Source organism: Corvus hawaiiensis, chromosome 5 (assembly GCF_020740725.1).
Source record: "Corvus hawaiiensis isolate bCorHaw1 chromosome 5, bCorHaw1.pri.cur, whole genome shotgun sequence".
In the NCBI taxonomy this organism is placed as follows: Eukaryota; Metazoa; Chordata; class Aves; order Passeriformes; family Corvidae; genus Corvus; species Corvus hawaiiensis.
In genome coordinates, this window is record NC_063217.1 from 6,562,179 (window position 1) to 6,850,536 (window position 288,358).

General features: G+C 44.1%; 1 protein-coding gene and 1 long non-coding RNA gene across 5 annotated transcripts; both read left to right on the top strand.

Annotated features, from left to right (window-relative positions):
* The first annotated feature begins 42,030 nt into the window (after positions 1–42,030).
* On the top strand, positions 42,031–207,279 carry FGFRL1 (fibroblast growth factor receptor like 1). Of its 4 annotated transcripts, none has more exons than XM_048304256.1 (7): positions 42,031–42,052; positions 44,890–44,999; positions 124,448–124,720; positions 195,315–195,395; positions 200,164–200,448; positions 203,516–203,869; positions 206,701–207,279. In XM_048304256.1, the coding sequence occupies exons 2-7, from the start codon at positions 44,939–44,941 to the stop codon at positions 207,108–207,110; spliced, it is 1,464 nt and encodes a 487-aa protein (XP_048160213.1). In that variant the 5' UTR covers positions 42,031–42,052; positions 44,890–44,938; the 3' UTR covers positions 207,111–207,279. The 4 variants fall into 4 exon arrangements, with proteins under 4 accessions (XP_048160213.1, XP_048160211.1, XP_048160212.1 ...); XM_048304254.1 differs by lacking the exon at positions 42,031–42,052 and adding an exon at positions 43,313–43,812; XM_048304255.1 differs by lacking the exon at positions 42,031–42,052 and adding an exon at positions 44,411–44,511.
* Positions 207,280–270,637: 63,358 nt separating this feature from the next.
* Positions 270,638–283,404, top strand: LOC125326540. The gene is made up of 4 exons (XR_007203882.1): positions 270,638–270,703; positions 275,956–276,108; positions 278,600–278,730; positions 283,293–283,404. It is a non-coding gene; the product is annotated as an uncharacterized LOC125326540 (long non-coding RNA).
* Positions 283,405–288,358: the final 4,954 nt, after the last annotated feature.

Here is a 288,358-nt window from a genome sequence, read left to right on the forward strand (position 1 = left end):
GGGATGTGGTACACCCACTCTATGCCATGTTCTCTAGCCCAGGTGTTTATAAGGCTGTTCTTGAAATGAGTCCCATTGTCAGACTCGATTCTCTCAGGGGTGCCATGCCTCCAAAGGACTTGCTTTTCCAGGCCCAGGATGGTGTTCCGGGCAGTAGCATGAGGCACAGGGTAGGTCTCCAGCCACCCAGTGGTGGCTTCTACCATTGTGAGCACATAGCGCTTGCCTTGGCAGGTTTGAGGCAGTGTGATGTAATCAATCTGCCAGGCCTCCCCATACTTGTATTTGGACCATCGCCCGCCATACCACAGAGGCTTCACCCGCTTGGCCTGCTTGATCGCAGCGCATGTCTCACAGTCATGGATAACCTGGGAGATACTGTCCATGGTTAGATCCACCCCTCGGTCTCGTGCCCACTTATAGGTGGCATCTCTGCCCTGATGACCTGAGGCATCATGGGCCCATCGAGCTAGGAACAGTTCTCCTTTATGTTGCCAATCCAAGTCTATCTGGGACACCTCTATTTTCGCAGCCTGATCTACCTGTTTGTTGTTACGATGTTCTTCATTAGCCCGGCTTTTGGGAATGTGAGCATCTACATGACGGACCTTCACGGATAGCTTCTCTACCCGAGTGGCAATGTCTTTCCACTCTTCAGCAGCCCAGATTGGTTTTCCTCTGCGCTGCCAGTTTGCCGCCTTCCACCTTTCCAGCCAACCCCACAGAGCATTGGCTACCATCCATGAATCGGTGTAGAGGTAGAGCTTTGGCCACTTCTCTCTTTCAGCTATGTCCAGAGCTAATTGGACAGCTTTGAGCTCAGCAAATTGGCTCGATCCACCTTCTCCTTCAGTGGCCTGTGCAACTTGTCGTGTGGGGCTCCATACAGCGGCTTTCCATTTCCGGCTAGCGCCTACAATTCGGCAGGAACCATCAGTGAAGAGGGCGTATTGTCTTTCACTCTCTGGTAGCTCGTTATATGGTGGGGCTTCTTCGGCACGTGTCACCTGCTCCTCTTCTTCTTCAGAAGATAACCCAAAAGTCTCACCTTCTGGCCAGTTTGTAATTATTTCCAAGATCCCAGGGCGACTTGGGTTTCCAATTCGGGCGCGCTGCGTGATGAGGGCAATCCATTTGCTCCAAGTAGCGTCGGTGGCGTGATGCGTGGAGGGAACCTTTCCTTTGAACATCCACCCCAGCACCGGTAGTCGGGGTGCCAGGAGGAGTTGTGCCTCAGTGCCGATTACTTCTGAGGCAGCCTGGACTCCTTCATAAGCTGCCAGGATTTCCTTCTCGGTGGGAGTGTAGTTGGCTTCAGACCCTCTGTAGCTTCGGCTCCAGAATCCCAGTGGTCGGCCCCGAGTCTCACCAGGCACCTTCTGCCAGAGGCTCCAGGACAGACCATTGTTCCCGGCTGCAGAGTAGAGCACGTTCTTCACCTCTGGTCCTGTCCTGACTGGGCCAAGGGCTACGGCGTGAGCAATTTCCTGTTTGATCTGGGCGAAGGCTTGCTGCTGTTCAGGGCCCCAGTGGAAATCATTCTTCTTGCGGGTAACCAGGTAGAGAGGACTCACGATCTGGCTGTACTCGGGAATGTGCATCCTCCAGAAACCTATAGCACCTAGGAAAGCTTGTGTTTCCTTCTTGTTGGTCGGCGGAGACATTGCTGTGATCTTATTGATGACCTCAGTGGGAATCTGACGTCGTCCATCTTGCCACTTTACTCCCAGGAACTGGATCTCTCGGGCAGGTCCCTTGACCTTGCTCTTCTTGATGGCAAAACCAGCTTGCAGGAGAATTTGAATTATTCTCTCTCCTTTCTCAAACACTTCGGTTGCAGTGTTCCCCCACACAATGATGTCATCAATGTACTGCAGATGTTCTGGAGCCTCACTCTTTTCTAGTGCAGTCTGGATCAGTCCATGACAGATGGTGGGACTGTGCTTCCACCCCTGGGGCAGTCGGTTCCAGGTGTACTGCACGCCCCTCCAGGTGAAGGCAAACTGAGGCCTGCACTCTGCTGCCAGAGGAATGGAGAAGAATGCATTGGCAATGTCAATAGTGGCGTACCACTTTGCTGCTTTGGACTCCAGCTCGTACTGGAGCTCCAACATGTCTGGCACGGCAGCGCTCAGCGGTGGAGTCACTTCATTCAGGGCACGATAGTCCACAGTCAATCTCCATTCCCCGTCAGACTTGCGCACAGGCCAGATGGGGCTGTTGAAGGGTGAGTGGGTCTTGCTGACCACCCCTTGACTCTCCAGCTCGCGGATCATCTTGTGGATGGGGATCACAGCATCTCGATTTGTCCGATACTGCCGGCGGTGCACTGTCGAGGTGGCAATTGGCACTCGTTGCTCTTCCACTTTCAGGAGCCCAACTGCAGAAGGATTCTCTGATAGTCCAGGCAGGGTGTTCAGTTGCCTAATGCCCTCTGCCTCCACAGCAGCAATCCCAAATGCCCACCTGAGTCCTTTTGGGTCTTTGTAGTAGCCATTCCGGAGGAAGTCTATGCCCAGAATACACGGGGCCTCTGGGCCGGTCACAATCGGATGCTTTTGCCACTCCTTCCCAGTCAGGCTCACCTCAGCTTCCAAAAGGGTCAACTGCTGTGATCCCCCGGTCACCCCAGCAATGGATACAGGTTCTGCCCCCACATGTCCCGATGGCATTAAAGTACACTGTGCCCCAGTATCAACCAATGCATCATATTTTTGTGGCTCTGATGTGCCAGGCCATCGGATCCACACCGTCCAGAAAACTCGGTTCTCCCGTGCCTCTTCCTGGCTAGAGGCAGGGCCCCTCTAGCCCTGGTTATCATTCTTTCCCTGGGCGTACATGCTCGAGGTACCTTCAAGGGGATCCGACATATCATCCTCCCTTCTGTAATGCCTGGCAGCTCGGTCACGGGAGGCTGAGGCTACCTTCACCTTAGCGGAACCCCCTCGGTTAGTGCCTCCCTCCTTGAGTTCACGCACCCGCGCTGCCAGGGCAGAGGTGGGTTTCCCATCCCACCTTCTCATGTCTTCCCCATGCTCACACAGGAAAAACCACAGCTCAGCTCGTGGGGTGTACCCTCTCTCTCTAGCAGGGGGACGACGGGCTCTGACTTGGGGGCCTGTGACTCGCACTGGTGCCACACTGACCCTCCTCATCTCCTCCCTCATCTCCTCCATCTTCTCCTTCATCTCCTCTTTGAGGTCCTGGACCACAGCAGAGACATGAGCTTTCAGCGGGCCATTGATCATGCTGTCATAATGCCTGAGCCTGTTGGCAACAGAGCCCACTGTTTCTCGGGTATTGTCAGCATCAATCGTTGCAATGAAGGTGGTGTATTGCGATGGCCCTAGCCTTGCCAGGTTCCACATCATCTGTCCTGTGCACCTGACCTTATCGGGGTCATTATCATGCTGTCCATCCTTCCCAAAGAGTACCTCTAATATTGCCACCTCTCTTAGCTGTTGGATCCCTTGCTCGAGTGTCTTCCACTGCATTCTATGATGATACTCCTGCATTCTTTCTTTGTGAATGAACCTTTCTCTCACACTCATTAAGAGCCGCTCCCAGAGAGAGAGAGGCCCTGGCTCCCTCACAAATATCTGGTCCACACCTGGGTCCTGGGTCAACGATCCCAGATACCTTGCCTCACCACTATCGAGTTGCACACTTGTGCCCATAAGGTCCCAAACCCGAAGCAGCCAGGTGGTATAAGGCTCACGCCCCCTTCGCACAATGTCGTTTCGCATAGCACGGAGACTGTCGTGCGACAGGGACTCAGTAATGATTTCTGGCTCTGGCTCTCCTGCTGGTTGTGAGGGCCCTGGTTGCCCATCATCATTAACTGGTCGTACTGATTTGGTCTTATACTTCCTCCTTTGCACAGGGGCGACTGCTGCTGGCTGTGGTTGTCCTTGTGGTTCAGCTGAAGCCTGGACGGTTGTAACATCCGTGGGTTCCACTGCTGCACCATCGGACTCACCCTCTTTGGGGCAGGGAGAGGGTTTTTCACTAGCTGAGGAGGTGTATTCCCTTAGCAATTGGCATATCTCCTGGCGCACCTGGCCCATCTCCTGGCACATCTCCTTGCGCACCTGGCCCATCTCCTGGCATATCTCCTGGCGCACCTGACCCATCTCCTGGCATATCCCCTGGCGCACCTGACCCATCTCTTGGCACATCTCCTGCATCCCTTTTGCCAGTACCCCCACCCAGTTTGGGTAGTCCATTTCTGAGGTGGACTGTTGGGCAGTATCAGTCTGTGGGGCGGGATCTCTAGTGTCTGGGGCTGTGGCAGGCTCTGGCTCTGGGGTAGGATCTCTAGTGTCTGGGGCCGTGTCAGGTTCTGGGGTAGGATCTCTAGTGTCTGGGGCCGTGTCAGGCTCTGGAGCAGGATCAGGCTCTGGGGTAGGAACTCTACTCTCTGGGGCCATGTCAGGTTCTGGGGCAGGATCTCTAGTCTCTGGGGCTGGTGTCCGGGTAGATATCCAAGCTAATCTCAACTTATCCTTGAATGCTAAATAGAGTAGGCCTATCAGCAGCAGGTGGTTAGTATTCAGAGGGAATTTAAACCCTTCGAAAATTGATGGGGTGGGCCCAAAGAACTGGTTGAGGGGTTGGGAGAAAACTTCCCCTGGTGTCATTTCCTCACAGAAGGTACCATTGTTAACATAACCCCAAAAACATGTGCTCAGTGTGTGATAGCTGTTTATCCATGTGCCCACATTCCGGAGGAAGTTAAAAACCCATGAATTCCTCACCTTCTCGACCCATAACGCAAGCTGGATAACAGCAATGGTAGCCTTAGTCAGAGGACCCATATTCAAGTAAGGAGCTGCAAAGGGGAAGAATATAGCCACGGCTACATGCCACCCAAACCAGGGTAAACTAGACCACATAGTGCTGCCTAACAAGGTTCCAATATCCAGCACACAAAATAAAGTTATCGAGGAACTGTTATTCCTTTTTCACCTCTATCTCTTAATGCCCTCAGGCCCCACGTTGGGCGCCAAGATCTGTCTCGGTTTTGAAAGACAGGTGTCTGCTAAGGAAGGCAGAGGCCCCCCTTGAAGTGGCAGATATAACCCCTTTTCCCTCCAAGTTATTATATTTTGAAATCAAGAGCCTTTAGGCGAAGATGTGGGAAATAGGAATAACAGTTCTTTACTATATATATATATGTATATAACCAGTCAAACAAAACAACAACAACTATGGCAGTAACAGCAATCACAAACCCAGTCCCAGCCTTCTCGGCTGTCAGGCTATTTCCCCTCGGGTGCAGTTCCGCTCGCAGCCGGCAGGGGCGCTGGCGGCTCCCGGTGAGCAGGGCAGGTGCGATGGTTCCCCCGCGGCTGCAGGGGGCGCTCCGGAGCGAGCTCGGGAAACCCGCGGCTCTGGTGCCCTGGGATCCCGGGAAGGATGGAACAAAGGCTTCACAAACCGCTGGGCAGCCGATCCCGGGCTCTCAGGAACAGCAGGCTGAAACGGCAGGCTGAAACGGCAGGGACGGACGCAAATCCCGGGTGGCAGACGAGATGTATCCAGATGGGAAAAAAACCACGGAGGCCCAGGCAGGCAGGGCGAGCAGGGCTACAGCGTAGCGAAAGCTCGAAGCAGCAGCGGAGCAGGACAGCCACAGCTCGGTCTCCAGCAGGGCAGGGAAAAGCGGCTTTTGGGGTCCCGGCGTTGCTTCCAGCAGGAAGAAAGAACGGCCAAAAAGAAAGCAGCAGCAGCTCCTTTCTCTGCAGCTTCTCTCTCCGGACGCTCAGAGCGAACTGTCCCCACACCCAGGTGTAGACAAAAGAGTAGCCAGGCCCGTCCCACTCCCCTTTTTGTCTTTCTTAAGTACAGCTATTTGTCCCCTAGCAACATGCATATGGGAGAAAATTCCTTTAACAGGAAAACCTAAGACTAAACTAAAACCCCAACACCCCCAGATATGGCAGGTGATCTATGTCATCCCTTTTATTCTTTTTTTTTTTTTTCTTCCCACTTACTTTCTTAAAAATTGAAAAGAGAGCTGGTATTTCTTCAGGGCAATTGCACAACAAAGGAAGGCATTACCAGCATCACATTTGGCTTGCAGTGCCCAGAACATTGTGCAAAGCCCCAGTGGACTCTGAGAAATGCACATCTTTAACATCTAATTACTGGGGTTTGGTAACAAATGCACCCACATATCCCTATTGAACAGCACATAAATTAGTGCCACTGATACTCTCTTAATAAATACTTTTGTTTAAAGCCTTTTCCTACCTGTTGGTGAAATGGAGTCTGGTGTTTTAGGGAAGAAATTCTTCACAGTGAGAGTGGTGAGGCCTTGGCACAGGTTGCCCAGAGAAGTTGTTGATGCCCCATCCTTGACAGTGTCCAAGGCCAGGATGGATGGAGCTTGGAGCAACCTGGTCTACTGGAAGGCGTCCCTGCCCATGGTGGGAGGTTTGGAATTAAGTTGGTCCTTTCCAAACCAAGCCATTTGTGGTTCCATGATTCCAGCCTGCTCTGAAGAAACTGTATGGGAATCATTTTTACCTGGTTTAACTGGGCAAATGCAATCACTGCTGCATCACTGCCAGTACTTTGAAATAGAGCTCGTTTGCAGCCATGCTGGCCTTGAACTGGTGCTGCATGGAAAGGGTGAAGGGATAAAGGGGGTGTGGGCAGGAAAGTTTCACGAACATCTCCAGTGCTTGGCAGACTCATGGGCATGTCAAGCCAGCACAGGGGTGGTAACTGCACAGAAGTAATGAGGTTACCCTGAAATAAATAGCCTACAGCAAATATAGGCACTAGGAGGAAGATTCTGCAAATGCTCCTAAGCTCTGTAATTCCTTATAATTTTTAGGAACTGCTTATCCTCTGTTTGCAAACAGCCTGCAGGACTTGCCACTTCTTTCACTGGAGAACAGTAAGCATTTGGTATAGTAATAACTTATTTTAAATGGAGAGAGGAGGCCCACCATGTGTCTTTTGACAGTGTGGCCAGACTCCACTTTCAGAAGTTGCTTGTCCACCCCTCAAAAATCATGAGCTTGTTTTTCGGTTTTTGGGATCTTTTCACAGATCTCATATTTAAGCCAAATAAGTCAAAAGTTTGAACTTTACAGATTGTGTCCCTCAATCTGAATGTTTCTATCAGTATGAGAGTTATCAATCAACCAGCTCTATAATCTGTACGTACTGTGCATGTGTATATAGAATCAGAAAATCATTAAGGTTGGAAAAGACCTTTAAGATCATTGAGTCCAATTACTCAATTAACCTAATACTGCAAGGTCCACCATGAAACCATGTCTCTACTTAACACATCTGCATGTTTTTTGAACAGTTTCAGGGGCTGTGATCTCACCACTTCCCTGGGTATACTGTCCATCAAGACAACTTCCTGTAGCTAGATGCTTCAAAGCTTGTTTTATTCCATCAGTGAGTTTGTAGTGAAAGTATCAGGCTGCTGGAGTCCTAGGGAGAGCACCAAGTTTAATCTTCGAATGCAGCCTGTGCCTTCATGATGCAGAGACCTCTTACCATTCTGCAATGCTACAGCCTCCTATTCTGTAGCAGACATCACCTTCTGTCCCTCAGCCTTTCTGGCAGCTGCACAACTTAGCTGTAATTGTTGCTTTTCCCATATTTTTTTCTTTCTTTGCTGCCCGTCTCCCTTGCAGGCTCCTGCCTCCTCTCCTGTGGTGGGGCATTCAACCCAACAGTGAGGGTGCTACCAAGGATTGTGTGTTGGTGATCTTGTTTTGTTTGGGTGCCCTTTGGGGGTCTAAGGTCTGTCTCTCATGCAGTGGGGAATATGACATTTCCCTAGTGTGGAGGGTGTCAGGAAAAACTAGTTCTTTATGGGCTGTGAGCTAACAGACTCTGCAGCAAATTTGGGGCAGTAGGAGCTTTTCCTCAGTGTCACAAACTCTCTGATCAGCTCTTTCCCCTTGAGAAATGCTTCATGGTTCACAGAGTGCTTCCTAGAAAGTGGCTTAGAAAATCAGTTGTGCAGTTTTGAAAACTGAGTGCTTTTGTGTGAGGCTTTCCGTGCCTCATTTTGGGGGATTGATATCTTTCTCACATCTAAGGAAAGCTGTACAAAATTACTGCTTCAACCCACACAAACAAAATGTTTTTGGCTTGAAGGCCAAACTGATGGATTAATGATTCTCAGTCCTACTTGTGCACTGAAAAGAGATTTACTTTTTCCCCTGTAAGATAAACCCTGTAACTGAGAGATGTGTGTGTTTTTCAAGAGTCAAACTGACTGATTGCTCATACTCTACTTGTGAGTTGCGGTCACTTGGATGAGACCTGTGGTTTTTCTCATGGTCACAGCTGATATCTGTTCTTGCATGTAGCAGTTTCAAAATTGGGTTCCTACAGAAACTTGTGCAACACACTCAGTGCATTACACAGAGCCAGTTTGCAATAATAATAATAATTAAAAAAAAATAGGGGAGTTAAGTGTCATATGCAGATTGCTCACCAGAGGTGACTAAGTGGCCTGATGATCCCTCTCCTTTTGGTCAGAAACTCAGATCTCTGGATTGAGTCATTGCAGGAATAAGCAACACCTGGAGAGGAGGAGGGTACTGGTGGTAGAGTGTGATTCAAATTATAAAAATCTTATTTGTAATGGATAAGCTGAACTGTTTGAAGTTCAACAGAGGCAAATGGAGGGTCCTGCACCTGGGGAAGAATAACCCCAGCCCAGTACAGGCTAGGGACTGACCTGCTGGAAATCAGCTGTGCAGAGAAGGACCTAAGGGTACTGGTGGACAACATGAGCCATAAGTGCCCTCAGGGGCAAGAAGGCCAATGGTGCATGAGGGGTGCATTAGGAAGAGCATTGCCAGCATGTCAAGAGAGGTGCTGCTACAGGCAGTTGTAGAGACAGGATCAGCAGGTCCAAGGAGGAGCTGAACAAATTCATTGACAGTAGAAGGTTTCAATGCTCACTGATGTGGCAAGCACTGGCTAGAAACATGGAATATATGTCCTCTATTTATACAGCTAAAGATTGAATGTTAGTGGAGCAGGAATCTGAAATGACAGCAAGATTGCCCAAGCTGAATTAATTCACAGAATCCAAGGAAAATGTGTATGGAAAACATGTTGGAGCTGACCCCACCTCAGCCTCCACTCCAAAATGGGATCTTCATTCTGCCTGCAGCCTGCTGTGCTGTGGCTAAATCTGTTGGGACTTGGCTGCACTGGAGGCAGCCTATGAGCTTGCTGGAGAATTGTGGGTGCTGGGGTCTTGCCTGGCTTCTGTCCTTGCTTGGTGTGGAAAAGATGTCTGTGTGGTGTGGGGAAGAGTTATAAAGTGCCTGGCTGCTGCTTGGGGGCTTGTTCGTGCTCCTGCTATGCTGTGCTGTGGGGTACACACTGTGGAAAACTGTCAAACCCAACACCAGCACCAGGGGAGAAACAACAGCGCCTATTTTTCATCTGGCTGAGGTTATTTTGGTGTGTCCAGCTCTCTGTTGTGCTCCTCTGAGTGCTGCCTAGGCATGTGCAAGCTATGGGGTGAAACTGGGGTGAATAGACCTGGGTCTGTTCTTGAATAGCTGCAGAAAATTCCTTTGGAGGTGTTATGTGTACACAGAGGCTGTTGCAGGCTTCCTGATGGCTGCTACACCTTCCCTCCTTGATGAATCCATGGGGTTTCGCGCACTGGATTATTACAGGGTGCCCTTTTAGCCCCTTCTAACACGACACCATTTGCATTTGTTCTCCCTCTGGAGAACAGGAGGGAAAGAACAGTGAGATATTCAGGGACTTAAAACCCCTGCACTTAACAAAAATGAAACGGGATCTCATGCCAACTGTGTGATTCGCACTTTCCTTGCTTTGTGTGCAGCGTTGGGGCTCTCCCCCCATTCTCTTTTAGGTGATTAATTCCACCTCCTGCTAAATAAATTTACAATTAAAATGGCTTATTTGTAACTGCCACTGAATTTCCACTCTCTCTCTCTTTTTTTTTTTTAATATATAATTGAAAACACACCCAAACTCTAGTCGCCTGTAAGTATTAATTTTCATTTCCACAGAATGCTCTGTCTCCGGGGCAAGGAAGGAAATTCCAGAGAGTTAGCTAAGACAATCAGGGTTAATGTGCTCTTTGAAAAGTGTGGTGCAAGCAGGACCCTCACTTTCTCATCCAAAGGTCAGGCCTTTGTCCCAGGCTGCTGGGACAGTGGTCTGGGTATCGGATGGAGAGGGCGTGGGTCTGGCCCAATGTGCGTTTTGCCCGGGATACAGTTTGGGAGACCATGTGCAGCAACATGGGAATGGTGATAAGAATTTTCAGCAAGGCTGTTGCTTGCTCAGGGGGAACATGTGCTCCTTCACAGAGGAACAAAGGCCGTTTTCAGTTGTGTGGGGGATGCCTGACTTCACAGCACGAGGGGTGTTGTACATCCAAAAGCGTAGGAAGCCCTTATGGGGCTGGTGCTTTTTGGCTGTGCCCTCTTGACAACCAGAAGAATAAGTGTAGGCTGTGGCCTTACCACCTTGCTAGTCTGAGTGATATGGATCACTCCATGAACACTCATTTACAGAATCACAGGATAAGCCAATTTGAAAGGGACTCAAAAGGATCATCAAATCCAATTCCTGGCACTGCACAGCACCATCCCTGAGAATCACACCATGTGCCTGCAAGCACTGTACAAACACTCCTTGAGCTCTGTCAGCTTTGGTGCTGTGACCACTGCACTTGGGAGCCTGTTCCAGTGCCCAGCCACCCTCTGGGGGAAGAACCTTTTTCTAATATCCAACCTAAACCTCTCCTGACAACTTCAGGCCATTCCCTCGGGTCCTGTCACTGTCACCACAGAGCAGAGATCAGTGTCTGCCCCTCCTCTTCCCCTTGGTGATTGCCCAGCCCTCTCATTTGTGGTCTCTCTGCAGAATCTCCCTGCCTTCGAGGGAGTCAACAGCTCCTCCCAGTTCTGTATCATCTGTGAACTTGCTCAGTGTCCCTTCCAGTCCTCATCCAAGAGCTGACCAAGGGCATCTCAGTGCTCTGGATACAAGCAGGGCTGACTTTATGGCTCTTCACTCTGTGATGCACCTGGGTTCATCTTGCTTTGGCGCTATGGTGTCCAAAAAAGTCATCCATGTGCATTAGAGACCCTTTCCCCTGCAAACGTGTTCTTTCAGTGTTCTATGAACATTCAGTGCCTTCTGTTCCTCCATCCCCATCATGCCAGTAAGATGTGATTTCCTCTCCACCTGGAGACTACACTGTCAGAGTTGTGTTTTGGAGACCACTAGGGTTTCTTTAAAATAAAGCTTCAATAAATATTTTTAATGAAAAGAGCCCCCTCTTCCTTCCCCCAACTACTTTAGGCCTGGAAACCTAAGTACAAATGTGTTTTTGTGCATTGACATAAAACCCTCAAAGTGAGACTAACTTGGTGTTTTTCCTTCTCTTCAGTTAATCAAATTTGGTTTGTGTGTTTTTTAGGTCTCGCTCTGTTTCCTGGCTGGCTCCCCTCTCCCCCTTTGGAAATGGGTAGGAACACCAAGTTCTGATTGTGCGATAAGTCTCATGGTCGTTCACCCACATTCCTTTTCTTCTCCTGGTCCCAGTAGCCAAATTGCAGAGCAGTGCCAGGGCTTGTAAGGACATTTTCAGCTTTCCTGCAAGTATCCATGTCAGCAGCATAAGGGCTGTAATAGAGTAATGAGGGTCCTTGTTTCCTCCCTGCCCGTTACCTCCTGTTGGCAATGGGTTAAGAAGTGGTTTTGATCAATTACTAGATATTTTTCCCTGATGAAAAGCTGCAGTAATACTTGGGTTGAGATTAAAATCCAATATTTCACGTACCCCATATCCCTCTGTGGTATGGGGTAGCAACACTTTGGAAATACCCTGCCTTAACAACAACACAAAGCATTTTTGGGGAGTTTTGTAACAGTTTGGGGAAGATGGTCAGCAGTGCTGATGCCTGCCTGAGTGTCCTCCACTGTTCCCACATCCTGTGCACAAAGAGTGGCTTTAGTGAATGGGAACCTTTTCAGAGACATACTGCTGTGAAAGCCTTCCAAAATAGTTTTTTCTCATTCCAATTTTTCTTTTGGACAGGCCCACAGGCCCAAGGCTTAGATAAGCTGTTGCTCATGGGGGCTCTGCTGCTCCCTTGATCTTAAATGCCATCTTCATAGAATCACAAAATGGCTTGACTGTGTAACGGGGATAACACATATGAGGATGAGCAGAAATGAAAGGAACAGCTTTTGTTTGAAAAGAGGAGTTGAATAGGTGAGGAAAAACAGTTGACTGTTGCTGTTCAGCAGGGTCATGTGCAAAATCTGCTTTCCTGGACTCTTCCTGGAAGTGACACTGCTATGGATACAACTGGTAAAGCTGGTTTTATGCAGTTGCTGTGAGGCTGGTCCGGTGGCTTGATAATTAATAATCTAATTTAGAAAGAGTTTATCTATTGGAGAGATAGGAAAGAATGGAGCAGCATGGCAAATCACTTCATTTATTGTCACGGTCTTCAAAAAAAAGAAATTCATAATAGATCTAGACATTGATCTCCTGACCCCAAATATTTTTTACATACAAATTAGACTTTATCTCTCTATGAAAATGCAAATGGAAGCCTTCACTAATCTCTGGAAAAAATCTTGTTTCTCAGTGCTTGCTTTTCCTTGAAATGCTTCAGGCTGTTTGCATTGATAGCATGTTGTCTGCATGAGATCTTAAAACTATGTACACCTTTGACCAAAAAATAGTGTATAAATCAAGAGTCTGTGCAATTATGACAATGAGTAGTTTTATTTCTTTTAATATGCAAAAACATGTAAACAGTAGTATGAAAGGGGGTTTGTTTTTTTCCCTGAGTCCAACGATCCCTTCTAGGCAGATTTTTTATTTGTAAGTGAAAGGCTGAAGTCCTACTGGTGGCAAAAGAAAGAACAGACACGCACACAACCTTTGAGAAACAACGGCTGGGAGAGGGGATCTCTGGAGAGAGAATGATAAAATGGTTTGGGTTGGAAGGGACCTTAAAGGTCATCTAGTTCCAGTCCCCCAACTAAATCATCTAGTCAAACCTCCTGCCCAGAGCTCGAAGCATCAGCCTTGAATTTGTCATGATAGAACTGACTGCATCAACAGGTCTGTTACTTGTCACAGCAAGTACAAACCAGATGAAGAGTAACACTGATTTTTCCCCAAATTCAGTGGCCTGAACATGAGATGATTTAAATTTGCTGTGAGGACCATTGGTGTCTATGTGGCTGCATTTTGGGCAGTTTGTGGTTCTCCAATTCAGCATTCTTGCACCTCTAGCCTGTGTACATTGAGACAGTTGTGCTCTTTCTCTAGCAACATTGCGATCTAACCCCCTGTAACCTGAGCAGCTTGTGATGCCCCTTGGGAGAAAATGCTGTGCCATCGAGAAAGCGACTGTGAATTAGGGAAAAATGTATCTCACAGCATAGAAAACTTCAGTTTTGTGATGTCAGAGCAGTGGTTCTAGGCAGGGTAATTATAGCAGGGTGATTTTTTTTCCTACCTTTGCAGCAGCAGATTTGATGAGGAGTCTGGGGTATTGCTTTGATAATAGTGAATAGGAGAACCTTTTTCCTTTTAGGTATTTACACAGAGCCAATCAATCAATCAATCAAAGAAAATGCATGTTTAGATAGCATACCAAAAAGTGATTATATCTAATACTGAACTTTTTGTATCAAAAAAAAAAAAAAATTCCTCATTAGAAAAAGAGCAGTTCAATTTTATAAAGTTGTCATTTATACCAAGCCAGCCTGGGAAACTATGCTATGGGTAGGGTCAAGTTAAACTGGACAAAAAATAAAGGAGAAATGCAATTAGTGCCCTTGTTCTGGTCCCCTTTGTACTGGGGAGTCCAACCCAGTTTAAGGATGAGTCTTCTTTTAAAGCCTTTGTCCTCATGACTGCAGCCAGGTCTTTTTGGACCAGCATTTACAAATCTGACACAGATCTTTTAAAAAGCTCATTTGTGTTTGGTCAGTCTGTAGTTTTATTCCATTCAGATTCCAACTGTGCAAATCTCGCCATGGAAAAAGCCCTTCCTGTGAGAAGTGACATTCACCACCGTGAGAGTCCTCCTGTTACGAAATCCCCTTCAGCTGACTGGCAGAAACGACCCCCTTTCCTCCAGAACACAGAAAACTGAGGCAGATAGCCCAAACCCTTCCTCTCAGGCAGGACTGTAAGCCTTACAGTGGAGATTTAACAAACTGCTCTAAGAACTTCATGACAGCTGAATTATGCTAAAGCTATCATTCCTGTTCACATGCTGCGGGTATAAATCAAGAGCAGCTTGTGCTGGAACCATCTCACAGACCTGGTGTGCTGGCCAAGGAGAAATATATTTATGTGAAATATTTAAAATTAAAAAAATACTTTGGAAATGCTGTGTATTTCTCCCATCACCTTGTGGCTTTGCTAGCTGAAAGCTGTGAAACAGGCAAAGTTTTCAAGGAGTGGCTGCATCTCTTTTTCTCTAAACTGATGTGGTTAAGGCAAGAAAAAAAAAGAGAATTCTCAAATTGTCCTGAAAAGCTTATAAGGACTGGGGTTTGAGGAGAGCTGGTCCCAGAGTCAGATCCAGCAAGCCTTGACAGGGGTGTGTGGCGATCGGAAGGGACAGCTGTGTGTCTCCATGCTCTGCTGTCCCCCACAGCTGCAGCTGTTGGAGGAGGAAATGATCCGGGGGTCGGCAGAGTGGGATAGATTAAATAAACCCCCTTTGCCAGTGTAGGGGCTCGGAGGCTCCTACCCCTGCTTCTGCTTGCTTGGTAAAAAATAGTTGTGGCCATTTGTTATCCCCCTGTTGTGTGCTTCCCCATCGGTTGTTGAAATATGGCCCAGAAAGGCAAATGCACCCTGGGCTGCATCAAAAGGAGTGCAACCAGAAGGTTGGGGGAGGTGATTCTCCCCATCTTTTCCTTGTGAGGCCCCACCTGGACTATAGGGGCCCCCAAAATAAGAACGATGTGGACCTGTTGGAGGAAGTCCAGAGGAGGCCATGAAGATGCGGAGAGGGCTGGAGCACCTCCCCTACGGAGACAGGCTGAGAGAGCTGGGGGTGTTCAGCCTGGAGAAGAGAAGGCTCAAGGAGACCTCATTGAGACCTTTCAGTACTTAAAGGGGGCTCATAAAAAAGAAGGAGAATGACATTTTTACATGGGCAGATAGTAAAAGACAAGGGGCAATGGTATTAAACAGAAAGAGGAGAGATCTAGATTAGATGTTGGGAACGAATTTTTCACTGTGAGGGTGGTGAGGCACTGGAACAGGTTGCTCAGAGATATTGGAGATGCCCTAGCCTTGGAAGTTTTCATAAACAGATTAGATGGGGCTTGGAGCAACCTGGTCCAGTAGAAGGTGTCCCTGTCCATGGCAAGGGGTTGGAGCTGATGATCTTTAAAGTCCCTTCCAACCCAAACTATTCTGTGATTCCATGATAGTTGGGGCTGTCTATGGTCGTTCCAGCTCCTTTCACAAAAGGCATTGCTTGATTACATGTGTGATCCAACTGATGGTGACAGTATGGCCAGGATCTGTCCATCCACATGGGAATGGGAACGTTTTGTCTATTTAACCTCTTTGCACCACCTCTCCAGTTCTCTGGAAGATCTTGGCATTTGCAGACTCAGAAATGTTCAGCATAGTTTCAAAAGCCTCCTGTACCTAGGGAGTATTTTGCTGGAGTAATCACTAGGCTTCTGTTACGATTTTAAAACTGGTGTGAATGAAATGCCTGGGAAAGATGAAAGAGCAGTCACTCTAAAAGGGGTAAGGGAGACCTTTCACCAGCAGCTTTCCCATCCTTCCCTACACTGACTGCAGAGAAATGCAAAGTTGTGAACTGGACTAAAATTAAACCACGTTGGTCTGTTCACTCCTTGTTAACAATGCTGATGCTAATAATTAGAAAATTTTTCGGAGCTATTTTTTTAGCAAGGGAAAATGGGGCCTTGACTAAAAGTAAATGTTCAGTTGAAGGCACAATTACTTCTACCTTTCTCAAAAATACCAAATCGCTGGAAAGAAACTATATGGACTTTGAGGCTTGGTGACTTAATGGAGCAAGGCTCCTTTTCAATTGACAGATTTGATAAAACTCATTTTGTGGTTCTGATGATGAGTCTTCCAGCTGCTGGACTGAAGCTGTCATGCTCTGTTCTTCAAACCCAAATCACAGGCTAGACCTTCACATTCCTGGGGTCTGGTGTCTCCCTGAGTCTAGGTCAAGATAGCAAAAACCTCGTCTCTCCCTTAACAACCCTTCAGCTTTCCTTCAGGAGAACGTTCTTCAGGGAGAACCTCTGGTGGATTCTTTTTTCCTTTTCCTGTCCATTCTGCTGATTCTTCTCTCTGCGTGGGCACGATGCAGCCCATGGTCAGATGGATCTTCCCTACTCTTGTTAGAATGTTCCCCTCGCTGCTGAGCCAAACCATCCTCTCTGCCACTGGAGTTGGTGGGTTTGGTGTGGGTTGCATTGAGAGCATGACCTGGACTCGGGCCATGGCCTTCCCCTTCTCCACCATGGGCTGAGACCTCCTCAGTGACCTGATATGGTACCTCATCATGCCACCTTTGCAATTTCATCTGGATCCTGCTTATGCTCCAGACAGTGAGGTACATGTTGGCATAACTCTCTTCTCAGAGAGGATTGTTGTCATCATCCTGCTAAAATCCTGGTTGGACTGGCAAGGGATGGAGTATAGTGCGTGTGTCAGAATTGTGTTTTTGTAAAAACCAGGCTGTGGAAATTGGCTCAGAAATTGTCTTTTCCAGATCGTCACTGGTCCTGTCTTCCATCTCAGTGAAGCCTTCCTTCATTTTTTGCATCATCCTCTCACTTTGCCCTTCTTCTTGCTTCAGATGTTGTTTGTGTGCAGATGAAGGGACCACCTTTAGCTTTGCAGGTCTGAAGCCAGGGAGAGCAATGCTGATCAGCTGGAAATCACTCTGGTGTAGCCAAGTCCAGGATTTGGCCATGTGACATTTATATTGATTTGGCTTCGTTCACCTCTTGGCCACTTTCTGAGCACCTTTGTCACAGTGGATGTTAGATATAATTCCCCCTAAAATGTCACTAGTGCAGGACCCTGTAAAACTGATGTCATGATCACATTGCTTTTATGTTCCTTCAATGTAACCTGTAACCTCTGTTGTTTCTCCCTGTGATGTTACAGTAATATTGGATTTGGTCTCTGCTACAGCACAGGACTAGCAGACTTTCTGTGGGATCCAAACCTACACATGGTCTTCACCTTGTTTGCTGCTGGCAGCTCCTCTGAAGATTTGACTGGCTTCAAGCAGTTTGCTGATGGTTTCCTGTAGGAGAAGAATGTGAGGATTTAGCAAATTAATTCCAAGGCCATGAATACATAGGAACCCAGAGTCAGACACAGACTTTCTTTTTGAGGTCTGTAGAAAATAGAAATATGCTTTTTTCCCAACTCTTAGCATGCTTCTGGGTTCTCAGGGTGTCAATGTGCCAGCATCACCCCAAGGAAAAGGTGTGCAATTTTGAAATCAATAGACAAGCAGCCTTGGGAAGAGGATGAATTGCTGGGTTAAAGCTTTATGAGTCTCAAAACTTTTCAGGATTTCTTATCCCATTTCTGGGGCATTTTCATGGCAAACCTACAGTTTTAATCACATCATCAGGTTCTTACTGGAATACAGCTGTTTTCCAGTTTATGTTCAGCAGATAAATCCCCTCCAGTAAGGAAAACCCAGAGGTCTGACCAACAATGAGATTTCATCTGAACCACTCCCCAAGCTATAGGTGACTTTTCTGATAGGCATAGTTCCTTTTCACGATGTAATCAAGCAGCCATAGGTTACAAAAATCACATCAAAATCTCCTTTCTCTCTGTAAAAAAAGGTCAGATGATTGCATGGGCTCTATCAGATCTCCAGATCAACAACTAGTGCTTTCTTTTTCTCCTCCTTTCCTGTTGTACTTGCTCAGCCCTTCAGGTCAGCAGGTGAGTGGATGGTTCCCAGGACTCGGGCTCCTCCAGGAGGCTTCATTAGAGCCTTCTTGGCTTCAGGCTTGTCTGAAAGGTGAGCACATCCATGTCCCTGAGTACACAGACCTGTGTGCCTACAGTTTGGGATGGGTTTGGTTTGGTTTTCTTCCTTTATTCAGCCCCTGGTAAAGAGTTCAGTGTTTGGCTGTGGCCGACAAATGGATTGCTGGTATGGAAGAGAGCAATTCCAACTGAGCTAATAAAATATACCTGTTACCTGTTATTTGTGAGGAAATATCCCAGGGAAAGATATTGACTTCCAAATATTTATGCCATGTTTTAAATGGATTCTCAGGGTAAAATCAAGAAATGAGAGGGGCATTAAATTAACAGCTGCAGCGTATTTTCCTCTAAAGTGTCATGTGAAACGCATGAAGGGCCCTGGACATGGAGTGAGCAAGAAAGATTTCTCCTCCTCCTCGTGGCTGTGGTTGCTCCATGGCTCTCCTTCTTGTTCTTTGTGCCCGCATAGAGATATGGATTGAAGTCGGGGAGGTGAAATGCAGAGGTTGTTGCACTGTTTTTCCCCATCCTGATGTGGGAACTGAACCCAAAATCTTGCACTGCAAAAGCAAACACTCCAGCTGCAGGACCCTTGCTCTAGTGGTGGGTGTCTTCTCTCAACATTTCTTCCTTGGAAGGAGACCTGAGACTCTCATCTTGGGAAGAAACATCTACAGAGATAATTTAGCACCTAAACTGGAGAAAGGACTGGGACTGCAGCCTGGTGTTACCCTGAGCCCAGAACCAGCAAATTCCTACTAGCACCAAATGGTTTGTTTTTCTCCTCTGAATTCAGGGAGGACACCTCACTTCCAGCCTCTGAGTGAGCTGGTTGAGGCAAGTGCTTATGTTATAACTGGAATGTCTAAAGGTTTGAATTTCACCTGATGTCCATCCAAAGTGAAATGTCAATCGCATCATTTTCCAGACCACTGAAATCAAATCTCCACAGGTTTCTGCCCAGAAGTTCCTCAGCCTGGAAATGCCTTCGCTGGGAGGAGTGAGAGGTGGGACCGGGTCTGTGTAAAACATGCTACGTACAGTGGGGTGAACCCCAGCTCATTTCAATGCTTGGAGCCTGAACTTGGAGCTTAGCAGAGGCTGTAATTCTGAAACTGCTGCTCCACAAGCACAATCCTTACCAGTCTGGGCTTGTGGCCCAAGAATCAGTGACGTTGATTCCTTTAGCAGAGGGCAGTGAGGGAAGGGCATGCAGGTACACGTATCTGCACACATGCATGCATTCACACTCGTGTTCTTTAAAGCCTGAAAATGAATGAAAGGCAAATGCCATCCCACCTGAAGGGATTGCTGCCAGCACACTCCGTGCTCTGCAAGTCCCGCTGTAGCACTGCTGGTGACAGCCAACACATTAAAGCAATTGTAGTGCTTCTAAAACCTGCTCTGCATTGCTCTGCTTCCCTTGCTCCGTGCTCCAAGACACTCACGGCTGGCTCGGCATCAGGACGGCTGAAGGATGGCAGAAGAGGTGAAGGTCAGCAGCCCAGAGGAGTAAAACAGGAGGCTGGGGCGGGGTGGGGGAGGGAGTAAACTTCTAAATTAAGTGACATTTGGAAACAATTTCCTTAGCACTTTGCAATGTGGCAGATGGGAGGGGGTTCCCTGTCTCTGTACTTCCCCCACCAAACACCTGCTGAGCTCTTCAGAGGTCCCGAGGACTGGAACTCACTTTATCGCAGAGTCAGACTGAAGGAGCTGCTGGGCTTGGGCAGCTTACAATGAAGGTAGTGTCACCAATGCCAGTAAACTTGCCAGATTCAGCAGAAAAGCTTCCTAGAGCCTTTTCTTAAACAAAGCTGCAGTTTAGTGATCTGAAATCATTAATCAAGCTAATTGCAGCTCATATTTATTGGCCTGTAGCTGCTGTGTAGCCACGAACAGCTGAACACACTGAACTTATCAGCTAAGTAATTGTCTCTGATAAATGAATTGCCTTCAAAAGAAAACAAGTGATGCCAGCAATCCATCATCAAAATGTCTGCAGGAAACCACTGGATGTGTTGGTTTCATACAGGCACAATCCTACTTGGTGTTAAATAAGAGCAAGGGCACATTCCTACAAGGCCCTAAATCTTGCACTTACACCCTGAGGTCATGGGGCATTTGGTGCTTATGATGGATTCCTTCACAGAAAGAGCAAATATATATATGTATTTGTATATCTGTGTGTATCTGACAGTGCTCTTGCCATCTGCTTTCTTTCTTTAATGCTTTTCTCACCACATCTTCAATCCCATAGACCCAAGGAACTGTAAGTTTCTTGAGTGATAAACCACGGTACTGCAGGCAAACGTTAGGGAAAGATAGAAATGGGACATGGAGAAATGGAAGAAAAAAGTGATGCTGTTGCCTCCTAAACCAGGGGAGTCCAAACCTAAGCAAACCTCCATCCCTGTCCCATAAAACTGCAGCAGGGCCTGTAGCAACACTGTTAGTAGGAAAGAGTGCGGGGGCTGGGTGTTTTTTCTTCTCAAATGGCCCCATGAATCACGTGTGTGAGAAAAGAAATAACTGGAAAAAGAAGGCACACATACCTGCTTGCAAAGAAAAGCCTGTTTGTGCTGTGAGCACACTGGAGGAAATTGTTGAAGAACAGTTCATCCATGTAAAAATACGACCGGTACGAGGCTGCCAAGGGTAGTTAGAGCTGAGCGGATTGGTCGTCTAAATGCAGGTCAGACAAATTATTGGTGTCTAGGGGCAGCTTTCAGTTACACACAGCATTTTTTCTCCCATAATTTATAAAACTTATGGACAGCAGGATACAGGCAAATGGCTCATTGGAGTCCCAGTTACTCCTTCCTCTTTCAAATTCTTTGGCCTCCTTGTGGAAATGCCCTTGTTATCGCTGTGTTTATCTTTAGACTTGGAGCAGTTCCGCTGACTGGGCTGGGCTGGAGGAAGAGGAGTCCTTTATTGCAAGAGAATTCACCTTTATGTTCCCTTCTTTGCCTATTAGTAATAGGGAGAACAAACAGTAACTTGTTCTGGTGGATTTTATGCCTTTAGTAAGCAGGAATATGTCATAAATTTGTCAGACTGTTTTGAAGTGATGTTTCAGTGACCTGCTCTCACTTCCCAGAAAACCCCAGCACTCATTTCTGCAACAAGGCCATAACTCCTGCTATCACAATAGCTTCTTCAAATATGACCATGATATGAGAACTTCAAAAGGCAGCAAGTGCCCCAAAATGTCCACACAATCCATTTCAAACAAATGTTCCAAGTTTCAAGATTAAGAATCCGTATTTTTATTGCTGTCTTAATTGTAAGGCAGCTTGAATAAAAGGAAAAGCTGTGCTGCCACCCTTCTGCTTGCCTAATTTCTGTTTTATAGAGAAAAATGGTTTACAGCCATGGGTTAAGAGTCAGGACTCCTGGGTTTTTTTCCCAACTTAGCTACTGACTCATATTACGTTTGGCAAGTCATTTAACATCTTTGCTTGGCTTTCTCCTCCATAAGAGAGATGTAATAATACTTCAGTGGCTTAATTAGCTAAACCTTGTAAAGCACTTTGAGATCTTTGGATGCAATTGTTCTAAATGGTGTTAGAATATTGAAATGGTAGAAACAACAAGATAGCAAAGCACAGAATTTACCAGCTGGTGTGGCAAGAGAGTCTGGTGAAGGTATTGAGGATGCTTGGGAAGAAGGAGCCTGAAAAGTTGCCCTGTGCTGCCAAGCAATTCTTGCCTTGGTGGGTAGTGAATTTTGTGTTTTTAGAGGTGGGGAGAAGATGTTTTTTGAATAGAGGGCTGATTAGTAGGGCTGAACCTCAAGCCCTTCAATTCAGGTTCAAAGCAAGAAGAATTAGTTTGGTAGTGCAAGAGTAGGGCAAATCTGTGTGCCTTGGTTGCTCATTTTCCAAAAAAACCTTTTAAAAAGTTGCTGTCCTTTTCCATTTCTGCAACTCACTGAAGTGGATGGAGCAGTTTATGCATTACTCCCTGTTCCCACACGGAGTCCAAAAGGTTCCACTGCATCCTCCAAAGGTGCTGGATGCAACAAGGGTGCTGGAGCTCCTGTGCCATTCAGTGCCAGCCCATAAACCCTTCCCACGGTGTTTTGTTAGTCAGAGGACAGCAAAGTCAAAAAATGGGCTGTATAGCCTCAGCTCCTCGGCCAGGTCTGTGGGTGATGGATTGCAGATGTAGGAGCTCTTCCCAAGACACACCCTGTGTGTGCCATGAGGCACTCCAAAGTTAACACCATTTCAAAGAAGTGTCCCATGCTGTGCTGCTCCCCAGTATCCATGTTGCCTTGGGCTTTAAAGAAAAGAAGAGGCCATCGGGTCTTTTAGCAGTGATTACGTGCTGATGAGAGGTCCCACCATCCCCAGGCAGGACCAGGACCAGACTCTACCAGGTGGGCATATGGGAAAGCCAAGTGCGTGCCTCCTATGCTTTAAGTTTTAATTTTGACAAGGAATCTGGCTTGCAGCAAGGAGGGAATGAAGCAGCCAGGAGGGAATAGCAGGGAGAGGGTAGGAACTGTGAGGCATGTGGTTTCACAGGCTTGCTGGGTGCACAGCCATGGGGTGTTGAAATGTTTAAAGGGATTCAAGATAAATAAATCTCGCTCAGCCCCCGTCTCAGCAATGCCTGTTAGCGTAACTCAGTGTTGGAGCAGAAAGTAACCCGCTCTTCGTAAAGAGTGTGACTCAAAACGGGTTAATCCATCACTCACTCTCCCCCCCTGCCCTCACCCTGCTCCGTCTGGGATAACTTCTAATCAGTGCCTGGGCCCAGACATCGTCTCAGCAGCTGGCCATGACGCCACGGCGCAGCCACCCCTCCAGCCCCTGCCAAAAGCAAACTCCATCCATGCTTTAGTGACTCCAGGAGCCAGCCCCAGCCTCTGCACCCCAGCCCTGCGCCCAGACTGGGCTGTGCTTGGCTGCTGGTCAGCCCTGGAACCTGCCCCTCTAGATTTTCCTGATGCCCACCAGCAATGAGAGAGCTGCAGCCTGACCCAATATTCCATAGCTGGTGGGGTCTCTCCAGTGTAGCAGTTGGACACACTTGGTGCTGGCAGCAAGCCGAGGGGTGGGGGGTGGTTTATTTTCCCACTCCAATCTCTTTTGGCAGTGTCAGGTGTCCCATAAACACAGCCATGTATTCTGTTAGTTTCAAGGCAAAACTGCCTCTTTGGGAATGATTTCTCTAGAACTTGCCCATTTTTCTGTAAAATTGACGTGGCCCTTCCTGGCCCCCAAGGTGTCATTGCCTCCTGTGGGATGCCCAGCCTGGGTTGGAGGAGGATGGTATAAAGCAAAGAGGGACTTTAGTGGACAAAGACATGCAAGAAAGCAGAGGGATGGGGATGTAACAAGGAGCCACTGGTTTTATAACACGTTTTATAAGAGTTTTCCATATTCCCTTGCTTGACTCTCTCCTTTGAACAGTGGATATGAAAGAAGTAACCAATTTTTTTACATGTGATTTCTAAAAGCAGCAAGAAATGCAAAAGATTGGTCACTTGGGCTCTGTAAATGGGGGGGTGGGGGGTGGGTAGTGTTATGGGTAAAGTAATGGATGTAAAGCAAATGTTTCTGGAAGCAAAGGGGATGTATTCCCCCCCTGTGCAGCCTGCTTTCAAGGGCTTATTGAGTGCATCTCCCAGAAATATCATTGGAGCACATCTGGTTCTCTCCAACACAGATATTGCATGGGTCACAGTGGAGCCAACATGACGTGGGTCTATGACTTTTCCACCTCTGACTGAGGAAAGCCCATCTTGGCCCATTTCTTGACTGGTCCCACTGAGGCTTTCCTGTAATTTAGGAATACATTCAGCTGAAATTTCCAGTTCCCACTGCAGGTTGCCATCATTGTATTTTCCAATGATCTGGTTCAGCCTTGAAGCATCCATACCCTCTGGATATCCTGGTTCATGGTGGATCAGATGTGTATCACTTGCCTCTTCGCGGCAATGCTGTCTCTGCCTTTGGAAAAGGATGCATTTTTCCACCACCCACTGCTCTGCTCTACCACCCAGATGTGCTGCAAGGCATTTTCCTGCATTGTGTGTTGGACTGACCTGTCCTCCCATGGAATTCAACCTCTGTGCTTTTGAATCATTTGTCACCTCTGGATCCTTCCCTACCCTCATTCTGAATGCTACCACATGAGTCATTCCTCAGTTTTCTAGGCAGACAGACCCCTGAGGAGCAACAATTCAGTCCACATTACTGCCAAGTGTGTTGTGTGATTGAAACTGTGCTGAGAGATTCTCTGCCAGGCAAAAAAGGACAAACAGTCTTTCCCAGAGGATGCTCTGCTTCATTTGTGCCCTCCCTTCATGGACGGTTTGATTGTGAAACTGGACTTCTTCCAGCGCGCATACAAGTTGGACATAGGCTTTAGTGGGCCCTCAAGTCCCATTTCACCTCTGGGAAAACAGCGTCCCAGAAGAAGATCTTCTCTCTCTGCAAAATACTTGGCAAAGCAACAGAATTTTCTTGGTCTGAGCTCATTGATGTACTCGGCTCCTGTGGGATTGCACTGGACTCTCATTCCATTGGGCACATCCAAAGCCCTTTGTTTATCATATGGAGGTGTCAGTTTGTCAACTGGTAGTGCCACATGGATAATAATATTTTCGTGACATGGCATCTTTAACTTCCTTTTTTTCCCTTTTTCCTGACAGGTTATGTTAACTAAAAGAGAAAGATGTAGCCTGTACACACACTGATGTACAAAGACCTAAATGTGTGTGGGTGCCCCCTTACATTTATATTTTGTGCATAAGGGAAAGAAATCTGCACAACAGGCAAGAGAAGCAGATCTTAAATGACAATTGCTAACAAGGCAGGAGACAGGAAGAGATGTCCCAGCCCAGCGCTGATCCATGTGCTGTAGGTGGGGAGAGGGGTTGGGGCAGACATGTTTGTGTCTGATGCTGGAGGGATTTGCACTGTGCAGGGAATACAAATCCCTCTGGTTGACATCCATGATGTTGGAGCAGGGGAGTAAGGAGGAATGATTTCAAGGCTTGGTGTGGGACATCTTCCCTGCCAGTAAGGTCACTCAGTGACCTTACTGAGCCTAAACTGTTGTTTTCTGTGTTATGCCTCTTTAGACCACCTGAGGGCTTCACTTGGTGTCCAAGAGGGATTTATAATCATTCACAAAGAATATACTCAAGAGTTATGTTTTAAAATTTTAATTCAACTCAAGAAGTTTTTCACAGGGCCATGGCTTGTAATGAAGCCCCTTAACCAGTGCCACATACTGGGAGTCATCCTTCTTGCCTCAGTGGAGTTGGTGAATTCAGTCCAGTATGCAGATTTTAACCAAAGGCCTCTACCCTTACATGCTGGAAGGAGTCCTGTTGTTTTTAAAGGGAAGTTCACAGACAATGAGAGCCACTTGGTGTTTGATGTCCAGCCGAGGTATCTCCCAACAGGATTGTTGCCTATGTTTGCAAATTAAACGTGCAAGAAGTAGAAGGCTGAGGGGCTCTGCTCTCCATCTGACCTCTCATGGGCATCGTGTCAGTGCTAATTGCAAATAACTTTTGTTCTGTGAGCAGAGTTTACATTTTGTTGGGTCCTACAGTAATATTATTTTAAGAAATATCTCAGCTTTCTTGCACTTTCTCTTGTTCACACAGATCAGATCCAGGTTGGCTTTAGGAAGCTGAATTTTTTTTAAGATAAGGAGGTTGATTTTGGCTTATTCTCTGTCCCTACTTATCACTTGGTCTGAGTGCAGAGTGTTGTTTCTGAAATGAGACGAACTTTTCAGGAACGACATGACCATTGTGTCTTCAGTCACCTTGTCTTTTCACACTTGGGTGTTTTTGTTTCTCCACCAAGGCAAAGTAACCACTTCTCATATAAATGAATAGACGTAATGCACCCAGGGGAGCTAAAAAATGCCAGGGCTGTGTCCTCTAGCCCTGGATCAGCCAAAATTCTCTCTGGTGCCAGTGGGAATTGGACAACATGAAAGGATCACACATCTAGTGAGAAAAAAATTGCCAGAAAAAATTAAGTCAGTGAACCTCCAGGTCAAAGATGTCTGAAGACTGGCAGCAAACAAACATGGCACCTGCCTTTAAGAAGACCATGAAACCAGGTCTTGGCATCTTCTGTGTAATGAGCTTGTTTGTTTTGGGGAAGTGTCCAGACTCCACAGTCTGTTGAAGGAGTTTGTGCAACAAGGGGCAGGAACTTATCCAATGGCCAGCAGACAACGCGGGCACTTTAAAACCAAATCATGCCAAAAATAATGTACAATTGGCTTCCTGATTTGGTAGAGGCAGTGAATCTTGTGCACCCATGATGTATTTGGGATTCGTCAGGCTATTTGATATTGCACTGTGCTAGAAGCTGGGTTAAAGTACCCTTGCTCAGACTATGTATTTTCCAGAGCAGAGAGCTGTTGCTGTTGGTGAACTCCCCTGGGAACAGCAGGGTGCCAAGGAGGTCAGTAGTAGAGTTATTTCAGGTCTTCAAGACCAGGCCAGTGCCTGGTCATCTGGGGACTTGCTCCTTCTCTTGGTCCCAGAGAGTTTTGGGGAGATCCATGGGCTGTGGGCACCATCTGCAATGCTTGGGACCAGAGAATGGGGACTCACCAGGGATGTCAGATGACTGGTGGCATGAACTCCGCCATGGTGGAATGCTGGAATGCTGCAGGTGATGAGCAGCAAAAGGGCAAAGAGAGGGATGGGTCAAAAACTCCAGCTGTAATCAGAGCAACGAATGGAGATGAAATGGGATAGTCCTTTAGGAAGGGGGAGTGAGGCCATGGGACCCTGTAAAGTGCACAGTGCTGAGGACCTGGGAGAAAACCTTAATGGTCAGCTTGTAATGCCAAAAGTGTAGGAGGACAGAGCCAAACTGGAGTGGAGAGGAGGAAAACTGTTGCAGTAATGAAAGAACAGAAACACGTAAGTAGATTCAGTGGAAAAAAAAACAGTTCAAAGAAAGTTTGAAAGTTGCAGTAAAAAACAAAATAATTACATGGTTAGATTGCTGATTTCAGAAGTCCACAGCCTTAAAAGATTCTATACAGAATATTTGAGGCAGTCTTAGCCTATAGAATTAAAGAAATGTAGGCATAGAAATGATCAAAAGAAAAATGCCGTAAGGTTTGAAAGCTGATGCATAAGGAGGACTGATATTTGGTACACTTGCAGGAAGAAAAAGCACTTCATATTTTACTACCAATGTGTTCAAGCAATGATGCAATGATAGGGAGGGACTTACTCATTCTTGGGAGGTGGCTGGATAACAGCAGTGGTCAGATACTAGCAAAGCTCATGCCTTGTTGGGAGATGGTTATGTGCTTAATTTCTCATTTCTACCCACCAGGCATCCAACTTCGGACCCCAAATCCTTCTTCTGCTGCAGGTGATCTGGATGTAAGTGTGAGCCCAGCCTCAGAAAGCATTTTCCTGCTCCCCGTGCAATGCACAGAGACCTCACGCACGGCTGGGCTGCAGCGCAGTGCAATCCAAGCTCCCCATTGCTCATGTGCCAAATCACTGAGGGCACAGGCCAACCAAATTACTTCAAAATCTGGACAAGTTCCCATATCTCCTCCTGATGACAGACTTGTGCAAGGAGATACTCAGCATGTTAGGAAGTGTAGGCAGATTATAAGTGGGCAGACCAGTCTGAAGTCATGTAAATCTTGTAAAAATCTGTCTGCTCCTCCTGCTTCAGTTAAGCTGAGAGCAAAACAGTACCTTGACACTGGCTGATATCTGTGTGTAACATCATCAGACTGTTTTCATAATGATCCTGATTTATTTCAAATTTCAGAACACTATAAAAAGACATTTTGAGACTAAACACATTTGCAGAGCTCATTACAGCCAAATAATTAAATATTACTAGGATGGCAAATGCTTGCAACCACAGGTCTGTCAGGACCCATACTCTGCAGTGTCTGAAATGTAGTGGCTATTTCCCTTTCTTGGAACAGGAGGCGATTTCATCCTTTCATACTGTTTCCTGTAGCAACATCATTATGTGCCAGCTTTTTGGTGGGTACTGCTGTGCACCTAATTCATCCAGCTCACAGTAGTACTGCTGATGACAATCCCTAGCATGGATCTTCCCTGAAGCTGTGTTTGCTTAACCAGTATTTGGTGAAGTCTTTGTTTCTAATTTGTCTGTCTACTATGTGCCTAATTAGCTCCTTTTGAACTCATCATCCTGCACACCTACTTCTGCAAAATGATCCTGGTAGGTGGAGAAATGCTGCTGTTGAAATCGAGTGAGCTGTGTTGGTGCAAGTGAGGTCAGAGTTGGGTGTGATGTGGCAGTGCTGGAAATTACTCCTCTTTCAGGAGCCACGTTTTAAAACTTACATTATAAATTGTGCTGCTGAAAAAACAAGAGGATTTGTCAGTTTAATCTTTTGCATCAACTCTAGGCTTGCACATTCAGACCAGTTATTTCTCCACGAAGAGCTCTCTTTCCAAGATCATATATCCCTCTGCAGTTCTGTATCTCCATTTTTTCTGCAGCAAAGGGTGGGTTGGGAACATCCAGTTCCCTATATTCATGATCCACATGAGTAATTGGCAGCAGCTCTGAACATGTGTCCTCATGCATTTATGGATATTTATGATCTTCCTTACTAGAGAGACGAACATGTTTTGTCTCTGAGGACCCTGCTGACTCTACTTTCTTTTTCACTCTCCTGTGGGTTTGCTCATCACTGGCAGGTGGTTCATAAGTGCACAGCCAGCCAAATGGGTATAAGGGTATCTCAATGTCTCACTGAAAAGATATGCTCAAATGTTATTTCTCCTGGAGGCAAGAACATCAGGCTTGGCAGACCACAACTGTGTTTGGCAGCTCCCACGTCCCTGTGATCCTCACAAACTGCCTTGGGCTTGTGGCTCCTTTCTGCAGGTGATGCTGTTACACCACAGCAGCCAAGTTGCCCCGACATTTCCAGATCTCACTTCTTGAAGGCATAAGAAAAATCTTTCCTTGTGTGCTGGAGGGAAGCAGGACTCCTGGAGAGGGAGTCCTCAGCCTTTAACCAGAAGATGGCACAATGTAACTGCTGTATGAACCTGGACCATCAGCAAGCTCTCCCTAAGTAAGAGCAGAGAGTTGCTAAGAGGAGAGCTAAATGGCCAGACATTTTCCAAAGGGTGTATGGTTGCTCTCAGGTGATGGCTTCTCTGTTGCTGGTCACTCATCTCTCTTCCTGGGGTCTTCTTGTCCTTCTGCAAATGCATCCAAGCCAGTGCTACACTCACCTCTTCCCTCTCCCCATGTGTTCGTGTGCATGCACGGGTGAGGATATTGCACATTCATCCACATGCCTGCATGAGTTCCATGGGGTTACACCCCTCCAGCTAGCCTGAGTCTGGACAGCCAGCAGCCCACCTGCCTAATGGTCCCCACAGCACATCTCAAACCCTCCAGCAGATGCATGTGAGACCCTAAGAGCTGATGTATTGGGGACCCCGGGCTGTCAGCGCCGGCTCATGGCCCATGGTTCCCCTGCTGGTGTGGTGCACACCTGGCCTTGCTGGCAGCGTGGGGTCCCAGGTGCTCTGGGGCCACATTCCTCTCCTCTCCTTCCTCTGAGCGTCGGGGACTTTCTGCCTGTGGTTGCATGACTCCTGTGGACTCCTGGCCTAGCTGTGGCCTCTATGCCTTGGAATAAAGCTGTTTGCCTTAGTTTTGTACCGAAAGGGCTGGCAATGAGCTCCAGGAGCCAGGGAGTGGCGTGGGAAGGGCAACCTTGCTGAAAGGTGGTGAAGGAGACCCAGGCAATTCCACAGTCGTAGATAACTCCCTTGCTCTTGAGTGGTCCTATGGCTGTGCCAGACTGCCCTTGGAAAGGCTGAAAGACTGAAGTTCCTTTTACAATTGGAAAACTGAGGCTCATAACAAAACATGGGGCTGGGCACGCAGAAAAGGGATGCAGCCAGGAGCTGGAGTTGTCCCTCTGTTCCTCGAGCAGCCTCGGCTGTGACCAAAGGCAAACATGTAACCGCGTTGTGGCAAACACAAACACACAAACCCTCTTGTGCCTCTGACCAAATTCTTGGGCACATTGTATTGCTTGAGCAGTCGGGACATGTAAAGCCCTCTGAGAGTCTTGAATGAACAGGCCCGTAGGAGTGCGAAGTGTTGTGGTACTGAGGATGGATTATTTTAAAGGCAGGGCCCAATTAGTGTAGTTGATGATGATGGTCTGACAGGCAGTAGCTTAACGACAGATCCTAGAGACAGCTACACCAAGGTGAATGAGTAAGCAAAGGCTAGATATGCCCATAACTTTCTTTAGCTCCTTTTCTTTTTGCTCAGGACTGACACCAAGGTTGCACCGCGGTATCACCATAAGAGACGTGCACCAGAGGTTTTGTGTCTGTCTTCAAGGACAGAACTGATTCCCAAGTTTTCTGATTGCCAGTGATACTTTTAATTTCACTTTTGCACCATACTCAAACACAAACCCTTTGCCTATCTAGTGAGATTCAACTCCAAGAAAACTGCAGTGGCAAGAAAAGCTTAAAAAAAAAATTAAAAATTACTTGCTTGCATTTTTTCTTGTGTCGGTGAAATTTGTGCTTTGGTGTGCTTGATAATATTTGCATTAAATTATCCTCCTCTGAACAGAAATTGTTGGGACTAATTTAGATTTCAGGGCATAAATCCAAACTTAGAAGACTATAATAACGTGGCAGCTCTTTGCCATTGAATTACATGTTAAGTATCTTACAGTGGAACTGTAATTACATGCTCACTCCAAGCATTGACAAGTAAACAGGATTATAACAGTCTCTGGAACCAATGTTTGCATGAATACTTCAAGAGAAAAGAGATACTTGAGGACACATATGGGGTTTATTTTCTGGCTGAAAGCATATCATTGTTATTTATTATTCACACACTACTTCTGTACATGGCAGGACAGAGGCTGTGCAGCACTTACTAGCTAAGAGGGAGAGATGGATAAAAAAAAGAATAAACAAAAGCAAATCTTGGCATTTTCAATGTTTCCTTTAGCTATGAAGGGAAGGGAGGGATAATCAGACATTGACAGGAATTGACGTGGCTCTGGAATGCACTGGAAGCATGATGGAGACGTGCCTGCACAGAGTCTGCACTGAGCCATTCCAGCCTCCCAGTGATCATCAATACCCATCTTAGCAGGCCTTCTTACCTGTTTTTCCTTTTGCTCCCTAGCACTTCTGGGTCTCAGAGGACTTATTCCCATGTGGGATCTTGCCAATAACCTTTGATGTGGCCGTGGAAATCACGTAACTCAGTTCCCATGGGATCAGATGTGAGGAGCAAAGCAGTGGCATACTGCCTCTGATGGAGCTCAGATGGATGTCCCTGCACCACATGGAGGGTTCAGCAGCAGAGGAACAAACCACCCCTCTGTTGCTCACCCATAACTGAGACTTGGAGGCATTTATTTCTCCCTTTCTCTTTCGTCCTAATGCCACGGTGAGGAAGGGGAATGTTGAGCCAAAGGTAGTTCCTTATGACCTTGAATAACACATAATTTCCTAGGCCGCCTTCAGGACAAACTGGGATGAGGAAATAAATTCCTGGCAAAAGCTGAGAAATGTTTGCAAAGCTTCTCTAAACATGATACAAACTGAAGTGAGTTGATGAGGACATGTCAGGACAATGGTAGGGGAAGAGGAAGATGCTGGGAGTGCCCTGTGCTCATGTAGGTATTTGGATCAGGCACTAGAAACCAAAGCGTCCCCGCAGTGTCTCTGTGAGACTGTCTGTCTCCAACAGGCTGAATGACAGCTCCAGGCCCAAATGCTCCTGAGCTTTGGAAAAGATTTAGACCCAGAGATGAATTCTGTGGCTGCAGCTCGCCTCTGACCAACAGTTTGTCAGTCTCAGCCCATGTGCTCAGTTTGCTCTTTGTGCAAACTGTGCTTGTTAGGGGACGATGGTGTCAGCCGCTTGCCCTACACCTACACCTTTCACACCATGTGTCCTGCACTCTGTGGTGGCATTCGGGGCTTCACACAGGCATTCTCACTTCCAGCTCACAAGAATGATGGCATGAATTGCTATAAATCAGGAGCCTGCATGTGATTGACATCTGAAGTGGCAGTGAGAGGAAAAGGGCTTATCCATGCTCTGTGTGCAGCTTGGGTATATCCAGGGCAGCAAACCCTCCTCCAGTGAAAACCTGTGTTGTCCAACTTACCCAAGTACATGGCTCACTGTCCTGGTGCATAGGACTCAATTACTAAATGGCAAAAGAATGAAATACACATTTCTGGGCCTGTGGAGAACCACTCTACCAAAGTTACTTAATATAATTAACTGCAACTCTGCCTTCAAAGGGACTGGTCAGAAAAGACTCAAAGTCTAATACTTTGAGTTTTGTGTCGCTTCTGAGTGGCCCACAAGGCTTTATTCAGACCTAATAAACATGTTTTAGCTATTAAGTCCCAGCACACATCTGAGAGCTGAGCAAAAAGTAGCTACTAATAGTGAAGATATTCTTGCACATGCTGTACTAAACTTAAACTTCTTGGGTTGTCTCTTTGGAAGAGAATGGACTTCTGTTTAAGAAAAGCAATTCTACAAGGATACAAGTGCTAGCAATAATGTTTCTCTACTCAAATAGCAGGGTTTTCTTATTTTCTTCTTACAGATACCATCCCAAATGCTCTCCTGTCCCACATTCTCTTGACAAGCCATTTTTCACAGACAAAGATTTTTGTTTGTGCTGAAGGATGCTGCTCTTTTCTGCACTCCTGAGTTTCAAGCCATGCAGCCCTACTTCCTGCACCCAAATTTCCTCCAGCCCATCTTGAAGCCCCTGCTGTGTGCGCTTCTCGTGAGGCACAGGCTGTGTGTTGCTTGGAGATGGTGTCAACATGAGTGTGCCCTGCAACTTCACTGGGAAAACACACTTTGGGAGTAAATCTTGGCCAGGTGAAAGCAAAGAGTCACTCTAGGACTGGTTGTAAGGAACTTTTAGGTGGTGAAAGCAGAAGCTCTGGTGGGCCACTCCTTGCACTAATGGCCATCTGCCCTGTGCACAGGGGTTCACAGAGCTGAGTGTCCTCCTGCCAGAGCACACCACTGTCATGGCTCTTCCCACCAGGAGTCATGGTCAGTGATTTGCTGACCTGCAGTTTTAATTACCTCTTTGCTTTTGAATCTTTTCTGAAGTGGTGCCCTGAGGACCCTTTCATGCAGATGACTTTGGTGTTCATAACACAAGTCGCTCACCTTGGTTCTCAATCACACAACAGAGTCACACTTACTCCACTTCTTTGGAAAATATGGCTGAGTTTAGGCACCTTGGATTATTCAGATTGATCATCCTGGTGATTCTGCCTGGCCTTGAAATGTATTCACTTTTTCCCTAATGCCTGGCCTGGATTTTCTTGTCTAAGGCTCAGGATGTCATATTCCTTGAAGAATTCTTTTGCACTGTATAACTTTACAATATGTGGAATTCCTTCTCTCCATTTATTCACTTTAAGTGCTATGCTCAAGTAGGGGTGGTTGTGTCTGTAATCTGGGTATCTCAATTTATGGCCGCATCAGGACTCCGAAATGTTCAAACGTTCTTACCCTTTTCATAATAGCAAATGATTTATGAAGAAGACATTTAGGGTCTGGTTAGAAAAATGCCTGCATAAAATGGTATATTTTTAGTCTTCCTGCACTTGTATGTCTTTCAGCTGAAATGATGATCCCTATTCCCTTGTTAGCAGGGGAGAGGCAATGCATCCATAAAGCTGAGCCAACATATAACAGTGTTGTATACTGTCAAAACTCTCCATTAAAGCTCTGTCACTAAAGTCACTGTAGAAATGAGGAAGAGAACTTCACTTTTGGCTCCCAGATTCACTGTCCCATTTTCCCGTGGGAAGGACCCTCACACCTTTAAAGTGCTGAGAATTTCCTCTGCAGCTGATGGGAAACAAATTTCCCCGAGTCATGCACAACGTGTTTTTTCTGATGCCACTGCATGAAAATGTGGATGTCAGCTCTGAAATGCGGCTCCACATATGCTTTACCCCACTTGGATATTTAATGCTCATATGAGCAAGTATGAGAGTTGATTTTGAGATATTTTCCCCTGCTCTCTGCAGGCCAGCCCAGGGCTGGAGACAGACCAGGATCCACCATGGATTCTACAGGAGTGAAGACAGCCAGAATCAGCCACTGGCTTGCAAAAAAAAGTTTTTTCTTATTTTGGTCCTGGAGATGTGAGTGCCCTGTTTCTCTTGCAGTGCTCCTGGAGTACAAATTCCTGGTGACTGAGGGGGAATGCAGTGAGCTTTGTATCAGCAGCTTCTCAACTTTTTGCTGGAGGTAAAACTGCCTGTGGAGGAAGACAAATCAATTGACTTTACAACTGAGCTGATTGATGATGCCAGCTCACCCTTCCCAAAGTTGGAATCTTCATGCTCAGGCTGCCCTCTCTTCTGCCTTAGGACATTGTGCTGCTGGCTTGGACAGAAGCTGCTGGCTGCTCTTGTAGGATTCCCTGTGCTAGGAAAATCCCCTTACTGCCTTCAAACATCAAACATGCTTCTGGCTTTACTTGAGAAGCGTGAAAGAAAAAGGGGAGGTGAAGTTGAGAACTCAACCTGCCACTCCAGGTTGAGCTGCAGGGCTGGCAGTGAGGAAAAAAAAAATAGTATTTCTGTTGCTATACAAATTTGATCTAGAATCAGTGAGAAACTACCTGGAGCTAACCTGGTTTTCTATACACTCATCTTGGAAACTTGTACAGATCATTCAGAAACTGGGTTTCTTCCCCAGCACAAGCTTGACTGCTACAGGGAGCTTTCCTCTTTTTGTTTTTTTTTTTTTCTTTCAGACTTCCTTGGTTTGGGTACTGTTTCTAGTGTGGATTTGTGGATACCCCTAGAGCACCCTAGAGCATCCTCTGCTCCCCTCTGGGTTTTGTTGGCTCTCTTTCTTGCAGGGACAAACACCCGTGAGCAGATTTTAGTAAGGGCATTATTTTCTCTTTGATTTAGCATGACCAGGAGTTATTCCATTATACCCATACTTGTCTATTTACTCTTTAGAGCATGTTCCTTTTATTTACTCCTCCAGAGCTGCCAGTTTAATCCAATCTCTTTTCCACTGAATTACACTAGCACAATAACACAGGCCAAACAGGTTCAGCCTGGGTCATGGGTGGCAGAGGAAGGGGCTATATTCTTGCCAGATAATAACTCTAGTATTAAAAGAAAATTAGTATTTCCTGGGACTGGTGAGATTTATAGATAAAAAGGGAGTTTCTATTGCCAGTAGTTGTAATGGTTTTGCAGCACCTATCCCTGTGAAAACTAAGCAAATAACCTGAAAAAGAGAGTGGAGGCTGGCTTGTTTTTGCAAGAAGCCTGAGATTTGACAAAAACTCTGGCAAATGGGTAATGCCTGGTCAGTCAGATGTAGGACCTCATGGAGGAGGAAGGCCCCAAAGCCCCACCAAAGCTCCACACCCGAACCCTGGGATGACATTAATCTGTTTGAACTAACAGTTGTGTAGGACATGGATAAAAGCACCCCAATGAGCAGACCTTGGAGTTCAGAGCCAGCACTGTAGTGGGTGCTGTGCCTTGTGTCCCGACATCCCTCTTCCCTCTGGCCTTGGGTACCAAACCGTGTGACAGCTGAGCACACCCTTTAATGTATTTATGTCACCTTTTGCTCTCTCACTATTGCATTACATCTGCCCTGCCATGCAAGATTTTTATGTTCTTCATTATTCTTTTTGAGTAGCAGATTTTTTTGTTCTCCATTATTAACACTATATCTTAATAGCTCTCTTAAGTAAACAGACACCTGCACTTTACAGAAACATGAGAAGATAAGTCCACTGGCCCATGGAGGTTAAGTTCTTATTTATTTCTATCATATGTGATTTACTATCCAGCCATTTTTCTCATGAGATATGTTGTCACCTTCTCCCTGCCCTGTGTATATCTGCTGCTCACCAGGACACCAGCCAGCCCTACTCTGCTCCTGTTATTTTGGAAAGCCAGAGCTGTGAGTTTCATAAAGGCTGGGTTAAGTAAGCAACAGATTTATCTTTGTCAAAAGATAAAAGTGTTTGGCAGTGAATGTTGCCAGCTCCTTACATATTTCCAAGGCTCCTTAGCTCTCTGTTCTTCCCTTCGCTGAGGATGGCTCAGGGGGCTGCTGCCCAGACCAAGGGGCAGCCTTGCATCATCCAGGCCTGAGCAGACTTGGTGTGGTTAATATTTAATCTTCCCAGTGCCTGGGGAAGGTGGGCCAGATGCTCCCCATGTAGTGTCGGGTGCATCATGCCATGGTGGATTTCGTATCCGTCCTCTTTGGGCTATGGGCAAGAGGGCAGCGCTCCTCAGGTCCATCAAGGTTTGTCCTCCTCATGCGAGAGTGCCCCCCCAGCCTTGCCCTGCACACCCAGCCACCCCAGCGGTGCTGTTGGATGAAGCCGTGGGCACAACAGCAGGACAAGGAGAGTCTGGTGAACGTTTGAGCAGCTGAAGGGCCAAGAAGAGCCCACTGAGTTCAGAGATTCCCTCATGGGAAACTCATCTCCCATCAGGAGTAAAGCCATGGCTGTGCTGTTGGGGTGGTATGGCTGCATGGGCTGAGGGCCATCCACAAGATTCAGAAAAATTGCATCTCCAGGAGAGACTGAAAAGCACTGAAGTGATGGATGTATCTTCCCTGCAAACTCTGTGCTGTGCCAGAGCAGCCCTGGCTGGATCTCTATTCGGGGGAATCAAGGAGAGTTTCTCAGGCAAACCCTGGGCAAAACAAAGGTCCTGCCAGTCCAGGCAGGCTGGAACAAGATGCTCACTGGGGAGAAGGCAGCACAGCTCTCTCACCCCATTTCTCAGGAAGGATCCCATTCCAGTCTCCTATTGTTTCTATTTGCATAGATAGAAATTTCCTACGAGGATCATTTCCGTATGGTTTTTACACATGAGAATAAACAAGACATAGCTGTCGACTGTATAGTTAACATATTTTTGGTGGTGTTCCCATCCAGAAAATGCAGCTGCGTTATATTCCTGATAGAGTGGAACTAAAGTTCGGCTTCAGCAAGAATGTTAATAAATGAAAGACATTTCAAACAACACTGATTGAGGCGAAGTGTCAGTCCCTCTTCCCCCCACCTACCCCCCTACAAGGCTTTATTTTTTTGCAGAGTTGCAAAAACTCTGATGTCTGACCTGGAAATCAGCAAATTTCTGCTCCTGGTTACACTTGTATGAATCTGAAATGGCTTTATTGGTTTCAGGGGGTTTGTCTGGGCCAGCACCACGGTCACTGAGAGCAGGGACTGTGCTGCTGCTTTACTGCAGGTTTGTCCTTCAGATAATTTGGTTTCTCTTTGTTATCAAGACCCAGCCAAAAAGGGGGGAGGCTGTGCTCGTACCACCTAAACTTAGTCAGTGCCCCTGACATGATGCATGTGGCTCTTGCCTAATCTCCCATTGCTGACAATTAAAACACAAACATATAGTCATATTTTTGGATGAAACTGTACAAACATTTCAAAACAGTTTATGCATGCAGATTTGTATGTTATCAGAGAGCACCACACATGCACATGGAATTTATGGAAAATGCTGAGAGATTTGAAAGGAAATAGTTTGGGAAGTTGTCTTATTTTTTTGAACATAAATCCCCAAACAGTTTCCCTTAACATTCCTCACGCCTGTTCAGCAATTAATACTTGGCATTTCTGTTTTCATTCTGTCTGTCGATATTGGCCTTTTTTGTTTTGTTATTTTTCACAACTCTTCTTTCATGTTTGCTACATTCGTTTGCTAAACCCAATGCTAATCAATGTGTACAAATCTCCTTCTACAGGAGGATGATGTGAGGGAGCAGTTAGAGGAGATTTAGGCCTTCAAAACTGTGGTCTTCCCCCAGGATGAGATATTTAGATTGAAAGGTGCATATTCAGAGTCTTCAGCTCAGCCTACCTGGACTGAATAGTGGCTGCTCATATGAGTCTGTTCGTTTGATCAGGTTTTTTTCTCACTTAGAATGATTCCAATGGCTCCAGTGGGATTATTCTTGTTCTAGCCAGATGTAGAAGGAAAGCAAAATCAAATCCTTCATACATCAATGTCAGACTGACTCCAAGAAACCAGTGTTGAGTGATATAAAGGATACAGGGCCTGAGGAAGGATGTGTTTATGGAGAACATTTGGAAACTTTAACTACTTCTAGTTTGAACAACCGCAGAGTTAGGGAACTGCCTGTGAATATTTAAGAGTGGAAAGAAGTACAGAGTGATGCAAAGGGATATGAAAAAGAGGAATGAGATATAATTAACAAAAGGAGGAGTATAATGCTTTAGAAAAAATGGCAACCTTGTCTGCCATAAGCTTTTTGTACCATATTCTTCATCTGAATAGGTGAGCACCTTCCAGGCGTGTGGAAAGGGTGCTCAGATGTGGTTTATTCCTATGATCATGGTGTAGTTGTTGGACAGAAGGGGAGCAGATTTTGTTGGAGATGTAGTATGTTTTCTTAGATCTACTGAGAGAAGTCAGACAAAAAAGCAAACGAGGTGTGGGCCCTGTGTGTCTAAACCTTCTGTGTGTACTTCCATCTAGATTGCTTGATCTAAACCCCTTCCTTGTTCTTACCTTTCCCACGAGGAAAGAGGATTTTGCATGAATTGTAGTGTTCTGTTATACTAGGACCTTCTTATACACGCTTTTGGAGTAGAGAAGGCTGCTTGAGGCTGTCACCCGGGGAATATTGGTCTGTACTTCACGGTGCTGCTTTGGGATGCTGTTTCTCCTGCACAAGTGAGCTTTGCCTTTGGGAGGAAAGTTCAGCTTATCCTGGAGAGAGGAGTTTTCTTCTGCTGTCACCCATCTTGGAGACATGAGCTAAGCAGCTGAGTAGTGTGTCCTAGACACTGAGACCTTGAAATTCATTTGGCAGCCGCTGGGAAGGCAGCGTGAGGGCCTCACACTGCCAACGAGATGCATCCTTCTGGCCTGGGCTGGGCTGGCATTCCCCGAGCACCTCTTGGACTCTGCTCAGGGCTGTCACGTTTCCCTGGTGCCAGGGAGTGCTGACACAGCGTGCCTAACCTGGCCAAGAGAGATAGGGCCTCTGGGCCAACTTGGAATTGTGGAAATGATTTCCTGCAGATGCCATCATGTGCAAATTTAGCACCAATGAGAAATCCAAGCACATTCGTCAGGCACAGTGAGGCTGGGCAGTGTGTGAGACCAGTCCTTGGTGAAAGGGCTGGGAACTCTCTGCTGGTGGTGCTTCAGACCAACACAAAGACCACAAGGTAGCAGAGGGATCATTTGTGCCTGTGAAAAGCCATGAAAGCCCTGGTACAGTGGCCGTGGGGAAATGTGACTCCCCAGCATCCTGAACAAGACCCAAGGCTTGCATGATAGGACATCCAACCCTGTAACTATCCTTTCTTCTCTGTCAGACATTGGAATTCATGCTTCATGTATAAAAGTGAACCGTATACATATGATGAACCATTTGTTTCTTTGCAACACCACTTAGAGCAAAGCTAATCTAAGGGAGTAAATGTATATTTACATGAGAGAATGTATATTACTAAGGGAGTAAATGGATATTTTCCATGAGAGAAGATGTGACATCTTTTATTAAGAGAAAAATATAGATTTCAGTACTGTATCACCCTGTTTGATCTTTCCATCTGCCCATTCATCCCCTCTGAATATTACCTAGGTCATAGCTAGGTCTCAGTTACCACATATAGGGAAGATAGTGATTCTGCTCTCATAAAACACTGCTTTCTCTGAAAGACACCATTTCAGCCTTAACTATGGACACAAACAGAGCAGTGCAGTGACTCTGGTGTTGCACAAATGGAAAAGTGCATTTTGGGCTCCTTGTCTTCCCAGCTGTGACATCTTCTGTGCCGCCCTGTCACACACCAAATGCTTTATCAGAACCCATCCACCCAGGGAAATCCGCCCTCTGCCCCATCAACCACATTACTTACCTTTCCCTGCATCCAGAGCAACCCCCTTTTCCAGGCATCCGGGAGGGATGCTCAGGTTGACCCCACGTGGCGGCTGCCGCTGGAGTAACCAGAGGAGGGCTGCATGGACGGGGTGGCAGGTGGAGGGAATGTGCTAATCCTGGTCATGCCCTTCCATCACCTTCACGTGCTCCGTCAGCTGCGCGGAGCCGCCCCGCACACCCTCCGCCCCGGTGGCATGTCGCCGTGGACCCGTGCCACGGGGCCTCGTGCTCCTCGGGCAAGGCACTGCTGCCAGCCCGAGTCGCTTGGATAACCGCAGCCCCATGGAGCGTCACAGGGAATCCGACAGTGTGGCTGCCACCTGCAGTTGGAAAAAAAAAAAAAAAAAAAAAAAAAAATCACGGGAACAGGTCGGGAATTACAGTCCGGAGGTGCTGTGTCTCCCAGGTCATCCGCAAGGGAAAAGAAAAGGCAAAGCAATCAAGATTGGAGGGAAGAAATGGGGGGTTTAAAGGGAGTTCTGTGATAGTGGAGGTGAGCAGCTCCTGTGAGAAAAGAGGTAAAAAAGCTGGAAAAAGTCCAGTTTGTGGTTTTGGAGACATAAGGAAAGTCGTCCTGGGGATGGATGTTCACTAGACCATCACAGCTATGCAAAATTTGAAAAGCCACGGTCCGGAAACAGGGCTTTGGGGACAACTGGGATACAAACGGACTGTTAGGCTCCTTCTCAGGCCATGTGGAGACATGAATTTTGTTGCTTAGCATTCGTTTTTGTTTGTCCGCTCCAGAAAGCTGTTTTCCCACAGCCTTGTCTCAGGACCATGGGGTGCAGGAGCAAACTGAGGCTGTTGACTTTCAGACTACTCAATCATCCTGCAAATTACAGCCAGCCCAGAAAAAAAAACCACAGCTCTGCATGTTTCCTTTTTTAGGTAGAAGCGTTGGGAAAACAACATGAGATTTTGTTTCTGATAAACTAGGAGCTGTTTCAGGAATATTAATTATTTTTCTTGTATCAATATTTTACATTTATTCCTTTATTATGGTATTGGGATTGAGATGGATGAAGTCTACAGCATGGTTTCAGACTTTCTTTCAGGCATTCACAAGCCCCTGAAAAAAAAAAAAATAGTGCTGACATTTTGAAGTCAGAAAGGTTTATTTTCTGGTTACTTTCGCCTGGGGTATGGAAGCTGTGGGCTCCATTCCCTGCCCCACGTAATCCCTTTGCAACATCACTTGGAATCAGATTCTTAAAAATCTTTCTGGATGCCTAAGGAAGGGGCTTAAAGGGCATCTGAAGGTGTTGAGGCACCTGAATAATTTTTAACTTCTTGTAATCCTCCATCTCCTAGAACTTCACACTGGTGAAAGGCTGCAGGAGAGATTTTGCTGCTTTGTAGTTGTACTGGGAGCAGAAACGCTCAGTCTGAAAGATGTTGGAGCCTCCAAAGGCACATGTGATTTTCAATAAGGAAGTGAGGATGGAAGGAGTGGATCCATCATGGGATTTTCGTCCTCTGTGTCCAGCCTGAGCTGGGTGCTTGGTGCTGGGCTTGGGCACAGCCTGAGTTGGAAGAATGTCTTTTCTTTCAGAGCTGATTGAGGCCCAGAGAGAGCTCACCCAAGTCTAGACAGTCTGAGACAAGATAGTCGTGGTGTATCTGGGATTTAAACCTCAATCTCAGTGCATGACTCAGAAAACAAGACGAGGAGTAGGAGCTCAGTCAGGTCCCCCTAACCTGGTAGGAAACCTGACTGTGAACCAATGTCCCACATCTGCACCAGAACTGGGGCTGCTTTGGACTTCAGTCTGCATGCAAACAGAGGTTGCGTAGATAGTTTCAGGGCTGGATCACCTTTGGGACGATGTCCTTGGGACAAAGACCTTGACTCCATTGGGGTGAAATGACTGGAAAATATTACAAAGAGGTGTTTTACACATCATCCCGAGATGCAGCATGAAGTTGTGTTCTTATTCCGGTGCAAGTTAGAGTGATTTCATCAGAAGGCATGGCATGAACATGGCCATGTAGGGTAAGTCCTGAAGGTTTCCCTCAGTCAACACTGTCTTTGAAATCAATGAGGCTGAAGTTATTGCCTGATAGGAGGAGGAGTCCATCTGGAATTTCTCAGCTGAATTAACTTTAATAATAAAAATGATTATATAAATATGTAAGATATAAAAACAATATTGTCAGCTGCTTTGTTTGTTTCTGGCTCAAGGGGTTTATATGTTTAGTCTTGGATGTTTTTCACATTGATTTTGTGTATCAAGATTTAATGTTGTCAGGAATCACTGAGTAAAAATATTTAGTAATAACAATAATAATAGAGGGTGTGATTTCATAATCCTAACAAAATAGATAAGATGGATGTTCACATTACTTCTTGGCTTGGGTTTAGGAGTTCTCCTGGTGCCTATCACATTGAACTAGTATTGAGACAACTTTGTTTTCAAGGAGGTCTTCATGCTGGAGCATATCAAGCAAGAGATCTAAGAAACTATAACATCAACAGCAATGATGTTTCTTTTGAGATACAAAAAGTTTAGCTATTGAGGCAGTATTTTTTCTTGTCGTTTGTTTAGTCTATTTGGTGAATTCTGCCAGGTTGGTTTTGATCCTGAGTAAAGAGTGATTTGCTGTAAGAGAGAATGCATCAGCCAAGTCATGTTTGAAAGTAAATAATAAATAATTGTAACAGTTAATATAAGGAACTGACATCTCCACAGTTTATTTTCCACTTGGTTTAGTTTAGTTCAGGCCAGCTTCTTTCTGGCATCATTTGCATCCAAGCCGACAGATCAAAACGGGGCAGCCGCCCCCCATCTCTGCCCCGCTGCCTGCGCGGTGGGTTCCCACGGCCGGGGCTCTCTCCTGGCGTGGGGAGAGCGGTGCTTTGGCCGGGACGGGTTGTGGGGTGCGGGGGGGCTGCGAGGTCGGAGGTCTCCAGCGCCGCTGGGCTTACGGGGGTGCGGGGAGGAGAACGCTCTCGGGCACGGCGAGGTCGGCAGCGCGGCGCCGGCGGTGCCGGGCTCGGGAGCGGCGGCTGCAGCGGGGCCGGAGCGCGGCGGGAGCTGCGGGACGCGCTCCCGGAGCACCGAGCGCTCCGCGGCCGCCGCTGCGCCCGCAAAGGGTTAAGGGGAGCGGGGCCGGCGGAGGGCGGGGGCTGCCGGGGGCTCCCGGGGATTGGTGCGAAGTTTGGAGCGGGGCGGCCCCGCGCCGCCCTTCGCGGCGGCTCGGCCCCCACCGCCACAAAGCCCTGCAGGGAAAGTTGCTTTATCGCTGGTTTCTCTCTCCTCGGCTCTCCCCCACCTCCCCTCCCCTTCCCCAGCCCCTTTCCCCTCCTCCCCTCGCTCCTTAAACGGGATTCCGGCTGGGCGAGCCGCCGGACGGCATCACCGGGCATCCCGCGGCGCGGAGCCCCGGAGGCTCTGGCAGGTCCCCGCTGTCCCTCCCCGCACACACACGCTCAGCCCGGCCCGGAAAGCAGGAAAAAAATAATTTACAAGGTTTCCCCCTTTCCCTGACCTCCTCGCCCGTGACTCTCGAGTGGAAAAAAATCTCCCGCGGGAGCGAAGAGGGGGGATTGTTAAAAAGCCGGTGAAGGGGCAGAGCCGCTCCGTGGGGAGGGCACCCCCGGGCAGCCCCCGCCACCCCGGGGAGGGGGGGGGGGGGATGAGGTAGAGGCCGGCGGCGGAGCGCCCGCCGGGCGCCGTGGCCGCGGAGGGCATGAGGCGGCGAGCGGCGGGGATGGGCTCCAGCGCGCGGTGTTAGAGCCCGGCAGCAGCCAAGGTAAGTGTCCCCCGCGGCGTCACCCCGGGCCGGGACACCCCGCCGGGGCCGGGGAGCGCACAGCTGGGAGCCGCCAGCGCAGCCCCGAGGCGCGGGGCAGCACCAGGTGGCATCGCGCCGGGTGTCCCTCCCTTCCGCGACCCCGATTCCCGGCGGCGAATATCCCGTTACCGCCGAGCCGCGCCGCGCCCCGGGGGAGCCCCGCCGCCCCCCGCTCCCGCTGCCCGCCGCGAACGGCGGAGCGAACGGCGGAGCGGCCGTGTTTGCTCTGCTGGATGCTGTGCGCGGGTTGTTGTGTGTCCTGGGGGCACGGGGTGTTTAAACCGGGGAGTTTACAAGGGTGAGGAATCCAGACAGTGTTTAGAGAGTGAGAGTTTTAGGAGGAGAACAGGGTGTAATTAATGTAAACCTGATCTTCCCCGGGTGTGCGTATCACAGCGAAGGCATCTTCAAGAATCTGGGTAATTAAGTGCGGTTGTGCTTTGGGACGCACCTCTGAAGCCCACGGAAACAAGTGAGGCTGTTGGTGGGGGGAGCGTGGCGGGGGGGGGGGGGGGGGGGTGGTGGAAGAAGAGGAAAGGAGGAATCAGCGCTGTGCAGAGAAGTCTCGGAGTGGAGGAAGGCGCGTACCCAGAACGGAGCTTGGCTGAGGGGCACTGGAGCAGCAACACAAAGTTTTCTGGGCTGCTGATGGGAGAGGTAACATTCCTCCTCCCCCTTCCACCAAGTTTCTCCGCAAATTGTTAACCTGAAATCTTGTTTTATGGCCACTTGCTAGCGTTTTGTTTGCCTTCCAGACTGATTCTGTACAGGATACCAAAGAATTATGCATTAACTGTAAACTTAGAGGAGCTTACTGGCCTCAGTGGGTTCTTGATTTATATCAGGCTAAAGCAGAGAGGAGGGCAAAGTTTTACTCACTGAGCACCAAGGAATGAATTACAAGTACGTTGCTCTTTCATTTGCTGTTTCTTCTTGTCAGTCTTTGCAATAGGATTTAAGACTCTGCAAAGTTGAGGGTTGTTCAGGGTTTTTTCACCCCAGTAACTATTTTGCTCTCCTTTTTCCTGCCTCCAGGTCTGAGAGGACAGTAGCCTGTGCTGTACAGTGGGATCTGGTTTTCAAAATGGAATTGCAGCTGGCGCTCCTTTTTGCAGGGATAATTGCATTTTCGGACTCGGCGAGAGGTAAGGGGAGCGTGCTTGGTGCGAACACTCTGTGACTCTCACCCTTCCCTCTGCTCCGTGGGCTCGTGCTCCGCAAACACCCGCGGTGCCCCTGGAGGGACCCCCCCCCCCACAGGAGTTGCTGTTGGCAGGGACTCGTCCCCTGCATGTTTTTTACCTGCACAGAGATGCAGGCTCGTGCCCATGTGTGGTGCCTCCTTACCTGCACAGTTCGGGGCCATCATTTGGGATGGAGCGCGGTCACTCCAGCTTTGCTGAGGTCTGTTAGGCACAGGTGAACTTCCAGGGGCTTTTCTTGTGCCTGTGTGAAAATACACAGACAATTTTAAAGAAAAGCAACTGCATTCCTCTGTGGATCAGAAATACCTCTCCCCTCCTGTAATCCCTCCAGTCTCTGCCCCGTGTATTCCCACTTACAAACTAAACAAACACATCCATTAACTTCCCCGGTGACAGACAAATGACAGTTCCCAACAGCGAGAGCGTATTTTAGCACTGAGGCTCTGGTAGTTGATCAGATTTCAATAAACAGGTTACCCTTCCAGAGGCAAATTGAAATACATTGACCTGGGAATGATGGGGGTAGGAAAAAAGAAGTTTCTTTATGGGAAGATGCAAAGCTCTGGGATCAGAGCGCAAAGAGCGGTGGCTCTTCCTGCACTTTTGCCTGATGTTGTACCTTGGTGGGTGCTGTCCTTGGAAAGCCTGAATGGGAATCCAGGCTTTCAGCTCCTCTTCCTCTGGTCACAACGTAGGGGCTGCATTGTTCCAGGAGAATGGGGGTATGACTTTAGGATGCTGGTTGCTCCAGCTGCATTTCCCAACAGTCTCAGAGTTTCATGAATTGTTGTAAGACCTTTAAATCATCCAGCGTGATGGATGTGCGAATTAAAAGGTTTAAGCTTGCCCTTCACTTGGGCTGTAACTTGCCAAAAATAAATCTTGGGGGGGGCGAGAGTGGGAAAGGAGAGGGGGAGCACTACTCTGAAAACCCAAGTTTGGGTTAGCGCACTGCTTTTTTTTCTTCTTGGCATTGGCTCTCAAGAAAATATTTTATGGAGGCAAAAGCACTATAAAATGATTTGGCTGGAAGCTGAATGAAAAAGAAAACAGTATATAGGCTGTAATTCCTGCAAGTCTGAATTCCAGGCGAGGCTTACAATGGAGACTCAGTTTAAGTTGTGGGCGATGGGCAGCAGTGTATGAATTAAGATGACTTCATGGATGTATATTATTGCAATGGACCTGAGAAGTTGGTGGAGTTCCGGAAAAGATCTGAAGTGGGCAGGAGAAGACAAAAAGATTCTTGTCTCTGATGTGAGCTGAATATCGGCTGCTTTACTGGCTGACCCTGTTTAAATTTGGTTTGCGATTGTCTTGCTTGTACACTTATTCCCCCTGGAAAGTGAAGTGCTGTTGGCTGTTGTTGTGTGAAGAAGTGACAGAAAATTAACAGTGGTAATTTCAGGACATCATTATTTTTCCTATGGAAAGGTCTTCCTAATATAACTTTATAGGATCATATTGGCAATTGGGTTATTTGAACACTTTTTAGAGCTGGATGGAAAAACCCATCCTGTAAGCGTGTGGAGAGAGGATTCTGGTTATTTAAAATTATCTAGAAAGAGAGGTTAAAAGCCAGGGCCAAACCCATAAAAAATGTCATTCGTTCATGTGCTGATTTAAAAGAGGGAAAGTGAAGAAGAAAAAGGAGTCATTGCTGTGAAAACATAGACAAAATTCTGACATGTAAATCCTGCTTTAGACCTCCTTAAGGTTGAGAGCGTTTTCGATAGTGAAGGAGATAGATGGAGGGTCAAACTTGTGAGCAGAGATGAGACACTCTCCAGAACTTTGAAAATTTATTTTGTGCTGACAAATATCTCCAATTGTTAAGTGTTTACATTGGGATAATTTCAGAATCTTGGAAAAATGTGCCGGGCCTTTAATGTGCCTGCAGAGTTTTTCTGAACGCCTCATATAAGGGCTTTGGCTGCTGGAGATGTGTAAACGTTACCTGTTACAGTTGCTCAGGTTTTATAGGCAGTCCTTCAGCCAAATCTCAGCCTGAGGTCATGAGGCTCTTCTCTGGAGGAAGAAGGGCTCTTTGTTTTGGTCAAACAGCATTTAATATCTGTATCCTGATTGCAGATTAGATGTGTGTGGCCCAAAGTGTGCCAGCACCTCCTGATTGGAGGCATCAGAAGTTAAATAGGTGCTTGCTGGCTGGCAGTCAAGTGAGGAAGGTGTCTGAGGAGGCTCTCTGGGAAAGTGATGGTCCTTTTCTACTCATTTTAGGCAGAACTAGGTTATGCTGGAGTTAGGATGTTAATTTGGAGCTGACTGATGCTGTGCCCGTGCTTGGGGAAGGGCTGTGCCATGGTGCATCTGCACAAGGGGGCAGAGTTAAGTTGCCCACGCGCTCGAGCTTTGATATTTCCTGACAGTTGAATGCTCAGCTGCAATCTTGCATTAAATGTTACGTTGTATTATTTTTACATCTTTATTTAGGTGATACCTTTTAAGGCAAAGGGCCCTGCAGGAGTGACTGATTGGGTTTATGTGGCAGGTTTTTTTTTCCCACCTCCCAGCAAAAAGGGGCGTTTTTCCGGGGTCAGATCTGTGCCTGCTGGCTCTGTCCCACCAATGTATCTCATCACTGAAGTAGAGGACACTGTAAAAAAGGGAATATCTTAGCAAACCAAGATAAACTTTTAAGGAAGAGGCAATACCGTTGAAATATCCAGGCAAAGCAGAGAGCAGGTCTGGTTCTAGAGGTCCGGGTGGTAGAACTGTCTGTGTTTGAAGGGATGAGGGGTGAGATAACTCTGGTTGTGTTTGAACCAATGCTTTTGGGGCTGAAACTGAAAGACTTTGACAAAGGGCTTGCCTACACCTGCAAGTGCACTGGAATAACCCTTCCAAAAAATTTAGTCTGGAATAAATCTCTCAGTGGCCAATCTTATTCCAGGCTAAGGATCTCCTGGAGGGAGCCTGTACCAAAAAAGTCTTCCTCAGGAGCTATTTTGGTAGATATCCAAGCCCCTTCTTTCCCTTGCGGCTGAAGACTAGAACGCCTGTGTGCTCAAAATGCACTCTTGGATAACAAAACCTGTGTGCTGTGGTTTTCTAAGAGGGACTGTGCCTTCCAGCTGACAGCCAAGGCGTGAGGCGGCCGCTTCAGCCCGGTTCCCAGCCGCGACGGATAATGTCTGCTCTGAGCCTGGCGTAACAGCGCAGGTCCAGCAGCTCATCTCTTACGTTATTCCATTCCTGTTCTCTCCAAGCAGCCCCATACTGGGCATAAAAGTTCTCAGTGTCCTGCCCTGGCCCTCCTCTGCGGGGATTAATGCCATCTTGGGTCACTAACCCTTAGTGACTATGTCCTGCAGCAATGTAGCTCCTGCCACGCCACACCTCCGGTTGGACACAGGTAATACAATCTGATATTTTCCTGCCTATGTCATCTCAGTGACAGACAATGAAATATTTGTTTCAAATCTGTCAAGTTGCCATCATATTCGCGTTGGTGACCGTATATGGTAACATTGGGATGTGCCTGGCTTGGCCCTGTGGCTTAAGCAAGATTTTGTATGGTACGTTTAGAAGTTTTTGGTAAGAGCAGTAGCCACCCTCCTGTTAGCAAGTAAACTGATATTCTGCTGGAAACTAATTAGTTTGGATGTTGATTTCATTTTCGGTGCATTGCGTAGGGAGGGGAAGAACGGGACCTTAATTGCTTTCTGTTCTGACACTTCTCTGTGCGACCTTGGCTTGCAAACCTGCTTAGTGTCTGCTTTACATGGAATTTGCTGATTGGGCTGCCTCAAAATTCAATGTTTTTGTGCAGAAATAATGTTATGTGCCATTTTGTTTTCTCTTAATATTGAAGAAAAGGGAATAAGATGCTAGAGGTGTTTTTTATTTCTTGGAAGTTGAGTTCTTCATTCTGTTGAACAGAATTCCCATTCTGTAACTTTGGAGTTTATAAGAGTGAACTTTGGGGTTTATAAGAGTGCTTCAGTAAGGACAGCAAAGATAAATAATGGTAATGTGAGAGAGATGGTTGTTGGCTTCTGTTTTATGCCTTTATTTTTGTTGAGTGGTTGTTAGCAGATATAATGATTAGGTGATTTCTTGCTTGTGAAAGAGAAGCATGTTCAGATCTAACAGCCCGATTCAGGTTTTACGGAACTCACAGCTCATCTTCTGGTAAAGTTTGGGGCATTTTTTGGATCGTGCTCTTGGGGAACTTGCTGATGAATAATCTGTCAGCATGACTTGTACCTAGAGTCAACATGACGATCTAAGAAAATCCTGGTTATTTTTTTAAACGCCGGTTCCTCCCTTCTTCTGAGGCTGTCGGCCGCTCTAAATTGTGGCTGAGTTTAAACATAAAATTCAGTGTGCGTCATACTGGAAAATTAGGGTTGATTTTATTTGTTTTTAATTAGGAATATTACAAAACTCAGCAAATAGCTCAAATACATCTAGATTTTCCTTTAAGTTTTTATAACTCTGTTTTCCAAGTCCATATATTTCTTTGACATTCTTTAAAAGACGCAAGCAGCAAATCAAAATACGTCTTTTCTGGGATGAAATTGCACACAGCAAAGGCTGGACTCCAAAGCCTGAGTCTTAGCCACAGAAGATACTTCCATATGCCATGAGGTGGTGCTTGAGATATTAAAGGAAAGTGGTATTTTTCAGGAAAAGAATATCATTCAAAATTGAAAAAGAAGCAATGCTTGCTAGCAAGTAGGAACCCTCTTTTCAAGATTTGGGACCACTGGTGCTAATTTATCAACTAAAGCTGAAGTTTGTCATTTGACATGAATTGGCTGATAGAGCTGACCTTTTCCAATATCCCCTCTGATAATTCCTTTTTGAGTGTCTGTCTCACCATGAGCATTGCTGATACAGCGTTGGGTGCAGAACACTTGTCATGAAATAGTGTGAGTGCAGTAGAGCCTGGATATGCATTTTTGGATTAATTACTTGAAGAGAGAAAAATTTCTACTGAAATAGGAAAATAATAATGCAGAGGTCTTCTTTTGCCTATGTTGAATTAAAAAAAACCCCAACAACCTTTAGTCATAGCTTTATTTATTCAGTGAGATTAGAATAGGTGCAGCTGATTTTCCTAAGACGTGAAGCTCCTACTTGCGTCTGCAGTGACTTGTAAAACCATGCTGCCTAAAGGATCTGTGCAAATGTATTCCAGCATTACAGGAGTCGGTGGAAATGCTCTTTTCCCACTTTCCTTTCATTAACCTGCTCATTTTGTCTTGTTTCAAGTAATTTGTCTTTCATCTGACCTCTTCCTGTGTTTTCTGGTGGGCTGCTCAAGCTAAAATGCATTTGATCTTGTTTGGAAAACTTAATTTGGATTTCTGTTTCTTATCTTGTTCTCTAATAATAATGCCTCCATACTTATTTAGCTGTGTTCACCTGTTCTAGTCCTTTGCAACAAGGGGAAACATTTTTCATCATATAAGGGACTTCTTGAGAGTGGAGCTGGTGTGAATATAGAAGTTGCAAAGACCTCTGTCTGATGCAAGTCTGTTCAGTCTGCTGCTCTTTCATAGCAACTGTGGTACTATGGTAAAAGACAAATATTTCCAAAAGCAAGCTTGATTAATCTGATCGTGCTGTCCTGATGTCGTATGAGATAGGCAGATGCAGCCCATGCCAGTTGTAACAGGTTAGGACCTGATTCAGAGCCTGTGAGTGTTGGTGCTGTGACTCCTACTCACTCCCATAGGCTTTGGATCCATCCCTGAGGGATGACTTACCCCGATTATCTGTGATATCCACCTCATGTGTGAGAGCAGAGGAGATGTGGGCTAGGTGTGACACTCGCCTGCATGACTGGACAGCTTGGACGCACTTTTTTTATTACAGAAAAGCACATTTTGCTGCTACTGACTGCCAGCTCTGGCTGGGGGGTGGAGCGTGCGCTGCCAGGGGTGAAAACAATTTGGAAATTCATTGCTTAAACTTTGGGTTGCCACAGAGAGGTTTGTCCCCAAAGACAGAGAACCGTTCTGCAGGTAGTGTTCTGGGTTTGGAGGGGCCGAAGACTGGCCTGAATGTTATTTAATAAGTTAATGTATGCTGTTTGTTGCCAAATCCATTCCCATATCCGATTTTTATTTTTTTCCCTTCCCCTTCCCAGTCAAATAAACCTGGGCTGTGTGGAGTTTGGTTGGTTGCTCTTGATTTCTCAGTGTCCCTTTTGTATCACAGCAGAAACATAGCATCCTGCAGTGCTGTGAGGAACCTGACGTTGTTATTTCATCCCAACCACTCCAATTTTCATGAAGAAGTTTAGCCAATAACTCCAGGCTACTTCTTCCATTAAGTGTTCAAACTTAACTTTGAGCTTCACTAAGAAGAAAAATGTAAATTGGGAACAGAGGCTCCTTGGAGCAGGTTAATGTTTCTCAGGATGGCTGCATCTCTATGCTCAGCTTTTCTACAAGTGGTTTCCAGCTTGATGGGACACAAAAGAATTTCTCCTCATATGTGGTAAATTTATTTCATGAGAGATTCACACAATCTTAGGTATCCTGTAAAGTGAGTAATGCAAGAGGTGTCATACCCTAGGTGCCACTTTGGTGGGTATTTTAAGAGCCATCAGTATTTGTGCTTCTCAGATAAAAACACAGGAACAGTAGACAAATAGGGAAATGTGGACTTACTTTGTGCAGTAGGCATTTTTTAAAATTCATATTCTCCTTGCTGGGGTTGCTCCACACACCCTCTGAACTGATGACCTTAAGAGTTAGGTACTAGTGTGCAGTGGCACAACAGCTCTGTGGTAACTTTGGGCTTATCGGTTCTACCCAGGATACTTGGAGAGGGAAAAAGCTGGAGGGGAATGTGGAGGGAAATGCGTTAGCAATCCTTCAAGAGAAAATTCAGTCCAGATTAGTTAGTGTACCCCTGCTCTTGAGGCTTGCCTAGTGCCTGGGAGAGGATCTCCAGCAGGCAGTGTGTGACTCTGAAGAGGATGTTGGGATGCAGTTTTTCCAAGCCCGTGCTGTAGTTCTCACTTCTCCCATGTCCTCCCAGGTGCCCCCATGTACAGGTGTGAGACTTGATTGGCTTATGTGACTCTGAGTAAAAGCCTTGTAATGTAAAAAGGGTGCTTTCATTGTGCTAGCTACTATTTAACTATTGCTTTGTATTTTAATTTGTAATTTAAAGGATTTTAATCTCCTTTTTTTTAGACAGAAGTGAATGGGGCAAGGCCAAATCAACCACAAAGGAGGGAAAAGGGAAAGCTGTTCAGACTCACCAGCCTCTCGAAGCTGCACAAGCCAAAGTACTGGAGTTAGGCTGCTGCAGATGCTGGAGCACTGTGAACAGGTTTCTTTCCCTCCTCCTTCCTCTCTAATAGGTTTGTATGATCTGGAGTAACAGAGGAAGTTATTTTCTCAGTGGTTGTTCTCAGATCTGTTAACACAGATCTGTAACTTCTGGTTAAGCAATGGCAAGTGCCAGATGAGCTACAGGTGTATGAACTATGTGTCAAGGATGGAAGGGTTAATGAGTAACAGGATGAACCTCTGAACACTGTGGAATATCTCCCCAGGGATACTCCAGACTCTGTGGAAGGAAGGATGCTTGTTTGTCATTGACCAAGTCAGTGTTAAACTGGTGGCTGTAACTCCTGCAGGGTGTGGATACTCTTCGGAGGGAGGGTGCTGTGAGCCACCTTGCTCACCTTCTGGGTGAATCTAAATCTTCCCTGTTCTTCTGCAAACTAACACAACACTTTGGTGGCAATAACAGTGTCTCTTTATCCAGATGAGTAATACTGGGAAGCGTTTAATGCATTTTTGGGCAGTTTGAAATGGAAAAACTGGGGAGGAGTTGACAGCTCCTCCAGCATATGGAGATCAGGCTCCATGCTCTGAGAAGTCATTTCATATTTTGATGTTCAGGGTTGGATTACAAAAGTGTTAGTCCCTTTAGGTTCAGTGAGTTGTGGCTGAGTAGGTGTGAATAGGATTTAAATATATAATCTTACCAGAGAGCAGAAACTGGAGCCTCGTAAGACCAGGCTGAGTTTCAGTTCTGTGCAGGGTGGCACCACGCCATGGGAGGGTTCATCATGATCTGCAATAGTTAATATAAAACTAGAATAACAGATCAGAGCTGATGAGTATCTTTCCTCCTCCTGTTATTCCCAACCAATCAGAAATGCAGTGTTGCCGGGGTTAATTTCATTAAGGGCTATTGAGAGTGAAACTTTCAACCTAATCATGGCCAGGACGGTAAACGGGTGTTTACTTTGCCTTGTTTGATTGACAAGGAATCATAAACCTGTTAGGGAGATATTTGCATATGCAGGGAACTGGCTTTGGACAGTTGATTGCTAATTGCTGGATTTGTGTTCTGAAGGTGTTTGCCACTGCTCTGAGCACACAGCTGTTGTTTCTGGGATGCAAAGAGGTACAAAGTAGTAGAGGCTGGTGAGAGTATTTTGCTCAGGAGCTCCAGAAGCCATAAGGTAGGGATGGGTCAGTATTTTGTCTAGACCAGAGCAAAGTCCTGCTTGTATTCCTGAGGCAGAATGCTTTTCCTGATTTCCTGCTTGCTCAAACGGGAGTAGACCAGAGGATTCCTGTTGGGAGGAGGATTGTAGATTCACAGGGTTGGGAATCTGTCCCTTGCTTTACCATCAATACCAAAGAAGAAAGGTACTGCGAGGTGCTGCTTGAAAGTAATCATAGCAATAGACCTGCATATTAGTAATAATTATGACTATTTATTGAGAGTTTCCTGTGCATTAAAAAGAATAAATATAAAAAAGTGCTGCTCAGTGTAGGCAGTGTTCCTCTTCTAGATACTGTCAGGAGAAAAAGCTTGTCTTTCTGAAGGCCACAGACTAAGTGGAGTTCCAGGCTTATTTTTCTTTTATCCTAGAAAATCCAATAAATCCAGTAAATTCTTTCAGTGTGGTCTTCCAAGAGTTTTTCAACTTGGTCTGACTCGCAGATTATTTGAGTGCCATTATAGACTAGGGGTCAAGCAAGTTAATTCCCAGAACAGTATGCTGCCCTGTTTTCAAACTGTGCTAATCAGGGTTTTGAGTCAAAGCATGGCAGTTTGCTTAGTGAAATTATTTTCCTGTTAGAAAATTACGCATAGGCTCTGACTATTCGTGTTGGCTTTGGTCACCGGAGCACTCACATCACGTGCAGTGCAAAGCCCCCAGGGATGCAGTTGCTGTGGATCAGGGCACTGGTGGGAGCTCATTTCCCATTTCACAAGATTGAACTCGTAAAACGGGCTGAAACCTTATGAAAGCAAAGAAAGAAATTGTTGCTGTTCCATTTCCACCTCCAGCAGGACAGAGGGAGGGCTGTGTGGAGCCCATCTGAGCTGTAACATGAATGTCCTTCCCCAGAGGAGACATTTGATGGAGTTACTTGGTTACCTCTCCCCCTCACCTTTTTGTAATGGACTCCTGTTTACTTTTTCCTCCTCCTTTCCCAAAGCTTATTAGCACTGTTTAGGCAGAGGAAATGAATTAACATAATTTTCTGTTGTTTAGAACGAGACACATTCCCTGCATGTGTGTGTACACACGCTGGCATTCGCCCTCCCAGCACTGTGCAGAGGAGCGTGTTTACAGAGTCTGGCTCCATTTAGGGAGAACAATACCCTGATTACAGAGGGCAGCCTTTTCTTTCCACAAACCAGAAGGAACCCTTCGCTTCAAGCAGCTACTGCCCCTTGAAGGTGTGGGCATTGTGAGCCCCTGGAAAGGGGGGAATAAATCTGTTGTGGACACAAACCAGCAGCATTGTTCTCCGCGGAAGTTGGTTTAGGGGTGGGGGTGAGGAATGGTGTTGGGATAAACCAAATGCCAAGTGTAAGATCTACCAGCGTGCAGGGAGGTGTCGTGAGTTCCAATTTAATTTCCAAATAACAGCTGTGAGACTTCACGGGGAATTGTTTGGTGCTGCTCGAGCTGGCAAGGGAGCTGGAGAGGCTGGGTGGGAAGAAAATGGTAACTGAGTCTCAGAGAGGTTTTGGATGGGCTGAGTTGGGTTGAAAGGTGCTGTTATGTGTGAAATGCTGGTCATTTCTAATTGCAGTCATGCACCTGTGCCTGGTAGATAATGCTGGAGCCATGTCATATGGAGCATTTGCTTCACGTGATGCTGAGAAAGGTCAAGCACTTGGTTTCTTTCCTGCTAAGTTGGGTCATTAGATGCACAAATAGGACCCCTCCTTCCTTTGCCTGACTGCAGCCACTCAGCTCCTGGCAGTAAATCCTTCTCAGGTGTGATTTCATGGCAGCTGAAGATAACTGAACTTGACCCCATCACTGGCCTTTGCTCCCAGCTTGGTAACTCCCTTGTGCCAGGGGGAAAGCTCTTCTGACCTTGCTGGGGGTGTTTTGGGGAGGAAACTTGGGCAGGAAGCCAACCTGGAAAAAAATGTAATGGTTTAAATTCTTAGAGGAGCATGGGCTGAGCTTGTGGAATATTGCAGTGTCTCCACAGGCAGCAAGCCCTTTCTTCCATTCCCACTTATGGCAGGAAGGCTCAGTACTTTGAAGGACTAGATATTTATGGGAACATTTATAAAATGACTCTTGAGGAATCTGAAATGCATCAAGGTCCACAGGGCAAAATGTAACATAGCCTGGGGGCAGCGAATGTGAAGACTGAAAAAAATCATATTTGGCTCTTGGTTCAGCTCAATTAGGGGTAGTGCATGTCTGACCCTTTTGCACTGGGAGATTGCATCTTTCACACCCTGCATCACAACAATTTTCTGTTTGTCTCAATGATCCCTTGAAATCTGGAGTACTTTATAGGGAAATGGGTGACGTCTTCCTTCCTCTATCTCTGCCTTTGGCTTCTGAGGGAGAAGGATCATTTTGGGGAGATGGAATATGGCAAGTTAATTCTGTCAGCGTTTGCTGGCCCTCCTATGGCATTGCTTGTTGCAAGGAAGGAGCTGCTCCATGAGAAGCACAGCTGGCAGCAAAGGTGGCTGCAACCAGTGCTACTGGTGACCAGGTGTTCCCTCTGGTCCAGGCACAGTGTGTATCCACCCTGGAGCCAAGGTGAATGTGGTATGTCACCCAGAAGTTTCTCTTCAAGCTTGCCTTTGTCTCTACAGAACTTCTGACCACTGACACCACTTCAGCAGGTTGCAAAAATAAGGCAGAGGAAACAACTCGGGCAAAATACTCCTGTGGGTGAAAATATTTTTCCAGGGAGAGTAAGAGCCAGCAGGCTAAACAGGTAACTCTGTAGGGCTGCATCAACAGCGCTTTTAGGGGTTTTTTGGAAGGGGCTGTTTATGTTGGCCCGTGAGATGTGGTGCAGGAGTTCTGTCCAGGGATGATTGACGCATGTCTAACCTTTTGAAACGTGACCCAGCACCCTGGAAACTGTGGCTTTTGCTTCTTGAGCCAGTTTTTTGTAAAGAGGGGAAGATTCTGGTACATGTACCAGTATCCATATGAAGGCTGCTGGGGTTGCTCTGCCTTGGAACACTAAACTCCAGTACAGGTGTGAAAATCAGAACCTGGTACTCAGTAACTATACTTACTGAAAGAAAAAAATTTTTTTTTTCTTAAATATGCTTTAAAATCTGCCAAACCTTCTCATACCTGGGCAGTGCAAGGGGGCCAAGCACAGGTTCCCCTGCTGGCTCATGGACTGCAAGAAAGACAACAGGAACAGGGCAGTAAGAACCACTCCAGGGTCCGTCCCTGCATCTGTGATGGCTTTAAGCTGAGAGTGTGAGGGTGTGTGGTGATCTGGGGGAAATGTGAATCTTGGCAACAGTCCCTGATTGAAAGTATCTGGGAAACACTGAGCCGGGAGGTTGAAAATACATCTCTGGGGTTTCTTTCTCCAGAAGGAAAAACAGCATCAAACTTTCACTGAGACAAATGTTTAAAAGAATAAAAGGGAACAGCTTAGTTATCAGATACTAACTGAAATAACAGCAGCGAGGAATAACCCTGAATGAATTTTAATAACATTTTGATTTGGGTCTTTTTGTTTGTGTACTTACAGGCACTTTCCCTTTTACCTCTTCAAGGGCAAGGCAGATACTATAAAGTGCAAAATAACCCCAAACTGCAAACCCAGTAACTCTTGTCTGAGTGAGATGAAAAATGCTTCAAAGTAATTCAACAGGTTTTCTGCTGTAATAAGCCCAGTGTTAAAACTGAGTCAGGGCCTTCTGTCTGTGGCATGTGTTGGAGGGTATTTACAAGATAGATATTAAGGCAGAGCTTGGGGAGGGCTGCACATCTGAAATACTTAATATTACTCTTGGAGAGCAGGTCAGCGAATGAGCAGCGGTTTTGGTTGGTATGATGAACACAGCATAAGGCAAAGTTGTTATTATAGCTGGTGTGATTTTATTTATTTATTTGTTTATTTTTTAGATTGGGGTTAGTGCCCGGAAGTCCTCATTGTACCAAAGCCCTGTCGTTGTGGCAAGGGCTGTCAAACCCAGAATGAGCAACAGACAGCTACAGTGTTAAATGCAAGTTACGAACAGCTCTTTGCATAGAGACTTTGTTTTACTCTGACAAAGGGCCAGACAAAACCAGACCAATTGGTCAGCTGAGTTTTATTTACTGTGTACCCCTCAGAAAGGTGAGATCCCATATTTGCTGGCTCCACCCTGTACAAAGCAGATGTTGCCCTGGTAAGGATTTCTTCCTGCTGCTACAGTACAGACCCACCAGGGCAGTAGTTCTGTGCCCAAGCCTTGTGTCAGTGCCCAGGGTGAAACAGATGCAAACATTTGTTCATGCACAGGCTGGAACCTTGCACTGAACACTCACCGTGGTTCATGTGCATGAATTGCAAGTCCAGTTGTCCCCTATATGCTGGGTACAAGGCATCATTGACTTCAGGGAGAGGTAGGCATTACACCATGCTTTTTTTAATGGAAAAAACCATCAAAAGTCCTGGAATGAAAGGAAAAAATTACACAGGTTATTCAAGCGTTATTACTATTATTATCATCCTCGTCATCATCCAAGTGTCTTCATGTATGCTACCAACAAGGCCTGACTGCTCCCAAGTGTTGCTCTACATCCTGCTGGACCCCACCATGAGTTTCCTCCTTCTAGAGAGGTGGAAAGAACGACAAGCCTAAAATCTGGGAGAAGGAAAGCGAGTTGAGAGAGGCAGATTTTCACACAGTCACAGAAAAAGAGATCTTCCAAAAGATTCCATTTTCCTTGCAAAGGCTTGTGGTGGTTGTTGAAAGGGCACTTCAATGGAAAAGGGCCAAGCAGCCCTAGGCAGAACCAACACCCTCAATTGAGAAAGATTTTTCAAACAGCAGTACTGTTAAGAAGTAATTAAAGTCAAATAAAACACGAAAAATAGTGTATGACACATCTATTTGAATTCATCCCAGTTTGGATCCACTGAAACCCATGTAGCACAACACTGGAGGCACACAAGGGGAGGTCCAAAACCAAGGATTTCAATGCACTTTTGCAGCTACGGAAGTCTCTGTTCTCAGACACCATTTTTCCAAGTGTTTAGGTGCATACTTACTTCAAGCACCTGGAGATTGCGAGTATTCAAAGAAATACATGCTGAGGACCTTCCACACTTGCAGTTTCCTTTGCTTTGTTGCTCTGCCTTCCCTGCAGTGTTACCTTGGGCAAAACTTGAAAACAAAATAAAGAAAAAGGGTCATTTTGGGGGCCCAGCTGTGTCACTTCAGGTTTTGCTAGCTGTTGAGGAAGATTTGTGAGGACTCTCTGGGGGAGAAAGGGTCAGGTCAGAGGTAGAAAGCCACTCACCCTCTATCAGAGGGGCTTATAATGCCTGGGCAGCTCCCCAGGGAATGTCTGTCTGTCTGCCCTTCCCGCTGGGGTTGACAAGAGGCTGATGGCCTTCCTGCAGCTGTTCCCTCTGTCACATTACAAATGAGACTCTGAAAAGCAGCCCTTGGCCTTGAAACAGCTCTTCTCTTGCTAACTTGTTCTACCCATCAATTAATGCCAAGCAAAGGTGTTTTATAACTATTTTATAACTTTTTCAAGAGCAGGACCTTCACGCCTTTGCAAAGGGAAAGTCCAACTCCTGTGTGAGGTGGCTGCCAAAATGCACAGTGAGGTACGTGTGAGAGCAAACAGAACTTTTGCTTTTCGTGAAAGAGGCACTCCTTAACATCCAAATTCTTCCATGGAGACTTCATCCAAAAAGAGTGTCTTTGTTATAAGTGAAGATGGGGACAGAACATCTTTATCCTTCCCCATCAGGACAGTGGCACTTAAGACCAGCATCAGTCACGATCAGAAGATCTTTGTCCATTTCTGATGAGCTTGAAAACTTGGTACTAAGAGCTGGTGTCTTTGCCTGGATTCTATCCTAATTCCATTCTATTCTCATTCCTAATGTGAGCAAGCAGCATTTCAAGCCATTGTTCACCCCTGTAGCTCTTGGCCTGTGCAGTGGGTGTGAAATGTGCGGAGTGAATTATGAACAAATAATTAAAAGTCTCACATGGCAGCGTGTTTCCTGAGAGGGAACAGCAAGACGACAGTGGGGCTTTCAGGCCGTCTCTTACCCACTCACCCTCTCCTCTTGTACCAACTTCCAGCAATTCGGCTGTGTGTTTTTTTAGGAACTAACTTCCACCCAAAGACTACTGAATTTTTTCTTAAATGCCAGGTTCTGTCAGGGCTGATAAGGCAGCAGCCAGCCTGCAAAGATAACACAAGGTATCAAGGCTTCTTGGGTTTGTCTTTATTTGGACTTTTTAGCAAGCATTTGACAGACGCTGAGAGCTGTCTGGAGACTTTGGGTTTAGTGGATCCCCCCTGCTTTTCTCTTCATCTTTGGTACCAAAATGCTTTTAGGTTGATTTGGAAGGAAAAAAAAAAAACAAAACAAAACCAAAAAGGTCTGATGGAGCTGGGGAATTATTGGTGTTTACTGAAGGGAGTGGGAAAGGTGGTCAAAGGGAGCTGGATACCGAGGGTGGCTCTGGAATCTGTTGTTTTGATGTTTCCACTTGGAAAATATTCCCCCCAAACAGGGTTTAGAGGGGCTGAGGAGCAATACAGAGTCACTCTAAATGCCTGATCACTGGCAGGAATGTGTTGAGGTGTATGAAAACCTGTGATTAATTGTCTTTTCAACTTCCCCCTGACTCCCACTCCCCTTTTCTTGCAGAGTTGTCCCTGTTTGGGCTGCTGGCTTTTGTTAACCTCTGAGGGAGTGTTTATGCTTGGCTTATGTTAACCAGAAGGGAAAATTTTCCAGTCAGAAATTGATCTATCTGCTGATGCTAATTACTTTGTAATAGGGAGTTTCGTAAGCAAAGCAGATGTGGATAGGAAGCATAGCCCGTGCCCTTACACAGAGATGTCTTCTGTCACCCTTAGAGTCAGAGATTAAGGTCCATTTTTAGGCCAGGTGAGCCCTTAGTGAAGTAAGGTGTTCCCCCCGTGCTCATCTCTTTGTAATGACCCTGTGTGTCCCCAGTTGTGTAGAATTTTAGAATCCTAGACTGGTTTGGGTGGGAAGACTCATTAAAAATCATCTTGTTCAAACCCCGTGCTATGGGCAGGGACACCTTCCACTAGGTTGCCTCCTCAACTTGGCCTTGAACACTTTCAGAGATGGGGCAACGTGTTCCAGTGCTTTACTTCCCTCACAGGAAAGAATTTCTTCCTAATACCTTGCCCTCTGTGTGATGCAACTCTGTGGATGGTTGTACCATGGGCCAGATTAGATAGATCTGACTGGAAATCCTATTAAAAAAAAAAAAAGGAAAGACTAAAAGTCGTGGCATAGCCCTATAGCACTGGATTTGACATATCTGGCTGTTGCTTGTGGCACCCCTCAGGTGGTTTGTACCAAGCAGGCTGTTAATTACTGATATTTAATATTCATTGTTTTGTCAGTGGTGTTTCACCATGGCTGGAATTACAACGCCAAACTAAGTCCCCTTTTCAAATTTCAGTGCAATTTGTGGGCTTCACAGCATAATTAAGCTTCACAGCACTGCTTGGAGGAACATATTGTATGCCTACAGTATTGTACAGGCAACCTCACAGAGAGGGTCAGGAGCAGTATGGGAACACTGTTATTGTTTCACGCTTCTGCCCAGCAAATCTTGCTTGCTCTTTAATGTAACCTGTCGCATATGAAATTAATTTCCAACATGCATTTGCTTACAAAATAGTGTTCTTCACACCAGAAATCTATAGCAGTAGAAGAAACCACTGCCAGATGTCTATATTTATAGAAAACTGGTATGTTCTGACTGGCGATGACAGAATATTTCAGTGTATTTATGAAGTGCTCGTGTTTTTAGAAATATTGAAATCCAGTCAATATCAGTAGAATCTTGCTTTTCTTATTTCAACCAGCTGAACATGTTTCTTTAGTAGACACAGTACTAAAAAACTAGGAAAAAAGCTTTCCCTACCCCTCTGTCGTCACTGGTTGGTTTGTTTGGTTTGGTTTTGCTTTGTTTTTTTTCCCAGCTTCACAGACCTCATTTTAAAGGGACATCCCTGGCTTTAAACAAACATTACTGGAATCTCATGCAACTTTGACTATATACTTCTACATCAGGCATTTTTACTTGGGAGATAACTGCTCATGAACCTGAAAGAACAATTTTTACTCTAACAGTAGGTTGTGCAACATTTTTCAGTTTTCAGAGCAAGGTGTCTCTTTTTGCTTAGATGGCCCTCTTTTGGGTTGTTAGCGTGCAAAGGGTCTCACATTTGAATTGCAACCCTTTGAATGTTAAATTTGGATCAAGCCAGAGGTGTTGGAGGGTGCAGAAACCCTGGCATGGCTGGTGGCTAGAGTGAAGCCCATCAGAAACAGTGTCCTCCAGACAGTTCAGTTGTTTTCCAGACCATCTGTAAACAGCTCAGTTGAGCCACTCAGTGCCTCAGGGTCAAGGGTTTTGCTTATATTCCTGACATGGGCACTGGAGAGTTTTCAGAACTAAAATTTGCGGAGATCTCCACAGATTGGAAGGTGCTGTTGGAAGCCAGGGCTGCCTACCTGGCAGTAAATAAATGGAAGGGATTTAGATAGGTGCCTTTACATATTAGGGTAACAAATGAGGAGCTGTACAGAAATGTAAGCAAGAAGGGCTCCTTGTGGGATTTACCACTGGAACACAATTGCTAATCTGTGCAATCTACAAATCAAATTAATTGGGTTTGCTCAGGCTGTTGCTCACACGATTGCTGAGCACAGTAGCTTGAAGGCAACGAGGGTTTGGCCTCCCAATCTCTGCTGCGTATTTGTTTTTTTTGCAGCAAATGCCTTTGATATATGTAAGTTATATTTCCGTACATTACAAATGATAGATTCCTCCCCCATATCCTGTGACAGCCTTCCCTGGAGACAGACAGTCTGTGTTGTTTTAGCGAGATGGAGAAAGATTAACGGGAAAGGTTTTGCTAGTGTTTGCAAAGACTTTCAGCGAAAGGGAAAGGTTTGGATAGAGGATTTAGGGAGAATGAAGAAGCGTTTCTGAAAATTCCTGCCTGCCCGTGGGGCTCCCCTCGCTGCCTCCCCTCTCATGCTGCCTTCTGCCTGTAAGGAGCATTGGGACAGTCCAGAGGAACCCAGGGGCTTGTCTCCCTCCCTGTGTTCCTGCTCAGGTAGAGCTAATCCCGTTGCATCTGCAGGTCTGTAGAATATTTTCCGATCCAGCTGTGCTGGTGCATTGAGTCTGTGGGTGTGCAGGGAGCCTCCGCACCACTGGGGGGTGTGAGAAGGTGGGTACAAGTGGAGAAGGTGCTCCGGGGGACCCCTTGGTCGTCTCCATGGGGCTCACCCCACCAGACATGGGAGTGCTGTCCTGCAGCCTGAAGCCAAGGGAGAAGTGTTCAGCTCGGATGAAATCATTTATGCATGAGTGTCTGAGCTGCCCTCAAAGCTGATGGGGGTGTTGGTAAGTGGGGCATTGAGCTAGTATTGACCATCTCTCTGCAGACTGTAATGAGATTTCAGCACCTCAATTTAGATGAGCCTGAGAGCTGAGTCCTGGCCATATTTCAGTTCCTGGGATAGCTAGTGGTGATGCTGCCATAGTCACTGCTCATAGGTATCTGCATGCAGTGCTAGCATTTAAAGCCCACAGGTAAAACACAGGCAAGTCCCCACTGAGCTTTTTTCCCCCCACTGAGTTTTTAGAGCTGGACAGGCTCTGTTTCACTCCACAGCTACTTAACATCCTCAGCCACTCTTACCCGGAGTCCCCACTCCTCCCTGGCAGGTGTGCCTGAGGACACATCGCAGTTAAACATCCAAGGACGTTCCTATGATATGTTTTGGTCACTGTCAGCAAAGTAGCTGAGTCGGGAAGCTTCACACACAAGCTCCTTGCTCCTATGTGTATAATATTAGATGCATTTAAGGGAAGAGGTGGTTTTTCTTCCTCCTGGTGATCAATTTATACCTCAGAGTGGGAAGGATTAATAGCCCTCAGGGCTTTCTCGTCACCATGCAGGAATTAGCATCTCAGGCAGGAGGGGCTCAGAGGTCTGACCTGCAACCTTGTGTGGTGTTTTCATTGTGAAGCACAGACAGGATGTACAGTAAATTAGGTTCAGGCAGTTCTGCTTGCTGAAAACAACATCATTTCACAGTGACCCTGAAAACAACTTTTTTTTTTTAGAGTCCTAGCAGAGGGATTGTAGCTGGATCCAGGAGGAGGAGGAGTTGTGGGTGGTGATCAGGAGCTGGAAGCAAAACTTTCCTCTCCGAGTTTGTGCTCAAATCCTGCCCTTGCTGACAAGGCTGGTGACGCACACGGAGGACTTGGTGGCCTTCACCATGGCCTGATACAGGGCTGATAGAGCAGCTCCTGCTTCATGTGAACTGGAAAAGATGGACACGATTGCCTGGAGTCCCACTGTCACAAAAGAGAGCATCCAATCTTGGCAGCAGTTGGAAAAAGCCACCAACAAAACATGCTCCGTGGAGAGTCCCAATGGTCCCTTTGACAGTGGGAGGGAGAGAAGCTCGTCCAGCCCCTGCTATGCTGCAGAGCAGGATTTATTTATCCCACTCTTTACCTGTGTGGGATTGAGATGCATCATGCCCTAGAAGCACCTTTTTCTTCTGTAAAGAGAGATGAGGGACCCCTCAGGTGTCTCTGCTCTGTGTGTCTGAAGTTAGAGGTGAAGGAGGCCTTATGGGATCTGGTTTTGAGCACGTTCTGGTGTAAATCAGGAATGGCTTCTTCGAAGTGGAAAAGGAAAGGCTAATTTAAAGCCAATATATGTGAATTTACCCTCAGGCTTCAGTGAGAGTTAGAAGGATTACTATGTGAGCCAGCCCATTTCCGTACAGAGGCAAAACTTTTCCTTATGGCATGAAATTCAGCTCATTGCAGAAGGCCCAGGTACCACCAAAGCCTTCTCTGAAGGGCTTGAAAGGGAGGCATAATATCTGTAGACATTGTGTTGCCTGTCTGTCTGCACAGGGAGAAGTGTCATGGTAAATGAATCCATTACCCAGGATTGTTGATACAACACCTTTCTTCTACCTCTGAAAGAAGCTTCCTTTTAGGTCTTTTAAATCTGTGTTATCTTCACCTCCCTCGGTGTAATTGGGGGATTTGGGGATTAGAGGATGGAGCCAACGTCACTGCTGCTTTTCTGCATTTTTGGAATGTGAGGGAAGAGGCTGGGGGTGGAATGGTTCTCGAATGTGCAGTTTATTGGTGTGTCTTTGTTAGAGTTTTATGGCTTTGTTAAAAGACGTTGAGCTATATGATTTATTAGCACTGCCAGAGAGTGCATTAATGATTATTTCACATTCCGTGAGATCCTAGTGGGTCCTGCCCATGGGAAGGTCAGAACGAAGGGGCATTTGACATAGCACTGCTTTACTTACAATAACAACTGATAACGAGCCTAGAAAATAAGTAAGTTCCTTTGACTTCAGGGTGCGTTATCTTGCAGCAGATATCAACACAGCCTTCCAGAGAGAACTGTTGACCCTTTGCTGCGTGTTGTCAGATCCTTAAGAAGTGCCATGACAAAACCTGCATGCACATAATGCACTTGGAAGTGCTTTCACTTGCTTAGGAACAGGCACTCCAGCATTAGCAATTACTCCTGGCAGATGCAGTACTCTCTGCTAACCATGCAGGATCGTGGGGTTTGGTTGGGAATGAGCAGACCCAGCTGGCATGAAAAAGGGCTTGTTAACATTTGCATTTGTTTTTCAGGGGTATTCTCTAGTAAAAGGTCAACCTGGCCTATTTGGTGCCTTCCAGAGCTAAAGGGCCAGTCCTCAATCTGGATCTGGTTAAATTCATACCTGATCCATTGACTATTTCTGGTGCATGTTCAGAGTTCTCTGAAAAACACGGGTGTTTTTTGGCTGCAACTTCTGCATTGCACAGCAGCTGAAGCTTTAAGAAAATCAGTGATTATTACAACTCTGTTAGTTAAAAAAAAAAAAAATTGGTTAGCAGAGAGCTCCATTTTGGGTGATGGCCATCCAGCATTGTAGACCAGTTCTGTTGTGGATTTGGTAAGGCTGTCTCAGAGCGACAGCTGTCTGTTGGTCAGCCTTGCCCTTCCAGCATCTGTACTGGTGGAGATAAGACAGCAGTCACCCCCTCTGCTCTCCCTGCTTCCAAAGCCGATTTTACAATGTTTTTTTAATTTTTCACAGGCTACTGCTGGCCAGGCGGAGACATTCCTTGTCTGTTATTCATGGGCAGAAATGCTTGATTAGGGCTCCTCTTCCTGGAAACATCAGTGAAGTTGATGCCCTGGATCCTCTTCCACAGATAAGATTAAGAGCATGGAAATCGGCACGCTCCTGGCAGTGGTTTTTACTGGCTCAGAGTGGTAATTGTAGAGGGGGTATTCTGGACAATGAGAAATTTTTCAAAAGTTTCCCTGTATCATTTGTCAAGCACTGTTCGCTGGTGGGTTCTGGGGGCAGAGAAGTCACCTAACTGACATGGATTTTTCTTTTTTCCACGTTGTTTCTTTGGCTGGCAGTGGCTCTCAGGGTTGCTGTTGCAAAGGGAATGAGTCACTCGTTTGTTTGAAGCAGTGAAGAAAGGTTCTGCGTGTTCCCATTGATACTAAACACGAAGCTGTGATGTCGGTGGTTTCCTTTTCTCTTGCTTTCAGTGTATTTGGTTTTCATATCAGGGGGTCAGGAATTCTTGTTTGCTGCCTCTGAGGAGGGAGGTTTCGGGTAGTGTTCAGCCCTTTCTGGCTGCCCATCCCAAGCTGCTGTCATCGAAGCACAGTGGAGCCTGTCAGCTGGGGATATTTTCAGTTGCTGTGTTTGTGGGGAACCTGCCTGAGCTTTCAGCCTCATGGATCTATTTTACTTCACTTGTTTTTATTAAAGTCAGTGACCAGTGCAACCCTGGAAGGCAGCCAGGCTTTATTTCATGGCATTACAATTTGAAGGATGCGAGGATCAGTGTGTCCCATTAGAATAGCTGGTCTGTCTTGCCTGGCACAGAGCTGGGAGCTTCATCTGCTGGGTCTCTTATGGGGGCACAAACCTGTGTTTGATTAAATCCCTTCTAGCATCTCTCTCTATGATTATTTCCCTGCAGGCAAGTGAAGGGTAGAGGTGACACTCATATCTGGTAGTCTTCTCTCAATAAGCAGGAAACCTAAATTCTCAATTTTTTTTTGTAACAAATCCCCACTGACTTTACCCCAGTGAGTTTTTCCTCTTTAGGGTGCCTTGCTCAGCAAAACGCTGAAGTGATTCCCCTGGTGTAGGAGGAGTGGTCCATGTGTAAGCTGCTTTTCCTGCCCCATGGTGATGTAACAGACTGCATCCTCCTCTCACTCCCCACAGGTAAATTTTCTTCAGAGTAGTCACCTAGGGACACGTGTGCATATTTAAAATAAGATACAAACCCCAGCCAGTGTCTTGTAAGTGCTTCTGTTGGCTGCTGGTTCTGCTAAAAGCTGGAACAGCAGATTTCACTCTCCAAGTAGAATCGGTTCCCGGAGGGGCACAGCTCCACCTGACATCAGCAGCACCCCATGGTTCCCCCATTGTTTTTACTTTTGCTGTGTCTGTAATTAAAAAAGCAAAACCATCCCATCCTCATCCCCACAGAGACCATATGTGGAAGTGACTCTCTGTGCTTGATGCAAATGCAGAAAATGCGTCTGAAAATAGATTGCAAGTGATGTAAAAGTTGTGCTCGTCAAAGGAGAACGCCAACCCAGTTTGCCCTCATGGTTCTGGAAGGGATTTTGTCTTGTGCAGAATGTGTTTCCCCCTCATGCCCCTCCTCTCCCCTGGAGCTGTAAGTCCCCTTTTGTTAGGCCACTGTCGTGGAGCTAAATCCTGGAAACGTAATTTATTCAAAGTGTTCCGCACACATGTAAATGGGCAAAACTTATTGACAGCTGAGTTAAAGTATCTCTTTCTTCTGCGTAACAAGGCACTTTTGCTGGATCTTTCAGCCGCTGGCTTTGTTCCTCAGGCGGGTGAAAAGAGCTTGCAGGGGGGGAGAAACAGGCACACGGGGAGAATGCCTCGGGTGTGTGTTGTGTGTCTGCACAGTCACAGATTTGTGTGGGGGCAGCGTGGCAGCACCTCTCCCCATGGAAGGTGCAGGGTGGCACACAAAACTTGGCATATTCTTGATATAAGAAGACACTGTCTGTGTCCCTGGTCCTTTGAAAGGCTCCAAGTGGCCGTATGTCCACCTTTAACTGTGGTAAATGACAGTCCCTAAAAGGATCTTGGTATTTGTCTATTAAATTCCAAGCACACAGCAAATTCAGCTGAACTTTCTGCTGCTTAAGCACTACTCTTTCCTCCTCCATACAAGGCCTTGAATTAGCTAATTAAAATCTAGGGGAGAGAGGGAACAGCCTGCAATGGAGTGAACTCACAAGATTTCTGAGGTAATTGCTGGTACAGAGTTCCCTCACTCTGTCCCATGAAAAGATTTTTAAGTATTCATTGGAAATCTCCCATGGATTTAACTTCTTCCTTTGTTTTCCTTTGCAGTAAAAGCTTGATTGAAAGTGGCTGTGGCAGCAGTAATGCCTGGCTGAGTTTGGAGAAAACAAGCTCTAGGCCCATTTAGACATTTCATTTGAAAACAGCTTCCATTATCTCCTGTTAGGGGCTGTGGTTAGTAAGGAGCAGGGTGAATGCATATGTGTGTTCATCCATTATGACTTCTTTATCAATTTTTTTTTTAATCACTGTTTTTTAGGAAGAGATGAGATTTTTTTTTTTAATATAGGTAATTAATGTCTGATAAACCTGAATCCAGTGTTCTTGGGATAAATTTGGATGGAGGATCCTAACACTATTAAGCGAGTCGACCCTAGAGTTAAAATACAATTTATTCTATTCTATCAGTTCATCTTTTAGAGTGTCATCAGTATCCCATGAAAGAAAACTGAAGAAAACTTGGGGATTCCCCCCGCTCCACCCCCCCCCCCCCCCCCCCCGCCTTAAGTTTTTTTTTTGGGGAGGCACAGTTTTTAAAACTAGAATTACATGCTGGAATTTAAGGTGTCAGTTAGTGTGGCCTTACCAATACTACATCTTTTTTTATCAAATGTCTTGTTTTCTGAGCCTCAGTTAACACAGGTGAGGCTTTGAGGAGAGGAGTGATTCTGCCCGAGTCCCACCAGTGCAGCCCCTCTCACTTCAGTGGGACTGGAGGAAGGTTTTGAGTTTGTCTTAGCAGAAGTGGAGTAGATCAATGCATGACATGGAGAACTTGCTTATGTAAGGACAGGTCTGGAAATGTTTTGTCTTAACCCCAGAGCAGGTAGGGCACATGGAGAGGCAGTACTGGCTTCTGCAACATATCTTGAGCAGGGAATTGCATGGGGGAAATTCTGTCTTAGCAACTTGTACCTGAAGCATGCTCTCTGTACTGAGACAAAGAACTATTTGTCAGCAGAGGCTGTTTCATATAAAAATGGTATTTTCTGTTGAGTTTCATTTTGGAGGCCCTTCTCTCCCCGCATCCTTTCCTGCTGCTGGCTGTCTGCTGCCATCTCTCTCTTCTCTGCCTGCACTGGGCCAATCAGACTCATTGCACTACGGAAAAGTAAGGCAACAAAACATTTTCTGGTGGTTTGATGACCTGAATCTTCCTTCTCACCACATCGGAGTGACCACACAATGAGGAGAGGAAGGAATCAGTTTGATTTTTGCTTTAATGTTGCTTTGGACTTGGATCTCTCCAAGTTCACGGGGCATCCAAATGCTTTTGTGGTGCTGTTGGGGGTTTCTTGGTTTCATCTTTTCAACATGAGCCTGAGTGTGGACGAGCCCAGGCGTTTGAGTTCTTCATGGAAGTGAGAGGTCTGACACTGTGGTGCCTTGTGCTTTCTATTTTTGTTGGTCTAATGATATGGAAATGCTACTTGCTCTTCAGACTGATAGGAGGAAACAGCTCCTAAAAATACCCTTTTTATGAGGGTTTTCCCTGTCAGCTGGAGAGATGCTGGGAAGGCTCTCTGCTGGAACAAAATCTGTGCTAGAAGTGAACTGAAGTGTGTGGAGAAATGCAGTCAGTCTGCACTCCCAGGGTCTGTCCAGGGCACTGGAAGGAGTAGGATGAAACCCTTGGCAATTCCAGGCCACCATTGTAGGTTCTCCTCTTGGGTCATCCTTGTTTTGACCAGATATGGCGGAGCTGGGACTGTGTTAGGCCTTGTTCACGAGCCACACAAAGTCACCTTGAGCTGGAGGTTCCATTTGGATTGTGTAAGGGTTTCAGTGTGCCAGGCAAAGCAGAGACCATTAAGAAGGGACAGCAGGCAGGAAGGACCTCCAAACAGTCTGGGATAGATTTTAGTCCTACCCCATGATGTGCAAGAAGATGGCTGACTATTGTCTTATGAGTCTATCTTTTGGACTCTTTCAAGAGTGAGACTCCTGGGCTGACCAAGCAACATGCTCTGAGGATTGATTTTAAATTAGCCCAAACCAAATTACTTAGTGAAGGCTCATTCTTGAGAGGGTGTTGATGCTGTCAAGCTTGGACAGGGCCTCCCTGTGGCTGCTCTGGCTTCTGTCAGCTTTATGACTGTAGCCATGAAATTAACCATTTAACCATGTAATGACTTTTTATTTCATTTAATCTTCCAACGAACGCTCTTTGTGCAAAAGCACTAAGATTGCTGTAGTTTCTCATGTAGCCTTTCTCTGGCTCGTTTCCTGCCCAGCTGTTGTCCTCTCCAGCCCCTGTCTCCTAGCTGTGGAGGTTACACCTGCACATCTGCAGTGACCACTCAGCCTGCTCTGCTCCTCGGGGAGCTGGGGCCAGCCATGGCTGTGACCGTCCTGCTTCTGGCTTCCTTCAGCCGTCATTCCCAGCGCCACTATCGCAGCCATCAAAGCTTTATCTCTGGACCTGGTGTCTGATGAGGCCGTCATGGGGCAGGAGCACTTACTGGAAAATGATTTATACTAATTAGGCAGCCTGAAGGTTTCTTGTGGAACCGTAGGAGGGAAGACACAGAGGTCAGTTGTCTTTATTCTCCAAAAAGCCATCATCACCTGATAAAGATTCAACTGCCTTAGGTTTTGAAGAGGATGTTTCATGCTGCTTCAGCCAAAGCAGGGAGTGAAGACTTCAATCTAGTGACCTTTGTTCTCTAAAAGAGCGTGTCAAGTTTTGGCTGTGCTGCTGGCCTTGACTTTTAATTGTTGGAGAGGATGTGAGGTCAGCCCCAAGCCTTTGTGCTGCAGCTTGCCCGGTGAGAGAGGGGAAGTGCCGTGCTTCTCTGCGCACCGCTGCCACAATTTAATGTGAAAAAAACATAAGCAGCCTCCCCTTCCCCCCAAATAATGAGCTACCTCTTATCAGCAAAAATTAAAGCAAGAGAAGAACAAGATGAATGTTAGGGATGGGAAACCTGATAATATCAATAGCTGTGTTTTCATGCAGATTGTTACACCGTGATGCATGAGAGGGGTTTGCCCTGACTTTACCTTGTCTTCAGCAGAAATTTCATCCCCATCTGAAGGGCCAAATCCGTGTTCCCTTCCCCAGTGATGGCATGTGCTTGTGGGGTATCTGAATTTGGCCTGACAAGGTGACCTAATTCCCCCTCATGTTTCAGAACCACTTCTCACCCCATTGTGATCTAGCTGAACGGGATGGACCAGGTGATGGAAAGGGGGGACACAGTGGGAAGAGTTTTTGAAGGGCCAGCACGATTTGGGGAAAAGGACCTTGTATCAATATTGAGCTCTGAGACTCATTTTTCTGCCTTGCTTGTCTGTCCATTGTGTGTTACTCTGCTGGAGGAAAGATGCCTGTGGTGGCTTGCAGTCACCTTTAGAAGCATGTCTGTAAATGAGGTGCCCTGTGGACCACGTAGGGACACCCACTGTTGTTCCATGCCTCATCAGCATGCCATCCCTTGGTTGCCTGGCATGCTCGCCTTGTTCTTTGGGCTGGTGTTTGCAAGGAGGTCCTTGAAAGGTGCCCTGTGCTCTGATGTCTTCTCTAGACAGCTTGAATGATTTATATCCCTTTTATGCCTCTTTGGCTCTTTTCCTTGACAGAAAAGCACTGGAACATCACTAAAAATTTCTGTGTTTCTCTGCAAAAAAGAGCCAGGCCTAGGAGGTGCTTTCTCCTTTATCCCCAGCATGGCAGCCCTCTCACTCGTGATGGTGGGCAGTCATTTCTGGCTGACCTCACCAAGGATAGTCCCCAAAGTGTTGACTAGTTACTATCTTGGTTTCAGGGTTGCTGAAATGTGTCCTGCAGGGAACAGCGCTCAGGAACTATTTTTTTCTGGACAAACATCTCCTTACGACCTTGCTGCTCGTGTGGGTTATATGATTTCCAAGCTGGCCGGGAGCCTGGAAGTGAACTCATAGGCCTCAAGGAGCAATAAGTGCTGTGGTGTTTTAACTAGCCCAGCCAAACTCAGTGTGCACGTGTATGTGTGTGTGTTTATATGCATGTGTGACAGCATTTTCCAGCAGACCATCTATCTGTAATGATAACCTAGCTCCACCCAGTTGTGGTATCAGCTGCAATTCTATGGTCCCATCAAAAAACCCAAGCCAAACAAGGAATACCCTCCTGAAAACAGCCTGTTTTAAACTGCACATGCCACCTGTGGGTCTGTGTGAGTAGAACAAGTCTCTCTCAAACATAGCTTCTTATGGCAAACAAAGGGTCTGCTGGGAAATCTGAGGTTCAAGCTGGTACCTCTGCATCAGTGAGGTGTGTCCAGGTAATCAATCCACCTCTGAAATCAGCTCTCATTCCTCTTCCTGGCACTGCCCTCTTTGCAAGGGTTGTGGCAAGGGGATTTGAAGTCAGCTAGTAAGGCTGTGATGGATTTGGAGGTTCTCTAAGCAAAGCCTCTGATGCGTGGGTTTGAAACAGAGTCTGTTCTTTTATATTTGCGTTGTGCTCTCCTATAATTGGCTCTGCAGAGGCTGGACTGGCTCCTTTGAGAAACCAAGGATCTTGCAAAGGTGTTGAATGGTTCTAGTAGGAGCTGAAAGGAGCTGTGAGTGCTTCATAAGCCCTTGAGGAGGGAAAAGTCTGTCTTTAGGTACCAAAGCAGTTTTGTAGTTGGCTTGAGCCCAAGAACAAGACAGGAGAGAAAAGCAAAGTAATGCCTTTTCCAAAGGTCTCATAGAGCTTCAAATCCTAGGATTGATGAAGTCTTTGATTTGAGACCAAATTATTTGACAGTGTGTGCACTTGTTGCTCTCTTGCTGCCTGAAGAGCCTGTCAAACTGAGTATTTGATGAGAATGTGCTGGGCTGTGGGCTGAGACCTGGTGTGGGAATCATCTGACCTGTCCTCAGTGCCTGCATTATGATGAGATGAGCAGAGTCTCTCTGTACGTGTGGTACAGGGAGTTGAAGGGAACTGGCTTGAATATGGACAGCTGCATTGGGGAAATCTGGGCTTTTCCAGCCTGCTTTTCCAAACACAGGTAACTGGTTCATGGGGACTTTTACCCAAGGCTCTTTTACCTCACAGGAATATAGGCATTCCGTGGGTTCAAGGTCCTATGTGCCAGCTCCATATGGATGACCTGGTGTGTCTTGTGCTGCTCTGGATGTCTTATGTTTGGAGTGACTTAAGGCCCTAAAGCCAGGAGAGCTGTTCTCCATTCCTGCCTCTAAGCAGTGCCTCTGCCACTCATTTATCCTGGTATGGTGGCAATTCCCCCTGGAATTATTGTGGGCTTTGGAATATTCCCTTCTTTTATGACCTTGTGAAAAATAAAAGGAGTGGGAGTAGATTGAAATCCTCCATTTTATATTTTTTAAGTATTTTTTTTAGTTCTGAAGCAAGACATTTCTCCAGAAAAGTTTTGTAAGCTTACTAGGTTGCATTCAACCACACCAAAGCCTGGAAGACGAGACAGTATTGGGAAAAATAATTTGGTTAAAACTTAACTGATGAATTTTGGACTGATGGAAAGTGACAGCACTTCAACTGGGGCTTCAGTGCTCTGCAGCCATAGCCATGACCCTGGTTGCCATAGGCATGCGCTGTGGTAAGGCAGGACACTGTCCACTCCTGGGCTCTTGCAGAGCTCCCAGAAGCAGACGCCACTTCTGAAACACCACCTCTCCGAGCCTCTGATCTCTACCCACCTCCTCAATCTGATACAGTTGAAAAATACAGTGAAAAGGCTGGAAAATGTTGTTAAAGAGACCTCCAGAATTTCCCATTTACCAGGACTGGCCTGCTCTGACAAGCCCTTGAGCTGTCGTAGCTTTTCTCTCTCAGCTTCCTGACAGAGGGTGCGCAGCGTTTCCCAAAGAGACTTCTGCCAGGGCCAGGAAAGGAGACAGTGTTGCTTTGCTCAGAGTTGTCCTTGTGCTTTTTCCTCTCTCTTGTTACTGAGATAAGGAGTCCGTGAAAGACTGTGCAAAGCACCATGTCGGTTTAATCAGTGTACGAGGGAGAAACTCGATATGCCCTGTTAGCGTAGTCACAGCCCAAGCATGAAATTAAGTGGAGGTGGGGGTGGATTCGATGGAGAGAAATGCTGTCCATCTCCCAGGCATGAAGCTGAGAGTCCACAGGAAGGGGGGATTGAGGGAATGCCCTTGCAGAAAGCCTCTTGGAGCCTGGCAGACCGGGACTGTGGTGTCTTATAATTATTGCACATAATAACCCAAAGTGGGTCATGCAGCAGTTTTGTGTGACGGTATTAAATGGCACTTTGGGAGAGTGTGTGTGCTGATTACAGCTGCTGAGGAATGCCATCGCTTTAAGAGGGGTGAAAAAGAAGTGAGAACGAAAAGATTTTCTTTGTGCCTTGAGGGATGTGAGGATAGTGTTTTCCCCATCACCCCAGGGATCAGTGGAGAGTTACACTCACTCAACCCAGACATCAGAGCCTGAGGCTGCATGTTGACATGGGATTTAATGCAACCTGTCTGCTTAAACTCTGCTTGGCTGTGTCCTGGTGGGTGCTTCCGAGCCTGAATTACTCTGGAGCAGTGCTGTGCACTACCAAATGTTATCTGTCCTTTGGCCTGGAGCTGGCAGTGTGTAAAACGGGTACGTTCAGCCTCCACAAGCTGGTACTGCTACTGAGAGAAGTGGTCCCACCTGCTTGCTGCCCTGCCCTGCCCTGCCCTGCTCTACCCCTCCCTTGGAGAATGTGATTCAGGACCTCCGTTGCAATCAGAAAAGGCTTTCTTGGGACACTAATTTTGCCATCCAATCTGACCTTTTGCATTTTCTGCGTGGATTTCAATGTGATCTTTAAGCTTAAAAATTGCAAATATTTTAAATTTAATTTCTCCTGACAATACACAACTGTTGCTAGATGTTATAGATATGCCAGTTGTTTCTGACATTATATTTATATGGGGAACCTGCAGACAAGACTGTTGAGATAGCAGTCCATGCTGCCCCGATCTATGCTGTTGAATTATCCTTCCTGTGTTTGCATACTGAAGAAAGCACTTTCCACCTGGTTCAGAATGAACAAATTAAGGAGCATACTTTCATTTGCATCTAATTTTTTTCTGAAAACAAAGGATGATTTTAATATCCTCAGCCTACCCTCTGAGCTCTGAGTGCTGCCTTATTCAGGCAACAGTCCTGCTGAAATTAGTGGGTGTTGCACCTTGTAGTGGAGGAGTCTTAAAGTACCTTTACAGAGGTAGTTGGCACCCTTGTTCCTGCTTTACAAATCCAAGGCACAGAGGGAAGAGCTTCCACTAAACCAAGCAGCAAGGGAAAGAGAATATGACCTACCTGATAGTGACAGCATTGTAGGTCAGTATTAGATTACCCCAGCTGTGTTAATTACCCCAGCTGTGTATATTTGCAGATATGGAGCCAATTCTCCAAAACAGGGCCATTGCCAGGTAAAATTTCAGAGATGAGTGAAGACAGGGATGCTGTGGTGAAAGAGACTTCTCCTGAGTGCTAGAGAACTTGTCATTCTCACTGCTGCTGCTCACTTGACATTCTCACTGCCGTTTCAACAGGGAAATCATGCCATGTCTCTTTTGTTTCTAATTCTTAGTTATTCTTGTTATTTCTCTGAGTGCTTCAGTCCAGCCCTGGCTGGACAGTTTAGTCCTGCTGTGGGAAGGAGCTTTCTGTAAGCTGTATGAAACCATGGGGCAACTGTGCTTGTTCTGATCACCCTCACTGGTGATCCCTGCCATTTTCCAGCCTGGTATCCCGAATTCCCCGCGTCGTCCCCTGCCCAGGCCCTTTGCATGCAGTGCAGGGGTGAGCTCCAGGGCTATGCAGAGTGGTCTCCCTGCCAGGCTCTCGGGAGTCCTGCCAGCTGCCCTGCTCCCTCGGGCTGACAAAGGCTGGGGCTGCTGTGGGAGGAAGCATGTGCAGATCCCAAGGGGAAAAGGAGAGCAAGCACTTTGTATCACTTGACAGGAAGGCCTCTGCTTGACAAAAGAGCACTGCTGACAGGCTCCAAAAAGCAGCCCGGGGCTTATATTTCCTGAGCCAGCGAGACATCCCCAGCCTTAGTGCAGAGGGGTTAAATAGATGGGAGTGAGAGCGGGGTCTGTGGGTGTTTGCAGACCATGGCAGGTGTGTTACTGACCTGTGCATGGCTCTTGCTTCCCAAAAGGTGAACTTGCCACCCATCTGTTCCAGCCTCCGGTTTCTGTGCAGCCGCTGGGGCATCAGGGATGCCGGCAGTTTGGGAAGCGCCTGCCAGATTTTTCACTTCCCCCTCTGCTCCCCCCACTCCCAGGCTCGCACAGCAGTGAAGTAATCTGTGACATTCAGACAGCGGGAAGGGGAAGCTGCTGCAAAATAAAATAACAGCATCAGGAAGCAGCACCGTGCTCTTTCCCACTCCCAGCTGGGAAATGACAACACTTCATTCAGCTGCTCAAAGCCCGGCGCCAGTGCAGCCCTTGCCGAGCAGGGCTGGCTAATAACTTCCTGGCTGCCCAGCTCAGCACTGCCTGCCCAGTGGGCTCAGGGGCACTGGGAAGATGAGAAGGTGAGGTGCCAGCAAAGAGTCTCTTTAACAGCAGGTGCTGCACAGTAACACCTGCCAGAACAGTTGCTTGGGTTTATAGCTTCTGTGAAGCCCCCGGAGGGTGTTTCTTTTACATTTCAATTCCTGCTAGTTACATTCTGCAGGATGCCCGGATCTTCCCCCCTTCCTTTTCTGGTGGCTGTTACTTTTACAGATGTATTTCAACCCAAAGTTTCACAGCCCAAATCCAGTGAGGAGTGTGCCAAAGCGAGACTGCCGCAGGCAAGCTGACCATTTGGACAGGTGGCGTGTGTGAGTTCGGAGAGAAGTTTCTCTCTCTTCTTCCGCTTCTTGTTACAAACCAACCCCTGGGTGCAAGGCACTGCCTCTATACACAGGTGTCTGAGTGCAGGAGGTTGTTCCCTGTGCTCCCTCCCTTTCTAAAACATTTAAAACATTTAAGTGGGGGGGGAAAAAAATCAACCTGGCACATCAGGTCCGGTGATGGCACCAGCCAAGTACCTTAACGTGGACAGTGAGATCCACAGACTTTAAATCCTCAAAAGCAGATTATATTCTTTGTTTATGTACGACTGGAATGTAAAAATAAGTAAGGCAAAGCCTCCCTTTTAGGGCTGGAGTTCTAAACCACAGATCTGCTGTGGATTTAATGCCTGTTTTCCTCATCTGAATCTGAAGGGACAGAAAAGAGCCAGCACCTGGTGATGGGCTTGAGGGTCACGGTGATTTTCTGGCCACAGTTTCAGCTCTGCTGGGCCTGACAGTGGCTTTTTAGCCTAGGATGTGACTTGTTTTGATTATAGACCAGATTTTTCACTGAGTTCAGCCATGCAGCTCCTAGGGTTAGAATAAAAATCCTGTTCTTTTTCATTCAGGTATCTTCCACAGCAGCCGCTTTTTTCTGGTATGCACCGACAACTTCAGGAGGGAACAAAGTTGGTGCAGCCCTGCAAGTTGTTCCTCCAGCTTCCAGCCCCTCTCTTTGGGTGCTGTGACTTGATGGCATTACCTGAGTCCCGATGTCATCTCATTGCTGTGCTGGCATCACTGGGCATGTGGAAAGGAGCACACATTCCATGGTGGAGAGTACAGCATGGCTGTGTGAAATACCAAGCTGGGCCTACAAATTGCTGTGAGGCTGCTCCCGCTGTAGTTGTCTCTTCCCATCCAGCAGCTTTGGGGCTGTCACTTCAGCCTTTCAGATGGTTACAGCCTGAGCTGTTCACCATCTGCATGTTGCTGCCTTCTGCTCACACAAGGATGACATAAATGTCTGTCCACGTTCTTGGGGGTTTTTTGAGCTGCTTCTGAGTGTTAAAGTAATTTTGTGGTTTGTTCCTGGTTTTTATCACCCAGGGTCCTGGGTGATTGACCCACTGTCAATCCTCTTGCAATTGTTTAGGTTAATCCTCTCACTGACTATTTCTTCTCCTCTACCCAGCACTGGTCTCCCCAGGCTTCTCATCCTGCAGTACAGCTAAATCCTGAGAGCATTGGACTCTTCACCTGCATCCCAAATCAGCATAAAATGCCTGCTATTCTTCTTGGCCAGGTGCACTAAGAATGAAAAGGTATTAAATGATGTCACCATTTACTGACAATGCTCTTTTGGTCCTGGTTTGCCATGGAAAGCAGGAGTTCAGCTGTGAGCTGTGATGAGGAGGCTCCTGGCACATCTGTCTGGACTCTTTGTGCCCCAAACCCATGTTTCCTCATGCAGTGAGTCCGATTTTAAAGTGTTTGCTCGCTTACAGTTGTGCAAACCTGTACAAAGCTTGGGGTGACCTGCCCTTGGGGTGATTCCTGGCCCTAGAATCTAACTCCTGTGGAACCGTGGCCAATTAATTTCGTAGTTCTGTTCATCCTCCTGTTTTGTTTCTGGTCTGTCCATTTGGACATGCCCTCTTGTTGTGTGTTTGCACTGTACCTCATTCAATCTGGGGCTCTGTTCCTGTTGGGGAGCTTGGGGGAACTGCACAGCAGTCATGTAAAACTTTACTCTGTTCATGTGACAGGGCTTTAACCTGTTTTATGTCACTGCAAATGACTGCCCTGGCCATCAAAGAATAACAAATATACACTCTTCTATTTTCTGTGTATGTAATTACATTACCTCTGATTGATAGAGTAAAATAAATATAAAGAAATATAACTATTTTCCTTCAGAAATCACAGTCGTGTCCCATTGATATTAAAGTACCTCCCAGAGTTTTGTGGGCTTTGCTGAAGCTGAGATGTAGACAATCCTCTTGAAAATCACCACAGAATCATAGAATGCTTTGGATTGGCAGGGATCATAGAGATCCTTTCATTCCGTTCAGCCATGGGCAAGGCTGCCACCCACGAGACGAGGCTGCTCAAAGCCCTGTCCAACCTGGTCTTGAATACTTCCAGGGATGGAGCATCCACAGCTTCCCTGGGCAGCCTGTTCCAGTCCTTCACCACCTTCACAGTAAAGAATTTCTTCCTAACATTTAATCTAAGTCTCTCCTTTTTTTTTTTAGTTTAAAGCCATTCCCCCTTGTTCTATCTGCCTGTGCAAGATGCTTTTTTATAAGTGTTTTTTACAAATCCCCTTTAGTTCCTGGAAGACTTCTAGAAGGTCTCCATGGAACCTTCTCTTTTCCAGGCTGAACATCCCCAGCTCTCTCAGCCTGTCTCCATAGCAGAGGTGCTCCAGCCCTTTTATCACCTTTGTGGCCTCCTCTGGATTCGCTCCAACAGGTCCATTTGTTTTCTAAAGGAAAATAAGATTTTCATTGTAAGACAGTTTCCGCACTTCAGGTGTTGCTGCTGCTCCATTTCAGTCTGGATTTCAAAATCTCTGAAATCGTACATGAAACAAAACACCCACCTTGTGCCAAACTCTGGATGGAGGAGGCTTTCAGTGCCCTGTGCTGTGGGCTGGGTGGCTGTGGGCTCTTGAGGGAGCAGGCTGGGAGGAGGGACACAACTCAGGGAGCCAAGTGGTTTCAGTTCTGCTGTTCACCTCGGTACAGGCTCCACGTTTAGCCCGGGTCAATGAGCCATGTCTGCAGATAAAGAGCTATTCTGGTAAAGTGTGCTGAGAGGGGATGTGTAAATGCAATAAACGCTTAAATTTATGCAGTATATCCGACTGAGCCTCCACTCCCCTGCAGCTGGAGCTTCTGATGTGTTTTAGGGAATGATCCTGCTTAAATTAAACAGTAAGACAGAGCTGCCAGTAAATAAATGGGCTGGTCTGACACAGAGGAGGCAGGAGCTAGTGTGGGGGCACCTGGCACTGCGCAGGGGACAGGGATGCTGCCTGCCCACCAATGGCTCCAGCTCGTTAATCTGAAACCACCATATGCCAATCTTGGGACGGGTTTTAAATAGCAAGTCAAGAGGGAAGCCACGTTTGTCTGGGGCTGAGGAGGGAGCCAAACTGAGATAGTGCTGCTTGCCGGAGTGTTTGGACAGCATGGACAGAAAAGGCCCCCTCTTCCCAGCATCCAGCCCCCAAATGGGTTTTGGCTTCAAAGGTGACTTTTTTTCAGATGAGTGTCTACTGGTGTGGAGGTTGGGGGAGGAGAAACTGGATGCTGAGGCAGAGAAGGGCCTGTCCTTTGTTCTATCTGCTGAGTGAGTGGTCTGGACTTGCCGCCGTGGGTCCATGAGGGGCTGGGTTGGGTGGTGAGGCAGGCAGGGTGTGACATGGCAGATGGAACCCACAAAGTGGGAGGGCTCATGTGCCCTGTGTGTGTGGGGAGAGCCAGTGCTGGTGGGCGAGGGTGGGGGTCTGTGGCAGGGCATGACAGAAGGGAGAGAGGGGAAGGTCCTGGTGACTGGGAGCCAGCTCTGGAGCTGTGAGCAATGAGGTCACCGAGGGTTTCAAGGGCAAAAAGGGATGAAAGTGTGGTCAAATAGAAGAAAGATTTCTGAACCACTGCAGTTAGAGCCTTTCTTTGTGGTGTTTCTGTCCAGAGTCAGCTCTTGTCCCATCATGTGTCCTACACTTTCATTTAAAGGGTGTTTATGGGATTTGTGCCAGCATAAGTTGCGCTAGTGAATTAGGCCTCAGAGGCAAAGCAGCTCCAAGGCGACCAAAAGAGTGGGATCAGTTCCTGCTCCTGAAAAAAAATGTGGAGTGACTCTCTAACGTGGTCTCTTTGCAAAGTGAGAGGAGACTGTGGTAAACCCAGCATCCCAGCCTCCTGCAGGCCTCAAAATTGCTTTTACTTAACCTACTTAGTGGCCATTTTCACCATGTGAATATTCTCTTCCTTCTTCCAGGGATTAACTGGGACATGCAAGCAAGGCTAAGGCGGGAGCTGGAGCCTGATGTCTGTCTCAGTCTGAAGGGGTGCAGTGGTGGAGTCCCCATCCCTGGAGATGTTTGGAAAGACTGGATGTGGCACTCAGGGCCGTGGTGGTTTTGGGTCTCGGTTTGGACTGGATGATCTCAGAGGTCTTTTCCAGCCCCAATGATTTTGTGGCTCTGTGGTGGGTGTGCTGTGTGGCTGGGGTGCCTGCATGCCCTGCTGCTGGCTGCATCCTCCCAGGTGTGAGCTGTGTCATTTGGAGTTTAGATCCACTTCCCTGGGCCTGTTGGGACCAAGCAGATCAGAGGAACACCTTCAGCCAAGAGTGCTCTCCTCATCTATTAGAGCCTTGACAAGTTAAATAGAGGTAGAGATTAAATATGAATGGGACTTATGTTGGAAAGCTCAGCCTTAGAGACATTAAAGAAAAGGAAGTTGAGTCAACAGGAAAGTCACCTGACTAATAGAAGGAAAATATAAGTATGAGGGGGGTGCTGTTGGTGTCCCACTTCCCTTGTGGAACAGAGGAGCTGGGGTAGGACACCTGAAAGGTGCCTGGCAGATGTGGCATCATCCTGTTCAGGGGGGAGCTGCAGCCACAGATAAGCATCATAATTTTAAACTCTCTTACAAGCTTGTCTTCCTGAAAAACAAAACAGTAAAAGCTGTCTACTTTTGCAACTCATATGCAATGCAGTTAGTGGGTCCTTTCCATGTGCTGACAGATTTCATCTGCCTGTGTCTGTCTTTAGTTATTAATTGCTTAGGATGGAAACACAAGTTTCTCATTCTTTGTCTTTATTTATCATCAATACTTGTCTGATGGTATGAATAGCTGTCAAATTAAGCTAAGTATTACCAAATCATGGCAGATTTGTATATTATTTGCATGAGAACAGCTTTCTGCTGCCTGTTTAAATTAGAGTGGCTGAGCAGTCGTTTTAAGGACAAGATCAGGATGAGTCCAACTTTGTGTCAGCATAACAGCAAAATTTGGATTACAGGCTATTTTTTGCCATTGCATAGGAAGGTGTTGGTTTTTTTTTCTGGTAATTGATGGTCTTTTCTGTTTCTTTTTCTAAAGCATTTACTGAAAATGTGAATGCCATTTTAAGGGTGTTTCTTTAGCAAGGAAGTGTGTGATAAATAGAAGGCAAAGTTCTTCATTCCAAGAAAGCACTGCAAACCCACACCACATCTGCTGACTTCAGCAGAGTCTCACCAGGTTTACACAACTCACACATTGCAGCTGGGCTCACATTGTGCATACTTAGAGAACGCTGAGTTACCACTAGAGGTGATGGAAATATTTTTAGGGAAATGAAGCTTTCCTGAAATTGTTTTGGTACTTTTATTGAGATAACATACTTGTATTAGAAGAAAATGTAAATAGGAATATTTCCAAAAAGACCAAGACACAGGAAGAGCAGGACAGCGAGGTACTCCTCATCTTGAGTCCAGATTGCTGGCTCAGGATACAGATCTCCATGATCGAATCTCTGATCTGGAATGAAATGTATTTTCCCTTTTAAAAGAGGGAGCATGAGAGACACTTGACCCTGCATCTTGGACAGGTGGTAGACTGTAACCTCTTTCCTGAGAAAAAGCGGAAATAAGAGTAAAATGAGAAAAGCAAGAGACAAAGGGGGCTACGTATTTGTCCTTAGCTGATGCAGTGTGTGTTTGTGCATTGCTTGTGGTGCTTGTGGAGACACACAGCCTTTCCTCTGGTATCCCTTACCAAATATTTTTCTCTCTCCAGCATGGAAAACATGAAGTTCCCAAATATGACACCTTTCTGTTTGCAACGAACACTTAGTGTCATGTTTATGGGGGACTCAGTCCTGCATTCAGGGGCAAGGATGGCTTGTCAGTCCCAGGGCCCACAGGGCTTGGTATGTTGCTCTTCCGCTGTGCTGATCAGGTTGTTCATATGTTTGCTTGGCAAATAGGATCATTGAAATGAAATTTTTTTTATTTTTTAAAAAAAACAGTTCAAAAAAAGATGGCAAGAGAGTGATAATTCTTCCTCACCCCTGTTGTTTTTTCTGTGGAGATTTTTCACTTGGCGAGGCAGGGGCTGTCTCTGGGGCACAGAGAGCCGCTGATTCTGCTGACATCCTTGAGAAGATGTGTTTAAACAGGAAGGAAAGAGGGAAGAGCTCAGGTCTTGTTGACAGGGAGCATGTGGCTATTTTTGTGGGTGGGAAACCTTACCAGACCCAAGTTTGGAATCCGGGTGTGCTTCTGAGAGGTAGCCAGCCTTTCCAGCACTGTTGGCTGTTGAAATCCCCATTCTGACATCCTCACCCTGCTGGAGTGCAACCTTTTCATTTCTTGGATGTGCCAGCAAGCCTTATTTTCCCTTCTTTTTTTTAACTCTCCCAGTCAGTCCATTCAGTCCCTCCTGGGACAGGCTGTCCTGCTGGGGTGTTGCAGTGCAATTGTATGTTAGGTGTCAGGAGCAGATAATGGGCAAACACATATCAGAGAGGATGGCACTCAGCTAATCACTGGCTTCTTTATCTTACAGGCTATTTTAGGGAAAAACAACAACAATGTAAAAAAGCTGCTACTGTAGTGTCTGTGGTTGAGGTCGGCTGCTATTGCTTTGGGGTTGTGTTGGCATTTCCCCTCTGGCTTCACGTGGTGCTTTCCCAATGGCCTTGTTTTCACAGCTGCCCCATGACCGGGCAGGAGCCCAGTGGCAAATGAATTCAGCCACAACTCTGGCCAGACCTCATTGTCAGCACTTCTGTCTTCTGCTGGATCACTCCTGTGTTGCCTTGTTTGTTTCCCCTGGAAAAGCAAGAGCTTAGGTGTGGGAAAGAGAGATGAGCTTTTGGGATAATTAGCATCATCCATGAAACTTCCACATTTTATATGCCTGTTACATCAGAAGCCTTCAGGGTTGAAGTTGCATCTTTAGGCATTTTAGTATGTTTAACACTTGATTCTCTGAATCTCCAGCATCTTCCTGGTTTAGGTGTCTTACATCATTTTTCTGGGATATCTTTCAGCAGCAGAGCAAAAAGTATGTTGAACAAAACGTAGGATGGCTGACCTTATATACACAGATTATTTTTCAAACATTCTTTGCCTGAAACTAATTAGCTCATACTAATTAGCCCTTTCTAAGTGGTGAATTGCTGGGCAGGCAGCTGTGGATGTTGTCAGTCAGGCTCCAAAGTCTAGCTCCTGGTGAAATGAGAGCCTAGTTGAGACTCTTCAGTGTACATGAGGATTGTTACTCCAACGAGTTGCCCTGGGTACCCCGTCTGGTCGAAACAGTGCAGAAAAACCAGGGGAAGCTGTATATGTGTGACAGTTTTGGGAAAACAGCTTTAAAGAGAAATGGAAACTCCGTCTTCCTGCTTGCTGCTGTCCTGTGCAAAAAAGAAATCTTGCCATGTAACCCCTGAATTGCAGGAATTCCTGGAGTCCCAGCAAACCCTGTCTAATCTCTCCCAGTCCCTCACGTATCGCCTCTGAATGTTTTCAGTGAGTTCCCAGACCTCGTGCTTTCTTGCTCCTGATAACCAGCCATTGTTGGGATGCCAGAACCACTGCACTGCATAGTTCAGCTATCAACAAAAATATAGTGAGATAAAGGGGATGGTTAATACCAGAGTGTCTGTGGTAGTGCAGATGTCAGAGATACTCAACTGGCTTTCCTGGAGAAGTTCTTTAAATGGGTCAAGTTACTTTGGGAAAATAGTATCTAGCCCTTTTGACAGTGTGAACATCCGTAAGAGCATCATGCAAACATTTCTTCCCGTTGAAGAGTCAGGCAGCCATCAAATAGGCACTTAGTGCTTCAGAGTCTTGGCAAGGTAATGCCACCTCCCCTGGGACTTCCCAAAGATGGCTCTTGGGTGCTGAGCACACTTGGGAAGATCACAGTTGCAGCTGAAGATGAAAAGCTGGCCTGAATGATGGGCAGTGAGTTCTTTTGAGAATTAAGCCCATTAAAAAAAATGAAACCAGATAGAGGAGCTGAAGGATTTATTGAAATGACTGAGCAATTGTAGGACCACAGATGCCAAAGAGGAAGAATAGGGCTATTGGGTTTTCCTGCCAGGTCAGGATTGCTGCCTGTAGTGTCTAGTCTAGCAGCCTGTTCAGTTGTTTCGGGTGATCATTTCCATTGCTTCCCTTCTGAGACCCTTGTATTTCCTGATAGGAAAACTTAGTAACAATGAGACCTAACGGCCAGGCTAAATTTTTCTTCCGTCTGATTGCTGGCTAATATTCTTACCCATTTAATGGGAAATACACACTCAAAACAGAGAGAAGAGATCCCGTGGGGTCCCTTAGAAGACGTGCCATTGTCCACGGTGTTTTCGCCAGTGCGTCACTGCAGAGTCCCCCTTGGCATTTCTGTGTTTGTGTCTGTCTGTGTGACAATTTGGTGGCTGAGACAATTTATACAGCTTGGTGTGAAGAATGATGTTTTGGGTTGAGGTTTGTGGTCTGTGAGGTTAAATAATGCAGGAGTGGTGGTCTTGCTGTCGAAACCGATTTCTCGGAACCAGTCTGTTGATGACCTTGCTACTAACTTGGGCAAGTATCCTTAAGCTATGGTGAACTCATGAGTAAAATAAGGTTTTGTTCCTCCTGATGCTCATCAGAGGGACACTCGGTGTAACAGCGTGTAAGGCACAACTGCATGTGTCTGGGCTTTTGGCATGTGGAAGTGCAGGGCAGTGTGTCCACTTAGTTTCTAGTAAAAGGCATTTGAGCTGAGACATCTGCGTGTGAGATGTTTGCAGAGCAGTGTTCACCACTGAGCGGTGGTGGCTTATCATAGCTGGGAGTTACAGCTGCTCTGGGCAAGGCCCAGGGAATGACTGGAGCATCTTGTGCTGAGGAAGTTCTGTGGAAGTGCAAAAGACAATGATTACACTACTGCAGGGTTTTATCCATGGGTCTCTGGATCATTGTGGGTCTCGTATGCCTTTGTGCTGAGTAGGGGAGGAAGAAGCAGGAAAGACAAGACTGCAGCCACCTCCTGCATTTGTGGGGATGCTGTGCTTCACCATTTATGGAGGGGGATTGGGCTCAGCTGTGAGGGCAGCTGCCAGTCTGCCCCTCCTGACCGATACTTAATGCTTGTTAAATGAACACAACCTTTAGTTTAGGTTCAGCATTTCACTTGATAGCTCTCTGTGCAGCCACCGGGGCTGGGAAAAGGGAGGGGAGAGGAATCCCAAGCGCAGAAGCAAGACAGAGGAGAATAGTAAGGGGAAGGGAAAAAATATAAGGACATTGTTTCTAACAGCACTTAGTGGCCTAGATTTTCCTTTCACAGCTATTTCAAAAGTGTGCCCTATTGCAGATCCATTGAGCTTTTATTGGTATATAGTACACTGTGTAGCAGCAGCCACTGTTGTCTGCTCAGCTCCTAACATGATACTCTGCCAGATGGCAAGGAAATAAACCTGCGTTTGTGCTCTGGGATTGATCAAAGTTTTTTTGCTGTTGTCATCCCTGTAACATTGACACAGATGTAAGGCCACTACACCGTGGCTCTCATCCCTGCAACCTTCCTGTGTATAAATTCAGCACAGTGCCCTTTTTCATAGCAATATAATGCCCACATTCCTTAAATCCCAAGAATAGCCCCATGCAGGGGAGGATGCACAGCAAGGTTTCGCCAGGAGTTTTTTGGACGAGGTTTGTGCAGGGGTGAGCTGAGGGAGTGGAGTTGGCTGGGAGGAGGGTGGATCTCTAGGAGATGTAAATCAGCAGCCCAGTTACAGTAGCTGGGCTGATTTACTCCGGTGGAGATCCCAGCTTGGGATCTCAGCAGGAATCCTCCAAAGGAAAGACATTTGGGAATGATTAAAATAATACTCAAGGCAACGATTGTTCAGTGGTTTTGGATGAACAAAACCTTGCAGAGGAGAAAAGCTGTTGTGAAAGGGGATGTGGAGATGCAGGGAGATGACACAGGGGTCCTGCTCTGTGCAGACTGTTTGCTCAGGGCAATTTAATTAATCTTTAATACATCTTTACCTTCCCATCTGCTTATTCCCATTCTTCCATGGCTTTCACTCCCTATTCTGACACCCTTTTTCGTACTGGAGGCTTGTGTGTGCCAACAAGCTTGTGCAAAGAGCCCTGGTAGTTTTGAGTGGCTGTACCATGGGCTGGACTCAGCTCCTTCCCTTAAGGCAGGAGAGGCTTGGTGTCCTGATTCACCTCCCTGCTTGCTGGAGGGATACCACTTACATTACAGCATAAAAATCCAGGGGTATGGTCTGTGCTCAGAGGGAAGATGGTCTTTGCTCCAAGAGAAGGAGGGTGTCCTGTGGCCAGGGGTTGCGTGCCCACACTGGACAGAGGGAAGCAGATAAGAAGGGAGAGCATCATGAGTAGTTTTCCTCCCCCTGCCCTCTAAGGAGACTTGAAATTGTGAATAGCAGGGAGAGGGAAAAACATGTCCAGAGGTCTGGAGGGCTGCAGAGAGAGCAGCAGGCACTAGGTTGAAAATTAAAGGGGTCTGGAGAATTTAATCAGATGCCAGTACCCAGTTTGTGCTGGAAGAGGTTCTGGGAACTGTGCTCCAGCCTGTTACTTTAGACGGTTTTTACAAGACTACGCTGTTTTAATCCCGCCTCATGCTGCTGGACCAGAGCCTTGTTTTATGGCAAGGGGTGATGAGCCCCTTCAACGTGTTGCTGTTTATGAATTGCCTCTGGGAAGCTTGTGCTGATGCATGTTTAAAAAAGGCAAAAGCTGCCAGTTTTGTCCTTTTGACATTGACAAAACTGGCAACTTTCTATTTTTTTTTTTTTTTTTTTTAAGTTTGGGTTTTTCTCACTTTGGTGGGGATGAGGGCAGAATAAGCCCAGTTTGGGATGATTTATGGCGCCAGGAGTAGCTAATTTTTTGGCAAACTTTGCAGGAAGAGCCCCCTAAACGTGCCAGCTGTAATCGGCCGAGCTTTCGAGAGACACACGGAGAGAGATAATGTGTTATTTATCCTCACACAAACAGGCTGATGGAAAACGTGCCTGTCCCAGACAAGGCAATTCTCCCTCCTCCCTCTGCCCCCTCGCCCCAGTTCAGGCTCCCCGGGAGCAGCTGGGCTCTCTTACTCCTGCAGTCCCCAACAGCTTCAAATTCACTTCCCTCAGCGCCTTCAAAGGAGGTTTTGATAAATGCATTGCACTTTGTAGCCAGCCAGGCTCTAATTGCCAGGAGGATTACGATAAGCTTTTTTCTTGTTGTTTCAAAACAATCTGGAGGACAGCGTGCCCTCCCAGTGCAGACACCCCCCAGCCCTGCTGCAGCCAGGCAGAGAGGAGGCAGCAGGGTGCCAAATTCACCCTGATTATTGCATTTAAACTAGGGTTTTTTGGTCACAGTTCAGCCCAGGTGTTGTGGGCTGACACTTGCTGCAGACCTGTGGGTGACCTGTGCTCGAGGGGAGGCTTGTGCCAAGGCAGCTCCTCCGTCGGTTGCCAAACGTCCTGGCACCTCTGGGGCCTCGGGAGTCCCAGCACCAGCCCTGCCTCGTGGGCCACTGAAGTGGAAACTCAAGAGGTCTGTCAGCCCCTGGGAGTGATTTTCTTTCTCCAGCCGTGTGGTTATGCTGCTTGTGCAGTGGTTTGGGTTTTTTTTTTTTTTTTTTTTTTTTTTTTTTTTTTTTTTTTTTTTATTTAAAGGGCGCTCTTGCTTCTTTGCTGCTAAGTTTAATAGCCATGGTCTGGTTAGAAAATAATGCAGGGGAAAAAGCAGAGCTGCCTTAATTTGTGACCTAAAAATAGGGAAACCTACACCATTAAATTGAGAGGATTTAGAAGCATAACCATAAAGCCAGGAAGAGTTTGCCAGGAGCTATCGAGTGACACAGATTTCAGCTCCCTCCTTCTTCCATTTTTCTTCTTTTAAAGGTGAACTGAGCAGGCTTAGATTACTCTTTTGCTGCTTTTGACTACAAATGTAGTTCAGGGAGTTCTCACTGTGACAGTTATCAGTAGAGCTTCCTTTGCCATTTTTATTGATTTTATTTGTAATAGATTTTGAATGCTTTGTCATTGGCAGGGAAAATGCTTTGTAATCCCTATTTAACCCTTAAATATCCCAGTGTAGGATTGATGTACCTGAGATCTGTTCCAGTAGAGGAGTTCAAGGATGTAACAACCATGGGGAGAGAAAGACTGATGGTTACTGTTCTCATCTGACACTTAACAAACCATCATTTAAATCTTTGTGAATCAGTCACCTTTTTGACTGCTCTGAGAGAAATCCCTTCTGTCTTTGCCATCACCAGTATGTGGAGAAGTTTCCCAGGTGTGAAACAAGGATAATGATGCTTCATAGAAATACTTCAGTGGAAAAGGGCAGGCTGCCTGTAATCAGCTTCCTCTGGAGAGATGCAGCATGCAGCTCTGCTCGTGGAGTGGTGAATGGGTTGGAGACCCTGAGACAGAATCTTCCAGCCTCTAAACACTGCATTATGCCCTGCCAAAACCACTAGTGATTCCCTTTAGCAAGATTTACCCTGTGGATCCTTTTGGAAGAACTCTGCTGGGGGGGGTCCTAGAGGTTGACCTTTTTTCCCTGATGCTGGGTTGTTTCTTGCCCAGGGACTGACCAGCTCACCTTACTGGTCTCCATCTCTTCATGCTCACTGATAATTTCCAGCATGGCTCAGTGAGGTGCTTTCAGACAAGATGAGTTCCACCCAATTTCTTTGTGTGGTTGGCCTGAGCCCATGATGCATTATTCAAACTCAGCACCACCTTCTCATACCTAGAAAATCAGTTTTCTTATCAAAAGCAGATTCATGGCTAGCTGGCATCTTTCATTAAAAAAATGTTGCATTTTACCCAATTTTCTTGGCTACTTAGCCATCTTGGATTGCTCAGGGCTTCAAGATCTGCCATAAAGCCCTGTATAGTACTGAGGTTGTTTTCTTGGGCTTGTACTCACCTCAGATGACACCCTGCTGGTTTCACTAGTGCTGTGTATCAGATACTTTGCTGTCCAGGAGAGCCTCATTTGCCTTCTTTTTCTTTTCAGTGTCTTAGAGTCAGCTGGAATCTGTTTCTCAGATGTTTTGAGTATGATCAGAGCTGTCCAGAAAGCCAAAGGCAGCCTGACAGACGAACACGGAAATATTCAGGGAACTTCGAAGGTGATGAAAAGCAAAGTTATTCCAGATACGCTCTGGAACATACTTCCATGAGATAATACCAGGACCACATGCTGGTTGGGATTAAAAAATATGTAGATATGTTGATAATGGGAATATCTACTCTCATAGTACCCAGTTTTTCTTTTTTAAGGGACGTTAATCCTGATGCTTTAAAGGCATATGTTGAATACTGAGGATACGGTTATTTTAGGAGCACTTTGCTGGTAAATAAGGGTACATGCCATGCAGTCAGTGTGAATATACCTGCCACAGCAAAGCCATGCTCTGGCCCACACAGAGGATCAGTGCCTGGATGACGGCCTAGCTGGAGACTCCTTCAGATTGGGAAGGCTGTAGATGTGAGACAATACCTACACATCTGATCCGTGCTGAGCTTCTTCAGCAAAGTGCTGAGCATCCTCACACTTGCCAGGAGTGATGAGCATTGTTTGGTGTGCCCTTGCCAAAAACCTAAGGAAGCACAACCACAGGACAGAACCATAGAATTGTTATGGTTGTAAAAGACCTCCAGGATCACTGAGTCCAGCTGTAACCCAGCACTGCTGGGTTTACCACGAAACCATGTCTCCACATCCACACGCCTTTTGGACACCTCCATGGATGGTGATTCCAGCACTTCCCTGGGCAGCTTGTTCCAATGGTGTTGTGCAGGCCACTGCACAGACCTAAAGTCCTAAGAGTGATGTAGTCAAACACTTCTTGTATCAGGGAGGAACTGTGATGACTTGTGAAATGCCATGATTGGTGGTAGTGAGGGTCTAAACCATGATGTGTTGGAATGAACACATCGTCAGCTTTGAAAACACCTTTCTATCCCCCCTGCTTGCCAGCTGGGTGCTGTTGGGATGATTGAGTTTTGGTGGAAGAGAAAAGAGAGTCTGCTGTCTGAAATAAAAGCCCTTCTTCCCTTACTGTAATGGGTGAAACCACTACTGCCTGCATGGCTGAAGTACATGGGTATTTCCAGTGTGCTGGAAATGGTGATGAAACAGAAGAAAAAGCAGTGTGGCTTGTCTGGGTATTTAGGAGAGTGCTTCAATCTGAACTGGAAACATGAACTTTGGATAGCTTTGTTCTGCATGCTTGAAAACTGGGTCAGAGATGTCAGAAGAAGGTTTTCTATGGATTCAAAGGGATTTGCCTCTGTGTGCTGACCCACAACAATCTCTCTCAAGCTCCTCTCACTACTCTCATTTCAGCACAATCCCATTTGTTTTTAACTCCCCCTCCCTGTCCCCATCGCCCCAGCACTCAGCAGTTTATTTAGCAGATGTTGGCCCCAACTTTCGAAGCAAGGGTAAACAGAGCTAAGGTCAATCTGAGAAACACAGCACCCCAGGAGAGCTGCTCCTTCTCACTGCTGCTGGCGAGCCTATATCCAACTGGAACTGGAGGGAATCTGAAAAGATGTGGATAGGATTTGTCCCTGCAAGGATAGCAGAGTTTATGTATTTAAAAAAAAAATCACACAGAACAAAAGTGTGGAACCCTAACATGAACTGGATGAAACTATATCCTTCTTGTGTTTCCTCTCTTTGAAGACCTTGCATTGTGTATTCCCAGCCATTACCATATGAATCAATGATTAAAAAAACCCAAACCCAGCATCTTGATAAGAATCCAACTTTGCTTTACCAGTCCATCCTGAGGTAACCAGAGCGAGCTCCTTTCACTCCAGCCATTGTTGGCAACACAGATTATATTCTTCAAGGACTGTCTGTCTCGTTCAAACACAAGGTCCATATCTTGACTGAACATTAACGTCACCTGATAGGCCCCATGTCCAGCTCCACCTTGCCCTTCCCAGCGAACCAGGCTTTATAGCAGAGTCACAATATGAGCAGAGAGAATAAAGAGCCTTTGTGCTCCTCCTGGGTCCATCCCCTGGAGCTGATCAGGCACCAGGATTGATTACCAGGCAGGTAAAGACCTGATAACCTTCCAAACCTGTATGAAGACCCCTTTCTGACGACTTCTTCCCCTGATTTGCATTTCAGGCCTCCATCTCATTTTAGAAATGATTTTATCTGGCTTTCACTATAGTCCAGACTGCAGGAAGTTCACATGAGAAGAGGCAGCAGGGAAGCTTGAAGACTACTCCTCTACTACCACACAAATAGAAATGAAGGCCATAATGTTACTTAATGTGCAGCAGTGATTGATTCAACTCCTCTGCTCCCCAAGTACTAGGAATTAGCATTCACTTACCATCACATTACCAAATTAAATAAATTTACAAATACATAAAATTAAATTGAACAATTTACTAAGGTTGCAAAACAGACAATTGGAGATGTCCTTTTCCGCCTTAATTCAGCTCATGTGAGAATATGCCAAATCATAGAATTTTTAATTAGATGTTCTCCTACTATTTTTGTCTCATAAGAATGGAGTTATATGTCCCAGGCATTGGAAAGTCTTAGCCCAAATGGTTCTGTGTAGCAAAATTATGAGCAATTAAACTTTTGTCTTCATCAGTTTAGGCAATCTGTTGATTCTCGCCACGACCACAGGGATTTGTGGTAGCCATTATGTGTGGAAGTGCCATATGTAACTCCTCAGTTTCTTTTGTTTGGGATAGCAATAGCCCTTGAAGAAATTTTGTATAGAAAGGGTGGATTTTTTAAAAAACACCATTTCCTTCTAAAAATGCCGCTTCAGTTTTAAAATGTTGGTTCTTTTTTATGGATTTATGGCAATCCTGGCAAATAGCAATGAATTTTGTTCAGTGCCTCTTGTCCCTCTGCAAAGTTGGTGCATGGTGGCTCCTAGAAATTGGAGTATGGTTTGTGCAAAGGGCTGTGAAAGTGGGACTGTCCTCTGTGCTGTTTGTGTCCGTGTCCGCTGCAGGATCCCTGCCAAAACACGTGAAAGAACTCTAGGAAATTTTCTCCTATCTTCTCTCTTTGGGAAGTGACCCAGCAGGCCCCAAAGCTGCATTACAGGAACTGTAAGGAGAGGTGAAGCCTTTCTCCCCTAAATCCAGCAATTATAAACAAGCCACTTAGCCAAAACATGAAAGATGGTGTAAATGGAAGTTATGCCTTCCCTTAGGGTTTTCCATCAGAGAGTCTGTTTCCCTGACATCCAGCCCTGGGATGGGTGGATGACATCCAGCCTGCTCTTTTGTGAGCAATTCCTACGGGAGGTCTGAGGAATTTTGAAGCTGTCAGGCTGTAATACCCTGGGTTTAGCTTTTTTGAGAAAGCACACTGTTTTCCAGAGAGCGAAGCCAGATTGCTGGTTTAAAGCTGCTACATTTCACCAAAAGAATGCTGATTATTTCACAGTCATGCGAGCGCCTGACCGGTAAAACGTGTGGGCAGTCTGTCCACTTTTTTTTTTTTTTTTCCTGTTTTCTCACCGATTTGGCTTTTTAATACAATGCCTGAAGATCTTTTGAGAGGGCCAGAAAAATCTGCTGACGGCTCACGCAGCTGATTTGACCCAGAGCGCCTGCTTGGCTGAGCAGAAAGATGACACTGCAGCAAAAATGTTACTTTAAGGGAAAAGAAAACAGGCACAATGCTCCTGCCATTGTTCCCAGGCTCTGTTCTGGTGCCAAGCTCTGCACTTAGGAAAACACAGAGGTACCAGGTTTTAACCTTTCGCCTGCTTCCCGCAGGTGTTATCTTTAGCTCTGAATAGGCAGGATGAGGTCCACAAATCACATTCAAGCCTCTAGCAGCCCCGCTGGCTATGAAAAGACAACTTTTAGTAGGTTTTGTATGGAGGAGCTTAGCAAGATTTTCAGCAAAAAGAGTCTTTTGCTCAATTTTATTCTTTCTAGGTTTCAGTGTAATATCGGGTGATACTACTGGAGTCTTCTCCCCCAGCACGGGAAGTTAATGGAAGTAGTTCAGTGCTGGGATATCCAGCCTATGATGAATAGCAGGCAGGTATCTCTCTTCCTGTGATTTGACTATATTTTACCATTGACAAAGAAGTTTAAAAAAAAAAATCTGAAATGGCTTTGGTGAGGCTCCCGTTTAAATAGTTATTGTTTTGAGTGAAAATGGTTTGTGGAAGGAGAGCAAAGTGCTCTGACTTCAAAGCTTGTCATTGTAAAGAAATCTGATGGTGAGTGGTCACGCATACCTGAACGTCACTCCTACTGCAGCAAAGCCAGAAGTGCTGGCAAGGAGCCTGCTCATGTTCCCATTGCAGACAGGGTGAGAGATCCTCAGCTGGTGTAAATCACAATAGCTGGATTTGAGTTGGAGATTTCTTTTTCAAAAACTTCTTGACTGCACTGGGAGCTGCATCAAGCCCCTTACAAGTCCATGGGAGCTTCTTAAAACCTTCTGATCCTATTATTTGTTCAAATCCTAGAGAAACCCTTTGAGCCCAAGAAAATTTGGTACAAGTAGGAGTAGGACTTGTGTTTTTATTAGATTTCCAGGCTGCCTTGCCATCCTGTTGCTCTTAACAGGACATTGATAACTGCCCAGGTGGTGTTTGTGCCCCTCATATCTGTTTCAAGAAACTGAAACTGCTCCTTCAGCCCTGCTGAATAGTCATTTTTTGGATCTACCATCCACATTTCTGAAACTCAGCTTGTGCCATCCTGGGCCGTTGGGACAGAGTGATCAGAGTTCAGCAATGTGTTTCCCTGCAATATCTGAGCAGCCCTGGTGTTCAGCTTGATATGTGCAGACCACAAACTGTTTTTTCCTCCCTGGTGAGATACACATGCTATGTAAGAGGCATGCACACTCCCACCCTGCAGGTCAGGTAGCTCCATCTTGCAAGGATGATGCATTTTGTGGGGATAATGCAGCAGTGATGACAAATGGGTGCCTTTAAATATTTAGAGAGTGCCTGGAAGGCAGATGGATTATCTCAGAAGTACCTCAAGCTAATTCTGTTCAAGAAAACCAGTTTTTCTTAGCCTCTAATCTACCTGCTGAAACTAGGGTGGATTTGATGTGCCTTGTTTTGGAAAAAGTGGGAAGTAAGATGACATGCAAACTGTCAGTTCAAGTCTGGAGACTGGATTTCTGGGTGTGGAAAATTTGGAAGACATTCAACATTCATTGACCAGCACTCATTTTAGTGTGAGTATCCTCCTGTGCACTTGGAAGAGATAGGTATTGATGAAAATCCACTGCCACAAAGCAGTGCTCAGTGCTTTTGTCAGTGAGGGCACTGTGTATTATTCTGCACTGGTCATGCTTTATGAGAGGTTTGAAATGATTCAGATTTTGCTTCTTGGCCTCTGTTTTGAGCATGGTGCCAACAAAAGTGTCAGAGGTGATGTGCACCCAGCTGGGAAGATGCTACAGAAGGAGCTGTTATTACGACTGCCCGAAGGAAGGCAGATATATCTTCCATTGCTTTTCTGAGACCAAAAAACCCCTACTGTTCTGCACTGGAACAAACCCAGAATGTTTCACTTTATTTTCCCCTGCAAGATGGAATGTCAACAAAATGTCCCTCTTGGACTGAAAATCTTGACCTTTTCTGTTCCTCTTGACCACTGCACGAATTCACTGAAGCACACAGTTACTTATCCCTACTTCTTCAGGAACAACTACCCGAGGCCATCCTGGCAGTAGGAAGTTCAGCTGTGCCTGTTCAGCGTGTCCTGGATTCCAGTGACCTCTCCTCTGGTAAAGTGATGCCTTCCCATGTGAAGCTGTAGCTCAGTTTTTTGCCAGGATCCTCCTTTTTTGTAGATGAACCCATTAACTGTCACTTAAACACCCCCCTGGCCCCCATCTGCAAATCATAGTTTAAATAAACATCAAGCTATTTCCCATCCACTAAAATAAATCTTCTAGGCACTCTAGCTGGCGCATTCAGGGTTGTGTTTGTCCTTGCTGATTTTGTTGTCAGGTCATGCTAACCTGACCATAAATGTATATTTTAGCGGAAGGAAACATGGGGCTGATTCTTCAGCTGACGTTCAAGGCTGAGTTACAATTGATTAGCTGCACGAATTTACTGTAACAAGCATCTGTGACCTTTTAAAGTGACCCAGTACCTACAGAAACAGTTTCAAGAAACAAGACAGGGTCACACCAACCTGTTGGAGGGGGGAAGTGGAAAAGAGGAGAGAAAAAAGGCATAACCTGTGCTGTTACAGGGCTCTTTGGTAATGATGTTGCCCAGGACTGTTCTGGTGCTTTCCCTTTGTGAAAATCTAGCCACTTCATTTAAAAAAAAAAAAAAAAAAAAGAAAAAGATAAATGCCACCATCTCCATTATATATATGGGGAAATGAGGCAGAGAAAGATGAAAGGACTTTGGCCTGTTCATCCCACCAGGAAAACAACAATATCCAGGTCAGCCAAGTCCCTGTCTTTACACTTTGGTCCTTAAGCCATGGCTTTGTAACTACCTTGCACCTGTGTAAATAGGGAGGCAGGTGCAAAGTCCCTGTGCTGTGGTAGCCCTGCCCTGGGAGGGCAGGAACGTGAAGAGAGGTCCTTAGAGCGTGGCTGAACAATGTCATTGTCCTCCCTTACCTCTGCTGCCTGCCCTAGACAGCATGGCTTGTGTCCTGCCTGGGCAGGAGGCATTGCTCTGGCAGTGTGAAAGCATGTAGTCAGCTCCAGAGATTTCATGCTCTGTCTCTTGAAATCCAATATGAAGCAGTTGCCTTCTCTCCATCCCACAGGCTCATTACACAGCTCCGTGTGTGGCCTCTCCCCATAATTAACCTGAGGGGGTTACTTTCCTTTTCTAATTTGTAGGAAGTGGCTCATGACATCTGTTGCAGCCCCGAGGCTCCTTCCTGCAAACCTTTAGCTGGTTCTCATTGAAAGAAAAGCCAACACAAAGAAGTGTAACAATTAACTGAGTTGAGTCCTGGCTTTGAAAATAGCATATTTCAATTGCTCAATAGAAATCTACTGAGAGCAGAGGACAGTGAATATTTATTTTTAAAGGGAACCATGGGCTTTAACCTCATGACTAAGTATCTTCATTTCTCTTCTTGTTAACACTTCAGGGAAAAACTAACGAACAACAAACCGACCAACCTCAGAAGAGTTTTGACGTGTTTTGCTTTTTTATTCTGTTTGTCTCATGGTACAAAGTTATAGTATCTCTCTTCCTCACAGTCACCCTCTCTCCTTTGCAGATCTGAAGTTACCTGTTGCATCTTACCTATACTGGGGCTTGATGTTGCAGGGAGCTCCCCTATAAAAGCCACTGTAGAGTTTGATCCTAAAACTTAAGCCTTTTGGAAGTGAGAAACATCTTTCCTAGACTCTAAAGGAAAAAGGAGTAATTTGGATTCTTGTCTCACAAGAAAGCTTTCCATTTTTTCCATTATGTTTTGGAGTTAGGTGATGTTTTTGGCATGGAAAAAAACTAAAAGAGGCAGAAGGGTGTGCCAGCCTATTCTGTGGGAGGGAAATCACTGGGGTGGCTGGGAAGCTGGTTCTCGCCAGCCAAGCTAGTTTGGGGTGATGCTCTCCCAGTCTCACTTCTTGTAGCTCTTTATTATTCTTACAAAGTCAGTATTCCTCAGGGCATGAAGATAGGAAAGCTGTAGAGGTGCATGTGTGTGTATTAGAGCTGTGAGAAAATACATAAGTCTTATTCTCACTGATTTATTACAGGGCTTGAAATGAGATTTTTCTGATCTAGGCTGTGGCTGTTCTAAGAAATACAAATTTCCATTCTAGACCTAAACCATTTTTTTACAGTAGACCAATTTTGATGTACTTTCATCCCAAATTTGTACTTCCCTTCAAATTGGCATCTTCTGACTGAATGCAGGCAGCTGGAAAATGGTTGCACTGTAATCTCACCCGACCTCTTGCGTAATGTGCTGCACAAAATCTCTCATGGTCCTTTCTGCAGCGTTTCTGTTGGGCACAGAGCATTAGTTGTGTGTAGATAAAAACCCTTTTAGAAAGCTGTCTACCCCATGTTTGCAGCAGGCAGTTGTAGCGTGAGTCAGGCAGCTCTGACCTCCGCCAAGGCTGGTGATACCTTAACAGCAGTTGTGTGTGTGTGTGCTGCCGTAACAGCAACTGAATGAAAAAGGCTTTGAAGTTGCTGGCTGGCTGGGGAGCAAAAGTCCCTTCATCTTTCAGCACCAGTTGTGCTTGCCAGGCCATCCAGCACTACTGAAAACCCCCTCCCTGCTCCTGATTGTGAACGTAATGAAGATGACTGATAATCAAAGTGCCGCTTGCCTCCTGCTCTCCATACACAATGGAAGCAGCCTGGTGGGTCCTGCTGAGGTTCCTACCTGTGGCTTTTTAGGTTGGTGATTCTTACTGGAGAGTTTTACAGGAAAGGAGTCCCTTTCTGCATGGGCTGAGCTGTGTTGTGTGAGGGCTTGCAGATGAGTGGTGCCTGAAGTTTTGAGTTTTGTGGAGCACTTCATACCAGCTTGGTCAGATTGTGGCCCTTCCTCTGGAGCAGTTTCAGATCCAAGAGCAGGGACTCTGCAGAGCTGAGTGCAATGTCTCCTGCAAAGTCAAGAATCATCCAGTGTGATGAACCCAGGTCTAAATCCCTGTTGTCTCCTGACTGTTGGCTCATAAGGGTGGATTGTGCCCTGCCACATCCAGGTCATCAAGTTGTCCTCTTGGGAATGGACCTGAGCCTCCACCCTGCTCTCTGTGCCCTGGGATAATAGCAGCAATATCCCTGTGTAGCCCTTGGCTCCCCATGAGTACAGCTGGAGCTGTACCTGGGGTACAACATGTGTCAGGAAAGAAACATTTCTCCTCACAACACTGCACAACTACAAGGGCCCTTTTAGTTTTAACACTGTATTTGAAAAGTCTGCTTGGCAAAGAGCTGAATGGCCCCATGAGCTGTGTGAAGGGGAAACATATTTGGCAGGAAATACATGGCTCTGTTAATGAATAACAAGGATTATGTGAGTGCTGTGTAGGGGGCTACAGCAGGACCGGGGTGTGTGGATGCAGAATTAAGGGTTCTGTTCCAAGAGAAGGGGGGCTTTTGTGTGGGATGGTGATATGGGGTTGTGTCCAAATGTGTAAGGTCCTGGTTAAAAGCTGATGGGCATGAGGGTTGCTGAGCTGACTCTTACAGAGAACAATAGCACAGAGAACACATCACTTGGGGCCACGGGAGCCTGGGCTCTGCATATCTGTGGGTGAAAGGGCTCAGGGAGGAAGGGGAATCCCTGCCATATCCCTCAGCATGTCATACTTTGCTTTGTGAACATCATAAAATTATTTTGTGAGTTCCTCCAGAAGTGCTGCTTACTTATGTTTTGGCAGGAGAGGAGAGGATGGAGGGTCAGGGGACACTAAAAAGTACAGTTAGCATGTTATCTTCAAGTGATCTGTGACAGCTTTGGCCGCTAAAGCCCTGACCTGCCCAAGTGCTGATTTGTTGATCTCAGATTCACGCTGCAGTGGCCGTGTCAGTATAGTTGGACTCTTGCTAGAGAGGCTCTATTTGGGATTGCCTAAGAATTGCTCAGAATTGCTCTTCTGATATTCCCTTGTTATGTCCCTGGTACAAAACACTTCTTCCATTGCTCATCTCATTCAATCTCAGGTTACTTTACAGGGCCTAGAATAACTTCATGATGCTGTGGTTGAGATAGAGATTTAGATTTAGACCTAACTCATATGGAAGAAGTAACACTAAGAAGTTGGGGTCCAAGCCTTCACACTCAAATGTTTAATAATAGATGCCTAAATCTGCACAAGCATTAAATGTCTTGCCTTGTCCTGATCTGTGAAGACTGTTAAGTGGTTAATTCTATTAATTTAATGTGAATTTAATAGGCAGGCATCCTCTGCTACTTGCTGAGGACCATCCCCTCCACAGAGGGAACAGAGGCTCCAAATTATGCCAGAAAACCTCTGATTTCATCCTAGCCAAGTCTTGCAGCAGACCATAAAGCTGTAATGTTACTCTTCCCAGAACCATGACTCAGTCTCCAATACTCAAGAGGATATTAAGGTATTTAAAAATTCGCATTTAGGCACTGGTTACTTGTTTTTTGGCTAAGCGTTCAGATTCTCAAGCTTTCCACAAGCTTGTCACCACAACAGCTAAAAAATTCCTTAAGGTTCATCCTTTTGTGTTATCCCATGACTCCAGAAACTGGGACTACATGAAAACACTGAATATCATTAACTCAGGGTGAAAAGAGCACAGTTGGCATCTTGGAAGGTTTTACATAAGTCCTAATGTTACAAGCCTGGCTCTGCTCTTGTAAACTAAGGGCTACAAGTGGCACCTTCTTGTTCAGTTGACTTTTTTCAGGAATTTTTTTAAGTCAGCAGAGCTGAGGGAGGGTGAGGTCACTTCTCCTCCGCCTTGTGCCCCCATCAACAATAAAAGCATGTAAGAATTGATTGCAGATTCTTCTTTAATTGGGTGAGGTGATTTGGAGGGAACCAGCTGTTGTTCCTCCTCCCCAGAGAAGGTTTTGGGCTGACATAACCCAGAAGTAGGGAAGGTGGACAGACGTGGGAGGGAGGTGGGAAGGGAGAGCAGGCATTGGGCTCACACCTCCCCCAAACTGAATTACACGTCTGTCAGTGCCAGGTCTCGAAGCAGACGGCTCAGGCAGCGGTTGACATGGGTTAAGCACTCCAAGAGCAGGACAAGTGCTGTGGCACTGTATGTCACAGATGTTTGCATGAGTCCAGTCCAGTGTCACCGTGGAAGCACCCACATCACACCCCTCAAGGCTCCCCAGTGGTAGTGAATGGACCTTTATCACCCCGAATCAAAGCGTGGCTGTGCAGGAACCACAGAGCTTGGCCCTGGCTAAGCCCTTGGTGGTTGGTAATGAAATGCAGGGAATTCCAGGCACAAATGCTTCTTCATCTCCCTCTGCTTTTATCTGGATGATGGAAGCAATCTGTGCAGAGGAATGGAAGATCTTGGAGGCTGTGCGGGGCAGCCTCCCAGGTGCCTGCAGAAGAGAGATCACTTTGCAGTGGTTTCACTTTCCCTGGAAGGGAATTGAGGGATAGGGACTTACCAGAGGGAAGGGGTGCATTGCTGATGTGTTCATCCATCACTGCATGCCATTGAAATGGTAAGGTGCTTCTGGCACGAGGTCTCAGTGCATTTCTTCCTCACTGGCTGACGTGGGGAGCTGGTGTGCTGCCCTGTGTTACAGCTCATTGGCTCCAAGTGTGAAACAAGTCAATTAATTTCATTTCTCATTGACATTGCCACGTAGGGGAAGGGGTTACTTTAGCTTTTTAAAGTCTGACATGCATGAAGTCTTCCATATTCTGTGTTTAAGAAGAGTAGCTAGTGGCTGTTCCAGTGCACAGCTGCAGAAGCACTGTGGAATGACATAACACCCATGAACTGCTGTGAGACATGGAAGTTCAGGATGCTCCTTTATCACCCTTGGGTCTAGCTGAGAATTTTTGGAGGTAACACTTCCAGGGTGCAAGATGCCAGCTCATCATAGCTGAAATTTTGAGGGAATGATTAATTTTGGTCATTCATCAGGTTCATTTAAAAAAAACCAGCACTCTGCTATTATCATATTTCACAACTGTGCCTGGGGGACTTTATCTTGGATCAGAAAAAGGCTAATTGTTGTACAAATAAAGAATGGTAGGAATAAAATTGTCTCCCGGGGAGGTTGTGATTGCCATTTACTTTCTTCAAATGAAAAGTAAGATTGTCTGATCTGGCATAGTTTGGGTTTGATCTAAAATCTAGGTTACTTTTTACCAAAAAGCTTGAAGAGATTAAAAATGAATAGCAGCTGCCAGGATTGAAATGAAACACTCCCAAACTGCTGGTAGAACATCTGACCAGAAAGAAAAATGTTCACAGATTAACGTTTTGAGAAAATGCTGAGGTTCTTACTTTTCATTATTTTTTGTTGCCCCTCTTTGGAATAGAATTTTTCTTTTGAAATTTCAGAAAAATATCTGGGGACTGTAAAACTGTTTGTCGCTCACTTTCCTCATGGCTGCTGCAGTTAAACTATGGCAAGGGGCTTTTGGGGTGTGGGAGTTTTTCCCCATGTTTTTTCTTACCCCACTCTGAGCAGAATTAGATGATCCAACACTAAAAACAGCTGAGTCCAGTGTTGCATTAGAGCACTGTTCTTGCTGCTTCTGGCTGAACTGCACTTTTTTTTTTAATTATGGGGCCAGTTTTTGCAGTGCAGACAAGGCCATGATTATTCTCTGAACGTGGGGTTGGTGATGTCATGCTGTTGCAGAAGGTAGGCTCTGCACATGCTAAAATAGCCATGTATTTCAGGATACAGAGAGAGAGCTCTCGTGGCTGTGGAGTAACATCACACATTTCACTAATACAGTGCTATCCCAATTCTACATTCGTGAATTATGTGGCAATACAGGCACATGGATTTTTTGTGTGGGGGGTGATGTCATGTCCTGATCTGCAAAGAGATGTGATAAAATGCAGCATTTTTACAGGTAGGCCATGCATGCTGTTCGTGTGTGCATGCAGATAGATATGCAGAGGAACCAAGTGTAAGCTGCTAAGCTTTGCAATGATCTTTTTTTTATTTATAAAAATAGATTTAAAATAATTTTTAGTACCTTCAGTCACTTGTTGCATTGTTTAAACATCACCTTTTGCCTCTGCCATTTCCACTTTGCCTTCATTTCCAGCAACCGTCACCATATTTTAGCACAGCCTGAATGGCTTGTTGGGCATTTCCAGGTTCAGAGAAGTTTAGTGGGGAGGTTATCAGGAGAACTCAGGCTGTGCAGGCAGCAGCAGTGCTGTTGCTGCATGTGTGTATCAGCAAAGATGCATCAGCACCAGCACCAGCCAGAGCACAGTGTACCTTCCTAAAGGCACTGGGAGGGTGGGAGAGAGAATGTACGCTCTCTGCCTGGCTTGGTTTTGTACCTTGAACACCAGCCAGAGGTTCTCCAAGGCACACATTTTGGCTGCTCATCTGTGCACAAGCCCTTACCACCACCTCTCCACGGGCACTGTGTCTTGCAGGCGCGTGGCTTTGTGCACAGCCCTGCACTGCAGTTCAAAGAGTGTCATTGCAAATGTTCACCATCCACCAGGTTTTGGAGCTGGGTGTGTTCCTAACATCCCAGGCTTGCAGGATGACACAGGCTTACTCACCACAAATGGCATGTTCACACAGGAACAGAGGGACGGAGTCACTTCTGTATGAAATCCTAAATCCTGTGGGTTGTGTGGGCTGCTTTGCCTTAAGGCTGCTGCACAGGTTCTTCCAGGTCAGACTGCTGCCCTTTAGTCCAACCTGGCTCTTGCTCAAGGGTGAAAATAGAGGGTTTCTTGTTCCAAAACAGCAGCAGAGCTGGTGGCCTCAGTCCAATGCACCTCCCAAACCAGAGCTGGCACCTATTTTCCGTACCTGTTTAGCCATGATTTATCCCACAGCCTTCTTCTGCACTGCTGTGTGGGTCTGGAGTTCTGCTGTCATGTGTGTCATGGGACCCTGAGCCAGACAGAGCTGACCTCTCTGTATCCTTCTGTGTCGTACCTGAGGACAGGTTTTCTGTCATGGCAGGGAAATGCACAATCGCTGTATAAATGTACTTTTCTCTCTGCTGTCAGTGATGTGAGTTCTGTGAGTACTGAAAGCACCATGAAATACATATAAATAAGAGAATTGACTTAGCTCTTGGCAGTTTGTAGAGCTGCTGGAAATCTCCTTTACACAGCATGCCACATCTTCCTTCTTTGCTCATCTCTTAAGTCAGAGTATTTTCCTTTTGCTCTTTCCCCTTCCCTCCAGGAAAAAATAGTGCTTGGAGGTTGTACAGCCATGGAGTCATCCCCTTCCTCCTCATAGTACATGATTATCTGCCTTACTTATTTCATTGAAACCACAGAAGATTAGGTTTGTGAACAACTGCTGGCTAGAAAAAGAAAGGTTTGTAGTCCAGTCAAAAAGGAAAAAAGAAAGAAGAGAAAAGAAAAGAAAAGAAAAGAAAAGAAAAGAGAAAAGAAAAGGAAAAAAGAAAAGAAAGAAAAGAGAAAAAAGAGAACAGAAAAAAAAAAAGAGAGCAGCTTCACATTATTTTAAAAGTCACTCCAAAGAAATCCCTTTCACTTGTACAATGATATCTTCTCCTGGGACATCTCTCTGCAATAGCTGTCCTCTTCCTTTAAGTGGTTACATATTGAGAATGTGATATCCTGCCAGAAGAGTCTTGATTGCTCTACTTCAGGCTAAATGAACTGGAGCAAAGAAAGAAGCTTTTTGAGATTGGTACTTTCTGCTAATTGTTCTGCAGAGAGGCTCATGCTGGTGCTAGTCTGTGTGCCAGGTACAAAACTCTTATGGCACAGTTGTATTTCTTTCACACTTTTGTACTGGGGGGATGCTGGCAGAAATATTGTCAGGGTTGCTTCTCTTTACCATACCTGAGTGGACTTAAAAGGATGTGCAGATGTGGCATGTAGGGACATGGTTTTAATGGTGGACTTGACAGTGCTGGTTTAATGGTTGAACTTGATCTTAAAGGTCTTTTCCAACTAAGTGGTTCTGTGACTCTGTGATTCTTTGCAGATGTGTCATTATAAACACATCCACAGGCTGAATTCCTCACGCTGAGCTGGTTCCAGTCCTTGCTGTAACCCTTAGAGTTGCAGCTGACATTTGGTGTGTGCCCACACGACTTCATGTCATGTCACTGTGTCCCTAACTTCTTAAAGTGGTGGATTTTCCCTGTTTTACCATGACCTGCCATGCTGCTGCTCCATAAATCAGTGGTTTGCTTTTCCGTCTTTCACAAAAGAAAATTTTACTGGGAAAATTTTGGCCACCCATTGACATAGTACACTGAGGCCTGCTGAGCATCTCGTGCAAGACTTTGGTTTCACAGGAGGGAACTTGTCCTGGAGTGGGGAGGCATCACCTGATTGTCACAGTAGAGCACTCAGAGTCAAAACTGGATTCCTGATGCTGCTGCCACAGATTCATAGGGCAGCCTTGGGCAAGTCTCTCTTTCTCTCTCTCTCTCTCTCTCTCTTTCTCTCCATGGGCTGCATTACATGTGCAGTGTAGCTAATGTAAAATGGGGCAGAGATGCCAGCAGGGATCCTGGCAGCAGTCAATGTGTGATGTAGATGGACCTGGTATTTTCCTGTCTCTGACGTGTGTGAGACTACCAGACAAAGCTTTTTGAAGCCTTTAATTCATAACGTATCCTGTGTCATCCTTATGTGGACAGGCAGCTATGCAAAGTATTGTTAATCCTGGTTCTTGTAATCATGAAGGGAATAGTGAGCAAGAGCACCTTTTAGAGAATTTCCCATGCACAGCTGAAGTGGAAGGAATTCAATTGTTCACCTTCAAGATGGTGTTTCCCCTTCTTCCCTAAAATCTGTTTTTTGGATAGTTTAAACCATAACTTTTCTGTTGTTTTGCTTTAACTTCTGTATTTGAAACACCAGATCACCATACCTCCTCTGTGCTGGATGTGCTCCAGTCTAAACAATCTCCATTCTGCTTGCTTAAATTCCTTTCTATAGTTCTAGCTGAATGTGGAATTCTTTTCTGCTCCTCTGTCTAAATTGCCATGTGCCATTCCTCAAGGCTGTGGGACAGCTCGTGTGTTCCTCCCTGGAAGTGGCAGCATCTTGGTAGTGTGTGAAGCAGGATCTGCATAATCCTTTGTGATCTTTCAGGATAAAAAGCTGCTCTATAAATACTATATCATTTTCATTGTCAGTCTGGATTCAGGAGCGAAATGATCCCACTTAGTTAAAGCAGGATGAAGTGTCTATTTTCATATTTGTTTAATTGAACCACTCAGCATGTCTGATAGTAATGGCTTTATTTGAAGCATGTGGTTCTTATGAGCTGTTAAGATACCAATAGCATTTGGATTAGTCTTTTTGCCAAGGAAGCCAGGTCAATTTTTCAGGAGAATTAAAAAAAACCCCAAACCCTAAAGGAAACTTTATTTTAACAGTGTCTTGAATTTCACTTTAGGTTCCATAAATATTTGTCAGTGTTCCTTTTGTAATACCCATGAGAGCCCTTGGCAAGACATGGGGTCTATCTCCAGAACACGGAATATAAATAAATTCCCCAAACCATGCTGGAGAAGTGGAGGTAACTTTAGCCCATGCAAGAGACCTGAAGCCAAGCAAAGGGTTGATCATGGTTCTTGAATTACTGTTTGTAGAGAGGAGAGGGAATGGGAGGAAAAAGGGAGAAGCACAGAGGAAAACCTAAACATCAGTAGTAGGTATGTGGGAGCCCACACCATCCTGTGCAGGAAGGTGGAGGTCATTTACCAAGGCAATGACAGAAATGTGACTCTGCTTGGATTGCAGCTGCTGTCTGCTCCTAATGCATCCAGAAAAGTTAGCAATATTTTGTCATGCCCTAAAGGATGAGGGAGGAAATTTTACATTTTTGATGAGGACTGGTAATGCCATCTATTTCAGAAGATCAGGCCAAGAAAACACTGGGGAGCCACCCTATGAGCCTCCTTCCCCCAGTCTTCTCTGAGTACCTTTGATATTCCCAAGAACTTGGCTCACTTCTGGGGTTTTCAGCACTATATCTAAGAAAAAGAAAAAAGAAGCCTGTGATGATTTCAAAGGCTTGCCCATAGTTAAGTACTTAACCAGAGGTTTAGGGTGCAAGGCTTTTGATTTAAGAGCAAGACCTGTTCCGTGCAGCTGAGGGGGGAAATAGCTGAAATTTTATCGTATCCCTGACCACAGATTGAGATTACCAAAGCTGTACAAAAGCAGGGAGTCAGAATGAAGGAGGTGTATTGAAGGAAGCGGGACCTTGGCTTCTAGCAGTGTGCTCTGGTTGCTGGATCAACTCCAATAAAAATTTAAATTCAGACAAGCTGAATGCCTTATTTGTCTGGTTAAGGGGGAAGAAGGTGGGGATGGGTGAAGTTTTTCCTTTACCTCTGAACATTAAAATAATGGTAGTAGGATGTGAAAAGTATATATTCCTTAAGAATCAACTATTGTAATATCAGATAGTTGACAACTGGATTTTTTTCTTCTTTATGTGCTTTAGATGGAAAATAGCAAAGCATGGATAAATAGAGGTGTGAGAGGGGTTTTCTGGAGGAGAACCTATTTTATAGTGAGATGGGACCCTATCTGTCCACAGATTTAGAAAACTCTACAAAATGCTGGACAGCTTTGATCTCCCTTAAAATTAATGGGAATTGAGTGTTGCTCACACTTCACAAGATCAGTGTCTCCTTGCTTGGAGACTTTCCAGCAATGATCCGTCCTCAGTTGTCTGCAAGTACTAAGAGAAAAGTGTAAAAGAACCATTAACCCTATGTTTTCTGCTTTCACAGACAGCTGTCTGGGGCCATGTAGAAGTTGATATTCTATAGCTTTCTATTCCTGCCACACTTTTCCTACGTATGGTTTTGGAAATGTGTCTGAGGTTTGCCAGCAGTTCCTTAATCTGGTTACTATGGAAGTTAGGAAAAAAATCAGGTAACAACCTCCATCTGCAAAACTACTTCTGGTTTTGTGACTGGGATTCATACACAGTCAGCATAGTCAGATCATTTTTTACTTAAAAATACCCTCTCTCCCTCACCAAAACAGGAAGCATCTTTCCAGGAATGCTTGGGAAAGTGTTTGACTTTTATGTGACTGAGATAACTGGAAAAAGTATTAAAGCTAGAAAAGGTTTAGCCAGACAGAAATACTCATCATACTCGATAAATGTACTACCTGTGCTTAATCTGTCATATTCCTAAGTTACTCACATTTTTCTTCCCAGGCTAGTTATTAAAAAAAAAATATACAGAGTTCAGTTATCCTTTGGAGCTTCATAAAACTTTCTTAAAAAAGCTTTGCAGCCCATTTCTTAATCCTATTCCATCATACAGCTCATGCCAACAGTATGGCTTGGCAAAGGGCTGTTTACCTTTCTGCACCATGTCCAAAAAAAGTACAGGAAGGGCAGAGCCACAGCCAGTGTGTATGCTGGCAGGGTGCACACAGGCATTTCTCTGCATGCTGCAAGAGCTGCATTACTGAGGGAACTGTGCAGCATTTACAGGAGCTGAGCACCAGCTCCTGGCTAACGAAGAAGGAGGGGAGGGATGCTCTCTTTGTTCCTGTACCCAGGGCTTTGGTTTACACAGCTTCATTGTATTGCACAGGGCCTTCCTGCCCTGCAGCTTGACTTGCTCTGTGACAAATTATTCCTTAATTGCTGGATGGCAGAAGAAAAGCTTTACAGCCCTGAGGTTATTCCTAACAAATCAGGTTACAGAAGCCTTGAAAATTATATTGAGCAGAAAAGCACCATGAGGTTTCCTTGGGTGCCTGGGCTGTGTTAAGCTTTACTAAGGCAATGTGCTAATGAAGCTTGTTAAAATGCAATTATACGTTAATGCTGTGGATGCAGAAATGAGGATAATCAGCAGAGAGGTGCTAGTGAAGCTGTTGTGATTAGCATGATTTGTGTGTGCCGCTGCTGTGCTCAGGGCCTTCACCCCACTGTGCAAGGTGTTGTGTGAGCACACTAAGGCTGTGCCTGAAGAGCTGCCTGGGGGTATGAGGTGAAGGATGATGGCAGGAAGATGGGTGGAGCAAAGAAGCAGTGAGATTGTAAAATCTTAAAATCACAGAATGATTTGGGTTAGAAGGAACCTCACAGAACATTTAGTTCCAACCTCCCTTCCATGGGCAGGGACACCTTCCACTAGACCAGGTTGCTCCAAGCTCCATCCAGCCTGGCCTTGAACTTCCAGGGATGCAACTGCCCCAGCTTTACTGGGCAACCTGTTCCAGTGTATTCTGAGTAAAGAATTTCTTCCTCTCATCTGATCTAAATCTCTCCTTCTTTCTGATCTAAATCTCTCCTCCTTTTAGTTTTAAACATGGTGTTGGCCATGATGACCAGCAGGATGCCAGTGATGGTGGGTACCTGGTGCAGGAAAGCTTTAGGGGGCATGTGTAGGGAGAGAGCCAATGCCTCAGCCAATGCCAGTGGGGAGCTGCTCCCACACGAGGCAGGAAAACACCTATGATTTTCTTTGAAAAATGTAAAAAGGCAGGAGAGAGCCTGGACTTTTGGCACAGCTGGAAGAGGGTGGACCTCTGGTAAGGAAGAGGTGATGGACCAGTGATTGGGAAGAGGCCAGGCGGAGTCTTGACAAGTGAAGAAAAGTAGTAGCTGTTTGATGTGGCAGGGAAAGGGAGAGGTAGATGTGAGGAGAAGTAGAAGTGGCCAGACCAGTGCCTAGAAAAAAATTAATATGGATGAGGCAAGAGTGTGCTTTGCCAAGCCTGGAGCAGAGGATGAAATATCATGGGAGTCTGGATGCAAACTACAAGTGAGTGGATGGGCAGCCAGGGCTGGGCTTATCAAGGAGCTGCAGAAAGACTTCAGCTCAGGGTCTGAGCCAGGATGGGGGGAGAGCTAGAGGGAGAGCAGAGTAAAAAATAACACCAGGGCTGTGGGCCTGAGCGACAGGCGGGACAGTAGCAGTGTCCACAGCAATTAAGGAAGGAGGTGGGAAGGGGGAGGAAGATTAAGAGCTCTGAGCTTGAGCTGACAGCTCGACATCCAGGAGATGTCAGGGAGACAGGCAAGGTTTTCGTCCGGACAGAGAGAGACAGGCCCGGATGATCGGATCAGACAACTGGGGGGACTGATTTATGTGAGAAGATTAAAAGAGCTGCTTGTAAATATATGTATAGCTTGGCTAAGTGACACCTGAGGGGACAATAACTGTCTGCAAGTGTATGAAGGGATTGGATACTGGAGCCAGGAGGAGGGGGAGGGAACAGTTTAGAAGTGTAGATGAGGATTTTGACTAGAGGCAGTGGAATAGGGTGGAGCAAAGCTGGCTGTATTGCCTCGTTAGGGAAAACCTCTCCCCTGGAAAACTGCAAAGATTCTTTTGGGAGTCTTAAGACCTGCATATCCATCTAGGTTCCCATCTGCCTGTGATCAGGGTGCCTGGCAATCTAATGTGTGTCCTCACAGCACCCCAAGAGAGGAGCTGTGCAATTATGGCACTTTGGTACCTTGTGTGACCCTTGCTCTGTGACTATCAAGGACCTAAGAAAGCACCTTATCAATTAGGCTCTCTTTCCTTTTATTTGTCTCTGTTTTAAAGGGTCATTCCTGCAGATAGTACAGAGGGATGGATGGGAATGAGACCTGATGGGGCCCCTCCAGCCCACAGTTGGTGAGGTTTTCTCCACATGTTCCTTACAACTTTTTAAGTTTTACTCCTCTGCGAAGCCAAGGGAAGAAGCAGCAGGTATTAATTTGTTTCTACTGGTCTCACCTATGAGCTGTGCATTCCAGTGCCTTGTCTCTGCCCTTTTGGGTATTTCAGAGGGAGATGCTGGGAATCTGCAGGAGGCAGCTCCAGAGCGAGCGGTCTATTGCGAGACTTGGATTCCTAACACTAGTTACAGACTTTTTCAGGTCCCAAGTTTCTATTTGTTTTGAGCAACATTGCTCAGAACATGAGGGGGTTTTCCTAGGAAAATTGAACAGAGCACCAAGAAAAGTAAAAGAAATGAGCACAAAGTGGATCCACCCCAAAGTTTGCAATTTGATTTTCTGGTAAAGGTTCTGCTGTGGTACCAGATGGGGGTTATATCCTCAGATAAATCTTCCAGAGAAAGAGCTCTACTTCCAAAGTTAAATACTAGCTGTCTCCTGTGTGAGCACCCTTGCCATACCTATGCATGTCTGGCTGGTCTTTACATTGGTGTCCTAAGGAGATGAGATTCATGTGGTGACACATTTGAGGGTCAATCCGTCTCCATCCCTTCCAGTAGCTTTTAAGCCTATAAGCCAATTTTGCACACATTGTTTGAGAAGGAGTGATGTGAGAGATACTAAGTTAAACTTTGTGAAAATGGGAAGTCATGTAGAAGGGATTGTAATAGTGCTGCATCCCACTGCCACCACGCTTGGGGCAAAGGCTGTTGCAAGTCTTCAGCCTTTTATAAATATATGGATGAATTTTCTAAATAGAGAGATGTTAATGCAGCAGTGAAAAACAAGCAGATAAATAAATGGAGATGTCATCAGAGTCTTGCCCCCTAATAGACCTGGGAAATAGCTCCACAGAATGTAGGGTCATTGCAAACTGCCCCATCCCCAGTGTAGGGTTGTACAGGTATCAGTGGGAGATGTGAATTGCTGGTGGCTGTTGCATCTCTTTCTGTGCATGAGGGGCTCAGGGTGTCATCCCTTACCAGTGCCGAACCAAGTCTCGTTGTGCAATGGCAATAAAAAATAATATAGAACCAAATTATACAGAACCAAAATTCTTTTCCAGCTCTTCATGCAGACTTTAGCTGCATTTTTATGGTGTAGCACTTCAGTAGACACCAGAGGTCTCTGACCTGTGCAGGTTTCCTTTTTCCCTGCAAGGAGTTTGTGTTTGACCTTGGCAGTCACAGTTGCAAGCAGATCTCCCTGCTCTTTCACTTCTGTTTCAGCAGGACCAAAATCTGTGGGGTCTTTCTGAATATTTCCCTCCTCACCCAATATTGCTGAAAATGAGCCTGAAGTGTTGACAGACAGCAGCACTCTCAGTGTGTAGGAATCCAACATAAACAGACTTGCTGGTTGTGTACTTGGACATGTTAAACGAGGTCCCTGCTTTGATCTTCCTTGCACTATCCTAAAGCCCTGCAAGCAAAGGCTAAGTAAACAGACCTTTGATTTCAGGACTGTTTGGAGCAGAGGTCTTGTAAAACTTTTATCAATGGCAGAGCTGAGCTACTGAAGTCCCTTTTGGACTGTAGGTGCTGCAAGAGTAGAAGTGTGGTTTTATTGACCCTAACATCTCCCTGCTTCCCATAATGACAAACATCTGGGAGTATGAGCCAGCTTCCTGTTGATTGTAATGTACCAGTTTCTCTAGGAGACACACCTGCTTATAATCTCCTGTATGGTGAATGGAGCATAAGCAATTTCAGATCCTACAGCTATTGGATCCCACAGCCAGTGCAGCCTTTTTTTAATGCATGTCATAAAGATGCTTAAATAAATCACATGGGATTCATCTGTGGGAAGCACTCACGTTACTAATCCTGCATGTTCAACACTCCTGGGTCAAACCCCACAAAAACCATCACTCTGGCTGAAACAGCTTGAATGTTACAACAAATTGGATTTTATTTATTTGCTTCCTATTTTCAGAGCATTTAGTGGTTCCCTACAATCACAAAAGTCACAAATTTCCTTTCATGTTTAAATAAACAGGAGATTCTCCTTCAGAATTATGCCCTCAGAAAAGAGACAGTAAGAAACAAGCACCTAATATTATGCAATTTACAAAATAAAATTGTGAATTCTGGCAAACTCCCCTCGATGGACGAAACACAGGAGTTGGATTGGCCTCTGCTTTCTTCTAATTCAGTATTTTTCTCTGTCTTCTGGCGAATTATATGAAGGAGGCTTTGTTTCCCTTATACTCACCATAGGAAAGTGACATAGGAGAGTGACATCCTGCCAAGGTATTTAATTTTTTAGAAGCATTATCGAATTTACATTGTTTTCAACACTAAAACCCACTGTACTTACAATAATGGAGTCCAGACTGTTCCCAGCGGGCCAAAGCTCTGGACCCTACTGGTGGAGCCATTTCAAGCAAAGCTTGACTGAGCTCAGGACCAAAAGTTGAAGCATTTTTCTCAGCCCTACCAGTGTTAATTGCTTCATATCAAGATAAATGCTAAATGACAAATTCACTGACCAGCTGTTCCATGCCAACAGTGCTCCTGCTGTACCTTCTGGAAGTAAAGCTGAGATTGTTGGCTGAGTAAATTGTGAGTCAGAGTGCATCTAGTCCCTCTTGTCTTCTGCCCTCACACTTTTACAGCTTGGCCTTAAATGACGACCTTTCTTACATTGCCTGTTCTGTCTTGGTCACGAACTGATCCTTTACTGTCTGTAAAACAATGCAGCACTGTTCTCCCTTCGGAAGTGAATTTTGTCTTTTGTCAAATAGTCACATCCACTATTAGATAAGAAGTGTTTTTAACAGCCCTCTATTTGTTGCTATTTGATGGCGGTTCTTTGATCCCTGGAGGGGTTTGCGGCGCTGTTTGTGATATACTGAAAATCGATTTTACACATTTCCACATTTTATCAATGAGTCTTCCAATGGGGTTTCACCCTAATCAGATTGGAGAATACCATGGCACAGACATTGGGAAGGGGTTGGAATTTACATGCAATAAAGATTAGGGGATTAACGACTGATTAGGAATGTGCTGATTTCTCCAGCATCAGGTACAGCAAGAGATCGTGTCTGCTGTTCTCTGACCTTGGGTTTTGACCTCTTGACTCCTTGCTCAGAAATGCCAGTGAGCAGCATGGAGTGATTCCTGACGTGGCTTTCCCCAAGAACAAGTTCAAGTCACTTCAACAGTAAAACCTATTTCCATGAACCGGGAAGTTCAGAAATGTTTATGCGAGTGGACAAGCTGCTCAGATGTGCATTGGCTGGGGCAGGCTGGGCAGACAGGCTGTGGCAGCATTTCAGTGTGCAGCCAGGAATTCCTGCTGACAGCTGATGCGCTGTGCGTGTGCCGGTACCCGCACGTGCGCGATGGGATGTGGGGCAGCGCCGCAGTCACGCGATGAGACAATATTTCTCCGTGCACAGCTTTTCCTAGATAGCTGCTGTGCTCTCCAGGTTTCTCCCCCTTCCACTTGCAGGAGGGTAGCTGGGACTGCACATTACCAGACACTGAGGTAATAGGATTGCACGTTAATTGATATTCCAGTGGCTCATCTACCTGCTGGATATGATGTTGCATTCCAGTGTGCAGCCCGCCAGCAGAATGGAGTCACTTGAAATCACGAAGCAATTGATGTCAGCAAAACTCCCGTGTGTCCCTGTAGCTGCTGAAGTTTTGGCAGCTCAAATAAAGCAACAGGCTGTGCTAAGAACAGGGGGTTGGTAGTTTGCTTGTGTATCAAATAATAATTAGCACCATCTTGCTGTTGTTGCAGATGTACAGGCATAAAAGGCAGGCAGTGTGGGATCTTCAGCAAAGGAGAAGTATTTCCAAATCCTTTGGATAGTTTGAGGAATCTAAATGGATTTGTATTTTAAATATTTGGTTTCAGTTGTTCAATATTGGCAGAATATACCCACTGCTGAGTGCTGGTGTGCTAATACCATTCATCCTGACACACGCCACACTGGTGTGCAATAGAGGTATAAGAGGAATACCTTCCTCCAGGTGATGTGAAGCAGCTTTTGAACAGCAAGGGGTGCAGCAAACCTTTGGACATACCAGATTAAATGCAAACCTGATTTCATCTGATATTAGAGCTGAACAGTCCCAGGACATTACAGCACAGCCTCTAGCAATCCTAGGTGGTGCAGTTGGACATAGTAAGTCGGATAGAACAGCAAGTCTTCACTTTCTCCTAATGGAAAAACTAATTAAGCCAGGTAAGAGTGCACTAACCTTGTTGTTGTGAGCAAACCAGAGGAGGAGCAGAAGAAGTGGGTCTGTTTGAAGCTCTCCCAGGTGCAGGCAGGCTGCAGAAAGCTGCACTTGCCTCTGTCCAGGCGAGTGTATCATGTGTTTTTACATCAGGTAGTGTGTGCTTCAGTGTCTGAAGGGCAGGAACCAGATGGGAATGCTGTAAGAATTCAGTGATAGTTTCCCTGTGCAGGAGACTTGGTTTCTCTTGAGTGATTGGCCAAAATTATTACATAAAATATTTCTTAAGCTGAAAAGGGGAGAAAACCAGGCAAAACTCTTTGAAAGAGAAAACTGGGTAAAGTCTTAGTTCTTGACAAAAAATGTGATTTTCTTACAGAAAAACAGTTCTTCCAAAGGCTCCATATCAAGCTTGCTATGCAGCCATTCAGCTGGAAATGCTTTCTGTTCTAGAGAAGCCTCTGAAAATATCTCCAGTTCTTAAATACCACAATGTTTATCTCTTTGTGGTCACCATCAAACAGTTGTTACCACGCTTTTGTGGTGACCAAACATAGAAGCCCCCAGAGACGAGGGCAGAGGAAAGGGAGGGCTGAGAGCAGCCTCGCCATGCAGGGCACTGCCACTGATTGCCCAACAGCAGAAGGCTTAGGGATATTTTGGCAGTGTCTCATGACTGAGAGTGAGTGGTCAAGATGGTTTTTTTCTGAGTCCTTAGTGCACTAATCTCACTTTTTCCATCCTGGGTATTGGGAAAGGCCAGTAGGAACCAGCGTAGGATGGAAGAGTTTAAAGTCTTCTCCACTTTCGTCTCTTAGAGCAAATTCTGGTAAAAAAGATTTTTAAGAATATTTTGAGGAAGCCCAAATCCTTGAATACAAATTAAAAGGTTCCTGTGTCAGTCTATGGCTGAAAACTTGCTGCTATGGGCTAGCAGGAAGGCAAACCAGCTATTTAAAGGTTTGTGTTCCCATCGTTCCCGTGTACAGCACGGAGTCAACCATCGTGGTTTCTGTTTTCCTGCAGACATAAACAATGACACTTACAATTTCCTGCTTGCAGAGTGCTCACACAAGAGCCTGTCTATAAGGGAAACGTCTCATTACTTATTAAACCCTTCACAGTGCTCAGACTGGGTTAAATATTGACTACCAAAGTTCAAGGGGAACCTGTGTCTCCAAACGTGAACTTGGGCATCCTATTCTCTAGGAGCTGTTCAGATAAAATGGATAGGTGACAAAATGCTGCATGCAGGGAGGAGGGACAAAGAAGGGGACAAAATTCAGAGCAGGTTGGCTCAGAAGTAAACACCTATTTTTGGAACCTTGGGATTTGGAATGTGATTGCTATTGGTGGCTTGAAGGGGAGTTTTCACGAAAAAAGGGGAGAAGTCACAAAAAAAGTGAATTAAACTGAGGCTTGCAGAGTGTTTGGTTTGTTTTACTGAAAGTCTTGGAGATGTGGGCGATTTGGCTGGAAAATCCACTGGGCTTGTGAAGCAGTATTTTCATGGTTAGGAAACAGCTGGAAGGGCATAGTACAATGATATTTATGTTAAAATTTGGGTAGACCCACCCCAGAAGGCAATTTAGGGCTGCCTGACTGCACTGTTTTCCAGACATTATGGGAAGCAAACAAATGTCTCGCGTTGGCAAGAATGGTGCCTCTGTAACCTGTGGAGGAGATGGTAGAGGTTTGGGTTAGGTTTGGAGAGAGCCAGGTCAGGGCTATGGAATTTCGGTTGGGTTCTGGATCCTCCCTCAAGCCAGAGGATTTCTAGCTTTCTTCCAGAATTAGTCAGTTTGTCCTTCCTGGAAACAGAAGACTAAAATTAAAAAAATTTAAAAAAACAAGCAAAAAACCAACCAAACAAAAAGTCTTCTAATTTTAGAACCTTGAAATAATGCTTTAAGGGCATTTCTTTTGAAAAAGTGCCCAACAAATTATGTATGCCATTATTTAGATGGGCTTGCCTTCTTGAATGGGAATGAAAGAGGTAGATTGTGTGGGTGTGTATGCCAACACACCTTTGTTGTACTTATCTCTTCTCTAAAAAAGGTTTTGTGGTTATCCATTGAGCTGCATACCTGAACTGAGCTGTCAGTATAATTTTAGCATTTGAGTAGAAATATTAGTCCTCTCCTTTGGCCCACACTAAGGCCACTGGCAGCACTTGAGAAACAATAAATCATATATTTTCTTCCACACTAGAAACTTTCCAGCATATGAAGTCTGTTTCTTCAAAAGTAATTTGAAGTAATCCTAACTCTCCTTTGCGTTTGCTACCTCGAAACCTAAGGGATAAAGTTACTATTTTTTGCTGCTGAAAAAATGTTCAGCAACAATTGAAATTGAATGTCACCCATACACATTTAATTTAATAAGATGGTAATTTCATGTTAAATAAATACCAACTGATTATTGAAAACATATGCTCAAAGGATTTAGAAACCACGTAAGAGATACGTATCTCATCTACTGTTGTTTAACTGCAATAAATCTAAGCAATAATCAAGTGCCAATTGTTTAACATACAATAACTATTTTATTAAATGTTGGTGAAATGTGTATGCAGGACACTTAATTAAATGGAACATGTTCCCAAATATTGTATTTTTCTTAGGTTTGGAACATCTAGAGTAGGGAATTTACTGGCAGCCTTCACCCAAGGGACTAGTTATTACTCATGTAAAAATATGGCAGGCACTTCTTGTGCTATCAATAAGTATCCATTTCATCAGGAAAACAACTCCTACCACAGAGGTAAGGAAGAAAGAGATAATATGTCACTTCACTTGCTGTAAAATGGATCTGTGAAGCTGTTTTCTCCATCAGGTTGTTGGGCTGAGCCATGCAGCCCAAGCCTGGAGCTTGCTCCTGCAAACAGTTCACGATTTCCAAATCTAAGCCTGAGCAGCCATCGGGGCTGGTCAGCAAATACTTGTGGTGTTTTTGTGTTCCTCGCTCAGAGTCTTTGTTCTACAGAGATGCTGTTGGTTTTTTCTTTAATCTTTTGATTGTTTTTGATAAGCATTGTTTTTGTCTGTGGGCGCCTATGTTTTCAAGCCAAGAAGGACCCATTAGCTCATCTAATCTGATCTTCTCATGTCACATACCAAAGCATTTGGACCAGTTACCCCCACGCTGACCCCTACTTTACTTGGCTAGCACATACCTTTTGGAAGTGCAGACTGTTTTGTTTTGAAAATATGAAAAGATGTTGGATTCACCAGTCCTTTGAACTACTTATTCCATTAGTTAATGGGATACATGGGCAACACATTCATCCTTTTATCTCTCTCAAAAAGCATTTTTATCAGTTCTGCTCTCCACGTAATGGCTTCCAACTGTGCAGAGAGCCAAGAGTTCCTCTCTTTCAGGAGCACCTACACGTGTTGATTGAAACTCTTCCCATCATTGCTTTGTAAAGCCTTCCATGTGGGATTTGCTCCTTGGTAGAGTTTGTCGTAGCAGAGCAAGGTCTCTGTCTATTGATCCATCATTACAGCCTGAATGCCGATACAAATAATGGTAATAATGATATGCAGAGAGTGTGAGGGCATAATCCTCATGTTGGTCTTGCAGAGATTGTTAAACTATTGTAGAAAAGGTTAAACTCCTACTGTAAGCAGGAGTTGTCCAGCCCAGCTTTGTAGCAGCAGATACCCCAAGTTAGACAACTCCAGATGCATGTTTCAAACGTGGCTTTTAGGTGATCCTTTCCAGCTGCGTATGTACATTTTGAAGCATGGGAAAGGTAAAGGAAATCCACTTTGCTGTGAACCACCCTGGCAGTAAAGTCTTTGGAAGCTCAGGTTTTACAGTGATGAGTATGGTGAAGGCCAAGTGTTGCCTCAAGTTTTGCTGTAAGAGATTGTGTTCACACCAAATGAGCAGTTTGGTTGGTGACCTTTGTCCAATTCCCTCATCTCACTGTTGTAATGAAAGATTTCTGTGCTTAGCTGTGTTCCCCTCACAGGACATGCACTATCTGTGGTACTCCAGCCCCTCATGCTAATTCCATGTGTTGATGGGTTGTTTGGGTGCTTCATCATAAATGACTTTGCTAATTTGTTAACACAGCACTTCAAAAGAAATCTTATCTACATGGAAAGTGAATGTGTTTGGTATTAAATAATAAAATATACATAACCCATGGGGCTCTTAAAACTTATTTAACTTCTTTATAAACTTTACAATACAGTATGTGGATATTATAAATTACTTTCCATTCCAAGAAGCTGTCCGGGCTTGTTGACCTTCCTTGGAATTTCCTCTTTGTAATTATGTTTAATGTGTTAATAAAGTTCACTTTGAACTGTATGATGGCAAATGGTCTCATAGGACGTGGGTCAGTGCTGGTGCGTTCACCATATGTGAAGCTTGATGTTAGTGTGCAGTTTAGTTGAAGGAATAGCAAGGATAAGTCCAAACAGTTGTAGAAGCAGTATCTCCTCCCCATGTTAGCCGTAAAAAGGGGTTCATGGAAAGTTAGGAATGTGGAGTGGGAAATGATTTAGCTTTCACTGCTAGGTGTTACTAAATTAAAGTGCTAGGTTTGAATCACTATCAAAACACCATATATCTAGAGGGTTTTCACACGGAGCTGTAAATCATGTTTACTACATGTATGAGTTGAACAAGTGCATGAACTTTGCAATGCGGCGCAGGAAAATATAATTACATGTGTGTGTGTTTTTGACTGTGAGAAATATGGACAGGAAGCTCCAGGCTATCCCACTGTTGTGTCTTAAATACACTTCTAGAAATTGTTTTTTCTTCTTCCCGGAAATAGCTATTTGCTAAAGCAAAGAGGCTTTCTTGGGTTTTACATAACTCCTTTTGCCAAGAAATGGCAACCACTATCCCTTCCCGAGGCACTGGGGAGGAGAACAGGAATGCTAGTAAAGCAGTGTCAGCAGCAGAGCAGCAAGTGGGGCTTTTCTGTGGTGTAGGATAGTGGATATAAATTGAAAATTGCCCAGCTGTTCAGTAAGACAGGTGTAGAGTCTGTCTTTTATACAATGGAACAGAATGGAGATTCCAGTTGCTTGTATTCGTAAATGAGGCAAATAAATCTGCACACTTGTCTGCATTTATATGAGCAGAAATATTTAAAACAAATGAGGTGATCATGGCATTTCCTTGTTAATGTTCAACTGGGTTTATATGATCTTGAACAGAAAACCTGGTATCTGGCTGAGCTTGTTGGTTTCTTTCTGGGTGTGTTTAAATGTGTTTGCAAATGGGGAAACTACAAGCAAGAAAATAACTTGGTGGAAAATGTAGGTTCTGGATTGTTTAAATTATATTTTAAGCCTGATTGCACCCTGGCCCTTGGAACTCCAGGCATGATCCCTGCTAGTAACTAAAATGATTTGAATGTTATGGAGCAAAGTTATATTTAGTTTGTATTTGGAGAAAGAATAACAACGAAGCACGGGGGGAGGCAGCTGCATTCTCATCACTTCTTCCCGAGTCACATCCGTGGATGTCGAATCCCACCCTTCTCTCTCAGCCACAGTATTAAGAAATGATTCTCTCATGTTACTGGGTTGAGGACAAGGGGGCCTGAAGAAAACCTGCCCCCACTAGGCTTGTGTCAAGGTGGGGCTTAACTTCCTGAGAGAGCTCCTCTGTTCAGGCTGTGGAACCAGCTGTGCCCTCTCCACCATGATGGGGCTTAAAAGCAGTGCCCTGTGGCCATAGAGAGCTGTCCTTGCCTCGTGGAAAAATGCAAGAGTTCTCCCTCCCTTCCTGACTACAAAAATGCATAAAAATCTGTGTCAGTAATTTGGATGGAATATCTACCTGGGGCCTTGTTTTCGTCCCTTTCTCCTATATTTGATGAAAAAATGCTGCGGGAAGTAATTGCTGTGTCCAGGAGCATCACAGATTGGAGATTCTCAGCACTTGAAAAAGGCTGATGTTTCCAAGAATCGCTGCCTAATGGCTAAGGAATCAGGGGGAGTGCTCACAGGGTTTACACTCAGGACCAGAGGGCACTTGCTCTCTGCTACTCTGCCTTGAGAGAATCCAGTCTGGAGCTTTGGCCCATGACTGCAGGCACATGGCAGTTCACAGGATTCCCCCCTAGCCAGAGAGATGGTATATATTGGCATTAATTTAGCTTTGGTGAATATATGAAGTCTCTATTTTAACAGTCTGGTTTCACAAAATGTTCTCAGGTTTCAGAACAATTGCTTATGGTGTTGCTCTCCAGTTCTTGGGGTGTTGCCCTCCCCACAAACAAGGCAAGAGCAGCGCTATAGCGAGCAGCTGTAGGGCATTGCACTCAATTAGATCATTCCTCCTCACACACAACTCAAAGCTGGAGTCCAGGATGGCAGAGATCTTGACACTGGCTCCTGGAGGAGTAATTTCATCTGCCTTTTAATGCTGCATTAGAGCACGGGACGGACGCCGGCAGCAGCAAGGGATGGGAAGTCAGTGACTACAGCCAGGGTTCAGCCTGTTTTTACCTCTCTGGCAGCTGTAGGTGAAGCAGCAGGTGCTTTCCTGGGATTTTGCCTCGCTAAGCAGCTGTAGAAATGTATCCAGCCTGCGGGGCCTGTGTCCGGGGCTCTGCTCCCACACTGCTGCACTCAGCTGTGAGCACACACGTGCCCCAGCCCTGCAGAGTCAGACACCAGGGACACTCCCAAATCAGCGCCTTGGGAGGGCTAACTGGGCACTCTGCTCTCCTGGCCACCCTGTGGCATATTATGGGCCATTTCTGGAAGGTGGGGAGCTCCCATCAGTGCTGCGCATGGGAAGTTGGCAGACTCAGCATGCTTTTACTACATCTTTTTGCTCTGTTCATGTAGCAGGAGATGGAATTGCTGTAGAGAAACCCTGGACATTAATCTCCAGCAGAACCTGAGCAGTGCTGAGCAGCTTAATATCTGGATTCAGAGGGGGAAGACACTTTTGCCTGGATAGTTTTTGAGGCTGCTCTGTGTCAGTAGCACCCACTGCCCAGGGGATATTGGAGAAAGGCCTTTTTGCAAAACATACTTACCCCTCTCTGCTGCCTCCCCTGATGCCTCTGATGGTGCAGAGTGGCAAGATGTGCCAAAGTGTGTCTTGACTGGAAAAGCATTCATCCATCAAGCTTGCAGTCCCAAGGCAGGGCTCTACAGATATGTAGTGAAATAAGACCCAGTGAATGCCTGTACATGAGAAAGAGAGACAGACATCCATGATGATACCAACATTTTATTCTTGCTGTAGCCCAGCTTCAGGAGGTCCAGCTACCAATGGCTTGCCAGGGCTTCTGAAGCCTCTGATATATATGAAGGTGCTGAATTGTATTGTGGTTATTTGTAAACACAGTAGTAAGTTACAATATTGTAATAATTATCATGGTGCTTGATATTTACATCAAAACACTGATTCCAGAGAGTACGGCTTGAGCAGAAAGTAATTACTGCAAAGATGATAGGTAATAAAATGGGAATATTTACAGAACTAAATGAACAGAAACAAGGCCTCATCATCTTTGTCCTAGGGCTGTACACTACTGAGAAGTGCATGCTGTATCTGGCAAAATTCACAGCAGGAAAAAAGAGTGAGGGGAGACTTTTATTCCTGTTCCTGAGAAAGCTGCTGGAGGAGCTAATGAAGAGCTGCACTAATGTTTTTAGGCAGAATGGCTCTAAGAAATGCACCCTTTTCTAAATGTCATAAAGGTCTGCGGATAGATCCTGTGACAGGGACTGATCCAACAATTCCTCAGAACGAAAGGTCAGTCAAAGGAAAATGGCATTTAGGAGGACCAAGCTTACCACTGACCCACACATGTGACAGATCCAGCGGCAACTCTGGTGCCATCAGGAGCACCGCTTGTGCAGCCTGCCCCAGAGAAGCACATGACGTGACTGGGAAACTATCTGATTCCTCCAGGTCTCAAAATTCATCAGGAGTCAACATGAATGTCGGAAGGAAAGGGATTTTGAAGGAGCCTACAGCAGGCTTCCAAGTTGGGAGGAGGGTGCTCTCTCTCCACTGTCCCTGCTTGCCCTGCACCAAACATTTTTTCCCCAGCACTAATTATAGATCTGTTTTTGTCATTTGAATATGCATGAAGTAGTATCCTGGCTCACAAGCAGGTTGCAGTGAAGCTACTCTTGAAGTTTGACTTGGTTTGATAGGGCTCTGGGTCAGAAAGGACCTCTCCAAGGGCCAACCCAGAATTTCAACAAGTCTATGGACTTGTCTGGGCATTTCAGCTCCTTTGCACTGAGTGAGGGCACCATATAGGGAAATGTAGCAGAATTTGGGGCTGGATTCCCACCCAGTGTTTGTGAATTCTGCCTTATCAAAGTCAACACACAGAGCCCCTCTTCATGGGTGGATTTTCACTTTAAAAGATTCAGCAATGCAATTTGTGTAAGACCAGCATTCAAAAGGTTTTGGGGTTATCTCTCCATCCACTGAGGTAGTTGGAAATCTCACAAGGTGAAGAACTAAGGGTGGTTTGGAATTTTTAGAAACACCTGGACAGGCAGGATTTCTCATGGTATTTTGCCAGTTCCCTTGGAGTATGGGAGGATACCATCACCTCTGAGGTGCTGTCCCACAGGTGACTGCAAAAGATGTGAAGGGGTGGGTGTTGTGTTTGCCTCCTTTGTTATCTCTGTTATCTTTGTTATCTCTGATTTTTTCAGAATAAGTGCTCTCAAGGTCCCCACTTTGGGTCATCAGAAGTTCATCAGAATCTGAGTGTTTCTAAGACCCATTGATTTAACCAGGCTCTTATTTAAACTCTTCAATAAGTTTCAGGCTAGTTCACCACTCTGTTCTCAGCTTGAGCAGCATTTCTGCTCATCAGCAATGCTGCAAAATTCATGGGTGTGATTCAACGTGAGTAACTGCAGCAGCAGCTCTGGAGTCATTCATGAGTTGGACTGTATGTACTGCCTCAGTCATGCTGGGGAAAAATCAGGCAGACTTTGAAATAATAGGAATTAGTCATGAGGAAGTGCAAATATAAGCTCTGTAGTTTATCCCCTGTGGGTCCAATCCTGTAAAACACTAGGAACAGGAGTAAAATATGAGGGAACAGTTCCAAATCCCACAAACATCTTGCGGGTTTTGGGTGCAACTCAGCATCAGCAATTCTTAGCAAAACATTTTGTCCTTATGCAAGAACAGGGCACTTATTATCACACCCATTAATAGACTATTCTGGGAAGAGCACTGCTATTGCAATCTGTGTGGAGAACTTGTGCAATTAATGAAAAGGCAGAAAAGGCAGATGCAGGAAAAAGACTCTATTCAATTTTTCAGAGCCTTGGGAAGGAATTCTGGTTGGAATTCAGCTATAGGACCATTCCCACTGTTGGAATCTTTATCACTTCTTTTCTTCAGATAGTTGACCTGTCCAAGTGCATCCTGTTATCATGTGGCAAACAGTGTGTTCACTCTGGCATTCCAGGGACACTCTGTTTTGTATGAAATTATCACCTTTTACAAAGAGCAAATATTTGTCAGATGGGTCAAACCAGTGGGGTTGCTAAGGAAACTTATAAAAACATTCTCTTTTGGACTACAGACAATGTTAACATGTCAGGCTAAGCTGTATCTTTTATTGAAGCACTACCCAATGAATGTTCTGTGTTCAACAACTGCAGGCTTATGTGTCTCAGATAAAGCCCATCTGGTGACTATTAAAGGGAATTACTGTACATATAACATGAAAGGATTAAAACATGTTGGGGGAGGGGCAGTGTTTTGTTGTAAGTGCCACTCCTGTTACTAATTTTGCCTTCAGAATAGGTGTTAAGTTTAAAACAACTACAGTTTCTTTACCAAATACAGCAGAACAGTTTGTGTATTGGGCTCCTTCTTGTGACAGGAAAATGCTGGAAATTTTGGAAAAGCAATAGACCCTCAGAACCAGGCTTCCCTGGTGGGTTAGCTTGAGCTGCTGCTGATGGCAAGGCTATAGCTTCAGGTCTTGCACAAAGAAAGATCTCATTTGCTGTATCCCTCTGTATCCCGCTGTAATTGCCTACATTTTCATCCTTGATTGTAACTGATTTTTGGTAAGCACCTTTTATTCTGTATAGCAGTCAGTGTAATGTCCAGATTGATGACTCGGCTTTGAGTCAGTGCTGTGTCACTGGCAAAAGCCATAACAGCTGTTCCTCTCTCTGCTCTTTCCTAGGCCCCCCAAGGATCGCTGATAAAGTGATTCACCGCCAGTCTGTGAGGCTGGGCAGGACCATCAAGCTCCTGTGCCCGGTGGAAGGTGACCCCCCGCCCCTCACCATGTGGATGAAGGATGGACGGACAATCCACAGCGGCTGGACGAGGTTCCGAATCCTCCAGCAAGGGCTGAAAATCAAGGAGGTGGAGAGCGAAGACGCGGGGACCTACATCTGCAAGGCCACCAACGGCTTCGGCAGCACCAACGTGAACTACACCCTCATCGTCATTGGTGAGTAGAGCTGGAGGAGAGCCAGGCCTCACCTGCTCTGGGGCGACAGAGGGAGCTGATCTCCATGTAGCTGTCAGAGATTGCAGATTTGCTTTGCTAATCATTCACTGACCTCCACTCTTAGCTGGCCCCTTCCAGTGTTTGAGGATTGCCAGAGCTGGCTGTGCTGCTGCACATCTTCTGCTGCAGCCGGCTGCAGGCAGATAAGATTGCGGAGTGCCAAAGGTTACACATAAACAGAAATGATGCAATAGCCACTGGGGTCCAGATCACAATGAATTCCACACAGGAAAGGCTGTGCGATAAGGAGAGGTCACACTGATCTTTATGTTTGCTGTTGGAACAGGATAGCTCTCAAAACAAATGTTGAAGCACCCATATGAAAACGCACAGCGGGGAGATCCGTGTGCTGAGCTGTTGCAAGGCATGGTGTCTTCGGGAACAATAATATTTGGGTTGAAACAAAGCTCCGAGCTGGCACGTAACCCAGGGATGCTCAGCTCCTGAGAAATCCTCTTGATGGAGGCAGGATTAAAAAAGCTTCAGATGCTGTCTCAGTGACCATGGGTTCACTGGCTGTGCTTTTGACCATTTTCAAAGGGCTTGCTTGCCCCAGCAATGAGATTTTGGGGTCACTTGCTGGGCTGAGCATTCCCAAGGACTCTTGAAGACACTTCTCTGGGTAATCAGAGATTCCTCTGCAGCAGCTGCCACAGAAATGTGCTCATTGGTGCTTGGCTGTGAGAAGGGAAAGAGCTGGATGAAAATCAGTGTGCTGAGGGAGCCAAGGGGAGAATTACGATGCAGGGGGTCAGATAAGATACCTTGCTCACCCCTTTGCCTGATCAGCATCCCAAGCGTCTGGTCTACAAAGTTCTGTTTCTCTGAGATGGTGGAAGTGAGGACAGAATTTAGGGCAGTTTCCAGCTGCCTGCTGGTTGTCTCTTGGCCTGGTTTTTGTTCTATTTCTCCTTTTTTCCCTTTGCAGTAGGAGGGCTGCTGTGAACTTGAGACATGTAGCAAACACTTGGTGCTGCTTGGTGGAGGATTATCACCCGATAAGAGGGTGATTCTTGGAGAATGCACTTTGCTGCACAGCCAGTATAGAAAAGGACCAGAATGGAAATACCTTATCTGGAAAGAGATGCTTATGTGAGGGAAGCCCTCAGGTGACTCCTGTATCATCAGTGGGATAGAGCTGCAAAAGTCATCTTGTAGTTTATATAGTTTGAGGATTTGGTTTTCTTTGTTCACCTCTTTCTTAACCACGTTCATCCATTTCTCTGTGCTACACTGAAAAGACAGTGAAGTGGAAATAGTTTTAGAGTCATGTCTATACAGACTCCTTTTGGATGCACCTTCCAGACTCTTTGCTGTGGAGAAAGGAATGCTGTAGGAGCCTGCTTCAGTCCAGTTTGTGCTTTTGCAGCATGTGGAGTCTGCCAAGGTCTTTGATCTTCTCTGTCATCCTGTATCTTCTATAAAGCTCAAGCCAGATCCCATTATTCCAGGGCAGAGAGGCATCAAAGTATCTATAAGTCAAAGAAGGCTCTGCCTATTCTTGGTAGCATAACAGAAGCAAATGAAGGCAATAAGCCAGTAGGCACAAGGTAAAAGTTGAACTAGAATTCAGGAAAGATTGAGAAAAAACTCCAATTCGATTGCTCAGGGAAATTGGATTATCAAATATAATTGTGTTAAGAACAATAGTGTTCATTATATTTGGCACTGAAAAACCCTGGGCACAAACACTAGTTATTTAGACCCTCATCAGGCATTTATGGAAGGAAGTGGCAAGCTCACACTGGCCTCTGTGGGTGTGAGATTGAACCCTATGCAAACAAATATTGATCACCAAGTGCCAAGAAAAGGGTAACTGTAACCTAAACCTCTGTCAGACATATGGGCTGAGGTAGCATTCATTTCCATGCATCCTTGTTGTAAATAGTGGCTAAACCCAGTACTTCTTAGTCTATTTTGCACCTTCTTTCCTCGTCTTACAGTGTGCCCTTGTGCATTCTTGTTGCTCAGACCATTTTTGATTGATTACTTATGTCCCCTGTCTCCAGTGGTACAGTTGTGTTCATGTAGGGTTTCAAACCAACTGCTTTTCACTAGAGCAGTTTCCCCTGAAAACAAATGTTCCCCTTGTGTCTTTCTTGTCAAGCTCTGCAAGTAAACACAAGGTATCACTGACTTACTCTTTCAAAGGACCCAGACATTTAATGCATTGACCAGATGCTCATGTTCGTCTTGGTGAAAATACTTTTGGTTGAGAGAAAATCAATCCCTTGTTGGTTTTTGAGAAGGAGGCAGTGTTTTAAAACCAACTGCATGTCAGTTTTGACGATGAAGATCAAATTGATGGAGCTGTTTTGTTTGTGCTCTGGAAAGCACAAACTTCATTAGGCAGAGTGGCTTTTTGAACCATATGGCCTCTCTATTTTCCCACTTCTTCAAAGAGAAAAACTCCTCTTATTCCAGCTTTACTGCTAACACCAAACATGTAAAACCACACAGGTGTCAGACATGGGCAAGGTGGTTAAGATATTAGATCTAGAATAGCATTAAATGATTCACGAAACCCTAGGACTTGAAAGAATATAATTCATATTGACATGAGAGTATTCTGGAAATTTAATCAACAATATCTGGAAAACATTCAGTAGCTTATTGAAAGGTTTTGGAGTTACACTGTATAATTCTAACTGAGCTCTGCCACACCACTGGCAAGTGAGGAACTGTCACCCCTGTGTTATTTACATGGAGGCTGCAGCAGAATACGGTGATGGTTTACCCAAATCCTACAGAGAGCTGTGAATAAATTCAGCAGTCTCCAACCTCTCTGCCTGTTTTCAGTGCTGTGTAGCTCTTACTAATCTTAACTTTTATTAGCCACTGTATTCCATAATAGTACAGAGAACCAACAGAAATCTGAGACATTGTACAAAGGAATGAAAAGGTCAGTGGATCCTCCAACACTGGTGGGGGCCAACAGACGTGGCAGAGATGAGCTCCCTGGTTGGACTCTGTAAGATGTAATAGTTGAGGTGTAAGTCTACTTAAATGTGCCTTTGTGGCTTCCAGGAGAGATCTTGCTTGCAACCAGCCAGCTCAGTGCACAAGCAGAGTAGGCTTAGGTGTGCCTCTGCATGGCTGGTAGACAGGACTACAGCTTGCCTGGCTGGAGAACCTCTCAGTCTGAAAGTGCAGATGAGATGGATTACAGTGATTTTACAGACAATTACTGAGATAAAGAGAGACCAGGTGATTAGGCCAAGACCACATAAAATAGGAGCTGTGGCTCAGAGTTGAGTCTAAACCTCTTAAATCTCTCCCTAAAAGACTATTCTTCCTTTATAACACTTACTAAAGTCTTCTCCTCCTAATCTTGCATCTTCCTAGCTGCTCTTCTGGAAGTGAGTCTTCTCTTATTCTAGGTTTTTGATCTTCATTCTTGAACAAAGGCTTTGCCAACCCAGATGATAGCGATTGGTTTCTGCCTTGCTTATTTCCCCATCTTCTCAGACTGCAGGGCCTGGATCCCAAAGATCCGAGGAATCCTACTCTAATACAGCCGTGCATGAAATGTAAGCCAGTAAAAGCAGATTACCAATATAAGTCAGAACTACAATTTCCTCTCTTAGCTATCCTTAATAGTTTTTGTGGCTCACCACAAGATTTGGGATGCCAATTACACTGCAGACGGATTTACAAATGCTGGAAGAGGAACTTTAATCAGTATTTAATTACATTGCAGTTACTAAGTACAATGGTTCCTTATTTTGGAAAATTATGTGTAGCTCATCAAAACAAATACACTGTACCTTCCCCCAAAATTATACGTACAACAATGCCCTTGAAATCTTTTTTTCCTCAGCTGAATTAATTCTAAAGGTGTGAAAAGGAACTTTATTTAATTTATAGATGCTTGGTTGAAACCTGCGGTTTCTTTACTGCATAATTAAAAAATTCCTTGCCAGTGTGCTCTAAAAGGAAACTTAAGGCCAAGGAGGAAGAAAGAAAGTGCTGAATAGCTACTCCTTATTTGAAAACTGTCTACCTTGTGTGCTGAAGGGAGGCATGTTCTGCAGAAAAAAAAATAGCAGGTGGTGCTGTAACTGAAGCCTCTGTTGAGCTGTGGCCAGCTTGGAGAAACTGAGTTTGCACACATGGAGCTACAAGCCACACTCCAGCCATCAGGCCCTCCCTGGGAAATCTTAGGCCAAATGGGTGAGCTTTTCCTGACTTATAAATAACTTAGAAAACAAAGTATTCTAACATGGAAGTACTGGTGGACCTCCGTTACTGCTCTCTCTGCAATAATAAACAGTGTCCCAAGTTCCAGAAGTCTGGACATTCTCTGAAGGGAAAATTGTTTGTGAACAGCTGTAGGAAGGACTATAGGTAAATATTTATGCTGTAGCATAATGACCTCTTTCACTAATGCACAACACAGAGGACTTTTCACTTGCAGAAGTGTTGTGGCGAAATCCTGCAAGTGTGCCAGCATTACAAAATGTGGGGCTATTGCTACAGGTGCTGCCAGTAAATACTTCTTGCATCAGTTGCTCAACCAGGTGATGAAAGATCAAACTGTCTCTATTTTCACATCTGCATCCATGTTTCTTACTGCTTTCTGTAGCAAAGAAAAAAAAAAGCAGCAACAAGAGCAGGGTGTGGGACTGTGACCTTCTTGCTTTGCTTGGTGTTTGTAAATTGCCAAGGACACATCTTGCCTGGATGCATCTCAGCACGAAAAATAATCAACATGTAAGTCCAAGAAACAGCTTCTTCTGAATTTCTTTTTCTTGCCCTGTATCTCTGACTGCTGCAGTTGTTTATTCTCTTCTTCGGGTTTCTTGGAGGAATATTTTGGTGAAGAATCCATCATCTATCCAGTTCATGTCCTCCTCTGGTGCCTGGCCCTCTGAGGGACCCAGCCACTTGGCCCCGTTTGGGCTGTAAAGTCTTGATGCGGAGAGCAGGAGGAAGAGTGCAGCGTGTTGTCCTGAGCTGCTTACGGGCCGTTCAGAATTTGAGCTACATCTCACTTTCAGACAAATCAAATTTGCTGTTAAATGTCTGCTGTCTGTCTGTTGCAATTGATTGCTTCAAGAATCTTCCCTGACATCAGATGATTTATCTTTAAAGTAGCTTTTTCCTGCTGAGCCAGCTGCTATTTTATGCTTTTTTACAGCTTGTCCAAAGACAGCTCTCTTTGATAACAGGCATGTGTGAAAAATTTGCATTAAAATAACCATTTTTTTAAACAGTCAGCATAAATATCCTGAAAAAAATCATGGCCATGTCTGAATGGATATTTATTCATATGTTCTTTTTTTCTGCTTGTAGTAGTAGAAAATACTGTGTGAAAAAAAAATTGAGTACAGTAAAACATGGTTTGCATTACACTTCTCCAATGAAGTCATCAATCTGTGTCTCAGAACTCATTTACAGTGCAAAAGCTGAGAAAACATTTCTAGCTCAGAGTCAGGTGCCACCAGCCATCTTGAAAAAGCATGACAAATTCATTTATGTTTGGGTTTTGGCCTCTTAATAAACTCTGGGGACCAGAGAGCGATGTGCTCAGCAAGAAGATGTGAATCAACACTGAGTCAGCAATGTGTGCACCCAGGGTCTGCTAATGCTAAGCAAAAACTCAAATGAGTCAACACTTAAAGAAAAAGGGAAAAAATATGCAGTTTTTGCATTTGAGAACAAGGGGGTATAGCTTGTGCTGGTCATGGTATGGAGTTAGCAAAATGTCTTCAGTGCGTTTACTCCAACATGAAGTGCAAAGGGCAGTCCATCCAGTGTGGGACCATTAACACAATCACAGGGCATATAATCATGGCTAATGTCAGTCGTTATATGGAAATGAAGAGTTCCTTGTGACAATAAACAGTAACAAAGTTCGTGTTCAATTTGTTAAGGCCCCAGTCCGGCAGCTGGATCTACGTTGGTGGCCTCCTGTGCACACGCAGGGTGATTAACACCAGATGAGGATCTGGCCATAGCCACTGATGCTTAGTAATGGTTATGTTGCTAATTAAAGCTCAGATTGGTTTGGGCCTTTGGGAGCTGAGCAGAAAAAGGGAGCCTACCCAAGGCCCAGCCATTGGAATCATTGCTTCTTGTCAACATGTGGTGAGGTGCCACTGTGTCACCCTCCATGGAGATGTAGGTGGGGGTTTGGTTCTTAACAAACCCCTTAGTGGTGGTGTCAGGTGAGGGAGTCCTGCATGCCAGCCTGTGGGAAGAGACTGGAAATGGGCATGAACAGATCCCAGTGAGCAGAGGAGTCAGTGAAATGTGAGTATTTTCATGTTTTGGTGCAAACTCATAGCTAAAAGCTCTTCACTTGGAAGTGAAGCTCCTTTTCCACTGGAAATGACTCATCATTGACTAATGATGCCCTCATCCAAGCAAGGGCTCTTCCTTCTCAGTGTTTATTCACGTTGGCATAAAGACATACACCCTGATCAAGCTTGGTGCTGCTCAGGGATAGCACAAGCATGTGAAAGGAAATCTAAAAGCAATCAGTGTTCCTAGCCCCTGAATTTCGGGAGTTCTTCACTTCTTCCTCATTTGAGAGATCCAACTCAGAGTCCAACAAACTCCCTGTCCAATATATGTTGAGTCCTGTAAAATGTCCACTGTCCTGGGAGAGGAAAGGAGGAGAAAGAAATACGCCAAAATGGAAAGGTGTGACTATTGCTGGATTGCTGCAGGGAAACAATTTCATTAGATTTCATCATTTTGCTGAGTGCTGCACTAGACTTGATGTCACAACAGCTCATAACAATTTGTTCTTGAAAAGCTTGCTCCTTAAAGAGGTGATGATGTGAGTGCCAGTATTAGCTGTAACTATCCTAAAAATGATCAAAAATGTAGCACCGTGTGGTTTGACTCATGGTCTTGATGAATGGGTGTAAAAGGCAGGAAAATACTACAACTGGGCAGCAGTCTTGTTTCTTCCAAGTCCAGATCTATAATGTAGCTCAGTGCTAATGCTGTATAACGTCCACAGTTTTTACAAGATCTTTGTTTGGTTTTATGAGTTCCATTTGATTTTATAACAAACTTTACAGTATGCTTATCAATACATCATGTTCTGGCTAACAAAAGCCTCACTGTTTTGGGTAGATCTCTCTTTTCCCTTCTTGAAGCTGTAACATAGAAGCCAAGTTGAGAAGGTGACAACACCTGTTCACAATTTAAAGGAAATGAAAAGATTTTTTTCCATGGATGTAAGCATGAAATTCATACATATATGTATGGATATATAATTTCCCCCCATACTCCATCCTATGGCAGACTGTGGCAAACCAGAGCTGCAGCCAGTGTAAATCTGAGGCATGCAGGACATATGGATGCATTTAGCCCACAATCCTTTGCAGATGCTTTGGAGTGTGTAGTGGCTGCTACACCCGTGCAAATAGCGGGCTGCAGCTCTGCTTGCTGCATGAATATTGTTTGGGAATGAAAGCAACACACAATACCAGGCAGGCTGACATTAAAACCGTGTTTGATCTGAGCAATTTATGGCTTCCTTCTGTTAAACGATATTAATAGAAAGAGCCTCTGATCCCAGCGAGTTTGTGGTGTTCATGTTGGGTTTTTCTCGTCAGTTTGTCTGAGGCTAAAAACATCTCTTTCCTCTGACTTTATTAATCAGAGCTGTCTTTGTTGCAATCCTCCATACAGGCAGTGGGCAGAATTTCTCTGTTGGCAGTGCAATGCTGATGTGCTCAGCCAGAGATTTGTCCACATCTGTGTATCCACAATGCTGAGAAATTGCTGCGTTCGTGAGTAAAACCAAGGCAGTCCTGCTCCAAGCAGGTGATGTGTGTGTGTGGAAGGAAGGCTCTCAAAAGGTGGTTAGATTCCCAGTCAAGGTCTGCTGGGACTGCAGAATAGTAGTTAAGAGTCTTTTAATTACTAGCAGCCCCAGTAATGAGAAGCCATCAAGATAATTGCAGGCCTGGTATCAGCAGCTTTTCGATATTTACCACCTTGCCAAGCATCCAAGATGACTTATCTTCTCCAAGTAGCAGGGTCTTTCTGTCAACTTTCTTACAGCTGCTGCTGTCCTCCCCATTCCTGACCGTTTTTCCTTGGAAGTTGTGCTCCTCCCTTTGCTTCTTGCTGAAGGCTGGGAGTGAAGGATTTAGCATGGCCTCACTGGACTCAGAGGACTCCTGAAGCTATGTTGAGCTTCATGGGCACAGTGTTTCCAGGAGGTCTGTGCCAGAGCACTGTACCCTGTTCCCTTGTGCCACCACACAGCTCTGCTGTCCTCAGTTTGCCCAGTAAATACCACAGAGAGTGGGGGTTTAGCCAAATTCTCCCTTTGGTATCAGCTAACTCAGAAATACCCAAAAGGCACACTTGTAAATTAAAGCACAGTGCAGAATATTTATTATAGAGTGAGCAGCGCCAAGTTGGACCAGTTTATGACGTGTAGCTTGAATGTTGTTTTTGGAGACTGCTTTTTTATGTGTAAGTGCACGTACACAGCACCAATTGCTCGCATGCTGCCTCTTGATCCATGCATGTAGGTATGTTGCCTGTTAAAATGTATGGTTGCTGAGGAGGTATATTTTTATATTCCTGTAGGGTCTGGTTCTCTACCTTTCCTGTGCTGTCTTTGGCATCCACATTAAGAAAAAGATGAAAAAAAGGAAAATAAAAATCAACAGAACTGCTGAAAATTAGTGTACGGACCTATTTTAAAATCCAATTTATTTTTGTTTGATGAGAGGAAGGACATATTCTGTGTTGTCCTTGATGAATAATATCATTGTGCTAGAATGCTTTGATTCATCTTTCTTTATAATAATGTGGGTTTCATAGTCAGAAGACCTGAGTGTTTACATTATACACTTCTTGGCAATAAAATTGGAAAAGAAGAGAAAAAAAAAGTACTAATCCCAGGAGGTCTGAAACCTACACTCCTTCTTAAACGTACCCTGTTAAAGACATTAAGTCTCTTGCAAACATCCATCTATCAGCAGTTGAGAGTTTGTAAAAGGCGTACTTTGTTCTGAACTCCCTGCCCTACTGATTATGCACAGTTCTTTTATTTTGAGAATAGGATGACGACCCCTTAGCCTGGTAATGATGACAGATTTATGTATTTTAACACCCAGACGCTGCTGTATTTGTTAAGGGCTGCCAGACTCCAGCAGTGCTGCAACCGTAGTTTATTTTCATTGTCAGTTTGTGCTGCTTTTTAAGGTGTTCTGGAGCCACTGGAAGCAGCGCCACTGCTGCTTTCAGAGGTTGAGATGTCAGGATGTTAAGAGCATAAGCCACCATCCTTGGACTGTTTCCACTCATAAAATGTCAGTTTTACTCTGGGTGTGCTGGCGGGATGGAACCTGCTCCTCGCACTGAAGCCAAGGAAAAGAGGGGAGAAATAAGCAGTAAAAGGAATCAGATAACACAGAATTTATCTCTTCACTTTCTACTCCCATGATGTATTTTGCAGCTCTTGAGTTAGTGTTTTAAAGAAAACCTTCTTCTACTGTGCAGCGAAAAGCCAGGAACATAAACACACTTGCAGGCGTAGCTGTTAAAGTGCTGTGTGGGTCAGCACATCTGTCCTCTGCACAATGCATCTGTCTGTGATTTTTCTGGGTTGTTTTAAATTACTGCAAGTGGCAGAACAATAGGGAGACAAACAGTGAGAACAATGCTGTTGTTTAATATCAAGCTAAATTATTAACAGGCCTGTACAGAAAATATTTCATGTAAATTAAAGAGAAGAAAATTATTTCATTTTCCATTGCAATGATCCAGTGCAACAAAGGCAGTTGATGTCTTTCTTCTTTTCTTTTCTTTTCTTCTTTTCTTCTTTTCTTCTTTTCTTCTTTTCTTCTTTTCTTCTTTTCTTTTCTTTTCTTCTTTTCTTCTTTTCTTCTTTTATTCTTTTCTTTTCTTTTCTTCTTTTCTTCTTTTCTTCTTTTCTTTTCTTCTTTTCTTCGATCTTGCTTCAGATATGTTTGTTCCTGTGTGTGTTTATAAATTCCTTACAGACACACTGAAGATTGTTAGGTTATAGAGCAAAAAATGCAGAATATGGATGGTTTTCTGATCTCTTCATGCCAACCAAGCCACTAAGTCTTAGTTTATCACACAATTGAAATTATAGGACTTTAATTGCTTTTTTTTTCTTCCAGTTCATTGTTTCCCCGAAAAATATTGTCAAGTCATTTGAACTATTGAGTTGAGTCAGTTTCCTGCTTGATCGTCAACAAAAGGCTTTGAAATAGTTGGCATTGAAGCCTCCATTGCAAAACTATTTTGATTTGGAAAAAGCATCACCACCAAATTCTTCGTTGAGTTTTCTTTAGACCAATACTGAATGTTTCTCTTCTTAAAGAGAAGCCATGTGATCTGGCACGTTGGTTTTGTGTTGGGTTCTCAAACTAGAAAAAATTATGGTGACCTTTGCACTGAAGTAGACAAGGATCTTCATCTCACTTTTGCTGAATGTGCAGCTGGCAGGAGAGAGGAGAACTGGTGACAGTCCTCCTTGGTCACTGGCCGGGAATTGGGGAGTTGGATCCACTTCAGATGCAGGCTGGGATTCCCTGCTGAACAATCCCAGGAATCTCGTGGAGGAGAAGGATGACGCCTCCCCAATCCCCGGCACAGCCCAGTGTTTGTGCTCTGTTTGCAGTGTCTCCTGACAACTGCAAGCCCACTGCAGCTCCTCCTGGTAGCCCTGGTGTGTGCTTTGGCAGGAGAAACTCCAACCCAGGAGAAAGTTGTGGGAACAAATCAGGAGGGTTGTGTCAGCCAGGGTCTCTTGTGAGCTGCTTTGTTTTGAGTGTGGTTTTGTTAATCTCTTTCTTTCAAGGAGGTTTGGAAGATACAGCAGCCTTCAATTCTGGGAAGTGAAAGTGTTGCTGGTGGATTTTGAGAAGCTGGTCTATGTCTTTGGCTTGAAATGCAAGCAAAGTGCTAAGCATGCTCCTGCCATGGGAACTGTGTCCTGCTCACACTGGCTTCATCTGTAGGGACTCCATCCCTGCCTTTCCTCTGGGATGGTTTTCAGAGCCTCTGGGGAGGCGCCTGAGAAACAATGATCAAGGCCATTGTAAAAACATGCCTATGTGACCTTCAAAAAGATGAGGTTGTTTTCTGGGTGCTCTGTCCTTGGATAATTGTGGAGAATTTTGTGGTGGCCCCTTGAGACCTTGCCATGATAAACAGACAAAACAGCAACAGCTTTCAGGGGTAGATGGGTGGAATTGCATGAGAGAGGAATTTGGCTACTGAACATCCTCAGTACTGTCAGAGCTCGTGTGTATCTCAGATCCCTTCACAAGGAATTATTTGGATACATTTTACCCTTGTTCTAGGCAGAAACTGGGTCATGGACACACTCTACTACAAATTAAAGTGTTAAATCTTAAATACAGAAGTTATGCCTTGTATGTGGTTATTGCTATTCATTTGTTTGACCTGTGTTAACTTAGGAATTTTTGGCCCTGCTTGTGTTCAAAGCTCCGCACTTAACATGAAGATGGGCTGCACAATGGGCTGCTCACAAGTGACATTTTTGCCACCCTTCAGCATCTTCAGCAAGGGAGGGAGTACTGCAGATCCTGTGACAGCACCTCTATTCCTCCAAAGCCATGTCATATCCTTGGCATATCCTGAAGGGGAAACTCTTTAAAAGTTTCACGAGATCCTTCCCACCTCATATTTGGACAAAGAGCTCTTCTGTGTTTTGGGCCAAATCTATTCATTTTTTCTCATATTCTGTGGACCACAGAAATAGTTACAGACATGAGGAATAAAAGTCAACAAGTTGCCTGCATGTCATTCCTGTTATTTCTGCTGTAATCTTTTTTTAGAGTATTTTACTGCTTTTCTTATTGACAACTATCTCCCTGGTGCTCTGTACCAGCTTTTTTGACACTTGGTACAGGGAGTCTGTTTCCTGTGCAGAAATAACCAGTTTGTTTATTCCCTTATGGAGTTCTGACTTGCTTTTTTATATTGCAGATGTGCTGGTGCCACCCCAGCACTCTGCAGGATGTGCAGTGATAATGATTTAACTTTTGGGGATGGTGTTGCTTTTGGGCCTTGCTTATTTATGGCCCCATGGATTTGGAAGGTATTTTCAAGACTGTTTACTTCACCCTGCCTGTTTTTGGGGATTTGATATTTTAGTACAGTGGGAGTTCTTCTCCAGCCTCAAATGCTAAACCACGGCTAAGGGGAGATGATAGGACCAGCTCTTTGCTGATACTTTGGTCTCTGCTCCAAGGAGTAGGTGGATTTTTAGCCAGTGCTTTTCTCAAGCCTCTCTTCAAACATAGCATGACTCAGGCCATGAGTGAAACACTTTTCAAGTTCTTACTGAGGGGAGAAGTGGACCCCACTTAGAGGCCTGTAGTGTTAAAGGAGGACGGTAAACTGAATTTTCAGTATTTTATCTCTGGGACCATCAAAGATAGAAGATAAAGGGGAGTTTTTCAAAAGCAGTCAGCCGAGGCTGAGTCAACCCATTTTGAAGAATTCCCATGAACTTCCATTGCCATTGCTGAAAGCTTTTGAAACCTTACCTGACCATCCAGTGACACTTCTTGAAAAATGTGTGTGCTAAGCATATATTCCTGGGAAAATGTAAGTAGGGTTCAAATGTGTTGAATACTAAGGTGCTTTCTCAGAAGCAGGTGTTTTGAAAGGAAATTGAGAAAACGGGTTTCTAAAGCAATTTTAATGAGCTATAGTGTCTGCCCTAGTCAGGAGGGACAGAGTACTTAAAAGCTATCTTTTTAGCACAGTTTTCTCTCCTGCAAACAAGTCCTGACTGATAAGTTGGCTGTGGCAATAAGCAATCTCCTAACAATGGTCTAACACATTCAGCTGATGAAGTCACGCTGAGAACAAAACTGTTGCAAGTTTTGCTGGTGTCTGACTCAGAGCTCGTATGATGCTTTGGGATTCAGAATAGGAAAGCCATTTCTGCACCACCTCTGGATATGGGCTATAAGAGTTAAATACAAGCTAGTAAGAATACAGAAGCTGAGAACTGCGACAGTCCCAAGGTTGCAGTAATAATTTTTTTTTTTTTCCCGCTTTATGAAAACTGGAGGCTCAAATATCAGGAATGCTGTTGTGGGATGTAGTCCATGCATGCAGTTGCCATTGGCTGTGGTGGGAAGTCGGTGGAGTTACTCAGAAGGAATGTATGTGAATGATGAGCAGGATGCTCCACCCATGTTGCAGGATTGCATCCTGATACCTGCCCTCCTTAGCTTTAGGACTCATCTGGAAATTCATTGGACTCACTTGAAGGGAATGGCAGGTCTTGCAGTTCTATGGGTTGGAAATGAAGGACAGAAGGAGCAAAAGGAGAAAAACATCAGGGGAGGGATTTTTTAAAAAAAATATCTTCCCTCCTTTTTGCATTGCAGACCCATTAAGTACTTAACATTTTAAGAGCATCCCCTGACTTAGAAAAGCTGGCAGAGATGGGATTCAGTATGAGTCTGCCAGATTGATTTACAAATCGGCCTTACGAACTCCTGCTGCTTAAACATACCAGAATGCAACAATTAAAGCCAACATCTGGAATTCATTGGTGGAGCTGATCCTAGATAAACATTAAATGAATGTCCATTTCCTTAGCATTGGATTTCCTCTGGCTACCACAGCTTAAGCAGTGTCATCCTATCAGATAGAGCTGATGCTGATAGCAGAGCAAATGTCAAAGTCATGAGCCAGATCAATTTGTTCTGTCTTTTAGCACTGAAACTAGGACTAAAGCTGGGCTGAAGACACCCACTGTTTTTTTCCACTAGACTATGGGAATGGATTCCTCATCTTGCTAACCTGGGCCAAGCTGTTTGTGTGACTCCCTGTCTCTCCTGTGCAGAATACTTCAGATTGTTTAGGTTAACCTCACTTGAGGAACTTTGTCTCAATACTTTCTTCTCACTCTGTTTCCCCCAAACCTGTCAAGGTTACAGAAGTCTCCCTCCACTGTACTTATCCAAGGAGGGATTTTGCTTGTTCATTTTTCAGAAACAGAGAAAATCAGCTAATGAATTTGAGACTAACTCCCAAGTTAGTTGCAAATTATGTAAGTGGAAGCCAGTCACAACAAATACACATCTTACTTTGCAACAGATCTCTAGTATTCAGCATCTTCCCACTTTCACCAGTCTGACAGTCAATGGGTCCTCCTTCCCACCTCTTGCCCAGTCATTCAGCTTTATAAAAGCATCAGCTCAGATTTTTTTGGTTTCCTCGGGGGAAAAAATTGCATGAATATTTCAATTTTTTTCCCTCCTGTGTTTTCACACTCTGCCTCCTCTCACTTTGTGGAGAAGCTGTATCCATGTGGAGATGAACTTGGCTTGGAAGTGAGTTTTTGGGAAGCATTTGGGTTTCCCATCTCTGGTGTCCGGTTCAGCAAGGAGCAGCACAGCCATGAGGGCTGTGCTTGACATACCTCAGAGCGCTCAGTGTCACTGTAATACCCCAAGGGCCGGTGCATTTCAGGAAGGGATCACAAGCAGGTTCCCTGAATCACCCTACTGAATCAGCAGGACCTTCTGCACGGAGCAGACGCCTTCTCTCCTTTGAGTGGCTGCAGCCCGGCTGAGCTGGAGGGAGCCGTGACCCTCTCAGGACGCAGAGCAGGCTCAGCACAGCGGTGCAGAGCCCTGGCACTTTGCATTCTCATCGTACAGAGTTGCCTGCTCGGGGTAGGCTCGAAGAGGCAGAGGTATTTTCCTTTCTGGTTGGCCCTTTTTCCCTTGTGGCTCTGCAAGCGTTAATCTGCAAGTGGAAACTGAAACGCGAAAGAGCTCCTCAGAGAGGAAAGATTCAGGTGAGTTTACAGTTGTGTTATTTTGCTTTGCTGGTGACTTCTGTCTGGTGGGTTTTCCAAAGCAGCTGATAAATACTTTTCTCTCTGTTATGGTGCCCGACAGTAGCCTGGAGTCCCAGTTTCTTCCTACAGAAGATAGACCTTTGAGGTCTATAAAATTTATACAGTACACTTTCTGATTTTATTAGCCTAGTAAAAGAGATCATATTTTGTGTGCTTCTGTATCTATGGAACGTATGGCTGGGGAATTATTCTGCAGGGCACCAAGCTGCATGTTGTGGTGGAAAATACCGATTTGTCTGAGCTGTGAAAGTGGTAGACCAAGCAGATAATGGAAGTTCTTGAAATGCTTCAGACATACACAGCCATTTTAGAATATCCCACAAGGGGGCTGTGGGTTACATTGTCATTTAGCTTTTAGTTGTTGCTAATTAGTTCCACCTAAATACTTATTTCCCCAGCCCATTCCTTGTCTCTCAGTTATAACAAAGAGTGAATTTGCTTTGCTCTGCCTGTGTTTGAAAACAGTTTCATGGCAAGTGGTCTGTTTGTGGACATGCAGTGAATTCAAATACCTTTAAAAATACAATTATTTTTAAAATACATATGCTTTCAGGCCCACCTATGCGTAGGGAGAGTAGGGCACAGCCGAAAGCAAGTCCCAGACTTTAGAGTCTGAAGAGATAAAGTTGATCAAGGACTGATGGAGTGAGAGATAATAAAAGGTAGAGGAAGTTTCTAAACCTTGTGCAGAACACTGGCAGAATAAGTGGCCTCTTTATGCCTCCTGTTAGTTTTTTCTCTGCATTGTTTTTCTTATCTGGGCAGCTAAAAAAGGAAACAAAGTGTTGGCCAGTGAAGCACATGTTGTTTAATAGCCTGTTTCTGTTCAAATAGAAATTTGTACCAAGACTGGGCAAATCATGGTGCTTGGGACAGGGCTGGAGAAGAACATGGACTGGAAGGTACATGTAACTTCTCCCTGCAAGATTGGCCATGACTTTTGCCTTGATGATAAGGAAAATGGCATTATTCCAATGAAGGAGAAAAGAAAATGGTAGAAATGCATATGAAGAGGGAATAAGAGTTTTTTTCCAATGCTCGGCCTAGGCTGTTAGGTGTACACATTCTGTCCAATTCCTTTGTTTGCTGGTAGAAGGTTTCCAAAATGACCTTATGCCAATACACTGACAGACGTGGGAGTGGATGGGATCAGTACAGTGTCACTTGGGTGGGATGGTGGAGGGCCTCCTGCCTTTTCTTCTGGGAAGATGATGGCAGCTGCACAGCCTAGACACCTGGAACTTGCCTCTGTTGGTTTGTGCCTCTTGCAGTGATGAGGAGGATGAGCATAGAGGTGAGGAGGCTTTGGGTCTATGTTACCTCTGCACAGCCCCGGAGGTGTTGTTAGAGGGAGATGCCACATCCTCCCAGCCTCCTCCTTCCATGCAAAACCCCACTAAATAGCTGTGTCTTCACCACAAACGTAGCTGAGTCTCCTTACCACCACATGGAAGAAATAACCAAATTCTTTGGCCTCTTGTTCAGTAAAGGCCAGTGGAAGGTAACTCTGAGGTGACTCTGTTTCCTTCTGCATCATTTTTCTGACCTAAAAATAACACTGTGGCCCTTGTGGTTGCCATTAGGGTTATTCAGTGCTGCAGCCTTTTTTTTTTCCCCTTCCCTTTCCAGAACACTAGTGCTGCTGAGCAGAAGAACTGCCCCATTGTGCAAACCCAAAGGAAACACTGCGTAGAAAATGTGAGGAATTTTTAGGCCATGATATGTTTGGACTAGGAAGCAGGGGACTCAGAGGAATGTGGAGCACAGTTCCAAAAATATTCCCTGCAACAGCGCTCTTGGTCAGTAACAGTTATTTTTGTTGGCCCGCCAGCTCCCTGGAGCAGGGCTGATGTCATTCCCCGGCACGGTGGAGGTGGGAATACAGAGAGTGCCCTGTGGTTTTGCAAGGCTGAGAGTGGACAGCTGAACCAAATGCCTGCTCCTGTCTCAAATGCTCTTTCTGCTGTGAAAGGAAAATTTAAAGGCAGCATATTGTAGGGGATGGTGCGGATAAAATAATTAAGAGCCCCATAGAAACATTTTCTGTAGTCATAGTCTCTTCCTTCCCTGTGAGTTCCCTTCCTCTTAGATCTTCTGCTTTTCTGCTCTCAGTGATTTATGTGCTTGGAGTGCTTTTTGGGTTGTGTTTATGATGTTATACTGCTTTTGTTATTAAAACTGATCAAATCATAACGTGTAGTGCTCTGGTGTCCTGAGTATCTCTGACTGAGACACAGGCATGTGAACATTTTCACAGTGATTAAAAAATAAGCTGATAATATACCCTAGAACACCTCTGGAGAAGGAAACCAACTTTTTTTTTTTTCTGTATTAAACAGGACAGAGAAGTAAAATATTTGGACCTTTTTCCATGCTGGTGACTCTGAAGGTCCATTGTGTTCTTGGTGATGCTGATTTGACTTTGATTTACATGTGAGGGAGAGGCCAAGAAATAGGGAAATGGTAATTTTTAGATAAAGTTTATCTAGGCTGATAAGCTGGTAAAAGCTGTGTGCATCCATGAGTGGTATGAACCCAGCAAGATGTAACTTAACCTCAGTCCTCCATAACCTGAATTATGGTCAACACATTACCCCAGAGGCAGGGGTGCCACAGCGTACTGGACACAAGGCAAGGAGTTAAGAAACCTGGATTTTAGTTCTGGTTCTGGTATTTAAGCAGACCATTTTACCATGTGTGCCACTGGTTATTGCTTTCTACCTGGGTCTTACATATGACACGTGTACCTCTAGAGGGACTGTGTTCATCCTCGAGGGGCTCTATTTTTTGTTTTGGCATCTGGATTTAATTGCAGCCACACTTTGCTTCTTCATCAGCCCTAGTGAAAGTTGTGTCTCATGACTTGACATGAAGAGCAACTTATTTGAGCTATGGGAGTGGTCCAAAAGTCCCCTGTTCAGATCTTTATTGCATCCTGTTTTATGGGGAAAGGAAGAACCTGTAAAAAACCTACAGTGCTGCCTTTCCTCAGCCACGTATCTTGGGGCTGCAGAGGGAAGAAAACTGTACAAAAACAACCCAAAAGCATATGAATGCAAAGGTTTCCTAACCTTGAAACTTAACTTTTGGGTTGATAGAATCCATGCAATGCTGACAGTTATACAGTGGCAGGAAATTGTTAAAGGTGTCAGGTTTTCCATTTTAATTCTGGGAACACACTAGCTGTAGAGTTCCTTGAAAATATTGCTGAAATGGTCCCACTTTCTAAATTGGAAAGATTTACAATTTACCTTTTCTGTTAACCTCTTGTTCCTCAAAAGGTTAAGTAAGGGAAATTCCTCTTTTTAACACTGGTAGGTGTTTGACAGGCTTTCCTTAGCAGTGGGTAACAGTGGATTTCTCAGCAAAAGCACCAGTGTAATCGTAAAAAACCCCATTAACTTGCAAGTTGTCTACAGCAGTCTTAGAAGACGGCTTCTGTCATATAATTCATACACTCTATTTATTTTCACGTTGCATAATGTACCAGAATGGAATGGAATAGAATTGAACAGATACTTCAGTTGCATGGGACCTGCAATGATAATCTGAGCAATTCAGGAATGACCAAGTTAATGTGTGGTGCTAAGGGCATTGTCCAAATGTCTCAAGAACTGACAGGCCCAGGGCATCAACCACTGCTCTGGAAAGTCTGTTCCAGTGTTTGATCAACCTCTGGGTAAAGAAATGCCTCCTAATGTTCAATCCAGACATACCCTGATCCATTCCCACACATGCTGGATACCAGATAGAGGAGCTCAACTCTTCCCTCTCCACTTCCCCTCCTCATGAAGCTGTAGAGAGTGAGGAGTTGCTCTTCAGTCTTCTTTTCTCCAAACTGGAATCATAGAAGTGTCTACATTGGAAAAAGACTTTTAATATTATTGAGTCCAAGTAATAACCCTGTTCCAGTGCTCGACCACCCTCGTGGTGGAGAAATTTTTCCTAATATCCAATCTTAACCTCCCCTAAAACAACTTGAGGCCAGCAGGACAGTCAACTTATGCAGGTGAAAATAAATATAAATAAAATAAATAATTATAAATATATACATATATGTATAAAGGAGAGTGGAGTCTGGTAAATTTTGTGTTAGCATGAGGCATCAGGCTCACCTTTAACCAGGACATCCTTCCTCAAGCTTTGCCAGGGAAAAGATGGAGCATTGCTGTTGTGAGATAGAAGCAATGGAGGCCGCTAGTTCAGGTGCAGGGTGGTTGCTGAGTGTTGAACTTGGAGTGCAGGAGAAGGAAAGGATGGTCCAATGTGCTTGAAATGTGAGTGGAATCTTGGGCAGTGGTGGGATACTCTGAGAGCTAATTTGGATTAAAACTAGAGCATCTGTAGGGAGGACTGAAAAGCTGATGTCTCTCTAGAAAGGAAAAGTTGATGAAGCTCTTGCAGAGTCTGGAAAGGTTTTTCCAGGAATAACCCATGTTTCTAGATTTCTGTCTATAAGAACTAAATAACCAGTTGTATCTTCCCTGCATGGATTTAGTTGGGACAGGTTAAAAAAATTAGTTGTGTCTGGTGTTTCATCAGAACGTCTTGGTTTATCCATGAAGCAGCCATGGAAGGCTGTGGGGAGACGATGGACTGGGGAAAATGTCAGGGTTAATAGACCAGTCAGTCCCTTGATTAGCTCTACCCTGGCAGCTGCCTAGTAGTCAGCTTCCAGTGTAAATAATCTTTCAGCTACAGGGTTGATATTTCCAAAGCTTAAAATATGAAGGCCATACTGTGCTCTTTCTCAATATCATGACCTTAATAAGTTTCCAGTAAGAGCTATAAAAGCTGTCACCGCACCCGCTCTGCTTTGTGACTTGAAAACATCTGTGCAACAGTGCATGGCTCACTGTCCTGGACAGGACTGAATGAAGACCAGCACCTAATTGGAGAAGGAAGGTCTTTGATGTGCCCCAGATGAAAGACATCAGATGGTCTCTCTAATTAGTCACTGAAGTAGATTTGGAGTTCTGAAGCCAGTTGAATCAGAAGCATTAATGTTCATGGCTAATTATATTTAGAATAGAATAGACTCTTTTGATTGGAAGGGACCTACACCAACAATCTAGTCCAAGTGCCTGACCACTTCAGGGCTGACCAAAAGTTAAAATGTTGTTGAGAGCATCTCTTAGAACATTAGCAAGTAGGGGCATTGACCACCTCTCTGAGAAGCCTGTTCCAGTGTGTGACCACTCTCTTGGTAAAGAAATACTTCTTGATGCCCAGTTTGAGCCTTCTCTGGTGCATCTTTGAACCGTTTTTGCTTCTATTTTTCAGTCGGATGAAGTGCTGTGACTTTATCTGGCCTCTTGGGACACATACTGAAGGAGACAAGCAGGACAAAGGAAGCAGCAGCACACTATCCTGTACTGGGAAAAGCAGGTGGAGAAGAGGGTTTGAAGGGGGTGATGGTTAAAAGGTCCCAAGTGCTTCTTTCTAAGGAATTCAGTGGGGCAGGTTATGGACACCTTATGCAGACACCTAAAGCATCAGGCGTTTATTTATAAAAACTTCTGTGGTAGCTATAGAAGTTGCCAAAATACCATGAAAATTGAAACAAGGTTGTTAAGAGGAAGCTTTATAGTGGCTGGAGCGCCAGGGGAAGCAAAGGCAGCTTTGGACCTAAGGAGTCCTGGGCCTTATGAAGATGGTGAAATGGGGAATGTGCTAGCAATTTCCTGGAGAGCAAAGTCCTGTGTGTCTCCTAGAGCCTTGCCATGCTATTGATGTGAAAAAAGGTTATCGAAACAGGCTGTTCCCATAGTCACTTCCTCACACTGGCATTGCAACACCTTCCCCCAGTGAAATTCCTGCCTTTACTTCAGTCATTAGCAGAGTCCCAGTTCGTAGCCAGCTGTTTCCCCAAGGACTGCTCTGCAGGGCAGGTCATTGCTGCCAGGACCCTCTAAAGAAGATTTCTCTGTCTGGATTGTACCGTGAAGCAAAGCCGGCAGTGAACACTGGATTCATTTTCTGTGTTATTGTTAGAGTGAGCTCTTTATAACCATTCAATTTTCTTTTAAATAAATCCCATTTGGAAAAACAAATCCTGCCCATAAAAGCAGCTCTCTGTGCTGGGTTAGCTTTCAGCATACCATACACAGCTGTATATTTGGGTTTATGTCTGCAGGCTAAATTCTCATTCCTGCGTGCAAGCAGCGTGCTCATGTTAAAGCAATGGCAAAGCTGTTTCTTGGGACACTTGGGCTTTCATTGGCATTAGGGAAGATGGAAGAGAATAAGTTAGGAAAGTGAATAAGCCACAGTTTGTTCCAGGGAGTTTTGTGTGAAAGATTAGAAAGGGACCCAGTTCCTACCCATGGAGTCTAAGGTGATAGAGATCCCTATGCCAGCTTTCCCCCTCTCCTCTGTGCAGTGAGTGATTCCTGCTAGTCTGGCTCCCAGGTTTGAGTCTATTTGTTCTCATCCCTTCTTCTTCCTTCGTGCTGATCCAAGTCCATTGTACATTGTGGAGATGAAGCATCACCTCTGACCACTGGCAGAGAGAGGAGGGACATCTAACCAGGGTGTCCCTCCAGAGCACAAGTGTGATTTTTCTCTGTCACTTTTCTATGCCCACAGAAGGTGCTGAGAGGGCTGAACAGGGATAGATGCAGTTGCTCTTTAAGGTCCCCTGCAATCCAGGCCATCCTATGATTCTGTGATTCATGCTTTCCAAAAATGTGCAGCTTGCAGTTTAAACCTCACTGCTTCACACAGGCTCTCTCTTTAAATTCCTTTTTCTCCTTTTTTTTTTTTTTTTTCCCTGCAAGAGGGAGATGAGAAGAAGTAATTGCCCCACAATTGTTGCCAATTCCTCGCTGGCTGGCGTTTAAATATAAGGAAAAGTCAGCAAAATGTAGAATCTGTGAAGGGGGGAGAGAGATCTCAAAAGAAACCATGGGAATGTTTGAAACAAAAGTGCTATTATTCATTGTGGGCTTCGTTTTAGAATTTCCAGTGTGTAAGGCACTGCAGACCTCCACTGCTGGGACTCAGAGTGGGACATTTCAGCTGGAGAGAGCCATCTGAAGATATAGTTCTGAAGGAGTGTGAGGCACCCTCTTCCTTTCCATCTGCATTACATCTGGAATTATTTCCCACAGTTATTTATGCTACAACAGTGGAGCTATTAATGCTGCAACAATAATAATTTGCAGTTCTTTAATGAGGTTTCTAAAAACGTCATTAGTGCAGGGTCGCACTTAAACGATGGTAGACGACTTTAAAGTATTTTTCTCTTAATTCCTATGTCTAATTCTTGAGACAGAGCAATTTATTTCTGCTTCTTTCTATCTTGGATGTTAGATAATTCAAAGACTTTTTCTGTGGATTTTGTCTTTGCAGAGAGGTTGGGGCTTTTTATTTCAGTGAGCTTTGGGTGGTGTAAGGAAGCCTGGTTTAACACTTTAGCCAGAGCACAGAGTGAAATATTTTAAAGCAATTTTTGCTTGCTCTAGGGCCTATGTGCCATTGTTCAGGAGGTGGAGCAGGATTTGGGACACTGAAAAGCATCTGTATACTTTACTTTATTACTCTGTATAATGCAGAACAAATTGTAGTGGGACTTCCTAGTCCTCAACACACAAAGTTGGCCGAAGGGTCCTGTTCTTGCATTGCTTTTGACCTCCTGTCATCCTTCCTTGTGTAAAACAATGCAACAGTCATGGGAGAAAACTTCTTCAGTTCCTGTGGATCTTCACAGCCTGCAAAAGGTTCAGCATTTGTGTGGCTTCTGCTAAAACAATTTCTCTTGCACAAATAACATAATAGAAATTGAAAAAGTAGTCCCTTTATTTCAAGTGGCAGATCTCAGGCTCAGGTAAAAGTAGCTGAGCTGACGTTTTCATTAGAATTCTTCTGTTTTAGGAAATGAATGTAATGTGGGTTCTGATGATCTGAAAGGTTAGGGCTGAATCAGAAGATGCAGAGGGAGAGAGGAGGTGGTATTCAGACTCGTGCCTGCAGTATTGCTGGGACCCCACTGTTTGAGCTTGCCATTGGGCCAGACCCTGAGCAGCATTTCCTCAGCAATTCATGTCACACCAGCAACACTTGGCTTTTCCTCAAGTAGATGTTTTACAAGCTGAGTTCATGCCCTTGGGGAGAAGCAACAAGTGCGTGTGATTTGATAGGACTGAAAAGGAAAATAGCTGAAGTTTTTAAAAGGAGGTAAATATTTAGTGCTTGTGTCAGTTGTGCACAGCATTTGATTTCCTTAGTGCATTAGTTCTCCTTCCTCTCTCTCCACTTACATCTCTCTGTCACTTGCAGTTTGGTATGACATGGAAGAACCTGATAGAGTTTTATGAAGAGGAGCCTTTTTAGACCTTTAATTTGAAGTGTGGTGGCCAGAAGTGTGTTGATAAAAAGCTGCCTCGTGCAGTCCCTTGAACTTCAGTCTAGCCTGAGTTGTCCATTTGCTTGGGAATATGCCAAGGTTGAATTTGATTCTTCAGTTCTGAAATGTGCTTTCTATCTGCAGGAAAAACCTTCCAAGTATTTTTTTCAGGATCCAAGATTTACTGCATGGGAGAACAGGGCTTATGGAATTAACTTCTTTGTGCCCTTTCACACCTCTCCCATGGTGACCAGCAGCAGAGGAAACAGCAGCAGATCATTGTGTCCAATGGGTGAAGAAGAGGCAGGTGATACCACAGACCCTCAGTGAGGGATTGGGGAAAGGGGATCTGCCGGGATAGAAAGATCCCAGGACACTTCTGCCTGTTCCCAGCTATGAACTCTACCTGTCCCACCCCAGAATTGGTCTTTCCTTTTTTTTTTTTTTTTTCTTATTACTGTGTTGTCCCCCTTAGCCAATTTTTTTCTTTTTCTCCCAAGCAGCTTTAAATACATTGGGATTATTCCTTATTTATGTCAGAGTGCTCAGAGGTGCCAACAGAAAACAAAGCTGTGTTGTGCTGGTCTTTTTTCTAACATGTAGCAAGAAATAGACCTCACCCTATGATCTTACAGGGTAAGTCAACTACACAGACAAATGATGAGTGACAGGCCTTGTCCCATTTTACTGAGTGAGGGAACTTGCCTGAAGTCCCAAAGGAAGTTTGTATAGAAATTAGAAACCGAGCCACTGTGTTAAAAGTCCAGGTGCCATAATCAAAAATCTTTACTTCATTTCCAAAACTTAGTAAGAGATACTGTTTTTCTCAAGAGAGGGTTTTGGTTTTTTTATTTCCTGACATAGAACCTAAATACTTTCTTTTTTAATTTCATTCTGCTAGTTTGAGGTAGACACACTGTCAAAAATTCAACATCCCTTTTTGATTTGGCTTTCCACTACTGGCTACACACGTACCTGATAGAGAGCAGTGGCTGTCAGGTTTGCTCCTGCACACAGCTAGAAGATCTAGTAGTGCCTCAGGAAACTTCTCTGAAACACGTGGAAGACACTGTGTGTTGAAATTTGCCAATCAGACAGGCTTATGAAGTATATTAAATCAAGCTATAATGTCTCAGTGTGAAGAGGAGAATACATGGGACGAGGGTACGTCCACAGACATACCTGGACCAAAGGTGGAGGATACCATCTTTGGCCATTTAGAAAGTTCTGCTGTCTAACCTAAACCCTGACTATGATGGAAATCCTCCATTTTAATTTGTATTTTGGTTTGGTGGGATTTTTTTTGTCCAAATTTATTTTACATGCAATAATATTTTACATTATTTTACATACATCCCTATTTTTGTTGCTAAATTAAGAACCCAGAAGGATCTGTTAGGAGTGTGGCAGTCCAATGAAGGTGACATAAATCTTGTTGACCCTCTGCAGCAGCAGTTTGGTCTTAGGACTTAACAGACTTTATTGCTTTATTACAATGAACGAAATATAATTTCTATTCCCTAGGAATTTCGGTTTTTTGAGGAGTCTTTGAGGTTAGAATCTGTGCTGGACACTGTGCTATGAAATTATCTGTACTATTGCTGATAACCATATTATCACCTTACTATCACTGAGTTAATGTCCTTGGGTAGGGTCTTACATGCTGGCCTCAGGAGTGGGATATCAGGACACAGACATGCCCAGAACAGTCTCCTGTCTCTAACTGCCAGGACAGTGGCAGGGAAGCATAGTGTGGTATTCCCCTGGCATAAGTGCCCAGACTCCAACAGTGTGATCCTTGGGAATTCCCTGAAACAGTACTGTCTGTACAGAATGCAAAGCACTGGACCCCAACCTGTGCTGGTTCATTATCAACAACACAGAGGAAATATTGTCATAATTAAAAATGGAGTGAATGTCCCAGTTTAGTGTATGGGAGATGTGGCTGGGTTTGTGCTGTGTGATTCACTGGCTCTGGGAGCAGCAGTGGGCTTCACTCTGCTGTCAGAGTGGGCTGCAGTGGCTGAATATTCCTTTCCATAGCTGCCAGCAGCATCAGGGCTGCAGCTGAGGGTCACCATCTCTCAGTTCTGGGTGGCTTGTAGCAAAAGTTGCTCCTTCACCTCCCACTACAAGCCCTTGAAGATTAGAGCACTGGTCACTCTGAGAACAAGCCCTAAATTTTCTTTTCTAAATTTTTCTAGAGTTTGAACCAGAATTTTCTGTGAGAATATGGTTTCTGTGCTAAAAAAAATTTCACTTTTCCGTAAGAAAAATGGCAAGGGAAGTACTACCATAGATAATGTCATTTTGAACAGTGTGTTTACTGCCTGTGAGACCTATCTGACCAAACCCTGCTCAAAGGAGGTGCAAAAAAGCTGATATCCATGAGGGACCAAGATAGGGCGAGGTCTCCTGGGAAGGCTGTGCCCCATACTCACCATGGAGGTTTTTAGCTTTGCAGCAAGAAGGAGGTTGTATCAAAGCATGCAAGATGTTTTTCTGTCCTTGCTCCTACACTCCCACATGTGGCTTGCCCCACATATAATGCTCATTTTTCTCCTGCACAGTATCTTGTGTGATGGTTCACCCAGTAGGGCTCACACAGAATGTGTGTAAATAGGGTTTTATATCCACTTCGGGTAAATGACCGCACAGCCTTCAAGAAAGTGGAGAATGAAGGTTGTTTCCTCTGATTAGAACATATTCTAGAGTAATGCTTCTGTGATTCAAACCAAGGGGAGTTTTTTAGGTATGCAGTGTACAGTAATTACGCAAATTGGAATTTTGGCTAGAACAAACCCCTTTGCTTTTTTTGAAAAACTGCAATGAGATTTTTAATGATGATGGATGATCAGCACACTGGTTTTATGTTTTGCCCAAGAGGGATGAATCATAGATGTGAGAGCTAGAAAAGACTTACAGAAAGAGGTCATCTAATCATCCCCAAGAAGACAGGATCATACTAATTTGTGATGGTTAAAGACACTTGAAGAACACTTCAGTAGTAGTATCCTAGCTGTTCTGTTCACATACTTCTCTCCTTGTGCTTTCAGGTTTTCTTTCAGTTCCATGGCATTTCTGCAGAAGAGAAAATCTCAGCCTAAGGCTTTCTCATGACAGATGCTAAGCAGTGCTCAAATCACATAAGCCAGATTCTGCCCACAGGTTTTTGGTAACTACCAACCAACCAAGAATTTAATAGTTTGAGCATTTTTCAAAGATAACAACCCCTGGATCAGTCACTTTCACTGTGCCAGGAAAATACTATGTTGGTTTTTAATAGTCACAAAGCTAGCATTTTCTCTGCAGGCTTTTTATGATGGTTTAGTTTAAGTCTAGGAGGTAGCTCTGTCATCTCTCTCCTTTAAAAAATGTGTACATATGGAAATAGCTAAAAGTAAAGCAAATGAGTAAAAAAATGACATCTTTTTGTAGGTAGGACTAAGCAGCCTGATTTAAAGGAAACTTTTTTGACAAGATCTTCTAAATATAGCCTTTCAGCTGGCTCCTCTGGAAGGTGATGGCAGCTCAGGCTTTTAAAGTTTTGCCTGAAAATAAAAGTCTACAGAAAGCACCCCAAAGATTTTATGAAACATTCAGAAAGCCATCAGCCCAACATCATCCTTTATTTTCAGAGTTTCTCTAACTGTTTCCTTTTATACCATTTGGATTAAGGACACTTAAATTGCACCAGGCTAGGGGCTGTGTTGACAATTTGCCAGACTCTTGAGAGCCACATGTAATTTTAAAAATATGGAGAAAATTGCAGCTGGTGCTTATTTGGAACATGGCAGGTCGTTTCACTCCGGGCAGCAGTGTTTCTATGCCCACAGAGGGACACATATTTTGACAGAGCTGTGGTTGTGCCAGGCTGTCCTGGGTGTCCTAAAAAAACACTCTTCCTGTGTCCTGTTTTGTAAGTGGGGATTTGTGAGTAATTTCTGAGCAGGAGACGTTGCATCATGGGATGGTGTTAGAAAAGTTGTCTGAACAGCTGCAGCTGGTGAACTTAGTTCTCAGCAGAGCGGGCAGCAGCGTGTGCTGGGTGCTCATCCAGACCTGTGCTGGATTGTCTCTAACCTGAGGGTCCTGAAAAATACCTGCAGCAGCCTCAGAATACATGGAGTGGAAAGCAGCGGAGCATTCAACAACCAAATCATACAAACTATTTTGGAAAAAGTAAAAGTAGTTATTTAATTTACAGTTAGAGAGATAAGCTCGTCCTTGACTTTCAAGAAGGCCTGAGCCAAGACACAGTTAAAAATGTCAACATGTCACTCACTTGGGTTTCTGTGAAATACCTGAAATCACTTAATGTGTTTTTTAAAGCAATAATCATTGATCAGAAGGACAAATTATGTCATATGTTGTGCTGATAATTATGTTTGCTAACACAAGGTTTTTCTCCAATGCAGATAGGACTGAAGTATTTTATTCCAGGTAGCCAGAGGAGGAAACTGTTCATGTCCCTTACTAAAAGCAAAACTGTGGGCTGTGCTTATCACTCATGTGGCTAGGCAGGTGCCAGGAAGGATGACTGATACCATTGCATCTTATGGTTAATTACCTAACAACAAGATAATAACAACAACTCAAAACCTGCAAACCAGACATCAGACTTGTTTGCATAACCATGTCACCTTGTGCTTTGTGCTCCTGGTCGGTGTCTCCTCTGGGCAATAGCTACAGAGTAAACAGTAAATAACAAAAACAGCAGTCATTGAAATGACTGTGGTCCTACATTGTTAAAATTGACAGGCTACCCCAAAAAAATCCAGGAAATCATAAGGAAAATTGTTGCTTCCGTGGAATAATTCATCTTATCCTATTTTCTAGCCTAATCCAGTAGACCCTACGAACAAAATGGAGGTCTCTTCTATTCCTGAGACATTACAATGATTTCAGTGTCTGTCTTCTGCATATCTCTCACACAGCAAGATCTTCTCATTGCCAGAATTGGAGCCAGCAATTTTTTTTCTTAAGGGCTTTTCTCAGGGATCTCTCAAGATACTTTCCATGTGTGTTTGCAGTCAGAGATATTGCAAATACTGGATCTTACCTCAGGCAATTGATCTTGTTCTTCACCAAGGTTTGGAGTGAGTGGTTGGGCCTTCCTGGTTGTGCTTTTTGTGGTTGCCTGGAAATCTGAAACCGTGTTAACTAAGATTTTGCATTTCCAAGGAAGAATATAGGCAATGTGTCATGCCATGTGGTAGGTGGTGGTCAGTGCAGGTGTGCCTGTGATCTCTTTTGACCTTCAGCTACAACATCTAAGTGTACAGGTTATGTAGGAAAGACCAGTCTCATCCCACAGACTTCTCTGTGGTTGTCTCAGGAGAGGAGCCTTTCAGCTTCTGTGGGCAAGAACTTGTCTGACTGTAGAACAGCAAAGTGAGGCCACCGCTGTCTGCTGCAAAATGCAGTAGCTGCCTTTACAATGTATAAAGAAACTTGATCAGGAACAATGTTTGTGGTTTAAAAAGGCTGAAGACAAGTTAGAGATTTCACTGAAAGCTGCAGGAGTGGGAAGCTGACTGCCCACATGGCTTCTTTGCTGAAACAGCCTTCTAATAACAGTGATATCAGCCAAGGCTATGGCCAGAGAGCCAAGTGAGTGTTGCTGTTACCTGGGCATCATTTTTCATTGTGTGAATCTATGCTGGGACTTTCTTGCAGAGAAAATGAAACCTTAGACCAGCTGCTCAGCTGGAATAAATCAATTTTACTAGCAATAGCAGGATTTGGTCCATATGATAATGTTCTGTGCCTGTTTGAGCAAGGAAGGGTCTGGTGATATAGCTACTCAAGAATAATATGTTTCTAGTGTAGATGAGGCAACAGTAAAGAGGCTGTGCTGAAGACAGACTGGATTATGTTTGCTAAGTGGATGGAGCCCATCAGGGAGATCACACCTTCTTTTAGAAGCCTATCCCTGTGTACATCACTGTCCTGTCTCACAAATGCTTTTCAGATGTCTTTCAAACATGGACAACATGTTTTTGAAAGGAAGAAAGGTCAAGCTTTTCTAATAGTGTGTCTGCCCTTGCTGTGTGGATCTCAGCATGAAATTTGATTTTGCTGGGTCAGTGTCCCACACCTGGACTTTGACTCTCTCTATTTACTGTCCCTCCTCTCATTTTGTCCTGCACTGTCCCCTTGAGTTTGCTAATTACTGATCAACAAACAGATGGACAAAAGAATTACAAGGCCTTGTTATCATTTCATACTCACTTTAATTTAATGCTCTCATCAGACACTCCTGGAGTCTTAATGAGGCAGAGGAAATCAGTGAGCGTCAGAGTGAAGTGCTAATGCACTGTGCAGTAATTACAGACAGTGGGAATATCGTTGAGATCCTCTGGGCTGCATAGGAAAGCCAGAAATGTTGTAGCTCCAGAAATGGAGCTGGATGTGACATCCTCTGCTGGGGAAAAAGAAGATGCCTTCAGATTAACGATAAATGAAGAAGATTTGTGAAACATTGTCAAACTATGTGCTGTGATTTAGTGCAGAAACAAGCCTTGTCTTGTTTGCTAACTGGTCTTTTTTTTTTTCCTCTCTCCTTTTTGAGAAGAATCCCACTGTTTGCCAGGACTAAGTCTGATTTCAGCAACCTTGTGGAAATACACAATGCATAGTTGAGCCTCTTTGATACAGCACATGTGAAAATACAGGACTAATGCACTGGCTCCCTTCCATGCCACCAGGATTTTTGCAGAGCAGCACAGGCAGAGATCTTGTTGATGGCATGAATAAGCTCCTTGCCATTCAGAACAACTTCTCAGAAGGCGGATTAACCAACCAGCGTCTGAACATGTTTTCAGCACAGGCAGAATGCACCAGGGGGACAGTAAACATTCACATTTGTTCCTCTTCAAAGAGATGGTTCTGCTCTCATTACTTCCTCTCTCTCCTCCACCCAGCCCCAGCCCTACCCTATTTAGACTCATGATTTACTGGTCTTCCTTGAACTCTGACCTGTGTCAATAGGACCATGATGTAAACATCTTCCTGTGGCTACAAAGCTGTGACCTGGAGGAGCAGGTGGGGGATGAGGATGGGCTTGGGGGTGAGAGCTGTGTCATCTGTGTGACCCTATTTTTGGCCCTACAGTTCCTTGCTCTCCAGGGCAGCAAGAGCCAAAGCCTATAGAAGTCAAGAGGAGCCTTTCTGTTGACTTGAATCATTTTTGGATCAGGACATATGTTTGCTGTGCAAACTGGAAGATAGCCCTCATAGTGAAAGAGGGAGATTCCCCCCCAGGCACCCGGAGGTCCTGCTCAGTGGGTGATCTTTCATTGGGAATGAAAGCAGATACGCAGCTCCTTGTGTCGGACGTGCTGCACAACAAAGGAGGAGCTGGCATTGTGAAAGCCAGGCAGGAAACACTCTGTCTCCAGACACGTAGGCACAGCTCAGTGCCTGGCCCAGGAGAGGAGAATTCTTTGTTTTGTTGCTCTCATCAGTGTGGCTGCCAGGATCAAACCTGAGTCCACATGGGAGGATGCAACGCTCTTCTCCAGGGAGCGGGAGTGGAAGGAGAGTGGGTGCAGAGAGATGTTGTTTTTGTGCAATTAGTGAAGGTTGTTGGGAAGGAGTCAAGTGTCAGTCAGTGGTTATGGCGTTCCTTCCAACCTGTGTTGTGGACATGCCAGCAGTGTTGCTCACTTTTCCATAGTGTTTAGTTTGAAATCAGATTTCAGCCTGGCTGCAGGGCCACTATGACTGTCAATTAATATTTTATTTTATTTATTTTTGAAGATGAATATTACAATAATTTTGGATGCTCTAGGTGCTTACTCTTCCACCTGGAAAATGGTTTCCTGCAGGACTGCATCTGTTCCTGATATATTTGTGTTTGTAACATGATTTTCTCCAAGAGCCATTCATGGAGCCAGTATTACAAACACTGAAAAACTTGAATAACGTGGTTGCTGTGGGATACTCAGATACTGTTATTTTTCCCTAAGAAGTCTCTCTGGTGAAAGCAAGAAAGTGGAAAATTGAATTTAGTTCTTTCTACTGACCTCAACTTCTGCTGAGCTGCTCTGTAGAAAAAAAAGTCAACTTAAAACGGCATGTGTAAATAGGTTTGCTTAGATTTCACTGGAACTTGAAATAATTGATGTTAATTTCTTGTTCTCACCAACTTCAGCCTGTTGGGAGAGCGCTTCAGACAGTGGGGACCTGGCAGACGTTTTTTTGAGGCACTATCACAACATAAATGTTAATCAGCATTTTAGTGAACAGCCTCTGTCTTGAAACTGTGGCATCAGCTTTCTTGGAAAGTGCCATAATAATACAAGACAGTTTTTAGAATAAAGCAAGGACTTCATACCTCTCTGAACACAATTTTAGTTTGTCTCAGATGGTGGGTGAATGTTCAGGTCAGCACTCGTGTTCAGTGTCCACAGACTGCTGACAGTATTTGCTGCCCTACCCAGATCATGGCTGAAGCAGAGGGCTGAGTCTCAATGCATTTGTGTTTTTGTATTAGTAAGCTGATAGTGGATCTACAGCTGAATTCAAGTAATCTAAAATGCCAGGTTTGGTTGAACAGTGCTGATGTGATTGCCATTTGATGAGCTACCCCTTATCAACTGAACTGTGGAAGCTGTAAGGACATTCTCATAAACTCTGGGAATCATGGAATGGTTTGGATTGGGAGGGACCTTAAGACTATCTCATTCCAGCCCCCTGCCATGGGCAGGGACACGTTCCACTAGATCAGATTGTTCCAACCCCATCCAACCTGGCCTTGAGCACTTCCAGGGATGGGGTAGCCACAGCTTCTCTGGACAACCTGTTTCTGTGCCTTACCACCCTCACAATCATTTCCATTTTTAATTTTAGTGGGACAGACTGATTATTTACTATGACAAAGAGGTGGCAGGATAGACGCAGCAGCTCTCATGATAGTCTGATGTGAAAAGCAGAGGCATTTCAGCCAGGTGCATGAGTGAGACCTATTCACCCTTCCTTGGTTAAAACCTTCATCAGGTTTGGCAGCATGGCAGAAAGATGGGGGTTTGCACATGCTCCTGGGGAGGAGCAACTGTTTTGGACAAAGGATGCTGGAATCTCTGCTGACCTAGAGAGGAGACTGCAAATAGCATTATATTGGCATGCTCAGCATGTAATAATGATTCCTGGGAGTCCTACATCTTGTTTTTGGGTGGGGTTTTCCCCCTCTTTCTGCCTATCTCTACAGTGTATACGAACCACAGCTGTTGACAGGGAAAATATGCAGTTGCTCTGCAGCAGCAGGAAGGAAAAATAAATCATCCTCCTCCTGCCCCTTCTGTTGCTATTGACTTACCAGTGACTATTCCAAGGTTAAAATCACACAGAGCTGTGTGTGTAAATGACAAGGAATTTGCTCTGAACTGGACCATGCTGCCACTCATGACAGATAAATTCTCTATTTCTAGTTGCATTCCCCTTGGCAGACCGCTCAGCTTTATGGTAGAATAGCCATGATGGTTATTTCAGCGAAGTTGCTCACATTTTGTGCCAACACAATGTCAGGAGAGCATGGCTTTAATGGGAGTTTCACTACAGGAGGGTGAGAGCTGGGCATTGGAATGATCATCTGGAGCAGAGCTCCAGAGGGGTTCATTGTCCTCTGTGCATCTGAGGGAGGAATTTGCTTTTCGAGATGTTTAATTTTCCTTTTTATGCCAGAGCACTCCCCCTGCCCCTCCTGGTTCTCCCAGAAGATGTAGCTGCCCATACTCCCCATACAATCTTGACAGATAGTAAAATTTGCCCCATAAGGCGTGCATATTTTTGTGAAGAGATCAGATGTCACCAAGGGCACAATTTCAGTTTGTCATCTTCCTCTGGCTTACACTGTAGATGCTCCTTCTCATTAGTGGAGTTACATTCATTTACACTAGCTGACAGTGTAGCCCTATGTTTTACATGACTTCTGGGATAAATGTATTTTTCTTTTCTGAAGTCTTCTGCCCTCAGGCTCCCATTCTGCCTGGCAAATGAATGTTTCAGAAAGACATCCAAAGCCAATCTCTGTATCCTGTGGTGAAAACAAGACTGACTGTATTAGTTCCTGCTTGTCACTGTCTAAAATATGTCTTCCTGATTAAGTTAGTGGACAAGAACTAGTCACACACTGCAGTGTGATACAAAGAATATAAAGATTCATACTCTGCTCTCCATGACCTTTCCTCCTTCATGATCAAATTTTTTAGGGGTTTTTGTTGTTGTTGTTGAATACCTTCTGTCTTGAGAACAACTCTTCCTTTGGCTGATCCTGCTGACTTCTGTGTGAACAGATCAGACATGAGCAAGGACGGAATTCCAGTCTATCTTGCACAGACAGCACATATTTCTGGTTTGCTGTAACTGTTTATATCAGAGTAGCACACAGAGGACACGTATATAATCTGGATCCAGTGTACTACACATAGTACAGCAAATTTGATTTCATTGGCCTACACTGTCTTTTATTTGCCTGCTAAGCCTTTAAAATCAAATAGCTTCACAGATTTCAAACCATCCAGTCTCCACTCTCCAGCTGGAAGATTGAAACTGGATTATAGGATGATCTCAAATGTCATCACAATTGCTACCTACGCTACACTAGTTCCTTTTGTTTGAAAAATGGTGAAATATTAGGGCTTGGGTTTTGGGGTTTCCTCTCTCTCTCTTTCTATCTCTCTCTCTTTTTTTTTTTTTTTTTTTTTTTTTTTTTTTTTTTTTTTTTTTTTTTTAAGGAGGTAGTGTTAAACATTGCTACCTACAGAGGGTAATGTTAATGAAAAAGAGGTTTAGGAATCCACAGAAGATTTGCTGGAAAGAACAGTTGACTACTTTGGTCCCATATTGCAGCTCTACATCTGTGTCCAGGAGAAGTTTGGAAAACTCTTTACTCAAGACATGAAGATGCTGCTGAGCGATGTTGCAAATGCTGCTTTGCCATTTGTTTAACTTCCACCACCAGCCACTGCCTGATATTTTGTCTGGTTCACCAAGACTGCAGAGACACCTGTTTTATGTGTTGCTTTTGCAGTATTATCTTTTAAGGAGGCTTAACTCACTTCTCAGACTTCTTTCTGGCTGTTGGGATGTATTGAGTACCTTAACATTTACAAGTGTTTTCTCCTATTCCCTTAATTGTTTTTGGCTTACTCTTACACTTCTTTTTTTTTTTTTTTCCCTCATTTTTCCCATTTAATTTTTGAGCCATGACATGGAGTCTGGACCCAGATGCTGTCTCAGATACTGCCGTGTTTACAGCCAGATCACTTACCCACTTCTATGTAGGATTCTCCTCGTGTCCAGAAACTGCTTTAGCTGGTTTTGCCACATATTTTGCCTGAGAATTCAAGTTGAGCTGGTTGTCATATAGTCTGTACTTTTGAACTTTGAGTCTCTCAGCCTGAAGCTTTGCTCTCATACATGTGGCCTGCATCACCCTGCTGAATGGTTACCTATTGACTAAGTGATGCAGTTTATGCTCTGTCATCTCTCTCCTCAGGCTGTACATTCTCCACTGCTGGTTTTGCTTCTGTCTTTTCTGTGCTACCACTGATGGTTTTTCCTTCCCCACACAGCAATGGGCTTATCCTGAACTGGAAATGGATTTTTAACTGCTGCTTTATTGATTTTGGCTTGATGAGTCTCTGGTGTTTCACTCCTTTAACTTGACTTTTTTGCAAGCTGTGTTTTTTAAAGACTAATGACATTCTTCATCATTAATCTTCTCCCTGTTTTTCAGGGAACCTATATATATATATATCTGTGTGTATATATATGCTTTATCTTAGTGTTTTTGTATTACTTTCACACATCATTTCAGCCAAGACAGTTTTTTGCCTCTAGGAAGGTCAGGCAGTATGGGGTGTCCAAGGAAATCATTCCAGTAATACCTGGAGAGATTTTTTTTTTTTTTTTTTTTTTTAAACAAACAAAACCCCCCAAAAATTAAACCCACACATGTTATGACTAGAAGTTTAAGGAGCAGTCATTGTCTTTGTTAATGGCAGTGGATAATCTGCCAGTGAAAGTAGGTGCTCTTGAAAAATCCTCAGGGTTGTCCCATCCTTAGCTCATTGGACTGAGCTTGCTGTAGGTAAAAGTTGTAAGTCTCTCTTCCTCCTTCACGTGGTCTGGAAATGTTTATCTCGCCCTGCATTACCCAGTGCATGTGGCATGGCCATTACTATCCCTCCACCCTTCCAGGCACAGCTTTCTCTATGGAGGACAGTAGATGTTCCGTTCAGGAAATCCTGTGGAGAGTGAGACTGCTGACATCTTGATCACTCACAAGTTATCCAACACAAGTCTTCTGCATCTTCCTCTTTCTGCTGCCTCATCAGCTATAGAAACTGGAGTCTGAAGTTAAGTGTGAAAGCCACTTTAGGTTCTTCATTTGCAACCTGTGAGACTTTTAGTTTGTCTGTTCTGTACTAGAAACTAGGATGCCATAGACTAGACCAATCAAGCTGACGAGGTAAATGTGTTTTCTCTTCTATAAGAATACAAATTTCAATGGTAATTCACCTCACCAAATTTGTGAAATTATTGACTAGTCTGCCTTCTCCTTTCCTTCCTTAGGCAAGAGGGCCCTCACAAGTCTCGAAGACATCATTCATAGTGCACACTGTTCTTATTTTCTCCGAAGTTTAACGTGCATCAAAAATTCATGCTTTTAGCATGTTATAAAACCATGGAGATGGAGTTAACTTCCCCTGAAATTTGTTTTCTCCTCTAAAGCAGAACATAGATACACTTTTAGCTTGAGTGCACCTGTGTATGGCATCCTTGTTTTTGATGCAGTGAAGAAAAAATAAGCGCCTAGTCTTCTCTAATGAGGAAGCTGACCAAGGTGTGCCTGTGGTTTTATTCAGTGTGCTGTGCAAAAAAGGATGAAAGGGAGCATAAAAGAGGAGAGTTTTTCTGGAACCATGGTCCAGTTGTTCGGCCAATGGGGCATGCTACATTTTCCATTTCTCACATTGCCAGTAGGCACATGAGTAATGGTGTGGTAAGGGAAAGAAAAGAAGGGACCAAAAAGAGCGCAGAGGGTGAGCGTGTCAGGCTTTAATGAATGCCGTGCCCCAGCCCAGGTGCTTGTTTCCAGCAAAGTGTCCGTATGTCACTTATTATTTAGAGTCTCTAACACTTGCTCAAGGTGCCAGAAAATAAAAACAGACGCTGACACGTAGCGGGCACAAAGCACGGCTGCGGCAGCGCAGATGGAGGTTGGATTTCACGCCCGGCGTTCGCTAACATGGCGCGAGGGGAATCGCTTTCACAGGGGCCGACCGGGCCGCGCTCCAAATGAGGCGTTCCACATGATTTCACATCAAACAATCACTGCAGTGACACATTTGTTGTTTCCACTCGTGCGATAACGCAGCAGTGTGCTGGTGCATTCATTGAGGGTTTATCGATCGGGCTATTTTCCTAATGTGCTTTAAGCTGCGGAATTACAAATCCTGGCTGGCGCGTTACCATGTTTCGCTGCCTTGGGGAGGCACACGGCAGCCATTCATCCTGATCAGTTACTGTCAAATACTTCCCCCCAGGCCCAGAAAATAACTTGTCTTGCCCAGAGGAGTAGGTTTGTGCCATGAGAATGAAGCCCAGCATAAAACATATCCCTTATTCCCCTTCCAGTGGATTGCTGGCCACCTATTTGATGGTGTGTTGGTAAAGTACAAGAAATCGATGTGGGTCTTCTCTTCTGTGTATTTTCATAGTAAATTTGGCATTTGAGCCATGTTTAGTAAAGTTCTGCCAGGGGTAGTAAGCCTTGCCAGCTTCTTCCGTGATCCAAGGACAAGTTCTTTGTCTGGCAATCCAAGAAACTTCATGAAAGTAAGATTGACTTATGGCTTGGAGATGAAAGAAATATGCCACAAGAAACCAAAAAAGCTGTTACAAAACAAGGCGGTGGGAGTGTATTTTTTCTGGTATTTAATGATATTGGCAAAAAGGGAACATGTAAGAGCCACAGCACAAAGCAGGACCCAGTGTACAATGAACAGAAAGATGATTGCTGCCTCAACCAGCAAAGTTTACGAAACCCATTTGGAAACTTTTCCGAGCAACATTTTCTGATGGAACATTATAAATACAATAATTCCAAAAATCTCTGATCATTCTAAAAATATTGTGAAAATCCCAACAACATTTTATTTGAGTATACATGATTCAAAAAATATGTTGTCTTACTCAATCTGACTCAACTTACTATGTTTTGAGTCATCTCAACAAAGTATTAAGTTGCTTCCCCTTATGCAGCAAGAACCTTCAAATGCTGAAATTTTGTATTTTTCTGTACTCTTCAGTTTGTTCAATTCTCAAATCTCGCTCAAGAGCTCCATGGTAGTTGCTCTTGCGTACTTTTAACTTAAACCTTTGTAAGGTCACTAGGCAATAGCCATACAGTTACTTATTTCAAGACATTTTGTGTGTTTCTTCCCTGAATTTTTCCATTTTCCTTGTTTAGTTCAATGAACTTAAAGGTTTGCATAGTGCTCGCATCAAATGTAACACACGAACTGACAGCAAGTGATTTAGCCTGAAGGAAGGGCTTTGCTAGAGTTTATGCCTAGTTCAGGGGAGGAAGGGGTCCCTAATGTCTCTGCTGCAGTGTATCCCCTTGATGTGTTAAACTGGCCTTAATTCTGTTTGATTCTTGTGTTTTCACAACCTGAGATTTTTTAGATCCTGACTTTTGGCCTGAGCCAATCTTTGAGTAGATCTGTGATGCATGGAAAGGGCGGTATAATATATTTATGTGTTAGGTATATAAGGGCCATTCTCCTTCTCCGAGTTTAAGTTGACTCTCTTTGGTGAAGAGGGAATAAAGTCTTTAAGACATGGAACAGATTTTTTTTAGATAAATACCTGGACATTTGAAAAATTCTGCAGCATTTATAACTGATAACACTGCTATGATCAAACAGTTGTGGTTTTGTGTTTAAACAATCCCCTTTCTTTCTGATCTTGTGCTGTGGGTGTGGCACTGAAAAGAGGGATTTGACAGTAAAATCCATCTCCAAAGAGAGACCTGTCTTCTAAGGCAAGACTTGTAAGCAGAGCAAGTAGGGGCAGTGATTAGAATCTACTCACACTGCTTTGATGGCTGAGAGGGGTAGTGTTACACCAGGGGAGCACTCACAAATTACTGGTGCAACAGATGAGAGAAACCTCACCTCACCCTTTCTACCAGCAAAGAAGACAAATATTTAATTTGTGTCTCCCGAGGAGTGATTCTTTTTCTACTGTTATTGTGGAAGCAACAAAGTTACTACATTTTCTTTTGATGCAGAAAGACCATTGTAATTAGGGTTTTTGTTTAACAAATTCCTTTTGCCTTCATTACAAAGAGCAGCGCCTTTAAAGGGAACTTTGCCAGCTCTGCTGTTTTATAGCCGTGAGATCTCTGCAGAGGATGAAGTGCCCACATTTCATTCCTTCTTCTGCTGAATGGCGAGAGGTAGATCCAGCACCCGTGCGCACCACAGCCTTGTCCCTTTTCTGGGGCTGGAGTGTGGACTTGGAGGCCATGGAAAAGGGAGCCCTCGGTCATCCCCGATGGGTCACATCCTGCCTGCAGGGCAGACCCTCGTCAGGCGTCTGCCTGTCTGCAGCTAGAGATGACTCCCATCCAAAGGGGAGAAGCCAAGCCAAGGCAAAAGTCCTGGAATTGCCAGTGAAGAGCATCTGCCAGGCCTGGCTGTAGCTGTGTGTTGGAAAAGCCTCGTCTGCATGGGGAATGGCACACATTCAGCAGATGACGGCCAGCATTTGGCTGGGCCCCACCAGCCCTGACCTTTCTGGCAGGTGGGAGGGCAGGGCAGTGTTTACCTTGGCTGGTCTAGCCAGGGTTTATTCCTCATGGAAATGGAAATAAACTCTGAGTACCCCCTTCCCACAGTTCCCAGTGTGCATTGGTGGGATACACTGCATGGCAGGATCTGACCTGCTAACTGTGCCCCATGGCTTCAAGTGGTGACAGGTCTTGCTGCTCATGTCACCAATCTTACTGGAAAAGTTTTTAGTGTGGGGTAGCCTGTGTGCATTATTTATTTCCCAGCAAAGTCTTACTTGGTTGACAAACTGTGTGAAAATACCAGCTTTTGGAGCATCTGTACTGAGGGAAAATTGTGTCAAGTGAAACCATTATATGTAAATACACACACCATTCTATGTATATATGCCTTTTTTATGTATATATGGCACTCAGTAGTGCTAAACTAGACAGGTATTTCACCTCCTTATTTTTGCTTTACTGGGGTCTGGGCTTCCTTCATGAGTGCAGGGCAGCACTTATGGGAGAAGATTCTCTTTTTCACACTTCTTAAAAAATAATTTTATGAAGATACTTTCTCATAAACTAAATACTGTTATGCTGAGGCAAAGGTGCAATTCTGAAGTGTATATATATGTAGATATTGTACAGTAAAGCTCCAAGGCTGTTTGGAGCTTTGCATTCTCAAGAGAGACTGGAAATCCTGCATTGCTCTGGTTGGAAGATGCTGGAATAGAAAGAGGTCAACATGTGGTTGAACTGACAACTGGTACCCCAAATCTGAACTACTGTAAAATACTTACTTTGATTTAACATTTGGCCCATTCATTAGGTTTTTTTTGCTCCAGGTTGAAATCTATATCAGTAAACCTTATATATGTTCAAGTGGCAGATTTTCCCCTTCACTCTTGGAAGACAAAGGTCATAAGGAATGTTTTTCTTGTGATCATAAGCCAGGTCCTGATCTTGTTTCCACAGCTAAATATCTGGAATAACATAACGTGTTTAATAGATTTGCTTCAGATCTTTGGCCATGTGAGTGATACTGTGAAGGACTCTCCTGTCTCATCTAGTGCACATTGCACTGACTCACTGAGTCAAATTACAGGCTCATCAAGGAAAATGTGCTTTCAAAAATGCGTGTGCAAACCACACACTGGTTCAGCACGGTGGGTGCAGCATGTGGCTTGCTGCAGTTTATTGTCAGAGTGTTTCATTAATTAAAGCCATCAGCAGAAGCTGATGCTTGGACATCACCCAGTAAAGAAACTGTATCCTCTGCAGAAGGCGCAGGGAGTCCTTGGGAGGACTGTGGTGATAAATATATGCATACATGCACATTTGCCCATCCTGATACAGTAGCTCTCCTCTCCCAAGCTTTCATCTGACTTTTGCTCTGTAAATACCTCTGGTCATACAAGGGAAAGGCTATACCCAGTAAAATGGGAAGCCACTGCCTTTGCCCTCTTCAGTTCACGCTTGTGTGTGTTGTCTGTCACCTTGTAGTTAGAGATACACTGATAAACTAGTAGCTGCTGGTAGTTATCAGGAATTTAATTGAGAACCATTTAACATGAGGGTGACCTTGTGAATGAAATTCTGAATGAAATAGTTTCTTAGACACTTACCACACACTGAACAGTGCTGAAGCGCTCTCTGTTCTCCCTTATGTGCTGCAGTCACTATTTCAAGCACCCAGCAGTATAGATGATCATCCTTCAAATGTTGTACATTGTTTTACGAACACTTGAGGAGAAAAGGGTTGAATCCTTGTGGCCAGAAACCAGAGGGATACATGGAGAGCTCAGCACACACCAGGCTCTATGAAAGGGCAGAAAAGGTCTACAAGACCTGTCAGAGCTGCTTCAGTCCTACTTGGTCAGAGATGTAAGTGGTCTTTAAAAAAAAAAAAACCCACAACAAAGCAAACTGGTTTTAGTTTTTCCTTCTAGAACAGGCACAGGCCACGATGGATTTTTCATTTCCATTCTTTTGTAAACCCATTAAAAGACAGTTATTTTCATGAGTTTTTCACTGGTCTCTGAATCCCGACTCTCAGATAGTACATTTTGAGTCAGATCTGCTGGTGCCAGCACAGCTGCACTGATTCACAACAGTAACATGATCTAGTTACTTTTTCTAGTAACACATTCACAAAACCATTCGGTCTGCCTTCGCCAGCACTGGCAGGGCAGAGTGCACACAGGCAGATTAAATCTTCATGAAGCCTGGACCCTTCCCATTTCAAGGATGCCTACATTTTGATGACTCTCACTACAGGTTTTTACTCTACTATCAAGTCCATAATCCCAAGCAAAGCTCTCCAGACAGGCAGTTGTTAGCAATTTCTAATCTGCTGCATCACCATCTGCTGCTTTGCTCTTAGTTCACTGCTGCCTGAGTCTGGGGACCCAGCTACAGTGTGCCCTTGCTGATACTTAACAAATGCTAAGAGGAATGGTTTACTGTTTTGCATTTTCCACTCTGTTTCTTCCCCTTCTTGGCTCTATTCTCTTGCCTTGTTTTCACATTATTGGGTATGGTGTCTGGTTTCTAGTAGCAAATCAGTAATGTAGGAAAAATGAACATAATTGCAAAAATACCACACAAAAGTCTCATATGTGGCTTTCATTGCTTAATCCGCTTGCTGGGAATAATTGAATGGGATTCCTTTTGTTTTGTAGCTGCTTGGTTTTCTGAGTAGAAGTCCCCTCCTCCCATGCTTGACCCTGCAAGTACTAATGGGCAGACAGGCTTGAGAGAAATAAGAACAGAATCCAGCCCTTTGAAACTGAGCCTGCTCCAGAGAGTCAGAAATGCGTGGTTGAAAGTACTACTGCTTGTCATTTCTTATAGCCCGTGTGCTTTGGAGAGATTGGCAAAGATTCACCTGGACTGGGGTGTGAATTCAGCTGCAGGCTGGTGATGATGAGCTCCATGCTACTGAAGCAACGCAGATATCAGGGAGGCTCTGCCACTGGAACGGGGAACTGGAACTCTCTCCTAAGAGAGCCATAATTCAGTGTTGTTGTAGTGGGAAATACCCTTAGAAGAGACCTCTTCTGTCAAAAACACATTTCCCTGATTCTGTATAGCTGTTACTAGTTCAGTTTAAAGCCTCATTCATCCAAATGTGTGTCATCACCCCTGTGTTAGATAAATGTGGTGGTTCAAGGTGGGCTCAAAGCCACAGAACTCCTTTGCATACCAGTGGGTTTCACCTTCTCTCTTCTCTGCAGTACGTGGTGATGTGGAATCGCCTTGCACTGCTCTGAAAGTGTTACTGGTCCTACTTCTACTGTCCTTGGTTGCTTCTGCATTTTTTGGGTCTGTCCAGAGCACAGGCAGAAGTGTAGTTGTAGGAGAGCAGAGCAGGAGCAAGAGCTGCAGGGAAAAATTCATCTGTGTGTTCCCAGACAGGCTCTGGGTTTCTGGTGACATTTCCAGAGCTCTGGGTACATACACAAGGGCCTGTCAGGAAACCACAGTTGCTCTTGCTGGGATGGTTTGTAATAGGAAAGGAAACACTGAACGTGTGCATCTAGTGTGGTCTCGAATGTTAGGACTGGGAGGTTGTTTTGCCACGTGAGCAGCAGTGGTGAGACAGAGGAATGTTAAACACAACCCATGCATTGAAAAGCACATTGTCGTATCATGGGGATTATACAAAAAGTCGCTAATATGTTGACAAGATGAAGATAGGGCCTTGAAGGAAGAGATTTAAAGACCTTCAGCTGTAAACCTTATCAACAGGAAGATTGAGAGGTGACTTAATTGCAGTCTGCAAGTACTTCATGGGTGGAAGATACAGGATATTAAACAGTTCTTTAATTTAGGAAAAGAAAGGCATAAACTGATAGCAGAACTAAAAGGTGAGTCTGGACAAAAGCAAGGTAGAATCTAGACAGGCAGTGGAGGTGAAAAGCCTCTGGGACAAACTGCTGAGGGAAAGCATGGATTTTCCATCTTTTGATGGAAAGCTTATTTCTGGAAGCTTTCCTGGAAAATGCTTTTGCCAAATACAGCAGCACTGACTAGATGGGAATTCAGATTAGGTGTTCAAACAGTCCCTACTTGTTTAAAGCCTATATATCTTGTCACACAGGAGTGTGAGACGGGGAACATAGCTCTGGAGAGAGGCTTGGCAGACCTGGCACATACCCAGGTTCTAGTACTGGTGTGTGGTGTAAACCTGCAGAAAACAACCTTGAATGGTCATCTAAAAACACATCCAAGACAAAAGATTCGTACTGTATTTGGAAGGTCAGGAACTAAAATAATGGCCTGGTTTCATTGTTGCTTAGCCAAAGTGAGAGCTGCAAACACTTTATTACAATGGAATGGGGATAATTACTTCTGTACCAAAACAAAATTTGAATGCTCAAGGATTCTATATGTAATTAGACAGCATATCTTTCTGTTCCTGTATGGAAGTGACAATATTTGAGCTCACCCCATGCATTGTGAATTAATGAATTGTACAAGTCATGCCTACTGTTCCCATGTGGGAAGGAAACGGGTTCCTTGCAGAAAGTTGTTGTCTGTACAAAACTCAACACAGGCTGTGGCAGCTTTATTGTGCAGCCGTGTAACATTCCTTCCAGTAATGTGTGTGTGTAGAGAGAGGGCGGGCAGGCAGTAATTGTTTCACTGACAGAAAAGATATAGACAGATGCACAGAAGCATTCTGGAACAAAAATGGGGCTGCATCCACTGAAACAACAGATGCTGCCTTGTGAAAATATTTTTTCCATTATAGCTCCAATGTCATCTCCCACTTATCTCTCTCAGAAGTGCAGAAGGAGCTCATTTCAAGGGTACCTATTCTTGCCAGTGGCATTCCTCCTGCCTCGCAGCCTCAAAAAAGGGAATGGGTTTTTAACAGGCTTCGTGGTGGGGGGACCATTTGTCTGCGATTAGGCCCGAGAAAGGAAAGAAACTTTTGTCCGAGTGAAAGGGAAGCTTGTAGTTCATTAAGCGGCGGGGGGATTAGCCATGTCGAGAGCTCTGTTCTCAAAAAGCGCTGGAGAGGGCCCGGGGAGGGGAGGGCTCGTTGTAAGAACTTTCTTCCTTTTCTCTTCTATTCTGTGGGTCTTTAATGGCTTCCCCGCGGTGGGGCACGGCGTAAGTAGGGGATCCTGGTCTTATTAGTGGGATTGGGGTCCCCACCTCCCTCCAGCCCAGCATCTCTTTATCATTCTGCCAGTTCATTACAAGCCCCAGCCAAGACTTCACTGGCTTGGGACTAGGCTAAAGAGAGAGAAAGAAAAGGGACGGGGGAGGGAAGAGGACGCAAAGCAATTAATTTGGGAGCATTCAGGCCTGAGAATGTAGGCCACTCCAGAAGAAACAGTCCCCCTAAAGAAAAGAAAAAAACCGAACTTTTAACAATGTTTTCTTTCAAGGTTTTGGCTACTGTTGCATAAAACCCTCCAGTGCTTTGATATTTTTCCACTTCTAATTTGCTTGCACCAAGGAGTTTCTCCACAGAAATGTTTCCTTTCGTTAGGAGATTTCAGATTTCCCCTTGATTCCCAAATGCTCCTATTTCAGAGGTAGAAAGGCTTTTTTTTTTTATATCAATAGTCCCTTGAGCCCAAAATGTGAAATTTGTGTGCAGGTAAGTTCTCTCTGTCCTTGCTGGGAGCCTCAGATGAGTACTGGCCACTATAACAGGCAAGTCCAGGCTCCATGGCTTGCTTCCTGCTGTTCCTATGGAAAATTCCTTTTGCAGTCAAAACAGTTCTTGTTCTTTCAGGTGGATACAATCAAATGCAGAATTACTGCAGGTCTCACTGGCACAGAGAGCCATCCGGGGAGCCTACTTCACTTCCCTTGCTTGGAAATTCTGGAAAAGATATTCTGGCATAAATTCATTGTTAAACATCAGTTCTGGAGTGGAAATCCCTCTTTCCAGGGGTCTGAGCTCACCAGTTATTCCTCATCTGGACTGAGAGTTTGTGAATAAGGATATTGCCATGGGACTGACGGCAAAACAGTTTTTCCAGAATCAACTCCAAGCACAGATGCTCTCAGAGCTATTTCCTCTGGAGCAGTGGGAGTTTTGGTGGGCCTGGAGGTCCGGTCTCACAGCCTCACCATGCCAGCCAGCATACAGAAAGGCATCTGAATCATTTAGCTTACTGAGAGCCACAAATAAGTAACACAAAAAAAAACCAACTTAGAACTTCCAACTGTTTATTTTCACCTGTGTGTATTCACTTGTGATTTCCTGGCCAGTAAAGGCACACTGGTGTGCACACTTCATGAGTGAGAAGATTTACAGCTGACCATTAGGCAGTTCAGGCAGTTTTCAAAAATATTTGGATAGATGAAAGTGTGTTGAATATGAGGGAGTTTCATTTGAGATGAGACCATTTTCCCTCTCCTGTAAACCCAGCCATGTGTTTCTCTGGGCTTGCATTTCTGCCCTAACTGCATTCACCACATCACTGAAATACTCAGCATATGCTGCATTTCTACTCGAGGTGAGCCACAGATGAACCACTCTCATGACAGCTTGACTAAAGAAATCTGGACAGATTGGTTGCTGTGTTGGCTCCTGGCTTTGGGTGCCAGTGTGTTTGCTCTGGGCTGTTTGGCTTCCTCAAAAGGCACCTTCCCATTTGCTGGTGATCTTACACAGTATAGAAGAACAGTGTTCACAAATCAGTGCAGGAGTTCTCTGCTATTAGGAGAAATCACAATTCAAGTGTTTATTCTAGAAAAGTCCCACGGTAGCACTCTGACATTTGATTGCAGACAAATGTAAAGGTGTGTCTGAGCCAGAAGGGATGCAAACACAGGGTGGGAAAGGGCATCTGCACCGTGTTGGCCTGGCTTAAATCTATGAAGTGGGATGATTCTGGGATGATCATGAGATCAGTAGACTCCTAATGAGGCAGATGGGAGAAAGCCTGGAAAGGTCAGGACACTGGCCACACCACTGGCATCCCATTCTGTCAAACATGTGCAGCTCTCAATCCTACCTGGAAGAATGCAGAAAGACACAGTTGCCTTAAGAGTTTGAGATGAACTGATTTTGCTCCTACTTTATGCTGCCTTTCGTGCTCTGCCACAGGGCTTCTGGGGTGTCTTGGCCCTCTTGGAACAGCCCTGGGGATCTGCATCTCTGGGAAATGACCTTTTCCAGTGCTGCCAAGGGCAGCAAAGATGATTTGCTTTGTTGTGACCTGTGGTTAGAAATGTGGGTGCCAAATTCTTTGCTCAAGTATTTGTTTAGCAGCTGGGTCACCTGTTTCTATCATAGGACAGGATTTAGGCACATAAATTAAATGGATTATCAATCCATTATATATATTATATTATATATATTATATTAATTATAAATGCTATCTTCACTCATTTTCTTTATTGCCCTTTTTGCTTCCTTTTTGGCCAAGGTTAATTCAGAGCTCTCATGTGGGTCCACTGGAATGACTGGAGAATATTGCCCAATATTTTCCAAACTGTTTTCCAGGAAAGGCTGTTGGTACAAGGCACTGTAAAGACCAGCACAAGGTTCATACTGGCAATCAGCAGCTCTGACTTCCAGTATCATACTGCAGGGTGAACCATAAAACAGGGGGTGGTGGGTAAATTGAGAATAAAATTGTGGTGGGTAAGAGCTACAGGCAACATCTGCCTTTCCCATCAGTGCAAAGGCAGAGCAGTTACACTTTTTATTTTTAGCAACTTTATTTGCAAACATGTGATATTCCACTTAATAAGAGGTGGTCAGCTAAATGGATGTTTTGGCAAGTTACTTTCCTCCTGGAGTCTAGCCTTGATGGAGGGAGTCTGAGCCCACATCCCATCCCAGGCTGTGCCTCCCGCACTGTTCTCAGACTCGTGTTTTGATTCACAGCCCATAGGGAGACAAGTTGGGGTTTAATTATGGCTGCAGCCAATCAGTCAGATAAAATGACAACCCACTCAGGCTTTTAGCACAGAACTCATACTGCATTTTTTCAGTGATTATAACCCAAGTCCTCCCAATTCTCTCCTCCCCACGCCCATGTGTGTATTCTTCAGTATTTCTAGGGCTTGGTCTGGTTCAAAAGCAAAAATGCTGAGTGGTAATAAAAGTCAAGGTTAATGTACCATAATATCGAGTCAAGTGACTTGTAAAAATTCTTGCTTTAGTTTCTCTTAGTTCACAGACACAAGGTTCAGAACTTTTTCCAGCAAGATTTGCTTTTGCAACATGCCCTTATTTTGACAGCTTTTATTTTTAGAAATGCTGAGAATCTCTTTGGAAACTATTTATAGGTTTGCTGCTCAAGTATGCTGGAGTTTTTTATTTTTGTTTAATTATTGCACTCATAGTTTTGCTTTAATGTTGTTTTTATTTAATGACATGGAATATATATATATATATATATATATTATTTTTTAGCGAAACTCAAGCATACAAGCCTTTCCTTTGCTGATATATATATTGGAAAAGCTTGGGGCCAGAACTGAGTGCTTCTCAAGTGAATTTAGACTCAGCTAAGGCTTGATTTAACTGTGGTAGTTAATTGGGATAAATTCACATGGGTAGACCCCCAGATTAAATTGTCAGATGCCCTGGGTGAGTACCTAATTGTCAGGGTTTTATGCAAACCTTAAAGAGGCATTTCGTTTAAGTGTTGAAGCTGACTCCCTGCAGAGGAGGATGCTTTGCTCCATCCTTTTTCTGATCATCTGTCCCCATCCTTCTGTTCTTTTGAGTAAATCTTACCCATGCATTCCAGCTGCTGAATAGGAAATCAGGGCAAATCACCTTGTCTATTTTTTTATCACTTATTACCTAGAAAATAGCTTCCATCATCATTTCAAATTAAGCAATTACTCTCCTTTTCCTTCACCGAAATCTCAAATGTTTACAAGGCTTATTGCCACACTTTAGAGGCCACTTTAGGAAAGTATCAGCATGCCTGTGTTTTTCTGAGGACTCTACGGTGGAGAAATTGGATAGATTTGTGTCCAAGTCAGAATGACAGGGGCTAAAACGCATGGAAACATTTTAATCTAGTATGTTAATGGTCCTTTCCTGTCTCAGAAATGTCTATTCTCTACTCAGGCAAAAGAAATTAAATGCAAAAACAAGTTATGAATAACATCTAATCAAAAAGCCATCCCTGTTTTTATATCTTAGAGCAGAAATTAACCATGGCAGCTGCTCCTGGAAGGTTATTTGTCCATGCTATTATGCAGAATTCTGAAAATTGCCATTTTTTCCTCACAGACTGTTATCAGGAGCAGTTATGTATTTTGCCTGAAGACTACTACTTCCATTGTTTTTGAACTTTACACCAGACATAGTCTATCACAAAAATAATCACTTGTCTTGTGACAAAACAAACCATTCCATTTCTTTCTTTTTTCCAAGGCATCTCATTATCAACTTTGGAAGGAAGTTGAATTTATAAAAAGATAAGTCGTGTAAATAAGCTGGAAGAAATCTAATCAAAGTCCTTTGTCTTCTTTGGCAAGTACAGCTCCATTAAACTGTGATTCTCCTTTGAAGCTTCAATTACCTGACTTACCAGAGCTGGAGCAGGGGAGAAAGGGCTGATATTTCTGAACAATATGCATGTGTGTATGTGAGGGGGAGTTATTACTTTTTGGGGGGCAAGGGAAAAAAAAAGTCTGAGCAAGTTTACAGATTGCAGTTTTATGGTTTTGACCAGCTGCTTGGAATCACAGGATGAAATTTATCCCTGATGTGTCCCCACTGTAAGCAAGTGGAGGAGCAGGGCCAGTACAATGCTGTCTCTCCAATAACTCCAGTGCAACAGCACCAGAGGTGCCCATGCCCCGTTCCCTTTCTCACATGGAACTCGCTTGCACCCATTTGTGTTCACGCATGTTTGTGGCCCCAAATGCTGTTTGTACCAAATGCACATCAGAAATGCCTCACACTGCTCCCCCGTGAGCACTCCCCAGGCTGTATTGCACAGGGTTCTATTTACCACTGTGTTTATGTCACTTCTTTCCATTTATAGGTAAATGTCAAATTGCCCTCGCTGGTTTTTTTGTGTTGTGCATCCACAACTGTCTTCAGTGTTGACAGATGCAATTAGACCAGATCTCATGGGTAGCAGCATCCACCTAGCCCTGGTGGTGTGAAAGTCTGTGTGTCTTACATACTGTTAGGCGGAGTAAATCAGAATAACTGAGGAATCTTGAGTATTTGAGTAAAATCGCCCTGCTGGGCTCTGTGCTGCTGCAACTAAATTTCTGCTGCCTGGAAAGCTTTCTCTCCACTCATCCAGGCTCCAGAAACTGCCACAGAGAGGCATAGGACTTGCAAGGCAGTAACACCTACCTGCCTTCTCCCAAATGACAGAGACTCAATTTTATATTCTTCAGTCAAGCATTCAGCTGATGCACTGGTGAGCCATACACATGCAGTTTGCCACGGATTTCTTACTAATAATTTTAATCCTTCTAACCACCCCCATCATTCTAGGTTGTATAAATAACCTAAAAAATGAGGGCAAAAAGCATGGATTTTCTGTTCTTTGTTGGAATGCTGCTCTGGTGTAACTGAGAGGAGAACTTGACCTGCTGTATCCGTTTTTGCAGAGTTCAAACTGTAATTCCAGGCCAGATTCTAATCTGTGCTTCTTGCTCATATTTTACTGAAGCTCTCAAAAAATACACATGCTGTGGACTGCAGTGCAGCATTGCAGGCAGTGAGTGGCTGTTATCTGGCCTGAAGGATCTTCTGGAAATAAATTTTAAAAAAAAAAAGATAGTGATCAAATTGCTGAAGTGAACAACTGATGGGTGTTTTAAGTATTTAATTTGTTTTCATTTGCTTGGAAAAGCAGACCACGTTTGCCTCCAGAGCAAAAGGCAGTTATTGATAGCGCTACTTAAGTGAGCAAAATAAAATGCTTGCAATGACAGTTATCAAAGGTTAGGTCCCTGGAGATAAAAAGCTTTTGTGTCCATGTGCACTCCAAACCAAATCTTTCTGTGGGCCTACATAAAGTATACAACAATGTGCTTCCCTTCTGAACTTTTTTGGGACATGGCATGGAAAGACTGTAGCAGTCTTCATGAAGTCAAATCCCAGATGGGTATTGGTTTCAAAGGGAACGATGACTAGCCAGTATGTTAAATATTTTAATTCAGTAAAGCCTCCTGTTCTCCTTGATGTTTGCTAAAGTTACGTTCAGCAGCTGTAGAGGAGAATGTGCACAAGAAACCGAAGGAGAATCCTGTGTCCTCTCCTCTTGCCTAACCAATAAATTTTAGCACTGAGTAGGCAGGCACAAGCCCTCCTCACCTTGGCCCGTGGGGTGGGGAGATGAGCAGAGAGGGGTTTAGATGGAAGCGGAGCCGCGAGCAGCTGGACCAGGTGCCACTGGTGCTCTGAAATGTCACGTTAAAGGCTATTAACATAGTGAAGGCTTTTGAAGGCTACTGAACTGTTTGTAGCATAATCCTTCCGCTTTTCTGCCACAGCACTCTCTGCATGTTGTGCTAATAGACGCTTGTGCAGAGGAAGCCCACCATGTGCAGAGCTCCAGAGAGAAAAACTGCAAGAGGTGCTTTGTGTGCTCACAGTGGCAGATAATTGCTGTTGGTGCTGTAAGTCTGATACAGGCAGGCAGGTCTGATCTGCCCCATCTTTTAGATAGATATGAATTTTCCCAGAATCTGGGGTTATCTGGTTCTGGGCAGAACTTCAAAGACAAGAAATTATTATAATAGAAGTGAGGAGTATTGGGGGTGGAAGGTTTGTCTTGAACTTCTTCACCTTGCCAATGCTTTCTGCAGTAATAGAGGATAATCCTTTCTGCAATATTAGAAAGTTTTGGCTAACAATTTTTGGAGAAAGGGGCTGCTTTTGCAGGCAAGCAATACAACAAACAGCCTTTCCTCTAGAGCAGCTGCACTGGCTTTTGGTTTCTTTTGCTTTCTTCTGCTATTTTTTGGCTTCTGTAGAATTTGTCTAGTCTTACCTTGCTTGAAATGTGAATCAGAGCCTTTAGACCTGCTGAATTATCCCAGAGGGTTTAAGGCAAGTCTTTGTGTAGCTGATTTCTCACTGATGCCCCACTTCTCTCTGAGCATCCACTTGGCTCTGAGCTTGGCTAGACAGGAGTGAAGGAGGCAGGTACCAGCTTCTCGTGCTGAGTACTATATATGTATTTATATAACAGCTGAGGCATAGAAGAAACCTGTATTCTGTCCTGCTATTCGTGGGCCTGGCTTTGCTGCTGAAAACGTTCTTAGCTGTGACTTTACACTACAGGTGTCTCTGCTTTTATGTTCTGTAAGTTATGAGGCATTTAGGTCATTTTCTAAAAGCATCTCCTTTGCTTTTCATGGGGCAAAGCTCCTGTGTCACAATGCACTGCACTGCAGATGGTTAAATCAGTTCCTTCTTGATGATAATTTTAGTATTTGATCAGCATGTCCCTTTTCAATTTATTGCCAGTTATGCTTTCCTTGCTCAGAAGCAGTAAGGTATGACATAAAAGCCAGCTCTCCCCACCTTCCCTGGCTACACTTGTCAGCTGTGTTCACTCATGGCTGCTGCCATTTTAATAACCAGTTCCTTCTCTTAGATCTTGAGAATGTATGATTAAAAAATCCAGCACCTGAGACCCACAGTGAAATGCAGTGATTTTGCTGGAAAAGCCGACCCTTCAACTTCCCTTTCACCCTATGGAAATGGCGAAGGTGAGAAGTGTTACACTGAGTGTCCAGTCTCTCTCCTTGCATGCAGTAAGGCTGTCTAAATAATTAAATTCTCACTAGTCAATGCTTGCTCAGTTGCAATCTAACAGCATTTCATCTGTTCCCAGTGGAACCTTGCCTCCTTGTCCATATTGCAGGATCGCCAGCCTTTTATCGAGTGAACTGCCTGTGCTGGATTGGCCTCACACTATCCACCATTCCAACAGGATAATTGTTGCTGAACACAAAGCACTTCTCACTTCTCCAGCTCTAGAAGGCAGGAAGGGTTGGATAGGCTCCTGAAAAATATGCTTTTTGGACATGGCAAGGATGTTTTAAGAAATCATGAGCACAGAGAAGCACTTGAGGCCAGGTGGTGTTTATCTGACGTGGGGTAGTCCCTTTCCCAGTGGCACACAGTGTTAGTGTGCTCTCTGATTTGGTGGATGATGCTGGAAGCTTGTCCTTTGGTTAGATGACAGAAGCACAACCTGGGTCTGCTTATCCACTGTGTGCAGACAAGCCATAACATATTTAGAAAAACTAGATTCCTTTTAAAGCAATGTTCCCTAAATTCCAGCACAAATTGCCTATGGGTCAATCGACTGCATGTATGGATCAGGATTTATCATAAGGCCTACTCCTTGTTAAACTCAAAAAAATACCCCATGGTGTAGATCAAATCAGGTATCAAAGAACTCACACAAATAACCTACACAACATATGTTGTCCTAAGGCAAACATGTTACTAAGCAGATGGGTTTGCATCTTTTGCTGCTGCTGTTTGCACTGCAGCTGCTCACAAGGTGTTTCACCTTCCCATCTAGCAATACCCCTGTGCAGCAAAGGTGTGGTTTAGATTTGGTTTCAGGCAACAGCTTTGAAGGGCGAAGGTGGTAATTTTATCCAGGCTTTTTTCCTAAGTAATTTGCGTTGTTCCTTTTCCTGGGACGTTTTACTGCTTGTGCTTTCCATGGCTTTTTTTTTTCCCCCTTTTTTTGTGGCATTGCTTCAGTCTTGATATAATCCCTTAATATATGATGGAGAACCGTTCAGCCCTTCAGGGAGATGCCATTGGAGACCACTTTCAGGTTACTGGGTCTTTCAGTGTTGTTCACATCCATCCTTAAACATTAATATTCTTCATCCATTCTACTCTGAAGCCAGTGAAACATTTTAATTGGCTTTGGTGTCCTTTGATCAGGCCTGTGATAGTTGTATAATGTTGCTGTCATGCTGTACAGGTTGTTAAAAGGAGCTTGTATTTAGCCTTTCCTCTAAAGACGTGCTAGTGTTGCTCTTATTTCTAGCTCCTTGTAGAGGGGTGCCATTGCACAAATGGTTGTGAACAGTTGTACAGTCCTTACCCAAAGAATACATAATTTTAGCAACAGCAGAAAAGACAGAATTATTATTACTATGAGTAAAAATTTGAAATGTTAAGAGGAGTAAATATCTTCCTCATTTTCACTCAGAGGCAGAACTGGGAAGAACTGAGAAGCAATCAGTTCTCTGTGCCTTACACCTATGCCTTACCCTCCACCAGCTGTTCCTGGACACACCAGCTACTCCCATTTCAGACCAGTGGAAACACTGAACGTATCTGAAAGCAGAGTCTGGCCTTTCATACAGGAATCAATTTGCCCATCGCTGTGGAGCAGCCACAGAGAAACTGTTTAACAGTACAAAACCCACATTGTGTACGAGATTAGGACAGGAAATACGGGATTGCAAGCTGAAACTGCATGGTAAATTTAAGTGAGTTATACACAGTAAAACAACATGCTTCTCTCTCTGCATCCCTGCCTGTACCACAGAGGCTCACAATTCGGCTCTGTTTATCCTCATGTTACTCCCAGTTGGTGGGAACCCCTTGCTGCCAGGTTCACAGATGAAGTCCTGGGCCATCAGCAGGGAAGGTCCTCTTTCGAGTGGAGGAAAGCCTAGAGCCTGGCTGGTGCTGTGCTGTCTGCTCCACATCTCCCCTTTAAGGGCAAGGATAGCTGTGAGATTACAGCTCCTGAAGGCCTCTTCTGAGGTGTGCCCTGAACAACAATCTATGGTGTGTTTACTTATGGAGATGGATATATGTTCCCCAGCTTTACTGTCCCCAAATTAGCTATTTAACCTTTTTTTTTTTTTTCCCCCCAATTAGTAACCAAAAATGCTTTTTCACTTTTTTTCCCTTTTTCAAAAAGGCTACTGGAAAAAAACATCTGCTTTCAAAGGTATTTTTTCCTTTTGATAAGATTAGCTCATTGTTTATAAAGCAGAAAGCAAAATCACAATTGCTGTAATGAGTATTGGGTAATTAACCCTTCTCATCTGGAGGAGATAACACGTAAGACTCACTGCACTACTTTCCCTGTGGAATAAAGTAGCAGTGGTATTAATCCAAGCCAAACATTGAAGTTTTACAATTGGCTGTATTATTATTGCAGTTATAGCATTTTTACAGCCAGAGCAGAAGGCTTCTGAAATTAAGGTGATATTTAATCTTCTTAAGACTGCTGGGCACCAGCTAACTGCTCATGCTATAGAAAGGAGACAGCTGCCTCTGCTCTGCTTTATGCAGAATTAATGCCACACCTCAGTTTCTGGGAATTTTCCAATGCAGTTTTCATTTGGAATGGCTGGTCACTTGAGTAACCTGTAGCTTAGAAATTAAATAGAAGCAATTTTCTGCTTAATTAGAAACATAATCCTAAATTCTGCCAGCTTCAGCCTGGCAGTTCAATGGAAAGGTTTCAATATGGGATTGAATGTCGTGTTTTGAAGCCTGTTCTGCATCCCTGCTGGACTGACAGTGTGGTTGCATTGCCTTTTGCTTGGGAAGGGGCAACGTGGTGCATCACGTCCCAGGCAGGTTCTGTGGAGAGCCATCCCAACTGCAGGGCAGGCATTTGACCTTGGCCAGGGAATCCTTAAGGATCAGTGAACTTTATGTGGGCAACTTCGGATGGAAGCAATGGAAATCTGCCCTCTGAGCTGAACTAACTGGGTTGTGCAGGAGGGCCAGCTCTCTCTGTTACAGGAAGGCCTTCTGGAAGAGACTTCTCACTGTGTGAAATGCTGACAAATTATGGTTCCACCAGCCAGAAGTCAAATGAAGGAAGATTCATGCTGAGGCTGAGGTAGTTTTTCAACAGTGTAATTTCTGAGTGCTCAAAGAGCAAGGCCAATACAGTCAAACATTTTTTCCCTGCTGTGTTACCTCCAAGGGAACTTGCCAAATCATCCTGATTTGCAGTGGGACTCCAATGCAGTCCGTGGGAGTCAGCTGGGACTGTGCTAATACAGGTTTGAGGACATAAAGGCAGTGGGGTCCCTGGCCCTCGAATGGATCAGACAGCAGATCTTACTCCAGGAATTTACTAAAAAAACAGTGACTAATCTCTACCCAGATGGGGTTGGCTTGGGAGTACACAGGGATGTGTAATCAGACTTCCTTGCAATAGGATGGTGATTGTTCAGTGAGATAGTGGGCAGTTCATTACACGTCATGCTGATATGGGGAAGTCCTGATTGCCTTGAACATCCGGAGGTCCCGTGGCTTCCACAGGGAGATGCAGTATCTCAAGCCTATTTTTTCTTGTAGAAACCCCATCCACAGATGTGATCCAAAACCCCGTGCTCTTCCTACATTCTGAGTTTACCTCTTTTTATTTTGAACAGAAGTAGATCTGGTTTGTATTTTTTATATTTTCAGAGTCACTAGACTTCCTACATCATATTATTTAGCATGAGGATTATTTTTTTTTCTAGCTTGTGGACTCCCAGCATTTCCAGACAGACAAAACTGTATCAAATCATTGCAAAAGCATGGCTCTTTGACTTTTCCTCAGTTATCTTCCCTATGCCTTCAGAAGCAATCATGGATACATAGACCTGTACCACATTGCAGGCTTCATCCCATTGCTTCTTCTCACGGAAATTCTGTTTTTATTAAAAATTTTCCTCTCCGTGGTTGCTCCTTTTTCCTTTCAGCGAGTCTTCTTTGGAGCAACCCCTCTCTGGCGTTCCTCCCATCCCACTGCCATGAGGCTGCCTTTATTCCTGGTCGAATTACCGAAGCCTTCCCTCCTCCCTGTGGCATCCAGGCGTCCCAGCACAGGGTTTACCCCAGGCTTCCCATTGCGTAGGCCTCTGTACTGCTGCCAGGCAATCCTTGCAGTATATGCTGCGGGTGATTCTCTCAGCCTCTGGAATGAATTATTTTATTGCTGCCAGCTTGTCAGAGAAATCAGCTTGAAAGCTGAGCCAGAGAGCGGTCCTGAGAGCGACCGACTCAGAGTGGAAGCAAGTCACCACTGAGCAAAATAAATCAGGGGATGCATCAGCTGGATAATACAGGCACTGTTTTATAGCAGAATTTTGAAAGAACCAATTAGGCTTCCACGGGTCTTATATGTAAAGCTCATAAATATACAAATCATAGTATTATAATTAAGCATTGTTGTTTCCCCGGTTTTGGGTTTTAAGGGTATAGTTTTCTGTTTAACTGCCATCCTTTTAAAGATTTGGCATAGTCTGGGACATTTTTCTCTTCCCATTTACCTCCCAAGGAATTTGCATTCCTGCTCTGGGCCTGCACTTGGGTGTGCGTGCTGCCACTGAAAAGGCTGTGAGCCATAAATAAAAGAACAATATGACCACAAGCACCCCCTGCAGAGGAAGAAGAAAGACATAAGTAAAATAATATGCCAAAGAAAATCGTCAGCCAGATAATTTATCCACCCCTAATTATTTCTGTGCCAGAATGAGGTATTTCAGATAGTAAGAAAACACCTCTTTTTTTTTTTTTTTAGTGATTTCAAACCATTGGCCTATTACAATTTGATTCAAATTTTAGTTGATTCTTTGTCAAGAAAAAAATCACCGAAGGTCACTTGCAAGCACCACAGAATCCACTTCATGTGTCTCTGAACCAGAAAGATGATTTTTTCATGCATTTCAGATACTTTCAGCCATTCAGACTCCTGTGTCTTGAAAGAAAACACATCTCAGGTGTCACGTTAATCTGGTTGGTATGAGATTATGGCTTGCAAATTGCTGATTTTGGATATGGATGCCTGGCCCATTTAAAAGACTTCAGCATAAATAGTAATAATAGACTTACAGTGGCGCAGTCTTTCAGAAGACGAGGCAAAAAGCTGTGCTTGTTAAAACAAAAGATACCCCAGAAGCAGGAAATTTAATATTATTAATGAAAACAGAAGGAATTATTGGGAATGTTTTCACACGATAGAGTTCCTCATTCAGGATGTATTACTGTGGGGACTCCACCAAGGGGTCTTGCTGGATCTTTTTTTTCCCGAGTGTGTCTGCAGCACTGTGAACATTCCACTGCTATAGCCTGTGATGTATTTGTAACATTTGCATGTAATCTGTCAGGCAGGGCCTCTGCTACAGAGCGTGGGAGTTTCAGGCCCGTGGGATTTTTGATGCTGCAGATGCAGAAGGGGAAGTCAGTCAGATTTGTGGCACGGACAGGGGTTTCCCCGGTGTTGGAAGGAGGGAAGAGTAAGCCCTGAGTGCGCTGCAGTCCGGCTGCACACAGGCTATTCTCACAAGGTTTCCATTTTCAGGGTCTGGACGTGTTTTGGCATTGGAGTTCTCCTTTTCAGCCAATCCTCCACAATTTTTCAAAGTTCACCCACAAGTCATAATTACCCAGGGGGACAACAGCACATGGATGCAATGAAGTGCATTCATAAAAGTGCTTGTTTTTGCACTGATGGGACTCTAACTGCTTGTTATCTCTGAGCATGATTTAGAGGGACATAAAGGCAGCATCTCAGCCTCACACATTCATAACCCCTTCCATCAAAAAATCTCGAAGCATTTTACGCACAGATGTAACCAGATAATATGTCCTGTTGTCTGTGTGGCATCTCCAACATCAGTCATCATCATTCTAAACCATATGCCAGAGTCTAGAGTATTCCCTGAAGTGTTTTACATGGGAGGAATCATGTAAATAGAATATCTGGCAATCTATGAATGGCTCACAGGATTTCAATCAACTGCACAGTTTTAAAATTGGCATTTAAATCCCTCTCACATCTGCTGTTTAAAATAGCCAACAGCGTGTGGAATACATTCAGTATGAAATATTCATATGAGTACGCTAATAATAATATGCATTATCACAGTAAAAAATAAGGTGTGTAAACTGCAGTGCTTGTTAGAGTAAATATTTAGAGATTTTAGAGAAAGCAGTGTTTACTAGTCAAAAAATAAATATTTTCCCTCTACAGATAATACTGAGATGTTCTCTGTTCTTTGAATACAGGACTTTTAACATTCCCAGTTGCCCCCTTGGTGCAGATTGTGGCTTCCAGTGCTCTCCAAGAGCAGTCCATATGGGATAACTTGCATAGGAAGCTAATAAACTGCACCTGCTTTAGCTTCTAAATATCAGAGGGTGAAATACCTCTTGGAAAAAGTTTTTTTATGGGTCATCTGGGCAAGGTTCTAGGTGACAGCTAACTCTGGTTAGGTGTTAGGTAGTTCTGGTTCATTGACAAGCACTGAATTCCACTTGCAGCCCTAGTCTGTCTCCTCAACTCAGTTTCCTATCTTCAAACCATTATTGTTTATAAAGACTCCCTGCCCATCCTTCATCTCCGTGAAGCCTTTAAATGAGGTTCAAGATATGAAGTGCCTTAACCTGGGACATGTTGTGTCTCTGACTGTAGAGGATTCTGAGTGTTGGAGAGAGCTGTACCCTCACTCTCAAAAAAATGCAGTAACTTTGCTACTGAGGACTCATAATCTGTTGAACTCTACCTAAAATAATGTTGAGTTTCATCTGTTTTTAGATAGCCTTGAAAGGCCTCTTTCAACCCAGGCTATCCTATGATTTTATGATTCTGTCTTTTCTTAGGTAGCTTCTGTCTCTGGTCCTTTCTGATCCTAAGATGGTGGTTGTTCTTTTAGGCTGCTGGTCATGTGCTAGGACAAGCATTAAAAAAAATGCAAAAACACATGAAGGAATTTAATTCCATCCCACAGGAACGACTGTACTATGCCAGTCATTGTTTTGAAGCATGTTTTAGAAATTTCTAATGACAGCACTGGGATTATATAGTTAATTGTGGAGCAACCATTTTTACAATTTGTGTTTTACCCCACATGGAAAGCTATAATTTGCTCCATGTAATTAGGTTAGGTTTAATTTTGGCGAGACACAAGCCAGCATTATCCTGTGTAATATACTGTAATCCTCACGTTAGGTAGGGTGCCAAGTATTCAGTTTGTTTTGGGAGCCAACAAAATTGCCACTTGTCCAGGGTTGTTCTTGGACAGAATTGTGAAAATGGTAACATTTTGCTACTTAAACCATCTTATTATTAGTCTGACAATGACCTGGAGATATAGGTATCATTCATTGAACATTATGAAGAAGATAAATGGCACTTCATTAATAAAATTACGTATTTAACAGCATATTGGGGCAATGTTGCAAGTCTTGATATCATCAGACACCAAGGCTACTTTCTGTCTCTCATGACCCCAAAATCTCAATTTTTTTAGCTTATTGTCATGCTGTAAGGTATAATGATCAGAGAGATTACACCACTTCCATATTGCTGTTACACAACTGCATATGTTTGTTTATAAATCTGAGTTTAAAAAGCTAAAAAGTATTTTTTCTCTCTACCCTTTCAAATATCTTGTTTTTTCTGTCTTTCAGGAAGTCTGTTTATCAAAAAATATTTGAGTATAAAGTTAGGGGTTGGTGACTGATGAGGGGCTGACCACTGCCAATGACAGATTAAAATTCATGTTTATTACATATATGGACTGTTTTCTGAAATAGTTCTCTTCTGAAATCTGAGAGGAAGGATTCCCTAACAGCATCTTGTGCCTCACTGAACATCATGAACATCTTAGACACTTAAGGTGTTATATGCTCTGAAATGTTCAATTGAAAGCTATCATCCTCTGTTAATGTCTTAGCACTTTTACCACTTATAGGTGCTTTTATTTCTTGGAATTGAAGTTAAACCATAATAGGCTAATGACCTATCTTGATGAGGTGTGATTTTTCACCTCAAGCAGACACACTTTTCCCATTAAAGATGTTGAGCAGCAGTCCTCTCTGAGAGTTTGCTTCATTTGGTAATTGTCATAGGATGTTTCATTTTCTTCCATAGGAGGTATTTTTACTTTTCTACTAGAGGACTATGAAATATGTAAGCCCATAGAGACTGTTTCAATAGTTTTCATACTGGTGTGCAAGAAACAGCTGGATCCACATTCCTGGCTGTAAAGCCTGGTATTGCAATTCCCAGTTCATCATGATGGATTGGGTAATTCCACATGAAAGAATTATCTCAGTGTTTGGAAGGGACAGGACTGTACAAATGATTATTTTTGTTTGATTATAGATGCCATCCAAAAATAATGCCTGTGCTCAGTCACTGACATGTGTGACCTCTCTTTTCCTTCCAGCCCCTCTGGAAATCTCTTCATGCTGGCCTATTTTGGCCATGTGAATTTTCAGGGAGATAGAACATGTATCCACAATGTTTCTACACATTTTAGTGAAGAAAATAATAAACATTGATCAGTGCTAGCAGAGAGGGGAGTGACAGAGGTATGATTTTATGGGGGACAGCAGCTGTGTAGTGGTTAAAATAGAAGGCTGGGAGCCAGGTCTTACCAGTTTATCCTCAGCTCTGCTGTAATCTTCTTCTTATCACTAGCCTTGCATTAGTCCTTTCAGTGGCATGCCTCCCTCCCGCAACCCTAAGTAATTTAGGATTGTTGAAGATGGAACGTTGGCCTGTATTTTTGGGTAGAGTGTTCATACCACCTCATTTTTGGCACCCACTGTATGTAGCCACCATCTCTTCCACAGTCAGGGAAGAGAGGTAGGTGTCACCCTGACCTTCTTTTTGTTCTCACTCTGGACTTGGACACTATAGTTAGGTTTCTAAAGTAAGGACTGTTTAAACTTTTCAGATAACACTTAAAATCACAGAATTCTTCCCAGTGTTTATAAACTTTCTGTAAATAACTAGTGATTTATTATTATAAATAACAACTACAGTGAAATGGTTATAATTCAGATGGGCTGATTGGTGTTGTAAATGAAGCTTTTCTTCTCAACTCTGTTAAAGTACAAGACCCCCATCATACCCCCACCAGGCCAAAATGGGTGGGTTCTAAAAATACGTTTTTCAAGAAACTTTAATATCCGTGACATCCACTCTGTGTCTGCACTACCCAGGCAGTAAAGTCTTTAAACAAGGTCTGTCTTCTGTGCTATCTGTGAACAACCTCTAATATACTGGGACCCTGTCTCTAAGAAAGCCTTGATGCTATCAGAGTAACATTAAAAAATACTGGAAAACATTACCAATTTGTTCTGCGTCTGGAACAGCTGCCTGCTAATTGCTGTCTTTTGGGGGCTGCTATTTCATGCTCAGAAAGTGCTGGTGACAAGGCAGAAGCCTAACCACTCATCTTGTTCTCTGATTTCTTCTCCCTTTCATCCTCTGCAGTAGCAGATCAAGACTGTGACCGCAGACTGGTGCCTGTGGTACAGAGCTCTCGGGTCTGCTGTCTGTGTGTGCTGGAGCATGCTGATTAAAAAAGCAACCTCAACAACAACAACAAAGGAGGAAGAATTGTTTTCTTGCCCCCTATGGAATGGAGACCTGAAGTCAGGCGGGAGGTCCTGGTGTCTGGAGGAGTCAGCATGGTGGAAGGGCTGTGATTGCCTTTGTAATGTAATTGTTGTAATGGCAGGCCAGGGAATTGCAGTGGTTGAGCGAAAAGCTCCAGCTGTTTCTCCTTGTGGTTCTTTGTGTGGTTAGAGCAGGAGCTGGAGCATCCCCATGTGCAGATGGAGCCACGACTGAGAATGTGTCTCAGATGACTTTGTGAGCTCTGTGGGCAGCCATAGACCACAAGGAGCAAGGAAGAGCTGCACTTTCAGAAAGGCTTCTCCCTCCACAGCATTATGGAAAGTGGTTGGGGAAGGAGGGGAAGAAGGTTGTAAACTAGGTGCAGATCTGAACCAGATACAAGTCATGGGCACAGAGAAGGGGAGGAGAAAGATGAATGTGGCAGGCACAGGTCATATCCTGCATGGGCTCAGAAGAACTGCAGAATTCCTCTGTAAAGATACAGCCAGAAGAGAATATTTCATGTCTTCAAGGACTTCTTTTTCACTAACATCCTTTTGTTGTGTGTTTTCTTTCTTATCAATCATACCATACTATGTTACTAAAGCTCTCTTCAGCAACTACATGAGCCAGCTCTGGCAAATGGAATTGTAAAATCTATAGTTCAGCCATAGCTAGATCATTATAATTTTACATGTTCTAAAGTTTGAGGCTGGAAAGCTGACTGGCAGAAAAGGAGCTGGGGGTGTTGGTTGAGAGCCAGCTGAACATGAGCCAGTATGTGCCCAGGTGGCCAAGAAGACCAGTGGGATCCTGGCCTGGGTCAGCAATAGTGTGGCTAGCAGGACCAGAGCAGTACTTGGCACTGGTAAGGCTGCATCTCAGATCCTGCATTCACTTTTGGGCCCATCACTGCAAGAAGGACATCGAGGGGCTGGAGCATGTCCAGAGAAGAGCAACAGAGCTGGGAAAGGGTCTGGAGCACAAATGTCATGAGGAGCAGCTGAGGGAGCTGGGGGTGTTCATCCTGGAGAAAAGGAGGCTCAGGAGGGACCTTCCTGGTCTCTACAACTCCCTGACAGGAGAGTGCAGCCAGGTGGGCGTTGGGCACTTCTCCCAGGTAACAAAGACAGGATGAGAGGAAATGGCCTCAGGTTGCACCAGAGGAGGTTTAGATTGAATATTAGGAAAAACTTCTTCATGGAAAGGTTTGTCAGGCATTGGAACAGGCTGCCCAGGGTTGAATCACCATCCCTGGAGATATTTAAAAGACATATAGATGTGGCCCTTAGGGGCATGGTTTAGAGGGACTTGGTAGTGTTAGGTTTGTAGTTGGACTCAATCATTTTATGATTCTATGAAATAGAGCTTCTTTCTCTTCTTCTGAGTGACTATTCCGTAGTCAAGCAGATGCCACTCTTGGGAAGCTTTCACATATGTTCGGTTTAAAGGGTTTCATTTTTTATCTCAGGTTTTTATGTATTAATCCCTTTATTCCCTTAAAATATCCCACTTCTCTGAAGGTCCACCTCTCCACCTTACACATTTACCTCTCTAAGGAAATACGTTATCCCTTTCCATACCAAATTTTTTAAATCAAGCTCAAGCAATAAACCACAGCATTCTTTATGCAAGAGTACAGAACAGGGACATGCCCATGTTGGTGTCCCAGCAGAGATTTCAGAATTAGGGAGGAATTGGTGGTAAAAGATTTCGTCTAGGTGCTGGTAGCAGCTTATGCACAGCAGTGAAAGATTCTCTCAGGGCTGCTGAAACTCTCTGTAGAAGTAGGATTGGTTGGTACCAGCTTGACTGGTACCAGCCTGTAAAATAAACTCTTTCTCATATGTCTGTGCTATCCCATAGTCCTCCTTTTTCTCATTCTGTGGAAGAGAGTTAAGTCTTCCTTGGTCTCAAAGCTGTCATCTCTGATTATGTTCACCTGTTGTTGAAATGTGGGATGCAGCAATAACCACCAATTCAGAGCTTTGCCACTGACAAGTAATACAATGGGCCTGTACATCATCACAACTTAAAAATGTGAGTTACTGATGCAGCTCTGGACAGAAGCCTCATTTCTTCACTACCCAGCCAGGGCTTTTGTCTGTTGACTGTGGAGCCTCTCCAGTATTTCAGGAGGCAGGTGGCCTGCAAATGTTCCTTTTGCAAAGCATCCTGCTTACCAAGAGATTCCCAGTGCTGGGCCTGAAGTGAAATCCAAGAAAATTTTTGCATGGAAATTCTCATGAAAATGGCCAGAGCTGAAAATACCAAATAAGCCACCAACACATACTTCTTAATTTTTATTGTCAGGAAATTCCAGTTTTAATACCTCTGGTTATTTTTGGCCCAACTGCAGTTGAAGGCAGTAGGTAATAAAGTCTTCAGTGGCTGTCACAGAGGGAAATTCTCTGCCGGTAGTGTTTTACTTCCTATTGGTTTTATTGTGGGTTGTTTGGTTTTAGTTTGAGCGGGGGGAGGTTGAGAAAAGCAGAGTGTTCCTTGGCTGCGCACTCCTCTGGGTGGGTTTCTGCTTTTCCATCTTGAGGGGTTTTGCGTGACTGGACCCAAAGAGAGGGGTTTCTTTTGTGAGGTCTTCTTTCTTATCTCCAAATATTCATGATACCTTGCTTTCACTGAGCCCTTCCAAATAAACTCTAAAGACATTTCCTGTCTTTTCATAACATTAGCACTGTTAATATGTGCTGTTGTTGTAGGTAACACTGTTAATGCAGGCAGGTTAAGGAATGGTGAGCATGAGGTGGATGGTTAATGGAGGATCTACAAAAAACATTCAAAATAGTATCTAATATTTATGCCAGGTTTGTGTTAGTGGGATGAATTTATTGGAGTTTGGTCCTGTCTACCTCTGGCAGGAAAGAGGGTTCAGAGTGGAGAGTTGCTAAATTAGACCTCAATGATGGTAAAAAATTCAGAGTTAGTCAAAATGAAGACTTTGCATCTGAGTCTTAATGATTTCAAGTCACCCTTGGGATTCACCTGTCTCAAGGGTCCTGAAGTCATAGTTCAGGCCTTGCAAAAAACACAAAACAACCTGAAAAATCACAAGATACCAAAAAAGAGTGTTTTGCTCCTTTTTGCCCAGGATTTTAGAGTATATTTGCACAGAGTTGTTCTTCAGAATCACAGATGTTAAGAGTTGTTATTCAGTAACAAAAAACTCCTATGTTTTAAAGCAGTGACTTCAAGGTCAAGATCATGTTCAAGGTCCTCCAGTAACATCCCAAATATCACAAGATGAGCAATAAAACCCTGTCAGCTGGCAGTGGTAGCTCTCAGATGGCATTTGTGCTAGCCAGTGGGTTGGGCTGTTTTTCCCTGGCCATTGAGGGTTAATACCAGCTGAAACTCTAATGAAACCTGGAGTGTTAATCCACATTTAAGGAGATCTGGGGAAAGCAAGTGCCTTAATCCCTGTAATATCCCAGAGATAAAGTTGTTGCTGCCTTCCTACACATGTACCTCATGTACCATTCATCTGGGCATCAGATAAACCAGTCAGGATAGCAGAAGACTCCCTAAAATAAAGTACAGAGTGATCTTTGCCTTGTGTTTCCCTTTAAATTCCAGCAAGTATTACAGGAAAACCTGAATGCATCTGAGATAAACTGCAGAGACCTACTTTTAAAGATTGCACTTGCTTTTGTGTGTGTTTATCTACCATCTACTGCACCTTCAAGGCTACTGAAAAATAAGTCCAATCTTTTCCTGTTCAAAGTTTATGGTCTAAATTTTCTTGGTTAGGCTCAACAGAACAAATTCTGATTTAACTTCTAGAAAGGCCGGAGATCCACCTCCCACAAGCAACTTGAGTTTGGTCACTCCCTAGACTTCTGCAGCAGTGAAGGACATTGGGGAGCAAATATGATGTGCAAATATGATGCGTCTGGGTAAATGCGAGAGTCAGCTCCTAAAGCCGGAGTTCAGAGAGATTTCTTTCATTCATCCATGGGAGAAGGAGAAGGCCTCATTATAATTGTTCAAGCCTGACTGGATTACATCACTTCCCCCCTCATTTCACTCCCTCCCCACTTGCCTCCCTCCTTTAATTTACACCCCTTGTTCAGCAGCGGTGTGGAGTGGGGGCTGCCTTAATGATGGATGCTGATTGCTTCATTCCCCACTGCCCCCCCAGCGCCTCCCCCAGTGCTTTGAAGTGTGCTCAGGTCTCAGGCTCCAGTTCAGAGGTCACTTTGTTTATTTATGCAAAGCTGGCTCATCTGTGAAATGGGGCTTTCAAGGCCCCTGACATCAAAGACTCCAAAGCTGGTCCCATCAAGTCCGAGCAGGGATGGGCCTTGCATTATAACAAATTGAAGCAACTTTGTGAATCATAGGGAAATATGATGGCTAGATTTTTGCTTTAAAAATTGGGCTGTTGTTTTGACTTGTGGTTGGATGCTCAGCACATGGTATTGGCCTGAAAACCAGTTATACCCATTCAGCTAAAACATGAAGCCTTCATAGAGAGCCTGTGGGTAAATAAAATTTGATCCTGACTTGGTAACAGTCTGAATATTTCCCATCGGTTGCTCTCAGAGCTGGGCTGTTATGCAGAATTTTCCATTTGCCTTAACTTTCAAGAGGGAATGGAACAATTCTGCTATGGTAATAAACAGTACCTGTATCCCACTGATGTGGCAGTCTTTGTCCCATAGGCTCCTCAATGGGCTTTGTCAATTGATGGAGTTACATACAGAAATCCCTTCTCTGCAGAAATCCAGCCTGCTTTGGGACACCACACACTTCCCCAACACCATCAGCATCTCAGTCCTGTGGCATCTCAGCCCTAAAAGCCAGCTTGGAATGAGTTCCTGAAGCAAGGGAGAGTCAATGACTGGAGAGCAGCTGAGGATGATGCCACTGGGGTGACATTCCTGTAGAGTGGGCTGATGCCTCTGTGTTCATCCTGGCCCTGTTTGTATGGCCATGTGTGATATTTGGAAGGGAAGGGCCTACACGAGTTTGTCCCATGTCTCCAAGGCTATCACCTGACACGATATTGGAGCCTTGCCCTTCAGGTTTCTCAACCAGCCAGCATGCTCTGTAACACCATGGAGCCAAATTGTACATTAAGGACACCTAAATCATGTGTATATTTTCTTAGCATCAGATACTCGTGACATAAAATTAGTCAGTGATTGCTTTTCAAGGCAGGTTTTCCACTTCATCTTCCAACTGGCTGCTGTCCTAAGCGTGTGATACTGTCCAAGAAGTCCAGTGCAGGATGACCTTCCAATATAGGTCACAGAAAAGGGAGCTTGTAGGAAACTTCAGCAGTTCATCCTTCTTAGCTCTGCCTCTCATGGTAATCTGCTGGCAGCCAATCTGACAGTGCTGCATAGCTGGTCCCTGCTGCCCTTGAACTGCAGGCTGATTTTTCTGTATGTACTTATCACCCCGAGCTGCCCACCTCTGTGGGGAGCTGACAAGAGCATGAATAAGCAATCGGCTTATTAGGTCATTTCTTGAATATAGCTAAGACTCGTGATCTCTGCTACTAACTCATCATTTGGTATGCTGGTCATACAGATCTGAATGCGGCTTGTTTCTCCAGGTCCTCTCTCAGTCTAATAAGAATACTGCCAGGCCAGTTGTGTTTGTGAAGGTTGGGGTGAAATGCAAACAGCAGATCTTCGGATCTGACACTATTAACCAGGTTTCAGACTGCAGATTTGGGCTGAAGCAGACACCTCTGAACATTCAGGAAATTTAGCTTTGCTTTCTGCATCACAGACCTCTGTAAAATATTATAAAAGTGTTTCACTACCCTTGGAAACCACTTGGTATTAAAGTTGAAAAACTAAGAAAGTTCTTCAAAACAGGGAGAGACATATTCTTTCCATGCAGCCACAGTACTGACTTCGGTTGAACCAGGTGGAAGTCAAATATTGACGATGTCTGAATTAGACAGGGGCCTTCCATCTTCAGAGTGTTCCTGAGATATCTGTCTCCCAAAGTAATAAGCAGCTCCTTTTTGGTTCTCTGAGACTGCACGTCAGAGCTTAACATTCACCCAAGGTGCAAGAGGGGAGATTCAAATCCTTCTCTGAAAGCAGCAGAAGAGAGCCCTGACCCTATATCATTCACACCCCGAGTTAGCACTTTATCATTATATCACTGGCTACTCTGCTGCCTCACTCATGCTTCAGCTGAAGACTCACTGGCTTCAGGGAGTCTTCCCCAAAGGAGCTTCGTCTGGGTGTCTCGAATAAACTCTTTTTCCTGCAGCTGTTGAGTGTGAGTTTGTTCAGATACAAGGAAGGTAGGAGCCCAGTTCAATGCACATTGCAGCTGGAAGGGTCTGCTGGAGCATCCCTCACCCCATGGGCAGCCCTGGGGATGGGAAGCAGCAGTTCTGCTCTACAAGAGTTTCCATGTTTATGGCATTTCCGCGCCTCAAGACTTCAGCTATTGTTGTTAACATTACCACATTCCCAACACAAGTGGAACAAGTTCCAGTGTATCTAAGCCAAGATGCCTCAATGCATGCAGTTATTTATTTCAGTCTTGCTCCTCCACCAAATCATCTATTCCATCAGCTCAGCATGGTAGCGTAAGTTATCCTGATCTGTTCCCCCCAAAATGTATTTTTCTGGGTTTGGTAGGTTTGCGATTTGTCAGGATAACAACTGATGATGCATCTTCAAAGGATCAAACGGATTCAGAGCGATTTTCCTTACATCAAAAGCTTGGCAGCAAGTCAAGGGGTGTGGAGTCCACAGTCAGTGGTTGTGTGTCAGCAGGAGGAGGGCACAGGGGCTGACTTACTGTAACATGAGGCAGCAGGCAAGGGAGATACCCTGCTCTTTGTACATCAAACTGAGCAGAATTAAGGTATAATTGACAGAACATCACCACTTAAACGTCTTAACCACTTGTATGATATTCAGCAGTTAACAGTGAACAGGAATCCTACAACTCTGACCACAGTTTTTCTTCTGCATTACCCAATACATTTTTCTAGTTATGATGAGGGATTTACTATGCTCTCTGTCAGACAGCATCCAAGAGTTCATTTGTGACACTATGGATATTTATGAGAAAAAACTGTGCAAGTGCCAGGAGATAGTCCATTTGGCATTTTGACTGAAAGGAGACTATGTCATATGCAAGCCATCGTGTATAATGTGTATTTTTGTATTCCCTGCATTTGGTTTGCCAAGGTTGTAAAAATAAACTTGCAAAGTGCAGTACATGGGGCACTGGTGTCCTCTGTAACACAGGCTGCAGGCAGAGCCTGGATGGTGCACTGGCACTCAGGCTCTGTGTGAGACTTGGTGTTTCCTGAGTGGGACCTGTTTCACCCTGCTGCCCTGTAGTTTGGGCTGGGAGGTGGCTGGGGCACCCAGGAAAGGCTCAGGGTGTCCAGCCATGGACCGAGGGTGGTGGGAGGTGGGCTGGGGCAGTCAGCTGGAGGAGCTGCTGAGGTATGAGCACAGCGCTGCTGCCTGGAAAATTTTCTTTTCCCCTCAAAGTGACAGCTGTACATAGCTTCAGGAGAAACGGTGCTGAAAGTAGCCAAAAGGAGAAGAGAGAAATCTCTCAGGGTCAAGGGGGGACAAACTCATGTGGCATTGCAGCCTCTCTGCTTAAGGGACAAGGCTAATGAGAGCAGAGCATCTGTTGGTATATAATGCCCTGTGCTGAAGAGATGGGATGATTTTCCAAAATAGCAGAACCTGGGGTGAGGATGGGGTTAAAGACACATTCTTCCCATTCAAAGACTGCACACAAGTTTACACACTAAATACTGTTTTAAGCACAACCCAATTTGTAAAACAACCGTAAAGAAAAGTTCTACTATTTGTACCTTTTTGGGGGGGCATACTTACATATAAGCTGAGATCAGTTTTTCCTCTCTGTTGCAGAGATTACAGAAATAATTTTCCTCTCTTTTGCTCACAAGACCCTTTTCTTTTGAGTTGTAGGAGTTGGGCATTTGGAGGGATTCCTTCCTTAAATCAGATGTTTCCACTTCTCTTTATTTCTTTGGGTTTTTTACACCATTGTGTTCCTCATTGAGGCAAACTTTTTCCCAGCCTTCACCTGACCTGTCTCTGAAAATCAAATTTCCCCCACTTCAGTGCACTTTAGCTAGGAGCTAAGGAGCTCTTGGTCGAGATTGTCACCTCAAATCTAGCTACCCTGTGGGGCTGTGCCACCTTGTAGAGCACAGAAGTAATCTTAGAAGACAATATATTTTGCTTTACCGTCATGTGAGGTTGGCCAGAGTGCCTCAGGTGGACCTCCCTCCTGGTGTGAGCCATTGCTATGTAAGAGGCTGCTCAGTGTTGAGCACTTGTGCAGTAGAGGTCAAGCTGGAGGAGGAAAAACTTCACATCTGGGCGCTGCAGTGGTGCAAGGCCACCAGTATCAGCCAGGTTGTAAAATGAGGTTCAGGGCACTCTCCTGCTCCCTTGGCCCTCTTGGAGACCTTGTAGGTGGCCATATCATCATGGCAATTTGAGATGGGGGCTGCTGGAGAGATGGGGGTTTCACCTTGTGGAGATTTTTATTTCTCCAGGGCAGAGCTGAGATTTTGGTACTGCTGTGTAGTAGTGATATAGACAGCAAGAGTGATGAGGGACAAAGTGATGCCTTGATACAGGTGGATGGGTAGTCTTAATTCAAAAGAAATATCCACAAGCAGCTTTTAAAATCAATATTGTTTTTGCCAGCCATAAATTTGTATTCAGTATCCTTTGAGAGCTCATTTGACCCCAGACCTGCTTGCTTTTCTGATTTTGTATGGAAGCTGAAGAGTGAATTAGTGGCCACAGTTGTACTGCTTGTGCTCTGTATGACTGATCATGTCTTCCCCCACCCCCTAGGTTTAATTATCTCTAATTTTGATTTATACCATTATTTGCATAGATGGTACCACAGATGAGCTCCTCCTATGGAACAGCAACCTGTAGACATAAACAAAGAGGCTTTTGTCAGCTATTAATGGCAACATTGATTAAACTCCCATTGATTTGGTAGCCTGCCGAAACACTCTTAAAGCAGAAAACTAAGTTGTTCATTAAACTGGCCAGGATGTAGGTGCCAGGATGTGGGTGCCTACTGTATATTGAGTTTGTTTCAGCTGCATGGTGTCTCCAGCAGGAAATGCAAACTCCTGTTGTCATCCTGTTGTGCTGCAGGAGACCTTAACATTTTCCCTTTCCTTTCCTTCACAGATGATGCCAGCTCAGGAAAGGACAGCCAGGTGCCTGAAGGCTCCAACGGAGAATATGAAGATCATTCTGGGAAGCAGTGGGGTAAGGAACAGTGTGTGTTTCGTGGTTTTCCTCAGTTCTTGGTTCAGTGCTGTTTCTCAGTTGCTGATGGAGAGGAAAGGCAGAGCGACTGGAGTGAGTTCTCCCTACATATGGTCAAATAATAAACAGTGTCAGCTGAATGTGTTGGTGTGAATGGATTCCATCCAAGGGTCCTGCAAAATGCAGCCTGTGGTTGGCCCTAGGGCCCCCTGCCATTTACCCCAGCATGGCTCTCCCTTGTATTTGTTTTTCTGGGCAGTGACTTTCTTTTGCATGTGCAGCTATTACAGCTTTCATAGACTCCCTATAAAAAGCATATTGACTTTTACAGCAATATTTCCAAAAGTCTTCAGTGCCAACATAACATTCTCCAACTGAGGGCAAATGGGAGGTCTGACTTCACTTCAGGAGAATTAGCACTAAGCCAAGATGAGTATTTTTTAAGATCACCCTCTCTTTTAGACACCTGCCTGAACTTCTCCAAGCCCTGGACTGTTCAGGCAGAAGATTCTGTTGCTGTTACAGAGCTTTGGGGAACTGCTAAAATCTCACTTGGAACAGGCTCTGAATCACCACAGGACTGGCAGGCCCAGTTTGGTCCAAGCACTCCTTGAAGGACAAAAAGTTGTCAGTGTGATGCCAAACAGCTTTTGGCCATTGCTGACAGGAATGTGATGTGAGTTTTTGAGCTCAGTGGATGAAGCACAGCATTTCCATTTTGCTTGTGCAGTACATCCCTTTTTAGTTTTAAAATACAGAGATGGCTTTGTACCACATTTGTGGCCAGGGAAAGCCTCACAGCAGTGGTAGGGGTGGAACTTGACAGGTTTTTGCCATATGAGTCCCCACCACTTAATCTGAGGCCAGTTTTCTTCAGGAGCTGACAAACAAGGGATGTGATGTGCTGTGGTGTAGTCCAGGCTACACTTGAATTACATAGCTGGGCATGGGGCAGCGATAGGGGATACACATCATAAAGTCACCCCGAGACATTATCTCAGACTGAGCTTGTCTGGGGAGAAAAGGTAACCTCCACTCACTCTGGAAAGGGATGACAACATTTTAGAGCTGGAGGAAGGGTGTCTTAGATAAACTACAGGTCGGGAGTACTTCGGGAGGGGTTCAGCAGCTAGTACAAAGCTGCCATCTCTCCACTCTTCATTACCATGGTGCTCCTGGTAGAGCTGCTGGATGATAGATCAGTACGATGACACAACAATTGTATTACAAAGAAAAGATGTAAGCCCTACTAAAATGGTTAGGCACTGACAATCTTGTATCAGACCATGTCTTACTCTGTGCTGCCCTGGCCCCGTCCTTTGTGCTGCGAGTGTTCCTGAACCTCTGCTTTTTCCCCTGTCCCTCCTCCTCTCCTCTCCCAAAGCAGAGAAGTGCCTGGGGCTGGCCATGCACCCACCTAAACCCTTTCCATCCAGCACTATTCACCAGTAAATTGCTGGTGTGAGCTGGTGTGGAGGGAGGGTCAGTGTGTGACTGTACGTCACTGGAGGATGATGGGTGAAAATGCAGTTTGTGTTGTCACAGTCCTGGGCCCTGGAGAAGTGTGAGAGGAGAAGCGTGGTAAAAAAAAATCTCTTCTTTGCTTTCTATCTACCTGGGGAAAGCAGGGAACTGATGTGGGGAAAGATAGATACCCCCATCCACGTCTTCCCACAACTGACTGAGCTCTTAACTGGACTTGAAAGTATTTCAATACTTAGTCTTATTGTGACTCTTTTTTTGTAATTATCACGAAAGCCGGAAGTGGTAGTGACTGTCACTATGTGGAGGTAATGGTGGTAGATGACAGAAGACAACATTTTTCATATAGTCACCTCACTTTGTATGAGAAACGTCTAACAGAAGCCTTAGGGACTGATCCATGCCTCTCAAGGTGTCCCACAGAGAGAGGAGACCGCTGAATTCCTTCACAGGTCTTTGTGCTGACAGACTTCCGTTGTATTTAATTTTCATTAGCTTTGAATAAATCATCATGGTAAACAGCATTTCAGCCAGGAGCCCGTACACAACACTGTCTCTTTGTCCCCATCCACTTGTGTTTTCCCTTGTTCTTGAGTGTGACATAATTTATACTGTACAAATGCGTGGTTCATGTTTATGAAGCAAATGCCAAGTGATGTGGAGGAGAACAAGCATGTGAATAACAGAAGCACTTTGTAATGGCATTTGCTGGCACTCCAACAAGCAAAACTGTAAATGGTACAGATTTGGGGACAGACATTTAGCATCAACTCAAAAGAGATCTTTTCTGCCTGTCTCTCACAGTGCTGCTTCTCCTCTTTCTCCTTTGTGCTTGCTGGGTCTCTTTTTCTCTCTAATGTGTGTGTGCCTCTCTCTTTCTCCTGTTTTGTTAACTGGCTTTTCTAAACTTGTCCAATTCAGGCTTTTGTCAAGGAAACATTCAGGACTGTGTAAATGGGATCTGGTTTCAGCATATTGCACACAGCCTGGAGTAGCTTTTGAGACCACATAATCACTTAACCTTTTTTAAACAGAGAAAGAAAGAAAGAAAGCCAGAAGAGCCAGAGAAGTGTAGCTTTACCTGTAGTTTGGTATGTATTTGGGCAACCATGTACGAGGAGTGAATGCAAAACTCCAGACAGACTCATGGGAGTCACAGTGGGAGGAAAACCAGAAATGTTAAAAGACTTGCATTTTTGAGTGGAAAGAGTTTCTGTCTTACAATGCCCTTACTGAGCAGGGATTCCACCGAGTCCTTCCGAGAGCTCAGAGTCACTCATTATCTTTTCAGTCTGCTGGGGAAGTGCGACTGTCCTGGCTCCATCTTGCTCTTCGGTATGTTAGTCCCAGCTCAGGAATCCTATCCATGAGGATCTCCCCTCTACTTGGACCTGGAGTTCCTGGTCTCAGAGTCAGTTACTGCCATATTAGAGAGTAACTGTTCAGACCCATTGCATGGCTGATTCCTGACCTCTCCATGAGCCTTGCAGACATTTTCTCAATTTCCACAATGACAGCCCTTACCAGCATGTCTCCCTCGGCTCAGACTGAAATTTGGGATGCCATTGCCCACAGTGTTCAGCTCTGACAGGGTTCATTGTCAGGGAGGGGGATTGTCTTTGCTGTGAGGGGGCCTCCTGCAGCAGACCCCAAAGGGAACACCCAGCAATTCAGGCACCACGACCTGTGCAGGGGGTTAGTATGTCACACTTGCTGCTCAGCTGTCACGGCAAAGACTTCCAGTGCCGGAGTTACTCCGGTTCATTGGATTACACATGAAAGCCTCTGCATGGAGAGCAAAGCATTTCTGAGCAGGAGTTTGAAATAACATGGAATGGCTGGGACCCAAAATGACAGCCATGGGGGCAAGGGAAGGCTGTGGAGACAGATGGTTTCCCCTATGGAGAAGCACTCTGCAGAGAGGGGTATGCCAAAGGGTGTCCTCTTCCAAGAGGGAGGGATGTTGGCCAAGGCTGCAGGGGAGTGAGGACTAAGGGATACGCAGAGGGCAATGGCTGCCATTCCCCAGTGCTTGGAGATAGGAAGCTGCAGACCAGCCTCTTCCATTCAGGAAAGCTCCGCTATAATGCACATCCCAGAGCTTCTGGCCCTCAGCCCTGGGCAGCAGGGCTGGCTGTCAAGCAGAGAGTCCCACCAGGCCATCCTGTAGCTGCCCAAGGAATCCCTAGAAGTGCTTAAAAAGCATGTAGATGTGCTGCTTAGGGACATGGTTTAGTGGTGGAGCTGGAAGTGCTAGATTAATGGTTGAACTCAATGATCTTAGAAGTCTTTTCCAACTTCAACAATTCTATGATGGGCTTGGTTAGAAGTGTCCCTGGACTAGCACTGTGTAGTTAAAGTAACTGTGAGAAATTTGTCATGTCTTTTAAATTCTTCATTAAATTTCAGATTTTACCAGGTGAGAGCCTTGCATTTCTCTAAGTTTCTTGTCTCTGCTCTTAGAAATATTGGTGATTTCTTTGCTAAGACAAGATGACTGCCTTAACCCATGCTTCTGTCCACCAGCAGCTATTGCTTCAGATTCTCCAGTTTTGGGATGGACTGGCATGGGGTATCCTCTAATAACAAACTCATAGAGTTTTACTGGATCTTTCCATTTCTTTGTTTGCTTCTTTGCACCGTTCAGCTTGAAGGCTTTGTAAACTGGAGCTGAATGAATTGTATACATTTAAGTTCAGATCAATGTACAGAAGTCTGTCACACTTCTAAGACTTTCCTACATATTGAAAAGATGCTGACTCTTCTTAAGTCCCAGTAAAGCCACTGAGAACTAAGGGGCAAAACATCTTCAGAAAATGAAGCTTCATGTGACAAGCAAAAAATTGAGAAAATGGTCAGCATGACAGGAATCTGAGTTGTTTTCCTTTGGTCTTGGCTAAGGACTTTGTGGAATATGGTAACAATTACAGTGTGATTATGGGGCTGCATTTTGCCTTCAGCTGCAATAGCGTGATTTTGGTGTTATTTTGTGAGATGGTCTGGTGCAATTGCCTTACAGACACAGAAATTCTGGGCTGTGCCATGCAGAAGGTTAGTGCAGTGGCCAGAGCAGTCCAGTAGACATTCAGATGCATCAGGCTGGGTGGTGAATCCCTTCTAAAGAAAACAGTTTGAGCTGATATGAGGGAGAGTGATACACTGGTATGTACAGGGCTGGTATGTACAGGGCTGCCTCTCAGGCAAATTTGGCCATAAGACTTGACAATAGTTTCCTTCTTTGCTCGTGTCCTGTGCTCACCACAGTCTGTTCTGATGCCTTTTGCAGCCCGGCCCAGGTTCACTCAGCCTACCAAGATGAGACGGAGAGTGATCGCCCGCCCCGTTGGCAGCTCCATCCGCCTCAAGTGCGTGGCCAGCGGCAACCCCAGGCCTGACATCACATGGCTGAAGGACAACAAGCCCCTCACTCCCCAGGAGATTGGGGAGAACAAGAAGAAGAAGTGGACGTTGAACCTGAAGAACCTGAAGCCGGAGGACAGCGGGAAGTACACCTGCCGGGTGTTTAACAAAGTTGGAGAAATCAATGCAACGTACAAAGTTGAAGTGATCCGTAAGTGCAGCCTCTGGGAGGGAGAGCAGAGAGGGGCCTTTGAGAAGGGGGCTGGCTCTGTCAAAGCAGTGCAATGGCAAGGGTGCAGTGTTGATAGCTGGACACGGAAATGGGGAAGTGCTAAAAACATCAGAGAGGAACATTACTGAAATGAACCTGAAACCTGGGCAAGACAGAGTAGCAACAAGACCATTTAGGAGCTGAAATGAGGACAGGTACTTGGGAAACAATCATCTCCACAGGCACTTGCATGGTGGAAGTTCACCATTGCCCAGTTCAGTCTTCTACAGGAGAGTCAATTCCAGGACAGACTGAGAACTAACAGAGAAAGCCCTTTCAAGTACATGGAGTGCGGGGGAAATATCTAGGATAGCCCAGATTATTATGTCAGAATGGCTGAAACCAGTCAATTCAAAATTTAATCCAGAAGTCCCCCAACAGAATTAGCAGAAATCTTAATGTCTAGAGTGACTGGCCAGACAAGGCTTTAGGGCCAGATTCTAAAAAACTTTTGGCCATATGAAGGTCCAAGCAGGTACAAATAAGTTACTAAAAAAAAGCCCAAAACACCCGCTAGGGTCTTGTCTGTATCTTTAGATGCCTACATAGCTTTAAAGATTCAGTCCTTAGAAGATGAGCTGTGAGGGATTACCGTCCATTGTGGTGAGGTAAATTGCTCTTCTTACTATCTAGCTATTCTGATTCTTGCTCTCTAATCTCCTGTTTCTCCTATTATTGCTGAGGATAATTATACTCAAATCCTTCCTAAATTTACCAGAGAAGAGGTCTTATTCTTAAATCACTGTGCTTTGCCTATGACATCATCATAAGTTGTCATGGACATGATTACAGAGTAGCCAACTCAAGAAAGAGGAGAAGATGAGCTGAGTGGAGGGAAGATTGAATAGCCTTCATTAATGAGGAGCAGGGGCATGGAGGGCTATTTCCAGCCACTTGGAAAGCATGTTGTTTGTCTCTGCATACATTTTAGTATGAGAAAGTTTATCCCAGTGTGAAAGATGGTTCTTAAAGGTAAAGATCTGTTCTCTGATAAGTCCTTTCTCTAGAATCACAGGAATTAAAAGCACATGTGGGAAGCTCTGTTGGGCTCTGAAGGCACAAACCTGCTGGACATCTGGGATTGATAAAGATGCAGCTGTGTGGAGACAGTAAAAACATGTGTTTACACTAAAACCAGGAGCAGAGGCAGGGAAATGAATCAAGCCCCATCCTAATGGCAGCTGTGGCATTTTCACTTCATCAAAACCAGACAGCACCAGGAACAAACCCCTTTCTGTGTCCCTGTTTATCTTGGTTTTTATCAACTTAGAGATGTATGTAACCTTTGTTTTCATTAGCTTTTGCTGGCTAGGAGTGAAAACAGTAACCAAAGCTGGAACTAGAGTCAAGGAGATAAGGGCATTAAGCAGTTTTCAGACATCTTTCTATTTTTAACATCATTCTGTGGAGCATTACAGGTTTTATTCAATTTCCTCCTTCCCCCCTCCCTGAGCCTTGCCTCCTAAGTCCTGCTTTTCTGAGTCTCAGTCTCCCCGGCTGCGATTGCTGCTCACAGTCCCAAGGCAAAGCCTACAGGGACTACTGCGGTATTTTTGTTTCCCAAGCACATCTTTAGAGCCCTCCTTATCCCGAGTTTTTGAAAGAGGGTCCATTGTTCCATCCTCTCACTCCAAAGCCAGTGCTGGTGGGAGCTGTTTTGTTATGTGCTCAATCCAACAGTGTTTGCCATCAAAAGGAGTTGATGATTGCCAGCAGTTACCACCCACTGTGATACCATAATTTCTCCTGTGCCTAGGATAGAGGTTTGCAGTACCTCCTTGTCTGGAAACTGTGACTGATTTATCTGATCCTAACACTAAAAAAAAAAATCCAAACATTCCTCAGAATGAGGCATACATTTTTCCTTTCACTTTATGTGGTTCTGACACAACCTTGGACTTATGATCATGCTGGAAAGGATGGCCTTGTGAAGTTCTTCAGTTTGATTTCCTTTCCCTCCATCTCGTTCCTTGCCTTACCTGAGGCTTGAGGCAAAAATAATTTGTGAAAAAGGAAAGATTTTGTTACTGGCTAGAAAAGCCAAAGCGTTCTGAGCTCATCCTCCACAAAAAATTTTCTCCATAGTGAGTGTGGTGATGGTTATACCAAAGAAAGGAATGATAAAAGCAGGGAGGTGAGGATGAAGTTAAAGTCTTCCTTGCTGGTAGTGCCTGTGGTCTCAGCTCTTCCAGCAGTTGGTGACATGGCATAGGATTACTTCCAATAGAGTTTGGTCCCCATGAACAACTACCAGGCCCAGGTTGAGAGGTGACAGGTATCTTCTGAAGGACTTTCAGACCAAAGATGAGAATATCCATGGCCTGCCATAGTCTGTGAAAGAAGGGGTCTTTTCCCATCAGATTTTGTCTGTCCATAGGGAACATTTGAGGCGGCCAAAGGAAGAAAGAGTATGTCTCACCCCACCCCTCACTATCCCCAAACTGGGGGTAGCCACAGTAGTTCTGGTGTGGGTTCTTAATAGATAAGTATTTGTAAATAATCTGGTAAAAACCTGAGGTTGTGTCTGAGAACACATAAAGGCTCTCTCTTGGAGCCTGTAAATGGACATGTAAAGGTCATGGTTGTAAGAGACACACCATCACAAAATCACAGGTAGGAGAGTTGTTCAGTGTGCAGAAGAGAGGGATGAAGAAAATCTTCCAAAATATAAGGGCTCAGAGGGAAACCATACATTACTCCAGTTCTGATGCAGGTAGAAAAGGAACTTCCTTGTAAACAGAAAGATTCAGGCTGAGCATGAGAACACACTTGCTAAACCTCAGACAGTGGAGGAGTTGTCTGGAGAGACTGGAGAGCATATACCATTGGAGGCTTTGGCAGAGGCTGGGCAAATGTTTGCAGAAATCTCAGCCTGCCTTGGGGCAGGGAGTTGGGCTAGACTATGATTTTGCATCCCTCCTACACCTTTTTCCTATGTTTCTGCAATTGCAAGTTACTGAGATTGGCAAACACCTTTCCCCATGGAGCTCCCTGTGTTTCTGTGCAGAGAGGACAAGGTCCAAGCCCATCCTGACAGGGACACACCCTGTCAACACGACGGTGGACTATGGTGGGACCACATCCTTCCAGTGCAAAGTGCGCAGCGACGTCAAACCCGTCATCCAGTGGCTGAAGAGGGTGGAGTACGGCACAGAGAGCAAGTACAACTCCACCATCGATGTCGGGGGGCAGAAGTTCGTCGTGCTGCCCACAGGGGAGGTCTGGTCCCGCCCAGATGGTTCCTACCTGAACAAACTGATGATTACTCGAGCCAAGGAGGAGGATGCAGGGATGTACATTTGCCTCGGGGCAAACACCATGGGCTACAGCTTCCGCAGTGCTTTTCTCACAGTTCTGCCAGGTGAGTTGTGACATTTTCCTGCATCTGTACCACTGTCTGCATCATGGTGTTTAATAATTCAACTACTGATGCCCATCGGCTCCCTGGCCCTCTGCGGTGCTGTGCGATTTAGGCTAGCCCAGTTCCGATAAGAAAGAATGGGGGACTAAATCAGCCCTGATTTAAATCAGTCCCTGCTGAAATCCTGTTGATGATATTTCCTCTTCTCCCTTCCTGGGGAATAATCACAGAATCACGGAATGGGTCAGGTTGGAAGGAACCACAGCAGGTCATCTGGTCCAACCTCCCTGCTCAAGCAGAGTCAGTCCAGAGCACGTGGCACAGGATGGTTCTGGAATATCTCCAGTGAGGGAGACTCCAAACCCTCTCTGGGCAATCTGTTCAGTGCTCAGTTACTGCACAATAAAGAAGTTCTTCCTCATGTTCAGGTGGAACTTCCTGGGCATCGTTTTCTGCCCTTTCTTCTTGTCCTTTGCTTGGCATCATGGAGCAGAGCCTGCTCTTGACACCTCCCTGCAGATACTTATAGACATTGATGAGGTCCCCTCTCAGTTATCCAGGTGAAATAAATTGAATTATCTGCTCCTGTATGAAAGAGGATCAAGCTGGGAAAGGATACTGCAGTTGCAGACACTAAATCACTTCAGTGGTAGGCTGCAGGATGGGAGAGGGGAACTGAATAGCAGCATAGTTTGCAACCTCATTCCCTAACATTTCCCCTTTCTCTTGCCCTTATTTATATTGCTTTTACTGGTAAAAGGAAACAATGATGCAGGCCCATAAAATGAGAGAAGAATAAAAACTGTCCGGGTCACAAGGAAATGAAATGAATGAGTGTGAAAACCAGAATGATTGATTAGTTAAATTCTTACCCAATGGTCCCCTGGGGCCCCACTACCAAACTCACAGCTGCTGCCTTCTCTCCCCAGACCTCAGAGCTGGTGGCCACATCCAACTGAGACTGCGTCAAATATGTTTCAGACACACCATCCTTGCCTGGTCATTTTCTCCTTTGTCTTCTGACTACACAGTTCTACCCCGATAAATATTTTGGATTTAGGACTATACTCTGTCAATACCAAGGGAAAACTGCATGGGTGGGATATAACTTAAAGCCTCTGGGAGTTTCTGACCTATGAGAGTCTCATCCAGCTCCCACTGAAATCGGGGAGAGTTTCCATGGATTTAAATGGGACTGTAATGAGGCTTCATGCCAGAGCCAGAGCCTGCAGGCCTGTTGTTATTAGCAGTGATGGAGAAGGAGAACCCAGCTTGCCCTAAGATGCAAAGGTGAGGTTGTAAAGCCATGAGTTAAAAAAGACCATTTTGTTTGTAAATCTACCAGATTTGACATAGACAGTTCTGAGGAACATGGACGAATATCAAAATGCTTTTGCTTCAGCCCAACATAGGATTTCTACCAACCGACATGAAGGCTTCTGTTTTCGTGGTCAGCTGATGGGTCAGTTCTCTGATCCTGTCATGTTTTTAACAGGGGGCTGGACCAGACTCCCCTTACAGCCTAAATTATTCTGTAATTTCCAGTGTTGGTGAATCAAAATTTCATCTGTTGAGGTCAAAGTATAGGTCCTCCTAACTTCAAAGAGACCACATGGTATGTATTTAACATTTCAAACTACCCATAGGATTATTTGTCAAGGAGAGAAAAAGACATCAGTGTCTTAAAGAAATTTATCTTGAAAGTTAAGTGATACATGTTTGAATATAGCATATTGAATGATTTGGATAGCCTGTGGTTCTTGAAGTTTCCGGGAGGTCTCCCTGCCAGCTGAATTCTGTACCTGGGTGTGTTTCAAGGCATTGGATATTCCAGCTGGTAGCTATCTAGACAAGGATTTTCATAGCTAGAATCCTACCCCAGGACTCCTTTTGGGTCTATAAATCAGGAGATCAGGCTGAGAAACTGGAGTGGCTATCCAGGGATGTACAGACTGCTGACAGCAGAGAGATAAAGGAGGAGGTGGTTGTGAAAGATGATGTCTAAAGCATCTTATCTCCTCCAGTAGCTGAATTTATTGCCCTTGAAAAGCCAACAGCAGCTTCTAAGAGTCTGGTGGTGGTAGAGCCCATTTGGTGTAAGAAGCTGGGGACACACTTCAGTGCTGAGTGAACTTGCCTTGGGTTCTCTATGAGTTCTCTATGCCTTGGGAACCAAGAGGGGCCACCAGCTCACCTACATTTTTCCCATCCTTCAGCCTTCCTCCCACACAAGAAACCACACAAGAAACTCAAAAGACAACACCTCCAAAACCCCACATTCATTCTCCCTGCCATGGTGGAGCATTGTTGGGTAGCTCCAGGATTGTTGGACAGGATTGCTAGAGAGTGTCTGAAGCCCTTGCAGGCAGAGCTACATGTGGCAGAGGTGGGTGGCCAGAGTGCTGTGGCTCTGTGCAACCTGATTGTGCCTCCTGGGCTGCTGACAGTGAGGTTTTACTGACATGTCCTGTGTTGTGTCCTTCAGTCTGGGCAGCAAAGCCCACTCCGTAACAGAGTGAGTGTTAGGAAACTCTCTCAGGCTGGCTCTAGTGTGCATCCATTAGAGTTTGGATAAGAGAGTTATAAAATTCCCCAAAGACTCCCCTCCTGACCCCTAAACCAGAGAAAATGAGTTGCTTGTCCTTCCAGGAGCACTGAAAAGCAGAGCAGTTACCAAACATCATGTGCTGGCTTGATTTCTCCCTTGTTACTTGGTCTGGCAGGGTTACCAGACAGCCTGTACAACAGCCAGCCCGTGTGACATCTGTTTTGAATCCACTTTGCCTGCATTTAATTAACTCTTTCTGTCTCTCTCCTGCCACCATGTCCAGATCCCAAGCCTCCCAGTGCACCTGTGCCCCCTTCCTCTGCCAGCAGCCTGCCCTGGCCTGTGATCATCGGCATCCCTGCTGGAGCTGTCTTCATCTTTGGGACGATCCTGCTGTGGCTGTGCCAGTCCAAGAAGAAGCCCTGCTCCCCTCCAGCTGCTGCCCCCGTGCACCGGCCGCAGCCCCGGGACAGGATCTGTGTCTCCCAGGTCCCCGACAAGGACTGCATCTCCTCCATAAACTACGAGGAATACGTTGCCCAGCAGCAGCATTTACTGTCCCAGGGGCCTGCCCTGGCCCCTGCCATGGCCTCCAAAATGTACCCAAAGATCTACACGGACATCCACACCCACACCCACTCACACGTGGAGGGCAAAGTGCACCAGCACCAACACATCCAGTACCAGTGCTAAGGGTTGGCCCCGTGTACTGTGGCTCATCTGGGCTTTTCCTTGTGGTACCTCAGCAGAGACTGCTCCGAGTCAGCTCGCACTGCCAGCAACAGGCAAAGCAGACAGAAAAGATTATATATGTAATTTTAAATATATATATACATATATATATGATTGTATATGCGTGTGTGTATGTGTGTATATATATATGTGTATATATCTATATCTATCTATATAAATATATATATAATAGAGAAAGAGAGAGAAAAGAGTTGTTTTTTTTTTTTAATTATTGCAATCAGGATGTAGCCAAGGAATAATGAAGGATCTCCGAGTCACAGCAGAGAGGAAGCTATCTCCAGCAGCAGAGCCTTCCTGGATATTTTAATCAAAGTGGCAACAAGTGAGATGGGACACAGGGATGTGAACCACCACCTCCTTCCTTGTGTTACTGAAAGGAGCAGGTAGAGCAAGAGGTGTGTGTGGTACTTTTCTGGATGGGCACAGCTGTTCCTATGCCTGCTGTGCTTCATTTGCTTTGGTGGGAAGCCCCCAGACCTGTCCTGCTCCAAGTGGCTTGAGCTCTGATGTACTTGAGCATTAGTGCCAAAGCACCGGGAGACGTAACCCATTCATCTCTTCCAGGGAAAAGAAATAACACAAGAGAGTCTGGAAAAATTAATTTCTGTTCACAAGGTGAAATGCCAGGTGCTTCTCAGTCGTGTTCATCACAATCAACTAACCAAGCTGGTTGGTTCAATTTCTGCAAGGTGAAGGCATGTTGTTTCGCATGGGATGTTCTGCAGATCAGCTCCACTCCCCTGGTCCTAGGACTCAGTGCTGCTGCCAGGAAAAAGGAAAAGAAGGAAAGAGGGACATTGTACAGAACAGCTTTATATTTATATTTAAGAAATAATAATAATTAATAAAAATAATAATTGAACTGCTGATGGTGAAGAAAGCAAAACACACTGTCCTTCTCTGATGGCTTACAGTGACAAGCTACTGGATTTTCTGCATCAATGCAAAATACATGAAAGCATTAGAAAAAAAAGTAAGAAGCAAAGAGAATGAAATAATCTTGTAGGAAAACAATGCATTTGAGAAATATCCACCTAGGTTGTGTGTGGTTGTTCCCTCCCCTCAGATATCCTTTTGGATAAAACATTGCAGTTCAAACAACAGTAAAAGCGGAAAGAAGAGAAAATAAATAAGGACTGTATTAAATACCTGTATGGACTGGGAATGAATCCAATTGCAAAATATAAAACCTTTGTAATTCTATATAGATTTTAAACAGAAGTCATGTATATTTAATTTATTTTGTTAAACAAGAAAAAAAAATGTATGATATTTTCCTCAAAACAGGCATTTCTATACGTATTTTTGATCAAAGAAAATAAAGATTTTTTTTTTCAGGTTCTGTAGATGCCATGCTCAGAACACACTTGTTGTAGCTTGTGACCAACTGTGCTTCTAACCTGGAGGCCACCTGTCTCTATGCCTTTTCACACTAGCCAGGTGTCATCTCCTGTCACCTCAGGTGCTGCTGTACCATCCTGTCCATCAGAAACTGACCTTTTCCACTGTCTGTATTCTGACTGTGAGGGTCTGCAGTGGCCAGGTCTCTTCTCATGGACCCCAACCATCTTCAGTAGCAGAGTTCTCTGCTCACAGGGAAAGCTGTTTCACTATGCATTTCGGGGAGGGACGTGGGGAGGATCTTCCATTAGATTTTTAAGCACAAACCTGCAGTGGTTTGTCAGTTTTTTTAAGAAAATTTTGTAAATCAAAGCATAATAATTTGTGAGGCTGTAAAAGGAGCTTTGGCCTCAGGGTGCTTGGAGGGGAAATCATGAAATGTAGGTGAAACACTTAATTTGTAACTGCAGCTGCTTTAGGAGCCAGTGGAGGGTGAGCTGGGCACAGTGAGGAGAGAACACAGGAGCTGCTCCCCTTCAGGGGGGCTTGAACCTTCCTTCTGCTGCACACTATGGAGAGGCACCCAGCTCTTCAGGAGCCAAAATTTTCTTCGGAGAAGGCGGGTTTAGCAGTGTTGCAACTGTTTCTCTTCTTTACATTTAGAGTTTGATGATTTCAAAAAAAAAAAAAAGGAAAATTTGAAACACTAATTTTTAAGTTTGGAGTTACTTCCTTCTGAAGCCTGTTCCATTAAAGAGATCCTCACCAAACCAGCTCTCCATTTAAAAGTGAGATACTTTATTTAATCTGAAACAAAGCTGTGCTTTAGGCTTTGCTTTTCTCTGAACATTTCTAAGGTATTTGCTGTGTGTTGACCTGCAGTGATTTTTTTCTGGTGGTTTGTTTGAATCACCAGCAAACCAAACAGTTCCCTGTTTGCTCAGCCATGGTGCTGTGAGATGGGGCCCCAATTCAGTGAAACATGTCAGCTCCTGCTTGCTTCACCAATACATTCTGCTCCAAAAAGTCCCTTTCTTGCCTTAGGAGTATATTATCCATGTAATAACCCCTAGAGGAAGACCATCCCTCATGATAGTCCTCCTGTAGAAGTTGTAGTAAAGCAACCCATTGATAAGTAGTATTTTTCAGCAGGACAGTTAAGCTAAACTTTGTTAACAAAACTTTATGAAATCCCTAAAATTCAGATTAAGGATATCTTCATATGCATCCTCTCAGCTTCAGGGAGAGCTGAGAGGAGCTTAAATGTGAGCACTTACACAAGTCATGGATATAAGGCATGATTTAGGCAGGAGTTCTTAATGGCTGTAGTATACTGAGTCATTTCATTTAAAAAATTAAATATGCCTCTATACAGTAAGGGCATCACCTTTATTTCAAGAAGACAGTAAGTGTATGTTTCCATGAGAGATACTAAGGGCTACATCTCATATCTTGTGCCTATGAGAAGCTACTTACGACATCATAATGTCCCAAACTCCTGCACATTCCAGCAGCATTAGGGGCATGGCAAAGGGCAGGATTCCCCTGTATGCCCGTGGCCTTTCTCTGCTCTCTGGGCCAGTGTTGCAGCAAGGAGACACTTCTAACCCGTGCTCTGTGAGTGGTACTGACACCAGCTTCAGAGGTGGAGGTGAACTGGGTTTGTGTGGTTCAGCCCTAGGCAAACCCTGAGGGATTTTCTAATGGCACCAGTTCAAGTGGCAGCTCTGTGTCTGAGCCTCAGAGAGAGTTAAGAGAAGCACTCCTGCATTTCCCATACAGCACAGAATTCCAGGCTGTGCATAACACTCTCCACCAGTGCCTTCTGCCCTTTGTGACCCAGCTGCATAGTGCTGGATCATGCAGTCAAAAACTTTATATTTTGCCAGATGGCTCAAGTGGAAGGAGTGTCTTCTTCCAGCTCTTTAAAGCTCCTGAATTAAAGATAAATCTCTACTGCTGCTGACAGAGCTCTCCAAAGGCAAATGTTGCATTAAACTACCCATCGTGGATGATGCATTATCCCAGGGCAGCTGCAGCTCTCAGCCATGGCACTGAGAAGGCAGCTCTGGTTTTGGGTGCACCATGAAAGATGCTATAAAGGTCTTGATTTGCAGAAAGCATGGGGATTTCATCCTGCCTCGGGTATCTGCTCCATCTTGAGCACCAAAAATGGTGTGAAACTTCCCCCCAGGAAAATACCATCCTATGCCCTGTTCAGGAGGGGCTGTCTTTTTTGTCTGGGCCTTGCACTGGCTGGCTGTGCCTGGGTGGATTTCACATTTTTGGGGAATTCTTTTTCCTTCACAGGGTACCTGCAAGCACTCTTCTGAGTCACTCTGTCCCAAGCCCTACTGCATGCCATTGAATTTTAGGGCTTGATTGTGCTTTGCATATATCGCAAAGTCTTCCGTAGTTTAAATAAATTCAACCAGGTCATGCTTGTGTATGAATATGGTTTTTATTCAGTGGGAAAAGATTTGGATACATCTTCATTCCTGAATAGAGGGTGTTCAAAGAAAACCATTGTCTTGTTGGTAGTAACTGACCCTATGTTGAACACAGAAGATTTTTTATGTGTTTGTATACATATGCATATAGGCATATAGATGTACATGCCAGACTGTGATACCGAAGGCAGTTGTACTTTTAAAACCTTGGAGCTTCAAAGATCAAAGGAATTTTGGGCTTAATACCCACTATCTTTGTTGATTTTATTTGCATTACAGATCAAACATGGCTTTACCTGCCAGTTTGTGCATGGCATTTTTAAACTTTGTATGGACAATCTTTATGTGGTTGGTCCCTTTCGAACTGAAAACTTATCAGACGTTGAAGATAAAAAGTGTTCTGTGGTTTTCAATTGGTGACAAATACAGTAACTGAACACATCAAAGGAGACAGAATGGCACAGTGTGTCTGTGGCTTTGTAATAAAAGTTGCAGAAAAAAAAGGAATAAAAGCCTGGAATTGTGTTAATATATGTTAGAGTTCTGTGTTTTGGAGGGAAGGATGGCTCTGTGTGGGTGAGTGTGTGTGTTAGCACACATCAGGAGTGCGTGCTGGCAGGACAAAGCAGACATTATTGTAAAGGTACCTGTGTGCCGCAGCTTGGTCTGATATTTTGTGTGGGTTCTGTGCATCTGGCAGAGGCATTATTTTTTTAATGGTTTGGGAAAGGTTTCTGGTTTTTAGTGAAAAAGGGCAGTTTTTAATCTGTTCATTTCTAGAGCCAAATACTGTAACTGCACTAGGAGCCAAATTTTAATTAGCAAGATGAAATTTTGGAGTACCTGGAGTGGAGGAGGGATTTCAAGGTCAAACTCAGCACCTTTTTTGAGGCAAACCTGTGAGTATCTCACTACTCACTCCAGAGGCAGCAAATGTCCAAGCTGTGACATCTTAAGTTCAGAAAAGCTGGCCCTCATTCAAACTTCATCTTGACCTGACCTGGGCCTCTGACCCAAAGATCGCTGTGCAGAAATTGCACACTTGTGGTGGGAAAGAGGAAATATTTGTCTGTTGACTCCATTTCTGTGGCTGTCTGAAACTCTTGAGAGGTTTGAAATACTGAAATAAAGATCTGGGGAAGATGCAGAGGTGAGCAAACCCTGAGAGGTGGTCAGATATTAATGGAGAATTTATAATGGCTTTCCTACCTGGGCAGCACCTCTGCCTGTATGTGGTACTTTGAGCATGCCCAAGACTCCGAATTGCTCAAAGCTGATGATTAACATGGGATCATTTAGATTGGAAAAGATCCTTACAATCATTGAATTACTCCCCACACAGAGCTTGTTCCAGCTCTTGTAGGTGTCAGTGGGAAAAAAATCCCTGCAATGTCCATTGGGAAACAAGTTGGACACATGGAGCCATTGCAAGGGTTTGACATCTTTGCCCTGGCTGGCTCATTGGCACAGAAAGATTGGGCAGAAATTAATGGCCCCAGTGTGAAGCCAGACACACAAATAAATGAGAAATGCACACACTTTGGAAAGAGCTACCAAAGGAAGAGGTAGATGCTGCATCTCTCAAAATCTTCAAGGCTGAGTGCTTTGTGGACAGTGAGTTTGGAATGGAAGATTTTGGGAATGTTATTGGGATAAAGGGGTTCATCTAACCCAGATTAAGTCATCTAGTGGTCCCTTCTGGCCCTGAGGAAATGCAGTTGAGCTGCAGAGAACAGGAGATGCCAGAGCATGTCCCTGCACCTGCCTGGGCCATGCCCAGTGAGCGCCGTGGCTGCGTGAGTGACCTCACAGCAATGATAGGCACACAGCTGCACATCCAGGCTGCACACCCAGGCTGCACACCTAGCTCCAGCTGCCTCCAGGCAGGATGATCCCAGCACTTCCCAGCTTAGTGCTGCAGTCAGGGTGTTATTTATGTAAACTGGGGCCCTGCACTGACATTTACAGCTGCTTGGTGCAAACAGCAGTGGGGCCCTGTGTGTACTCACACCCATCCTATACAGCATTGTAGGATCTGTCATTCAAATGTGCTGGCATGGGTTAGGGGCTGACGTCCAATCTGTTGGGGTGGGTTAGAGTCTGTCATCCTACAGGTCCTTTGCTGACCAGCTGAGGGAATGGGGTGGTTTAGTCTGGAGAAGAGGAGGCTCAGGGGGACCTCATTGCTCTCTACAGCTACTTGAGGCTGTAGTGAGGTGAGGGCTGGTCTCAATGAGGACAAGAAGAAATGGCCTTAAACTGCACCAGTGGAAGTTCAGATTAGATAATTGGAAAACATTTTTTACTGAAAGAGTGCTTAGGCATTGGAGTAAATTTTCCAGGGAGGTGGTGGAGTCACTGTTTCTGGAAATGTTCAAGAGGTGACTGGATGTAGCACTTGGGGACATGGTTTAGGGGTGATTATGGTGATGCTGGGTTGACGGATGGACTGGATGATCTTGAAGTTCTCTTCCAACCTTGATGATCCTGTAACTGCAGAGAGCATCAAGACACAGAACCAAACCAGTGAGATAAATTACAAGACCACCAACCAATTATACCCTCTTAGTATCCTCCAGTTACTTATTGCCCTTTAAATCTTTGAATCTCAAACTAGATATATGGAGAAAATTCTTTTATGATGAGGATGGTGAAACACTAGGTTGCCCAGAGAGGTGGTGGATGCCCCGTCCCTGGAAGCATTCAGGGTCAGGTTGGACAGGGCTCTGAGCAACCTGATGTAGTTGAAGATGTCCCTGCTCATTGCAGGGGGTGGGACTAGATGACCTTTAAAGGGTGCCTTCCAACTCGCTCCATTCTGTTAATCTGTGATCCAAATGTGTTGGGATGGGTTAGGGTCTGTCATCCAAATGTGCTGGGATGTACCCAGGCCACCTGCCAGGTCAGTTCTGTGTTCTGGACCTGGCAGAAAATGCAAATGATTAGGGAGCAGTAGGTATAGACTTTCTCTTCACCTTATCTTACCAGCAAAGCCTTTCTTGGCCCAAGATTCTCAGCTTTTAAAAGTTTGCTGCAGATGTAAAGAAGCCACAAGCAAATCCCAACACCAAAAATGTGGATTATTGTAGTCGGAAATAGGAAGTAACAGCTGATAAAATCACATTTCAAATACTGGTGCTATATTGACTGCTAGATAGCACATATATATTGTCTATTTATGGAGTGGAGTCTGGAGAAAAGAGAATGCCCTTTTTACATTTTGTTTAGCCAATGCACCTTTGTGTTTACCGCCTTCAGGTCTCTGTGAGCAACACACGGAGCTATGACCTTTATTTGTCCTCATTTGAGCTTGCGTACTTTTTCTTTCTTTCTTTTCTCTTTTGCTTTCTGCCAGTCTGCTGTAATTAGGGTTTAACATATCCTCCAATATGCATGGACATCAGCAAAGCAATGAATATTCTTTTTTTCCCCATTTTCACTAATCAAATCCAGTCCAAAGTGCTACTTCTATCCGAGCTGATCTGTGCTTTAGTGAAAGGAGTAATAAATAACACTTTAGACCAGACTTCAAAATGCCTTTTTTTCCTTTGATCTGAGTGATTAAAGTCAAGCTGCTGTTCCTGAGCATTTTCTGATGGAATTACGTGAGTTACACAGCTCTTCATTTGTATCTTATTAAGCATTATGTGTTATTGATGCTGTTCAAACAATTAGCACCTAAATATGCCCCATATTTTCATAAGGAGGCAGTAGCAGTGTTAATGTTAATGCCCTGGTTAACAGTTTGCTCCCATCCAGAGTCCACCATCGTGCTCGAATGCCATTTAATACCAATGAGGTCTTTACCGATGCCCTTCCTAAGCTGTTCTCTTCTGCAATCGTTTAACTGTGCAGCGAAGTGAGAAGAAGTCGAACAATAATGTTAAGTAAAAATGACATGTGTCTTAACACAGGAATTTTTCTAAGTTCATTGCAAGTTTTGGTTATAAAAAGGCCAGCACTTCACAGTGATCGGTCATTTTGACATTTTTATGGTGGTTTTATTACCCCTGGCTCATTTCCATCCTAAAGAGAACATTTGTAACAATACTTGCTCGCTCTGTTATGATTAGGATTGCGCTTTGTTCGGCTGTTGCTGCGCCCAATAATGCTCTTGGCACACGTCCTCCCAGACCCTGCAGTGTATTTATTCAAAAGGAAGGAAGAAGAAGTGTCTACTAAAACAATAAACTACTACTGCTTGCATTAACGTGGCCATAGCTTCCTTGTGCTGCAGACAATCAGTTAGAAAAGCTGTTGGGTAAACTTGCTCCTTCATTGCTAAAAAAATAAATATTCATGAAGCTTACAGCCACTTTTTCTTGTGCTTTGTTATCAGGTTGAAAATGGTGAAAGATTTTAAAGTTAATGATTTAATCAGAGAGATAAGGATGGAGGTGCAGATCCTGAAACCAATAGGAGCTAGGATCTGAAATACTGATGAGGACCTGGGTAAGGGTTTAAAGCAAATTTTGATGAGTTACTTCAATATTAATGTTATCCTGCATGTAAGGGACAGGTTCAACCCAGTACTAATATTAATGTTATTAATATTGAAAATTGAAAATACTAATGTAATCACTAATTCTGTCTAAGAGACGGGGGTGGATGTGAAAAGGGGAGTCAGGAATGGCAAAGAGGAGCAATTGAAAAAAGAGAGGGAGTGGTGTCATGTCCCCAGAGGTTTCCAGGGTAAAGTCAAGTCAAGGCTTTGGCCACTCTGCATGCGTTGGATCCCAGGAGGCATCTGGAGCACCTGTGGGGGCTTCCTCAGACCAAGGGCAAACCAGAGCACTCAGTGCCCACCATGTAACAGGCGATTTCTCTTGAGCACATCACTGCAGAACATCTTTCACTTAACATGCCTTCATGTCTTGCCTGGCTTGCAAAGACAAATATGGGTGTTTTAAAGTCTAGATTCATCTTTTTTCTTAAGTGAGTTAGCAAAATTAGGAGCAGAATAATCATAAGATTCCTAAAACAGGGAAGAGAAACTGGCATTTCCCAAAGGTGGTTTGGTTTCTGGGTGTAGAGAAAGACTCAAATGTTGTAACCTCTTCCACTAAAGCCAGCAAGATAAGCTGAATTTGTTGTCCAAGTACTACCAAACAAAAGGATTAACCTGGATTTGACAATGAACTACAGTGCTGGAAAAAATACAGAAATATGCAGCAAATTGGTGAAGTGTCCGTTTATGTTACCTTTGCCCTAACCTGGTAGAGACCTCAGCAAAGAGTGGTGATTTTCCTTATGCTGCTGTGTTCTGCAGCTTGGGAGGCTGGTCATCTCCTGAACTCTCCCTGTCTGTAGGAAGAGGAAACAGAATGAGAATGAGGGGGGAGAGGAGTGTAGGGATGGGATCTCCTGCTGGTCCAAGACCCAGCTTTCATCGCTCGGCTCCAGCTGCTGTTTGCTGGCCCCAGCCCTGGGCTGCCGCAGAACCCGAGCTGGCCTCTGCCATGGTTCAGTGAGAGCAAAGAGCTCTCCCACTTGACATCACAAGAGGAGCATTTTGATGTTTATCTGAGACTCCCTTCCAAAAATGCATTCATGGTAGAGGCTGCATGTAAGGACAGGTTCAACCCACTATCACGGAGAAGTGATAAAACACTTTTCTCTCATTTAGGTTCTTAAGACCTAGTACTCCGATATGCCAGAAAAGATTTGTAAGGGGCCATAAAGTCAGCACAGCTCTGTTTGCACTTGCGTTTTGGTTCCTTGACAGTGCTGCTGGGGCCTCTGTGCAAACATGACTCTGCAGTTAGCATTTAAAGTGCCAGTCTCTGCAGCATTTTTTCTGATTTGCCACCTTTGCTGGAGCTGGAGCTAGGACCCACATGGGATCCACCAAAGTTGGAAAATCACATGGGCAAATCATTGTCAAAATAGTACTTAAAAATAACCTACTTGTTAAATGATTTTATGACAAAATATGATATACACTGTGTAGGTAAATGATAACTCCCATTTCCAGAGTGTCTGCACTCTAGATATTTTTGACCTATTACTCTTTCTACATCCCTGTGAATCATAGCAATAATCACTCTCGCTGTACAGAAGAGACATTGAAATACAGATAAATTAAAAGGTTTTTATAGAGCAGGAAGAGCAGAGATCTGAATTGGGATCCATGCACCAAACTAATGTTTGTCCAAAGCCATCATCTTCCTCGTTATGTCAGCAGTGCTGCTTTGATACTGGGAAATCACTGGATATCTGTGGTCTCTTCTCCAAGGTAACAAGAGACAGGACAAGAGGAAATGGCCTCTAGTTACACAAGAGGAGGTTTAGATTCAATATTACGAAAAAATTCTTCACAGAAAGGATGATCAGGCTTTGGAACAGGCTTCCCAGGGCAGCGGTGGATTCATGATCCCTGGAACTGTTCAAAAGACATGTAGATGTGGCACTTGAGGGCATGGGTTAGTGGTGGCCTTGGCAGTGCTGGGTTAATGGTTGGACTCAGTGTTCTCAGAGTTCTTTATCAGCCTTAACAATTCTATGATTCTATGTTTTACTATCTTTCAGGGGTAGCAAAGCAAGACTAAGATCAACTGTATCCCCAAACTAGAGCTGGTGGCACGATGGGAATACTGGAAGCCCCACTGGGGAGGCTGTGTCCCAGTTCCAAGCCCAGTTTCTCAGTCAGTGGAAGGCACAGCCTGTTTGTTCTGTTGGTCATTCCATTCAGGGTCTTGACTTGTCCTTTTTTTCCTCACAAAACATTGTCTAAAAGGTGAAGCTATTTCCCCAGCTGCTGAATAAGGCCATCAGAGTGGTTTGGGTTAAACTTGGCTTCATGGAAGTCACTGGGATTCTTATGCTAGACTTTTTGGGAGAAAAGCTCATTTCCCTTAAAGAAGCTGGCAGCTTTCTGACAACTGCTGTCATCAGCACTGTGGTATATCCTTTTTTTTCCTTTTATTTTCTGGACAAGTATGTACAAGAGAAATACGAGGGGAGATTTGTACCATCCTTGAGGAACTGTGCAAGATGTGTCAACATTAAACCTTTGTCCTATAGCTACTTCAGAAATTTAGTTGTGTGTGGTTCCAGCTCATGCACGTCGAGCATTCAGAAGCTTCTGTCAAAGACCACGTGTAGTCCTTCAGAAAGCTGGAGGGAGAAATGGTGATAAATAATTCACATTTCAACTAGCATTATATGGAAATTTTACCAAGCAGGTTCAAATTATTTATTAAACACTGATAAGTCCCTCCAGGAGTATCAGGCAACCAATGATAGACAGTATTTTGGCAGTAAAGAGAAGTGGTTGCTTCCAACAATTATGGATGACCAGGCTGTCCAGGAAACATGTTCGGATTGTTAATCTTGATAGATTTTCATTGTTAAGATTGTGGTTGAAGATACCAGTACAGGGAAAAATATACAAGGTGTGGATTTTTTCTAACTGTATGTGAAACTTTGAATGTTTGGCTACTCAGAATTGTAAAAAGTGGTCATGAAAAATACGAATTTCCAAAACCTTCCGAGTGTGCGCCATCAAAATTAATTTAATATAAAGATATGTTCCTGATACTTTTTTAATTTTACAGAAACCAATGAAGAGAGTTTACAGAGACAAAATACATTACTGCTGTATTCAGTGATGAAGTTACAGTTATTTTATTATGGTTAATATAAGTGTCACAAATATTGGTCAATAAGGAAACCCATTTTGTTGTTTCCAAGACTGTCAAATATTTAAGCTGTCCCCTGGTAGTATTTTTAATACTTTCAGTCAATGTCCCTAGGATACTTCATAGTATTTGGAGCTCAGAAGCCAGACTTTTTTTTAATTTAGCAGATTAAATGTTTAGCATTGGAGACGTGTTTTGGTCTTTGCCTCTGGCAATGCCTGTGCAGTATGTAAGGAAGACCAGTCAATAATTCCTGTTTTTCCAAGGCAAAATATCAAAACAGGAAGCACCCAAAGTCCATGAGTCTGCCTGGGGCCTGCAGCCTGGAGTGTTTTGTACAGCCTTTCTTTGAAAATTCAATCAGTGTTTCCTTTTAAAACACACTCAGAGGGTTTGACACCTTTTAATGTGACAATCACGTGCTTGTAACTCACACTCAAGGTGTGAGAGACTGTACGTTGCAGTCCTTGCAAATTTTCCAGCCAACGTCCTGTAATTTGCTCCAAATCTTGGCTTTCTGAGCACCCTCAGCCAGGCATCCTGAGGTTTTCTCTTGTGTGGGGATGAAAACAAGGGCTGTGGACAGGCAGAGAAAGGAGGCAAGGGACTTTCAAAGCTGCATGAGAGCTGTCCAGGTGACAGTCCCTTCACCTCCTTGCAGCCACCTTGGTTCCCCCGGGACCCTCACCAGGATTGTGTGGGGGTGGCTGTGGAGACAAGAGGGTCACTATTGCCCTGGGGCAGGCTGTCACATCTCTCAGTCAGGCATCCTGGAGCAGGAATGACGGCTGTGCTGAAAGGCTGGAAGAGATGGGCTGGAAATGGCTTCATCTAACATATCTAAGGCAGGCATGCTGGGCAGAGAGCAAGTTGCCAGGACCCATATTTGGAAGTCTTTCATGGCCATCATCTGCCATCATCTCAAGCCAAGAATCATAAGCATTATAACAAGGAGATATACTTGAGCACAGAGGATTACAGTTTTCTCAAGGATTGTTGTCATAAACCCCATAGTGGGTAGAGCTTAACATAGTTTATGATAATAACTGAGTATCACATTGCCCATAGCATCAAAAAATGACAGCAAAATTCAGCAGCAGGTGGGCAGCTTTAATTATATAGGCTCCAAAGGGAATAAACACTGGGATGGTTTTTACTGTCTGTCTGGTATGAGTCAGTCCACAGTGACCCTACTGGTGTGATTTGGTGAGAATGAAGCATCTAGCCTGTATTTAACCATGCAAAGTTTCTTTTTCTGTTTTTTTTCCCCCTCTCCCTGTGAGAACAGAGAAAAGAGGATTTGTAGGAGGAACTGGGGGATGTGTTACTGTCAGTGATTTGCACATATCAGGGCTGAAACATCAGACAGAGGAAGTACCCAAACAGCTGGGACTGCAACAGATGTTCTCCAGACAGCTCTGCCTCATGAAGATGTACTACAGCAATAGGTCATGTTACAGAAACAGAAAATTTAAAAGAGTGATTTTGCATGCATGAGCACTGGCTCCCAGGCCCAGCAGTATGAGTGACACTGAATAGGGGAAGGCAGCTGGGACCCCTCTGAAGAGATCATTGTGTCCCTTGCCACCACAGCCTGCTTTTCCAACGCAGAGATATCTCTAGCAGAAATAACCCCACTCCCACTACAGAAACACAGGAGGGGTGAGTGCAAAATCCCCTCACCATTTCTGCAGTTTAAGGGTGGATTCTCAATTTCTTGCTGTCTCTGTTTCATGGCTTTTAGCCTCTTCCACTGCCTCTCTTCCTGCAGGTCCCTGAGCGAGGATTTTCCTCTATACTGACCTAGAAATGAGAATGGCTGCAGGAAATTCACTTGGAATTTCTGGAGATGATTCTCTGTAGTCCTCAGACAGGATCAGAAAGATGTGATGTGGTGAAACCAGGTGGTGATGTCCTGTTGGAGCTCTAGTGCAGTCTCAGACAGCAGCCACACCAACCCAAAGCTTCCCAGAGAAGGTCACAGAGCATGGCCAGGAGTGCCACTGCCCTTGCAGTGTCTGCTGTTTTCATGCTACTGACTTCATCTAGGGAGAAATAGGAGATTTTGGGTGATCTTTGAAACAAGAGGTACTAAACCTTCCTTTCCTTCAGATTAAGAGAATGTCCTAACCACCAGGTCATTGGGTTTCTTGAGAGCTGTCCAGTATTTTCTTGAAACTGATCTGTTTTGCAGCCAGGAATGCAACAGTGATGAGGTCAGATGGCAAACTGGGAGCACAGAGGGCAATATCTTGTACTATTATTACATTTTTTTTCCAAACTGGGCACCTATTCTTTCCACAATGAGCAACATCAGAAAAAAAGAAACTGGTTCTCTTCACCATTTCCCTTTGGGTACACAGAACGATTTTCTTACCTTCCTGTCTGGTCGCTCTATTTTAGTGTGTCCCCGCAGTTTTGCTCATTTAATTATTTTCATTACAAAACTGAACATTGCCCTCTTACACTTCTCAGTGCTTTCAATATGTTAAAATTTCTGATGTCTTTCACAGGTATCTTATTCAGCTTTGCCACTATGATGCTCTAAAAAAGCTCCAACAGTAAATGGAAATGGACTCCATGGGACATTAAATATATTTAAGTAAACACATTAAGCAAGCATTTAGAAAAGTGAGCACTCTTAACTCGATGAAATGAGCCTGCAAACACACAAGGGCCCCATAATGGCAGTTTCATTACAAACAGACTCCTGTACACATACTCACATGTTCCAGCTCTCTCTCCTAATATGAGAAAAGTGTGATCTGTCATGTCTTTGCATGATATCACTTCTCTGCTGGCATTTAAATAATTACAGTGCACCATGAAGTGCTTGGGACCAAAAACATTGTGGCCCCAGGTGGAAGGGCCTTGTTTTGTTGTGTCTCTCCAAGTCCATCAAGTTCCCATAGCAACCCAGAGCCCACCAAATAACTAAATACCCCATTTGCAAGCACAGGGGGCAGCCACCAGAGATTACTTAAAATATTTGAGTCTCTTTAACCACCCATTTCTGAGAATAATTTCATTCATGCTTCAGCACACCTCATGCTGTAGAACAGTCCATTTTACCACTGTAATCCTGGACAGGTGCTGCTGGGAGCTTTAGCAGCCATTCTGGCACTGCAAAGGGCAGCATGGTCATGTCTTGCTGGGAATGATGTAGACAAATCTAACAGAGCAATTCACAGGCATCCCACTGCCTGACAGTTACTACTCAAAATCTTTATTGAACGTTGATGAATAGAAACCACTTGTACAAAATTCAGCGAATGATTTGTGAGGAAAGGAGAGAGGAACTGGGATTTCTTCTAAATGAGTTTTCTATATTACATTTATAATTACTAATTGCTTCCTCACCTCGGATTACAGGCTATTATTTTAAGCTTCAGAACATCAGTGACATGTAGGGACAGATTGATTACAAATCTCTATTTTTCTTATTTCTGAATAGGGACTGCTTGTAAAACCTGGATATTTTCTTTACCTGGGAGATTAGGTTAAGGTTGCCATTCCAAGTTGTCTTGTATTTCTGGTCCAGACCAGTCCCAAATTGCCATCTCCTTCTGTCCCTGACCTCTTCTTGGCCTTTCACACTTCCCTGCCCTTTCAGTTTGCCCTTGCAATAGTGTCCAGAAAAGTTCCTTCTCTGCAAAGGAAAATATGTAGAGCTGAAAAGGCAAGTTGGGTTTTAGAGATACACTTTCAAATATTTTCCTGCCCATGGGACCTTGCTGTCCTGCGACCAGCCAAAATTGCAGCAATGAAGAATGTTCAGTGGCCAGGACAGATCAAGTCACTGGGGTTCCTTATTGACCTGTACTGGTCACAGGACTCCTGTGACCAGTACCTCAGCTTCCCCACTGCCCAGGAATGTCAATCATGGCATTTCTGTGAGCAGCACCTGCTCCCAGAGCACTGGATGGCACCTTACACAGCATTGACTCCTCCTCTACAAATATGGAGCACAGCCTGGAGCTGTCCAGTCACATCTGCTACCTGGAGAAACTTCCCTTGTTTACTGTCCCATCAGATGTAGGGGCTCCATTTTTTCTGGGCTGCTGAATCTCTTGGCAATGTGTCCTTGGCTCCTGATGAGTCACTGTCTTTCTGACTGAAAATCTGGGACAGGCAATAAAAAGAAAAAGCTGTATTGTAGTAATCAGAGTGCAAATGAGAGTTTAGGAGGGAAAGAAAACGCTGAAGTAACCATATGCTTCTGCAGTAACACCTGAAGAGAGACTGACATTGGCTTTCCCGCAGATTATGAGGGTGGCAGACAGCCTTGTCCACACTTCCAGGACCTCACAACGCTTTGGAAACTCATCATGTCCATAAAGAAACTGAAGGCTTGGGTGTCCAGTAGCCCTTGCTAAGCACCTCCCAACACTGGAAGAGAAGAAGACCAGCAAGGCACTCAGGGCTGCTCCTCTTGTGTTTTTTTTCTGCTGAAATCACTGTTTTCTCCTGACCACTGCGGTAGAGCATGGCACAGAAACTCAACAACCCACATGCTGAATTCCTGGATAATTTACTGGGCTGCAGAGATGATACAGCCCAGAGTTCAAACCAAAAAAAAAAAGGTGTGAAGAGGAGCGGGGGGAGAACAGGGGAAACACTAGAATCTTCTCTCTGGGAGGCTTTTCTAAAACATCAACTTTGGCATGATCTGGCAGGCTTCAACTGGAAAATCTGCAGACAAGGGAGACACAAGAGGCTATTTCAGGAACTGAGAGGCCTTTTTAGGGTGAAATACTATGAATAAATGACCAAAGCCAGTGAGAGTGGGAGAAATACAGAGGAACCATAACAGCATAAAAAGCAGGGGAAGTCTGGGGACAGTTGCTATAATTTAGTATAACTGCACCCTTCTCTTCGACTGCCACAGGAGTTTCATGCTTAATTCTAAGCAGGAGATGTACAAAAAACCAAATTAATTTGCAGGAAGAGGAGGAAGCTGATTTGAAAATGAGAGAATGGGTTGATCATTTGGCTTAATCTATGCAACAATTTTCATTATACCCTCCATGACCATTTTCCAGTTGAGAGGGGAGTGTTTTATCTCCATCTGTTGATGGAAAGAAACCTTCACAAGGTCTGGTTTGCTGTGAGAGGAGCTCTGTCTGGAGAACTTGGCCCCACAAGTCAGTAGGAAATTTGTTCCCCATCCTGTGAGAGGTTCAGAGATTTTGCTTTTCCCCTCCTGTAACAAATAAGAACAAGTAAAATTCTCCATGCCAAACTTTCCCCCTCCAATTTCAGGTTGGTTCCACTGAAATTTTTAATATGAAGCATGTGGGGCCAGTTTATTTCAATTCTAGTATCTAGAGAAGATAAAGAGAATATAAAGAGAAGGAAAAACTCTTGAAAAGTTTAAGTGTACTGCAATTCCAAAGGTACTTTAGAATCAAAAGAAATTCTCCATTTAAGGAAACAAAAAAAGAGACGGTGTTACAGTGAGTTGAAAATTATATTTTAAAAATGTTTGATCTTGAGATTCTTCCTTCCCCAAATGTTCCTCCAAGCAAGTTGCCTTCTGACAAAGCAGTTTCCAGGAAATGTGGCTTTTCTTGTGCCGGTTTCCTGCACTGTTTGGGAGATCCTCATCTCTGGATCCCAGCGCCTGAGACATTGCCCTTGGAAGCAAGTCACACTGAGCTTTCTTGATCCAAAATCTGTCCATTTACATGGGCTGTACAAGATGAACTGACCAGCAAGAGAGATTTTTTGTTTTGCTAGGTGGTCAGGCAACACATGTGAGCTGATGGGCAGCTTTTCGGTGACTTCATGCTCTTCCCCCGCTCCTTTTTTTCTTTTAAAGCATTGTTGGGGAACTGGAATAAACGACCTAACACTGAAAGGTAGAAGTATATGAACCAGACACTCTCTGTCACAACCTGGAGCAGCAGGCAGTCTGGTATATCCAAAATATAAAGCACCAGGTATTCTGGAGACTGGGAGAGGATCCAAAACCAAGTTAACAGGGCATTCAGATTAGAATAAAAGAGACCTTATTTGAAGAGTTATAAATTCACTGAAATATGTTCCATGTACAGAAGGAACAAGAGGTCACAGAAGTGGCCAGTTTGGCTTACATAAGGCAGCAAGGGCAAAGTGCTGGCAGAACACACTCTGGACGATGCCAAAGAAATCAAATGTAGCTTGCTTCAGCTTAGGGAGGCCAAGGGACCAATAACACAAAGAAATGCAATTATAACTTGGTCAGTCCCCTGACGCCAGCCTGTTTCTGGAGCTGGAGCTGAATATTTTCCAGCCAAAATAGGGTTCATTGTGTATGAGCCCAGGGCTCACCATGTAAAGCTGCCTCCCCCTACTCTGAGCTGGGGTTTGGGTTTTCTTCAGGCCACGGGTGGGAGGAGTGTGTGAGAAATGAAGACCATATTCCATGGGCTATTGCAGAGAGCCCTTCCCCTCTCCCTGATCACCTCACCACATCAAACCCCCTTCCCCTCTGCACAAAAAACCCTTAATAATTATACCAGAAGATACAGTGATCCAGCTGTAAGATGGTCTTCAGCACAGGGTGTGGCCATTGAAGGGGGTCTCTCATGTCACAGACATGTAGGCTACTATTTGGGGCAGGAGAGTTTTGCACAAGATACTTCAATTCTAATATTCTTTGAGGGAAGGGAGAGGAATTACTGACCTGATTCAGTGCTTAGATTTACAAAAAACCTCCAGCTGTTAATCCCACATGAAATTTATCCCCTTCAGCATTTTTAAATTTTTTTTTTAAATAGAGGCACTAGGCTGAGCTGTGCTCAGGGTGCTGGGGTTTGTGAACTACCTTCTTCAGGAATTGCCTAATTAGGATTTAGGAACAGGGTCTAATACTGATCCTTAAATCCTTCCTGTGAATCTAGTTCCATTCCTAATGGGCATTTAGTCTTTGGCACTAATCAACACAGCCCTAAAGAGTTTGGTTTTCCTATCTCTGCATGTTAAATAACAACACCGGGTAAACCCTGTCAGAGTTTGGCTCTGTGTTGGTTTAATCCCCCTGGATTGCTGTTTCTAAATATTTATGTTACCTGAGATTTTGTTTCAAACTTAATGATCAGCACTGCTATAGCCCAGTAAGCAACAAAAACAGCCTTTGATTGGCACAATGCTTAGAGAAGAGAATAATCTTGAGTGTTTGGAAGGCACTTTGCCCATGGCAATACATAAACATGCTAGTGTGGGATTTTGTGCATGTAGGAATAAATCACTTTTGTTATCACTTCTGAAAAGTTAATCTGAAACACAGTTTCCTGTGCAAAAATTGAAGGGAGATTTATCACCCACACAACCATAGCCATAACTCTGTAGGCTATCTGACTATATTTTGTGGGTAAATTGGAGTGAATTTTCAGAGAAATGTCTCATTTGATATGGTTTTCCTTCTGTCTGTCTGCTGTTCTTCCCATTGCCCCGATAACAGTCACTATTAATAGATATGTTATTAAGTCACCACTTGGCAGCTCCAGTTTATGGTGTTAATTGAGAGAGGCATATCTGAGACATGTAGAGTGCTTTGTTCAGCTTCAGGCCCTACAGCCTAAGTAATGCGTTCTCCAGACACACGAGATCCAAATCACAGGAGAGAAAATAGATGGAAAAACCACTGACAGGAGGTCTTTAGAAGACTTGAAATAGGTGAATCAGGCCTTGATCTGAGCTTTCATAGACACAGCTTTTTTTTATTGCCTTTAAGAGCAATTAATAGAGTCATTAAGGTTGGGGAAAACCTCTAAGATCATTGAGTCCAACCATTAACCTAATACTGCCAAGGCCAGCACTAAACCATGTCCCCAAGTGCCACATCCACGTGCTTTTTGAACACTTCCAAGGATAGTGACTTCTCCACTTTCCTGGACAGCCTGTTGCAGCGCTTGACAATCCTTCCCATGAGTGAATTTTTACTATTATCTAATTTGAACCTCCCCAAGTGCAACTTGAGGTCAATTGTATTCCTGATTTAAACTCAATTCAGATTAGACCTTAATAGGCTATACCTTAATATGGCATTTAAGGAATGAAAGCAAATGAATAATTAAAACCTTTCTGGATGTCTCTTCCAAGTGATTAAAAGTGTGTGGAGATGAGGCTGAGCACCTTGTGCTGTAACCTAATCAGTTCTAGCTTTGTTCAGGGCATTGGAAAGCTGGTGAGTAACAAAATCTTCATCTGAAACCTCTGGCACATGGAGCAGACAGAACTCTCCTAAATTTATGCAACACATTAGTAAATGTCCTTAGTAGACACACACAAACGTGATGAGAAGAATTTCTATTTCTCCCCAAGGTGTTTCTACAATAATTCTTGTAAGTCTATTTTAGCAAATTAGAGTTAATACCCCTCTTCTCCCTTAACTTCCCAGACCTCACCCAACCAACACCATCCTTTCCAATCTTTATCTAGAAGGACCTTGTCTTCTGAAGCTATCTATTGATTAATTAACACTGGGCTACTGGCAGTGTTTCCTATGCTGCTGATTGCCATCAGTCCCCATGGATCTGTCCTGAACCCATGGCAAGAAGGAATTTGCACTGCCAGAGCCTTCTTTCTTCTTGTCCATCCCCTTGTCTTGTGGACAAGCTCTGCTGTGAAGTGCTCCAGACCCACCAGCATGTGCTTCTCATCAGCAGCTGATCTCCTAGGGTCACACTGAATGAGGTAACTGTTTTAATCAACAAATCCCTGAACACAAGAGAGATGCAGCTGCCTGGTCCAGCCAGCTCGTGGGAGAACAGCAATTAGCTAGCTGAAATGCTAAAGAAGAGGCAAAATTATTGAAGCAATACACAGAGCAGAGCCTAAGAAACTGGTGCTGAGGAGCAAGGGGGATATGGAAGAGGAACCTGCCTCATTCATGGCCACTCAGCTTGGGGTGGTGAGCAGTCCACAAATTCAGATCAGGGCCAGATAGGTAGAAGAGACTGACCAAGGGTCACCAGGACTGACCAAGAGCTTCTACATTTGGATGCAGACTTGGTGCTGGCCCATCCAGTGCTTTGCCATCAGTTATTAACACAGTTCTTACATAGATGAGGGTTTTGGCTTACTAAAGTACCCCAAGAGGATGTTTCTTACCACTAATTAATCTCTTCTCTCTCCTCATGTCTCACTTCATTCTCCTTTATGATTCCCCTTTGGCCTCTGACTCTGGAAATCTCATTACCGCAAATATCCTCTCCTGCTCCCTTCAACACTCACATCATTACAGACCCCAACTGTTCCTGTAAGGAAAGGAATGGCTCCACATGAACCTTCTCCTGGGCCTTCCTAGGCATTTTAAGCTGTTCGATTAGTTTCCCATCAATTACATGAATTAGGCGTAGCAGTGAAATCAGCACCCACTGTCTGAGGTGCAAATGAGGCAAATAAACCTCAGTCCTCCCCCCAGCAAACTCACAATCCACCTGCATGTGCAACATGGGCTCTCCAGGGCCTCTTGATGGAAAAATATCCCTAAAATGGTCTAAAAATTAACCACTCATTGAAAGAAAAATGATCCTAAGCAGCACAGAAACACATGGGAGGGTGTTAGCTTGGAAGTCCATGAAGAGTTTCTGTCACTTCAGTCTGTTTGTAGGGTTTTTTCTTATTCCAGCAAGATCTAAGATCTGAGATGATGTGTGTTTGAGAAAATATTACTGAACATCTGGTTGTTGTGTTTGAGAAAATATTACTGAACATCTGGTTGTTGACTGGATATTGAAGGGGTCACCCTGCAGTATCCCCAAAATCCCCTCTGGGAGATGTGTTGCACAGTCTAAGTACAAGGACTGAGTCAGCAAACCTCTTTGTATGTACACATAAAATGTAACTCACTGGGAACCTGCCCTAACTTCTCAAAACTGGAGGCCAAGGGCAAACTGGGTTGTCTCCCCTCTACTCCTGGCAAGCTCCTCAGTGCTGGTGACACCCACCACATGCAGAGGGGATATTTTAGTGGCCACTTTGTCCTCTCATCATCACTAATGGTTTGCCCATAGTCCACCCACCAAAGGTGTGATAATTCACTTCTTGGTTGTGTCACAGGTGCTGCGCTTCAGTCCCTGTTGAGTTGCCGAACTTGTGAGCTTTGATCAGGGCTTTGTGTGCAATAGTGTCAACTTTTCAAATCAATGACCTCACACTGACCACTGAAAAATCCTGTTCCCCTTCTCCCCCAGAATGTGTCCTGAGATGTGCGCCCAAAAGCAGAAACACGCAGGCTGAGAAATCTTGGCTTTACTGAACAGCTCCAAGTTCACCCCTGCTTAAATCAGTGGGGCTCCAGCAGTGATGAATTCTGACCTTTACATGAAATCCACAGCAGAGCAAGCAAGGGTGTCTCTGTATTCTAATTTCAATTCTACACCCAAAGGATGCACGTGCATTTTAAACCTACCTTTTCAATCCTTGCAGCTGAACCATTCAGCTGTTGCGTTGCCACTGAGAATTCAGGCGAAATGTTTGACAGAGGGTGAGGGAGCTGCTCTGCATCATTAAGGAAGGCAGCGGTATGGGATGAGAGTATGTGACCTCTGAGAGGAACAACCTGCACTGAATGCATCAAACAGTAAAATGTTGCCAGGAACGAAGAGGATTAAACCCCTTAAACTGCTCTTGAAACCACATATGCCTGGAAGTAGAGAAATTCCTTCCTGACTTGTTTTCTCCCCATATAATTAGTCCTCAAATATGCTTTCTGGAGTGAGTGCATTTGTCCCAATCTAAGGAAGCAAATGGAATGATGTAACTGGTTTCTTTCAGTTCCCACGTCAGTGCAACTTCACAATACCCTTGGACTTCAGGGGATTAAGTTCCTGTCTTGGCCGTGGTCCAGTTACTGGTCATTGCTATTTGTCGATTATCCTAGCATTCCAGAAAACATTTTATCCCCTTCATTAACTCACAATTGACCAATCACATAAATCAGGTTAAGGACTAGTGGACATGTCTACAAAGAAAAGAGAGATTCTAAGAAAGGCTGATTAAATAACAGGTTGAATTTGATTTTGTCTTAAGATCTCTGTTCTTGAAATTGCAAATAATGACCCCTGCAAAAAAGAACATTAATACAACCTACCAGTCTTTTGTTCACACTTTGAAAAGATGAAAAAAAAATCATTGTTTCTTGAAAAGAAGCCTCCACCTTCTTAAAGATACACAGCTCGTTTCCATTATTTCAGATTCAGATTATTTGCGGATGTATCATCTGTGAATGTGTGAATATGTGGGTGTATAACTCTGGCTGTGGTGGACTCACCGTGTCACCAGTGCACAGCTGTGCTGCTGTGAGGACAGCTGGACACTGGGGACACACTGCATAAGCCTTTCATTCAGTAAGAGTCAGTCCTGACACTGATTTCACTAAGAATGAGACTGAGTCCTGTAAGAAATCAGCTTGCCATCTTTATAGGTGATATGCTGAAGACAGCTCTGGTGCTGTGACCTCTCCTCCTTGAACCCAAGGACCCTCAAGCCTCCTCCAAGGTGACAATAAAGGCTGCATCCTGCCCCTCCCATGCCTCCCCTCTTTGTCTGGCCATGCTGCGATCCTGGAGCCATAGGAGAGTGACACAATTCCTTGTGTCTCTTGTTGGCATTTGGAACACGTATTTTTCTTGGTTTGACTTGGGGGAGAACATTTCCAAGAATGTAACAGGATGGTTTTTAAATTGCACACTTTGCCATGGGCCATTCTCTGAGCTCTTGCGTACGTGTGACCAACATGTCTGCGGGCAGGACCAGTAAATGCTGCCTGATGATGGGTGGCTGGTGTGGCCACATCCTCTCTGTCCAAGGCCTGGGATGCTGTGGGCTTCTGGAGGAAAGGAAAAATGTGTGGTTCCCTCTTCTGAAGTCTGTGGGGTGTGATTTTCTGTAATAAAGCATATGTGTTATTTTTGTGTACAAAAGCTGCTCTGCCTAAGGGATTTGGACCCTACGAGAGGACAGACATTCTTGTTGCAATATTCTCTTCTTCAGGGAAGAGAAATTTAAGCTAAATAATCAGTGCAGGATCCATTTTCTTTTCTCCTGAAGGGGTTAGGGAGTATCATGACCTAGTATGGAGATAAGCATAGAATCATGGAATTTCTCAGGTTGGAAGGGACATCTCTGCACACCCCTTGGGGGCCATGGCTCCAGCTCATCCACCACCTGACAAAACAGATCCAGTGTTCATATCACCTCTATGTCTGGCTGCAGTGCCAGGGGATCTGGCAGGCCTTGTTTGTGCAAAAGATGCTGATCAATGAACCATTTATTAGGCTGGGGCTGCAGTGGAAAATCTATAACCCCAATGCTATGAAGGCTCCAGAAGGGGGCATAGAGACCATGGCTATGACAAAGATTTTTTTGGGAAGAATTGTTGGTCTTGGAGTAATGTGAAACAATGATGAGATGTAGGATATGATAGTGTCATCCTCCTCCTCTGTCCAGTGGGGGCCTAGTGAAAGGGAGGGCAGAAAACTCTCCAGTACTGGCAGCCCCAAAGCCTTTAGACATCCCACATTTCCTTTGGCCAAACTACCAGGTAAAATTGGGTCATCTGCCAGAAGTTTTTAGTGGGATCATGACCCTGTTCTTTCTGGACCCCTAACCTAAGGATAAAGAAAGGAAAGAAAACAGATTCTGCATGCTGACTTTCCTGATTTTACTATTTTGGGTTTTCTGAGGGTGGAGGAAAACAGGTTTTGTGATGTTGAAGCACCACTGATTTATACAGTGGAATAAAAGCATCACTCTGACAATATTTATATAGTTAAAAGCTTTTGAGATGTGCCGGGGAAAAATTCAAAGTAATATAATGAAGAAGGTATTCAGGGTCTAAATTTACAGCAGCTGCCCCGACATCAGTTCATCCTTTCAGTATCAATGGACAAAGCCCAGATTTATGCCTTGTAATTCCTCATCATATTGAGACAGGAAAAGATGGAAGTCAGCATGAATTAAGTGTAGAGGTTCTAAGAAATGGAACTGGTCCCTTTCTTGAGATTCATTGAACTTAGTGCATAGACTGTGATTTAAAATCCCAAATGCCATTTGGCATCCGTCTGGTGCCTAGATGATGCTCTAAAAAGAGCAGTTTTTTACCCATTACTTTTAAGCAGTCTTCCTGGCAAAAGGACAATGGCAGATTGTGCTGCTATTGCATTTGCACCAGATTTTCTCTAAGTGCAGATTTATGCTTATTTAATCACTGTTACTGGTTTATAAGTTATGCCTCATTTCTTTAAACAGTATGATTTCCCACCCCCCCAAAAAAATCTGAGTAAAGGATTTATGATGGAAAATCCATAAAAGGTCCCTTTTGTTCCACCTAATTGAATTTCACCTCCCGTTACCATTACCTTATTCCTGTTCACAGCACAGAGAATGAAAAGCTTTGGCAAGTTTTTGGGTGAGTATGTCCAAGAAGTCAGAAATCTTGGCCTTTCTTCTGGAAGGTATTGTGTAAAGCAGACATCCTGGACATATCCCTGTGTTTTCCCCCTTTCTTTCGGTGTCATCCCAACAGTCAGCCTGAAGTTGTGGCGTGGCTGCATTCAAGTGTTCTGTAGGATAGAGTTCCTCAAACCTACATTAACTCAAAAAGCTTTGCTAGATCTATTTGGCATTTAAATCTTTAAGAAAGGGTTCAGACAGCACTGGCAGTCCTTAGCCTTTGATTCCTTGGATCTTTCGTTCAGGAGAGATTTCAGCCCTAGCAATTACCTGGCAGCATTGCATTGCAGCTTTGTGTTGTGCCTTTCCTCTCTCATGTCACTGTAAGCAGCAGTGTTTCAGTGACTTCACTCAGCTGAATTTCCATGATTTCCTGCCCGAAAAGGACCAGTTTCCTTTGTGTTTTTGTTTTTAACCTATTCTTAACAAAAAAATGATCTTTGTGTGGTAATTAACTAGCCAGTCTAGATATAAACTTTCTTCTGGAAAGAACTTGCTACTCAGAGAGGTCAAAGGCCCTCAGTTGCCAACAGAAATACGATTTAAAAAGCAGGAGGCATTTTGGAAAACAAGTATCTGTGCTCTTGACTTTGCTCCACAAAATGAATAGGAAACTCCCTGTAGTCCTAAGTGCAAAAGTGAGATCCTCCAGCCCTGGCTCAGCTGCTGTCTGAGTGTGAGGCTGAAGTCTGGGGACATGATTTCTGTGGGGACTTGAATGCGTGAATGACCTCGGATTTCACCTCATGGTATGAGTTTCACAGTGGTCAAGATGTAGAGAGGTACCATCATGGGGAAGGAAGGGTCCTTTACATGCATATTTCTTGTGTCTAAGGACACTGAAAGACTGAGAAGCTGGGATAGATCTATTGTGAACTACCTGGCACATTTTTTGTGAGAAGTTAAGGATGGTTTCCAAAGGGTCTGTGTATGCATACATATATCTACAAAGTGCACTTTGAGCACAACCAGCTAAACTTGGAACATGCTAGACACCAAGACATCTCACCTACAGCTAAATCCCTCTGGCATGCACACAAGAGGCATCTCTCTGGCTGTTTCACCAGCAAGGTGTGCACCCACAGGTGTCTGGGCACCTGTTAGGACCAGCATTTTACGAAGCACAGCCAACAGAAACAACTCTGAAGGAAGGTTTTTCTGGGAAGAGGAGTTTATGTCATTGGCTACCTAAGACTTATGAGGTCACTTAGGTGGCTTCCACCTCATATCACTCATCCAAAGAACACAATGATAAAATCATTTTGCTGGATTAAAAGCACAACTTTGTAAGACATAAAAGAGGTTAGGTTCCCTCTTCAGACACTAGACTTGGCAAAAGTCTGACTCATCTCAGAGGTAAGGGCATTCTTATGGATCCAATTAGAGAAAAAACACTATCTGGCAAGAAAGAACAAAACCTATAATACTTCTGATTATACAATGGCAGCTGGAATAAAATTTTCTCATATGGGAACACATGAGCTCAATGTGTAAGGAGAAACTGGGCTTGTCAGACCTAATTAGAGTGAGGGAAATGGCCTACGGTCAGAAACTGCACACGTTGTCCACTCCTGGCTCCTGGGGCTGAGCCAGACTCGGAGGTCTGTGGGACAGCACCCTGCACCACAATCCCAGAGACAGGAGTTCACACCAAGGGCTTCTCACTGCTGATGGTGAGAAAACTGTGGGCTTTCATGAAAGTGTTGTCTCGTGCTGGTGACAGAATGATAGAGGCTCCACCAGAGAGCCTCAAAGCGCACTCTAAATAGCTGTTAGTGATGGGATATGGGCCAGCGTGCTCCAGCAAAGTGTGCACAGGCTGGAGGCTGGTTCGGACTGCGAGAGGGCCATCGCGGGTCACACATCAGATCCGTCCACCTGAAGTACATAAATAGATGTAACTACATCAGCATCCAAGTGCCTCATAGCACTCCTCTAAGCTAGAGATTTCCTGTTATTCCCAATTTATGTGGAAGCCTGGGGGACAAGGAGACTATAGGATTTCAGTGGGATACAGACCTTCAGTTACCCTTCCAAGCCCTGCCCTTGGGGACGTGTGTATCATCGTGCAGGAATGGCCTCTGAAGGGCTGCCAGCCGCCTGTCCATGGGGTGGTGGGGCCGGAGTGCACTGACCCTCTGTGGTCATTTGGGCACCGGAGCTCACACAGGGCTTGGAAGCTGCTTTGCAATGTAGAAATAGGTGCAGATTTACTGGGAGAGTGGAGTGAGGAAGAGGGTTGTAGCACCCTTGCTGGCACCATGTATTGGATCCAACATGCTCCTGCTCTCCTGAGCCAGGATCTTGGATCCTGGGGGATTGTTTCCCTAATGACAACTTCCCAGGTGACATCAAAACAGTTTTATTTTCCTTAAGCTTTTGCTGAACTAAGCAAATCAGCTTGAAATATAATCATGAGGTGCTGGGAAAGGTTTAGAGAGAAAAGCAGAAAAAGCAGCATTTTTACCAACCTGAAGTGGTGCAAATGTATTCGAGACAAATTCTAACAAAGCAAGACTTATTTCATTGATATCTCACTGGCTTTACCAAAATTAAACTTTCCATTTTGAGCACAGATAAGCCATTTTATCCAATCCTTGGTAGTCAGTGGCAGGATAATATTATTATTTTGCCTTCTTCTATATGATGTGTTTCTGTTTTATGCTTCCTAAGACAGAACTGTCCTGTAGAGTGACCAGGGCTTCAATCTCAGCTGAGGTCTCTGAGTGTTACTGCAAATACAAAGGCAGATCACAGCATGCCCTTTTCAGGATCAAGCCAAAAATTTCTTGTCTTACAGACTCAAGATCTTTGCTTCAGGGGAAAAAATCTTTGGGGCAAGGGGAAAGAGAAGTCCATAAATTCCTGTCTTCAAATTAAGTGGGTTGTCCCATTTTATACAAAGGGAAATGGATATATCTGAAAGGAACATAAGAAAATCCCCACTTTTCACTGGCATAGTTACTCATGTCACCCTCCCATGTGAAAGGGCACCGTGTACCCTACTAAAGACCAGGAAGGGGTTGTGTCCCTTGGCTCTCTTCTTGAGGCAAGTGTTCAAGTGGTATCTTGGGCTCAGATGTGTGCAATCCTTTGAAATTTGATTTGTCTCCTGGTCCTGTTGCCTGTTATGCAGAGTTGCAGTGGGTGGGACCATCATGTTGATGTCCCCATTGGTGACTGCATGTATTTCAAGAATGTTCTGTAATACAACCTGGCTCATTGTTGACAGACAGAACTTCCCAGGCTCCTTTCCTTCTCCTTGCCCCCCTTGCTTATTAGGAGGGCAATAATGAAACAGGTGTACCTGGAGGGCAAGGATGTACCACCACACCAAGCTGCAAGGTTCACACAGAGCAGGAGAAGGCCTTTCCTGGGGAAGAGATTGAGTTCCCCCATGTGCAGGCTGTCCTTTTACATCCATCCTTGCCTGGTATATCACCCAAGGGCAAAGATCTGACCAACTTCTAAGTAGGCAGTGTGCCATCGTGACAGATGGGCACAAAAGGGGCAGCCAAGAAGCCATGTATGTACATCCAGTGTGTTTAGGGGTTGGGTTCCCAGCCAGGAACGTCAGAGCAGCTGTCCACCCTCAGTTTACGTGCCTGCAGTTTAGGGGGATCTTCCACCACTAATCCAGCTTCAGAGATGGTTTAACTTTCAAAAATTAAAAATAGCATTCATTGCCCCATATGGAGAGTGAGTCTTGACCCATTTGCATCAAGGGTTGGTGTAGGTGAATGGGGAGGGGGGCAGCTTCAAAGAATGGGAGGGTGAGGAACTGCGTTGACCTCCATTTGTCTTTTTGTTGGGATCTGCTGTGGGATTGCTAGGAATGCCTCCACACACTGGTCAGATCTGGCCAGGGTGCCCAAGGCAGGATTTGGGCTCTGCTGGAAGAGGGTAGAGAGGACTGGATTCTTCTATCCTATTCATCTCTGTCCTAGAGCTCCATACTACCCCACATCAGCAGGGCTAGACCTAGTTGTTCAAAATTGACATTTTAAAGACCTGTAGTTAAAACTGAGTCCTCATCACAAATGTCTAACATCTGGGTGTCAGATTCTGCCACTGACAGATGCCTCACCCAGGCACTTATTCTCTGCAAGAAAGGTGGGCTAGTCTCTTGCACAGGTACAGATGCAGCTCTTCATAGGGATGGAATAAAATTTTCCCTGACTCTAACTATCAAAATTTCATGTGTATTTGGACATTCAGAGCTAGAACTAATAAAGGACTTATATTGAAGGAGATCAGACACTAAAGGACCTGCCTTAGATGCTTAGCTGCTAGAGAGAGATCCAGACCCGTGATTTGGGTGCTGTGGCCCATGGACTTCACAGACCACTTAAGAAAGGGTTAGGACCAGTTAACATACTGGGGGCCATCCTAAGTAACCCCAAGGAAAGGCTAAATATGGGTCTGTGTTTGCAATTTTGCACCTCCTGAAACATGGGGTAGGGATAGTCCAGTGACTGAAGCATCTCAATTCAATGCTCATCCAAAGTGTGGAGATCCTTCCATGTCAATCTATATGACATACAAACGTGCAAAAAGTTACCAGAGCCCAGGACTTAAACTTTTTATTCTCTTGTAGAAGATTATTCTCCAGCCACTGGGATATTGGGGAACCTGGCTGTATCTTTACATCCCACTGGTCTGAGTAGGAGCTTGGCATGGGATCTGTTCTCATAGAAGTGGTTCACCCCTACCAGGTTTCAGTTTGATTTAGTTGCTTGGTAGAAAGGCTATTGTTGGAAATGTAGTTGACAGTATCAGTCAAAATGTTTAGGGGAAAACTTTAGGGTTACATCTGAAGAATTTGGACAGAATTTTGCACAGAAGCACACCTGAACAACCTGTGTTCTCTTGGAGACTGGATGTTCAAATACACTCTGATCCTAATGGGATTTCAACTTTGAAATCTTACTGGGCATCTTAATTTACCACAGATGTTGCAGAAAAAAGTTATTATAAATTCTCCAAACTCCAATTTTTCAAAGTTACTTGAGATTTGTGATTTGAGATTTAGGGCATGGCAGAGTGAGCCAGGAATGACTTCATTTCACCTCTTACTCTGGGTAAATGTTCTTACCTGTAGTAACATCTGAGGCTAATCAAAGCAGTTGGGGTTATCTGTCACACAGGAACATTCCCAGTCAGTCATCATGACGTGACGTGTAGTCTGTACACCTGGTCATCTGCTTATGGCCCAGTCCATGGAAACGTGCCGATACAGCTGTGGCTTTACCTTCCAAGGTCACTCAGATGCAGCTGGACATTTTTTCCATCATTTGAAACATCTTATCTTTCCTGCCTTTCTCCTCTGTGGTGTTACTTGTTTTCCAGCGTTGCAAATTTAGCCTCATAAAGCATGTGAATTTGAAGCTCATATGAGAGATACACAGAAAAATGTTGAATCCCATTGTGACATCTTCCAGGGGCCCTGTGCACACCTCAGTATTATGTAGCAATTCCAGCTTACAAGAGACCTGTTGGTCATTCCAGTGTGGTTATCACAGCCATGAAAAACAGCACACACAGTCCTGGTGTGTTTCGACCCATTGTCTGTGATTGTGTTTGTAGGAGTATTTTCCCTGTATACTGAAAGGAGAGGGCATTTTGGAGTGCTTCGCCTCTCTTCAAAATAGCTGTACACAAGATTCAAGGCTTGACTTCTTTGGAGTGCTCTAGGGGTAATACAGAATCATTTGCCCTGTCTCAGAGACTTTCCTCAAATTCCTCTCTCATAATCTCAATACATTTCATTCATAAACTGAAAACACTGTCTGCTGCAATGTAAACCAGGGATAATAATTTCTGGAAATACACACCTGGAAATGGCATTATGAACACTGAAACAACGAGCAGAATAGGAAGAAAGGCGACATAGCGAATGAACAAATTTTGCAGAGTTATTGGAATATGTTAAACCAGACTAACTATTAAAACATATATGTATGATACTTTATGTATTCAGTATTTCTATTCAGATGATGCCAAGGCATCCTGCAGATGGACAAGAGCAAGATTTTGGTAGGCAGCTAGTAACCCAGGAAAGCAGAGCTCTGACAACACAGGATTTACCCAGTCTCCAGCTGATGGCTAAATAAAGGAATGGTCTGATTTGTGATCTTCATTATGAATTTCATGGCATGTGAAATTCTTCTTAAAAACAGAACCCACGGAGTTAAAAAACAAAGTAAGAGTGAAATGATGTAAAGATGAGGGACATGCACCATAAAAGTTCATAATTACTGAGGGCAACCATCAGTTAACAGTTTAATGGTTGGAATCAATGATCTTAGAGGTTTTTTCTAACCTTAAAGATTCTATGATTCTGTGGTATGAACTTTACTTGAAGCAAGGAAGGATAGTTACTCTCCTCTTCCTCATATTTAGCTTTCACTGTCAGTCTTGCTTCCCCTCTTGCTGGCTGAGTGCATTTCTGCCCCCATTAATGAGAGCAGAGCACCTTCACCAGAAGCGACTGTGAATCTCTCACTTCGGCAGGGTGGTTAGGGCTGCTTTAGGGAGGAATTGTGACTGCTTAATTTGGGAGCAGCATGGGAAAAATCAGAATTATTCTCCACCCAGGCTGGAGCAGGGCTGTCTGCAGCACCAGCCTGTCCTGCATCCTCTGGTGCCTGCTGGCGACGTGGCCATGCCAGTGTCTGCATCCCCTGGCATTCCCCAGCCTTGGCATGTGGAGCACTCAGTGCTGGTGCATAAAGAAAAGGCCTCTGTAAAATAACCGAGCAGAATAAGGCTTTGCTTTCAGGAACTTTCTGGACTTGCCCTATTCCCCAGTCATTATAATGTTCCAGCAAACACTTTGTGAGACAGTTTTCACACTGCTTCTAGGAACACACAGAATATTCAACCAAAATGTCATGTGTTGTCTGTTTGACCTCTTGGCGGTCATTGATGCAAGTTTACCTCATAGCTACTATTTTCCTAATAAATCCTGTTTAGGGTTTGTTTTTCAAGCTCAAATGGAAAATCCCAAATTGTGTCATGACAAGAGTAAACACTCCTACATGCTGAAAATGTTCTGTTTTCCATTGCTCTGTTGCCAAAGCCTGGGGGTGAAAAAAGGCTCACATAGGCTGAGTGTCGAGGGTTTAGTAGAAGTGGGAGGTAGCCAACTTGGAGTCTGAAGCTTGTGTGTTCCTTCAACAACCAAATTGCTATTGCCCTGATCCATCCACAAAGGATCAATTAATCAAAGGCTTCTTCTTAATGAACAGATGCAGCTATCCCTGCCCTGATTAGCTAGTGGAAGGAATGTTTTTCAGTGAAAGAAATATAATTAGCTCACACAGTGCTGGGCAGACCACAACCAGCTTGAAGAAGTGTGAATCTTACACATCGGGGTGCTGGACACCTCTGGACCACAGCACTTGGAGACGTGGTGGTGCAGCAGAGTTCCCTGAGGCTTTACCATCTGAATCTGAGCTCTGCCTCTTTGCAAGTCTGAACTCAGAGCAGCATTTCAAGGAAATGAAGGAATTAAATTCCAGATAGGCCTTGGGAAATGCTCTGGATGATGAGGTGCCTGAATTCAGCACACAGGCTCCACTGAGATGATCCAAACTTCTCAGCTGCCATCTGACACAGCAGATGCCTAATTTTCTGCTGGAAAGTCTAAGCAAGCCTGCAAAGACCTGGTAGAGCTCAGCTACCTGGAGACATGCATGAACCTCATGGGATTCCCATATCAGCCATTCCTCTCCCACTCCTACCTGTGGACCAAAGTGATGTTCAGATAATTGGGACATGGCCCTTTGAGATCAGCTGCATGACATGTGTCCTTGCAGAGAACCTGTCCTCCAGCTCATCTGAGGCTGGACTATCAGTTCATATGTTGTTTGAGAGGTCAGATAACCTTTAGGTTATTAAAGAGATACACCCTATTGAAGTCCTATCACTTTCTGTACACAGTCAAATATCCATCAGATTGGGGGACAAAGGGAGAAGTGAGCTGGAGGAGGAACATTGTTTCAAATCTTGGATTCAATCTCCTACATTTCAGGGGTGTGTTTTAAATCTATGGCTATGTGAGAGGGTTGGAGGAAAAGCAGACCAGCCTTAAAGACAGAGTAGCAGAGGATTCACAGCTGAGTTATGCACCCAACTGCATGGCAAAGTTTGATTCCCTTTTTTTAAAGTTTTATCATACTACCAAGATCTCCCTTCACTATTAAGTGCAACTTTTAAGCTGCAGAGTCTTTGTCTTCAGCACACTCCAGATCCAAGCTATTACCTATAAAATCAGAATACTCTTTAAAGATTAATTTTTAGATAGACTTCCTCTTCAATTATACTAAATGCAGTTTACCCCACGGATTTCAGTGAGGAACTCATTTGACCTATAGGGAAGGGAGAATAGTTTTACTCTGAATGAAGCCAACTTTGAGGTCTGACTGATGAACACATATTCAAGCACGGTGTGCTCAAGTCAGTGGTTTCCTAGGCCTTTCTGAAGAGGCAGGCTGAAATCTTAGCTCTCATATGTGAGAAATCTCAGTGCAACTGAAGTAAGTGACAAAAGTTTCGTTGATTTTCCACTGGGAGTGATTTCACTGAAAGCAATTAGAGCTCAATAGCAGAAACACAAAAACATCTCAAATGCTAAAGTGGCCCAGACATTCATGCTGAAATGAGAATTGTCTTGCTGAGATGTCTTACTGGGGAGAAATACTTCGAGAAGGATTTGCTCATTTCTCTCATTTGTAGGGAGTGGAAGAATGAGTTAACTCTTTCCATCCCTGCAAAGGGACCTCATTTGTCACAAGGTGAACTATCAGATCCCTCTTTCTCAAACTGGACACTGCACAGCTGAGTTTCCCAAAAACCACTCGTCACTTCAGAAATGCTTGGCTCTGGAGTCTATCCCGAAAGCTTTTCTTGACACATCCAAAGATAATCTCAAGTCTGCCAGAAGGACTTTGGAGCCAAAATATTAACCTTTCATTTTTCATTTCTGTCTCCACCGAGTTTAGTCCTGCTCCCAGGGAAGAAGCAACAGGCTTCTGCTGCAAGCTTCTTTGCTCAATCCATGCGCTGCACATGCCCATGCCCAAGTGTTTTTGCAAGGAGAGAAAAGCCAGCTCCCCACCAGGCTGGCTGCTTAAGGAAAGCAGGAAGGTGGAAGCAGCTAAGGAGCTTTTTAACACTCCGAGAGCTTAGTCTGTTCTTTCTCTTCACCGAGTGGGCTGATTGGCATCTAAGACACATTTAATCCTGCTCTGTGAAAAGGCAATATTTTAACAACTAAATGGCTTGTTCACCTGAGACCTCACATTTTCCAAGAAAACATGCCAAGCTGGGTTTGAAAATCTGCATGCAAATGGATCATGGGATATGTGCAATAATTTAATGACTTTCTATGACACTTATTGAGAGGATAGCAGCATGCTTTTATGTATTTATGCAGTGATTGATTCATTTTCCAGAAATCCTTACCTTATGGTAGATAAGACAAGTATAGATGTAAAATACAGGGCTTACTTCATCCGCAGGCAAGTCCAGCTGTTTCCGGGTGGAAACCTGCCACAGTTTAACAGTTCATAACTGCAGTGTGTAAAATTTTAGAGCTGAAATTGTATTTCTCCTACATACTGACTGCTGTAGATGTTGCCATAAGCTGCATATAGCAAGGTGAGCAAGAGAATGCTGACTTAACCTGTTAGTAGAAGGTGACCAGTCAAATACTGCCTTTAAAGCAATCTTTCATCAGTGGCTCGACTCACCTTTTGAGTCAAGAAAGCAGGTCTTTAGCAGCTGAGCTTCCACCAGGATGGATTTTACACAAATGTGTTAAGGAAAAGAGTGTTTAACCAAGATGCTGCCTAGAAAAACAAAGGAAAAGTTCATCCAACCGGGTAGGTGAGGGTAGTGATTGAAGTGGGAAAAAACCTATCATAAATATGGACACAGATCAGACCAGTTAATAACACAAATAATAGAATACCAATACTGGCACAGAGTTGAAGAAAACATGGAGTGTGGGATCAGGTGAGAAGAAAGCAACAGAACTCCTAAATCTCTTGTTTGACTAGTCAGAAGGATACCAACTGGTGGGAAAGTAACAAGAGAGTAACTGCAAATATTGGGATTAAGGAGGTGTGAGCAGGGAGGAAGAGGAAGCTTTAAAGAGGAAAAGTAGGCAGTGTTAAGAAAAATGGGAGCTGAGTCATAGAAAAGTAAAAAACTGTGAGTGTAGCAGGAGAAATAAGGAGGTCTGGGGCAAAACCCCAACATACAGGGAAGTTACACCCCACTTCATGGCACAAGAGTTGGTTTGAATAGGTGGTTTTACAAATAATATATTAGAAGAGACCTAAAATAGCAGCAGTGTAGGTTGGCAGTGGGCCGTGTGATCCATCTACTCACTGTCCACCATGGGATGTGTTTTCCCTCCAAATGCTGGGCTGACTCACGCTTTTACATGTTTGCAGTTGCACAACTGCTTTTGGATTTCTGTGAAACAGGGAGATAGTTCTTTTAACCTCCAACCTTTGCCTCTCTCACGAGCTTTTGATGCTGTTGTTTTGTGTGTTTGACTAAGAGAGAATCAGAACTCATGACCCTGTGGGCTGGAGGGGACCCTTCTCCTGGCTCACCCAGGACTCTTCATTCAGTGTAATGGTATAAGTGCCAAAGGCCAAATTCAGTGCCACTGGAGGCAGTGGAAAGGATGCCATGAGCTAAAATGGTCCAGGGCTCAGAGCCAAAATTTCTTAGAATGAAGATAAGGAGACACTTGCATTCTGCCCAACTCATGGAGACTTCTATTTTGTGATTCATTGCCTTTTTCAGTACATTGTGGAAGGAGAAAGGACTTTCAATGGGAACATCCACAGGATGTGTGCAGTCAGCATGAGACTTGTGCTCTTTACAAATTATATGCGCTTAAGAACTGAAGTCACTTAAAACCAGACAAGTTCCTCTCAAGATGACAGCTCCTGAGGAATCAGCTTGTGAAGTTCAGGACTGAACTTGCACTTTCTTGGAGAGAAAGAACCAGAAGCAGAAGTCGGCAGGATCTGGAAGAGTTTTTTCACTTCCAAGGAAAAAGGAAGGCAGAAAGTGGAATGACATTCCTGCATAGTGAAGAGGGGGCAGCTCAGAGGTCCTGACTCCCATCCTGAGGCTCAGCCTGCTCAGCCTGGAGCCCACTTGGCCCACAGACACCCTCTCCAAGCAGTCCAGGGTGCAAGACAGTGGGCCAGGGGAGAGCTGGCAAGGCTCTTTCTTTGGTGGGAACATAGGCAATGACAGCCATTTGGGACATGGTGGCAAGTTCACCCTGCCAGGGAAGTTTGTGCCTGCAGCATGTTTGCCTTCCTGAAAGCTATAAATAGTCAAGGAAAAAGGGGGGGAAAAAAAAAAGAAGAAACACTCAGACACAAAATGATAAAAAAAGTACCAAAAAGTCATTTGTAAGAAGAAATTTTATTTGACTTCCTGTTCTATTGCTTTTTTTTTGCTTTGGCTACTCTTTTCTTTGCACACCCTGAGCTTCATTAAAAGATCATTTATTTCACTAGTTTGTGCATCAAGCTAATTATATCCTGTGCACAGCACACATGGACTTGACAAGCCAAAGGGGACAGCTAGGACTGGATTCGTTAAAAACAGTTTTTCATTTTATAGTACTATAAAATATAATGATACAGTTCAGCCCCAAACTTGCAGCAACAAAATTTGTATGGCACAAAATCCATTCCTCCAAATTTGTACTTCCTAGCTGAAGCTTCAAATACTTTTCTTTGCTGTATTTTCCCTATCTCTACTCACTGCCTCATTGAAAGGTGTCAGGAATGATTTAGCCAGTAAAATTAAATTGTTGTTTTTCTACCAAGAGTAATGACTGGGGTTGGCCAAAATGGCATAAAAGATTCAGGAACACATTGATTTAAAAATAACATTTAATTCCAATATAATGTGGCTCCAAGGCCTCTTTTAGTGAGATACTTTAAAAACATAAATATAGGCAGTACTGGCCTCAAAAGAATTTATGTGCTGGAGGCTCTGATCCTAACAATATAAATCTGTGCCTAGATGGAGGATTCTATCTGGTGGAAAGTTCAGTCCTGCTAATGGTTATTGAGCCAGAAATTACCCCATTTAAATCTCAGCTCCCTGGCTGAGCTTTTGAGGCTGAAACTCCCCAACAATAGGAAGAAGAAAAAAAAAACAGAGAGAAGAAAGCTGCTCCTGGACCAGATACCAACAATGACACTTTTACAGCCATTTATTTCTAATTGCATCTGTGCCATAAATAGTCCAAGATAGCCCTTTTTAAATAATTGTTTAGGATCTGGAAGCCTAACTACCAATTTCCAAGTAACAGGACTTTCACTTCTAACAGGATGGAAGAATGCGAGAATTCGGAGTATGACTGAGAAATGTCATCCCACAACTCTGTAGCCTGGCAGTTTTTTCCAAGAGTGCCCTTCCCTGGCCTACCACTGCTCCATTTATGTGCTGTACCCCTCAGATATGACCAGATAGCAGATTTTTGGGGCAGATTTTGCCTAAGGCAAGGCAGTTTGGTAGATCCTGCCCCTTAATGTATGGTTTGAGCTGATCATGTGAAAAGGTGAGCAGCATCTTCTGTGCTGGGTCACCCCTGCCCACAAGATGCCCTGTAGTCATCAGACCCTCAATATATGAAAGATTTACCCCCCAAAAAACCCAGAGTTTTCTATATTTGATTATAACTGCTTGGATCTTCATGACAGGAGGTTTAGGCTGGCAAGACCAGGGGCCCTTGAGTTCACAGCCATGAAACCACCAAATGGCAAGACCATAATGAAAGTGTCCCAGAGGAAATGGAGAAGGAGACGGTGTCTTATGGACACAAAACTGAACCACAAACTTGTTTCAGAAGGACCAAGGAGAAATTTTCTGGAAATAAAAAGTTTTTGTTAACTTGTTCCATAGCTGGATTTAAGAACAAAATTTAAAAACAGAGCTTGGAAGCAGATTTGCACTGGGTATATATTAGCAGAACACCAAGAGATTTCATTTTAAATTCCAGACATTGGGATTTAAGTCAAAAAGTATTCATGGCACCTTCCCTCTTTGCTTTCCACCAGTTCTCTGATAGAAAGTGTTTCTCCTCCTGGGAGGGCCAAGCAGCACAATTCCCTTCTTTCCCAAATATTCGTTGGACTGACCTCCCAGTTCAGAAACCAAAGGAAAAAAGAAAAATCATTACAATTTCTCATTAATCAGTATTAACTGTGATGTTAGCCTCCCCTATGAGCAGAACCCTTTCTTACAAAGGACGGGCATTCTTAGCCTGTGATAAGAAAACAAGTTATTTAATCAATATATTTTCCAGCACACGTGTTCTTTGGCAGAGGCTTTAAGTTGCCTCTTCTGAGTGTGCATGTGTCTCTGCTCGGATATGTGTGTGTGTGTGTGTGTGTGTGTGTAAGCTTTCCTGCCCCAGAAAACAGAGCTGTTGGACGCGGATAGGAATGTGTCTGGCATCTTTAGAAGAAAAGACTTAGAAGGAAATCAGTATTTGAGCGAGTTTTGCAAGATATCCAGCTCTGACTGCTTTGCGGTCAGCTTTCCATTCCAAAATTGCTAATGGTGAGCTGTCCAGACCGTGTCTCTTACCAAAGAATTTTGGAATCATGAGAAAACAATGAGTTAGCCGTTAGGAAAGATTAAACTCCCAATCTTAATCCTTCCAACTATTGCTTTACATAAAAAGGGCATTCATGTCTAAACCACTGCTAAAGACTCTTGGATAAATTTCTCACCTAATTCAACTGAAACTGTCATTTCCTCACCAAATATACGGTGATTTAATGTGAGCTGGCTACAGTTATTGTTGAAGTAGTGTTAGAATTGCCATCTAATATGGGACTCCTGGTAATGGTACTACACACTACATTTACACAGAGAAAATTTACAAGCTGAACATACAAGAGACACAAAGGATTGCAGAGAAAGGAAATATTTTTATGTTTTAGGCAATAAAGGCTCATAGTAACAAGATAATTTCTTCATAAATATATAAAGAATTTGAGAAGGAATGTGAAATAAACCCAACTGTGCTAAATCCTGCACCATCCCTCCCTATTGCTTTATAAAGGAAGTTCGGTTTTAATTTATTGTGGAAAGAGCAGGTTGTCCCTTCTGATTTAACTGATGCATCCACAACCAGAACAAAATGTAACACTTCAGAATAACTAAAGAAATAGTTTCCCAGAACAAGTCTGCTTGTAACAACCACATTTTAGGTCTAGGAGCAAAAGGATGCTTAGTGCCTGTCACTTACTCAGGCATTTTGATTCCTGCTGTTTTCCTAAGCAGGACCTAGACTGCTCAATGTATTTGTAGTTCTCAGGATCCTGGTTTTAAAAGTCAGAAATAAAGACTTTTATCAAGCTGCAAATTTGATTTTCTTTTTTTTTTTAACCTACGTGGAACCTGCCTGAAAATATATGTCCAATCTCTATCAGTGCTACAGTGCCTGCCTGGTGACAAAAAGTTCATGGTTGTGACCTTGACATCTATCTATATGGTTGCATAGCAAATCTGTGCACTTTAAGTTGTGAAAACTGTAGAGACAGCAGCTGAATCCTCATGGAATGGCAGCCTCTGTGCTCTGGTAGCTCCAGATGTTGTGGTGAGAGAGCAGCCAGCTCTGCTCCTGTACCACCTACATCCTGGGAAATGTGCATGTTGATCATCTGAATGTAGTTTTCAATTAGCACATTTTGGATAGGAAAAAAAATTGCAAAAAAAAATCCATCTTGCCCAGGTTCAGATTCTGACCCTGCTGTAAGGGCTTTTAGAGGGGTTTGGTGATGCTGAGCACAATAACACAGAGGGCTGACACTGACTGCATGGAAACCACCACGGAAATGCAGACCTGTGTGATGGTGCGAGTAGGGCAGAATAGAGGGGTGTGCTGTATTCCAGTGCCTCTGCAAACGGAGATTTTTGGTGTTAAGGCTCAACAGCTGTAACTAATCCAGTTGCAGGTTTGCCTCTGGCCCCAAGTGCTGCAGTTCTGTAGCCAGCACAAGTGGTCAGCACTGTCCTTGACAAGAAAAACAAGCTCATAGCAAGGGGACTGACAACTTGCAAGTGTTATGGACAGAGGTGAAAGGAGAAGGTTTTGGCACTCTAGAGCCTTTGTATTATTGCAGTGCACCAAATGAAAGCCTGCATAAAGAAAGGAAAGAAAGGACTGTCTGGTTCTTCACCTCTGCTCAGCACTGGTGAGGTCACACTTGGAAAACTGGGTCTAGTTCTGGGCTCCTCAGTGAAAGGGAGATAAGGACATACTGGAGGTCATCAAGCAAAGGGCCATGAAAAACCTGGAGAGGCTGGAGCATCTCTCCTGAGGGAAGGCTGAGAGAGCTGGGACTGTTCAGCCTGAAGAAGAGAAGGCTTGGGGGTTCTTATCAACACATATATAAATACCTGAAGGGAGGGTGAAAAGAAGACATATGGGATTTTTTTGGTAATAACAGGGTCAGAGGCACCAGGCACAAACTGAAACATGGGAGAGTTCCTCTGAACATCAAGAAACACTATTTTACTGTGAGGGTGACTGGCACATGTTGCCCAGGGATGTTGTGGAGTCTCCATCCTTGGAGATCCTCAAAAGTTGTCTGGACACAATCCTGACCAACCATCTCTAAGTGCTGCTGCTCGAGCAAGGAATTCACACAAGATGATCTACTGAGGTCCTTTCCAACATCAGTCTGTGATTCTGTGACTGGGCAACTAGAAGGCTTATGTGCCTTTACAGCTCCAAAAGGCTGAAAAAAAATAAAAAAACTCATACATTATACTGGTCCTCATCTTCTGGCTCAGACTGATGAGAGGTGTTTGAGCAGTGCTCTTCTCAGGTGGACAAGAAGTTTCTGTGATATAAGGGCTGCTGTCAATGCACTCTTGCCTTCCCAAGAGGTAAAGGAGAAATAAAAACCTTCTACATTTTCAGGGTGTGCAAGGCCTCCCACTTCCCTCTTGCTGTGGATGTACCTGCTCTGGGCTGTTGTGCTCACTGCAGAGTGTCTCCAGCTGCAGAAATATCTGTTGTGACAGCAGGACAAGGGACGTGTCAGGAGGCACAGGAGATAAATGGCACAGCAGCCATGCTAACGCTCTTCCTGATAATGCAGCTGGAGAGCTAGGACCCAGTTACCTCATTGCTGGATGAAACAAATCAAAGAAGGCAGCTTCTCTACACAATGTGCACTATTGTGTCAACAAAAATTATCCAGATGGGAGTTTATTTTGCCACATCGCTCAATGTTTTTTTAAAGGAATTGGAAAAATTGATCAATATCTTGACTGCTTTGTTGGACTTCTTATTGTATTTTGGTGCAGTGAGCAGCATTTCTTGGCCAAATAATTTCTAAGGTGGTTATTGTCTGTAAAAAGAATAGGAAGAAAAGCAAAAAAAAAAAGTGTGTTTAATTTTCTGGAGTTATTACCACCATCTATGCTCCAATTACAGCTGCAAGTCCCTTGCAGTGCAATGCTCAGCCATCCAGGAGACTTTACTCATTTCAAAGTGGGCAAAGGGTCCTTAAATTGCTCCGGGAGAATGTGACTGAACCAAAACCAGAGGTGATGCCTGTTACAAACCCAAAAATGGATCCAGTCTTAACTCAAAGCCTTAACACCAGTATTACACTTTAGGCTAAGGACCTGTTAAATATTAAAGGATTCATACATATAGATAGGGAACTACATGCACACACAGACTTTAAATATAGATGATCTCCATCCATGGAGCTCCATCTCATCTGCTGGCAGTGCCTGGGTGGAAGCATTATCATCCAAGAGAGATGACCTCAAGACCTTGAGCCCTGCATGACACATCCCTTCAAAGCCCTGGTGAGGCTGGCCCTCATGCCTACAGCAAGGCATAAATGGTTTTCCTGAAAGCACTAAGGCTCCTTGTCTGCCAAAAGCCAGCTACAAAAGCCTGGAGCTTTAGTTAGCAGAGATAACCAAGCATATAAAATTTCCTTATGTAGTTCAGTAGCTGATTTATTTTTATTGCTCTGAACAAACTACCCAGCCAGAGGAGATTTATCAGTTGTCTGGTCAGTCCTCTGGGCAAAGCCGGGACTACTGATTCCCTCCAGCAGTTCCCACATCAAACCCAGCAACAATAGACAAGGAAGTGTCAGTTATTAAATGGGCTGAAAACACTTTCCATTGTTAAGTAAAGGATTTCCTTATGATTTCCCATGCCAAATAATAAATTCTAAGTTATACAGTGTGTGCCATGACAGACCAGTACTACTGTGAAGAAGATTAATATTAAAACCAAATGACATCTTCACCATTTCTTGTCAAAGCTGGTTCAGGACTATCCCCAGTAGGTGCAAGGCTGAGTTTAAGTCCTGTTTTTCCCCTTCCTCTTCCACTCTCAATTGTAAGAGATGAAAGGGGAAAGGGGAATACAACATTTCGTGGGAGAGCTTTGCTCTCAGAGTGAGGAGGGCTTGTCCTCCAGCCATTGGAGCTGTGGAACAGCCTCATGGGATCTTGCTGTGATCTTTTCCATTTCCCTGGAAGCAAGAAATGCAAACTTGTTCATTGCTTCATAAATATAGTAAGTGTTAGTACGAGGGAGTATTTTTAACGGGATTTCTTTTCTCCTTTTTTTTCCTCCAGTGACTAAAAATTGCAAATGCTCAGGAAAAGAAGGAGGATTGTAGGGGAGCCCAATTCCCTTGGGCAAGCTGTTGTACACATGTACAGGAAATTGAATGCAGAAATTACTGCATGCAAGGCTGTTAAAGAAGTGTTGGGGTTATAAAACAGATCTTTCAGCTGCCACCCATTGTGGACATTCCAGTTGCAAAGGGTCAAGTTTTAATATAAATCTGCTGTCCCAAATTACATTTGTCTTTTTCCATAAACTAGAAGTCATCAAAGATTTACAGGAAGGTAATTTTATTCCTTGTTGCTTTAATTCATTTATCTTCTCTCTGAATTTCAAAAGAAGAAGAAGGAGAAGGAGAAGGAGAAGGAGAAGGAGAAGGAGAAGGAGAAGGAGAAGGAGAAGAAGGAGAAGGAGAAGGAGAAGGAGAAGGAGAAGGAGAAGGAGAAGGAGAAGGAGAAGGAGGAGAAGGAGAAGGACAATGAGAAGGAGAAGGAGAAGGAGAAGGAGAAGGAGAAGGAGAAGGAGAAGGAGAAGGAGAAGGAGAAGGAGGAAACCCGTTGGTTTGGTAGAATTTATTGGGTTGCAGTGGTATAAGGTCTTCTGTTCTTGTTCTGCTGAAATGTCCATGAAAACTCTGAGGGTCTTTTCCAACACACCTTAGCTCTCTTGAAATAGGAAGTGTGATGCTGCAGAAATAAAACACAAAATCTTATTATGCTTGATGTGACTAATTTATTACATAAATTCTGTACTACTGATCTGATATTCCACCATTTGCCATGTGAGATCACAGCACACACTGGAAGTGAGGTGGCTTGTTTCTAAATAATTGTGACAATGAAGCAGTTAGATATTCAGATCTTCAGTTTCTACCAGGAATTTTGATTATGCTTCCCTTTCTCTGCCTCTGCTTTTCTTTCTGTTTTCAAGGCAACACACGAAAAGATGTCTTAAGGCCATCTGCAGAATTAGATTTGAGATTATGGTGCAAGTAGGTAGACACAGCACCAGTTAATTTAATTAGTTTTGAAATAGGTAGAAGGAAAACAAGCTTACAGTCCCATCACTGAAATCATATTCCAGAGGCGTGCTACTTTGTGCTATCATTTTTCCTGAAATTCATCTGAATTTTGTTATCAGCAAATCAAAAGCTAATCCCCCAAATTTAACAGAAATTCTGGTCTAAATCCTTTTTTTACTTGAAGCCAGACACAAAATATATTTTTAAATACTGCTGCTCAATTTACACCCTGGCTATTAATGTTTCATCTGGCTGTTCTAGTCCTATTCATTATTCCTTCAGACTCTATAAATGTACAGGACAAATCCCCCAAGCTTTTCTTTTCAGGTTGCAAATTCAGTTTTGGTGACTCTACATGAACTTTGAAGCTCTGGTTGGAGCCAGTTTCTAGGAACTGCAGCTCCTACTTTGTAGAGGCTTAGTCTTGATTTTGCAAAGAGCTTTTGTGTAATCAGTCAATTAGAGCTGTGACCAGTGATCCATATCAGCAACTGATAGGGAGTGCAGGATTGGTACGCTTGGAATCCAGGTTTCAGCCTTTCTGGTTAGGTAGCGATTCTCAAACAACACCAATATCGAAGATATTAACGTTGATTTCTTCAATTTCTTGACTACAAATACCTGTAGTCAAATCTGTACTAATTTTAGAAGTTCTGCACATTGTTTCTTTCAAAATTTCCATCTATGCTTGCACTATTAAGAAATCCTTCCCTAGTAGTTTTCTGTAACATCATCTGGAAGTGTAAATAAATGCACCGATACAATTACAGCCAGTTAATAACAACCAAATCCTGCTGCTACAGCTCCAAGTGTATTTGTTTAAACTCTGAAATGGTGTACTTATATTGTTTTATCTCTTGTAGAAGCCTAACTTTTAAAACAATATTAAGCCACAGTAAATTTTGTGTAAGTGGGTGCTTATTTAAAAGCCACATATTTAACAAGACACTTTAATAGCTGCCGTTCCATAAGAAAGAATAATTGGGGAAAAAACTTCAGAGCTTAGCATCATTTTATAATTTCCCCTTTCAATGACCCCTTAGACCATGTTTGCTGAGATCTCTGTTGATATAAAATGCTCACACGATTACTGACAATAAATGTTGAATGCAAATACGTTCTCCAGTACTTAGTATGCCATGAAGAGATTTATTTGCAGTGGATAGTGCCTGTCACTGCCTTTAAATACCCAAATGTGCTGCAAGTCACATGCAGCCAGTTGGAATTAAATATTGCTAATTCATCTCTGAGTGTAGATTTGCACACTTAATAATGGAGGAGCCACCAGAGCCTGAGCAGTTGTGAGCACGTCATCGGAAGCCACGCACAGGGCTGAAGCAGATTCCACCTTGGATGAATCCCTGAGAGTAGGAACAGGGAGGAGGGCAGCATGGGCACACAGCAGCTGGCCTTATTTGGTCTGAGATTCAGGGATTGCTCCCGAATTTGCCCACAGACAGCAGGTCTCAGGCACAGGGATGCTCCTGAGGATGCCTGACTGCTTCCCACAGAGACCTGAGGGGGAAGGTAGCTGGGGTAGATGAACTGGGATGTTTGCTGTCCAGGCATGGAGGAGGCAAATCCTTCATGGAAGTGGCTGTCCACAAGGAAAATGGCACCAGTAGGAGCAAGGAGGGGAATGGGCCTGAAACTCAGATGTTCGGAGAAACCAAATGAGTGGATGCAGCAGAAACTGTTTGATAGTTAGAGAAGGGAAGATCCTGGGGCTCTGCCACTGGCATTATTTCTGCCGTTTTAGCTGACTACATCAACTGTTCTCCAAGAAGGAAATGGGTTCTCACGTTTTCCCCTGAGGACCAGTTCCTGTCCCCTCATCCAGCTCCCCACTCCAATGCCAGACAACAACCATCAGAGCTGGCTTCTCAGCACCATCCTTACCACGAAGGTGTTTCCGGGATGGATGTACCCCGGCCTGCAGTGCCCTCTTCCTCTTCCCCATGGCCATATGTGACGTTGAACAAGTTCTGCATCACCTTATGAGGCATCTCTGCGACAGGTCTGCTCTAACTTCTGCTAACTAGTGTTACATCAGTGCCTCACTGCCTTTGTACCACAGCTGGCTTCTGCACAGGTGCCCTGAGGCACTTTAAACACTTTGGCATTTTAAGGGAAAACATATTTAAGTGCCTGAACCCAAAATGAAGGTGGGTTAAGCAACTGGACTCTCAGCATGGAAGAATGGAATTCAGGCCACACACAAGCCCATAAGATGCACTTTATCTGTGTATGGAGCTCATCCTCTCTCCAGACCATGGGTACCTAGCGCAAAGTACCTTCCGGAGTCAAATAGGATGGAGTTCATGCATAGGATGAGGTTCACTGTTTCCCCAAAGACTGGAAAGAGAGAGGGAGAAAAGACTCATTCTTTTAAAGCATGGCTGCAGAAGAGAAGGGTCCCGGTTTTCAATTGCTCTCTCTTCTAAAAATGTAACAGAAAACAACCTGTCAGTGAGGACCAGAAGTAACACTTTTACCCATAGGATCTTGTTGTTGCTGTTTGTTTACCTGTCTCTAAGGACCTGGCCTGGCTTTAGTGGGAAGGGTGTGGGCATGCAATGACACCCGTCCTGGGCTCACATCTATCATCTCCTGCTCTCCTGGGGCACGATGGATCTAGAGTATTCGAACCCTGTGGCTCAACGGGAGCTTAAACAGAAAAATGGCACCCTCCTGTGGCAACGGTTTAAAAAAATAAAATAAATAGCTGTGACTAAATTCAGAGCAGGGTCTAATCCTATCAGCATGTGTTACCCCTTTGTACACCCACCTAAGGAGGTTTCACGAGGGATGAAGATGCCCCTCTGCTTGTGCAAAAACATTGGCATTTGAGTGCTGGGGCGATGCAGGGAGTGGAACAGAGCAAAGCCACAGGCAAAAAGCCTCCAAGGTCAGGCGGAGAGTCCTGCGGCGAGCTCGGAGGCAACTGTTCAGCTGCACGGAGCCACTCTGGATCCCAAAGTCCACATCCGGACAGCTTCGAGAGCCTACATCCTTTTTTTGGACTTGGCTCTTTGTCAAAACCATAGGGTACAGCGCCTGCATGGACTTCAAAGAGAGGACACCAAATGTGATTTGGCCCAGGCAGTTACGACCATTTATTGCCAGCATCTTTCTCAGATACTGCTGCCAAGGGTTAAAATGTTTACATGCCCCCTGATTTTAAATGGACCGGGTTGCATGTCAAATGCCAATGAGAGGGACAGCTGGAGTATCTAAACCAAGAGCTTTGATCTTGGTATCTGTAAAAAAGAGGTCATTTGGTCTCCCCAGGAAGCACAGACATTTAGAAGGTCCCCGTACAACTCATGCAAGTATTTTATTAACAACAATTTCTATTCACATTTAAGTAGGTTGTATTGCTACTTACTAAATTCCTCTTATATATATATACATATATGTGCATATAAATGTATGAATATCTGCATTTTTTGTGTGTGTGTATGCATATATATATATATACACGTCTCATATACCCGAGTTTGTGTACTTGTGTGATTATCTGTGTGCTTTTTAATGTCCAGTATTTGTATGCAGACATACTGATCTATCAACTTAATTGCAAAGATACGACAATGATGTAAGCATTATGTTTTATCTCTAAGTCAGTGTTTACAGAAATAACCTGAAAAGTTTGTCTGTATGAGAATCTTTGACTAAACCTGCAATTGTAATAAGAGTGTGGGGTGTTTTCAAGAAGATGCAGGCATGAAACACAGACTTCATTGTGCTGTAATCACGTCTGACATTGATTCAGAGGAGAAGAATTCTAAAATACAATATTGCACAGGGGAAATATTTTTATTCTTTAGTGAAGGATTTTGTGGTTAGTTCACAATGAAATTAAAATAGCCACCAGATGTTTATGACTTCAGGCAGCAGTTAACTTTAGTGTCTCTGATCACTGTCCTTCGCTTCTTTGTCAGAATAAATAAGTATTTTTCTGTGCTGGAGGAAAAAATCCTTAATTTTTAAACATATGGGAGGGTGGGGGGTGGGTATGTATTTCCATTTGGCAGAGCTCATGTTGTTCTGTGACAGACTTCTAAGAAATTATAATCTTGAAGTTAAAATAAAATCTCTCTCCAGGATGAAATAAACATATTTACTTAAATGTGAGATGAAATGTACAGTAACATCATTAAACTGAAGTGATTTGTGAGAAGCAGTATTGCAAAAGGCTGTGGCTTTTCCAGAGCATGTAATAAACATAGAAAGATACTCTTTTTTTCCACTGAATAATAGGATTATTAGTATGCAATTTATTTTTAAAGACACATTTAAAGAGAGCCTGCTGGGCTCCTATTCTGGTAATTTTTTTAGAGTCTGTTATTCTTATTTGTTTCAGGACTATTAGTTTTGAGGCCACATTATATTCAAATTATATTTGATTACCAGGCTCAGTAAGTGATCACAGTTTGTGTTCCATCACCCAAAAGGAAGTTAATGAATTTAACACACTACCATTTTGAGAAATAAATTATTGAAGTTCTGCAAAACAAATTTTAAAAAATTGAGATGCAAAAACTTATAGTGACTGGCCTGGCACCTTACCTAAAGGAGGAGGAGAGCTCCAGACAGGAAGGGAAAAGCCCTGAAGTGTCCTAAGTTTAAAATGCTGTATTTCAGCTACTCAGTCATGTCTGAGATGGTGTGTTGACAATGTAATCTATAATTTAAGTTTACAAAATTATGAAATACCTCAGGCAACGTGGAAATAGATAAGAGAAAATTGTATTAATGGATACATGTCAATCTTAAATAGTTAAATAACAGTATGATCTTCATAAACAAAATTATGGCATTAAAAAAAACCCCACAGAGTGGAAAGAAAAGATAGAAAGAGAGTATCTAATTTTGAGGGTGTTGATGAGGTCTTGAAGATCTATGTCCATGCACAGAAACTGGCAGTTTCTCACCTAAACTGGGCAGTGTCACGGATCTGTGTTAATGGGGAATCCTCCAAACAAACAAGTGAAATGATTTGAATTGGCTTGGCTCTGCTGAGCCCCGATTACTCAAAGATTTGATGATCAGTCCCTTGGGGCATCCAGGTATGATCCCCACAGCATGGAGACACCAAGATTACTGCTCCTCTTGGAAAAAAAACTTGCAAACTTGCAGTGGACTTGTTCTGGCCGTTATGCACAAACACATCAGTAACTCTTTGGGGTCAGAAGAGAAGTGAAGTGGTTGGATCCCCCCCAAATTCCCCCCACACTTCCCCAGGCTGCTGTCAAAGTCTGAAAGCTGCTGCAAAGCATTTCAGCTGGGACAAACAGGCATTTTTCCCACTGAAAGGCTGCTGCTCTCCCTATTCCCATTTCACTGTGTTTCTCTGGCAGTTGCTGATGCCAGGAGCTGAGGCTCTGGCTGTGCTCATCAGCTCCAGCCTCATAGGCTCTCAGATGCGGGACTCAGAAACAGCCGGGAACTGACACAGGGTGGATCAAAGGCTCTGACACCATCCAGAGTGATATTCAGCATTAACTCCTCAGTGTCTCTATTATGGCAATCATTCAGATTGAGGGGGAAAGTGTGGGTTTTTAATGTAAACTAAAGTACGCTCTGGTTTTAGGACATGCAAGTCACAGGGTACTGGGTTTGCTGGTGGTGTTGTTCCAGCAAATTTACAATTCATCCCTCCTGCCACACTGGAGTGTGGGACTGAGAGTGAATAGGAAGGACTGCAGTGGGACAAATAGTTAATCACCCAACAACCTGAAACTGTGTTTTTGTAGAATGCAAGTGAGTCACATTTACTCAAATCAGGGCATGACGCCAAAATCAAGACCAGCAGGTCAAGAGCAAGTCACCCTTGCGTCTCGCTGCGGGGTGCCCAGGGTAATGGAAGGGCTTATTTTGCTGTCTCTAATCCTGGAAACTCAGATATAACTCTGAATGAGCAACAGTACTCCTGGGCATGCAGGTCTTCAACAGTATTATTTACAAAAAATTGATTTTATTTTTTAAATCAGCCTTTTATGGCTTAATAATGTTTCTTGGTAATAGGGTTCAGATGTAGAAATATATCACAACACAATTCCTTGCCCCAAACTACTTTCCAGCCTTGTGTGTACAAACTTCTGTGTCTCAGCTGCTGCTGTTCTCTCTTCAAAACCCAAAATTTGTGATATTTTATTTTTAACCTGATGTAGGTGGTAGCAAGTGTCTAAAATCAGTGTCAATCAGTTTAGCAACATCTTCCAGTAAATGCTGCAGAATTGTCCCATTATCATGACTATATTTTTTTCCTTGCTTAGTTCCCTTGTTGCATTTTTTATTAATTTCCAGCATGACACTGTCATTGTGATCAGGAGAGAGAGAGCTATGTGACTTGATTCAAAGGTAGTATTTCCTTCTGTCATTTCTCTTACCTGTTCTGCAAAACGTTCCTTATTGTTTTATTATAAGAAGTTAAATGGTAACACCTGATCTCACAGCCTGAACTTGTTTACTACTTACTGTGTTTTATCATGTCCTTCCTTCTTTCTGACCCCTTTCTGCATGTGCTTTTCAGCCTCTCTTCAGCTTTAGGGTCTGGGGCTTGCAGACACTTCCCACTCAGACATTTCCCCTGTGTCACTGGCACTGCTCAGATGTGCAAATTCAAGTACTCGAGCTCTTGTAGAGCAGGACATGAAACCAGCAGTTTCACAAAATGCAAGGCAGATGTGCAGTGATTGGGAAATGATGTTGGCCATGAGATAAGACCGCTGTGATAACTTTTGACCCTCCTTTTTATGTTCTCCATGCGATGCCACACCACTAGCAACCTAATGCAAAGCAATAAATAAGCAGGGAGGCAGAATGCAATTGGGCAGCATTCAGCAATGGCTTGAAAAAGCCTGTTTCCAGCCGACTGGAAGCTGTAGTGAGGCTGTTTGTGTAACAGCCTCCCTGTTGCCCAGAAACAGCACAGGAGACTACTGAATGTCTGCAGAAACTCAGATCTGGTTTATTTGGCTTGGATGTGCAGGAAAACTGACTTTTAAATATTACTTCAGCTTTGAGTCAGTGATTACCCTGGTACTTTTACAAGCCTTGCCTGGAAATGGGATGTTAATTTTTGTTAATGGGTCTGTCCACCTGAGTAAGCTCTGCAGGGCAGAACTCACAGACCATAATTCCTCCATGACGTCTCCAGACTCTGCCCTGCTGACCCTGCTGTCTCTAGCATTTAAGAGCAACGGCACCAAATCTGCTCCTTCAGACCTCAGAGCTTTCTCCTCAGTCCAGGACAGTAGCCAGTTTCTGTTCCTCTCTCAGTCCCATGGGATTTTTGGAATGAAGTAAAGCCAAGGTTCGGCTCTTGCCGACATCTTTGGCACAGGGAGAGGATGCTGGTGGGTACTAGGCTATGGGATACTGAATAGGGAAAGAAGAGTTGGGATATGGAGCTGGAACTCCATATTTCTATGTAGTCTAATCCATGGTATGGCTGTGAGTAAAGGTATGCTGAGCTGCTTTATCCTGATGGCACTTTTTTTTCTGCATTGACAATTTCTGTTCCATTTGCTCTAGTTAAATTTTCATTGGCTTTTCCTCTGCTACAGTAGCTTAGGACCTATTGTTATGGCATTTCTTTGCAATCCATCAGTAATGTTCACCTGTGGGGGATGTTTCATAGTAGTTCCCTACGGGACTCACAGGTAAATACATAAGAAGAACTACATTTGTATTTGAGATAAAGAGAAGACAATGTTTGAGCAGTTTGAAAGATGGGGAAGCTTTGTATTTTGCTTTAGTGGGTGATACTCGCCTTATACGTGTTCTGGCATTATTCACATGGAAATAAAACAAGTTTAAGACCACATTTTTCTGTTATAGCTGATAACCCCATTTATCTGCCTCTAGCTCACCAGGCTTCTTGTGCAGTCAAGTCAAATTTGATAGTCAAAATTGATACACGTGGCATTATTCCCCAAGTTACTCCAGCCATGTATCCAAAGTCACCACAAGGCTGTGTTATGCCATGTGTTTCTTAATCTCATCCTCCACTAGAAGAGCCAAGTAATGGGTGGGGTTTTTCATGCAGAGCAAATGTCAGTGGGGCTTGGCTGCTTCAGGCCAAGAGGAAGGGCTAACGAGCTCAGAGACAAGAGACCTCTTGGAAAATTCCCTGTGAGCAGCTGCTCAACCATGGGGGCATCAGATCCGGAGATCAAAGCTGGCAGGGCATCCCATGAGGAGGAGGGCAGTGATTCAGCCAACCACCCTTATGGTCAGCAGCCCCTACAGAGGACCCCTGTTCATACTGCCTGTGCTCTGGGAAACAATTCAGCTGGACAACATTGCATTCCCCACCCAGAGATATTCTTTTAGTGTTATTCTAGATGAAATCTTTCACTCTGGGCACTGTCCATAAGTCTATGTGTTTCCAAACTCATATCTGCAAGAAATTAGAAGTTTTTTCTGATGACAGCAAGGTTTGCCCACTCTTGGGCTCGTGGAGCTTCATGTTCCCAAGTCCAACACCTTCATCTCACTGGTGGAGCAGTTACTTCAGCTCAGTCATCCTCCAGAGCAGGAGGCTGAGGAGTCTTTTAATTGACCACTGTATCATTTTCAATGTGATGCTCCCTCATTTTGGAGTGGGATTTATCTTCTCTATCTGTTGCCTTCTCTAGGCTGAGTTAGTCCCCAGCTCTGTTGCATAAAAGGACCTCCTTTCAGAGTAAAGGTGGTTTGCAACCAGTCATGGCATCTGGACTGGGCCAGAGATGTGCTGCTCTTTCTGGCCACATCCAAACAGTCCTCAGATTAAAAAAAAAAATAAAGCAGAGGGGAAAAAAATCCATATGAAAAAAATCCTCATGATTTACAGTGAAGAAATCTCATATTGCATGTTATTGGAGCTGTAGTTAAAACCACCTGGGTTATTGCTCCTTACACAGGTAACTCTGCTCAGAATTTGTTTGCTCATTGCCCAGAAATGGTGGCCTCATACACATACTGGCCCATTGTCACTTTGTCCCCTTTTAATTCATTTGACATAGTCTTGGCAAAATAAAAAGACAGTTGAAAGGCACCTCTATCTCCTGTCACTATTGCTATTAAGGGACATGTTCTGTACAATGTCCAGCCCACGTTTTAAAGCTTTTAAAATGCTCTTTGTGATTACAGTGCTACTGTTGGGTTCAAAGAAAATTCAGCTGAGGTGGGATTTAAGAATCTAATTAACAAGAGCCCCATTTTGTAAAGAAAACATGATAGAGGTAAAAAATTAATGTCACAAAGCACACTATTCATAGAGAAAGAATGTGTACTTATTTGCAAGTCATAGTTGCAGTACTGGTAACTCATATTATTACTTGCAGTGAAATTAATATTTTCCCCCTGAACAAATGCTATTTAAAATTGCAACTCAAGTGTCTGAACATTTTTTTTAATACTGATCAAGAATTATTTTAAGCTATTAATTTTAAAAAAGTAAAGCTTTCAAATCTTTAGATAAGAGAGTTTTCCAGAAAAAAAAATACTAGAATTGATATCTGTTTATGGCCAGATTTTATTCCTACAGTCATAGTGAATCTATTTCTTCTGTCTTCATTGGGACCAAAATCTAGAAACAACCATAAGAGTTACAATATCTGCCCCTGTGAAATGGAAATCTTTGCTCTACAGAGGTTTTGTAGATCAGACTGGAATAGTTTTCAACTTAAATTTATTTAACTATCTAGCAATTAAGGAATAGCTTCTCAAATGTGCTTTTTATATTTAATTATATTTATATATTTTTAGATATATAAAATATAAAGGCAGACTTTGGAACAAGTGATGTGAAAAATGGTCACAGTAAAGGTTCAAATGTTGAACTGTTGAATGTATTAATTATTTTGTGCCTTACTTTCGTGCAAAGGTTATTCCTGTGGAAGATAAAAATATTTCAGAATTCTCATAGACGTTGAACCTGGTCTAAGTTAGTAAAAGTTAGGTGAAAATTACAAAATTATAATCTGATACAGGATAGTTTTATGTTCACATGACATTTAATAAGCAGGAAAAAAATTAAACTACACCCAAGTTTTACACAATCTTATGATAATCTCCAGAAATGTGGCAGTGCCAAATGTAGAATTTATTCCTACATGTAATAGCTACCAATATTATATATAATGCATGCAATATTATACCATGTAAAAATATTATAATTTAAAATTAGCAATATAGAACTACTCACAGAAAATTATTTTTATATATTTGTTCCAATATTTTTGAGAGTATATTATTGATCTATGATTATAATTACTATATTATTATATAAGAGTAAAAATAATTATTATATTATTATATTATAACAGAAGAAAAATGTTATTAAGTATATATTATCATAACAATATGTTAGATATATAAAGTGTAGCCACATAATTGTGTTTAAATTGCTTATTATGTTTCAATATTTTTCTATTTAATAACTATATTTTAAATATTATTTCAACTTATATTTTCATGTTGTTATTATCCTCTTCAATTTTGAGGAATAAGTTATTTTTTGTAGTTGTCTGGGCTTACTATAAGCTTCTCTGTCTAGGTTATATAACATTAATATTTTTTCCCATAAAATTGTATAATTTTAGGAAGGAACATTTCTTTTTTTTGTGACATAATGTTAGCTTTACTGAATATATGTAGTGCCCTACAGGGGCCGGCATAGTCTGATTTTATGCCACGTGGAGGTTTCCAGAATTTGTATATAAGGAAAATATGCTCAACACAGCTCTAGCCTTTTTCAGATTTTTTTTTCTTACACTTTGTTACAAATTATTTCAGTATTATGTAAGAATGCACACGTACCTTTCTATTCTTTCACGCTGACTCAGACAAAGAAAGATTTAACAGAAGACAAAACAAATCAGGAAAGGTTAATCTAAAAATCTAAAGGATCGAGCTACGTCTGTTTTCTTTTACATTCTTTATATAACTTTAAAAGTAGCCAGAAATTATTTTTAAAATTGTGATAAATGATGTTACTACCTCTGGAAAAATGAAAATGATTATGCACAGAGCTCTTACTTCTCTTTTTTTCCCTGTGTTATTTTCTTTTTAAATTTTGGTGCAGAATTTCATCACTAAATTCAGTAATTTCACAAATTTTCCCTTCTGAAAAAGAAAATCCATCCCTCATTCTTAATACATTATTTAAAATCCACTGCCTTCTGTCCCTCTTTTCTAAGGGCATTCATAAATACAGTATGACCAGCTATTAACAAGAATTGAAAATCCCCTGGCTTGTCTTTGGTGAGCCTAAAGGCCAGTGATCACCTTAAAAGAAAAATCCTAAAAACTGAAGCTTTCACTAGAAATAAACATCAAAGCTTTTGATTAAATAATGGATTTGGGTCTACTGAGGAAAAGAAATAGTGGCTTTGTCCTTCTTTTCTGAGGTCAGTTGCAATCATAGCAGCGTTCATATTTTATTCCCATTTCCAGTACTCTGGACCACTCTGCCTGGATTTTATCCAGCGTCCTTTTAAGCTTGACTGGTATAAGGTGAATATCAATGCAAATAAATTCAAGGGCAAAAGCATGGGGCAGTGACATGTTCGCAAAACAAAAAATAAGACTCTACAACAGCTGTGTGGTATCAGTTTTGCTCGATGCTGCAAAGACCTGGGGCATTACGCAAGCTGACAAGAAAAGATTTGATGCATTTGATAGCAGGTGTTTAGGAGGGATCAGTAATGTCAAGTGGCATCACTATGTCAGGAACATCAAGTTTCAGGAGAGAGCAAGAAAGGAGAAGATTGTGGGCTTCCTAACAAGGCAGTGACTTCCATGGTCCCACCAGTCCATGAGCATGGAGTGAGGCGGGAGGGTAGGGGAAGGTCTTGCGAGCTGGGTTTGCTCCTCCTGGCTTCCCAGCCCAACCTGAGATTCATCAAAAGGCTGGGGAAGACTGTTGAAATCTCTTCTAGATTTTGACTTAACTTGTCTGCTGAAGATGAAAAAGCCTTTGAGCAAGGAGTATTGTTCTGCTTCTCCAGGGTGTAGGACGTGATCAATACTTGCTGACCCGATGGGAGAAGGGAGGAGGGAAAGAGGTGAATGGGAAAATGAAAATAAAAGATATCTTTTTGCAGGACTGCTCTCCAGCAGGAATATTCACATGAATCAACGATTTCCAAACCAGGCCTCTAGGGTTTTGTAATGAAAACTTAGACTGTGCAGACAAAATGGGCTTTAACTGACTCTGCAGAGCCAAAATCTACAGCAGTAGGCTCAGTCGACTCCAATGAACTCCCACAGATGTGAGAGCATAAAAGTTCCCAGTTGTTCACATTTTCTCTCAGAGACAGCCTTTCTGCATGTGGCTGAAGAGCATCTCTTGGTAAAACACAGCCCAAAGAAGATAACTTAAAACAGATGGGAGCAAGAAATACTAAAGCCAGGCCATATGGGTAGAGTGGACCTGTTTGAAGCAAGTGCAGCCAAATGGATTATGATGTAGTAATGTGTGAAAGAGGTTGCACTATTGTATGGACTATCTGTAAGTGGAATTTTTTCATGATTGAATCAAGAGAAGGAAATGTACTCTATCCAAATGTTAATAAGAACCATACTTCAAAAATATCCATGTTGAGTTCTTGAATCTAATAATGTCAAAAATAACTCACTGTCCAAACTAGGATCTTACATTTTTGTTATTCATTTTTTAAACTCTTACTGAGGTTTTAAATATTCTCCTTAAATCTGTAGCTGGTGAAGTTTATTCCTTTTTTATTTTTTTTTTAAATTTACAATGTCTTTAGGCTTCAGAAAATGTAGGTAGCAACTGCAACGAGCCATTAAGGTAAAACTATCAAATCCCTGTTAGAAGTATATATCTCTGGGTTTGAGCTAGAATGTTTTGCTTTACTTTTCCATGAACAGTTTAGGATAGCCTTCCAAAAATAGGCACAACTAAAACATAATACTTCTATACTCTATAAACTCTATAAAACCTAATATTTTTTCTGTGCAATATGCTAAGCTGCGTTTTAAAAGCCAGCACAGGAACACTAATCAATGATTCCACAAACAGAATCTATTACAAAATTAATTTAAAACCAACAATACTTACCCCAAGCTATTTTCAGTTGAAAGTTTGGCTCTAGCGTTGACTAAAAGAAAGTGAAAATATTTATTCAGGCAGCTAACTGGCCTATCAAACATCCGGCATTTGGAAGATCTCATGACAGAGCGAACACTCACATGGAGTGCGAGGACAGCACTGCATTTCAGCAGCACCACGGCGTGCCAGGGCTCTGCAGAATGAGACCTGGGTAACACCAATGACATTTAGCAAATTACTGCAGAAAACTGATAAGGGCATGATCCTTTTTCATGCTGAAGATCGTGCATAATGCCTGCTGTGCCTCAGCACCTTTTCATAAATATAGAATGAAAGCTTGTGGCAATATGCTGACAGATGCCACCGAGCAAGCAGTGATTTCTCCCTGCCCCAGGCCTGGAAACCATACCTGGAAGCATCGTGGTGTAACACTGTGGCTGATCCCATGGCTCAGGAGGTCACATAGCAATTGTGTAGGACAGAAAGTTGGATGAAGTGCTGAGTTTTGAATGATGAGATTAACTCTTAGTGTATTACGTGACAAAAACACAACAGGGCCTTGTTTAGACAGTGTGTGATCCTGTGCTGCATGTAATTGTGTGTGTGAATACAATTATACATAGGGGGCTGAAGAGATAGTGTGCTAAAAAGCTGGTTTAGAGAAATTTATAGAGCAAACTTTGGCATCAGGAGATGGTAATTACTATTAAAATATCTTCCATGTGTGTCCAGTGAGGAACTATGCTTGAAACAAGACAAGTTGAGAGAAGGCCCTTTCTTACACAGTAAGATTGGATCCTGACCTAGGTCATTTGGGGCCTTTCCCACCAAAGACCCTGGAGACAGGACCCCAGCCAATGGCAGCTAGATAATGGCATGTGATTAATGCACGGGTGGACAACAGCACGTGGATAATCTTCCAGAGGAAGTACGTGGATCCCCTGCTGAAAGATGGGATGGGAAAGGTACCACCCACCTTTTGCATGTCACCTGCAGAGGATTTGAGAGTTTCAAGATCTAACAGATGATTATCTAAAGGACTGTCAGACTCATGGAGGTGTTTCAGTGACCCCATGCTCTGGTCACATAAATGTTTGACCCTTTGGCTAAGTGTGTGATAGGGGTTGGCCTGCGAGGCTCATCAACGAGAGGCCCATCTGCCAGGGGAACACACAGCACAGCACGGAGGTATCACTTCAGCACCCTCTAAACTCCAGGATTATCAGTGGGAGGAGCACATACACAGAGGCATCAAGGTCAAGTACACTTTTCCTTATCTATTCAATACTGATGGCAGCTGTCTAATATTTAACCTGAATATCCTGGAAAAAAGGTCATTATTATGGCTAATAGATGATTTCTTAAATATTTTTTCCTTTAGAAAAATTATCTTGATCTTCTCCTCCCTTTTAGTTAGGATAAATCCTTCTCTCTCAATTCGAAAAGGAAAAGGGCCTAATCACTGTGCTAGTAGGAAGTAGCGTTGTGATCTGGGTATATTTCAGATGTATGTTAAGGGGTGAAGTAAAAAAATAAGTGGTGACTGCAGTTTTGCAATTTTAGCATGTTGTTCATGTCATTTACTGTTATCCCATCTGAAAATTATGGTAAGTGCAGTGCTGAGCGTTTGTATCATGCCATAGCCTCTGTTTTTCTTGACCACTCTTCTCCTCCAAATGTTCTTGTGAGGGCAGGGCCAAGAGTACCGCTGGGATTAAGAAAACAACCCTGACTGTGCTTTTGCTCAGAATGACAGCAGCCCTTTCTGGGAACTGATTGCGCAGCATTTCTTACAGAAGAGGCAACTCACCATTTTGTCTGGGTTTTTGTGGTATTCCAGATCATAGGATGGATGTAGCATGGCAGACTAAGTGCAGTGTTAACTGCTAGAGTTTCAAGTTAAGGTGCAATCGTCTAGGTAAGGAAGTCTGAGCATCTTGGCCACAGCCAGCTGTTTTCCAAACTATAGAAACCCCTATGATTGGGAACAGCTCCCTGTGGACTCTGTTTTTGCTGGGGCAGACAGTTAAGATCAAATCAATGAGTGGCCTCATTCACAGCAAAAGATTTTTGTGGCAAAAGATTTTGCTGAAGCAAAAGATCTTTGGAGAAGAGTGTGGGTCTCCTCCATGTCTCTGTGTTCTCATGAACTTGGCAGAAGGAAGGAAAAGACTAGACTTCGATTATGACTTACATTTATATAGCTTATAATTTATATAACTAGTAACTTTTCTTTTGTTAGAATAATACTGTTCTGTCAAAAAAATTCTTCTGACAAATTTAACTTGTTTAAGAAGATTATAGAAATTTTTGAACTACTTTATCTATTATAGAAAGAGGAAATAAAAGCAGTTTGGCAGAAACATTTCAGCTATACTTAAATGTGGTTAGCTCAGGTGATGGGCAACATGGGTGGGGCTTTTTTTTTCAAGCTGGAATTTCTAAACACATTCTTTTAATTCTGATTGAGAATGGAAAAAGAATCTGAAATGGCAGAATTTTCCATAGGATAGAAACTCTAGTTTTGACAGCGCTAAGACAGAAATGAAGATGAAAAGTTACAGCAACACAGAATTTAAACACTCGTAAAGGATAAATCCAGGCACTTCAGACCTCAAGTAATTTTTAGGTGCAAGAGGAAACCTTAGATGTGTTCAGGTCTCTTTCAAGGGTGCATGTCCAAGAAGATGCCACTTTTCCCTCTTGTACTGACTGTCCCTGCTGCTGGTTCAGAGGGACCATGGGGACTCCTTGCTACAGCATAATTTTCAGAGAGCACCTGTGAACATAAGTTCCATGGAGTTTATGGAAAATGACCAAGATTATCAATCCTCATGCACACAATGTGCTCAGGTAAAGAGCGAGCTGATCTGTTGTGGCTGATTTCAATGGGGAATCAACAGACCTTGGTGTATAAGTTGGCCAAACAATACCTGGCTCACCATCAAAGGTAGGTGAGGAGGGGACAGGAAGGGTGAGGTTGGCAACATTAGGCACCAGGGTAAGTTATAAAGGTCTGAATGGGGGAGTTTCCTTTGCTCCAAAGGAAAATCTGGCTGATCATGACAGCTCCTATGCATTTACAGTAGGTGGAGGTTCATGGGTCCCCTCTACCAACACAGGTTTTATTCAAGATGATCTGCAGAAAAAAATCCATGGTTACTCCTTCACACTGTGGGTTATGTTGGCAGCCCAGTGGTGCTGTGGCAGTGGTCATTTTGTTGATTGGCCCCACACACCACTGCTTGCCAGCAAAGAAATCAGTGTGGGTGAACATCCTCCACAACCAACTTCACAGAATCACAGAATAGTTTTTGTTGGAAGGGACCTTAAAGACCATCTAGTTCCACACCCCCAGCCACAGAGAGGGACACCTTGTACCAGATCAGTTTGCTCAAAGCCCTGTCCAACCTGGCTTTGAATACTTCCAGGGATGGCATTGTAGCCAAATACTGCTTTCTTTTTTGTTCTGCCCATTAGAGACTGTCCCACAGGAGCCTAGGGTTTGGGTTTATAGTTCATCTTCCGCATACTGGTATTTGGCATATGATGGGCACGGAAACCTAGCTCTTTTTCTTCTGGCTTCCCTAGTCACATGGAGTTTTTGCCGCTTAGAGGTTAATCACTCTAATTTGTGTTCAAAAAACCCTGTATTTTTCAAGTTTGAAAGATTTTCAGTCCTCTTTAGGACATTCACCATAGGAGCAGAAGTGTTCCCCTCTACCTCCAAACCACTGGAAGTTTGGAGTCCTGCTTGCTTATATTTTAGACCTTTTCACACCGAAAAATTCTACTTCTCCTTCCTCGAGACATTGTTATTACAGACCTGATCCTCTTCACCTTCAAAGCAAAGCTCAAGAGAAAGCAGTAATTCCAAATGGAATACAAAAAGAGCCATGTTATGTTTCTGACATAAGGTTTTTCATGTTGGTTTTCACTGAGATGTTGTGCATAGTTTTCAGTCCATTGTAATTTATGGCACTGTGATAAGATACCCTGTTCAGAGAAGGATTAACTTGCATGGCACATGGTTTTGTTCCTAAAACATGCAATTCTATTAAAAAAAAATCTTCCAGGGTCAAAACTTCAGTGCTCCTAAAGTGTTGGGGTCCCTCCCCTGCCGTGTAGCCCTGGGAGAGGGGCCCTGAGGGCACAGACACGGGGTTTCCCTGCCCCTGCTCAGCCTCGTTCCCATTGGTTGGTTTGTGTTCCCTGCGCGGGCAGAAGGACCCTTGGTCCCGTGACTGGAGCAGTTCCTCAGCAGAGCCCCGGCCATGCGGCTGGAGAAATAAACATCTCTCTGAAACAGCTATCAAGAATCTGTCTGTCCGTATATATTTCCTTTCCATGGGACTCCTGGTTTGATATATGCGTGTTGCAGGATCCCCACTGCAACAAATGGTGGAGATTTGTGAGCAGAACGATCCCCGATCCCTAAGCGACTGATTTGTGTGAGTAAACCCTGGAAACTTTGGATTCCTCTTCTTGGTTTTGCTTTGCTATTCCATATCTAAACTATGGAGGAACGGTGGGAAGACTCTTGGCTCTCAGAGCCGCATATGGACATTTATCTTAAACTTAAAATGATTCTTGAACAACGATTTGTAAATTTTAGCTTGATTCAAGCTCAAAAAGAACTGAAACACTTCCTGGCATGGTTGTTTAAGAACTTTTTCTATGTTTCTTGGGATTTAATTATTACCAAGGGCTTTTGGAAAACCGTTTGGACACAGTTAATACTGGAGTCAAAATATATGCCAATGGAAGAATATTTTCGTGAATATTATTTAGTTACCGAGACTGTTGAGCAATGTCAGCTGTGTCCTGGCGAAGGGAAGCGTGGCGCAGGGACCGTGCGGCCCAGGCCACGTGCACCGAGCGCTCTGCGAGCAGCAGCGAGGCAGTTCCCATGCGCGGGCGGAGCCACGCGAGCCGCAGTGTGGGCGGCGGAGCGAGGCGCGGCGGGACCCGGCGGTGCCCGAATGGCCCCGTGCAGCGCGTGGTGGAGCGAGCCCCGTGAACGCCCGGCCGAGAGGGGTGGCACGCGGGCGGTGGCTGGCGGCGATGGCGGTGGAGCGGAGCCGCACCCAGCCAAGACGCGCGCTGGAGCAGGACACGGGGGAGTCGTCGCTCAGGGGCCCGGCCGAGACGTGGGTGCAGCGCCCGACAGCGGCAGCGAAGCTGCGACCAGAAGAGGCGACGCACGGAGAACAGAGCGGCGCGGCCCGGCCCGGCCCGCGCAGCCCCGAACGCGACCCCGGGAAGAGCGCGCAGGCACCAGCAGCTCCGACAATTCCAACACGGGAGCGACCGAAGGAGAGAGCAAAGACGCAGCGAGACAGAAAACAGCAGCCACTCGGAAAAAGGAAAAGATCATAGCAACTAAGACCTTAGGGATAGTAAAATGGTATAATGTTAAGCAAAATTATGGTTTTATAACAAGGTGTGACAACCAGCAAGACATATTCGTGCATAGAACTGCTATTAAAAAGAATAACCCTGAAAAATGCATCCCAAGCTTGGGAGATGGAGAGGTGGTGGAATTTAATATTGTACTAGGGAGAAAAGGGTTACAAGCATCGCAGGTCACTGGGCCTGATGGTGTTCCTGTAAAAGGCAGTATATATGCAAAAAACCGTAGTCATGTTAGACAGTATCTCCATTGTAAGTCCCCCCTACAGTTTCCCTTTCCTAATCCCACCTTTCCCTTTTACCCTATGTCCTATTACCCCCAGTGTATTCCCAATCCGTTTTTTCACCCATGGTTTCCCTCACAAAACCATGCTTTTGCCAATTGTTTCCCCAAAAATCCCTTTCCAATGCCGAGTGGGGGATGAAAAGGGGGAGGGAAGAAGTTAAACCCTCTCCTGCCTCAGTTTCCCCACAAAGCATGCTCAGAGTTCTGTCTCCCTTCTGTCAGCCCTAAGATGTTCCACAGAATCTGTTTGGACATTTAAAGACTCAGGAGGGTGGCTTGTTTTGTTTTGAAACTGTTCTTGTTATGTTTATCCAGTTGTTTTCATTCTCCTTTTATTAAAATAAAACGGGTGAGGTGTTGGGGTCCCTCCCCTGCCGTGTAGCCCTGGGAGAGGGGCCCTGAGGGCACAGACACGGGGCTTCCCTGCCCCTGCTCAGCCTCGTTCCCATTGGTTGGTTTGTGTTCCCTGCGCGGGCAGAAGGACCCTTGGTCCCGTGACTGGAACAGTTCCTCGGCAGAGCCCCGGCCATGCGGCTGGGGAAATAAACATCTCTCTGAAACAGCTATCAAGAATCTGTCTGTCCGTATATATTTCCTTTCCACGGGACTCCTGGTTTGATATATGCGTGTTGCAGGATCCCCACTGCAACACTAAAGTACTTAGGAGCTTAGCTTATCTCATTGCTGTTCCCTCTGAAAGCTCAAAAAACTATATGGAATATAGATATATATTCCACAGACAACAAGTGGGACCTGTCATTTTCTGGGTCTTTGCTGTCTTTCAAACACAGAGAAAGCCCAAAAATTGTGTTGAAATCTTCATTGCAACAACACAACATGTACCTAAGTCTGTGCTCTAGTGGAAGAAGGGATTGAGAGCCTGGAGGATCACCAGGTTCAAAATAAAGGTTGCCTGTCCCGAGGATTTACAGTCTAAATAGCTCAGTAGTTGTAAAGGAGGAGGGGGTGTTGTTTTTAGTGAAATCCAAGGTGGCAGCATCCTTGGAATGCGACTCTTGTTTGTACAACGGAGCTTTTACACCAACATTTGCACGGCTCATCTTCTCCTCTTAAGCTTTTAAGACCTTGACCCACTTTGCAGCGATTTAAAGGGCATTGGTGATTTTACTCCCCAAGTGTCTCCTGCCGCGCGAAGCAAATCCCACATGGAGTGTGCAAGTGCTGTCTGGGACACGGGTAAGGAGCACATGGCAGGGGGGAAGGGGGGTTTATCAGATGAATGTTGGGCTGGGCATGTAACAAGTGCTATGAATTATGCAGGCAGCCAGAGGAGTGCCATGAAAGCTGTGCCACCCCGTCACACCCTCTGCTTATGCCCCTTCCCTTGCAGAAAGGGCTATTTTAGGAACGTTTAGGAGAGCTGAAAAATATTTAATTAGGACTACTTTTTACCATCTTTTAATAAAGTAAGGGGCCTTATCACTTTGGTCTATCACGTACCTCCATCGTGACCAAAAATAGCCTACTCTGTTCATAAGAACATTACAACTGGAAATTCTGATAACTTGAGAACCCGGAATGAGCACTGATATCTAAAAATGTCCCTTTTCGATAGCACTGAGAGACAAGGGCTAAATCTGGATATGAAGCTATGGCATTTTTTACTATAAACAAATGCTGTCAATGGCTGAGTACTTTGATCTGCTAGACCATGAGCCAGAGTAGATTTGTAGGGAAATATTCCAATGACAAAGCACTGGTGAGAGGGGAAGGGACAGGGCTTAACTGAGAGCCTATATGTTACCAGATCAAGAAATTAGAGGGTGGATTGCAGATGAAGCTAGGAAGGAATGTGTTCTGAAGACATTCATCATAGCCTACCTAGGACTTGAGCTTTTCTTAATATTTGTTCACTCTCTCAAAAATGTATTTATTTATTTATACATATATACATATATATACACATGTATATACATGAAAACGTGCGATGCCCTCCTGCCTGCATTGCCATGAAAACAAAATTTCAAATATTTATAAATAAATATATTATATTAATATTATATATATATATATATATATGTAAAATAAATATATATGAGATTGTGTTTTATCTACTAGATCTGGGAGGGAAACCATCCCCACCAAGGCTTACACCATTAGCACAGTGGCACAATGGCACCCTCTGTTGCCCTGCATGATTCCTTTGGTGGCTGCTCCCACGTGGATGTATTAACTCCTGAAAACATCTGTGCACCATCTTCTCCCAATCTGACCCCTTCCTGCCCAACTTCCTTGTTTGTTTGGAGTTATCCTCTGTTATTTCCCTTCTTAATAAAATCCAGTTTGTTCTTTGAGCCTGTACTGGGGGAGATGGCAAACTGTGGGATCAATGAGCAAGCATAAACTGTGGGAGCCTGGATTGCCACACTCACTTCAGGAATAGCAACCTTCTGTCCCCGTTTTGTCCTCCCTAACACAGCTAATGACAGCTTCCTGCAACAGTGGCATTAAACACTGATCTCAGTCCTGCAGAATAGTGATCATTTCTGGGAGATGCTGTGTGAGACGGTGCCTGGCGCTTCCTGGAAAGTTATTAGTCCTAATGAGATTGGCTTGTCCAACTCTCATGCCACTAATTAAATCACAACTTCTTTTTTTCTTCCAGTTACACAAAAGCTTGATTCACGAATTAAAATACATAGTGAATCTGATTGTAACTCTGATCCTCTATGTGTTCATAGTTAAACAACCAGCTCCTTTTATGAATTGAAACAAAACTCCTTCTGGGGCATAGCGAGTTTTCACTCCTAATCATACTCACTCACATCCATGTGACTACACTTTAATTGCTCATTAATGGGATGACACACAACCACCTTGTTCTTTCTGGACTTTCCCAATTATGACATTTTTGAACCCTAAGGACACCAAACTCATCTCATATGCTAATTTTTTCTGTCCTTTACCCTCCCATACTCTGCCATGTTACAAAGAATAATAAAACCATCTTGCTCTAACATTATAATTAGTGATTGATTTTACTGTGTTGACATAAAAAAAAATAGATAAGTGCTTTCCATTATTGCTGATATGACTGCCTACTTTCCCCATGTGGAGTCTGAAAAAATGATCAAATGCTTTACTCAAAACTGATCACTTAGGAATGATCAGTCAGAAGCCATCAAATGTTGTCAACATCAGCAGATTTTCATTAAAAAAATCCCCATGTTTTCTTCCATAGATTTTTTCTAGATAAAATCTTTTATACTGAAAGTCTTCAAATCTTGATATAAAAGGGGAGAGGAAGAGAAATTCAGAGAGAATGCAAAAAGCTGACATAACATTCAGTTTGGATTTTGCATATACATAGTAATTTTTCAGAATCTATGCCACATTCACTTGCTTTGATACAAAGAAGATGTTATCAAGAAGTCAAACTGAGTTTTATCCCAGGCCTCATAAAAACAAGCATGTTTGACAGTTGTGGGAAACAAGGGAGCTCAAGATGGATCTATTGTTCATGCAGAAATATCTCATTTCAAAAGTTAAATTATTCGTAATTATTCCATGTTAATTTGTTATTTGAATCCCCTGCAGTCCCACTTTCCCCAAACAGATGATGGGAGAATGTAAGGACATTACTTAAGCATTTTGGCTTAGAGTAGATCTCTGCTGAAACAAGTTCTGATTGCTGCTGATCTTGATATGCATTCTATTTTATTATAAAATTAAACTTGCAGGTTTCAGGATCCAACAAAACCATTTATTTTCTGATGTTTACATCGATTTTGCTAAAAAACCACCCAACAACACAATGCCAAAATGCCAATGAAAAGTTTCTCTGAAACAAAACCAAGCCCAAAATTGCAGTATTTTAAAACCAGCACATTTCAACAGTACTGAAATTCTTTCCCCTTCTTATTTTCTTTAACTAAAGTGCTGACAAAATCAATACATTTTCTGAAGTGTTTCATTTTGACCAAATTTGCATGTACTGTTAGAATAATGGATCCGCTAAACTGATTATGAGTGGCTGAGGCTGCATGTTTTTCTTTTTGGGTTAAGGCCCCTACAAGTCTACCAAGACCAACTTAGTCTTTCCTGAATAGAGAAATTATTCTAAAAAATACAGAAACTCCAAACCAAGCAACACCCAGAATTGTTGTGACTCTCATCCAGAAAGGTGAGAAGTGTCTGGTAAAAACACAATACAGAGCCAGAAGATAATGGGTACAGACTACTCTAGGCAGTGTGTTTGGCATTCCAAAGCACCATATAAAGGATAGAGATGAAGGAAAAGGTGGATTGTCTGGAGACAAAGATGCATACTACCCATGAATAATGAGATTTCTGGCTGGAGGCTGATTGGAAGCTGGTGAAAGAAAGGCAAGAAGGGAACCTCACAAACTACAGGCCTGTTTATCTCACTTCAGTGCCTGGTAAAGTTATGGAGAAAATTATTCTGGGAGGTACTGAAAAAACACCTGAAGGACAACGCAGCCATTGGTCACAGCCAGCATGGCTGCATGAGAGGGAAGTTTTGCTTATCAAACTTCATTTCCTTTTATCACAATGTAACCCACCTGGTTGATCAAGAGAAGCCAGCTGATGAAAAATTTTTGAATTTCAGTAAAGCTTTTAATACTGTCTTCCATAGTGTCTGGAAAAAATATCCATGTCAGAGCTGGATAAACCCATCGTGGGATGGGTGAGCAACTGGCTCACAGGCTGGGGTCGGGCACAGAGGGTTGTAGTGAGTGGGGTGACATCAGACTGGTGACCTGTCACTGGTGGGATTCCACAGGGCTCCATCCTCAGCCCTGTGCTCTTCAACACCTTCATAAATGACCTGGAAGGGACACTGAGCAAGTTCACAGATGATACAGAACTGGAAGGAGCTATTGACTCCCTCAAAGGCAGGGAGGCCCTGCAGAGAGACCTCCACAAATGGGAGGGCTGGGCAATCACCAACCATGTGAAGTTCAACAGGGGAAAGTGCCGGATTCTGCACCTGGCATGGGGCAACCCTGGATGTACAGAGAGACTGGGGAATGAGAGGGTGGAGAGCAGGGCCATGGAAAGAGACCTGGGGGTCCTGGTCGATGGAAAGTTGGATCTGAGTCAGCAGCGCCCTGGCAGCCAGGAGGGACATCCCTGTCCTGGGGGACATCAGGAATTGCCAGCCGGGCAAGGGAGGGATTGTCCTGCTCTGCTCTGGGCTGGGGTGGCCTCACCTCGAGCGCTGGGGGCAGCTTTGGGCCCCACAATATAAGAAAGACATGGAACCATTAGAGAGTGTCCAGAGGAGGGCAACAAAGATGGTGAAGGGCCTTGAGGAGAAGCCGTGTGAGGAGTGGCTGAGGGCACTTGGTCTGTTCAACCAGAAGGAGACTGAGGGGAAATCTCATTGCAGTTACAACTTCTTGTGATGGGAAGAGGAGGGGCAGACACTGATCTCTGCTCTGTGGTGACAGTGACAGGACCGGAGGGAATGGCCTGAAGCTGTGTCAGGGGAGGTTTAGGTTGGATATCAGGAAAAAAGGTTCTTCCCCCAGAGGGTGGTTGGGCACTGGAACAGGCTCCCCAGGGCAGTGGTCACAGCACCAAGGCTGAGAGAGCTCAAGGAGTATTTGAACAATACTCTCAGGCACATGGTGTGACTCTTGGGCATGGTGCTGTGCAGGACAAGTGAGTAGGACTCATTAATCCTTTTGGGTCCCTTTCAGCTCAGGTTATTCTGTAATTGTGAACAACTCTGTGAAAACCTGAATACAATAGGCCAGGAAATCAAAACAGGCCACAGAGTGGTGTCTGTCCTAAAATAAAGACAGACTCATAGCAGGTGACTCCTGTTTTCCCACTAGTTCACAAATATTTTGTTTAGCTACACAGATTCCCTAGAAGTGGGGGGCGTGTTGTCAGGTCAGAGGACCTGCTGTTGGGTTATATCATTGTTATGAGAGTCACGCTGCTAAGGAGCTTTGAGTCGTACCCCATACTGAGAATAGTCTAAATAATCTGTGACTCAAAGCATCTCTCATCAGGGATCACTGTGAACATGAGCAATTTCAGCTGACCCAATGAGCTAAACACAAACATGTCAAGATCTCAATAGCACCAGAACATTTGTTTTCAATATCCTGAGTGTGAAATCAGGGCCAATGGGCAACACTTATTTGGTAATGGTTTTGTTTGCCAGATGTTTCTTTCTCTAATTTTACTGCAGAGCACATAGGAGTGTGTACTGGTGATGATGATAGGAAAGAACACAGTAACCAACTCCTGGTTTATTGCAGCAGCATAAACTGATTTCCAAGACAAAAGCCATTACTCTACATTTGCATGGGAGTGAGATATGAACCCAGTCCATTCTCTTAAGGGAATGTCTCTTATAAACAAAAAAATTAACCTTTGAGCCCTTTGAAATTAAGTTTTGAGAGTGGTAGGGCAAGAGAGAGCACAGACTGTAAAGCTCTTCTCTCCCTCAGGCTGAAGGTTGTGCCTTCCAGAGGGAAAAAGCAAAGTGCACCTCACTACCCCCCAGGTATTGAGGCTGGCCATGACTGATCCTTCTGATGCTGCCATGAGACCAGAGGGAACCACAGCCTGCAGGAGACACCCAAAAAGAGGAAAACAAACAGGTAAAACTGCAGGTGAGAGGAGGCATGGAGCTGCTTCGCTTGGGATCCTGGCAAGGCTCCCCACATACACTCCCTTCCCAGCCATACCTACAAAGCACTGCAGGAATGTGCTCTTTGATGTAAACCATTTTTTCAACAAGTAACTTAACTTTTTAATTACAATTTCTTTTTGGACAGGAGTAATTGTTGAGAGTGCAACTGATGGACACATTAAATGTGGAAGCTGAGTAATGCTGGGACCAGGGAAAGGTTTCTGACTTTAAATGAGCTGCGCTTACTGAGTTCTATGTCCACATCAAAGGTATTTTGCAAAGAAATAGAGCTGACACACTGTTACACTTCTATCAAAGTATCAAATGGAATTTTATAGATAATTGCTGCTGTAACATATTCTGTGAAGAAACTAGATCAGGAATACTGAGACACAGCTCAAAATGATAATGTGTCTTTTCCCCCAGGTTGTCAGTAGATTCAGAGCAGGAACAGTGCCAGGTTAAAGCACAGCAAATATTTGCAGTGCAATATTTTATTCACCAGAAAATTCCTCAAGTTTCTTATAGATAATTTTGGCTGATAAAGCATTTCTTTAACTGCAAAGTTTTATTTGAGTGCTTTCAGAAGCACTACTAAGCATGAGCCCAGGAGGACAGACTGGGGTTATATTTAGAATGCTAACTCCTAGATAAAACCAGAGCAATAATTTTTGCAATACATTTTTTGTAAGTCTTTGTAGATTATTAGTTGGTTCTGGGGGAGAATGTATATGGAATGATTTGTCCAGGATAGAGAGTTCCTTAAGCCAAAATCTCAGGTCCTGGATCTTTGCATACAGGTCTCCCCTTTTTCATTTTATTGGTCATAACCCTGGGAGCACAATTCCCCAAAATCTTGAGGGAATTTGGGTCTGAATTTGAAATTAAAGGAAGGTTCATCCACCGAATACATACTCTTATTTACCAAAGGAAGCCAAGCTCAAACCACATCATGTTGAACTTTGGCCATATATTTTATAAGATATGACTTCAAATGCAAGAAGTCATGCCAGCTTAAGAAAATACCTCTCTTTCCTCCTTTCAAACAGATTTTCTTTGCTTTTCTAAGGTTTGCCCTCTTCACTGCTCAAAGAGTAAGTATTCAGTTAATAAATGGGAGACCTCTTCCAGATAGAGTCCATCTTGGCTACACTTACACTATTAAAAAATGTAAATACAATTTGTAAGGGAATCCAAAATTTTCTAGGAATGCTTAAACCTTACAGCAGTGTCAAATTCTTCAGACTGAGCAGGGTCTGTCCAGATGGCTTAGTTGGGATATGCGTGCTCACCTCACCAGAGGAAACCCAAACTAGAACTTAGGAGGGTTTATTAGCAAATTCCACACACTGAGCTATCCGTATAAATACCTAAGGAATTAATTTATAGGTTAGCCCAGAGTACAAAAAGAGGAATACACTGGTTTTTCCACAGATGGTTATGTGAAAAAATATTTCTCCACCAGTTGTTATTACTTTGAGATAACATAAATTACTCCTGGCTTCTACAAATGGGTTCTCTGGCAGAGGCAGTCAATCAGGTAGGGCCTTGCTCTGGATTTTAGCAGAAATTTAGGACAACAAGCACAAATGCTTCACTAATATTTAAGATGGGATCCATTGATGTGGCCATGCTATTTCATACCCATAACTTATGGCCATCTTTTTAAAAATAGGCATTTAATGAGCTTTCTAGCTGCAGAGGATTCTGCATAACCCCCTAAAGAATCAGAACATGAAAACTCCACCAGAACAAGCTCCTTTCTGTGCATTCCTGCTATTATTTTACAGTGAAGCTGGTCAAATATTTAAATAATCCATGTACAGACTTTTTTATTTTTGCGTTCAAACAGTTCAGCACAAAAGATGGCACTCGGTTCTGTAACTTCCTAGGGCTCCCTGAAGCTCATACTCATGTCTGGTTGCTCAACTGAGCTGCTGTCTTTATTGTTGCCATTCACAGGGACTGAAACAATGCAGGTCTCTGATAAGTCCTATGGAAAGTTGTGGGTGGCAGAGAAGCCACATTTGTAGTTCACATCTTGCTGCCCAAAGGTGATATATGTTATTATTATTATTAATATATAATATAAAACAGTAAAACCAGTAGATTTAAGGTTTTTAAATTATTAAATAGGATTGTTATATTTCTATTAAAATAGATAATATTGCAAAAAGTGCAAGAGGCAAGGAAACTCTTTACCACATTGGAGGTATTGCAGCAGGCTGACGTTTCTGGAAAAGGAGGAGGAATTGCACCTTTCCTGAGAGCAAGAGTCCACCTGTATGGAAGGGCTGCCATGGACAGCCCTGTTGACACAGGTAGCAGAGGAAGGAAACTGCTCTCCAGCATGTGAGTGAATACGAAGGTCTTAGAAGAGTCACAAATTAGACACTTGCCAAAAATGTTGGGATTTTAGTCCCCTGATTCCTGAGGATGTTCTTCCTCCATTTTTACAGTTGAGACTTGTTTCAGGGGTCTGGCCTCCAGGCAAAGAAATGTGGACAAATGGATGACCAGAACTGCACCCTGAAAGTAATCTGCTCATGGAAACTGTCCAGGAATATTGGATTGGACTGTGGTGGTCATGGTAAGATTTCACTGTTATACTCCAAACCAGCTGAAGCCCCTTCAGTCAAGTTCTGATAGCCAACATCAGCCCTCTTAGGTGAACCACGGGCTGAGAACTTTTTGCCCAAACCTTTGCTATTTAGTGAACATTTCAAAGTAAGTGTTTTGCCAGAGCTGTCCCATAAGCAAAGATTTTTTACAAAATCAGTGATACTATGATCACCCCCTGTCCTAAAGTCTCCTGCAGCTGCCAGAGCATGCAGTGATGAGGATGGTTCCTCAAGGGAAACCTGTGCAGACTCTGGTATTTTCTGACTTTCATGCTTCTGCAAGGCAATCCTATGACTACATTAATGTCATTTTTGTCATTTAATACTGTTGCTAACCCACATAATTGTTAAGGGACTACACAGTGCAATTTAGCATAATTAAGACAATTATACAGTTAAGCACCATGAGCAGTCAGTAGACAAAGTTTTTACCCCAGTGTAAGGAAACCTAAAGGCTCCTTATATTGTTCCTGTGCACGCTTGAGGTTTTGATTGCTGAGGAGCATGAGGATTATCATGGTGCACTGTCAGGCCTCTTTACCAGGGGGTTGCTGTTGTAGAAGGGAGAGGGGGATCTGAGCCTATTCCCTTCACCCCACAGGTTACCACATGGGAACTTGACCTCCGAGATAGTTATTTGAGCCAGGCCTGAGATCTCACCAAGGGAAGATACTTAACACATTTCCTCTGCATTTTACATCCATCTGAAACGTATTTAGCTAACTTTTGAGGTACCTTGCATGTTAAACCTTGAACCACAATTGTAACCTCTCCAGTTTCCCTTATTCACACAGTATTTGATTTGGATGACATATTTTTGTAATATTTATTTTTTGGGCCCATTTTGAGACTCTCACGTTAATGCCACAAGAACTTCAGTCTCCTGTATAATATTTCAGACATGGAGGGGAAAAAAATGAAGAAATAAAGAAAAATAGAAACCAACCGTCTGCATCCACTTAAACCACATTACAATAAAGCTCAGAAAAGATCTGATCGGCAGTTTTTTAGCCTGCTCTGATTTAATATGAAATAAATTAGTGGAAAACCTAAAGGCTGAAAGGAAACTTTTTTGCCACTGTTTAAAACAGGACATGAATCCTTTAGCATAATATTTACACATATTATATTAAATACTTTCTGCAAAGGTAAAATTTAGCACTGCCGGCTTCAGACAGACTGGGAAGGAAATTTGTTTACACTTAATAAATCTGATTTTGAGAAGAAAAAGTTTTGTTCTTTTTTCTCTTTTTTTCTCCTGGGTATACACTAGCATTGACAGAAAATCCTGATTTCAAGTTCTATAAACATACTAATTTAAAAACTGCTGAACACTTAAAGGAGAAGACACAATTTGTATTCTATTTGATAGTATTTACATCTTGGCCTTCAGAGTTGCTATGATTTATTATCTCTGGTGGTCCAGAAAGCTTTTGAGATTCTTAAAGCACCATGGCTTTCAGTGATCTCTATATCCCATCATAGCTTTATTTTTAATCATTGCTAGTAGATTTGGCATGAATTTTCTGACGATATACTTTCATATTTGGGAAAGAAGGTGTTTGCCAAGAAATATCAAGTTGTCAGACATGACATTTTCACCAGAAAGCACTGGCCAGTTTTTCGAGGGAGTATTTCAGGACCCAGGATTGAACCTCTGTTCAAAACAAGGAGATGGACTTTTTCCAGGGAAGACTCCATAGTCCCCAGCCCAACTATTTCAGAATTATTTGGAAGACAAAATATAAGTCTCCTGCTCTGTTGATCCAGAACAAGGACACAACATTATAATCCCAGAGCCTTAAACCTTCAGCTTTATTTTGGGAGAGAGTGTGAGGCGGGTATGATTTAGCTGTGTAGAGATGAGAACATTTTGAAAAATCAAGAGAGCTTTCATGAAATAGAAAAACAGTTTCCTACAGAGCTGCAACTAAAATCATGCCCAATCCCTTGAAAACACATACTGTTTATTAAGGAAGTTACTAAGATGTGCCATAGCTCCCAGGTAGAGGTGAGAAAGAAGTCTTAACTCACCATCTACTTCTTTCATCTGAGATTTATCATCTAGCCAGACAACTTGAATCATTAGCACATCAAAGTTCTTAAAACACCCCAGATGAAAAAAAGAAAAACTTATTTAAGACCGTGGTATTTCAAAGATCAGCCATGTATTTGTAGATTTTAAGATCACATGGAAACTTTGCAGTCACCTTCTCTGACATCTGCAGAGCATAGCCCAGAGGAGGCTGCCCAGCAATTCCTAAATTATTTCCAATAAATTGTGGTTGACTCAGGACATCTTTCTTGGAAAGATATTTAGTCTGATTTAAAGACTATAAGAACTGAGAATCCACCACATTCTTTGGCAAGCTGCTAGTTACAAATAGGGCAAAATCTCAGCAATAGGAATGGGAGTTTTGTCTGGACTCATATTTAATCTGCAGATTAAATATTCACAAAACTTCAAATTATTAAATATTCACAAGAGAAGTGGGTCGCAATTTACTCCTTCCAGAAATCATGAGTCTGTAATGATAAATAAAATAAGAAATTGGGGAAAGTATAAACAGGTTTGAAACAATTTTTTAAAGTCTGATTAAGGTGCACAAATATCCCTACAAGGAGCATGAGAATGTTCATCCAAGACACATTCTTTTATGGTTTTGAAGTCTAAAATCTTTGTGCCCAGAGATAGCATCTATTTAAAATACATGAGAAAACCAAGGCATAAAAAGTCTGTTCCTTTAACTTCGCTCCCAGTACAGGTCTTCTGATGCCAGTAAGAGTCCTAGAAAAACAGGAGTAACACTCATTCCACCAGTCAGAAATTGCTTGTATGGCAGGACTTCCAATAGAAAACTGATTTTATCTTGCCATGACCCCAGTTTTGGCCAACTGCTTTGCTATACTGACAGGAAGAAGTCCTTAGTTAGTCCTATGACAAGCAGACAGCCATAATGTAAATAGAGTTTCTGTTTACTCTGAAGTCAGAAAATTCATTCCAAGAGAACAATAAATGTGGGACCACATGCATTATTTACTTATCTTTAGGAATATTGTTATTCCCCAAACAGGCTGGCTACTTCTCACTACTCTTGGTCAGTTCCTTTTGCAAATGCATCTCATCAGCTTCAGCTAATTCATCATTGTGGTTTGACAATATTCACTGACTTTCTTTCTAAAGATAATCTGTGTTTAAAGGCTCTGTTATATAATATGCTATAAGCCAAGAATATCTTGCAACATTTGGAAAGGTAGGGCAGTAATGTTCTGCCAGATTCCTCTCAGCATTTAAACATCATATTTTACATGCCAAAAGTTCCTTCAATTACTAATGACTTGCGAGTTTTAAGATGCATAATTTATATCTGAAAACAATTAGGGAAGGCAGTTTAGAAAACTTATCTGTGTTTTGGGAGATGTTGCCACAAAAAATGTCACTGAAGGAAAGAGAAATAAATGCACTGAAATTCAAGCATGTGTCCAGGCCCCTTGAGAAAACTCAATGTTAGTTCTGAGCTGGTTTCCTTCAAAGATAATTCTGAAGAAAGAAAGGTTTTTTAGAGGCATCCCTGTAACAGATAAGTGAGTGAGTCATTGTGGGCTTGAAGAAGCAAAAGACAACAGTAGAGGCAAAGAAGGGGTTTTCAGATCAGTGAAAAAGAGCATCCTAGAAAAGGGAAAAGACATAAAGCTGAAGATATGGGACAAAAATAAGTGGAAGGATATCTAAAATATTCACATGAGAGAGGAGAGGGGTTAGAGAAGTTGAGAGCCTCAAGCAGAGCATTAAGGGCGGAACCAGAGCTATCAATGTATTGGAGGCAAAATGGCATTCTCCATATTTCTCTAGCTGAGCAAAAAAGTCTGTTCAGATTAGACAGAAAACAAGGGTCAAGATTAGAGAGATTCATCATGAGAAGGACCTGTCAGGTAAAAAGCACAAACCCCTTCAGTTGTAGTGACAAAGGGCCTGTTTGGGGCCAATGGGCAGGGATGGGCAGCAGCTGCTGTTGCAGACACAGCCCAGGTCATGCTGACCCCAGTGAGTACTGTCAGCAGAGACACCCCACCCACCTGGTGGGAAGTGACCTCACAGCTTTTCTGCAAAATCAAGGATCTGCCAAGGATCAGCAGACTGGTCCAAACCTTCAGGTCAGCACAGAGATGCAAAGCTTTATGTAATTCCTGTTGCCATTAAAAAATAAACCATATATTAATTCTTTTTATTCTTGTTGGCAAAGAAGAAAACACTAATAAGGGAGCACTCCTGGTTTCCCTACTTCACAAACAGACATATTTTCACTAAAGGAAAGGTGTTACTTCAAACTTCTAAACTTCCCCAGTTGCACATTTAATGACACTGCTGTTCACCTGTTGCCTAGCTAAACTGTTTTAACTCATTCCTCTTTGATAGCTGCATAATTATCCTACACATTGTGAACAAAGAAAAACTTTTCAATATGGAGTGGGGAAAGACATGCAAAGGTCAGTCCCCAAAATCTGACTTCCTTGAATACTTCTCTTCTAGATGAATGGCAGAACGGATTTTCCACAATCTCAACGAGGAAAGATTTGAAGGCTCAAAAAGAAGAGGCCACCACTGAGGTCTACAGTGTTTCCTCCAGTTCAAATAAAATGAAAAAAAAAGCCTATATCTGCTTATAATCTGCAGAGTGTGCCTGTCACAATTCTGATTAATTAATTTAGTTTTGCGGTTTAGATTCATTACAGTGAAAGACCCAAATACACTTCACAGACACTAATATCTGTAGTTTTATGACTGTTGAATAATTAATTACTGCTATTTCAGTACCTCCAGTTGGGAAAAATCAGGCATATTAAGCCTAAGGCACTATCAACCACCCAATAGGTCTGTATGAAGGCTCATGATGGAGTCAAAATCTCTCATTATTCAGCTGAAAGATTCAGTCTCAAAGCATCCTATTTTTGATATATGGATATTTCCAAACCTCTCTGAAGATGATGTGTTTGGTAGCAACATTTTATTCAAGATAAATGGAAGGAAAAAAGCTCTGTTGTTTAACAACAGAAGTTACTGTTTATTTAACTAATCCACACGTCATACAGATCTGTCTTTGGTGGTTTGGCTGAGACCTGAATTAACACTTTCAATTTTGCTAATGGCATAGCAGACCTGGATGTGTTTGCAGAGGCAACAGAAACAACCAGTGGCAGGCATAAAACAGCACAAAGAACACCTGTGAAATAAAATCATCAAAAATGGGTGGAATTACTCGAGAAGGAGCATGGTTTTATGAGCAAAGACAGTGACTCCTAGAGCATTGCTGAAGGTCTCTGTGAACATTTACACAAGCAAACATGATTTTATTGAAGAAATACAGGTCACCAATCTCTCCTTCCAGTGAAAACAATCTTGCACACCAGAAATATTGGCTATGAGGCAGGCAAATATCACCAGAGGAATCAAGCTTCCCAGAAGAGAAAGGATAAGCTGATATCTGCAATCAAACTGGAACAAACAATGGAGGTACTCACAAAGCTCAACAATGGCCAGAAAATAATTAAAACAAGATCTAAACAATTGCTGGAGCCCTCTATAAAGAATCGGAGTCAAAATTCTGTAGCTTCCCAGAAAAGGCAGAAATATGACCATGTCTTTGGGAGCAGAATGAAGTGTGTCTGAGCAGATTGAAAAACCCTGCTAACATAAGTACAATTTTGATCAGCACATGAAAAAGAACTTCAGAAAACTGCACTAAGACAAAATAATAATTATTATAAAACTGTATCCTTTCTGTAACAACAGCCAATATTAGAAGTTTAAGGCAGAAGTGTGGAAAAAAACCCTGTAAGGTGATTCTTGTACCTCTGCTCTGCTGCCATAGATTCTGGCACTCAGCTGTCGAGGGACTTGTGAGTTGCACTCGGTAATGGGTTGACATAGTTGACATAACACTGAGCAACGAGGGATGATGGATCACAAAGCTTGTCATTAGAAATGGGACACCTTTTTCCACTGGAATTTATTAATGCACTTCAGCTGACACATGGGCTGAAGGAACTGAAAAGAAACAACAAAAAAATGAAAAATCAGCTTTCTAAATAAATTAGAGATGAACTCAGATTATCTAAAGGACTTTCACTCAAAGGGAACTGGTGACTCTTCCTACTCCAGCTTCTATTTGGGAAGAACAAATGGGACAGAGGGATGTGTCAGCTCAGGGTCAGGCTTTTCTGGAGGCACACATACCTCAGCCAACCTCACATCCCTAAAGACTGGTTGGGGTTTATGTCTGAACAGACTCACCCTGAGCATCCCACTCAAAAGTTGTGCCCAGTGACTGTGTATGGACCTGTAAATTCATCTGAATCTCTTAGAGATATGAGATAGACAGATAACAGATTACAGCTGCATGGGGAGCACAAGAGAACACCTTAAGTAACAGGAAGGATCTCCAAGGAGTCTTGTGCACTCTCAGTTTACATGGGCTTGGATTCAAAGACTTACAAGACACAAAAGACTGACATAGGGATGCTTGCCTGAACTCAAACACGTCTCTTAAATCATAAAAAAGGCCCAGGATACCTTGGGACATGGAAGAAGTTGCTGTGGTGCTCATGGTTTCCAGTTGAGAGTCCCTTAGCTGGAGGAGAGAGCAAAGAGGCTGGAAGATGGTAGATGTGAGCCCTGATGTTCCATCCCTGGAATGTCTACAGCAAAGGGACGCTAACTTGGCTCACAGCTCTTCTGAGCTAACAGGGAAACAATGAAACTCAGTTCTGTTATTTTTTTTTGCTTTTTTTGAGTGAGAGAGAGAAGAAGGAAAAACTGGCAAGTGCAGAAAATTCAGAGAACGGACCAGATAGAAGTTATTGTTATGAAATTTCTTTGTTTCATGGCCAAGACCATTATATATCTCTGGCTGGCCAGACAAAGCATCATGTGTCTTCAGCAGAAGCTCCTCTTCTACTCAGGGAGCTGGACAGAGGAAAACAAAATTTCAGGAAGGAGCTGGCTTAAAAAGGTATCAGAGTCCAACTCAGCCTGAAGCACAGATTGTCCACCTAAGGGAATGGTACAGGACTCCACGTTTAGGAACAGGGGCACCCTGTCTGTTGTATCATGTTGGTCTTAAAAATAGAAAATGCCCCAAACAAGGGGAAAATACACCAGAACAAGACCTGTAGTGAAGTGACAACTTTTAACCCTTGGGGAAAGAGCGTGTCCCATCTGTGAGACCCATGGACCAGGTTTGGCTGGCTAAACCTGCCAGCATAAGGATTTTTTTTGAAACCCAGGTAACACGCCAGAGCTTTCTAAAGTCTTTGAGAACAGCATGTAATTTGATTGCTGCTCTCTGATGGCCAGGCAAGTGGGCTGTCAATAGGAAAGTGAGAGCAAAGAAACATGCGTTAGATTAAAAAGGTATTTGCTGAGAAACCCAACGGGGAGGAGAAGTCTCCTCTTGCAGAAAGAAAACAAAGGTTCTCTGGAAGATTCAGCTCTACAAATGTTTTTTAACACACAGTTTTCTGTGGAGTTTTTTGCTTACACAGGGTTTTGACTTTACATACAAATCATAGAGAAAATGTGATACCGACTTTGGCACTGCCTGGTAGAGTAATGAGCTCTTCTTGGGAAATCTACTCCCTGAAAAAATTCAAATTCTGCTCCCAGTCCTTTCTGTTCATATGTTAGCACTGTCCTCTCACTGTAAGCACTAGCATGTATGCTTCCTGAAAGAAATAGGCAAACACAGATACACTAATATTGGAGATGCCCCCTGAGCCTTTTAAACTTTGAATTCTAAGTGTTTTGTCTAGTTTATTAAATTCTGTGTAGTTAGAAATTCCACACTTGCCTCTGTACCAGCAATCTGATCATGTAATAGTAAGGTTCAATAGCAGTTCATCTGGTTACGTGCATCAAGCCTCCCAAAAAAGACTGGGAACAGCATATTCCGTTCCTTCGAATAGAAAAAACCAAAACAACGCTCTAAAAAGACAGTAAAATATATCACAACACTTTCCAAAGTGCTGGGTAAACTCAGGTCCTTCATAACTTCTCATATGTGGTTTCTGAAAAGAAACACAGAAGTGTGGATCTTGAACAAGCCTTCTACATGGCAAAACTGAAAAAAATGCTCGTTTCTGCTGAAGAAGAAATTTTCAGTTCATAAAAGGTTTCTCACACATTCAAACAGTGAACTTTTAGAAGAGGTATTTTGCTTGGTGTGGGCAGTTATGAGGAAGAACAGGCTGAATAAAGTTTGGAAGATGGCTCCAAATGCTGTGGGGTCACCCAAAAAAGTGTCACAGCACTATTTCAGGTTTCTGCCACAAGAGCCAAGAGTATCATTTCAGACACTGAAACAGTTTTACCGGAAAGAAATTATCTCCAGGAACCAAAATGAGTAGATTTTGGAGAAACAAAGGAGATCCACCAGAGACAGAAAGACCCATTCCACATGTTGAAAAGGTAATCAGGCAAAAAGAAGGCTTGAATGATATTTGGCAAGATGAGTGGGAGCTAGAATTATATTGGGGGGAGTGTGTCTGAATAAACCCTATAATAAATATTGAAATCTCTATCTTTCCTAAATTACAGAGGACACATGCTGTGGTATGGACATGAGCAGACAGGGCCAGTAACAGACTGGTGTCCAAAAGCTGCAGAGAGCATCAAAAAGGCAGTAGGTGAGGAAGACCTTGCAGCACACCTGGAGAGATATCAAGGGCACATTTTGGGAGGGAGAAGGGCCTGGCAAGGACTTGGAACTGCAAGCCACTGACTTCTGTTTTGTTACTGCTACATCCAGAATAATGCTTTCTGCCAAAGAAATACTAGGTTGTCATCTGTTTTTCCTGAGGTAAATAACCTTCACAGCCCCCGCTTGGGCCAGCTGTGTAGACCAGAATGCAGCAATGTTTATTGGAATTACACTCTCACCTGAAGGCTATGTTTGTAGCTGTCAGCACATATAGATAGCTAAGAAAAATTAATCTTGGTGCCCAAAACAGTCTATAGTATTAACAGTTACAGAAGATTTGTAGCAAAAGTCCCAGAGGAGTTAAGTCCACATACAGAAGGAGAAGCAAACCCAGAATCGTGCTCTGAGCCCACTGCTGTGTTTCATTCTGCCTTTCCCAAACAGTCTCAAAAGCACCCCTCCAAATCCACCCCACAAAGACTGCGTGGCTCACTCCTCAAAGTTAACACATTGTTTGCAAAAGCTTTTCCATTTCGCACTTTGGATTGAGTGTAAAAACTCAGCACTGAGAAATTCATAAGCAGATGCACATTTGGAACACTGAGCTCTGTACTCACGTTTCACTTCTTCTTTAGACACTCACACTCAACTGCTCTGTCTCAAACTGATGGAATCAAGCCTTTGTGGTGTGAAGAATTTGCAATGAAATGCAGTCTGGGCCCACAGACTATGACTCCAAGCTGAAGACAATTTGATAGATGGTGCACTGACCACACAGACGGGTTCAAAAGAAAGCAGTTTGGCATTCTGGAGAATTTTGAAAGTATTTTTGATCAATGGTGTTTGGAAGTCTCAGGAACATTAATTCCAAATCCAGTTTGCCAAAATGTCTACCTTAGAT

Excerpts from the sequence above, each read along its gene's own strand:
- FGFRL1 (XM_048304253.1), top strand. Across the intron at positions 124,721-195,314 it reads CTACACCCTCATCGTCATTG|ATGATGCCAGCTCAGGAAAG; the intron begins GTGAGTAGAGCT and ends TTTCCTTCACAG. Across the intron at positions 200,449-203,515 it reads GTACAAAGTTGAAGTGATCC|AGAGGACAAGGTCCAAGCCC; the intron begins GTAAGTGCAGCC and ends GTTTCTGTGCAG.